Below are 288,358 nucleotides of genomic sequence, written 5' to 3'. Positions count from 1 at the left end.
GACTTGGGAGCAATGTGATCTATTGGGAGTGTGTGTGCCTTCTCTGCAGTCACATATTACAAGAGTGACAAACTGATACCTGCTTTCACTTTAATACATTTTCCACTAGTGGTAAAGATGACAAATCTTAAAACCAGTGTAGCATTTTTCTAAACCTTGGTCATTCAGTTACTGTTCATACACATCCACAGTCTGCGGTGTGCAGCCTAATGATGTGCATGTGCGGTGTGTGTTTTACTGTTATTGTGCTGTGGATCAGTTTCACAGTCAGCTGGATTTGCTATTAGACAGCATTTAAAATCTGACCCTTCTGTCTCCAACCTGTTTTCACATCTTAAGAGCCTCAGAGCTCCGTTTCCATCTGAGAGAGGGGACTGTGTTTGTTCTGTCTGTGCGGGTGTGCGTTGCTGCTGGGTAAAAAGAGTGTGTGTTGGAAATTTAGACTGTGGCATACATGTTTCACAGGTTTGACCAGCATCTCAATTTGGTTTTATTTACAAAAACCAAGGGCTGACAATAACAAACATTTTATCAGAAGCTCTGGTTTCTTAAATAGCTACTCTGGAGAACAAAGTTGACCACCGTTGGCTCCTGAATTGACTTTAACTGTGTTTTGAAAATCTCAACTGTTATCACAGCAGACAGAATGTGCAGTGGGAATATCATCTAGTCCTGATCTATTGCTATGTCTCAACCAGGGCAAATCATGCTGGATCCCATGACCGAAACATACAGATATTAACATATGTGTATTTGTGTGTGTATGGAGACAGAGGGGCGGCTGACCTCGGCACATACCTGGCTTTGATCCTCACTCGTGGACGAGACGCAGAGGTGCAGCAGTGGGATGCAAGTGCATAAATCATCCGTTATTTACTGCCTGATCGGGGCTTTCCCGGCCATAAAGCACGGAGCAAAAAGTTCATAAAGCCATCAAATGAGTTTAGTTTTGGAGGAATCTCAGAATAAAATGCTAATTCTTCCAGGCTCTTTCCCCCAGATGAAAAATGACAAGGAGGATTCATTGTTCCTGTCTTGTTCTATTAAAAGAATGACAGATTCTAAGCTACAGAATCCATTTGCCACATCACAGGGCGGAACACACTGTGTATGCTTGCACAGCTAATATCTCTTTTACACCAAAAGTAGCGGGTGAACAGGTTTTTAAAGTGTGAATGCAGTAAACCTGCCAATGAAATAAAAGGCAATTGACTCATTGCCAGAAGAGGAGTTTGCCTTTCTGTTTGTCATCAAGCTGGATACTGAGAAACTCTCTCAGCTCGCTGTGTTGCCAGTGTTGCATCTTGCACAAAACGAAAAAGAAATCGCTGTTGCAAGTCGTTCTCAAGACGTAACAAACTATTACCACACAATTGTTCATGGCTGTTTACGCACCAACGTCTGAAAGTTCGATATGTGTCACATGGTCTTGCTAGAGGAGGTGTCAAGAAGTAAAGAAGATGAAGAAATTGAAAACCTGTGTCTACTGCAGAATGATTTGAACTGGGAACAAATACCATTTACTCCCATTGCAGACGAAAGCCAGATGTTAGTGAATTTCTTGATCAGTGTAAAAGGGACTTAATTTAGGCTTTTTATATAAAGCTAGCACTGGTGGTACCATCTTGGAATAAACCCTGAATGCTCCATTGACCATCATAAAGTGTGTCTGCTGGCAATGCAGATCCTCAAATGACAGTCAGCTGTTGCCACGGGAGAAACAAACCCAGAGGTATAAAGCTCCAACAGTACTTCTGCTAATAAATCCAAAAAGTGATTTATTTATTATTAGCATGTATTTCCTGACACGAAAAGAGAGGAGAAATCAAAATTATGTTATTTAGTGGGATCTTCGCGCCCCCTCTCCTCTCTGCAGCTTCCCTAGTAAAAATTATTTCACAAAGACGTCAAAACCTAATTATTAACTTTTGTGAACACTGTGACAAGTAGAATTCCCTCATTTACCTATCACACACACACACACACACACACACACACACTTAATCTAGGGGGGGTGGGTGGGTCTGAGTCTGACCAAAGAAAAACACGAGCGTTGACGTGTCAGATCGAAGCTAACTGATGTTGTCACTTGCCTCTACTGCTTGGACAAAGTGGTGTGTGTTACTGTGATTGTATTTATACTATGTGTGTGTGTGTGAGAGAGAGGGAGGGAGGGAGAGAGAGAGAGAGCTGTAACGCCCATTAGTGTGCAGTAATGGGAGGGGATATTGGTAGTGTATAGGTGTAATTACCTCAAGCTAACATGGAGCTCAGGCCGCGTGGCGCCTCCAACACAAATATGAACTGCGGAGCATAGATACCACTTTGTCCTCCCTCACCACTTGACCTTCAGGAGAAAGTTCAACAGGGCCTATAGTTCTTAGACTGCATGTGTGTGAGAGTGTGTGTGTGCGTGTGGTGTAAAGAGCCCTGGGAAATAAAGATCCCAAAGAAAAGTCTAGAAACGAAGGGCAGAAGAAAAAAGTGTAGGTGTGTTGGATGATGTCTGTACCGACTGTTATCTGCTGCTCCTGTTATGTCTGACTTTCCTCCTGTTGTTTTCCTCGTCCGTGATAATCTGCAGAGCTTTTTCAGACCTATCTGTCCATCGATCCACTTATCTGGCACTCTTTGAACGCACCCCACCCCTCCTCCTCTCTCTGTTTCTTTCCCTCAACTATCCATCAATCTATCTCCACCTCCTCCCTGACACTGAGGTTGGACATCTCACTATTGTATTTGCTTTATGAGAACATCTGTTTAACTTACTGGCTCAACCCTTGGCCTGGAAAAGCCGCCAATAAGACCTTAAGTCAGCCTCCATGTGGAGCACCACCACTCTGCTTGCTGAGGAGGGGGGGGCGGGGTCGTAGGCAGTACTGTATGTGGCCACAGCTTGGCCAATTCTGCAGTATAAGGCTGTTATCACTGAGCCAACTAACAAAGCCTCTGTGATTTACATGTGTTATAGTGAAAATTGTGAAATTAAATTTTAGTTTTGTTACACTAGTAACGTGCAGCAGTTTAGGGTATGACAGTTATGTTGTCCTATACAATAATGCGGATGTTTGTACATCAGATTCAGAATGTAAACTATCTTATCCACAACCATAGAATTGGATTCATTTCTGGCAGTAGCAGCCTTGGGGGAAGGATAGACAGTTCTCAGCAGGTTGGTCTGCCTGCGGAGACTGGTACAATGACTGGTACACCTGCCGCTGGTACACTTGGGGTAGTGTCTAGGAATGGACAATTTACCTCTTTGGGCCTTTGTGGCAAAATTCAATATAAGATGTAAACTTTCATTTCTTGGTACTGAATAATTTGTGCTGTAACTTTAACTGTGCTTAGAGCAGCTAGAAAATCTATTTGCAGTGTTGCAACTCAATTTCCCCTTCCAGGACAATAAACTAAGTAATGAACAAACGATTCTTGTGAGAGAAGAAGCAGAGGTGTGCCCTGAAGTCTGCTTGTGTCTTTAAACATTTCCAATGTGGGGACGTGTGAGATGTTTTCAAATTCTACACATGGTGGACAAGTGTCAGATTAACTAGACCATACATTAAGTGCTTTTGGAAGGTTCTATGTTACACATATACTTCAGTTTCTAAGGGTATCATTTGCTGTTGCTGTTATATGTATACCTGATCATATATATATATAACCCTATGCACAACCCATCTGCAGTGGGTATCAATGATACCATCAAGAGACATGATGCAAAGTGTGTAGTAATCATAGAGTGGCTCACTGAAAGACTTGTTACAAGTTAACCACATTTGGCTCTGAGATAGTGTTGGGTTGTATCAAAGCCAACTTATTGCTGTAAGGTTTCTGTTTCCTGGAACAGCTGACTAAGTTTGGACTAAGAAAGTTGATGAGCAATGCTGTCAGCTGGAGGCAATTTTGTTCTTTGTGTTTGCATTGACGCATGTAGCTGTGCTGGCCTGCTACCAGGTGTAAAATTGTGTTACTGTAAAACAGGACAGTGCTGAGAACGGACATGCCTGTGTTCAAACAAAATTTAAGATTAGGTAAAAGAAAAACAGCAACAGCAGCAGCGTGGATGAAGAAGAGGGAGATGGGGTAGGGTGAGGGGCTGACCAGAGATTTATCGAGTGTGGTGATGTCATGTTTGTGGTTTGGGGCATTATGTCACACATGGTTTCGATATCAGTGGGCCGCTGCTTGGCCTCCTGCCTGGGAGTGGACTGGACAGACCTCCACATCGAGCAGGAAGCACATCCACAGCCACATACTGACACTGACCTGTGGCCGAACTGCAGATTTGGACTTAGCCTTTGTTGGTCAGAATAACGGTGGCCGAAGTTGAGTATGTGTGTTTTCACATTTAAGTGTGATCAAAGCCAATTTAGATTCCTCCAAAATTCAAAACAACTTTATTTGTCCCCAGAGGGCAGTTGGTATTTGCTGTCCATGCAACCACAGTAATAGCAAAATTGTTGGTGATTTGTTTTGAATTATTTCTATTTTCTATCCTTTTCAAGATGTTTTGGTGCAGTGATGTAAAATTGCTCTCAGTACTTCTCTCCTCCGTCATGAAGCTGCAACAACTGATTTTCATTTTTGACAACTTGGGGGAAATCACGCGAATTGTAAACACATGGTGTATTACCATCTATGCTGAACATATTAGCAAACTGTTCTCTATTAACGCACTCAGCGCAGACAGAAATTTGCATTTACTATATTTAGGCAAATGTTTCTGTCCACCAGGTCACAGGTCCATGAGAGGACGCTAATACTTCAGAGAGTCAGAAAACGATCAGGGATATTTATTAAAAAAAGAGGAAGGCTGCAACACAGTGGGAAATATATGAGATGAGTCCGATGGATGGAATGACTCATGCTGATGCATGATATGACTAAGACAAAGCAGAAGATAATAAAAATACAATATGAATGTACAGAATCTGAGTTTAAAAAGGTTTGCGGTTTTAGGTGAATTCTTTCCCATCCACTGATTTGCCACATGCAGGTCACACAAGGACAGGGTTGGTGGTTGGGTCACTTGTTCCACCAAGTAGTACATTTCAAGGCCATGTCCCAAACTCCACAAACACATGGTTGTGCACATCTATAACATATTCCCTTGTTCCTGCTTCGAAACCAGGCTTTTCTCACCTGAAGAGGGAAAGGTTAGCACAACCAGCTGACCCTCAATTTCCTTGGCTCCCACTGTTTTCATAACCAACATACTCAAATGCAATCACAGGGGCCACAAACCTCCCCTGCAGGGTTTATCTGCAATGTGTGTGTGTATGTGAAAATGTGCACATGGGTGTGCCTTTGTGAGTGTTTGAATATGCAACTGTAGCAGTCATTTCCCTCAAGCTTTTGAATTATGGATTATTGTATTAGCTGAAGTATCATGAAGTCAGACGGAGCACGCTCTGTGGAATAAATGGGCTCGACCTCTGTAAAACAGTGCCGCTCTTCAGCGTTCGAGTTACACGGTCGGCCGCTTGAGGTAAAGTATTTAAAACAAATGAGGGCAAATTAAAACAGTTGCACATTTCACTACATATGCTGCAAGTAAAATGGCATCATTAAAATTCTGTTCTCATTCCGCGGTGGAGGCTGATGAACTAACAAATCATTTTCTGTCTTCCTCCCTCCTCAGTTCTTTCATTTATCAAACATGTTTAAATGTTGCTCAATGTTACTCGGCCTCTTGTGGCTTTGGCAGTTGAACTTTGTATTATTGGCTGCTTCTGCATTTGGTTACAAGTGAAAACAAAAGGAAAAAAGATACTGCAGCGAGGTTGCTGTTTCTTCTACGTGCTTCTGGTTAAAAAGAGGATTCTAGGTTGCGTCAGCAGGGAGTGTCAGTGAAGGTCATCGCAATTTCTTCTTGGTATGAAGCCCGTGGAGCTGTATACAATCGTTAACCATGAATATAAAATCTAATTCATCACAGTAGTCATCATTATTGCCATTTGTCAACTGATCTAAAACCCCTGAAACTCCTATTATTTAAAATTTCCAGATTCATTGGTATTTGCTGTCCAGTTGCCACAACAACAACCACAAAAATAACTGAATTGTTGTTGATTTGTTTTTGCATTATTTCTATTTTCTATAGTTTACAAGATGTAAACTTTTGCATCGATCATGGTAGTTCTCTCCTCAGTCACAAAGCAGCAAGAATTGATTTTCTATTTTTTCTTGACAACTTGGGGGCAATAAAACATACTGCACACACACAGCATATAATTGCCAGCCACCACAGATGGAGCAAAATGTGAATTAATTTAGGCTCATGTTTCTGTCGACCTAATAAATGTAAGTCCAATGTTCACTCTCTTTTAACCCAGGGTTTGGTAATATATCTGGGTCTTTAGCTGCTAATGTACAACAGCTAACTGTGTCTGTTTCCTTTAAACCCTTAATCTTCAGTATTTCCCTATAAAAAATATTCATGACAACATTAGCTAATCTGACTTAGATTGGCTCATTTAGTCTAATATTAAAATGAATTACAATTTGTTAGAGTTAGAACCCTGCATCGTCATACGTCCATGTTTTTTTCTTAGCAGTCTTCTGTGCAATGCATCTTTCGACCACACAGGTTAGCGGTTACTGTGCAGTTACTGTATGTTTCTAAAATGTCTTATTATCCCAAGACAATACCTTACGAAATCTATGATGAATTATCTCCTGACTCAGAATATGCCAGCATATAAAAGCAAGAGCATGAAAAGTCACAACATTTCATCATCATTTGTAGAATTCAATCCAACATTCGGAGCCAAACGTTCAGCTCTGTTGCTGTGTGACGGACAAACAGCTCCTACACTGGACTGACAGTATCAGAATCGCACCTGGTCCATTACAACCGAGTCGTTGGCTAATCACGGTCGATTCAGTGGCATGTTTTCTTTTCCCTAATGTTGCTGTGTTCCTCTCTGTTGTCATAGAGAGCTGGAGGTAGGTGGAGAAATGGCTCCCACATGTCTGAATATTGTGTCTGTGCGTGTGTACGTGCGTGCGACTGTGCCACAGAGAGCTTTGATTAATTTGACCTATAACTAAGCTCTGGAAACACCAGGGTTCGGACCAGGCCATTAATTGTCATAATCTACCTTTTGTTTGTTTCAACTCAACCAGACCTCACCAGCTGTGTGTGTGTGTGTGTGTGTGTGTGCGTGTGCGTGTGTGTCACCTACACTCTCAACAGCACATGACTTGGCTTCAGTATCAGCTTCCTCCTCTGTTCCTCTCTCTGTCTAGACTGCAGCAATAAGAGTGAGGTAAAGCAAGTTGCAGAGTGAAATAAAGGTAAACAGGGAGAGAAGAAATAATATGCTTTCTGCTCAGCCTCCTCGTGGCCAGACGTGTTTGCCAAATGGATCCCAGTGGACCCTCTGTTCTCGGTAGATGGTTTAAACTGGTGTGCTGCTCGCTGAGGCCCTTCAAAGCCTTGCAGCATATAACGCTTTGCTGATTTTTCACGGCACAGAACCTTTCATGATGACTTCCTCTCTCAAAATATGGTTGCCCAGTTGTGTCCTCTAAAAGTAATGTAGCTGACTAAAGTGTCCTCTTACAAACTATATAAATTGTGTTGGAGAGTGAAAGTGCCATCCATAGACTGTATTAATGGTAGATGATATGTCTCCACTTCCTCACACTATCCAGATGAAGACATTATTCTTCACTCTAAAGCAACTCTGGCCTCAAGTAATGTTTCTGTGGCTGAAATATTAAACCACATACAAATACGGAATGGACAATAGTGATGCAACTGGGATTAGTCAGGCACACACAATAGGTGGTGATGGATTATTTAACTCTGTATTCTCTATTATCCACAGGATCTCTGTATTTCATCAGCTGACTGGTTTGTTGCAAGGCAGCCAGGTGGGGGTCTCTTACTGGCGTACAAACAGAGCTAGGGTTTGGCTCCTCTTCGGACCCCGATAGATAGGACCTCCTCTGAGAGAAAAGGATAAACTACAACAACAGCCATTCCCCTCTCTTGTGCTACTCTCATCTTGTTCTGTGTTGTTGTTGTCGAATCAGGGCAGATCCTGCTGTCCCCTCTCACCTCCATACCCCCAAGCAGGAGATACAAACATCTGTCCTCATGATGAATGTGAGCTACTTTTGCCATGCTGTGAAGGAAAACATATGTCGACAGAAAATCCTAAATTTAAGATTGCATAGAGTTCTGAGGCAGGTATTGCCGTCTGTGTGGGGCAGAGAACAGGTGGGTGAGACAAGGGTAAAAGAGAATAAAACTGAGGTAGACCTCAAATCCAGAACAATGTTTGTCCCTTTTAATATTGCAAGCAATGATATTATGTGGCAAAAAAAAAGTGCCTTTCCTCAGCTTCTGTCCAGAATTGGTTCTGCAACTGTTAAGAAAGCATGTGCTCTCAGTACAGTGCAGGTTTGCATTACTATGGGGGAGACAGTTGCTGATTGGTTGATAGTGGCTTTTTGGAGAAGCTGACAGATTTGAAAGACCAAGGGATCGACAAAGTTATTTCAGTTCAAGTGAGGGCTCATGAATCTGCAGTCAACAGTGATCGGCTCAGCAGTTGTTTAAAACCACAAGTGTCAACCTCAAGCTGGTGCTAGAGGAAAATGTCAGGGTATTATCACAGTCATTACGATGATGATTGTCTGGATAGAGTGTGGATACCAGACCCGAGCATGTCAGCTTCTGATAGCTGTGCCAGATTCGGTCAAAGATATTGAAAGGATATTCTGCTTTGGATCAGATCCCTCATGTTGGCTGGGCTACTATTTTACACTGCACGTCTGTAAGCAGGGCACACAACCGAAAACCATGCATGTCAGAGACAGGGTAACACAAAGGGCAGCTTATATTAACTGCATCAGGCTATGGTCAAGTTCAGAAACCAAGAAATGAAACAGAATGCCTGTCGAGTTCGGGCCAGCCTCAGTAAATGTTCCCTCTGATGGGTTCAGATTGAAAAATGTCCCCCCGAGCCACACTAGTCCCAGTCTTAACACCATGAGTGTCTGTTTATACCAGTCCTTTCGGGAGAAGTCGAGATACAAAGCTGGAGAAGTTAAAACATTGACCTGTTGTTGGTGTCACATCATTTCAGATACATGATATGTGCAAAAATGTTTAGAGACGGCTACAATGTGGAACCATCCACTCGAAAACCATTTAGTTCTCTCCTGGCCTCTGGTTTAACCTTTTCTCTCACACTTTGCTGTCAAATCAGACTGAAAACATGAGGTAAACAGGAAAACAGACGCAGCAATTCCAGTGGTCAGCATCATTTCCTCTAGTTTATTGGACTGTGCTCTGTTCACCCCTCATAGCTGCCTGCTCTCCCTCTGCCTGACCTTTGACTTTGACCCAGTGGTAACAACCAGCCTGCCTCCCGTCCCTCTGACACCTCGTAAACATTGACAACAGCCTTTAAATAATAACTAATCGCTGGCCTGCGCTGGTGTGGACGGCTGACCGGGAACCTGTAATTAAAACTTTCCCATGAACAGTCAACCGGATGAGGCACCTGTTAATGACGACATGATGTCACACTGTTACCACGGCTACTGGTCCAATTAGTAAACAGAAGTGTTTTACGTGCCTGTTTTTTTTTTTTTTGAGGACCACCGACAAGACATTTTGACTTTGTCCCTCCTATAACCTATTATTTTAAGTGGTTGTTTTTGATGGCTAACAGGAACATGGAGCTTGCATTTCTTTCTTCGAACTAATGCGGTTTTAAAACACATTTGCATGGAAACATATCTTGGGAATTAAAACAAAAGAGGAGAAAATCAGTCAGTTCTACCATCTTCACAAAGGTGTCCTCACTGACCCTGATTCAGAGTCTGGAAGTGTCCCCGTCGAATTTGGACATCCGTCAGTGTCATTTGATACCTTGGCTAACTTCACATTAAAAGACCCCTCCTTTAACTGCCCTGGAGGTTACACTAAGAAAACACAGCACTGAAACTACAAAAGGCAAATAAATGGCCAGCTACCCCTCACACATATTGTTCTAATGCTGGCCCTTAAGGTTCACTAGCAGTTCACTGCATGCTATCCACAGATCGAGTGTTAAATAAGGCATTATAATCTCAGCCTGGGCCTCGGGTGAGCCTCTTTAACTACTCCAAGAACCCTCTTAGCCGCCCTCCCCCCAAACACCACCCCTCTCTTTTAGGGGAGGCCAATAAAATACACCTCCATTTTGCACAATAATCAGCCCTTTTAATCATACGTATTAGTCCACCAATAACTTTAAACGTCATCTAATCCCCCAGAAGGGGTAGTGAGAAAAAGCCGGCCCCCATGTCTAATTTTACCCCAGTGGTTTTAGTCGGGCGCCTGGTCTGATTCAAACTTTACGTGGCCCCAACATGCTTGAGAACAATGTGGGGGCCTTTAGGGAGCAACTACGGTGACGAATGAGCCCAAATAGCCTTGCTGCTCTGTGACTGTCGCTGGGGCGAAAGTGGCTAATCTCTCAAAGTTTTAATGTGTTTCAGTGTTTGCGTGTGGTTCTGGACTTATCGACCAGTGTAAACCCCTAAGGTAAATTCAAAATGTCCTGTTTTTCGCTTGCTTGACCTTTTATGGGGAATTTAGGTTAAATTGTGGATAAGAACAATTATTTTGGCTGTGCATGCTTTTGTGTTTATGGGTATACAGTGGTAGCGCTTATAGAAAGTACAGAGATTTATCCTGCCAACAGTGTAATGTACAGTAGTAGATCTAAATAAGTGCAGCATGACATAATGAAATACTTTCTGGCAAAGAAAAAGAGCAAACTCTGACTTCTTTACATTATAAGAGAGATGGAACATGAACCATAGGAAAAAAAAAACTTTAGCATAGATGCTGCAGAAACTTGGATTAACACAGGTGTTACATCTGTTCGAGTCCAACTGCCAGAGCGCATAAACATGTAAGTGTGTGGTGTGTGCTTGTAAGTGTTCTCATTTACAACTGTTCACACATGTGCATCTGAATACATACATAATTTATGCATCCCAAGTGGTATTTTTATTCTTTCCATTCGTGTTCTCTTTCATGCAAATGATCGCAGCAGACGTCAGCGCCTCAGTCTGACTTCACCCTCTCCTGCAGACTCCCCCCACCCCTCCTCGGTGTCTCCAGAGGTTGATGTAACCAGCACTATCTCCCAACTCCCATACAAGGGCACTGCAGCCCAAACACTGGGCATTGTTTCATTTATTTATTCAGTAACTTGTGTTCATGCAAAGTCTTTCATGAGTTGAGCACTTTTTTCTTCTATTAACCTAGAGCAATGTCAGTAAAATGATTAGCCTCCTCCTTATAAGGGGCATCATAAAGCTATACTGGAGAATATTTTAAGAATATTGTTTCTGTAATTTGATTGATCAAAAACCTGCAATGTAACCACTAAACACAAAATATTCAATCATAGTTTGAAATACAATCTTTTGGGAACTATTGCTAATTATTTAAAATACAGATGATTTTCTAAAAAAAATGTTTTTGCGAAAAGCAAATTTAGGCAACATACTCTTTTGATTCATCCGTCCCTCTCTGTCGTTCACACCTTTTGACTTTGCCCTCCCGTCGTGGCTGAGTGCTCCAACTGTGCTCATGTTGATGAATTTCACAGAGCTCCCATTCACATACAGATGTCATAACAGAAAAGGGCACATACATTGCTCACTAAATAACTAGATTTTCTCCCTCATCCTCTTCCCATTTCATCTCCTCTCATTTCCCAAGGAAATAATTAAAAAGGCCCCGTGCTCCCTCTGAGATTCCACTGCTGACCTACTGCGCCCAACACTGCAGCTTTGGTTTTATGTGCTTGTAGGGTCTTGGCATCCACAGGAAGTACTGGGCTTGCCAGGGATATAAATATACATGTGTCTTTCTTAAACCGCTGCACACACTCACATACTTGTAACAGCTGTAGTTGATGTGTTGATCATGAATCCATCCTGGACCATTGCTACATACAGAACTTTAGAAGAAACATATGATTGCATAAATAAGTTGTGTTCTCAAGTAGTACCTTCCTGAAAAATATTTTGTATTACATTTAAGGGAACTTCTTTAGGCTATTGTCTGTTTGATAGTCAAAGGGGTTTGAATTCAAAATTTGGGATCCAGGACGTGTGCCACTCCAGCATGCAAAGGTTCAACTGGCTGCTTATTCCTAAACAGATTTTAAGTTTTGTAATATTATTGCTTTTTTCTCCATTGAATTACAACGTTATTCTTGTTATATTACGACTTTGCTCTCATTAAATTATGACTTTATTCAAGTTATTTTACAGCTTTATTATTTTAATATTTAGACATTCTGGAAATCTCCAGATTTTTTTCTCATCAATATGGCCCTAATACTATTTCACACTTTCGCAAAACATTGATCCCATGACATTTTTCAACCAATTACCTTTTGTTTATTTGAACTGATCAGAGTTGCAATTGGACGGAAAGTCCAATCTTTCCCTTTTTTTATTTTCATAAATCTTCAGTGTTTAGTTTGATTTGTAGATCTAAATGTTGCCATATTCAAAAACTAACCTGAAAATCTCATGAATTATCAACTTTTTAATATATTTTAATACAGATTTATCTGTAATATTTCCTTTACTTTTTTCTTCTAACTGTTTTATCTTTCATTTTGCTTGAAAATTGAATCAAACTGTGCTTTCAGAATTTGTCATAGTTTTTTATAATTAAAATTGCCTTGGCTCATAAACTCCAGTTGAACCATTCATTTGCAAAATGATGATCATTGGAAACTCAAAGGCCGTAGAAGTGGTCTGAAAACATTTATAGTCCAGTTAACTTGTTTGGCCACTTTCCCTGGACATTCAGATTATGTCGTATGTTGATGCGTCTCATGGAGTTTATGAAAGAAGGGCCACACACGTACATCAGTGCTGTCACGGCTTCTCATTTATCCTCTCTGAGCACATTCGCTGGACGTCTCTTCCCAGGTATCTGCAGGATGAGCTCATGCTCAGCCAGACCAAAGCACTTACACATTTACTAATAAAACATATAACTATTCTCTGGAGTTCTCGGAGCCAGACTGACTGAGTATATATGCTCTGCTTATAGAGACTACAGCCCCTCTTCATGAAAGGATTTAGCTAAGAATCACCGAGACGTCAGACACAGCTCGTTTTTATTTCAGCAGTCGTTTCTGATAAATCCAAGGTTTTCTCCTCGCCTTTCTAGCATGCATCAGCAAAGTGGAAAATGCTACGCTATTATATAATTATTTTCATTTATTTATAATTTATTGTTTTTGTAGAAATTCCCCCTATAAATGTCATATCCCAACTCCAAAATCTGCATCTGCTTCCTGCTACTTTCAAATGAACTTTCTCTCTGTAGAAAACTGTACATGTGATCATGGGCTCAAAAGAGCTTCTGCTTCAGGCGGCGCTGGGGATTGAGGCAGTGGCTGTAACGGATACAGCTCGGGACCAACGTGATCCTCTAACGTTTAGGAGTCCTCCTTCATAGTTGATGGGAGATTCCTTGTTGCTCTCCATTTTCTCTATATTTATGATGTGACTGCTGGAAATCCTGCGTCGGCGAGGGCAGGTTTGTGTCACATGTAAATATAGACATAGATTTGCCACTAAGATTGGCTGTCAGTGTAAACAAGAAATAACTAAAGCTTCAGACCTGAACATTTCTACTATACAAAAATAAATATGGCAAGAGACACTTACAATTACTTACAATTACAAGACTGAGATTTTAAGAATAAGTTCATATTTAACATAAACCTCTCCTTGTACACAAGAGACAGAAATTGTATTTTTATCACACATGCCTCATGTTTGCCCATTATGATGATTTTGAGGATAAAGTCGTAATTTAAAAAAATAAAAAAATTTTTCATGAGGCTTTGTATCATTTTACAAGGAAAAAATCTCAAGATAAACTTTACGCTTGTGTGGACTGTGGAGAATCCGGTTAAGTTATACTTCAGAATATATTTCACAAATAACAAAATACTGTTCATCATCACATTATCATTATCAAAAGATTCAGAAAGAACCACAAAGACTGTCATGACTGTTATTCTTAAATTACAACTTTTTCTTGTAAAATATTATGACTTTCTACTAAATCACGACTTTAATCTCATATGTATATATTATATATATGAATCTCCTAATATTACAACCTTATTCTTGTTGTCATTAGACAATATTATATCATATTAACTAGATACATTGTATTTACATATGTATATATTCAACCTGTGCAAAGGGAGCTACAAGATGCTATAACATGCCTATAGAGCTGAGGAGAACTACAGAGTTAGCTAATAATCCTGCATTCACATTAGCTGCCCTCACTTGATCTATGTTTTAAATAAAACATAGAAATTACTATTATTTAAATTTCTGTTAGACAAATTAAACAGAAAAATGACCCCTCTTCACCTTTGATTTTCACAGTATTGCCAAAACAGTTGGTGTACTGTGTGGCAGAATTTATTTCAGGTTGAGAGCCACTGCTACACACCATAACACAGACTCTGTTTCTGCTCACTCAGCCATCAGGCCTCTGTGGTGAGTTGAACACCAGCCAAGTCCGTTCTGCTGGGACTTGCACGATTCCGAGGGTCCCGTTGCGGTTCCTCTCCAACACTGGGTCTTCATTAACCAGGTCACCCAGCAGGACACACGTGCACACACCTCCCTTAAGGACAACTAGACCCTCTGGCGTTACTGTTTGCCCTTTCGTTAGCGCCGAATGTGTAAAAAAACAAACTCAGATTCAGCTTTAGGGAAATGTAAATACTGTGTGTGCATTTGTTTTGTGTGTGTGTGTGTGTGTGTGTGTGTGTGTGTGTGTGTGGATTTAATGAGAGCCACAGACTCACAGCGCTTCAGGGGAAGAGTGGCTTGTTTCATTTTTTTTTCACTTTGAACTTTAATTTACACCACCGTGAAAGCTCAAGGGGGATTTACAGATTCAGTGTGTGTGAGATCTTGAATTTCAGAGTCAGAGGGCACATAAACACAGGGAGCCAATCCTTTTGTAAAAAGTTTCCTTTTCCACAGCGTCTTTGCTCCACTTTTGTTTCTTTAACAAATTTATAAAATGAGCTGGATTGTTGTTCGTGGTATGTCATTCCAGCCTTTGTGGTGCTGAAGATCTTTCAAAAATATGTAGTCAATCTGAGACGATCTAACCTCCCACGCCTGGGCCACACTCGGTGCATGTGCAGCCCCTGACGGCTGCGTGCTTTGTGTCTGCGGAGGCTATGTGAGGTTTCGGGTATAACTATGTGTGTCCTTCAATAAAAGAAGGGTCATGTCCTCAACTAAATACCAGGATGCTTTTACTTTGAAACTAGTTCAGGAAGTGTCGCAATTAAATATGTTTGTAGCATATTCAACAGAACATGGATACGGTGAAAAGATCATTTTCTTAGTCAATTTTGTTGTGAACTGCACGCGGCACATGGAGGAAATGGGCGAGACCCTGACTCTCTAGTAGAGCAGCACAGATCACATGTGTAGGGAGTGTGGCTGCTCGAACCTGATCACATGGGTGTTGAAATGAAAAGGAGGACACGATGCACACTCGCTGTTCATGTATTGATTGTGGCCCGGGGGCAACTGTCCAGCTATCAACCATAGACTGTGAATTGATTGATAGAAGGAAGGAAGGAGTGGATTACAGGAAATATTTTCCGAGGTAGACCAACTACCCTGCCATGTACATGTGACCAGGTTTTTAATCAGCGTTAAATAAGACAGCAGATACAGAAAATTGGACACTTTATTATGGGCTTCATCTGAAAGGAACTAAATTTGCTTTCATCAACTGAACTAATGCTGTGATGTCATTTTATTGTGCCTGTGTCTACTTTAGTTAATGCTCTGTTATCGTTAAAATCATTCAAATCCATGAAAGCAAATACCAAAGCAGTAATTATTAATAATCATGAAAAAAAAAAATACCGCTACAATCGAGATTCTTGCTCTGTGCAGCAGTTACGTCCAAAACTAATTTTTGCTTCTACTTCTGTGCTCATGCAGACGTTTAATTGTTCCTTCGCTGAGACCCAAACATACAATTGGCTACATGATTTAGAGATAATGAGATACCAGGGCTAAGCCAGCAGCCAATCAGGACCCAGTGACATGTGAGTCAGTCCCACCTGGATCTGACGGTTCAGTCCACGATGACAGCAAAACACGTTCCTGAGCCCAAATTGTTTTCTAAATCTCTGATTAAATGGTGACAGTTTAACTCAGAACTACAAAATAAATCCATATTTTTCAGGCAAATGGATTTTACACAAGTGTGTTTTGGGACTTTCCTGGTCCCTTCGTCACTAAATCATCCGCTGCATTTTATTGCCATCTTAGATGAGGACACTGTTGGATAACAGAATAATGTGTGGCCCAATACTGAAGTTACTCTCATGCTACTTTTCCATTGATCAAGCATTGTATATATTTTAAATATATAATATAATATATAAGTTATTGTGTGTGTTTGTGGCATTTAACCACTAACGATTCAGTTTTTCAGGAAAACTCATGCTATTACCAACATGTCAGAAGTAAAACATAGAGCAGACATCCTGTTTTCTTGGAGCTGGCTGTGCTGTCCCGTTGGCTCGACTTGTGTGGGAAAGATCGGTGCATGGATGTATTACTCGCTGTAATTACACAAGCAGGAGTGTAAAAATATAACAGAAGTGACATTTATAAAAGGAGTAAGTTGACTTGCAACCACTGAAAGTAAACAGATGTGAAGTAACAGAGTGGTAAAAGCAGCTGTCAGAAAGAACCATACAAAGGTGAAGGTGAAAATGATACTGACAAGTTTTGTTTGCAATGTTTTTGTTGGTAGTTGAGTCATTACTGATAAGAACCAATCAGGGAGGGGGTGAGCGTGACTGCGTCATTTTACCCATCTGGTCATCCTTCAAACTAAAACAGGGCCAGTTGCATTTTCCCAAACCCTCCCCCTTTTTGGTGTTTGAAAACCCAGGAGTAGAGTGGATGGCAGGTGTAAACGTAGAAACAGTGATATGTTTTAAAAGGAAGACGTGTGGATGTAGCCTTGATAAATAAAAACATGTAAAAAGTGTTTTTCTCAGATTTCTGCTCATTAAGACATGAGTGAAAAGTCAATAAAGATATGTAGGGGAGAGGACAAAAGTGATTTCTTGAATCTTTCATGTCCTGGGATGTCTTACTGCCTTGCAACTCGGGATCTGTTCTGGGGTTATAGTGCTCAGCTGCTCACACTCACACTGCATCCCCTCCCGACACCAACTCAGAACTGGAACATAAGACAAGCCCTGTCTCCTGTTGTCCTGTTCCTTGGCTGTTTGGTTCACCGGTGTGTTTGCAAAGCAGGTGCGTAGCAGAATTAGCGATTGCTAAAGCCAGAGGGATGTTGACTCTGTTATTTTACTGATATATGCAGCTGGAAGACAAATATTGTTGTCTTGCAGGCCGGTTTCCTCAGACTTGGTCAGGGAATGTCTAAATCTCTTGTGGTGCTTTTAGATGTTAACGAAGTGTGGTCAAGGCCGACTGTCTGACTTCAAGGTTTAAAAACAAAGATGTGGTTGCATCATCAACCTCAGCTTTCCATCCAGCCCTGGTCCTCATATGATAGTTTGCTTAAGTCCAGTTCTCAGAGGAAAACTCCCCCTCAGATTCTCTTACATTACCAGACAGGGCAGTTTTTCTTGTAACTGTTATAAATGACTTTCTTTTGGCACAACCATTTCATCTCCCGTACCTACAATTACCAAAGAGTTTTCACAACCATTTCAATATAGGTAATACATCACTTTTCTCTGATATTGCTAACTGGCTTTTGAGTAAATCCCAGATTTCAAACCAAACCTGGAACCTGATTTCATGATGAATTCTCTAATAGTTGCTGAGATATTTCCCTTTGCTCCAGAGTCCACAAATATAGCATCCAATACTCTGTAATAGCTGTGTGTGTCAATAAGCAACTGTTGTCTACCACCTTTGTTATAGCAATTTAAAATGATTGTGGCATGTGTTTAAGGTACTTTGTTTTTCTGGTTTACTAGTTTAAGGTTATTGACGTATGCTATGAAGCACCATTGTACAGTGGACTCTGAAAATACCAATCGTAGTGTAACCTTGTGTGGTCCCTGCAGAGGTCACCTTGTCTACTGGTAATGCTGGTCAAGACATACAAAACATCATGATTACACTTTTTTAAAGGACCCCCCCCCTCTTCCCAAAATATACTTCTTAAATCTTCAAATCTTAAATCTCTCGATGATTATGTGCACTTCCAGAGCCTGTGTGATTACAGGTGCAACAGGCAACACGTCTGACACCATGCAGCCACAAGAAAGAGACATATTGATTTCTAAATTGGTAAATGGACTCCACTTACAATGTGTGGCTTTTCAAGCTAAGGTATGTTTGGGTTTCATTGTTTTGTTCAAGGACCTTTGGACCTGTGGTCAGAAGTGTTGTGTGAATGTATTTCAAGTGTCCTCTCAGCTAATTCTCTAATATTTTACTGGATAAACTTCAACCACTTGCCTTGTCCACTCTTCTCGCCCACTCACATTTCTCAGGCTCTGAACTGTGTGTCTGCTGTGTCTCTCCCAACAGAGACTACAAAAACAGCATAAGCATTCGTAGGAGGGGATTTTTTACCAGTACTCAGAATTGGATACCACACAGTTGACCATGACATCATTTTGTTATGCCTCCGTGACAGCAAGTGGACAGAAGCTTATTTTCGGGTTGTCCACCATCTGTCCCATTGTTGTGAAAATTATATCTCAAGAAAAATGAATTTAATTAATTTTAATTTGGTTAAAACATGAAGTTGCATTAAAAGATGAACTGATTAGATTTTCGTGGTCAAAAGTCAAAGTTGGAACTGCTGGTGAACTATTGTTTTGTGAACACAATATCTTAAAGATGCCTTGACAGAATGTTTTCAAATTTGGTCTAAATGGAATCAGGAATGAACTGATTCGATTTTGGTGGTCAAAGATTAGAGACCATTGACCTGAAGGTTAGAGACCTTTGACCTCACTTTCTTGTGATCATTACATATCAGGAATATGGGAATTTCATTACTTCTTGCACATTCACTTTGACTCAAATACCTCATTGGACTTTGGAGGTATAAGGTCAAGGTCGCTGTGACTGCGGAAAACATGTTTTTCCCTTCTGAATGTTATTTTAAGAACAGCTCCGGAGAATCCTTTCAGATTGGGCACAGATGTTAAGTAAGACTCACAAATTAACTGAATAGGTTTTGGTGGTCACTAAACATTTTTGGCCTCTTGAATGTAATATCAAGTCTGCTTTCCTGCAATTTCTTCTAATTTTGACCAGTTGACACTCGGACTAAAGATTAGAATTCAGTGGTTAATGGTCAAAGTGACCTCATATGAGTCTGGGACTAAATGTATTCAGACTAACTGCTCTGGTTGGTGGAGGCACACAACCGCAAGGCAGTAATTCTTGTTTATAATGGCTTCAGACTCAGGACTGTATAAATGTCATATGCTTCTATCCTGGCTATCTACATGTCTGCATGCAGAGCATGAAGAGAGAGAAGGTGTGGAGGTGGAATATGCAGCCCTAACTTGGCAAGGTCTGACCCGCAAAGGTCTAAATGTAAATATAATTATACAGTTAATAGTTTAAACCAAGCAATCTGATTGGACAATGGTACAGCAAAACTGGTGGTAGTTCCCATGAAGCACTGCAACGCTTGATCAATAAATGCCGTCAAGTGCCAACTTAAGTTAGCTCCAATTATCTTCTGTCCCATTTGTATCATCCTCTTACCTTCCTTATTTATTTTTCATTCCTCTTCCTCTGTCCAAGCTCACATGCAGCCACAGTCAAACCTGGCCAGCACATGTTTGATAACATCGCTCGAGTAACAGTTCATGCTGTGGTCTGTGCTGCTTACGTAAAGGCCATAACAAGGCCCATTTAGACCAACCAAATGAGGTAAATTCACCAGAGTCATTTTCTATTTATGCCTAATTAGACTAATTTCATCATAAACGGTCAAGCAAAAGATAAAAAAGACAGAGACAGCATTTCAGATCTCTTCTGTGGGTTTAGATGTGATTGCACAATTGCAAGTGTTTGATATTCCATGATGGCACACATGCAGAATACCGTTTTAAAACTCAGTAACTGTAGGAGTGACAGAGTGCAGCTCAGTTGGAAGTCCACTTTGCAAAAGTACATGGTGAGATGTGAGAAGTTACAGTTCCCTGTTTTCAGGGCACTGATTCAGTTTGAAAACAAATGCAGCACAACTCATTTTGATAATGTAGTTTCAGCAGAACAGAGCTGTGCAAGAGTGAAGGCAGTGGCTCATACACCATGAAGGGTTAGTGAATGAGAATTCACTCATTATCTACTCACCACTATGCCGTTGTGGGGTGAGTGAAGTGTTTGAGTCCACGTAACACTGCTGGAGTAAACTGTGTAAACCATGAGAGATTGCACCTGAGTATTCAAGCAGCATGTTACGACCGTGTGGGTCGGCCCTCTGTCTCCAGCCGAGGCTACTACAGGTTCACGCAGGTCACAGGTGGCTGCATGTCGGGGCAAGCAGCTCCAGATGCGTGTCAAAGGACACCTCTCCATTTCACGACTCAACTCTCTCGGAGAAGTCAACACGGCCGCGAGAGGAAGGGCCACAGCATCTTAGGAAACTCCCTCTTTTCTCATTGTTTACCTCTGTCTCACCGGGGCTGCATTTTTACGTGGCATTTCCTTCCCCTCATGTGGGGTTGGGGGTTAGGGTTCAACAACATAAAGCTGTATGGAATCTTTTTTTTTTGTTCGGCTCAATTCCAATCTGGATCTTGTTAAAATATTTAACTAATACATTTAACGGTAAAACTGGAGAAAGTGCAGGTAGAAAAAACATGGACTTTCATTCATGTTAGATCCTAGGATGCATAAGAAAAGTCATCCAAAGGGCCTTTTTTTCTTCCTTCTCTGTCTTACACTTAAGTTTAAACCTTTTCAACGGAATTCAACCTGGGAAAATCCCTCTTTTGACACTCTGACAGCTCTGGTTTGTGTTGCTGAGGATAATCAGTGAATTCTAGAGCACAGCCGAACCTGTAATTACAAGGGAAATTAGCAATAGGCAGTAATTTGTGTCTATATCCAGCCTGGGTTTTGACAGGGTGGGCGGTTTCACTCAAACCTTTCTTGCTAAGAGTGTGCAACTTACGAGGGAGGAATGGAAAGGATGTTGAGTGTACTTAATAATAATCCTAAAACATTTAGATCCCCATCTATTACTGTGGAACTAGGTATTCGTCGTTACAGTTTATATTATAGAATTTATCCGAGATCTAAACCAGGTAAGCAGTGAGCGATTGCAAAGACATAATTAATTTGCAGTTCCATTTCTGCATCCCTGCATTTTCTCACATCCGACCAAATTAATTCAAGTGACTGTGTAAAACATTGTTCGGTAACAACAGCTTTTGTTGGGAGTTCGAACAAACCTGCCAATTGCTCTTCTCAGAAGGACCGAGAATTGTGCTGTGATGCTTGTAATCTTGGGGCCATTTGGCTCAAGGAGAGCCCATTGCCCAGAACTCAGTGAAAATACATTCAGTCTGTGTGGTTTTGAAGGTTCAAAACGTTTTTTTAAATTCTCTGTGTTGCTGAATCACTACCAGCTGCCACAGTCAACATCTTGCCAGGTTAGTCACCCACTGATGTGCAGCTGGCTGTGACCCAGGCTACTGCTAGATGCCGTTTAGGTTGTTTTAGATGCAAAAATGGTTGGAAAATGAAAGAATGATAAGAGCGTCACATGGGGCCCAGTGCTCTATTGTTTGCTGCTGCAGTGTACAGCAGGTTTATCTGAGAGTTGAGTGATTACCCTCAGAAGCAAAAACCGGATCCAACCCATGTAGTCATTTCACTCAATGGTCATAAAATGTTTTAATGTATCTTCATTTAGCAGGTTAGGTAGGACAAACTTTGAGATACTGTTAAGCCTTTGTCAGACATGAACTCCGGAAAATGTCCAAACAATTGGGTCTGGACTTTTTTTTCTTTTCTAGAAGTTTGACCATCACATAGCAGGAGGAGATTGTGCGGTCGGAATTATCACAACTATCAGAAAATGTCCAGAGCGTTCAGGTGACAGTTTGGTACAGCAAGCATGACATGACATCTATAATGAAATTCCCCAAATGTTTATTTTTTCAACATGGTAGATGTGGTTTTTTTCTTTCTCATGCACCTGTGTACTTCTCACCTGCTTCACTGTGGTCAAATGACTTGGTGCTACGTTTGTTGTCTTGTGTTTCATTCTGCTTCCCAAAAGGTTGCTATGATATTTGTGTCAGCCCTGGACACCTGTGAGTGTATGTATGTGTGTGTGTGTGTGTGTGTGTGTGTGTGTGTGTGTGTGTGTGTGTGTGTGTGTGTGTTGAGAGTGAGTGAGTGAGTGATCCAGCTGTCTCTGGGATAACAGCAGCATGTGATGACAGGGCACCCATGTCTAATTACAAAGGTCTCCCACTTCCAAAAGCTGATGTGCTGATGTCAGTGACACTGCAGCTGTGAAGGTCATCTATGTCCACACACACACACACACACACACACACACACACACACACACACAGTCTTCATAGGTGCGGGGGTTGGAGGGCTGGTACTGAAGTGTCAGTCATTTGCAGAGGCTGTGGGAGATTACGTGCTGACTCAGGCAAACAGCTGATCCACAGCAATTATTAGCTCAGAGTGGGGCTTCCCCACCATTATCTACCGACAGCGATACACCTGTACTCTATATTAAACAACAGACTTATAAGCTGCACAGTGGTTTTACAGCGAAAGCACATTTAGCCTTCAAAATTTGTTTTCAAACTAATTTAATGAGGTCATCTAATGAGGTAATTCTCCAAAACATTGGGTGTGAATCAATTTACATGTAATAATTATTTCGGGATATGTAAATAGCCAATAATCAGATGAGAAGACTGATCCCACTTTCATGTGATTATGGCGATAATATGATAGATGGAAAGAGAGAGTGGTTAGCTTAGCCTTCAGCATAACTAGAAGTACATAAACTTTGCGTACAAAAATAAAAATACGCCTATACGGTCTTTGTATAACTTCTTTAAAATGTTCTGTATTAGAAACTGGAAATTGATTCTATTTCAATCATAGACTCTCAGAAATATTTGTCTTGGGCTGCCTGCGGGATCCAAGCTCCCGCCTCAACTGCTAAAGGTGAAACCTGTGGTTTCCAACAAGACAATTGCTGTAATCAATCAAGTATTTTAAATGAGAGCTGTTTAAGTATGTTTGAACTCAAAAAAAAGAGGACAACCTTGACAATACTAATACAGAGTATCCGGGCCATATTGAAAGTTAAGATTTCAAGAATAATGTTGTAATATTAGGAGAATACATTTCTAATTTAAAGAAAAAAAGTCACACCATTATGAGAAATAAAATGTAATTTCATGGGGATAAAACCCATAATATTGGCACATGCTCACTGGATTCATTTGTTCTGAATTTACAATCTTGAACTAATCTCATTGTTTCTAAAGTGGAGCCATATACAGAGGATGCCAACAAAGATGAGGTGATCAGAGCTGAAGCTGTTGTTGATGTGCTGTAAACAAAAATGTGCTCTCTGCAGCATGCTTTACCCAGATGCTGCCCCTTGCCTGAATGGCAATTTGCTGTTGCTGCGAACGTGTCTGACTCCTGCTGTGTTCTTCTGTATCTGACAGACGTCCATGCCACAGACTCAACCTTGTGAATACTCATGTCGAGTACATTTTAAGTGTGTGGCATCTACTCTAACCATGACTAGTTGCACTGCAGTACAGTGACAGGCAACATGATGGACCAGACACAGAGGAACCTCAAACTATTTAAGACCTCAACTACACAATTTGATTGACAGAATGCTGTGTCCGTAACACAATATGTAATCTCCTGGTCTCATTTCTTCTCAGACAGTGTTTTGTTTAAGCCTCCCACATTGTGCCCGTCTCCACATTCCCACCCACAGAAACCCAGACTCTTGGAACAGTGCTCGGTACCACAGCCAAGTCTCCGAAGACTGACTTCCTCCAAAAACACAGTAATCTTGTTTGTACTGCCAATTTGGGGGCTAGCAACACGATTCTGGTGTTTAACTAAAGGCCCTTTATCATTCCTCGGCTGACCTCAACGTCCCCACAAGGGACCTAATGATGACATCATTAACAAGCGCCGAGCATTGCCAGCTGATAATCCTTGACATCATGTACTGTAACTGACGAGGGCAGATTGTGACAGTGGGTGTGAGTGTGAGAGAGGAGGAAAGAGATGGAGTGAATTAGACAAACAGAGGTAATGGTACTAAAAAAGTGTCATTGGTAACATCAGGGTTCAAAAGGGCTCCAAAGTGTCACAATGAGATTGATCAAGGTCTTCTTGCTGTTTATCTCCCCCCAAAAATTATTATTCTCTTATTTCTCATAATTTGAGTTTCTTCTCAAAGACAAGTTTCTTCTCATAGAATTACAACTATAATCTTGTAATATGAGTTTCTTCTCAAGAGTGATTTTCTTCTAGTAATATTATCACTACTTCATTCTTTTGTAAGTTCAAAAAAATATTTTTTTAATAGTGGGTTTGACAGGACTAGAAAATAACTTCCCTTTCCAGGGATCATATTCTTGTTAGTTTGGAAAATTACATCAATATTTGACTTTGAACTGTTGATTTCCAAAGAAAGATTCAATAGGAAAGCTGTTGAAAATCAACAGTATCTTCATGCTACCTTCCGTCATACCACTGTCCAGCATTGATATGCATTGAAATAGCAGATTCCAAACACCATCAAACAGGAATGAGAGTAACTCCTGTAATGACACAAGCTTTTCTAAGACAGGTTAAAAGTAACTTTCTTAAGACTCTACTATCATATAGCCAACATTCCTTCATGCCAAGTGATCAGATGTTCTCCAGCAAAACTTGTTATAACTTCCAGGAGCTCTTCAGCTACGTCTCTAGCATTTGGGTATCACCAAGGTTTTTATTAAGTTACCCACATCTGTTTTCTACATGAGAACAGTTCACAACTTTTTGTGAAGTTCTAACTTTTATAAAGTTATGGTGCCCGTCGAACATATGGGAGCTCCATCTGACTTCTCTCCTCAGCACAGTACAAAACAGTATCGCTAAACATGCTTCCTACTCAGACGGAGCATGTGTGCTTATGTGGTGAGTGGGATTCTAGTGGTTGGCACTTACACACACACTGTCTTCATCGCCTTTATAAATTTCTCAGGACTAAATCATTTAAATGATGAGATGAAAAAAGTTAAAAAAACGACAGAGTGATAATACATTTCAAGGCCTCGTATGACAGTTGTAGGATTCAGTTTTTTCAGAGGCCGTGTTTTCTCGCACGAACTGAACCCAAAGGTGTAGCAGAGAAACTGGGAGCATATGGTGTCGATACTTCTTTATTTATTGCCTGTAATTATGTCTTTCTTGTGCTGGAGACACACATCTATTGACGCTGAGTAGCAAATGGCTTTTTGTACGTGGTGCTTTACTGCCTCCATTAGGTCAAGTAAGAAAATGCAGCACTTAAAAAAATATGATATTTAACATCGTAGAGGGGGCAAAAGTACATACATTCTTTACTCATGTAGAAGTATAGATACTGATTCAACCTTTTGGCTCAAGTAAAAGTATGAAAGTACAAGCTTTGAAATGTACTCAAATTACAGAATTCTAAAAGAACAGACTCTTTATGTACTCAAAATATAAATGTATGAATGTACAAACTCTGAAATGTACTCAAAGTATAAAAGTATGAAAGTACAGACTCTGAAATGCAGTATATATCTATAGATATATATATATCTAAAGATAGATATAGCCAACGAACAACCCAAAAACCCACATATTACTGTACAGCTCAATGATGTATAATAAAAAGTATCCTTTAAAAACTATGTCCTATAAAACCCATAAAAGCTTGATCACTGGACACAGTTTCACTCCAAATCAGATTTATGGAGGAAAACAGAACAGTAAAAAGAAAAGGAACCCAAATCTGATTTGTTTTCAATATGTGTGTTGTACAGTATTTCATGCACCACTGCCAACATACTCACAAAAATACAAGCTGTCATTCGCGTGCATTTTTCCAGCCTTTTATCATCACTTTCACTGCACCAGTAAGGATCAGTGTCTTTTCAGCAATGGATTTCTACCTGTATCAAAGACGCATCGATGACAGTCACACAGGATGAGCCAAGACTTCTGGAGAGAAAGCTTTCGACCACAATCAGGAGGACTTCTGTGATGGAAAAAACATTACACCCCCCCAGTCCCCTCCCCCTGTGACTGTAAGAGCCAGCTGTAACTTTAACAGATCACAGACTGCAGGTCCTGAAGGCCCAGAAGACGTATTATGTTTATCAGCAGTCACTATCACGCGCCAGAGTCATCCACCTGACGGGGGACAGACAGAAAATAAAAGTTTAAGAGAATGAGCGTGTGTGTGTGTGTGTGTGTGTGTGTGTGTGTGTGTGTGTGTCTGTGTGTGTGTGTGTACTTGTATATCTTTGTGAGGACCATCAGGTTATAGGGTCAGGTTAGATTTATGTTTATGTTAGATTAAGTTTAGGTTTAGGTTAAAGGGATAGTTCACTGAAAATGTTTGATTCCCTCATTATCTACCACTATGCTGATGGGGGTGTGGGTGAAGTGTTTGAGTCCATAAAACACTTTTGGAGTTTCAAGGGTAAACAGTGTTGCAGCCAAATCCAATACAATTGAAGTAAATGGTGACCAATTCTTCAAACTTAAAAATCAACAGAAAAATAACAATTCCTCCACGCTGCCAGTGTGGTGTCATCCAAATGTCCGTAAACCCCGAAATTCAAATTTGACGAAACCAAGTCACTTATACCATGTTTTTAGCTTAAATGTCTTCTGTCACAGCCGTCGTTTAGACCAAAACCATTTCCATTTCAGGGTAAACTATCCCTTTAAGGTTCGGTTTTTGTTAAAGTTACGTTTAGGTTAGGGTAAGGTTGAGGTTTAGGTTATGATTAGATTAAGGTTAGGTTTAGGTTAGCTAAGTAGGTTTGGTTAGAGTCTCAAAGAAACTGATGGAGGTCATTATAATGTCCTATGAAGTCATCAAGACATGACTGTTTGTGTGTGTTTTTTTTTTTTAGATGACTTCTCCTTTTGTTATTCTTGCTAGTATTTCATTCAAAGGTTGGAGTGTGTTGTTAGAAAGTTAAACACAGACTTTGTAAAAAGGATCATATGAATTTGATCGATTGTTGAATTACGTAAAAAAGCCATGGCTGCTCGAAAGCCGTCATGACCTGTGTTGTCAGTGGTTTTCATCAACGCTTGAACACACACCACCACCACACAGTGCCTGGCCACATTTTTTAAATCAGCTCCCCCTTAAACGGTATTATGATCTTCACTGTGATGGATTACCTATTATAGTGAGATTCAAGAGATGGCAAATGAAAAAACCAAGCAGCATTCGCTAAAGGTCACAGCAGTGATTCAGCCTCGGATGCAACAAAAGTAAAAGTTCAAGAATTGCTCTTATCTGACTGGCTATAAGAGTGGATGAAGTTACATAGCACGAACAGCAGACACCAGACACATCTCTCCGGACTCAATACGATTACTGCTGTCTATCTGTTTTATGCTTCCGCGCCGGCGACAGCCTGTGGTATGAAGTTTTAGGGTTCGTCCATCCAGCCGTCCTGAGGGTTGAGATGCCTCTTGAATGTGATATCTCAACAGCACCTTGAGAGAATTTATTCAACTTTTGATCACTTGTCTCTTGGAGAGGAACTAATTATAGTTTCAGTGGTCAAAGGTCATGGTAACCTCATATTAATCTGGAGAAAAAATAATTATATACACGGAAACGGGTTGACTGGTATACGCAGTATTGTATCTATTTGTTCAAACTGTTATGTGTGTATGGAATGTGTGTATATATGAGTGTGTGAGGATAGGGTGCTATCAGGTGGTGATGCTTGCTTAAAAAAAATAAGCCTGTTGTGAATTTTCCAGTAAGGGATGTTCTTATGTTAATGAGGAACATGTTCCTTAAGACAAGGATGCTCAAAATCTCTTCAGGGTTGATGACATCAACAACCTCCTGTGGATGTTTTCTCTCTCTCCTCAAACAGGGAACTAAGGCCATAGTGAAGAAAATTCAGAGATTTTAAGCCATAATATTAGTACAATAAAGTTGTAATGTTATGAGAAAAAGTCATATGTTTTGAGAAAAAAATTTACTTGGGAAATAAGGTGAATAAGTATAACCCTTGCTTGCTGGAGTCCCATTAGTAACCCCTCTGAATAACACGCATATGTAACCAATATGTAACCAATGATGCATGCCATGCAGTCGACCACTATCAGCATTTCCTCCTCCACTAAGAAGCCAATTTCCTCAAAGTCTGTGTGGTTCTTCCTTCAGAATAAACACAGATTCATGCAGAATCTTTTCAAAGTCCTGATACTTATACGTACTATTAAGTATAAGAATTTGAAGTATTTTGTTATTTATTATACATAGTCATAATATTGTGACTTTTTCCACTTGGTATTACAGTTTTATTCTTATAATGTCTGATTTGGCATGGAATTCTGTATGCCTGCATGACATGATTGGTGTTATGTTATGAGCCTTACAGCTGTTTAGAGACTGATTCCTATCAACTAATACAAACCGGACCTCAATGCTCCGGCTGAAACCAGTGTATGCTTTATAATTTAATATTGGCCTATGTCAGCATCATTGACCATGAGTTACTCATCAGGGCACCACTGCCCACTGACTCAGGCAAACCAGTGCCCAAAGTCCAGTTCATGTTGTGGTGATTCACTGCCTGCTGATCACACATCCTGAATATCCTCTGAGTTGTGAAGGGGCTTCTGTTCCCCTGTTGAAAGGCTTCAACACTGAGTTCTACTTCTGTTTATTCTACACACTAATCATGAGCAAGTGAAATGGAAAGCACTGACCTGGTGTTGATTTTGTTTGGTTTTGGAAGAATAACATATAACTACTAACCACTCAAATCAAAATGAAAACTAACATTGGATATCTTGTTCCTTATTTGTGATTCACTAGTGCAGTGCCTGTTCTGGGTCTGTTTGGAATCTTCTGTTGTCTTGTCCTGTGTTGATGCTCTGGAGCTACTTCAGAATTATTCCTTGCCTCAATTACAATATACTGTCACACTGTGTGTGCAGAGCTTTTATAACAGTCTATTGGGCAGAGTGAAGTTAGAATACTGTGTTCATCCTACCTTGTTTATCTGCAATGAAGATTTTATAGTTAATGTTTTTCAGAATTTGCTTTATTTCTATTCATGTGTGTGGCTTATATATAAGTTTGATAGATCCATGAGATATGCTTCCACATACAAATACACAGTGTCTTATGTGGCCAACATTAAGCCGCGTATTGATATATTCATGACTTCTCCCCTCTCCTTTCCCTCTTTTTAAAACATACCAAACAGCTGCCTGTCTAAGTGACTGTATTTGTAAAATCAGAGGATAAGAAAGGCGCATGCTGCCACTCAATCCAAACATCAGCTTTGTATTTCAGTTTCACAGTGAAAAAACACTGTAGCATTTTGTGCTGTCACACTCACTGTAGATCGTTGATGATAAGAGACAATCAGAAAACTACCTGAACTGCCTGAGCTTTATTCCCCCAGTAGTTGGAACAAAGCTGCAACAAAGCAGCAGCTACGCTCAAATCTCCTGCCAGATGAAAATGCAGCGAAACGCCGGAGCAGATGTCTGATTGGAGACATTTTATGAATTCTGCCAAACCTTTAGGGAATTTCACACTGAGGGGAGACGCCAGAAATGAGAAACAGAGAGCGAGACAGAGGGAGAAAATGATGCAGTAGAGCCAACAGAGTGGGGTTGAGTGTGACATTGTCTTGAATAAATAGAGCTGTTATCATTCAGTAGAGACGGCAGTAACCAGCAGCCATTGAGGAGATGGTAAATGATGTCAAAAAATGATATTACTTTAAACCTCAAGTGTAAAATCTGAAACCTTGCTGGTAACAGGTATAAAATGTTTAATAAGCATTAGTACAAATTAGCCACTATAGCAGTTTTACAAAAATTGGGTCTGGATATTTTGCAGTTTGCCTTTCACCTGTGAAGGACACAGCAGGAAATTGTCAGAGCGAGACTCGTGCGAAACAACAGGAAAAGGGTTGCACCTGAGTAGAGCATGCAGGAGACAGGACATGATCTTTAATTTCCCCTGCGTTTTTGTTTGCAGCACATCAACACTGGCGTAGGCCCTTATGGCCAAAAGTTCTTGAATCCTGTCTTTCCAAGTTGACATCTTAGTTGGCATCTTCTACAAGTAGAATGGACATGTGTCTGTCAACATGTCCACTCTCTAGCTGTGAATTTGCTGGACATTTTCCTGCTGTATTCTGATATGGGATCACTCGGACAGTTTGGGGACATTTTCGGTGGGACTGACAGGACAAATTACAGAAAACAACTGACTTGGACACATGTGTTGTCATGTACAGCCCCTCTAGAAAAAGCAGCTTATATCTCTCTCAGATGAACTCACTCAAGGATGTGCATTATTAAACCAAGATTCACAGTTCTCTAAAACCAGTTGCTGTTGATAAACCAATCATTCGGCGGCCTCTCTGATGTGCTTGTGGTTATGTAGTTATGTACCCAATGTGCTTGCGTCCTTGTATTAATGTCATGACACTGCTGCTTGGCAATGGCAACATGGATGCTAATGCAGGACGTAGCCTTCCCTTTATGTGAAATGAGAGAACGTAGGATTTTTTTTTACATTCATTTATAAGAGAAAACATTTATGTTGCTGGTGACCTGATTACTTACAGCCCAAAATTCACTCTCTTGTTTTTCCGTTTTGGTCTCAACCAGCTTCTGAGGAAGTGTTTGCATCCCTACATTGCTTCTTCAATGAAAACAGCTTCCTGCTGCTGCTGGGAGTCCATAAGCCATGATATCCAAACAATGAGCTAAAAGAGGCTAAGAAGCCTAGTAGAGCAGAAGGGGGCTTGCAGGGTGGCTAATAATTGTCTGTGGATTCATCCCTTCTAGTCATTCGATACATTGTCAGTATAAAAATAATGATGTGGTCCTGAGTAAATGTTTTTGCACTTTACTGCCCGTGTTTCAAAGTAAGGCAGAACACCATAATTGACCTGTATATTATTCTGAATGGTACAGGGGGCAGAAACTTTGGGATTCAGGATCCCAAAAATCCACTGATTTGGCGAGTGCAGGGTATTTGGAAGAACACACAGAACGAGTGATGAAAACAGGCTTCAGGCTGCATTTTAGGAACAAAGCACAGGAGCAGAAACTTTGGTGTATCACATGGATCGACCAGCACTCTGAGGAACCCACATAAGCACAGCACCATACCATAAATAAGCAAGTACAGCCATAAACACAAGTGAGGTAGACATTAAAATAACAAGAACGCTGTCCTGCTACATGGCGTCCACACTGTAGGGCCCCGGGGCTCCTCTGTTTGTCTTGGACCAGCTACAGCAACACATTGATGACCCCAGTAAACTCTCTTTAGGTGGATACTAAAAAAGTTATGACCTTTCATAATCCATCCTGCAGACATAGTGTACGTAACATATCTGGATTCACGCCTCTGTTGAAATGATGGCTCTTTGTTATTTGGACATACTGTAGGTGTCCATTATATAAATGATAAGCTTATCCATCCATGCCCATTATGGAAGAGCTACAATGTGTGATGAGGTGTTTGGTGTTATCTTTAACACTGAATATTTTGCCTGAGCGAAGATGTTGTAATCAATCAGATCAGTAAGATTCAGCAGGGTCCCTCCCTCACTAAAGACTTAAGGTAAGATAAGATAAGAATTTTAAAAATGCGAGAAATACAATAAATTAAATAAAAATACAAAACTTCTACAGAATATACACCCTTCAATACAGAAAGAAATTATAAAATACTATGTACATTCATATAAATGTATATTTACTAAATAGACGTACACCAATTATAAGGTGTGTGTTTATGTGCTTTATAGTTTATCAGGCTGTCTGTGAAGATTCTCAGTCATCTAGGTCACAGTATACAAAGTGCTAAAACGAAAAAAATGGTTAACTGGACTTGAGTTTCTGGCACTTGGAGTTTATCACGATAATTTTTTTGATATTTCCCGTCAGTGTTAAAAAAGATTCTGTCCACACCATTTTCATTTTACAAAACATCTCTGTGTAGACAAGGACACAAAAATGACAAACGCTCAAACAAGCATGCCGAGTCAGTAGGTGGCGAAAAAGTCTACATCAACGATCTGTCAAATACCAGAGAACACTGTGGTCCAAGAAATATTGGTCAATATTGGCTGGGAACGTAGTGCAGTGATGCTAAATTTAGCTGGAAACTTTTATTAGACCTAGCCATTCTAACCAAATATTGAAAAACCAATATATAGCCGCTGTTGTTGTGGCACATGCTAATTACACAAAGCAAAAGAGTGCAAAGTAAGCATCATTATTTCCACACAGATACACAGAAATCAGAATTTCTGAAAATCTACACTTTGGAAGGCGTAAAAAATTTTGTTTTAGCCATTCTCATGTGGATGCCCAAACACAAAGCAAAACATTACAGCAAAAAAATATATACGTATATCTGCATTAGTGTGAACAGGGTGATATTTTATATACTATATATGTATGATAAAGCAAATGTGGAGTGCTCAATAAGACTGGAAAAAATCTAGTGTATATAAACCATGTTAAAAATGTAAGTATCACCAGATCTGACCAGTAGGACTGACATTCTGACTTGAATCGACATTTACAAGTCCAATGTGTCCACATATTTTCCAGACAATTCGACAGGACATTGAGCATAAGTGAGATCTGTTAAATCAATAAAATGATGATATAACTCAGACTTCTCCCTCTCTGCTTGACTCTGCGTCTCTCAGCCTGTATTTTAAGCCGTGCTTCAGTCTAGTTCAGGATTCATTTTTTGGCATAAATCACACATAGGCAGAACTGTCAGGGAGAGTAATTCCGCAGATATTCATCAGAAACACAAGACTCTCACCTTCTACACATCTGTCTTTCTCACCATGTCTCTCTTTATGTCTCTGTGTCTTTATCCTGTCTTGATTCTCAGATTCTCTATTAGGAATTAAAATGAGGAAGTCTAAACTCTTGAATGAAGCATCTCGAGGAGAACAGGACATGTTTGCCTATATTTTTCTGTGTACCATCCTCATCTTTCTGTGAAGGTCGGGTACATTTTCACAAATACTTTTTGTATTTTGTCAGCAAGATTTCTAATCAAATTGTGAACATGATTTGGCTGAACATAGACAGACAGCTCCCCTTCTGGCTTGAGCAATTGTAGTGCTGATGATTTTTTCGTATACTGCTATGTGCTGGTGGGAGGCCAACATCTGGGACTACCAAGATGTTTTCTCAACATTTGCAGGCTCACATGGTAATTAGTTGAAATATCAAGCACAGACAGAACAACAAATATCAACCTTTGAATCTTGCTGGTCAACCTTCAATTGACTGCTTTATCTCATCTGATAAGTAGCATCAACAACAGACTTGACCTTAGTGTTACCCCAGCTGACAGTGTTGACTGCGGGCTCCTGACTTAAATACCCTGATTACCACTGATAAAGCAGGGAGAAGCCACGGCACATGAGAAAATGGAAGCAGTAATGTAAATTGTGCACTGACGCAACTCTATTAATCTCTAGACTAGAGTTCTTACTGCGAAGTCCCACTCACTGAACTGAAACGCAATTGGGCTGCGGATATTACCCATGATCCTCAGCTTCCTGAACCAGAAGAGCTTCTGCAGTAACACATAGACCAAACTCTGCTGAGAATTCTTGATATTTTAAAAGTTTCCTCAATGAACATTGGAGAAAACGCTAATTTTTAATGACATCTGACTCTTTTAACTACTCTAGAGTTCAGCATTATTCTTAAACTTAATGGGTCTGATTCTGACATTTGAAGCTGCAACTATCAATTACACACTTCACACAGGAGATTGTACCCACTCACCAAAGTGACATAGAGCAAGAATGGACATGTCACACTTCCTGTGGCCCAAACAAAATGGATGTGAGCCTTAAGTGGCCCATTTTTTAAATGGCAAATATCCCAAAACAAACATGCGGTACTCTAAGCAAGATGTTATCTGGATGTGAACATAAAGTGGCCCCTGTGGTAAATGGTGAATATAATACAAAACAAATTCCGGCCACCTTTGGTTGACTTTGCGGTGGCTATGGCTTACTTGTGGCCCATATCAGGCAACAAGGATAGAGTACCATCATTCCACGCAGTATGTGGGCTGGATACCATGTGACAGTGTGGCCTCTGGGTCTGGGTCGAAACTATTTTGTGATGTTGGTCCCTATTTTAAGTCAGGGATCAATCTCATTTTGATGCTGCTATTACAAGGTAAAAAAGAATTGCTTGGTGTTGCCTTAAATCAACTGAGCCTCTCCCTCTATTTATCAGTGCTTGTCATAATGAGGTGATTATGGTCAAAGTGGCAAATGAGAAGTTTAACAAAAAATAAATTATTTAGTTTGACATAAAGAGGCCTGGGTTAATAGTGCTTTCTCAACCATCCATGCCAATGCCAAGTCCATACTGTCATATAACTGATCACTGAGTATTCGCTCGAGAAATGACTAGTTACCAAAGATCCTGCGTATTCCTACCACACCTGGTGCCTTATGCCTCAAAAAATAATTATGGAAAAAAGTGAGATTATCAATTTAATTGATTTTTAGCTTTGACTTTTCTGCTAACACCATTGTCGCCTCAGATTTGATGCAAACTGAAAGTCTGAAATAATCAATCTGAGCACCCAGGGCCTTTTTATGTGACGTTGGTTGTCAGCAAAGTAGTTGTGGAGATCAAAACCCTATTGTAACATTCAAGACTTTCTCTAAAGGTAAATAAGCTAAGCAACTGACAGGCATTTGAAATTCAACAGAGAAAGAACTGGTGTCGCTCAGCAAACAGATTGGTGATAAACATTCCTACAATGTAATTATCTATTAACGAAGCAGTAGCTGTTATAAAACCAGGCCTCACACTTCAGCCCGACTCATGTACATCTATCCATGTGCATGAGTTCATTACTATAAAAAATTGGGGTTGGCAGTGGCAATAGATTTTTTGGTCACATATTAATTATAATTGCAGTCAAACCAAACTGTTATCAGCTTCTCCTCAAACAAGCATTTTGGCTGAAACTCGAGATCTTTTTCTACATTTGGCATCATCTGCCCTACTCACACTTTATATAAACACTTTATAAATCCTTCCAACAAGTGTCTACAAACACACACACACACACACACACACATACACACAGTATCCTCGAGCTCCAAGCAATTGAGGCACTTATTTGTAAATGAGGCCTGTCTCAGATTATTCATGGAGGCTGTGCAACAAAACCGCAATCTGACTAAAGTAAAAAGCCAGAGAGGTAAAGAGTTCTGGCCATGCTTTCTTTTTTTTAAGCCTTTGTCTGAAGAGATTTTTAGTTTTATAGGTTCTTTCATTAAAACCTTCTAACCAACCAACTCCTCACAAGTACATATATTTAAAAAATAAATTTCCCCATGTTGAGTATGTCAAATATTAATGATATGCAAGAAATCATTGTTTAAAATAACCACACATCTTTGTATGTTGCATTTCCGTTGCCATAGTTGACCCTGTACCAGAAAATCTCTTTGAACAGACGTCATGGTGCAGTGTCTGAGTTTTGATTACATGAGATGTCAGATTTGGAGTATTATCAGTAGTAAATATTGCACAAAATGAAGCCATATCTGGAATATGGTTGCAGCCATGTTATGCTTTTGACATTGTCATTTGGAGTCAGTCTGCGCTCTTGTGATTATGATGTGGAGACATATCGCATGTATCGCCACATGTATCGGCGGGACTGTAAATAAATACAGTATTTATTTAACGTGTACTTTGACTTTTTAGATTGATCCATGTCCCATCTGCTGACTAGGAGGAGGCAGGGTTTATGACATACACTGCAGCCAGTCACCAGGGGGCAATATAGATGATTTGACTTTACTTTGAGAATTGTCATCCATCTTTATATAAAGTCCTGTCTGACCTCTGTTATGTGTCATCAAATCATTAAAATAAGACCAGTCAATTAGCTAATTAGCTAAGAACAAGCTATGCTACTTTATATTTATAATAAGACACAGAGGCACACCACAAAAATGTTCTAGCTTCTAAGTAGCTTAGTGAAATCATTTTGTGATATTGTGTTTGTAATTCTAATTATAGACATAATTAGAATAATAATAGTATGTATAAACTAATGTTTTTTAGATAAAAATGATAACACATAATTAAATGTGAAAGTATCCAGTGTAAAATAACACGGCTAAGTGGTGATGTTTAAGTGCATACACCTGACAGTAGATTCCAAACATTTTAATATGATGTGTAAAAAATATAATGGTATTGATTGTAACTACGAATTTGTTATGACTACTTAAATACTAAAATACCATGTACTTTGACTATATCTTCAATATCAGGATTTTAAAGTTTCTGATACCACCTAGCAAACTTGTTTTGGCCACAACTAAGCTATAGCAATATTGCATGCCAAACAAAGGTGCCAAGGGTGGCCTGAAATTAGTTTTGTGCTATTTGGGCCACATTCACCATTTACCTCACGGGCCACTTCAGGTTCACATCCAGATTACACCTCTTTACTGGAAAAAGGCCCACATTTGTTTTGAGATATTTGGGCCACATTTGCTATTTTACAAGTCTGCGACTTTAGGCCCACATTCATTTTGTGCGGGTCACAAGAAGGCCAGAAGTGCTGCATCATTGCTTGAAAGGGACCAACATTTGTTTGCTTTCTGGGAAACTAGATTTCTTATCCCATTGCCTCTTTAAGCTATGACACGATTTAGACCTCGCTAAATGGAAGTGAACGAGGATGAAAGAGCATTTGGCGAGTATGAATTGTGCACTGGTCAACCAGAGTCCCTTTAGAAACTCGTATGTATGAGGTGGATGAATTCCATATGCTGCTTTCCTCTCAGACGGGGAGCAACAGACCTGGATCAGGTTCCCCATCCCAAATCCCAGTCCGAGAACCATCAGTGAGAAAGCAGAAAAACTGACCACAAATCGGCATCTAGGATTTCTTTATCCTCTCCATCAGGCCTTTATATGTTACAGTTTTGCATAGTTTTTATATTTTTACTCAAGATGACATGCAAAGAATGCACTAGGGTTGTGTTCAAGGACAAGTTGACGTCATTAACAATAGACTCATAGCAGCACATCGAGATATTCAAATACAAATAAAGTTCACATGTGTTTAATCGCCTGAACCTGACATTCAATAACTTCATGTCTTATTTCAAAGACAGATGAAAACCATAAGTACAGTATATAATACAGCAGCTCAACCATGCTACTTTAATACACTCTGGTTGACATTCCTCGAAGCACTTCTTCAGTATTTACTTTGCATTTGTCCTTTGGGTTCTTCACCTCATTAAAGGTGCACTGTAATCATTTTGCTGGCACTAATGCAGAACAAAAATCTGCTGTGGTGTGCAAGTGTTGCTGATCACTGCCAGTCTTTGTTGCTTCACGGCTGCTGAAATGTCAAGTTGTCAGACGGTCAGAGTCGCTGCAGCTCTGTGTATTTGATGCTCCAGACTCCCAGGCTCCCCAAACTGCTCCCCGTCTGCACTTAGTTTAGCTCCTCCAAAGCCTGAGTAAACTGTGGCATAACATCTCAAAGGTAGCAGGGTTTAGTTTAAAAGCTTAAATACTGATGTGGAGTTTTAGTCAAACAGCTTAGGGAGTCTGGGAAAAACATGTCCAGCCAAATGTAAAGTTGTCGACTGCCAACAAGGTGCTGATATACAAAATAGATAGATCATCAACGATATATCTGTTTAAATGGTATTAGCAAGTGCAAAAGTAATATGTTACTGGTTTCTGAAAAATGGATCAAAGAATTTACTCTAACAAATTTTGGAAAGTTGGGCAGAAGACAAATGAAGAAGAAGCTACCAGTTTCCTTTTTTGGAGCCTTTGTATCACCAGTTAAATCTCTTACCCTTAGTCCAAGTTCAGACTGTCAGCAGCTCTTAAAGAGGCACCAGTCAAACAACGCAGTGGGGTCTGAAGATGGAGGACTCATCCAGCAATTTCACCAGGTTCAAGTTGTGCTTCATCATCCAGCAAGGCTCTGTGTTGGCCAGCACACATTCCTGATAGATTACTTTGAGGTATAATTGCTGCTTTTCTGCTGTTTACCACCTGATCGTTATGACGATTGATAAAATAATTAAATGTAAGGTGGGTGATGCAGTAAGAAGGTTCCTGGTTGGACTCCCAGTTCGGCTGGGGTCTTTCTGTGTGGAGTTTGCATGTTCTCCCACATTTCTGCATAGGTTTTCTTCCTCTCGCATTCCAAAGACATGCAAATTGGGGTTAATTGGAGACTCTAAATTGACTCTGTATGTTGGCCCTGTGATATGCTTGTGACCTGTCCAGGGTGTTCGCCTGCCTCTGGCCCAATGTCAGCTTGGATTGGCTCCAGCTCCCCCTGCAACCCTCAAAGGTGAGAGGTATAGATTACGGATTGATGGCTGTTTTGGCATCTGATACGACTTTCAGCACCTTTCAATCTACAGCTAGAAAGAGCAGGCTATACTTTGGAAAAATTATAAATACATCCCTTCCATCTGCCCCATTGTCAAAGTTCCCCTCACAAAGCGCATGACTGTGCACTGACTGACAACTGCTAGAAGCCAACTTTTCTTTGACTTGCTTGCTTACTTGTGACCATCATCTCTGCTTCAGCGGTGGATGTCTCTCCCGCTTGTGAGGACCGCAGACGGATCAGTTAGTGACAGACAGCTACGCCAGTCAATCATTTCATTCAGTTCAAATGATTTATTACAATACTGCAAGGGCCACAGACACCATGCACAAGCTTTCTTTTCAGAAAGATGTAAGAGGATTTCAACAAATAGGATAAGAAGTGTTTCAGAAACAAAATACCAACTCTACCTTCAAGCCATTGCACTTGTTAGTACTTCACAAAGTTGCCTCTCCAGTGGATGAAAGCCATGTTGGCTCAGGAATTGTAAAATTAATGAAAACTTGCTGTGACCTAAATCCATACGATAGGATTTATATTCCACCCTATAGTTTTGATCCAATCAGGGTCTGGTCAGATCTTGGGCTGTAGCAATAAGACAGAAATGGAGTAACCCCATTCCTGTGTTTTTCCTCCAACTATAAGCTCTCCGATTCTGCGGTAAAGGAAATGGAGAGAGCAAATTGGAGCAGATAGGCACAGCGCTGCTTTTTCCACGCATCATTTGTGATCAACATTTATCAAACCCATGACCAGTTCATGCAAATAAAGAAGACAAAAAGAGAGCAGGAGATGTGTGGTTCAGATAGTAGACCTCAGTCATAATGGGCTGCTGGAATGATGTATGAGCCGATTTAAATAACATAAACCTTCACTTCATCTGGAAACTCGCATGCTAAATCACACATGCGTATACATGTATAATATCCAAGCGCACATACACAGAGTTTTACAGACCATGTGGCGTTAACAAACAAACATTACCCTTTGCTTCTCCACGTGCCTGACTCCCTGGAGCCGCTGGAGCCATAGCTACAACAACTGGGCTTCTCCAGTCTATTTGGCTAGTCCACCTTAATCTACATCAGTCGAGCTACAGGAGCCGCAGGATGCTGGCACACAATGAAAAACATTGAGAGAGAGAGAAGTGCCGAGATTTCCTGCTCACCAGCCATTCAGTGCATCAATTTCTCGGTTTTAACGTGAAATTTAACAAATCTGTCTCACTGTGAAAAAAAAAGATGACGGTTCACATTTGGCTCTCTAGCTGCTAAATGTTCACAGGCTCGTCGATAACTTTGTCTGTCTGCCATCTGGTGCTGGGCAGGTAACGAACAGTGAGTAGTCGAAGCTTAATGCCACCAATTTCCTCACCGCTGGCCTCCGTCCCAACACTGGCACCAGACTGGCTGAACACATTGGCACTGAAAATGTTGTCAACACTCCGGGAGCTGATTTTTTTCCCCTTTTGCAGGGGTATGGGTTCTGACAAACAGGAAGTATTGCATTTCTACTCCGTAAACAGAAGACGAGGAACTGAGCTGTGAACTTGGTTGCACCTGAATGCAGTTTGATTAAATGTGAAAAATAGGAAAAACAAATGAATAAATAAAAAACATGGATGAGAGGCCGGCAACAAAACTGTAAAGCTGCTGTCATGCAACGAACTCCAGGTAATTTGACATTTTCTGGAGGGGCTGTATGTGAGAATACCCCCCCCCCCCCCCGGAAAACAAATTTAAAAAGAAAAACAATACAAATATCTCAGGATGAAAGGTGCTGTAGTATATGTAGGAGATAGGGACCAAAACTTGGATAGCTTCTGGTGATCAGGGCCGACGCCAGAGTTGATGTGCACATGATCTTCACAGTGGAATTTAGATGTTCCATCCTGCCTCTGCCTGCTGCACCTGCCCTCATCTGAACATTCCGGATATTTCCGTACCATATTGCGGTCATCCTCTGGAGTTCATGTCTGAAAACGACGTAAAAAACAAAGAACTCTAAATAAAAAACAAAGAACTGCACTACCACTTCATCAAGCATGCACACACACACACACACACACATTCATAATCAATCAAATAGGAATGGAATCATAAACAAGAACACACATACACAGCCATTGCAGGTGGCCGACCATGATAACAAACAGCTTAATTAGCTACAGGTAAATGTTACAAGGCACTTTCTATAATCTAAACTACAATAATTTGCCAGATGAAGTAGCGTCTGGCTGACTTAATGACAGAGATGTGGGGTCGCCATTCGGCGCAGGGGGGAAGCGGATTGTAGGAGTTTGAAAAAATAAAAAAACTGGTTTAGAGCCACATAAAACATCCCTGCCTCTGGAGTGTGAGCCAAGACTAAATGTCCTCTATGTTTCTATACCAATTACAATCCGAATGAGATGAAAGATTGAATTCAGATACTGGATGAGAAAACTCAGCACTGCAGAACTGAAGAACAGAAAAAAAGGAATTCCTGAGTGAGGGAGAACTTCAGCCTTCTCTACATCTGTCATCTTATAGTATGACATTTTTTATGACACGCAGATATGTTGCAAGAGTTATACTGTATGTGTGTATGCTGAACATGGACCATGATTTTCCTTGTGTTGCATCAGAATCAAGTGGCAATTTTTCTATCTGCGTACTTATTTATAATATTAATATATATATATAACCCTGTTAGTTAGTGAGTTTTAGATACTGGTAGATGTAAGATTAAGACCTTCTACCACAGTAATGATAAATTGAACTTTTTAGGGTTTTTTGTTTGTTAGAAACACTATATTTTTTATACAGGTCATATCCACATACTGCACATGTACTTAATATCCTCCATTGTGAAAAAGACATTTAAATTCAAGCCAATTCTTCATTCACAGTGAGATGAAGCAGGAAGTCATCAAATCTCTGTACTTACCTGACCAGCACATACACTTCTGCTCTCATCAGCTCCGCTGGGACTGAGGAGGATATCCTCTCATCGTCCTAATGTCTCTGCTGAGTATGAATCTAATACTCCTGTCTGAAGTGTGGTGATGGAGGCTTACAGAAACCCCGGCTGCTTTAGTGCATTTTTTTCAGTTTCCTATGTCTCGCTCTTTAACTGTCATCCCTAATCGACGTCTGTCATTTCTCTCATTGGTCCCTTTTAGCATTGCTTTCTTTGAATTGCCTCAATTTCAGCTCGCTGTACTGCAAAATGTACACTGAGTTGTTTTTCATGGAACAGAGATGAAGGAGATTTTTTATGTCTAGAATGACCTTAAAGGAATAAATGGAGAAAAGGAAAATGTGAAGGATGAAAGAGCAGACAAATAAATTATACTTATCGTTCAGTATATTGCTCCTTAGGGGACAGCCACCATGAGAAAAAAATCATAGTTGTGTTTTGTCTGTCTCACAGGAATGTACCTCTAGTTGAATGTTGCAACTACCTGTGTTTTCTTTTGATGCATTTGAGACTATAGAGCTTATGGGCGACAACATGCTGAAATGTGCAGTGTTCAGATTCAGCACCTGCCTGAGTGGAGGAGCCTCGTCTTACCACAGACTACAATTTTGGTTCATACTGTTGTTACTGAGATCACACTGGTCCTAAATGTGGGTCAAGAAATTCAGAGAATTTAAAACAACTGTTGACTTAGAACCTATGTCTTGATCATGATATCATACAGTACAGAATGTGTTTAGCTTGCTGTCCCCATGTCATTAATACAACGAGTGTAAGGGCCACAAAAATGTTACAATTTAAAGAAAGTCGTAATATTATAAGAAAAAAGATGCCAATGAGAAAAAATCCATAATATCACAAGAATAAAGACAAGAAAAACATTTCAGGAAAATGGCAGGAAAAGAAACCTGTGCTATGAAACTACAAAACCCCTTTTAGCATCACATTTAATCGTCCACAAAATAAGCAGAGTTAATGTGGTTGTTTCCTCAGAATCGACACAGTTTCTTGCACAATCTTTTCAAAGTCCTGATACTTATGATAATGTGATGCTGATGAGCCAAAGGATGAAATATTTCATTATTTCGGACACATGTTCTTAAGTTTAACTTAACAAGATGATCCACAGTCCTCATCATGAAAGAGAACATGCTGATCTTCTGATATCCCCCTCTAACATGACATGTAGCCTGAAATTACGACTTTAGTCTTATGATATTATAATTTAAATCTTGTGTAATATTATGACATTCTTGTTTTATTATGATTATTATTAATCAACTGAGTTCCTCATTGTTTTTATTTTTATGTGTGTTCCTCATAACCACATGAACATTTGTGAAATGACAAACTCTGGTCTAGATAGAAACGTTTTTCAGCTTTCTATCCACCACTCCATTTAGAAACCACTCTGGAAGACAGATCCGCTCCAGCAGCTTCTCTGCAGGCAAGCACAAAAGGAGAGAAAGGAATTTACATGCGACTCCAGCCATGCTGAGAGAACTGTAAGACCGACTTATCAGTATCACAGAGTCACTCCAGCCCCTGAGGAGGTTGATAAGTTGGCATGGCAGTGTGATGAAACTGAGTTTGCAAATATGAGGAATATGCTCTGTGACTTTTTCGAAGGTTTGAATCCTGGAGGGAGCCTTGCTGCATGCATGTTCTCCATGACTGCAGGCATGTCCGCCCTGCTTGTCACTGGTTTGCAGCATAGCTTCTTTCCACTGAGATACCTCAAAGATCTAAGTCTGGACGTCTATTCTTCTCTACTATACTACATGTACATCCCTCGGTCAGTGTATTCACTCTTGCAGTGTTACTCATCACTGCTATGCTGATGGTGCACTGCACTTATCTGCCCTTCCCACCAGATGATCGGACTATATCAGCTCGGATCTCAGCCTGCCTCAAATATACTGTTTCACAGAGAAACACAGGGGATGTCTGGAGAATTACGGCTGAACTTTCTGCTGAGTTTTCCTTTCACTCATGAACAACGCAGTAGGATGTAACATAGTAATTTCACTGCGGAGATCACGTGTATTTTTTTAAGCAAGTCAACACTGGCATCAGCTCTCATCACCAAAAGCTCTCTTAATATATCTGTCGGTGTCTTCAACGTGTAAAGCACCATTTTCGTTTTCTGCGTCTGTCACATGTTAGAAAGGTAATCAACACTCATTGTGAATACTGCAGAGGATCTCCTTCTGTTTTCTCAGATCAGCTCCTCTGGACCTTCTGTGGACTTTATACTAGAGGACTGGCCAGAGAAAGACAGCAGAAAGTCAGAAGGCTCTCACTCTGACGTTTGCGTTCACACACACAGCCCCTCTGGAGATTGTCTGGAGGATCTGTGGAGTTCATTGCATGTCTGAAAGCAGCTATAAAGTCTCAAAATGGACAATGACAATGGAACTCTAAACTCTGTCTCTGAAAGAGATAGAAACTGACTTCCACCAAGCATCAACCTCTTGGTTACAATGGACATTTCAGACATCTAATGGGCAGCTGACCCTGTTTGTATTCAGAGGCAATAGAGATACAGTTTTTTAAATCACATTACTCTCTGGCTCACTCCGACACCCTTGTCATGTGTTTCCACTTTTGCCGTGATTGTATTCCTCTTCATTATTCATTCAAACGGGGTTGCAGCAGTGGCCAGCACTTGTAGCAAATGCCTTCCATGTGTCTCTAATTGCCTCAGTCGAGGTATTTAACACGAGGTGAAGTCATTAACACATGGACTCACTTGTCAGATGTGGAGCCAGGCGGCCGTGGGTGAAAGAGTCGACCACAGCTCGCTGAAGCTTGAGCAACAACCATCGTGCCCAAAGACAAAATCCGAGGGGCTCGTCACCAACATGCTGGGCATCAAACTGATTCTCAAAATATAAATATATATATAATAAACTCAATGTTTATTAGAATGTAACATAGAAAAAATAAAGAGGTGAGACTTTTTCACGTCTCAGCGGTTCGATCACGGGAGACTTTCTAAATATTTCATTTGCAATAGATATAAATACATTAACATACCGGTTAATTGCCATTCATTATGGTAGATTAAATATTACTTTTGGTCTGTGTCAGGTATAAGACCCATACAAATTTTAGATGTTAGGTTGCCACGTATTTATGAGTTTATGCAATGCAACTTTATTTAAGACTGTGAACACAACAGCCACTGCATGTTTGAGGTTTGCATGTGAGAACCAGGAGCCTGAAATATGATGTAGCACATGAAATACACTGAAATCATACTTTATACATCATTGATAAAACTTGGTATTCATGCCTAAGTCAATAGCGCCATCTGCTGTCCAACTGAGAGCACTGCAGCCATTGAGTTGCCTGTAGAAGCAGAGTCAGTGATGAGCAGATAATCAGAAGCAGACAGGACGAGCAGAAGTTATGCAGACTTCAGTCTCCAGTCTGCTGGAGACCTGGCAATGCAACGCTGAGGTTTTGGCACCAAACAATGTGTAAGTGAATTGTCAGAGTGGGTGTGGATGTGATGAGTGTCGAACACAGAGGGAAATAAGCCTTTTTCATAGAAGACGGTTTGATGTGTCACAAACTGGAGAAATTCCTGACCCAACCGACCAGATATTTTCTGGAGATTATGTCTGAAAATTGCTTTTGTCTACACTTGTATTAATAAATCCACATGCTATTTGATAGATAACACACCAGTCATATGTAACGGGCTGTGGTCCGCCCCTGAGCTGTTATGTGAGGCTCTGCACACATCCACGTCAGAGGGCTTCCCTTTAAGTCTATCTGTGATCGGCACATGGTCAGTGTAAACATTTGAGGACATCCCACAACGCCCAGCTGTGTCATACATGTCCACGTGCCAAGATGTCACACATACCACACAATACACAATATACCGCACACAAACAGTACACACGTGTGCAAGGGAACACAAACATTACTTGTGTCAAGAGCAGGGCCTCAGGTACTGGTGGTCAGTTGGACTAAGTAACAGCTTCCACAGCATCTCCTTCCTGAGGTTTAGCACTGGATGAAAGTTTCAATACCCAAAGGAAAACACTGAACATATAATAGGCAGGTAGGATGATCACAAAGTTTTCCAAGTTCACTCTGCACCATCGATTGTTTATAAAAAGCTCTGCACACAAACTATAATATTATAATATATTTTAGTAGACTCACTAGTGACAAGGAATAATTCTGACGTAGGTGCAGAGCATTAACAAATGCAAAGCAAAAAGTCCATTCCAATCAGGCAGGTTTAGAACGGGCACTGCACTAACAATAATAATAGAAGAAGAATTATAAACCTGGCACCAGGTTAATTCGGGAATATGCCTTTTGCTTTTGGCCCTGATGGCCAATGCTCTGTCCCTCTAGTTTTCAGCCGAGATTCAGGAAGTGACAGCAGACACTTGCCTGAAGAGCATAAGCTGCACAGAGGATGGTAAGGAATTAAAATATCAGAGATAAAGTCTGGGCCTGATCATGAAGAGCCTTAAAAGTAGGCTACTGTATATCCATACTTCTATGTATTAGTTTGAAAACTGAATTTTCAAACTAAAGTGATCTCTATCTGGCACTGATATAGGTTTAATCCCCATCCATAACACACTCGAAAACATATATCACGCAATTGCTCACATACACTGGCCATGGATGTGCCTGTAATTCAGTTGTTGGTTGCAGAATCATTGCAGATTGCTTGAATAACAGCTTGTCTGCTTTGCATGAAAGTGATTGTATCGTTGTAAAGTTAACAGCACACCAGCTGTTCCCAAAGACAACAAGGTCAGCAACACCAGATCTTTTATGTTCTGCTCTGCACTGGTGGCTGATGTTGTTTTCTTATGGAAGGGGGGTCATGTGATAGGAGCACGACCAATGCCAAGGCTATGCTGTGGCAAAAAAGGACCCAATCAGCAAGCAGCGTTTCCAAACTTCTCAGTGTTTCTAAAACGCCCCCTTGGAGTTTTCAAAATAAAGCGGCTTTAGAGTTATGTGGATGCCAGGTGGATCCGTAGCAGAGTTTTGAAATGAAAATGTAGGAGGATGGATGCAGCTTTAATCAATAACTCTTTAAATAAATCCAAAAACAAACAAGCAGCCAATGTAAACACTTTCTTGCTGCACAGAACGCCCTTTGACCTTCGAAAGCAACTTAGATATCACTCCTGTTTCATTAAATCCAATCATCATGTGATCTCCTGCTCCAGTTGTTTACAGTGTTTATGGCTATAATCTATCCTTTGGCTTATCTCACAGTGTAAGTGATACAAGAGATGGGGGGTGGAGGGGGGCCCATTCATTGTGGAGGGCCCTAAAACCTGAGTAATGGTCCCTAAATGAGGGGATCATCATTCCTGTGTGATGGCACATGAATTTGATTAACAGTAGGGGGGGGACTAGGTCATTGATCAACTTGATGATCTTGGGAATTTGATCCCTTTTGTTTTGAGCTGGATGATTGGAGATGATCCCGAAGGAGGATTAATAATAATAATAACGGAGGAATAAACACGTCACGGGGGTCTCGGTGTTTACTCTGAGTCACTGGCCCAACAGTTATGGAGGCAGCGAGGAGGGGGGTACATTGTGGCGGGGCACGGTGACCGGGGGCTTGCGTTTCAGAGGGAATGTGCGCATTAACAGCAGCTTTAGAGAAACGCGTCTCGTGTGCGTCACGGCTTTGGGCTGTTCGTTTGCTCTCCCACGACTGGGCCCGTGCTGATAACAGACAGCTGGGCCCAGAGACGCATGACATCATTATGGGATAACTTTGTTTGGTTGGTTATAAAAACGACTGTTTCCACCCTTCCATCCATACTCAAAGACATAGGCCAATCCTTAAAATGTAAGATGAATAAAATACAACCGATGCCATATTTCCATGCACAGCATTTATTTCACTTTCTTTTATTTACGCAGCAATGCAAACACCATCCATATTCACAATGTGGCCATGAGGGCTATTTGAAGGCATCAGTTTTATAGTAGTCTCCATGGTTACTCCTGTCAGGGGGGTTTATCACTTTTATAAATGATCTTCTAGCTTCCATATCTCTGCAAACATGCTTTCTGATAAAAGTCTGTTTGGTTATAAACAACACGGCCCTTAACCTCCTCGAACCTGGACATACAAATTAAGGGAAATTGCTCGTGTATTTATTGTTACCTTTATGGCTCACTCTCGGCTCATTTTCACCTATCTTTTGTGTGTGCCCCCCCACCCCCCATCATCAATCGCGGCCCAATCATCTCCCAGTGTTAGCTGAATACAGGGGGCAGCCTGTCTCCAGGGGGTCGCACCCTTTATCACCCACCGTGTGCACACAGGTGTGGAGCTCAGTCCACTCTCTCGCTGAAAAAAATGCCAGCAGGAACTCTGCGCCTCTGGCTCCTCGTCGTCGCCCTCCAGCCAAGATGCGTCACCCAGCTCGCCATCCCACCTCGGGGCAGAGGATGGGCGGCGGCGCGACGCGGCGGTTCGGACGAGACAACAAAGACCGTTAGCGAGCACCTGGACGCGCTGAAGGAGTCACTCCGGGGTCCGGCGGCGGCGGCTCCTCACAAGAAGGCGCCTCAGTTCATGTTGGATCTTTTTAACGCAGTGTCGGTTTCGGACGGGACGCCAAAAAGTCAGAAGGAAATTCTGGAAGGAAACATCGTGCGGAGCTTTGTGGACAAAGGTGAGCAGTAACATACCTGGCAACTGGATTTTACGCACGAGGCACGGTTGTTTATTGAGAAATGTATTTTGGAACATAAGTTAAATTTACTTGACTCAAGTAAAAACTATGGAAAAACGCGTGCGTAAATGTCATCCAAGCGCGCAATTACGCATGGCTTCGTATATTTAACAGTTAATTGTGGAGAATTGTCTCTGAAATCGGATTATTTCATCGCTTCATATATGTGTGCTGGATGTTTCCCCGCCCGCAGGTCATGCTGGAGAGAGGTTTCACTTCTTCAACCTGTCCTCTTTCGGCAGAGAAGAGAGAATGATCAAGGCGGAGTTTCGTTGGTTCAGGAAGAAACAAAAGTTTTACCTCGGAAAGTCATTCGGGGCTCATTTCTATAAGGTAAAAGCTTTATTTTGTATTTAGTCGAAATGTTTGTGACTCATGTACCGTAAACAGTTAACCTGCTCTAATGTCTGCACAGACCATTTGCGAATTTAACCGAAGAGGTTTGAAAGTTTGACGGTGAAGTGACAGTGTTGTGTTCTGACTGTCCAGGTGGATCTGTACGAGGTGTTGGACAGCCGGGTGAAGCCTTGGAGAGGAAACCTCATCACCTCCAGACTGGTGCCTCTCTACACTCAGGGATGGGAGGTCTTCAACGTGACTCAAACAGTAATGCCCTCTTTATTTTGTTTTATTTATTATGTTTAAAATAATGAATCTTTAATAAAACCTCTTCTATTTGGCATTTTGTTGTTTTTCTGTCACCACTAAAGTGTCTTCATTTGATTGGACTAAAACAACATTGGTTCACATGAAGTAATTGTTTACTTGAAGTATTTCCCAACTAACAATAGTTGAATCTTGACAGGTATCTAAGTGGATCCGTAACAGCCAGGAGAATAACGGCATCCTGATGGTGACCACCCTCCCTTCTGGTAACTGGATGGAGTCAGCGGTGGCCTCATCCAAGCAGAACGCAGAGCTGACAGAGGCAAACTCCTACCTGGTCATTTTCTCAGATGACGTCAGGACAGGAGCGTTAAACCAGTCATACCTAGGTAAGGTGCAAGGGGCAGCGGTGTGTGAGTGTGTTGATATGAGGGTAAACAGACACGAGAGGGGCATTTATCTGTGTTTGCATTTGAATTGCAGTAGCTCAGTTGTCACAGAATCAGTGTGCAGGCTCTGACTCCAGCTAAACATTGCAGCAGCCGAGGTGACTGCACTGTGTCCATGATTCTATAATACATCGTTATTATAAGTGGCAGTTGTACAAGAAGTTTTAATATATCACTATTTGAATTTACCTTGCAATACATCACGTGCATCACTAAATAATTACACTACATATTAGTCCTGGTTGTTTCTTGTATTTTTAATTACATATATAACTTACCATTGAAAAAATAAAATGTCTGGATTCAGTAAACAAAAAAACAACTTTTGTCTATTTATTCAATGTGTGTCATTTCAGTTGCCTGTAATATCCTAATGTCTGTTTGTACCCTGTTTATAATTTTTTTTTTTTTTACTTGATGATTCTAATACCTACATAAGAAACCACAGCCTCCTAAATGACATGTATGAGTTGGATGCAGAGGAAATGTGTCCCATCTGCTATGCACTTGTGTTGTGTTTGATCTGAATGACAACAAAGTCAATCTTGGATATTCAATCTAACGTGATCATCTCTCTCTTTCCACAGGACAAGCTCAACCACCAGCAGCAGCAGCAGCAGCAGCACCTGAGCGCCACGACCACCGCAGCAGAAGGCGACGAGCATCTCCCAGTTCCTCACCCCACGGCCACTCCCAGCCCTGCCAGCGGGTCCCCCTCTTTGTTGACTTCGAGGAGATCGGCTGGTCGGGCTGGATCATCTCTCCACGGGGTTACAACGCCTACCACTGCAAAGGCTCCTGTCCGTTCCCGCTGGGGGGCAGCCTCAGAGCCACCAACCACGCCACGGTTCGCTCCATCATGCACGCACTCAAGCTCTCGGGCAACGAAGTGGGAGCGCCCTGCTGTGTGCCCGACAGACTCCAGTCCATCAGTTTGTTATATTTCGACGATGAGGAGAACGTGGTTTTGAAGCAGTACGACGACATGGTGGCTTTAAGCTGCGGCTGTCACTGACTGTGCACTCTTAGACATCAGGACAATGCTGGACAGGGAGGACAGTTTACTTGAGTTGATTAAAACACTGTATTTTTGTGCATATGTTTAAATATTGTATTATTTTTTAGAAATAAAATTCCCCAACTATTAAGCAGCCCTTGTCTAGTTTAGTTTATGGATTCCATAACATTTACATTACCTGATTTACTATAGTTGACAACAAAACCGTTTCAATGATCCTTAGTTGAGATGGGAGGGGAGCTACTTCAGTTTAAACCTGAGTCCCCATATACTCACCTGAGTGTCTGGAGCTGGAGTCGGAAGCCTCTCAGGTCATCCCATGGTGCTGAGCCGAACCGTGACACTGTGATCTAAGCTAATGAGGATGTAAACTAATAGGCAGTGTTAACAGAGCTTATTAATTGTGTTAACGGTTTACAACCAATTTTCCCTACCTATATCAAGATGGAAACAGCCCAGCAGTCAGTAAGAGATGCTCCTGTGAAATGTAACATACTGTACAAGCTGATTTGACCAGCAGATGGCAGAGTAGAGCTGTAGCTGAAGACTACAAACCATCAGTTGTCATTCTGAACAGAATAATTACACTCTCATAAATAAATAAAGAGTTTTCAGTTAATTGAAGAGTTACCTGCCTAACATTAGTGCATATTAGCCTACTCTACAGGCCCTAAGTTCATCAAATTTGATCATAAATAGTTTGTAATTACAAAGTTATTGTTAAAATAAATTACAACTCAATTAAATGATTCACAAAAATGTTAGATAACAGCAATTGTCATAACCATAACGCTACTATTTGGTGAGTGACAACTAAAGTAACTAATCAAAATTGTATTTGTTGTACCAATAGAGGTGAAAATGTCACATCGAGAGAATTACAAAATCTGTGCTATCTGTGATTGGAAGAAACTTTAATTGCCAGCAAAGAATGAAAACAGGTTTTGTAGTTTTATGTATTCTTCATTTTGACTGTTGCGCTTTAAATGAGCAATGAGTGGAGTGAAATGAATAACACTGGTACAATGGAAGTCTGCAAAAACAGTTGTTTTTTATTGGAATGGATCACAGACACAATACAGCCCTGCTTTATTCTAGTTTAGAAAAATGCCAATGCAACAAACCTGCAAAATCAATTCTCCTTTATATCCTCTGCTTGTTAAAAAAAAAGATCGATTTCAATCATGCCAGTTCAAGCATTTACATGATATAAATGAACTCTGTGTCGTATCAGACATATTCAACAGGTGTAACGGCAATTTCAACTTCAGCATGCAAAGACTCTGAATTTAGTTGCGTGAAAACAATCAGCTGAAATCAGTAACAAATTAAAGGTTTGATTTTTTTCAACAAACTTTGCAGGTAATAAAACAAAAAAGGCCACAATACCTGAAAAGTAGTAGAGATCAAAACACCACTGTAGTTCAATATAACAAACAATAAATATTCCACATTTACATTCAAGCTTACCCTATCTGTGTACACTTAAATACATTATGTACATGGATCATCCATGTCCATTTTCTGTCATGAAAATTGCACATTGTCTTACACAAATCCCTAAAATCACATTCAAACGAGAAGATTCAACAGCAACTCTTCATTCACTCACAAATTCATGAATTCTTCGCAGTTTACAATCAAGTCAAAAAACTCCCTCTTTATAAATATGAAAGAGATCTTCACAAAGCCCACACAGCTTCTGTGTTTCATGAAAGTTTAAGGCAAGTAAAGCAAAACAAGAGTCAACCAGCTGCATCCAGAAAATATTGAACCTTGATTCAGTTCCAACCTGATTCTCATAATATTACAACTTTATTCTGGAAATAGTTTTTCCTCAATATGGCCATTATACTCGATCATAGACAAACAGCATTTGAATTTCAGAAAGCTCAGGGGCTTCATCATATTCAACATTCAACAGTCAAATGTCAAAAACAAGTCATTGTGGTTAATGTGGGAAACTGCTAAAGTAAAAGTATAAATGGTAGGTTGAATGAAAATGAAAAATTTGACACTTCTTTATAAAATAATTCCTGGGATGCAATGAACACAACAATTTGATGAGAGACAACAGCATACGAGGAAGGGGGATTTTTTTTCCTTTGGAACTTCATGACCTATCAGCTTGGACAGTCCAGCTCCTCAGTGCCCAAGAACTCCCCTAGTATGTGGTCATGTTGACCATAGACAGGCTCTAAATATGGATGTCCCTCCTTACAGTGCATTTGCCTTGACCTTTCTAGGCATCTCTGCTCAAACTCCTCTGGCTCTAAAACAGCAGTTTGAACGGTAGCTTTCTGAGCCATGGGGGACAGAGGCACTGGCACAAAGCTGTGGTAAACAACCAGAGGTGGGGTCAAGACCTCCATGGGGGAAGCCTGAGGAATAGCACCCTCTGGGGGCTGTACTGGCAGCTGCACGTAGCTTCCTGTTTCGGGATCAAAGAACGTTTTTGTCTTGATTTGTATGGGCATGTCGACGAAGAAATACTGCCCCGAGTCTGGATCCTGGAGGAGCTTACGTTGGGTCATAGGGAACGACTGTGCAACAATGGCATGCTCGATGCTGGACTGGCGTGAATGCTGGCTGGTTTGGCTCGACTGGCGGGACAGAGTTGGAGGGTGAGATGCTTCGGTACTGTACGCATCAATGCTCTGACTCCTTCTCAATGGGTTCTCTCTGCTCGCCTTGTCTCTGGCTCGGCCTCTCTGCTGAATCCCATCCATGATGGATTTCTCAATGCGCTGCGTTCGTGGATCAAACCTCTCGTTCACTGACATATCGGCACTAAACCTGCGTTCCACTTTATCTCCCAAGTATCTATCAATGCTTTGCGACCGCTGGACTGGTCTGTCTGACATGGGGCTGATGTGAGATTTGTACACAGGTACGTTACTGATGACCCTATCAGTGCTGTAATGTCTTTTATCGGTGTTATCTCGAATGTGTCTGTCGCTGCTGCGGCCTTGCCTTTCTGTTGCAACACTGGGTAGTGCTTCTTTGCTCTGCTTGTTGCTTTCCGCCGACTTGTGGCTCCGTCTCGTAGTATTGCGGTTCATCTCTGTTCTGTCTTGATGCTGGTTTTCACTGTTGTGAGCTCTTTTTTCAGGGAGTAGTTGCTCACTTCCTTCACGGTTTTTTCTACCATGGTGATCTTCACTCTGATGCTGGTGCTTTCTCTCGATGCTCTTGCTATTCTTACTGCCGCTGCTACTTTTTTGCTCAGATTTGTCAGCCTTGTGTCTTTCTGCTCTGTGTTTGCTGCTGCTTTGAGATGGCTTGTGGGGGGACTTCTGGGCTTCCTCCTTCTTCATTCTTCTATTTGTCAGCTTAATGGCTTTCAGAACAGCCTTTTCAGATTTGGGTAAGACAACGGGTGGTTTGGTTAACCCAGTTTGGCTTTCATTTCCACTGTAGGTGGATCCTGAGCATTCGCTAGGAACCTTGGATACACCACGCTCTCCTGGGACTCCTGCACCCGTTCCCATCTCAGCTGTGCTGATTGTTAGGCTCTCCACACCTTCAGATGATGGACTCACTCCAGACAACCTGTCTTCCTCCTGTTGGACAGTAAGGAACTGTCCAAGTTGGGGTTTCTTTGGGATTTCATTTAGTAGATTTGAAGGTGAAGGCAGCAGAGGAGGCGAATCGTTGGTTACCATCATTTTAGGTATCAAGGATTCTGCTGGAGGTAAGGTCTCACTGGTAGTGGTCTCATTAACCAGTGTGAGCTCTGGGGCTTCCTTTGCTTGATCTCCCCTCTCTGAACCACCCAGACTACCTCTCAGTACCCAAGGTTGTAGTGTCTTCTTTGACTTAACATTAAAAGTGTTGTCTTTGACCTTAAATAAAGACGGGATTGCCAAAGTTGGTGAGAACGTGTTAGAGGGGGACAATGGGGTCGGAGTTTTTTCGTCATGAGATAAACTTTCATCTGCAGTTATATTGTCTCTGATCAAGCTGTCAACTTCTGCCTCTTTTTGAAGCACTTTTATCGCTCGCTTCATGACCTCTGACTCATTTTCATGATCACTCAAAGAATAATATTCCACTTCAGTCCTGTCCAAATCGTGTTTCGTGTTTTGTGAAACATTTTGCATTTCCTCCTCCACCTCTCCGATCAAGTTCTCCAGCGAGTGGTAAATGTTGGACTCAGTCTCAGTGTTTCGGTGCAGTGCACTATCTGCAGAGAAGTAAGAGGATTTTGAGGACAAGCTAGCTTGATCAGGTGGGCTCTGATTGACACTAACACCATTCACCAGTAGTAAAGGTGATATTATGTTTCTGGGCGTTTCACTGATAGCCTGTGTATCTACATTTACTTCCTCTATGTGTCTATATGTTTTGTCAGATTCATCTTCTGCAACGATATTCTTGGTTACTTTGTCATCTGGTGTGATTAGCAGATGGTCTGGTCTTAAAGGGGCCTTTCTCTTTACCTTAGGTGCTTCCTGTGACTTTGTGTTTTCAAATGCGGTTTCCACTTTGGTGCTCACTGTCTGTAAATTAGTTGGCTCGTTTTCATCTCCCTTGAACTTTGGTGATAAGTGCAAGCTATTTTCAGATTGTAGGTAGTTTGAAGATGAGATGGGCTCACTTTTAACTGCATGACTAGCTTTGATAGATTTTGAATTTGCTTTATTTACCGCATCCCACATGTCTTTATCAGAAAGTTGTTCATTTTGAATGGGTAGAGTTTCTTTTGTGAACTGTTCACTTTCTTCTTCTTGTTTTCCTGAGCCTGTCCTCATCTCACTCAAGCACAACTCACCATTTTCATATTTCACAACTTCGTCTAAGGCATCCTCGTCTACTGCATCATTTGAAATATTTATTTCCTTAATAATGCTGTCATCTCTTCTATTGTCTCCTTTTTTACTCCTAGGGGGAACAGGCGGAGCATCTAACTTTGTGCTTCCAATTTCATTACTCAGACTTTCACCACTGTCTTCAGACACTTGTCTCGCTACATCTCTGAAATTCACCACTTCTGACTCATAGCTAGGATTATCAATAACATGTTTAGTTTTAAGGAGTGAGTCTAGCTCATTGCTAGCTCGAGCTTTCCTACCACCCAGTTTTTGAGTCTCACCATATCTAGGTTCAGTTTGTGACAGAATCTGCCTCACAAGATTGCGGTCTCTCAGATCGCTTAACCTCTCCTTTAGTTCTTTCTCCTTTACTGCAGAAATGCTGCCATTTTGTCTTTCCTTGCCCTCTATCATTGAATCATTCATTGTGTTTTTACATTGCTGTCCCCTTGTTACATAACATTCATCACTAGCGTTGTCATCAAATGTTGAATTATCGTCTTCTGGGAATTTATTCCTTCTCTTCTCCCTCTCTGTAATAATCTCTTCAAGTGCCATTTTGGCTTTGTCATAATTGTCATTTATAAGTGCTTTGTTTACCACAACGTTATTGTCTATCTTTGTGAAAGCCTCCTGCTTTCTCAGTTCTTTCTCTGTCTTGGCAAACACATCTCTCTTAGCTAATGTGTTCCCTCTCACAGATAGCATGCCCTTCTTTATATTACGAAGCTCCCTTGAGATCAAATCATTCTTAGCCCTGGCCTCCTCATCAATGTTTATAATCCCAAATTTGTTCCTGGCGTTCTCAAGAATGCGATCGCCAAGCTTTGCTCTCTGCAGCTCTTTCAGAGAATGCAAATCATTCATAATATGCTCGCTATCTCTCACTTGTTTCACCGACATCATATTCTCATCCACCTCTGACCTTGTACTCACATTAAGATCACGTTCCTCATATTCCTGTACTTGATCATCATCTGTCACTGCAAATCTCTGATTTTTTATGTAATTGTTCTGTCTGGCTGAGAATATATGTTTGCTCTTCATTTGTTTTGAGACAGATTCATTTTCTTTCTCTGGTAAATTTAGTTTTGCATCCACTGAATTACACCTGTCAACATTATGTGTCTGATGTTTGTCAAAAGTAAATTCAACATCAGTTTTTGCAAAATTTCTCTTTGGAACTGGCGGTGGCTCTTTCTTGACAAGATTTTGACCAACCAGCACTGTGCCAGTTGATTCATTTCTACTTTGAGAGAAAACTTTGTTTTCTAATAATGAACCATCCCTCTTGTTGCTAACATTTTCCTTTGCATAAGCAACCTTCTCATCTACTTCTCTCTCTTTCATTTCTTCTATGTCTGAAATTGGCTTATCGATGCTCTCTGGCTGAGTCGCAGACAGAGCTTTGTTTTTTGCTGCATTAATTGCTTCCCTCGCTGCTCTGATCAAATCCATAGTATTCATGGTTTGGCCACTAGCCTCTTTTTCCTTAAAAACAGGCTGAGCTCCAGAGTCTATTTCTTTTGTGTCTTTCACCAGCTGTTTTGCTTTGTCTGGTACATCTGTAAGTCTTTTCCCTACCGATAAATTTGATGACAACCTCTGGTTCTCAATGGCATGGGGTGAAATTATGGGTGATAGATCTTTGCTGACATTTGAAGTGTTTGGCAAAGGCCTTGTGTTTGTTGGCAGTGCAGTTGGGGAGAGCTCTTTGTTGAGCATTAGTGGTGAAAGTTCATCTGTCACAGTTGGTTGGTCTGTGCATACAGGAGCACCACTGCTCACAGGAACTTGAACATATTTCATATCACTATCAACAGGTTTGGTTTTCTTGTACAAATTCAGAGAGGGGTAGTTTTGCTTCTTACCCATGGGGCTCTTGTTCTTTTTAGAGCGTGTAAAGGGTGATATCAGATTCTCCTCACCATAACAAGCCTCCCTATTCGTTTGAAGTAGATTTGATAACAAATAGTCATCTGATAGAGGCCTGTTGGTATTGTTGTTTGTAACACAAACAGTTGGGCTGTTTTTCGATTCCAAGATAGGACTGCAAACTGTCTGTCCATCTCTAAAGATGGCAGGGGTGCTTAGGCCAGATGCGTTGCCCTCAGAGCCAGCTTGTGGATGCTTATAATGATCTGATTGTGGAGATTGGATGCCACTATCAGGCAACTCTATAGTTTTGAATTTAGGTGGGCTATAACGACTTTTAACCCTTTTCCTATTGTCTTTGAGGTTGAAGAGGATGCTAGAGGCAAGTGATTTGTAGCTGTCCCTCTTGACTGGAGGTTCAGGGGTAACTTTGGCCTCAGAGTGCGGTCTAAGTGGAAGGTCAAGGACAGAGGGTGAGAGGACCGAGAGGATCTCTGACGTTTCCGTTGGTTGTCTGGAGGGAATGAGAGGAGTCATCAGTTGGCAGATGCTGAATGGAGTAGAGGCCAAAGAGCTGACCTCCTCAATTGCTTTCACCTCCACAGATGTAGGCTCCTTGACCAACAAAAGAGTTTCATCTACTGTCTTTAAATAATTGACCTGACTTGGTATTCCTGGCTGATTAACTGGAATTGCACTTTTTGCCCTTGACCTGTTGCGCCTCCAGGGGGCAATCCCATCTCCTCCCTCCGAAGAGCACCTCTTCTCAGCTGGAGCAGCTGAGGGCTTTGGCAGGACTTTTGGTGGAGGAGGGGGAGGGATGGGTTTAGGAGCAGTGGGAGGAGGGGGCTCTGCTGCTGCTTTCTGGCATGACTGCCCCTCCACTGTATGCAGAGTCTCTTTTCTATGTGCATCTGTGAGCTCCTTGTAAAATGGCAAGTCGTACCATTTAGGGATATTATCTGTGGGAAGAATAGATGATGCTGTCTCCTCTTGGCCAAAGGAGAACTTGTTAAAATCTCTCCATGTTTGGAAAGGGCTAAACTCACTGTGGAGGAAAAAGTTTTTGATGTTAAGTTTCCTTAGTTTGACAGTGGTTTTCCCGTTTTTGATCTTTGAGGATTTCCCTGAGGGCAGGGCAGCATCTTTGCCTGTTTTGTTAGATGAACTACCACTGGGGTGATGTCGATGATGGTTCTTGTAATGTCCCTCTGTCAGATTGGTATGATAATCCGTGGAGAATTCCGATAACTCCCTTTGGATGCTGCGTAGTGCTGACTTATCCCATGATTCCCCATTAGAATCCGTAATACCTCCATTTTTGATTAACATCCCCTCACAGCTTTCCTCTGTGGCACTCAGTGCCTTAAGGAAAGATGTCATGTTAGATATTTTCTTTTGCTGCTGCTGTTTCCAGGGCTGGGCGTCTTTTTTGTCACAGTTTTTTTGCCCTTGCTTTTTAGATTCCTTATGATGAGTCTTTTTAAGAGGCTCCCCTGCCAAGGGTTTATGGCAGCTGAAAGGTGAATATCCATACAACAACTCATCATTATAAACTGCGTCATCTCCAACGCAGAGACTTCGGAAGGCTCGATCAGTGAGAGTGCTGACCTCGCGATCCGTCTCATCCATGAACAAGTCAGTGAAGCCATTGGGGAAGCGATGGTGAAGCATGCCCCCCACCCGATGACTCACGTGTCGCTTTTCCACACAGCTCATGATGTCAACAAGTGTCTTTCTGTCTTGTGCATCACCAGTCTTGTCTCCTCTAGAGCTGCTGCAGCTCCGTAGGTCTTTATTGGTTTTGCAGCTCAGGTTTATATCAGGGAAGTGGTGGGATATGTAAACCTCCTAAAGAGAAAAATAGAGTGAAATCAGTAACAGCATTAAATGGCTTTGACTTTAAACATACTCACTTAGCTGCATATTAAAAGCTATGATAATATAAACACTTCAATGGTTTAATGGCATGCAAGCGGTTTGTTAGATTGATTACTATAAATGGTTTTAAACTCTGTGGTTGCCCTGATGACCTTTATGTACATGACATGTGCCGGCTTCAGCCCTGGTGTCACTATGCAGGCGACAGACAAACACTTCATACCATGCACTTGTCTATTTTTAACACTGTGGTACCTTGAGCTGTAAGCACTGCTTGCAACTATGAGAACAACCCTGACTCCATTCACAGTAATAACATTAGGAAAATAAAATGGCCATTTCAATTGTTTATGTCCTTTGCAGGGCCCAAGATTCATGCTAGCCCCCTTCAAATTGCCTTCATACCCTTTTCACATTCAATAGAATTGTGTGATTATTATAGAGACGACTCATCTGCAAAACTCTCAAGCAACGTTCATGAAGGTTTACACTACAGAGTTCAGGAAATGTAAGTAAATCATCACATTACTCAAAGTGTACCTCAACAGCAGCTGCTCTACTGTAGCTTTCTTTAGCTATCTGGGTGAGGGCCTAGAATAGCTCATTAACCCATTTATATGTTCTGACCTGGGAGCATAGCCACTGGCATATAACTCATCTCTTCAACTATCCACACAACCACGACTCTCCTTATAAGCAGAGGACATTGACTGAGACAAATATAAATATAGACATTACATGATTTGGTGGCATATTTGATTGTATGTGTGCATTAAAATCATTGTTTTTTAATAGTTTGTTGAGTACAGTAATAATAGTCAAGCAGTCCACTTGCTCTCATGCTCACGGTCAAGAATGATGCACAATTGAAGCAGCAAAAACATGTTATATGTTACAATAATAGTTATTGATAATTATTATAAAATTAATGAGACTTTTTGACTTTACTGTATCTTGCTCTTAGCTTTCAGAATGTGTAGGCTTTCCAACAGACTCTGGTCTTCCACTACAGATCAAAACTAACAACCCAGGTTCAATTACTTGAACCTTGTGTCTTTACTGTATCTTACGACTAACTAACAGAATGCGTTTACACTCTATTAGTCTGGGCAGCAACCATTTTCCAGCTTTTAACAGCTAAGTTAGCAATGACTCATCCACATAAACATATTATTATTATTATTATTGTCATTGTTATTATTATTGAAACCTAACAAGGCTGGTTAAATCTCATAACCACATATAAGTTAACAATCACACACCATCATCATTATAATTATTATTATCAATAAAACTCAACAAGCCAGTTTAAATGGCTAGAACCTAGTGACTTTACTGTATCTTGCGACTAACTAAGTATTTTGGCTTTTCATTCGGCTATGGTCGCCAACAATCTCCCAGCTCTCATAACCACAGATCAGTTAGCAACCACGGTACTTTCCCAGCATCTGCTTGTGTATTTATACCCAAGGAATGAAGCACCCCAGTTAACTTTACTGTTTGAATAATATAAGTATATATTTTTCCCAAATATGTCTAGATTATTGCTGTACAGTAAATGATATGGCAGTATTTGTGTCTAATGATTGAAAAACGTCTGTAGATGCAAAACATAAAACTTGAACTATATTATATTCTGTCCAATGGCCTTCAGTACTTTCTATGTTTTTGTAAACATCTATATAAACACACTGCTCCCTCACCTTGGTGATGGGTCGCTCTCATTCTGAGGGCGAGGGTCCAATCTAGACTCGGGTATCAAACAAATCCTCAGTATAGAGTCGAAGAAACCAGTAAAGTACGACCTGCCGAGCATAAAGAAATTCCAATTGTCTTTCACGGTAAACAAAGTTATTCTGTTGAAGTTAAATAAACAAAGAAAACTCACCAAAGTGAGTCAAGCCCTCAGATCCATGTTTAAAATGCACTGATGTGGCCAGGCTCCTGATAGCAAACTCAGAAGATACCAAAATAGACGCAAAAGTCGCTGTGGCCAAACTGAGCAGCAACACAGGGTGCTGGTGGCTCGCTCTCATTGGAATAAGCAGTGGGTGTCGAGTGGCAGGGCAGCAGGATGAAATGGACACTGTCATTGGTTATTTTTGTATCTAAGCACTGAGGGCTGATAGGTTCCCACATGGACCCTCTCTTTACTGTTTGGCACCTTTGACGACAGTGGATTTTCATGTCAGTGACGATGAGACGTCTATCAGTTGAATGTTGGTGGAGACAGTGCAGACGGGGTGGGTACTCACCTGGTTCCCAACACTACTGGCTAACATTTAGCTGAGGACACATTTTGCCTTTGTCACCCAGGGAAACAAGGTCTCTGATAATAGCCCATTGCATCACACATGTCTAATGTAGTGCGACAGTCCCTGAAGCTCCACTTGGTAGCTGGAAGCGGAAGTCTGTGGACTTATATGACTATGGTGGGGCTGGGATGATTATTGTTGTTCCAGCTCTGTTTACAAGGTCATGCTGCGGACATGAAAGTGTGAGTGGGGTTGTCTAGTTTTAGGACCAATGCAGCTGTTGTTGCCGTGAGATTGAGTTGAAATGGAGAGGGAATATTGTTGACTTGTTGCCCTGTGCGAATCATAGGAAGTCAGTGGATGATATCACATGTGAAGGATGACCCTGTGCATTCCCTCAATGGAGAAAGTTGAGTGATTAAGAAATGCTGTGGGCTCAGCTTGTTTTTGTATGTCATAAGAGAGAAAATGCTTATTTACCACCGCTTATCCTGCAAACTCTTTCATTGCAAGAGCTGTTAGTTTGTTTTGTTAAATTGTACTTTAGTTGTACCTAGTATGATTACCAGACTTCATCAGGTAGTTTATTTCCAGAAAAATTTGTGTCACAATGCATACAATTTTTCTGTTGAGAAATCCTTTCCCCAACAGCAACTCTATGGCCATGCTCAAACTGGATACACTACACCTGTTGTACGCTATAAAATTTGCAGAGCGTGGTCATGTCAGATGAACAATCACACATTTTTAGGATGGGCTTGTTTAACATCAACTTCTCTCACAATAGATGCCAAGTTAGTAGCGCAACTATTTACAGCTTGTGATTTATGGTTTGTTAGGTGAGCAATATTCTAATGCGACGCAAATTTGATTACATACAAAGTCAATGCAAGACGTGCATCACATTTGACACAAAATATTTGAACTTGGGCGTCAAATACATGTGACACGATGTCGCATCATTCAATCAGCACTGAGAATGAAACTCGGCGGACTCAATCCTGGCACCGAGCTAGAGGGTGATCAAACTGGTCACACATTCATACAGTGCATCTATGTGTAGCATATTCTCTGCCATACATCACTCACAAACTGCAGGCAGTGTAGGGTTCAGTATCTTTCCCAAGTCATGTGGAATGGGGAAGACATGGATCAAACCTCCAGCCTTGTGGTTAGTGGACAACCTGCTCTAGATCCTGAGCTAAAGTCCATTGTTTTAGCCTCAACTCTGTTTGAGCGCACCTTCCACTGAAAGTTGCCATAAATGCACTTTTGAGACCTGTGACCAAGGACATGTGACATGTTTAAGAAGAGGGAGAAGGTGTGTGTGTGTGTTAGAAGGACATGAAATGCATGAACATGTAGAGAGTGAGCAACGGGAGTTAATGTTGCATTTTTGACTGTTGATAGCTCAGGGTTCAGCATACAAAGCCGTATTATTGTGTCAGGGGCTGTTTGCCCACAAACAGGCCAATGGCTTTACTGCTTGAAAGTATTCTGAACTTGGCATAAAGAAATCTGCGAAGCTGGAGAGTTAACAGTTCAGAAGTACGCAAATTGAGGCACAGCACGTTTGACTCTATGTTCCCCCTAACATCCATATGCTGTGCTCCATTATGGTGCCATTTTTAAGTCAGTCTATTCCTGTCATGTTGTATTTCATAAGGTTACAGCTTGCCTCTTTGCTGACTGCACCCTCCACACTTCAGCTAATCAATCACACCTTGCACGTGAGCTGACTGACTTTAGGTAGCAACATGAGCTCTTTTCTCTGCACTGTCCTTACATTTCCACTAAATAGACAGATACACTTGTATTATGTCTCAGTCAAAGTGCATAATCTGGTTTTAAAGATCAAACTTCAATCTGGTTTTTATTATTGCACTTTAGATGTGTCACATGGTGTTTTTATTTTAAACAGGGAAAAGTCCCAGTATTGTATTGTGGAGTTAGACTAACTTGCTGAGCAGTGTTGGAATATCATGTTATGAGCAGAGACACTGTGTGTGAGCATTTTTCTTTGACTGTCAGAATTAGGGCCTCACATGGACCGGCCTCCTGCAGCCTGTTCCTCACCTTCCTCAGTGCTTGTTCTAGCTAACACACAGTTATTCCACATATCCAAATCAAAAGGGTTTTGCACGCTATAATGAGAGTTGAAGTGAAATACACACCAAACATTAGCTTTAGGACGAGACTCTGTAAACTGTAAAACTATAGTTTTGAACAGTGACTGTTCTATAAGTTTGTTGCCTCATTATTTATGGAGAGAAATGGCAGTAATAATTACTTTTGTTTGTAGAGAGTAATTAAGGTAGCGTTCAATTACTTACATCCTGATGTATTTGCTTGTTTACAGTCTTTTCCTTAGTTGGACCAAAGGATATTTTGACTGTTGGAGGCTGAGTATGAGGTTACGAAAAAGTCAACTTATTATCATGATTCTGCATTGTGAAGAACCTTTGAAAGAGTTTGGTTAATCTTCGTCGACTTTTTTGATATGAGTTATGGACTTTTGATTTACTTTGGGATACCTTGTGTTTGAACTTGTTTTGTATTTCTAGACTTTGGCCTTGTTATTTCCTTGTGTTTTCAGGCTATATCTCAGCTGTGCACTTTGAGCTGATTTCTTCCTGTTTTAGTTTGTAGCTTCTTTCCTTGTGTCTCTATCTCTCGTTTAATGTCCTGTTTTGGGAAACAATGGCGTCACAGGTTACTCTGTGCCCACTGAGTGTTCACCAGAAACAGCAATGGCTAAATACTGGTTAATTTACGTTTGGTTAGCACTGCTAGGTGTAATTACAAGTTTGCAGTCACAGACATCTGCCTCACCAGATATAAAAGCAAATACATAAATGTAATATGATGATCAACTATTTTTTTGTGTTCTCGTCTGGACGGAAATATTTTGTAAAGCTAAAATTGGGTGGATTGAGATTGCTTTTTAAAAAAAGAGGAAAGAAATATGTGATGAAGCCCAGTGCAGTGGGCACAATACCCAACGTTTGTCTGTGCCACTATGACTGACACCCACATGTGTTTTGTTTGGCTGCAGAGCAACAGGGTGCGAGCAGGCTGGCTCATGCCCTCTCATAACTACTGAGCACTGAGACAAGCAGGCAGAAGCAGATAACTGGCCTCAAGCACTGACAGGCCATTAAACCCAGGTATGGGAACTCTGGGACAGCTGGGACATACAGAGTAGAAGATATGAAGAAGTCCATGACTATGTTTACATGGACTGCAATATTCTGACTACTGACCTTATTCTAATTATAGATTATGTTGATTATGATATATATACATGTGTGATTTCATATGAAAACCCATTGACTTTATGTTTTTTCCTGTTTCTCTCTCTCTTCTGTTTCCTATCTTCCTATCCAATGCCTCCCCCTTACTACTCCTCTTCCCCATAGACGCAAACAAGTGGTAACATAGACAACCCCCCCCCCCCCCCCCCCCCCCCCCCCCCCCCCCCACTCTCCTTATGTCTTTTGTCTTGTGTCTCTCGTGTGAGAGACGCGATGACAGGACTGAAATAACAAATACATAGACCAGTTAAAATGGTCACAACTAGTCAAGCTGTTGGCCATGGAGGAAAATCTGTTGCCAAATTAACACACTGTCAGCTTCACGGTATTTCATTGCATTGGATCCAGCTTAGTATGAGCGGAGTCATTGACCCAGGATATTCTATGGCAGTTATGGAGTGTCGTGTTTGCTGTTGTAATGTGTGGCCACTCGAACATCAACACTGGCAACATGTATCTAAGAGCCTGTTTCAGCAAGTATCAGTGCCAAGGGCTCGCTGCAGCAAACAGTAAACAGTCTGTGCATATAAAATGTAGGAGAAGCTTCTCAATCTTGATACAACAACAAGAGACGCAAAAACCTATTGCAACAGTCCAGGACGTTCCTGGAACATGTGTTAACTTTCAAAGAAGCTGAAGGAAGTTTAACAACCGTGAAACACACCATGTCTTTTGCAACAGAGCACTCTCCCACTAAAGACCAACCAGTAAGTAAAAGCTGTCAGGCAATGCTTCAGATTACAGCCCGCAACTCACAGCACAGTTAAACCAAATGTGTCTTTATCGATAATAGAGTACCATTATCCTACAGTACAAATACACTGAAAACCTAAACTGTAAATATCTTTTCTTTCTTTCTTTAGTACTTTTTAAACTCCTGGGTTTCAACCTTGTGAAAAGATTGTCTCCTTCCCTTTTCTCAAGGCCCTGGTCCCCACATGATCACTACTCTGTTATATTTCATTTACATATTTCTGTTGATTTCTCAGGGTTTTTAAGTTCTTTCTGATCAGATTTTTCTTTGTGTTGGAATCAGTGGCAGAGCCCAGCACTCTATGTGTCTGACTTCTTGGAAGTGGATCAGCTGCTCCAACATGGTGAGTGAGTGGAGACATGTTGGAATGATTGGGTTCTCTTGGCTGTGAGTGTCATGATTCTGCTCCAGTTTAAGGTCTTTGGGAACTTTTGAAGGACTTTCGGTTTAATTGTTTGGATCTGGATCAACTTTTGACTTCTATTCTGTTCTCTTCCATTTGGTTTTTGGATTCTGTAGCTGGCTAGGTTCTGTTATCATCCTTGTGTATCTCTGACTCTTTGGTTAGCCCTAATTTCCTGTCTTATTGATGAGCTGCGTCTCAATTCAGGGCCGGATAAACCGTGAAAACCACAAGAAAGTTTTAATGCTCTTTTGATTTTTAATATTTGTACCATTAGTTGTTTGTTTGAGTTGAAGCGGGACAGTCAAGCATTCTCACCCCTTGTTTCTTTGAAAAACAGTTCATCATTAAAGCAAATTTATCCTGGGATAGGTTTGGGTGGGAAGGATCCAGCAGTTGGAGCCTTTGTTTCTCTGGGATGGAAGGTAGCATTTATCTGCTGCATTTGAAGGAGACTTTGAAATAGGGCAGCCTCTTTGTGCCACTGTGACTCAAGTCTTCAAATGCAGCCACTGAGGGATGCAGCACTTGAATTGAGACACAGCTCTGGTGTGCATCTGCGTTTGGGCCCTCCCCTGTCTCAAGTGTGACAGAGAGAGACAAGGGGCATTCAATCTGAATGCCCTTCTCTTCTGCAATTATTGCTGTTTATTTCTGTCCTGTTTTGTACAAATTAGTTTATTTTATTTTATTTTCTCACGGACAAATGTGAAGCCTCCTTGGGTCTCTTGAAAGGCGCTATATAAATTCAAGCTATTATTACTGAATTCGAAAATCAGGGGTATAACAGAGCAGAGCAGCAGCAAGAAGCAGAAAAATTATGTAAAAGAGAAGAGTTTTATAATTCAGCAGTTTCAAATATTGTATATGTGGATACCTGGGTGAGAATTAAAGAGATAAAGCAATGCACATTAGCACTCTGCACATAACACAATGGTGACAGCTAATGGTCGGAGGCATTATGTTTTTGGGTTGTCCATACGTCCGTCCCATTCTTGTGAACGTGATATATCAAGAACTCCTTGAGGGGTTTTCTTCAAATTAAATAAAAACATTCACTTAGACTCAAGGATGAACTGAATATACAATGTATCAGGAACACCTAAAAGGAATTCTTTCACATTTGGCACAAACTTTCACTTAGAATCACTCAGTGGCCTCACAAAACTTTTCATCAACTTTTGATCAGTTGTTACTTGACTACAAAGACTGGGAAAAAATGAGGGTAGTTGGAAAATGCACTGGTTGGTGGAGGCACAAACCCACAGCGCAGAATTTCTAGTTTGTCTATCAATTTAAAACAGTTCCTAAAACTTTATGGATGTAAATAATTATTCTGACAGCTTCCAACCCAGTGGGACAACCTCCAGTGTGTTTCTGGTTGTAGCGTGAAATGACATGATAGCATTGGCTCGTTGACCAGCAGTAGTTCTGCACTCACCACCCCCACCACCCCAGACGCTTCCTAGATGTCCGGGATTCAGATTGCAAACACAAGTGATGCAATTCAACATGTGGAAAGTAGCACAAGACCATGACTGACAATTTTATCTTTAGAGTAAACAAGTTTTGAAATCAAACATGTCTTCCTCTTTTTTCCAACCCCCCCCTACATACTTACCACACATAGACACACACGTGCTGCTCAGGAGGAACATGAACATGAGCATGCATTGCCCAAATTGATCATCTGCTCTACTGCAGATGTTGTTTTCCATCTAGTTTGTTGTTGACTATTTCATGTCCCCAGTTTTTCTGTATTTTTCTTTTTCCCTACAGACGTTCAGTATGTTTTGATCGGTGCTGGGATCGGCCTGTTCTTAGTTGCTGGATTCATTATCATCAAGGTCTGCATCATCAGGAAACACGTGCAGGACAACAGCAAAGGCCAGTCATTATACAATATTTCAAAATTCTTCCTCTTAGATTGTTTTTGTTAGATTCTTGTAAATATCTCTTGTGTCTGAATCCCAGAAAAATTACATAGTTGGAAAAAATATAAGACAGTCCTTTTCTTTATGTTGATTTCCTCATTTGTTCTTCATACAGATGCTAGTATGAGAAGACCCAAAGAGGTAAGATGATAACCTTCCAAATGTTTTGATAGTTATTCTGACATAATAACTACAATACATTCAAAGCAAAAAAAAGAAAAAAGATGAATCTCTCTTGTGATCTTTTGCCCATTTTGTCCTCGGCAATTGTGGAAAACGTGGAGATGAATCCTCAATATTATCTAATGACAACAACGAAAATCAAATATCTAATTTTCTTTTATCTGAACACAAATATTCCCTTGACTTTTATTTACTCTCAACCGCAGCCTTGTGCTGTCGCTTCGAGTCGTCTCTGCCAATCAGAGAATCCGGTGCCGACGAAGTCCACAGTCACATAATGTTAAAGGTCAAGGCAGAGAGATCTGCAGGACGATGTGAACCCTGCTGAAGTGGCTTCTGTACTCTGCTTGCACTTTCCTCAAAGACATGTATCGTTATGGGTTTCATAATAAATGGCTAAAGAGAATTTGTCACAATGGATCATCATACACTCAACAAACGAGCTCTAGTCTGTGAAGAGCCTGGATGTGTCGATCTCTATCTTTCATCTTTTATTTTTCTGCTCCACTGACACAGCACAGAGATGATTTACCAGGACGCTCCAGGACCAACTATCATTCCGTACAGTGGCCACAAGGGGGAAACATTACCTCAAAGAAAGATAAAGCTTTCGATTGGCTTAGATTCTTTGTGCTTTGTTTACGTGTATTTACGTCAGAACTTGAATGAGGGTTCATTACATATGAATAACGACAGTGTCAGTGTTCCTGGTATCGGATACTGAACATCAAACATTCTGTCTGCTATTTCTGCACCTGATGCTCAATGTTGAACTTGCACCAAAGCACTTATTATGACATGGAAAGAAAATTACAGTACAGTAAGATATTTTATTTATCACAGATTTAAAAATCTGGCAGGAAAAAGTTCTTGAAAATGTTCAGAGCTACATTTGCATTTTCACGTAGAGCCCCTCCAGACTTCAGTGCACGCTTGAACGCAACTTAAATAAACGCTTTGATTTTTCTGTGTTTGCTGGATGTGTAAAATTGTTGCCATAGAAACTGCAGCGATTTGTACAATGAGTTTTCATCTTTGTATTTCTCTTCAACTAAATGGCCAGAATTGTGATGCAGCTTTAAGACACAAGATACTTATTGAATCAAAGTTTTATCGTCTATTTGACCGATAATAAGAAGGAAAAATCAATGAGCAAGCACGTCTGCACTGTCTAGAGAAGTCATTTGCTAAATCCCACAGCGTTTTGCACTGAAAGCTGGAGGTTACACAGCTTTGGGAAAGTGGAGACTTCTTTCTGAATGGATCAGTTTCATTTGTCGGACTGTCGCCAGTCTGGGGGCACTTACGAGGCCCTGTGAGCCGTCTCCACTATTATCTGCAAATCAAAAGTGTCCCAGATCTCCACAGCGCTGCTTTCTGAGGTTTGATAAAAGCCAGAAGAAGTGTCCCAAAAACCCAGAGCTGTCAGACTGTAGCACAGAGATTCACTGTGGGATCCAGTTTCATGAGAGCAAAGATGATGAGGGATAGATGTACTGTAGATACATACACACACACACACACACAACATTAGTCTTGAGTTGCAAGGGCCAGTTTTGAAAACAACGAGCAACCACATTGGTATAGCACTTTCGCAAACTCTGTTATCCTGAAAATGATTTGTGATTTTGATTGATTTTATTATTGTGTCCTGTTAATTCATACAGTTCTAATGACCTGCCATCAGAGAGGTTTCTAAATCTACCAGCAGAAGGATTCTTGTTCTCCGATGTTCTAGCTTTACTATAACATGAGATTCTGGATTTGAATATAGGTTCATAATGCTGCTTTTAACACCATTTCTCGTCAAACGTAGCAAGTAGCCTTCCTCCAAATGTGTCCAAGCTGCAGAATAAATTATGTCCATATACATGTATTTGCAATTTAGCAAAAAACAGCTTGAAGCTCTGTAGCCTATCGAGAGTTGTACTCCAGAGACAAACTTTCTTATTGAGCCTGTTTTCAGACACAGGAAGCAAACTATTCCATTTCCATCACTTTCATTGACAACAGATATACTAACACACACTGCCAACCCCAACCCCCCACTGTGTCAGCATGTGTGTGTTCCCCAGATGAGGTCTGCGCCCACTCACCTCCACAGCTGGAAGTGTGATTAGCTCGGCGTCTATCTCAATGACACACTCCTCCCCTCCGTCCTGCACAGGAAATTACATTTCACACTCACTCGCCAGAAGTAGAGGTGTGTGTGTGTGTGCGTGTGTGTGTGTGGTCCAGGTATTACTCATGTTGTGGGGACCTGAATCTGTGAACATAGTCTCATTAGTTTAGGTTAGGTTCACCTTCATGTTTACGTTTAGTTTAGGTTAAGGTTAGGTTTAGGCTAACATTAGGCTAGGTTTGGGTTTGATAGATTAAGTTTAGGTTAAGGTTAGGGTAAGCGATAGACAAGTAATAACTATGGTTAATGTTAGAGTAGGTCTCAAGGAAATCAGTGTTAGTAAAATGTAATGTCCTCTGCAGTCATGGAGAGACAACTGTGTGTGTGTGTTGTGTGTGCACGCCCTCCCCCATGCCCACTTTTTTTTTTTGTTTCTGTCTGCTCTGCGTGCATGAGCATATGTTTGCGTGTGTGCACGTGAGTCTGCCAAATGTGTTTTCACTGACAGGAGGGGGGAGGGACGGGGAGTGTCAAATGTTTCATATTACACTCCTCAGCTCGGAGTGGGGAAAAAAGAGAAGAGGAGGAGGAGGAGGAGGAGGAGGAGACCTGAGGCTGCTTTTCTTCAGTGGCATTTAAGTAGGAGTTTATAGAGGCAGCAGCCGTGGAAAATGAAGATCTACTCTGTGGTGTTTGCTCTCCTGACTCAAGCACTTTTTGGAGGTAGGAGAAAAAGTTTATTTTTGCATCATACCTGAGTGGAAGTGGTGTAGACAAATTGTTGTCAGAAAAACTTTGCTGAAAGGATTTGAGAATCAGGGAGGATGTTGGGGTCATGGGGAGATGGAGAAATACATTTTTGCTTGATAGGATGCTCTTTTAACTTCTGTAAAACTTCTGTGTTCTACTAGAATGTATCTGCTTTACATTTTGGAGATTGCAGGGCGGGATGGCAAGAAAATGGCACGTTTTCCAGAGTTGCATATGTGTGCAGAGATGACAGGGAATTCCAAAGTGAAAATTGGTGGTTTTCCTCTGAGTGTTTAAAAAGGAAAACAGTTTTGAATGTCACGTCTGTATTCATTTACAGTGACTGAAATGATGTGCTGTCAAAACAGAACTTTAGAAACCACATTTCACCAGCAGAATAAAACTTTATTTCACCCAAATGAAAGACAAAAGCTTAAAAAAAGAGGCAGTGATCTTATGTGCCATGCTCAATGCATCTTACTTGTGTGACAGTGAGATGTCTTTGTGTTTCCTGGAAAATGAGTATGAAATTGCTCAGTGCTTGAGAAACAGATGTTTGATATATTGTCACAACACTTTCAGCAATAAAGCTTGTTCCCTCAGTATTCGTCCCACGTATGTCGTCACAAGCCAAAAACAACAAGGCTGTCAGCGTGAGGGGAAAGAGGGCTGTTGAGAAACAACACTCCCTGCCAGCCCCGGACTCACAGAGGACGTATAGCTTCCACTCGAAGAACAAACCTTCAATACATTAGTTGCACTGGTTATTGTTCTTTCATGCTGTTTGGTTGAGGAAGAAAGTTCAGGTTGCTCAGTGAGGCATTAGTTGCCTGTTCTGGTAACACTCACCATCTTTAAACCATTAGGCTGCATTTAACTTCACTGTGATCTTCAGGGGCCAATTGGAAGTAGGCTGAGAAGTGTTATTAACTGTGTCAATACAAACCATTTTAGGAAAACATTTGCATGGAACTTTTCCTTAAATGTGAGTTTTTCTCCTCACATTTCACACAGAAAGAAATACACAAAGAAAACGGATCTGAACTTTATGTGCTGAACTTTAAACTGAAGCCCATAACAAGGCAACTGTTCCTCTTTTTCCATGTGAATTTTTATATTAGACAACAATTAACAGTTTATATGTTGTATTTAAAGGTCCAATGTGTAGGCTGTAATGACATCTAGTGGCTAAGTTGCATCCTGTAACCAACTCTCCTCATCTTTACCTTCCAAGCATGTAGGAGAACTTATGGTGGGTTAGGGTTAGGGTTATGGTGGTGTAAATACGTGAGAGACCCTCTCGAGAGACAGTATTTTGTTTGCCCATTCTTGGCTACAACAGAAACAACATGGCAGACTCCATGAAAGGATCTAGATATAGAGGGCTCATTCTATGGTAACAATTATTACTTCCATTTTGTTTCACACTTATGAAAACGTTATGATGTTTTTGCCGTTAGATGTCACTTAACTTGGAAAAAGTAGTTTGCAAGACTGAGAATGAAATAAAATATTAATGCTGTTTTGCACAGTCAAAAGTTCTGAAGCGATTGAATAAATTGAGTAGTGATTATTTAATTTGGTACACAACTGCTTGGGGTTAGGTTTAACCAAGGGTTAGGGTAAGGGGTTAACATAACCCTAAAGTCCAAAAGTAAAGGGTACTCCACTCATCTAAAGACAATACTGTTGTTGAAGTGCCTGAAACACCTTGTCGATAGTCCAGCCGATACTGCCACACCATTGTGATGTCGCGTGACATGCAAGCAATGGACAGTTTGAGGAAAGTAATGCTTTTTTGAACATTAGAATTTGTAAAACTTTTCAACTTTCAAACATCGACACGTGAATTGTATTCCGGTTAAAACTTCCCTGTATCCCTTCTTTCTTCTGATTTAGAGTTAGTCAGAAAAAACTTCATAGCCACAACCTGGCAATGAGTGGGAGTGGACTATAGACACAGCCCATTCACTCTGCATATTCCAGACAGATTTCAGACTTTCTATAATGATTTCTAAATCTTGCTCTTGCAGATCTGTGTTTGGCCATCAACGTCACCATCATCCCATCCCCCTTCATAGTGGCCCAGGAGGGTCAAAACATCACGCTCTCCTGTGTTGTGTCCCAGCGGCGTAGAAATGCCGCTTTACCTGTAGTGAAATGGACCTTCCTACCAGCGGGCACAGAGCGGTCGGAAGACGAACTCCTTATTGCTCGCGTCAACATGAGGAAAGCCCGATTCTACGGCAACTACACCAAAAGCTTCCCATGGCCCAAACTGAAGCTGACGGTGGTGAAGCAGGGGAAGATCTTTGACCTGCTGATCTTGAACGTTTCTGAGGGGGACCAGGGGCTCTACATGTGCCGGGTGCAGGAGTTTAAAAAGCACCAGGACCGCTGGAAGGCCTCATCCAACTGCACGGCTGCTACAGAGCTAAGAGGTGAGGGCTAAATTTATTATTCTGTTTAGTCCTGTCCTTTTCCTTAAAAAATAGCCAGATTGTATTGTTGAGCACACAAGGCAATCAGATGAAGACCACCTTAATGTTGTCAGATCCAAGATTCTGGCCACACAGAAGCTCGGCAGTGTCTCACATGTACACTGCACCCAGTGTCTCTGGAGTATCAAACACTTGTCTGGTAACTATAAGCTATTTTAAGGCAGATGGTAGAGTCAGCTTTAATTCCATGGATTACTCACCCATGGATGGTGATGAGCTTTGATATCAGACAAAAATACCAAAACCTCTAAAGAACCTCCTCAAAGCATTGACCACTGACCATACACAAGCTATGTCCAGTATGTTCCAAACACTATTTGGCCAAATGACTAAGCCAGAATAAGGTGGTTCAGACCAATGGAATATCAGGACATGGAGTGCTCCAGTGATCTGAAACCAACCACTCCTACTCATCTGCTCAGTGGTGTATCTACTGCAGTCACGGGTTTACAAAAGATATGACTCAACTCTGAGTCAGTCAAGCAAAAACGTCAGTTCATAACTTCATATAATGCACTACTTTACCTAAAGAAACACAAAAACCACACAGTATACTGTACATCTCAACAGTAGCTAGTTATTGTTTGTGTCAATTAGCAGCTGGTTCAGAGAAAGCCAGAAATTATAAATCAGTCTGTGTACAGATTTACTGATATCGAAGAACTAGACACAAGATGCTATTTAAATTACAGAACCTCTGGCTGCCTGTTATCAGGTAACATGATTTATTATTTGCTAATCATCAGTAGGATCTTGTTTCTTTATTAATAATTGTACCTAGGGTTGCCTGACAAAAGAGGATGCAATAAACTTGCTGAAAAATAATGTTTACAATGATGTAATTCTATCTCTCAGTCGTGTTTCTTTTCTCATCTGGACTGTTGAATCTGAGTCCTTTGTATTTTTAGACACGCTGCCATAACTATTTATTTTACTCGTTATTAATTCCTGTCTGTACTTTGAAAAGAATCCAATAGCAAAGAAATATCTTTGTTTTGAAAAACTGGGGTTAAGAATTCTCACAACCCCTGCATTAGGGTGCTACCATTTTTTATAGAAGACAACAGTAGCTGTAGCTTAGTTTCTAACATAAGTACATCACTGCTGTTAACAGTGCAGGGCGGAGAGTCAACAAACTATTTCTGCCACCACAACAGAAGCAACAAGAAATTCTGTTTTAATAATTGTGAGACCGCAGATAGTTTGCAGCAGATGAGAGGTTGGCTGACAGAGATGTTCCATGGCTCGCAGCGGAAAGTGGGACTGTTTCTGAGCAGCGAACAAAAAACTGTTTGAGGTTTTAGTTGGATGTTTTAAAAGTAGCATAGATGCCCCTGTTAAATCTCTGTCAGCCAGGATCAATGATTTAGGATTATCCTTTGTGCCACAACTCATTTGTAAGAAATTCTATGAATTCCAAAGAAGTATATCACCGTTTAAATCAAAGTAATTGTAGTGCTAACAGTACATGTCAGATAGAAGAAAAGGCAGAGCAGTGCTGCATCTCCTGAAGTAGCAGTTTCTCTGACCACAGATAAATGATGTCATTCATCTGTCCGAGGAGTTTTTGAAGTGGTTTACTGAGCAAAAGCATCCTCCTGCTTTTGATTTCAGAGGAGAACTGTCATTGGTTAGGAACAAGCCTGGAGATAAATCGATCCTCCATCGCAGTAAGTTGCGGCTTTAACTGAGAAGATGATCTTGGAGTAGGCGCAGAGAGAGTGTGAGCTTCACTCTGTGAAATGGATGAGACATCCACTGGTGCCACACACAGCACAGAAATCCCTCAACTTCCATGAAATCGCACTCAAACTTTTTGGATGTGAAGAGCAGAATTTGAGGCCATAACCTTATGTAGTATTCTTATGTAGATGTGCTGCGTCAACACTTGACAGGATATTTGCGTTTTTGTGCCCAAAATGGAAGAGCTGTGGCCACTTGTGATTGGATCTCACTTCACCACATTGTGTGCAAATAAACACGACTGTCATTTGTTTTAGTGAGAACCAAATTATGTTGTTTTTACGCGGTCTGAGTTTACACGTGTGTCAGATGACACTGTGTGTGTGTGTGTGTGTGTGTGCGTGTGTGCATGCATGCGTGTGTGTGTGTCTGCGTGTCAGTGCTAGAGTGAGAGAGAGTATGAGTGAGCGGAGTCAGGAGGGGCTGAATAAAAGAATGAATGTGCGCTGCTATGAAGAAAGATTTTACTAATTTAAGAAGAGTATCTATCATTAAGTGGTGATCAGTGTTTATAATGTGGCGGTGGTTACACACAAATCAAGGTTTAAACTGTGGTGGGGCGGTGAAGTCGGCTGAGTCAGTGTGTGTTTGCGTGACATCACAAGAGAGTGAGAGAGAAAAGTGAGTCAAGATAGACTGACTGAATAAATTAATATATGTAATTAAATATATGAGTGCCAGTTCATAGGTACATTATTCAGTTGAATGAAAAACAAGAAGAGAGATAATTTATTAGGAAAATCAACAAATCGAGTGCCCAAAAAACAATAGTGGACTCAACCTTTTGCCAATAAACAATATGCTTCACCAGCAGAAGTTAGGCTACACTCTGACGGCATCCAGGACCAGTTTCATCTTTATCCCCAATAAATTATTTATGGAGGATTTGGAAATAAGACTTGGTTACCATTGGGTTAGTAAGATCATGAAACAGACATCTTGACATTTGCAGTTTATAGCCCAGATTAATGCACTGTGTAATCCATTTCTCACACTAGACTGAAATGGATGAAACAGGTGTGTGTTCAGACTAGAAAAGTAATACGCTTTAAAATGCCAAGTCGGTCTATAGTTCAGAGATGATGTGACAGCACTGTTTAGACGAGGCGTTTGGTGAGTGATTCTATCTCGAGTGCGAATCCAACACAAGACATTTCATCTTTAAATTTATTACCATGTTACTGTTAGTGTTCCTCCTGTCTTTGAACAACTGTAGACACTGCTCACCACATTTTCCATGGAAGCGTTCCTAAAGGCTGTGACTTTGGTGTGTCCACAGCCAAGTCTGGGCTCAGGCAGACACACAGTCCCAACCAACAGCTGTTGACATTGGCCCTGGCGAGGAGTTTCCCTCCCAGGCAGAATGTCCCGAGAAACTCAGAAGAGCTGCGACAAGAGATAATTGTGCTGAGGAAGGTGAAGTTCTTATGTTTGTCTGCAGTGACAGGCGAGTGGGCAGCTGGCTCGTTTCTGGCTCTTACCCTGTGGTCTAGGATGTGGTGAGCTACTGTATTTCCAGAGGTGGTGGCCTATTATAGTTTCAACGATGATCACAGAGTCCACTGCAACATTTTTGGAGGAATACTGCAATTGTTACATGAATGGCAGTAGATGTAGAAAATATAACTAGACAATTCATTTTTAATTAAAGTCAAGGTGACAAGAAGCTAAACCCAATATTATCTTCTCCACCTGCACCTCTGTGTTTACAAGTGCTGAAGTACTGAATACCCTTGAATCTGGATGGGCAAAGTACATTTTCATACCCATTCATAGTTCTAATTAACCCCCTTAGACTCAATATAAGTTTGCTATAGCCCTGAAATATCGTACTTCCATACATTTGGAGGAGAAATGTCAATGCATGAGCGGCCAAGAAATTCTGACTTTTAGTTGCTATAATGAGTGAAACATCAAAAGGACTGCATCCTACATTTCCCACAATGCATCTCAATTTTTTTTTTTTTCCTCTATGGATACGTGAAGCCAACAGCCTGTATGTCCTATTGTAAACTTGTTGTCCCACGTCTGAGCTAAATTGCATTCATGTTAATTTCACATGCTGACTTGAACTCTTTAATGAGTAAATGATTCTGGGACATTTGAGTTATGGGTCAGGAATCTGTAATATTAGACTCTCCAGGATGTAGGTTGAGTGATTGTAAAGATTGTAAAACTTGAACAGCAAAAGGAAAGCTGTTCTATTTCTGATCATGAGTAGCAGGTAGTGGTGTTTTTTTCCTAATCCCCACACCAACAGTTGACAGCTATGATAAGCATCAGCTAACCATATGACGAGTTAAAACCGATTTAGGACCATTGCCACTGATTTCCACTTCAGATGGAACACAGCAAATGAAAACGATTTCATGGGCACACGATGCGTGCGTGAAGTTAAACTGATGGAATTCCTGTGGTCGGATAACATTAGGTGACCAGGTTTTTCCACAATAGGTCAGAGGGTTTGTTAAAAAGACTGAAGGCAGAGCACAACCTCCTCTTGGCATAAACAAACCAAAATGTTTAGGGATTTCTATAACACATGTGGGTGAGTAAAAGAGTGTTTCTAAAAGGTGCGCAGGATGTGGTGTGGGTTTAAGAATAGTAAAAACACAAGGTACTCTACTGCTAAAGGAAACATGAAAATAAGAAATATCACAATTCTGAGGCCACAAGCATTTCTCAAAAGCTTCTTCTGTAAGAAAATAAAAACATGAAACCAACAAAACCAGCCCATTTACACAGAGATGCTAATTCTTAGAGAAAAAGATGCAGGGACACAACAGGAAGTTAAAGGGTGGATTATTTTAAACTGAAGCGGGACACAGAAGACTGTACGTACATTCATCTCCAGCCTTTTATAATACAGCACATTAGAGCATTGACTGAGTCAGTGGATAATCACAGAGGATCACTATTCACTCCGGTCCATGTCTGTGTATTGATGTTTACAGTGTTGGGTTTGTTGGAGCACAAAACGAGCCACGAATCTTACACACAGTCAGCAACTGAGTGCAACTCTGTGGGTCTGACAAACAAAAAGTCCTTGTTGAATGTTTCCACTTAGTCTGATGAAGTCTTCAGCCATTCAGAAGTGGCTTTAAAAAGAAGACGTTTTGTAGATGGGGATAAAAAGCAGATTTATGTGACAGTGTTCAATTTCTGATTATTCCAACATGTACAGCTGCCTCACTGACAGAGCTACACAGAACCTGAGGCAAAGACACCACATAAACGTTATCAAGATTTACACTGTGAGTAATTTACTGTGGAGGCAGGGCTTTGAATTAAATCATCTGCATTTGAAACAACTGAGAAAGTCTGTTTTAAATTGTGTTTTGATTCAAGCATCATCATAACATTGTACTTGTACTTCCAAGTCATTGTTTTGCTATTTCTGATTGGTGTTTTTTTGAAATCTAAAAAATATATTTCACTAGCATGACATTAGACAGGTTAAGTGGCTCAGACAGATTTGCCATTATGATAAAATGTACAGTGTATGTTCAAAAACAAAGTGCTGCCTATGAAATAGTCTGAAACGATTCTAACCTGCAAGCCCACTCATATTAACAAAGTTAGCATTTGGTAAAAATTGTAATTAATCGCCAACTACTCTCCAACTTCCCTTTAAAGATGACTAACTGCAAACAGCAGAATGTAGGTCACATATGGTCAGTGTAGGGTTAGTGGTTTCACAGATTAGGACCAAGTCCAAAGGCTGGTTCCCAAAAGTCCCAGTTTGAAGGCTGTTGCTTCTCATAAACATAGTTTAAGCTTAAGTATTAAAAGAGATCCAGGAAAATATTGAAATATGTCAGTCAACCTGTTTTCACTGTTGAATAGGCTTTGGGCGTGGCCATGTTTTCTACAGTCGTCCAACCTGGACCATCCTGGATTTTTATAACAACTGAAGCTACCACAGGTTCTCTTTCATGTTTGGACGAGGAGGCGGAGGTGAGGGGTGTTCAGCTGCAACATGCAACTTCACCTCTAGATATCAGTAAACTCTAAACACTGAACCTTTAATGGAATAAGCTTTACATTTATTGTATTTTTCTCCACAGAAAAAATAGCTTTTCTCCCTTTCCTTAACCTACAGTTGTTGTAAAGGTCTCTTTTTTATGTGTGTCAATGTTTGTTTGGATTATTTGAGGCATGCTTGCGTGTTTGTCAGTCAACATGCTGTGCAGCCAGTCTGCCTGTGGGAAAGTCTCCAGCCGACGTGGTGGCGAGCCTGTTTGTCGTCAGCTCCTAGAGGTTTGGGGTGTTTCAAGACGCCCCTGATGGGTGTCGCCTCACGGGTTTCCTACCACACCAGCTTAGCAATATATGTCGACTGTGGTCACATGAGCTGGACAAATGATTGAGTGAGGTGACACGTTGAGTATGGGAAACATACTCTCTGTCATTTTGGACAGAGGCAGCACATAGCTGGGATTCTCATTCCTGATTTAGGCTTTTGATCCAACGCTGGTGCTCATATTAGATTAATTTTTGGAGGCTTATTAATCATCTACTGTGTACAGGGATGTAAAGTCACATGCACTATATCGGAATCCTGGAAAACTGTTTAAGTTGCATTCAGTAATGCAGTAATAAACTCCTCATTTCGCATAACTTTATGTATTTTAAGTTTTGCCTACATCTACGGTTCACGAATCACTCCCCACATAGGAAATGTCCGGTCTAGCTGTGGCAACCAAAACAAGTTGGGGCAGGTGCACCATGCAGTCATGTAACAGTTTGGTTCAATTGCCCCCCAGTTCCCTTTTGCCAAGGGCCCCCAAAGCCTGGAAGCAAAAACAATCCTTACTTTCAAAGTTAGTTTGTTTTCTAGCTGTGCTACAAAATAAAATACAGGGATGGTGATGACAAAAGCAGACATGACGCATTGTTGTGGTCCACTAAAGGTGCTTAAAACATGCAGTTACAGCAAATTTCACAGTTTAAGTCCCAGCTGGGGCTCATGGAACATATCATACTACTTCCTGCCTCCTCCCCCTTCACACTGTGACCATGAAATAAAAGTAAATAAGAATGTGAAAAATGACTAATGTAAAAGAACCAATTTTTCTTAAAAAATAGTGGATCTCATTGTAAACTGCATGAGTGCAGCCTTAGTTCTCTGAATTGCTGTTGAGCTAAGCAGCTGTGATTTAGCCAGGCCGGTATGTCAAGGCAAACAGGGAAACTCGAATGACTGTAAATCAACTGGACAAGTATCTAAATGTTCTTGGAAACATTTTAATGATCATGTTGTTGATGTCACAGAAAGAAAAACTAGGTAAAACATTCTCAGCCAGTCTGTGAACCAAAATAGGCAAAAGCTTGTTTTATCACATCTTCGTTATGAAGGTGAAAGAGATGGTTGGGCCCAGCACATGAGTAGACGTGAGGTGAGAGTTTAAGATGATGCAAATACATCCAAACCCAGTTTGCACTATTGTCTGAGTTAATGAACTATTTATCCTTTTTCATCCGGTGAAGTTTAAGGTTGAGCTCTCTGGACAGTGAGTCAGAGACGATCAGGCTGGGAGGAGGCCCACCTCGGCTCGTTGTCTTCCTGCAGTTAGGTTTATTTAAACTCTGCCCAGTGTGTAATCAGGAGGCAGTGAAGCCACAGTGACGACTACGACCTTCACATGTTTCTCTTCTGTCTTTCTTTCTCCATGTAGTGCATGTTCTACCGATCACCAAGGCCAAAGAAAGCCTGTGGAGCTTGTTTGAAGGTAAGTCGTAATATTTTTAGTGTGTCTATGTGTGTGTGGTGGACTAGCTGGCACTGAATCGTCCTTGGCAAGCAAAAATAATCCAGACCAAAGGATGAACTGCAGTGCTTTAAATAGCTCAGCAAAACACTTACTTCTTTTTTTTTTCCCTCAAGATTTTTGTGCGCAGTGAAGCCATGGCATGTGGCCGCTGTGCCGGTGGACTAATGTGTGTCGACATGTTTGTATGTTTTAGATGTGTACCTGTGTGCGGTGCTGATCTGCTCAGTGGGCCTGCTGTGCATGTGCATGTTCACAGTGACGGTGACCTGCCAGTTCATACAGAGGAAGCAGAGGTTAAAAGGTGAGCAGCAGCATCAAGATCGCTGTGTTCAGAAAAAGAATTAACATCTCTCTTCAAAGATCCAAACACCAGTGAACAGCTCTGTGTGTCTGTTCACACCTGGGATTAACCCATTTAGACTGGATGCAACACGTGTATATACCCTCAAGACTGGGTGCAAAGTTTACGTGCTTCTTACTTTTGAGCAACTGCAACATAAACACATCTTGTATAATGTTGTTGTTTTTTAAGAAATATGAGTAATGAACTGTGATTTGCTGAAATACAGAAAGGAGAAGTAAAATACATCGTGGTAAAAGGTTATTTTAAATGTTTTTTTTCCAGTGGTTATGGTTAATCAGACAATGGTTGACGACCTGAGCGAGGGTAGCAACATTGAATCAGAGGTCAGCAGTGACTTGGACCAGTAAAAAGCCACCCAACCTTTATTTCTCTGCTTCTGGGGCCGATAGAATCATGGAATAAAAACATGTCAAAGATTAAACCTTTGACTTTTATTGTAAATTCTTGCATTAACACAAATGATCATCATCATAAATATACATGGTCTGAGCGAGACACATTGAGGACACATTTTGGTACGTGTACTTAGCACGTGTACTTAGCACTGACTGTTTGTGTTCGTATCACTGTGGACCATTGTTAATACCAGGTCTGAAGGGGTCCTTGTCTCTGCACCAGTTTCTAAATGTGTTATATCTATGCAGATAACTATCATCTGGTCAAAAGCCAACAAAACAGGTATGATATTACAGCAACACAGCCTCACACTAAAGTCAAATTATTTTTGTTCTTAAAAAAAAAAAGAAGAAATGAATGCGCTGAACCTAATCTGTAATTACTGTAGCTCTGGAGAGACAGTGACCAGTGTCGTCAGCATGTCTCCAGCTCTGCCTGAAAAGTCGAGGAGGTACAGGAAGAAAAGGAGAAGAGACCATCAGGAGGATTTACCACCTGAGATACCAGCCAAAGGTAAAGTTACAGTGTCTGGTGTTGGAAATGTTGACTCAAACAAAATCAGGCTGTCCTGTGGATTTTATTTATGTGTTTACATGTTATTTTACTCAAAGAGCACCAGCAGATGTAGCAAAATATTATCACCAGTCCAAACTGAGTTTTACACCCGCTTCGAATTCTTCTGTGTGGCTTTCCAAACATGAAAACATCCTGGCATTCAACTACCACATAACTCTTGAGTTACAGGGTTGTTTCCTGAAGTCGACAGGGAAAACTTTCTCACCCTTAGCGAACCACAGCTCAGTCACGCCAAGTCTACTTCTTAATTAGCATGTGTCGTGCATCTTTTTAATGGAAGCAATGATTCTACAGTGAGTTAATTACCATCAGCGTGTTGTGGTCGACGTCCCAAATCATTAAATATCTTCCCAAATCACTGCTGGTTCAAATTTAAGTGGGAACTGTGCTGACAAGGAAATCCTGCTGCTTTGTGGTTTTGAAGCAATTATGGACTCATGCTTTGTACAAGTAATCTTTATATTTGTATTGTTTTACTTGTATAAAAATTAACGAAGCAATTTCTTCATTGCTATTTTCACTGAATGTGCTAAATCTTGTGGGGGGGAATGTGAATTTGCCGATGCAGCATATATCCCAGAATATATGCTTGAACAAGTGTTTCCTGCTGTTTTCAGCTTTCATGCTCGGCAAAGATGACAAGCTTATATTACATGAAAGATGCTTTAAAAGCTCAGAGTAACTACAGGGTCAGTTGATCATTTTTTGTCTGTCAATCTCCAGAGGCGACCCTTCTCATATCACACATTGTTTTCAGTTCCATGGTTGATGTGAAAACCAAGACGAGTGCCGCTTTAAGCTAAAGATCTGAATTGTTTATGTGTAGTCACAGAAGAGGGTGACAGTAAGGCTTTGACATATGTCCTATTTTCATCTCACCACTATGTGAAGGGGCACGTCTGTAACATGTGTGTTTGTGATAGATTAGTCTTATCCTGCATGTGCATCGTATTTACTAAACATATCTCTACCAAACCACTAACTCTTGTTTTGTCTGTGCAGTTCCCATTGGAGACAAAAGGAGACCCAAACTTCTAAAACCACAGCCACGGAAAGTAGTGTTGGTAAGCACCATCCATGTTTTTTTTTAGAAGATATTAGTCGTTTATTGTCGTCTGGGGCACCATTTAATCTGGACAGGCAGACATAGACACTCAAAACCACTTTCTGATTGGGTCTTTTCAGTCACAACGTAGTCTTCAGTGACTTGTAAGGGTCCAATCACATGACCCCCTTCCGGAAGAAAACAACCAGCTGAGTCCTCGGCTACCAGTGTACAACACAACATGGATAATCAGTTGCAAACATGGCTGTTTTAAAATAACACAGCTGTTTACATGTGTAGGAGATGAGCTATAATCAAACATGTGTTAGTATGGATGGGGATTAAAACTGATACAGAGCCAAAATGCTTGTGTGAAATGGTTTTAGTTTGAAAACGCCAAACAAAAACTTAGTAGTGTGGATGTAACTTTATGCACTCTTATGTAACCAATTCATTCTCTAATTGTCACTGGACAGAAGTGACTGCCTCAAACCCAGAAATCCTGTTTGATTGCTCACATTTACCAAATCGAAGCCAGTTTATCAAATTTCTTGTCAGTATTCATGTCCAACACTGTAATGTCATTTGAGCAAACAGGGGAAACCTACAGCATATCCAACCCTGTAATTATCTTAATGGAGTTTTTACATAAAAACCTTCCCTGTTGTCGTCTCATCTCACCACTGATACCACTTTATTCTCTCGCCACTTCCATCTCCCATTCACCTCCACCATCATTTTTCTCTCCCCTCCCTCTCCATCTGTTTCCACATCTTTAGCCAAAGATAGTGGAGGAGAATCTGACCTACGCAGAGTTGGATCTGGTGAGGCCGATTCCAGAAACCAAGGCGTCACGTAGCGGCACAGTGTACGCTCAGATACAATTTGGGGAGCTACAGCTATGAGACAAACAAACACACACACACACACACACACACGTCTATTTATAGTCTATTTTGTACTGAAATGGTTTGTGAAGGTTCAAGAACTTCTCAAAAGTATGACAAAATTGTAAATATGATTTTATACGAACTCTGATATAGTTTTCTTTTATGAGACCACGATGCAAAAGAGAAGTATTTTGTATGCTGATATTTCTCATTTGCATGCATGTTTGAATCCTGTGAGAACACATTAGAAGACTACCATGCTGAATGAGTCCATCATCACAATTTGATTGGAGACTGGAGGCTAGTCAGAGCCTCAATCCCGATCATGTAAAACGCTTCAGTCAATAATTGCAACGTGATATCTGCAGTTTAAGATTCCTGTGGTGTTTTGAATGTCGAGTTTACTCTGGGGTCAGGTGATAAGGGTGTTGATACCACGCTAATGTCTGTGCATTTAGTCTGGCACTAGGACCAGAAGGTAATTAGCTTGAAAGGGAAGCAGGGGAACACAACCAGCCAGCCTGTAGCTAAAACTCAACAAGGCTAGTGTATTATAGATTTTTGACAAAAGGCCCCTGTCAACAAAAAAGTAAATGAATAAGTACCTGTGCAACCACAACCCATTTTTTTAAGGTTTTAGTTTGGTCTTTTATCTGTACGTGTACAGATAAAACAGACAAAGTGTTACTTACATAGTTACATTGGTCGTTGTTTTTTTAAACTAAAGGGATACCAGGCTGTTTTTCCCTGCTTCTCGCACTTTCCTAAGCTAAGCTAATTTAGCTTCATACTTGCATGAGAGAGGCATCGATCTTCTCAACCAAACTATTACCCAGACCGTAAAACTATTCCTTTAAAATAATAAATGATGTTATTTTAACTAAAATACACTAAGGCTCTATGATAGCAACAAACTGTCATTTTGTTTGACTCATTGACTGTATGTAAAGATGGATGACACGTCTACGCATCCTACCAATATTCAGAAATATTGAAATATCCCAGATCTGAATGCTGCCATCTCCGTATTTGGAGCTAGCATCTGCAAAATGGCGAAAACGTGGACCCGTGGATACAAGAAATCGACCAATGATGAGTCAGTCTTGTGGCGTTTTACCCATTTTTATGATTAATTAAATCCGACCTACTGGAAAAGTGAGAACCTGAGTATATGGTGTGATGAAAACTTCCTACAATAAGAGAAACATTCTTTTTGACATGTTAGTTTGGTCCATGTCCCATCCAAGAACATGGAGGAGGCTGAATTCATGACCTATATTGCAGGGCGCCACAAGGTTCAGATCAAGATGTTTGGCTTCACTTTTGTGGAGCAGTCATGTCATTCATCTTTATATACAGTCTATGGTTGCACTTCATGTAGTGACATAGTTATATCCTGGTCACTTTGAGATCTTTTGTCTCATTTATTTTACAAAATAAATTAGAGACATCCATTGTTATGAATGTAGACCACTGCATTTTCAAATGTGATTTGCTTCTACTGTGTTTCCAGCATTATCTGTCGCACAACATCTGTGTTCATTCTGTTTTTGTGTGTCAGGCGGCAGTTTATAATGACCACAACTCCACAGAGTTGATATTAAAGTAGCGATTAGCCTTCGACCTCTGCCTCACAGGCAAGTATGTGAGACCCTTTCATCTGGTGCCAAAATCAACTTAACAGGCTGTTAGCGACAAACGTATGTTTACACACATGCAAGGGTGGAGTTGCATGTAGGAAAACTTGTAGACTTACACAAAAAGGCACATACTGTAAATCCAAAAAAACTGTTGTGACTGGTAACAGGGACAAACTGAGACCTGTGTTTGGACTATTTTGCATAAATGCAAGTCACATTTAAGGTGATTTTGTTGTTTGACTTTAGATAAGAGGCCAAATTGGCTGTAATCTCACATACCTTTGCTACAGTCTGGTTGCTTTCTCACTTTCCATGTTGAAGTGCATAGGAGTCTTTTTCCATTTAATGATCCTCTGGATTCATGCACGGAGGAAGCAAAGGAAAGTGAACTTGAAACCCAGACTCAAAGGCACCAGATTCCAGCCTCCCCAAAGACTTCCACTATCTTATATGAAGTTATTCGTGCAGATGGAGAAGAAGTTGCACTTTCTTTGTAATGCTTGAATAAGTCTCCAGACTCCAACTCTTTTGACCTGTTTTCAAACTAGCTATTAATCTGGTAACTGCTAGTATGCAGTCATTCCTCTATCAAACTTAAAAGAACATTTGATTGCCATATTAGCTGAAATGAAATTTTAGATAAAAATAATAAGTGTGAAGCACAAAAGTTGATGGAGCATCCTGACACAGATAGGTTAGGTTACAGTTTTCGTTTTTTGACATGGTGTCGATTGGGTTGGTACCAACGGAGAGTTCCATTAACGTTAAATAATTAAGGCCAAGCAAGCTCATTGGTTGGACAACTTGTCCATTGTCCAATTTGGTTGAACTGAAGCATCCCTACCAACCAATCAACTGTTAAACTGGGATAACAGCCCCAATGTGCTTGGACTTTTCTTTTTTCTCCTAACTTTATATTATGTTACTTTGCAAACCACTGCTGACCCCTGAATTTTTTGATTTTCCATTGTTCTCTTCTGTTCAGTTGCACAGTGTTTATTATCCCTGTATAAAATGACTGAAACTGACCTTTCAGTGGTGGGTAGAAGTGTCTTAAAAATGCCCTTAAACTGTGAAATGTAAAGTTTCTTCCAGACCACATTGTCCTTAATGGGAGTTCACTAACTAGAACCATGTGTATATGAATGGTGCCTCTCTGCTCTCCCTCTCTCTGTTCCCCTCTTTCTCTCTGCCCACCACTGACCTCTGAATTCATCTACATTCCAGTGTTTTGGCTCTTGTCCATTTTGTACATTTCAGATGTGTTTGTATCAGCAAATGAAATAAATATGAAAGTTGATGGAAGCATTATGCTACCAGAGAGTGTTTTTAGCCATGCTAGGGCCGCAGCCCTATGGATGATAACATTTCACTCCTATGTTCTGCATAGATGGCAGAAACCTTTGTTCTGACTTTGAATTAAATGCTAACCAAAGTGAGAATGGTCAACATTATGCTAACATCAGAGTGGTAGCACTGTCTCTGTGAGCATTTTCGCATGCTGACATTAGATTGTGCTCAAATCACAGGAACCATAGACTGTAAATAATGTCCTATCGATACAGATGCACTACCAATTGTAAGTCTTTCAGCTGTCAATCTTCACATTTCACCCCTTTTTTTAATAGCATCAAAAATTTTAACCAATTTTACCAAAAAAAGAAATTGCACTTGAACATACACTGTTTGTGAAGAACTGCCTAAAATGACAGAAATAGAGAAAAGTTAATTTGATGTGTACTTTAAGGTTTTAGTTTGGTCTATGTCCCATAACATGGAGGAGGCGGCATGTATGTCCTATACTGCAGCCAGCCACCACATGGTGATAGAGACGAATTGGCTTCACTTTTGTCACTTTCGGTCATGGCAGCCATCTTTATATAGAGTCTATGGCCACAGCTCGGAATTATGAAGCCCCTCAAGTTGAATTTTTCAGACGGTCCAGTAACCTTACCACTCCGACTTCGAAATCCAAGATGATCTGTGTATCAACAGTAAGTGGACGCCTAGTTTTTCCTGTTTACTAGCACTTCTGTCATTAAATTTTTCGTACACAGAGTACTGTCAGTCTAACTGGCATCAGGCATATCTCCTCATCTGCAGCAAGTTTAAAAGCTGAACAACTTAGCTCTTCTCTTGACCAAAAAAGCTTTTATGTTAGGGCTGTTTTCAAAATTCTAGGATGTCTATGGAAGATGTATTGTCCCAGCTCAACCCAGTTCAACTACTGAAAATATTTTGACTGATGATTTGATTGATTGGATTAACAATTCAACAAATGTGTGATCCCTGAGCTGAAGCATTATATGCATTCATTATTAATCATCAGGGGAAAACACACTACACTCTGAATAAACTCATAACACTTGATTTTGACCTCTATGTTGACATAAAGATCAGATATGAGAGGGGTACATCCAGGACACTGGATCGGTGTCAGCTGCTCTTGTGGTGGTGAAGGCGCGGTAATAAGAGAGGGGGGACTTTAAAATTTTAGGTTTCGTTTACTTGCAACCTCCAAATTATTTTTTAAAAGGAAAACAAAGAGGAAGCTCGCTCTCTGCGTGAGACAAAATTAACCCCAGAGGTTTTATTGAACTGTCTCACCCACAAAGAAAACATGTATTTGATATAAAGACACGGGTCAGTCACTTGAATTAAAGGGAAGTTGTCCAATATCGATAAAAATGTAAGTAAAGTAAATGAAGATCAAATTGTTTAAGTGAGTGGGTTTGTTTAAAAGGAAAGCGAAGGAGGTGAAATGATGGTGAGAATAAAAACAAGAAATTCCGTCTTTACAGTGGAAAGGAAGGTAGACGTGTGGGATGAGACAGTTCTATAGTCGTCTGTCTGTGAGCACAACAGCAGCTGTTCCTTTAAAAAAAGCAACAGGTGATGTCACCGGCAAAACAGCCGAAACAAAACCTGTTGTTAAAGCTAAAACCCTTGTGTGTGTCTGTGCTTGTTCTGTCCCATGCATGCTATCATGTCAGTCCATAGAAATACAATGAACACAGTCTACAACCAACATATCCTGTGTGGTTACAGTAATGCATAGCTACACTGGCCTGAAAAAAGAACATAATGAAAGACCTCAGCAAGTGGAAATCACAGGAAGTAGGGATGAGAGTCAGGCACCGAACTCAATGTCTTGTAAGCAACTCGTGTCCAGTGTTCAGCACGGAAAGGTCAGTCCTTGTTGGAAAGTTGACTCGTCCTCTGTGATCCCTTCTGTAAGTATACAGCACTGCTGGTCATGTCCTGAACCGGGCCCATTGGGACAGTGCCTGCTGGTCTCCAAACCCAGCAGGCCTCTAGCTGTTTGATCCTCACATGCACAGAAGGACAAAGTACTGCCTCAAAAGACGAAATCAATTCCCCCTTGCAATTATTTACTTAAGTTAAACCAGATTTTGGGACTTCTACTGCTACTTGAGTAAATAATATGTGTATGTTTGCCACCTCTGGTTCTCCTTGCTGATTATATTCTGAAATACTTTTTTTTTGTTTTTTTATTTTGTATATTTGTGACTTTATTCTCATAATATTAGGATCATTCCAGTGACATGTTGTTCATCTGATCATAAATTTGGAGGTGCTCTGTTTGTTTTCCATTTTTCAATAGGATGAAGCAAATAAGAAAACATTGGGAAAAGCAGCTTTTATCCTTTTTATTTATTGTAAAGTAGATCTGAAATCGGCAAGAGAAGCAGGTTTACTTACTTAAAAGTCTGTCAAATGTTAAACTTTCAAAGAATTTGTTTCTCAAAAATAGTTGATTATATCATTTGGTATTTCTAATGTTTAAAAAACCAACTGGCAGCAGTTGTAACGCACGTTAAACACAAAAAGAGTTCTAGAAAAAAGCGAAGCAATTAATAGCTCTTCACAGCTTATTGCAAACTCAGAGAGCCTGCCTCTTGTTTTGAATCCAACAGCTTTATCATCCTGTAGTCTCGCCCACATGCAGGCACTGATGATGCATTTCATTACTGGATTTATCAGTCTGCAGCAATCCTGACTGTCATCTCTCGGTGCTGCTTTTCCCTCCACTGATGTATGGAACAGGAAGCCAAGCAGAACTAATGGGAAACAGCCTGTCTGAGGCTCACCGGATGGATGCCTGTCACCCCTCTGGGCTGCTCAGAATGGTGACATCATTGTACTATGATTTTCAAGATGCTTAACAGTCAGTGAGGAAAGTAGTGATGAAGTCAGGATGAGGTTTCCCTTGGCTATGGAGTAGTGCTTTGTTTACATTGTGACAGGTGATATTCTTTTGAGGAACTATAACTTGTAAAACTGCTCCAGGGAAGCAAAGACAACTCAACAGTCCTGTAGTTTAAAAAAATGAAAGCCACATCCACTTGAAGCTTAGGTTAAACACATAAATGCCTCTGCCCCCGTGGTGCCAACTTTCCTAAACATCTCCAACAAGAGATCACTCCTCTCTGCACAAAAGCAGCTTCACTATGTTTTGAATTAGAAAGGCTAAATGATGCATGAAGACACAGTGTGTGCAGGAGCATGCTGGGGAGGGATAATCACAAAGTTGGGGCCTGCACCCAGCGCCGTGGTCAATTCTGTGACCCTGACAGGGATGAAGTCCTTTTTCTGTCCTATATTTATGAAATATATGACTTTCCAGTTTGATTTATGTCCCTTTTATTTACATGGAGGAGGCAGGATTTATGATCTTCACTCAAGCCAGCCTCCAGTTGGCGATCGAGACACTTTGGCTTCAGTTCTGGGGAGCAGACATGTCAACCATCTTCATAAACGGTCTATGGTTTCAATCCTTTGCAGGCAAGATGAACACAAAGATGTTATTTATGATGCTGAGCTTAAACATCAGAAACATGATCATCTTCCACATAAATGTACCATATTTACTTTAAAGCCATATTTAATAGAATTACATAAAAGCTGTTGAATGATTTTTATTCTATTTAAATCATGAGCTGTGTAAATTAAACAGTCTCAAGTCATAAATCTGAGCAGGAACATTGATTCATTCATTATTAGTATAAACAACACATAGTAAACAAGATACATGGGTGATGTTTGTGTCCAATAACACAAACATCACTGTTTCCTCCAGTGTGACCTGGTTATCTGCCGACCTGTAAGTCGCACTGCTGAGGGAAATGACTCAGGCCAACAGGCCTCATTATTGTAGCCTCCCGTTTCAGGAGAAACAAACAAGAAAGGGAAGAAATAAACAAGCGGGGCTGAGTGACGAAAGGACCTTGGGCTTGTCTGTAGTTTAACATTGAGAAGAAATATGTGGCCACTTTTTCCACACGCTTCAATACCATGGCTGCCTTTGCCCTGATGGTGGAGTCTAACTGTTAACCCAAGCAGATTTTCTTCTGCCTGTATTTACTGCCATGTTTGAAGTCAGTCTTTACATGCAACATAATATAAAACCATTAAAAAGATTAGAATAGTTACTAAGTTTGTGCTAGTAAAGCTCTTACAACTGAAATACTTACATTTATAATGCAGCTTCTAGGAAACCATCTACTCTCCAGTCATGCCCTGATCGTATGACCTAGTGTGGGTTGAAACTGGTTTGTTGGGATATGTATCTTTTTACTTTGTTGGGCACTAACTAAAAATGTATTTTACCAGCAGTCTTGGTGAGAAGTAAGACCTTGAAGTAAGCACAGAAGGAAATACTCTGTCAATCTGTGTTAATAGTGAGAGTCAAACCACATGGTTAAATAACTTCCAGCCAGTGTTAGGACTTAACAAGTACATTTACTGAGTACATTTTTCAAGTATCTGTACTAAGCAAATGTCAGTACTTTCGACTCTACTGCCTTTTTACAATGCTTTATAATACAGGTTCACATTTATATTTTTTAAGTAAGCAATAACAAGATCCAATCAGAGTGGGCAAGTAACATTAGACCCCGCCTCCTGTAGCAGCACTGGTGAGGAAACAACTAAAATGGATTCAGAAGAGGCCGAGACTTGATATTATAACAAAGTGTTCAGTATTATCACCTTATTTATTAATATGACAGAGTCTGCATTATTCTTGTATCTAACAAAATATACTTTGGCACATTAATGAGATAATAGACAATTGAATAGGAGAGAATAGACTACACTCTGCAAGTACTTTCACTTGTAATACTTCAAGTATAGATAAGAAAGTACTTACTATGTGTTACTTTTACTTGAATCTATCTTTGTCTATTTATTTGTAGTTTTATTTAAGTTAAATGTTTGAGAACTTTCTCCACCACTGCTTCAGGTACCGTTTGACGTTTAAAAATGCATCTGCTTATTTATAATTTTTTTCCAACTGTTCTAAATAAGAGTAAAAAGAAAAATTCTGTCTAAAAAAATCCCTCCAGACTTATCAAGCATGTCTTTCTGTGAGCTTTGCTGATTTCAAGTTAGGCGCTCTGATTTGTACAGAGGCAGCATCACCTGCTGGCCAGTTGGAGTTACTGTGTCGCTGCTTTCATATTTGAGGGAAAGTGCATCATATGAAAGGCATCAGACCAATTCAGGTCACCGCTGATTAATGTCTGAGGTGGTGTGATACATTATTCACACATTGCACGCGCATACATAGACTGTATCAAAGATTTATAAATGGGTCAGACTGGAAACTATTTACTAACACAGAAGCCGGAATCAAAGGGCAAAGGTTGAATCTCTGTCTTAAAATTTTATTTTTTAATCAACTCTACAATTCTTTAAAGTTAAAAATTATTTTAGTTTGTGTTTTTTTAACTTTGCACTGTTCAAGATCAAAACAATAATTTTCTGTTTAAAAATGTAGTTTTTATGCCTCCACGCTGGCAACCAGACACAGTTGCTGCTTTGCAGTTTAGAGGCCCAGCAATACCAGTTGAAGGAAATATCACTTCTTCCTCTCTTCCACACAGAGGAGCAGACTACCTTACTCTAGCTGCTCCCAGGATTTAAATACATGCAAACCAAACATCAGTCGCCTGGCAACACATTAACTCAAATGTCCATTGGCTGGTGAAGTGAGTCCAGGCCACAACAGCAAAGCCGCCAAAAAGAGAGCTACCACACAACAGAGAAGGTTTAGGTTACTACAAACTCTTACAGGTAAGAAAGAAACCCTTTCAACTTATATTCAGTTTTTTTTTTTTATGTTTATTCTGCTTATCTGCTTTTCCTGTTGAAACACCACAATATTGTTCTTGAGCGGTGGTGTTCACTGATTGTAAAGTGTTGGTGAATGGAACCATGAGTTATAACGTTACTCGACCTTACTGTTACAGCTGGCTGAACAATGTTATTTTAGAACATAGCACAAGGTCTTCCGCACTCATTAAGTTGCAAATCAGTAGATGTAAGCAAATGATAGTCAGTCACACGCAGCTGGTTACCAACTCATTAAGTCGACCCAGGTTTTCTTCATCAACATCTGAGCGCGTCCACATGAAAGGGACGGTGTTTCCTGCGTATAACCAATCACAGACATGGACAAGTGAACTGGCTCTGATTGTGTGAACGTGTTAGAGAGCCCGCCAGTCACATTTGGGAATTAATACATTACGTGACCACAATATAATAATGCATGGGAAAGAGATAAATAACTCGGGGCCACAAGAGATTAATCTGTTTTTTACCAACATGATCTATTGATCTGAAGAAGCCTCCTGGATAAAAGGCTTCACTTACTCACATGATGTCGCCTCTATAATGAGTCTGCACTGACTCTGAGGACACACTGTAATGGAAACGTTTGCAATTACTAATCGATAAAAACATATGGACCTATTTCTTAATGTGCACATTTGGCGCTCTGATGACAGGATGCGTCTGGAGCATCTGGAAACAGATTGAGTTGTATTGTGTGTGTTAGCAGCGGGATTGACTTAACCAAGCAGACATTGTTTTAAACTTCCCTTATGGTGTCAGTTGGTGACTGTTTGAGACTCAGAGAGACTCTTGGGGGGAGGAATAGCGGATGTCACAATGTAAATCTGTAAACTATCGATCCCCCCCTGCAAATAAATATTTAATTCCATAGGATAAACCTACTCAAAGGGAAATATTACAGCATACAACTATATCTTGTTATCCTGCAGCACATCAACACACCCAGTGCAGCAATGTCAGTAACTCCCACAAGTAAAGAAACAGAGAGCTATGCAGAGAGTCAGTGGTTAATCTGTTCCTGGTCTCTCTCTCTCTTCTATCTCCCCCTACCCCTATTTCTCTCTATCTTCTCTCACCTCTTTTACACCCATCTCCCCTCTCCTTCCCATTTTTCTTTGCTCACCGTTTCTGTTTCTGCTAGAGGTTTCTTCCAGTTATTAAGGAAGCTCTTATACTGTTGGATCTCTTATCTCTAACTTAACCTGACCCGGAGCAGGTTAGCCGTTCAGCATAACTGAATGAGCTTTGTAAGACCAGAAACCTCAAATTTATCCTCATGAAAAAGAAAGACATGAGGAAGAGAGACAGAGAAAGATGCATGGCTAGAGCTGAGCTGATTTGCTTTGACGCCATCAGAAAATGCTGGCCAATTTAAATTCCATTTGAATGTATGTTTAAGCCTGTTAATTTATAAAATGTTAAAACGTGAATATTTTTTTCTCTGGCTGTTGTTGACCCCTGTGTCAACGTCCTAATAGCTGCTGAATCATACGCGATACAACCGTAGCTTAGCACAGATCTAATGAGCGCTACATAAATATTTTTTTATTGACAGCCTGCTTGCTCCCCATTCTTACTCTGTTAGACATTTCATCACAATAATATTTTTTTTACATTACATTTTTACACAACATACCTTGTGTATGTTCATTCCATGTGAGCTGAGCGTCTAACCACACACCCAAAAACCTCAAGACTTTCACTAGTTGTATTCTTTGTCCATGCATACTTAGCAACACCTCTTTTTCTAGTGAACAGTAACGCTTTGGTTTTTTTCACTGAGAACTTGAAGCCCCATGAATATGACCATTTTTCTACCACATTAATTGCCTCTTGTTTTTTTTACCATAATATGCTTAATATTACTTCCCAAGGCTCCGTTCATCAGCAAAAAGCGAACGCCCAATATCACCCTGAACTTGAAAGAAAATCATTAATGGAAAACAATATTGGACTAATGACGCTGCCCTGAGGAGTACCATCTTCCACCATATACCTCCCTGATAAAGCTGTCTCAACTCTTACTTTGATAAAATAAAAAGTCTTTGATCATATTATACGTCATACATGCTATTCATATGAAGTTTAATTAAATCATTAGCTCTTCCAAACCATATCATTTGCAATAAAAACAGACTCTTTATTAACCTCTGTTCTTCATATTCTTCTGAGCCAAAAAATGACCTTCTCCTTTGTTCGGTGTATTTGGTGGGCTGCAATCGACATCAATATGCATTACCACAATCTACTTTGTCTTTCTTTGTTGGAGTGGGTTCTTGTTTGATGTAGAACCTATGATCTCACCTTTTACCTATGAAGATGGAGATGCTACTCGCTTTGATGAATATAATGATAACTTTATTTTTTATAGTGCCCATCGAAAAAAGGTAACAAAGTGCTTCAGAAAAAAATGAATACACTAAAATAAAATGTATTCAACTGTTTTGTTAACATAATCTGCTGTCACCTCGTCTGTCACATATATCACTGAACACTATTAACTAGAGACCATTATGTCTTCCTGCAGCAGCATGGCAGCAGGAAAGAAAAAAACTAAGGCAGTTACCTTGAAAATGGCTCAGCAGTGCCAAGAGATGTTGTTGGACAACAAATGGCGCCTGGACCTTAGTTTCAGGGGCATCACCACAGTGCCAAAGGAAGTCCTGATGCTGTACGGTAGGGATGAGGTGAACCTGAGCAGGAACCTGATCAAAAAGCTTCCAGATTTCTGTGAAACTATGGAAAACATCAACGTCTTGGACCTGCACAGCAACAAAGTGAGTACTACAGTTAGCTGAGGACACTCAGTTATGTGATTCTACCACTTTGCTATTGATACAGAATGACCTTCTGTTAAAGCAGTGGCTTGTATGGTTAAACACCTGACCAGGGTTTTATCCAAATGGGCTTTGCACCAGTTATATTTATATTGTGATTTTGGTAGTGTACTCAGGATGACCAAACTGATTTGCAAGCGAATTTATCAAGCTAATGCAGTGCCAGTTCTAAACCTGTCTAATATTGAATGAGCTGTTTGCTTGGCCTATGTTAATGTTCTGGAGCTACTTCAGAACTATTACTTATCCTCTTCAAACAGTTCTACAAGATACTGTCACTTTTTTATTGTTTGGTTGCTGGACATTGTGTGCAGACTCTATAGTGCACAGTGAAGTTAGAAAATGTTGCGTTCATCGTACCTGGTTTGTGTGCAATGAATATATTATTGTCAATATTTTTCATAAATATAACATATATTATATATGAATTTAAAGGATTTACTGAGCTGCTGTTATTTTGATTAAACATTGCATGTTGGCTATTTCAGAGGTCTGTTTACCAAGTGACACAATCTTCAAGGTCAGGATTACAACTTATCAAAATAAAAGCTTGATAATTCCCCTTGATACAAAGCATTACAGCAACAAAACAAACAGTGCTTTTCTTTGCAGACAAATTGCCAAACATTAGGTGATTCTTTGAATGTTGCTGCCATGATGGAGTTCGATATGGTGAAAAACAATTATCAAAATGATGTGGTTGTGATTTTGTGGTTTGACCCACTTACTGACCACAGCTGTAGTTTATTCTAGAGCGTAGAAGAAGATGGGACTGTCAGCAGACTTACTGCTGGCCACTCAAACCACATTGTACCTGTTTGTGTTGCAGCTGGAGCAGCTCCCTGCGACAATCTACCACCTCAAAAATCTGCAGGCTTTGAACCTGTGTAATAACTGTCTGAAGGGGGTTCCCAAAGAACTTGGCCTGCTAAACAACCTCCAGACTCTGCACTTGGGTATGAACCAGCTAAAGGTTCTTCCCGGTTCCATCGGAGATTTGACGGAGCTTCGCTACATCGGCCTCTCTGACAATCAGTTCACCCGCAAACCCCACTGTCTCTCAAGGCTGAAGAAACTGGAGAGGGTCAACCTGGACAGGAACCCCATCCTCACTGAGGATTAACAGCCATGAGTCATACACGACAGAAACTTTGTCTGGTCAAAAAGAGCTTCCTGTGTGAGGACTGTCTGAATAATTGCGAGGAAGAAGATGGATGATGGAGCAGATACGTAGCCATTAGTGTAATGCCAATTAATTGTTATCATTCATAATTAATAGTCTTTGCACTGTTGTTTACATTTTAACTAGTCAGATCTGATACCTGATGGCGCTCAAGTGTCCCCGGTCTTTCTCGCCGCAGAGGTATATATAATCTTACAGAGTTGGATACATATTAAACATGGTCATAGTTCCAACATTTCTTTGCAGTGGAAATCACAATGATTTTACAATACTATAATGTGGATGTGGAGCTCTAATAGCTCTTGTGCTTTTTTGTTTTATGGAAGCTTCTCTCAACCATGCACTGACTCTGGATAATCTCTGGACATTCTGTCTTCTCTATACTTTCACCCACATTGAGTCACTCTTCAAGTCATATAGGATCAAGTGTCTCGCTGAAGAGCGCAATGACGGACAACTCACCAGCTCTATACCATCATTCTTTTACATTAACATTCTTTTATACACCATTTTGTGTTAGAAGACACTGTTTGCTAAGAAGATGAAGGTCACAGCTTCTGCTCGCTGTTTACTCCTGTTTACCTACAGATTGAGATCAATGCCTTTTCGCTCAGCTGTCATCTGCCTTCCTGTGTCCACACAAACACTCTACAATGTTAACACGGAATAACCTCGGAGGGCCATGTCATTTGGTTTTCACCACTTGGCTGAGCTGAAGAGAGCTGAGTAGACTGGATTAAGATCGCAGAAGATAGACCTATTAAAGGGACAAGTGCCTGGTATTGACAGCTGTATTGTGAGGCAGCAGTGTTACAGGGAAAACGTGAAGGACAGAGAGCAGAGGGCTATAAATTGCTCCTACTTACTGATGAACCTCTGGGAGTTGAGATTATGATGGATGTGACACTTCAACCATGTACAACATGCAACACATGCTGCTGCAATTAAGATGTTTTAGTTAGTCCTTTCTGTAACCTCTGTTGTATTTATATCTGCACAGCATCAATTTCATGGAATTTCCTGGTTTGTCACAGTTAAAGAAATATTTACACCATATAGATTTATTTGTATGCATCATGACTGCATCACGTATCCTGCGCACGTGTCCACAAGATGCAATATGCACACGAACAGTTGGGGAATTGTAGCGGCAGATTTTTCTGCCATAATCTCAGAAGTAATGTTAGCTAACCTAACCTCGTCTTTTTTTAATTTACAGAATGCAAACCTAGAAGCTCTGTATACAGTAGTCTGAGTTCTGTAGTTTGCCCTCTAGTGGAATACTCCAGTAATACCAATTGTATACAAGTAGCACATAGCTCAGTGGTAGATCTTGGATTTTTCTAAATCAGGGGCCAGAAGAACTGGATTTAGTAGAGCAGATATTCCACAAGGGCCCAACAGTCCCCTTACATTGAATCAAGCTGCACCAAATTTCACACAGGAGTGAAAACATAACCTCCTTGGCAAAGCACAACAATCGTCTAAGCTTGTATATTCATCCTTCTGCACCAAAAATACAAGCCATAATTAAACACTGCATATATATCTGTTCATTTATTATTCACAGTGGTTAATCATCCCTCTGTTGATTTTTATTTGAGCAGCTCTTGCAGCTTGCTGGAGATTCGTCACATCTCAACCGATGCTCTTTGTCAAACGTTCCGTGCACATGGACATTGACAGAGCTATTGAAAATCAATAGCACACACACACACACACACACACACCTGCTGCTTTTTTCCTCTGCCATTCCATCACCCCCCCGCTCTTGCTGGTCATCAATCACCCTGACACACATAGGAGGCAGCAGAATGAATGAAACAGAAGTGCTGCAGAGGCAAAGCCATGTGGCCACAAATAAAATCTAATTCATTTTGATTGCATTGCGACGGCTCAGTTATTTGCTGAGATAGAGCAAAGGCCGCAAAGGACTTTGAGAAATTATGAGAAATTAAACTAGGAGGTAAAAAAATCCTTATGGGGCTTTCCCCAAGTAATGTAAAAAGACCCTAAAGATAATAAATGATTATGTGTTATGAGCTTCAGCACATTGCATTTGTCTCCACCTGTGATTTAGATGAAGATCATATCACATGTCATGACCGTGTAATGTGAGTGATCATGTGTTGTCATAGATTGTAAATAAAGATGACTACTCCCCAAAAATGAAACCAAAGCATCTGGATCACCACCTGGTGGCTGGCTGCAGTACAGGTCATAAATCCTGCCTCCTCCATGTTATTGGTGGATGGTAGTACCTATCACACTAATGTTTGTTCAATTAAATTTTTCTCAGATAGGTTTCATTTTTATTATGTTATATTTTCATCTGTGTGTGTTTTTTAGTTAGCAGGATTTAAAAAAATGTAAGGGTTAGGGCATCACCCAAGTAAAACCCCATACAATATCAAAGCAGATCCGATCTTTAACATAGTGACATAGGGCTCAAGGCTTTTGGGCGGAGATAAAAAAGCAAACTGGGTGAAACAACATGGCTCAGCTCACACTGACTCATGATTGGTCTTGTGTCTGTATCAAAATGACCTCGGTACTGTAACTCCATCCCCCGATCTCCAGTGCTGGCTTCAAACAAACCAATGGCAGTGTTCTTATCCAGGATAATTCAGCTTCATTTGTGGATAGTGGAGAAGTGGAGACACGTCACAAATCTGATTGTATTGTTCCAACCTTGAGAGAAACTCATTTTCTGAAAACCGCTTCAACAACTGACAAAAACACTGACTGAGAGAATTCAGACAAAGAGACAGACACACAGTCTGGGTCACCATCCATATTGCAAACGCCAAAGTCTGCCTTCCTTTCAGCTTCTCACATAACCATTAGTGGATGACATCATGGCCCTCTGGTAATTGTCAGTGACAGAGTGGTAAGGGAGGGTGAAGGGGGCAGGGAGACAGAGACAGACAGAGGCAGACACATGGGAAACACCTGTCTGCTCTATGTCTCCTCAGTCAGTCTCAATACTCTCTTCATGAAGACAAAAGTAATTGTCTCTCTTTTGATGAAAGGATGAGGGCTGCAGCCACTGGACTGTTACTGAAAGAAAATCTATTTACGTGCAGCATTTTCCCGCTTACACATGGTTATTCTGTGGCTGCAAGATGAATTTGATGTTGGACAGAATTTTAGGGAAGCAGGAGTTAATTATATACGAGCTGCGGAACAGGGCTGAGATATTTAACTTTCAACACTATATTAATACAATATTAAATGCTCCACATTCCACATTTGAACACAGGCAACAGGCTGATCTATGATATTCTCCCTTTAATATGACACATGGCCAAGAATTACAACTTTCACTTTATTCTTGTACATTACAACTTCATTTTTTGCAATATAACAACTTTATTCTTGCAAAGTTATGGCTGTTGTAAAATTCTTACTTTTTTGAAAATATTGTGATATTATTCTCTAAGGCTCTGATTTTTTCCCTCATACTTCTAATACTTGTTTAAGATATGAAATAGTCATACCGCCCCACCCTTGTGTTATATATATATATATGATTTAAATTCAGTTATTTAGAGCAACAGAGTTTATGTCAATACAGCTGCTCTATCACTGCTGATGACTGATTGATGTGGCCCATCACAGTCAGTGGCTGGTGATCAATAAATAATGCTAAGTCAACAGTCACACTCTCAGCAGCCACCCATGGGTCTGTTTTAGTGCAAGCCATCCCTGCCAATATGAAAATTTGATCATCGTCTCTATCAATATTTTAAACACCTTCAGTGACCCTGATTTCATATTCAACATAACATGTCTCTGCAGCCTTAGACCCTGGTCATACCTTTGGAGGCAAAGCCCAAGTGACCTTGAGAATCAGGTGGCGCTTCATTACATAGTGATATTCAGGGGATCAGCTGCACAGCTGTAGCCAGGAGCATGCTCCGAGCTAGCCGCCCCAGCAACTGTTTGTGGGTATGGTTAGTTCAGTTGCTATCTGGATTTGAAGCACAATTACACCATTGACTCCTGACTAGGGCTCCAACTTAACAGGGACTTGTTCTGATTCTCCTCCACATCAAGCTGGAGGGAGCAGCATGACAATCGACCAAGCTCTAAAATATGTGAAAGCTTGTGTATACAAGAGTCACGGAGCCAGCCAAGTGTGCACAGAGAGCAACAGAGAGCAGTGTTTATGGCTAAACAAAAAAAGGGAAGCTACGTTGCTGCTCCGGTGGTTTGCAACTGTGCCACTCGTCTTGCTGTGTGGCTTTAAACATTCACCCTCTGAGTCTGCCCTGCTTTTTCTTTTTCGATAGTTCGACATCCGGCAGTATGATAACATAACAAAAAGATGATGATAAAGTCAGAGTGAAGCAACACCCAGGGCCACACCCAGCACGGCGTGGCCTCACCGCTGTCTTCCAACCCCAGGCTTTAACAAAACACTGGCACCGTTGGCTTTTTTATTGCTGTCTCATTTTGGCTTCTTGGGATGCTTGTGCATGTGTGTGTGTGCATGTGTGTGTGTCACTCCCTCGCTCTGCTTCATCTTGTTTTCTTGTGTCCCTCATCGTCCACTGTTTCATTTCAGCTCATGCGACCCCTATCTCTGTTTCTGTCAGCCTCATTTGGAATGGCTTGGTGGTGTGTCTCAGATCTATCTGAGCATTTGCTCTTTCATTTTAGCTGCATGTTGGGTTGTGTGAATGTGCTTTTGTGTCACACACACACATACAAGCACACACACACATATACACACACACACACACCTCCACCCCCTTCGCATCTCCCTCCCTCTTTGCTCTGTAATAAGAGCAGCTGTGGTTGATGTGAGGCCGGCTCTGATTCAATTGCAGTGCAGGGCTTAAGGCTATTATCCTCTGCACACTGGAGGAGGAGGGAAGCCCGGCTGCTGTAGCACAGCTGCTACAGCAGTGACTAGGTGTGGCCTTCAGGGGGAGACTGAGAGTTGGAAATTCAGATTTCAAATGAGGAGATGATGCAAAGAAACTCCTTGAAAGCAGAGCACGCTCTTTAGAGCTGTCAACCATTTGAACAATCAATCCATATGAGTTCTGCCCCCTCTAATGGTATTTACCTCAGACTTTTCTGAAAGGTCAGAGTTCAAAGGTTATGACATGTTTTCAGACATTTTAGAAATGGCAGAGGCTATGGGTGGTTTTTTTTCTGCTGGAATAAAAGCCTCATCTAATCAATTTGTCACTTTACCCATGCCTGTCCTGCAGTTACCTTACCTTCTTGTTAAATAATGTCTGGTAACTTCTGTAGCTTCTAGAGGCTACGAATCGTGCCACCCTAGGTAATGATGCTGCACTCCTGGCCCGTACAAAATGGATGTGAGCCTAAACTTGCCCATTTGTAAAATAGCAAACCTTTACAAAAATATGTGGGAAGTTTTTGTCACTCATGCTGTGCTCTCTGTGCAACATGTAATTCTAGATGTGAACCTCAAGGGCCCATGTGGTAAAAGGCCAGAATAGCACAAAACAAATTCAAATTCAAATTCATCCCATATAGTATTGAGCCATGTTCGAAGGAGACATGATTCAAAATCTTCAGAATCAGAATCAGAATCAGAATTCTTTTATTTGCCAGGTATGTTTGCACATACAGGAAATTGCCTTGGTGTCATTGGTGCACTACTTATGTACATAAAACAACTATATAAAAAACAACAATATATAAGAAATTGAATAAAATAAAATAAAATAAAATAAAATAAAATAAAATAAAATAAAATAAAATAAAGTATATATACATATATACAGTAACATCACCTGATGCTTTCACAGAAATCTCACTATATTATATTATATGGGCACTTAAAAGAGCATTTTTGTGATAGGGTTAAAACACCCCTCTGGACTGGTTTCATGTGGTACACTCCAGATCCCCCCTCTACAAATGGAGTTGGAATCCCCCTCTTCCTGTTTGCCAGTGGGACCAGGAACCTGCATTAAGGTGAGAGATGGTGGATTTAACACCCCACACACATGTGCCCAAAGAGCACTGAATAAATGCTTGTGAAAGCTTGTGTGTCTTAGAGGTCACTTCCAGTATGTTGTGACTCTGTGTATAAGCACACTTTTGCAAGATTAAATGCTTTATATGAATTTATGTGAGTGCTAGCTTAACATGCTATCATGCTGGCTAATGGTACAGCCATGCTAATGCTTGTGATACTGAGGTGCTGCAACCAATGTTGTTAACATAACACATGAGAAGTATATCTGTATGTCCAAACAAAGGTTTGTACACTTGATCTCAGGACCATCCTCACTGTTCACTCACTCAGTATCAAGCATATTTACTGTATCATGATGGAGAAATTCAGCCTCAAAGTTCATTATTTAGAATTGAAAAAGGCATTATGCTCTTTATTTACTCTACTGTAAAATCCCTTTTATTCTGACAAATGTTTGGAGGCTGAATTGCTCCAAAATGATACAGTAAATATGCTTGATACTGAGTGAGCTAACAGTCAGGATTGTCTTGAGTTTAATTGTATCAACCTTTGTCTGAAATTATGGATCTGGCAAACAGGAGCTGACCGTCCAAGTGCCACCATTCCAGGTGGTATGTGGGCTGGATGAGTGTAGCAGTGAACAAATGTGGGCCAAAATTATTTTGCTATGTGGGCAACAATGTAAACCTCCATAGCTTCTAGATGCTGACAGTAATTTTAATATTAGAGTCTATGTTGCTGTTTGGCAGCACTGCTCTCACGTTTTTAACCCCTGAACACCATGCATGACTTGTCGTAACCATGGAATGTAAACTCAAATATCATTACTGTGAATTTGTGTCAAAACACAAAGGTAAATACCAAATAAAGTGCCGAAATAGTCTGGTGACATTTTTCCTGTCAGATATAGCTCTCTATGTACCAGTGCCACACTCCTAAACCCTCTCTTGTCAGTTACAGTCTGCTGCAGCTCCAGGCGACAGGACATTGTTTGTTAGCGGCGGAATTTTATTTATTTTTTTCTCCCATGTTTCTGTGAGTGGTGCCACTGGAATGCCTGGAGGATGTAATTACGACCTACTGTACGAGTTGGGAATTTCCCACGTCTGAGTCTGAATCGAAGGCAGCATTCTTAGAAAGCTAAAAGTGATGAAGATAAAAATAGTTGAGGAGAGAGATTAAGATTAAATGAGGCAGTTATAGTTGGGAAGAAAAGGAGATCATACATGGGCAATAAGAGAAAGTGTCAAAGATAGAGAGTGAGACAGAGTTAAGATAGAGACAGAAGATACAGATAGAGGTAGAGATAGAGATAAAGACAGAGATAAAGACACAGATAGAGGTAAAGATAGAGATAAAGACACAGATAGATTGAAAAACACATAGGTGTGTATTTACTATGTATATATACATATGTATATATATAGAGAGAGAGAGAGAGAGACAGAGAGAGAGAGAGAGATAAAGACAGAGAGGTAGAGATTGAGGCAACAATAAATAGAGATATAAGGAAGTAGAGAGTAGACACAGAGATAGAGTAAAGATAGATATAGAGGTAAAGATAGAGGTTAAGCTAGTTATAGATAGACAGCGGTAGAAAGAGGTAGAAAGAAAATGAGAGAGAGAAGAGGGGGGGGTGATTAAGGGAAGGAGGCTGAGTCAAGCTGAGGACCTCTGCAGCTTAATTAGGTACTGAAGGAGGAGACACGCCAGATGAATACCCCCTCCTCTTCTCTTTCTCTCCCCATCACTCATGCAAATCTTTAGAGTTGAAAAAAAAAGCAGCTGTTGCAAAAAGGTAAGACCACTTCAAATCAAGCATCTGTTCCCTGGTCAGACCTGCACTCTGCTGGTGGGAGACCTTCCCCCAGAAACCTCCTGCTCCATCAACCCCAGGCGGATGTACCACTATGAATAATGTAACAGGGAGGGGTGGAGGCCACTGGGCGTGTGTGCATACAGGGAAAAAGGTGGGGGTAGTTCCTCCTCCTGCTTCTCCTTCACCACCCCCCTTCTCTTTCCATTCTCCTCCCCTACTCACCCAACCCCCGAGCTGCTGGCTGCACTGCAGAAGGTCAGAGAGAGAGAGAGGAGGAAGAGGAGAGAGGCACAGACAGCAGAGAGGCAGAGAGAGGGGTGGGGTGCGTGGATGTACATGAACATGCCGACAGGAGAGTGTGCGGACGAGCGATGACAGCAATGCTGAGCCCAAAGATCAGACAGACCAGGAGAGGTAGGACATGCTTGTTTGCTTACACCTACTGTACCTGCCAACTGCATGAGCTGCCTCCTCATCCCTGATGACAGGAGCTGTGATGGGATTGTATCAGATCACAGGATGTGTAAGTGATGCTATGACTCTAGCATCTCTTACAGGTCATTTATTTTAAGTGCCTTCTCTGCTGTAATTCAGATTTTTACAGAAGACTGTCTACAGAAACACATATTTCCCTCTTCACTCCTATCTGCAATCCATTTTCCTACTGCAGTAAAGTCTATGTAAGTGTATTTCTGAATGAAGCGGCTGTTCTGCCCACGCAAGGAAACCTCTCTTGTGTACGTTAGCGTTCTACTACAGCTGGTCGATGCTGCCAGTGTGAATTCTATTAAGAGGAGCGAGCAGCATCTCTAGTTTCATCACTGCAACACTCTGCACTAACAGACTGCCGTCAGCTGCTGTGTGTGTGTGTATGTGTACGTATTAATACGTGCATGTGAGCAAGTGTGTGTTCCTTCCTTAGCACTAATCTCCATGCTGACAATTATATAGCTGGAGCTGATTAAAATGAAATGAATAGTTCCCAACAATGGGAGAGTGATGTGCAAATCCTCTGCTGGAGCGGCATGAAATTGGAAGCAAAGTGGATTAAATCTGCATTTGCATATATTAAGATGGCAGAACAGATTCGACTGGCTTTATGAGTAGGACTGATTCGCTGTGTACATTTGTAAATTAGAGCTCAATTGATTACAATGTCACGATTAGGCTGCGTGAAGTAATGTTTAAAAAAACGGATGTTTTCAGTATTAGCAGAATTAAGGTCCCATTTTGAGCTCATTGGGTGAAAAAGAAGGTTAAAATCAAGATGGGAAAAAACACTACGAGAAAGGAAAGAGACTGATGCATCTGCGTGAGAAACATTCTGTGCATACCTTCTGCAAATTGTCGCCTCCCTGCTGAAGGCAACACAATTGTTGCATGAAGCCCAGAAATAAATAGTGATGTGGCAGATGTGCAATATGTAGTATGTTCTCATTTAGGGTCAGTGCAGCTTATAAAAGGGATGCAACACTAACTAGCGTCAATCTGACACTTTAGGGGACTGGCAAAGTGGAATGTTAGAGAATACCCTCAAAGTATGAATTGATATTATAAGCAGCATTAATGATGCTACAGGGCTGATTGAAAAGATAACTAGTTCAGCTATACTGTATAGAGACAACTGTATTTTTATGTTTCCACCATCCCATATTCTCAAAGTACCATGTTCCTATGTCCTATGTTGCCAAGAGCCTGTATTTCCAAGGTTTCCATATCCCTAATGCCTCACACTTCACAATGTCTTATTTTCCCTATACTATTCGTTACCAAGGTCCTATGTCCCTAATGCCCTAGGTACTCAAAATCGTATGTTCCCCAGTTCAGTATTTTATAAATATTGGAACACCCCTTACAGCTAGGCATAGGCATTGACATATTTGATGATACAAAGCTGGGGAACATCTCATCCATGTTCCTATCATGTGCTATAGATTTGGGGATAATAAGGCCAAGAACATTAAGGACCCTGGGAGAGTTGATGTGTTGAAGTGGGAAACACTACGAATGTTTGATTTTTGAAGGTTAGCTCCTCTTTTATCTGTCTATCAGTCAGGTAGCACTAGAAATCAATTCATTATATCTGCTTCATGAAAGAACAATCTGACCGCTGCACTACAGAACCTACCTATATACAACCATCGACAATATAATCTGCAATAGAGCTGCATTTTTCTCTCTCGCTGGCATCAGAGATCTAGTAGCAGCTTTAATTGCCCACATATCAGCTGCTTCATTCTCATGCTGTGTCTTTTTGATCTGCGTTACCATGGTTTTATGATCAAAGTCCTGCAATGAAGCGACACCCTGACACTCTGCCTGTTTGAAGCATGTATGAACGACCTCCCTCACTACTAGAAGCTGTGAGCAAGAGCAGGCAGCATGGATAAGAAATAAATTGGCACAGTGACACACTCAGATAACGTGCACATGGAGATAACATGCACAGAAATGCACAGCTATGCACACACCCACCCGCTGCTGCAGATCAGTTCCACGCCACTGCAGCTTTCACGCACCGCCTGTACATTATTGGCCACACCTCCAGCCACACACACACACACACACATATCATGGTTACGCATTAATCAACAGTGATAGGCTAACTGGAAGTTACGCCCTGATGCACCTGTAACTTTGCCATTTTCCACCAGCCATAAATCACTATACAACAACCAAATTAATGAAATTGAATTCCTCTGGCATGCTTGTGCGTGCGTGTGCACATGTTTGTGTGTGTGTAAGTGATTTAACCATATGTGTAGCGTTGTCTACCTATCGTGGAACACCCGCCTCGCCATGCTAATGGATGGGCTCCTCTGAAGAGCCATACATCCATTTCCTGCTGGTGATAAATATAATACTCCAAACTGCATTAAGTGACATCACAGAGGCTGAGGAGGCAGAGTGTGTGTGTGTGTGTGTGTGTGTGTGTGTGTGTGTGTGTGTGTGTGTGTGTGTGTGTGTGTGTGTGTGTGTGTGTGTGTGTGTGTGTGTGTGTGTGTGTGTGTGTGTGTGTGTGGCATCAAATGTCCCTTCATGTGTTCTACCACTTGTGTTTTGATATGAGTCTGCAGACAACCATTTGTTCACATTGTCACATAACTTGCATGCTTAGACTTGACTCCAGCTTTATATGGACAGAGCACTCATTCTTTACAGGATTGTCTCTTTCAGTTCTTGCATTTCTCATTTGATCTGTCAGACCAGGTTAGAACATAACACATCATTACCTACCAAATTGTATTTGTGTAAACTGACAGTCAGTTAGTGTCTTACATCTTGCTGTGCAGAGGGTCAGCTCGGGTTTTGAAATATTTCATTCTGGGATTTTATCCCCCTGATTTAATGGGGATGCATTAAATCAAAAAACTATCAATAGCATCTATCTACACCTTATGTTGCCAACAGTGAAATTCATGTTGAATCACTCTGCACGTTCATTGCAAATGTAAGAAATATTGTGAGCCCTTTATGTAGCGAGGATGAAGGTAAGGGTTTGGAGGTCTGAGTGGTGGAGGAGAGTGTTTCAATTTGTTTGCCCGGAGGCAGAATACATTGACCAAATGCACTGGCTATTGGCTTTGTCATTTATCTGCCTTCATATGCAGATAGCTGTGAATAGAGATTAGTCAAAATAGACCTAAAACACCTACAACACATTTCACTGTTTGTGTTTTGTGTGAAGAAACGTTCAACTCTGTCATCTACTCTGTTGACGTTTGCCACCATACGCTTTTAATGCTTTTAAAGTGAAATAGTTGGCACTAGAGGCTTGATGACGTAGACAGATGCAGGTCAAGCAGCTATCTGCTCATCAAAATTAGTCTCTGATGCATTTTATTCAAAATACATCTTCGAACAGACTCCAGTCTCATAACTAGTTCAGTTACTTAAGTCTGTTTTGCTTTTGTTTTACAAAAAATCATAAGTGAAGTTTAGGTTGTATGAAGTGTTTACAGGCTGCTTAGTACCCCCTCCCTATCAACAAGCTCGTTCTTGATATTATTTCATATAGCCTATGAGCTCATGCTATTCCTGAATATTGAGCTCAGTTATTCATCCACCCTGAAACAACATGACACATGGTTCATTTTACATTGATTACCATTGGGGTTCATCATGATAAATACATGTGGGCAGACTTTACATCTGCACACACCATCAGGCATTATGTTGACCCCTATAATTATACTCAGCCTTTGCTCAACTGGTAGCTACTGTAAATGAATGAGCCACAGTTACGCGCTCTGTCTCAGTGAATTGCAGTGATTATACATAAAGAGCAAATTTACAGTAAAACAGCTTATTTTCAGCACTGTGGCAGATAGAAGAAGAAGTGATCCCAGAGCAGCTCCACCCAACCAAAGGAAGGTCTGAATCACTCTGAGCAAAAGGTCCAATTTGGCGCAGAATATAGTTGGTAGTTGTGCTTGGAACACACACGCACTCAAATATCAGTTGTGACTCAGGCATGAATCATCAGCCACTGTATGTTCCACTGCCTGTGATCCAGGCAGCTGATGTGTTGAACAACGTGCTCTTTTATACAAACACTGGCTCAGACAAGGACAGAGACTCATGGAGGGAAATGATGGGGTGAGGAAAAAGGACAGGGAAAGTGACTGAAAGACCAACCTGAGTCTTAACCCCTGTGTCAGTCAGGGTTTAATGGTTCAATTTGCACTGCTGTTTTCATGGGGTTTGCATTTCCAAATCATCACTGCCACTGGACCAGTTTCCCCATGATGGTGAGAAATAGAAAGGACAGCAGAGGGACAGATTGTCCAAGATGTGTTGGTGACCCTCAAGGGGTCCTGGAGATATTGAGCCATTTTAAATTTAAAATGACTTTTCAGAAGTCCACAGAAAAAAAGACATTAGTGTTTGAGGACAATACAACATGTTTAAATATCACATATTTTAATGTGTTCTGCTTTAGAGATGTTTGCAGTCTTCTACAAAAAACTAACTTCTGTTTTTGGATTCAGTTATTGAAGTATTATAATATATAGAGATCAAACTGACTCCAATAATTAGTAAAGTCACTATCCATGACAGATGACCTGAGATAGCCCCTGAGTTTGAGCAGTAACCTGAGAATAGCCTCTTTAGCAAAAACATGTCAACAACCCCATAATGCTCTCCTCAAAGACTGTTTTCAATAGCTGTCTTGAAGGAATACTTCAAATGAACCTAGTTCTCAAAAACAATAGAAAATAATTAGCCTGTGCCTCTTATCCAAAAACAAATTTACTAGACAAATACTGATTTAATTAGGTGCCAGTAATGACAGCGTTTATCTTTGTGTGTGTGCGTGTGCGTGCACATGTTTGCTCTCAGTAATACCAGGGCTTTGATTCAATAGGACCGACAGTGCTTAACGTAAAGAGAGAGGGAAGAATTAGAGCGAGTCAAAGTAAGAGAAATGGAGGGAGACAGGGGAGTGAAAATACAAAGCTGGAAAAGACTGGAACTAGCACAAGATGGATGAGAAAATTAGAAAAGCCAAGGTCAATAGGAGCCTGAAAAAAATGGATGTGAGCTTAAAGTTGCCCACTTGTAAAATAGCAAATGTGGCTCAAACATCCCTCAGTAGCACAAATGTGGGATTTTTATGGCAAACAGGCAGTGCTCTAGATGTAAACTGTGTGTGAACCTAAACTGGCCCATGTGTTAAATGATGAATATGGCCGAAATAGCACCAAACAACCTCAAGCCACATTTGGTTGACATGCGATATTGCAATGGCCGTATCTGGCAAACAGGAGCGGACCGCCCACGTGCCATCATTCCACATGGTATGTGGGTCGGATGTGGGATAAATCTGGGTCAAAACTATATTGTTATGTAAGAAACAACCAGATTTTTCCCAGAATCCAAACTAAACAGTAAACATTGGAGCTAAAATGGCAAAATATATTTTGCCAACAAATTGGTAAAGTAGCTAACATCGGTGTTTAATTGTAGCTGCTGCTGTGGCCTTCTCATGTTTATGTCTTCAAATCAGCTGGAGTGAGTACAGAGCTCACATTAGGTGACAAATCACAAATGTCACATATTGACAAAATATGTCAATATATATAAATTGGCATTTAAAAAAGTACTGTACATCTTTTTTTTCTTATTTCCATTTTTCATTTCATTTTTTACATGTTTTTCCTAATATCACTGTCAAACATGAACATTTATATTCATATATTAAAACCCAATTCACAGCAAAGAAAATGTTTCACTCATGAAGACCATGCACCAAAAGTATCACACTCATTGAAACTGGCCAAAAACACAGAACTCACTTATTCTTCATTCGGTGCATCTCTGAGGATCAACAGGCTTTGCTGACTGACAAGACAGATTGTGAGATGAAATAAAAATGACATGAGCCATGTGCTTAAAACTATATGTATGTATGAGACATAGAGATGAGACAATAAAACAGAATAGAGATTGATTTTCTACCCCCCTTCCCATTTAGCCGTCCCCTTACTCCCTCTGCGCCATCTGAGAATTGATCGTGTGTCTGTGTGTGTCTGTGTGTGTCTGTGTGCGTGCGTGCACCAGCAGGGAGGATGTCTGCACAATTGATTTTCATAAATTATACATGATGATCAAATAGAATTGCCATATTTGCCTGACCAGAATTTAGCCCTCTGGCTTTTTTTCATTTGCTTCATCCAGCGTGTAACAAAATTCACCCTCAAGAATGATGGTCTTTAGTGTTTGTAGAAGTCAGCTGTTATAAAAGAGTCAAAAACGATGCCCGTATCACTGTAATCAATTTTCCTACAAAGCGGATGTGATAGCAGGATGATGTGAGGGGCTCTGTGGGGACGTACCTGATCACGTCCCCATCCCTTCCCTTTCAACTGTGTCCTTGACTGAGTTCAGGCTACACAGCTTTGTTGAGAATGATTCAGGCAGCCAGTCAGACAATCCCATGTGGTCCTATTATTTCAGCTCAAAAGCCTCTGCTGTTCTACTGGCAACACACTATAAGTCTCTGTCAAAGACCTCTGAAATTGAGGGGGGATCCCTGTCACCTGAGGCTATATGTGCATGTGGATGTGTGTGTGCTCATTTCTCCCCTTCACAGTCTCTATTTTATCTGCTCTCTGCTATTATTGCAGCCTCTCTACAGTCCCTCTCCCCCTTCATCTAAAGGCGTAGCCTCTCGGGGCAGAAGGCTGCGTGTGTATGTGTGTTCATGGCTGAGGCGCCTGGCAGAGCGTGTGTGTGTGTGTGTGTGTGTGCAGCATACAGAATGAGGGAGAGCGCAAGCTCCAATTACAGAGAAAATGAAAAGACACGAGCCAGCAACAACCAATTCAACCTCCTCTGACCTACCCAACCCTTTGCTGTCTGACTGCTTGTATATACACAGAACTAAAATGTCTTATGTGTGTGTGTTTGTAGCCAGGTCCAAGAGCATGGTGATGGGCGAGGTGTCCCGGGGCTCATGCCGGCCGGCCTCACCCAGCCTCCAGGAGGGGGCCCTGAAGGCTGGCTGGCTGAAGAAACAGCGCAGCATCATGAAGAACTGGCAGCTGCGATGGTTTGTGCTGCGCTCGGATCAGCTGTACTTCTACAAAGATGAGGAAGAAACCAAACCACAGGTGATGCCCCTGACGTTTCTACACACAGTGGGATATGCTGACAGTGAAACTCTGAGTCACCCTTTGGCCTGAGTGATCATCTTCTGATGAGCTCATAAAAAGCAGATAGCTGAATGTGTGGCTTAGGGTGCTTTCACACTTGGTTTGGACCAGACCTCTCAGTTGAGTCCACACCAACAGACCACAATGTATTCCGCCCAAACCAGGTGGCCTTGGTGTGGATCAAACTGATCATGGTTTGGTTCATGTGCAGTGTGAAAACAATTTTGGGATATTTTGGACTTGCAGTTTGACCGAAAGTCTCCCTTAAAAGTCTCCATTTAAAGTCTCCCTTTAAAGTCTCCATTTAAAGTCTCCCTTTAGAAGGAAAGGCTTCTTCCTGCTGAACTGTCAACACTCCAGTGTCACACTGGTTTACAAACCAATTAATAAATCAATCAAATGTCATTAGTATAGCTCATGTTCACAAATCACAATTTGCCTCATTGGGTTTAACAAGTTGCGGCATCCTCTGCCCTAAGAAAGAGTAACAGACTAAATATTAACTGAATACTGAAACAAATACTGTCAAGTTATAAGAATCACTCTTAGATGCACAAGATGATGTTAACAGCTGGACCAGCATCGCTACATAGACATGTCAGTCAGAGGTGGAGTCCACAGTTGATATCCTCCAGCTGCAGACTGTAACAGGGCCTTCATTCATTCTTGTCTCTGCTAATGGTGACTCACCACAATCACAGGACATTTGAGTGCAGCATGAGACGTCTGGTTTCCTCCTCCAGTAGAACAATATCACAAAAATATGAAATAAGTCTAAATTAGAATAATTGCTCCCACTCATCCTTTGCTGAGATCTTTTTTTCCCGGGAGCTGACTCATATTTCTAAAACACACATTTGCTCACACAGCATTATAATCATCTCTTAATCACGGTGGTTGAAATGTTGACACTTTCATTGATTTCTGCAGTTTTGGCTTGGCTGTTCGTTTAAAGCAGAAAGCAGCCGTGTGCTATCGCTGTCTTTTACTCTTTGTCATTGTGGACGCACACACACACACACAATGAGGTTTTCTCCTCCTCACAGTCTCCATTCTGTGGGGAACGAATGACTGAAGGCTTAGACAGACTGTCTTTAATCAGACCTTGCCAATACTCATCCAGCCCACATTGATTTGCAACTCCCAGTAGATTCAAGTAAAACACATGGCTGAATGCACACACACACTCAGAGAAATACACACTTCTTTTTACACACACAAACACACAAACACACACACACCCTCCCCCTCTGAGAGCCGGATGTGTGAGAAAGTGTCATTCTGGCCTTTTTTCTCCCTCTCATCTTCTAATCGATTGGAAATTGGAGACTGGGAGTGGTGGTGGGGGTTTGAGAGCAGGGGGGGGGGGGGGGGGGGGGTAGGCAAATCATTGCAACAAAATGAAACACCCCCCTCCCCCTGCACTCCCAAGACAAAAAATGGTGTGATAATTAGTGGAGGGAAAGCTGAAACCGACGCAGGACCCATACAGGTTTTATTTTCCCTTTCAATGCGAGAAGATAAAAAGTGGACTTCAGATATCGGGACGGCAGATTTCTTTTGCACCAAAACAAACACATGGGTGGTGGTGGAGATATGGGACACCCCCCAGAGATCCTCCAGAGAGGCTGTTTGTGTGGACACAAATGCCCGAGTGAGAGCCTCTGGAGTCTCTGCGGACTTTCTCCGGCCAATCCACTAGTATAAAGTCCTCAGGATGTGAGCGCACAGCAAGAGAGCTCCCTCAGGATTCACCACGAGCGAGTGGGCAAGTTGATGACGATTCTATTGGAAAACACAAAAAATAAATAAAACAAGTATTTCAGGATGAAAAATCCAGAAATGTAAAAGAGAGCGATGTCAAAAGAGCTTTTGATGATAAGGGAAAGGGAAAAGAATTTGTAATATTTAGGGAAAAAGTCAAATTTCAGTCTTTGATTTCCCTTTAAAACCCTAGGGACAGCCTTGGGGTTAAATAGTATTAGCATTGCAGTTTAGTTGCTTTTATGATGAGCAGTGAGTCAGTGATTCACTGCTGCTGCTTCGATAGGGTCCAGCATTGGCTGTTGAAGGAGGTGGTCACAGCTCTGAGGTATGTATTCAACATTGCGCAGCTGAGTTTAGGTTCTATGCACATGGTACCGTTCAACAACAAGTGTGTAACGTGTGTTTGTAACAAACACCGCCTGCTTAGGCACTGGTGGGTTTTCAGAGACCTGGGCTGGTGTTGTGGTGCAGGACGAGGATCTGGTCCTGTTACTGCCTGGTTGACAGCTCATGTATGCAACCTCAGTTTTATAATGACTGCTGTACTTCAGAGTCACCGTGCCACCGTGCTACGAGTTAACGACACTGAAGAGGACAGACTAACCCACATTTCCGTCCTCCTGCAGCTGGCCTGTGTGATTTGTGTTCTCAGGTTACGTGTTGCCTTTTCTTATTCATTCATCGCCTGACAGCTACTCGTGTGATTCCGAGCACATAGCACCCTTGGGAGCTCTCCTCCCCCCGGTTGCTGCCCTGCCCCTGTGGCTTTATCCATCTACAGCTCCCACCCCTTCCATTTGTTGCCATGACGACTAATACTGGCGACAGCCCGGCCCTCCAGTTGAGGCAGTTTTTGGCAGAACTCCTCTCCCAGTTTGATGGAGGATGCCAGTGCGCAGATTAACGGCGCCGAACTACAGACGCTGGCATCTCCTCGCAGCTCACTTGGCCTCAGTTCTCAGGGCTAAATAGGTATTGATCTGGATAATGTATTCTGATAATCTGTGTATGTGCCTGTTCAGTTTTAGAGGGGTTAATGAGTGTAAGGAAGGAAGGAAGGATGAAAGGAAGGAAATAAGTATTATGCAAGGAAGGGAAGAAGGAAAAGAAAAAGTAAGGAGAAAGAGATGGAGCATGTAAGTGAGGAAGGAAGGAATGACAGTTTGTGAAACAGAAGAGATGGAGCGTGTAAGCTAGTGAAGAACAAGAAAGTGAAGGAAGGATTAAGGAAGGGAAGAAGGGGAAAAAAAGTAAGGAATAAGGCCGGACCTGTAAATAGGAAGCGACGGAGCATGTGAATGAATAACAAGGGGGTGAGGGAAAGAAGGAACAAGTAAAGGAAAGAAGGAACGAATGAAGGATGGCCAAAGTTGTAGGAAGAAGAAGAAAATAACATTGATCCCATTTCAGTGTTTGTATAATTTAAAATGTGAATTGAACCTAAAGTGTGTGTGTGTGTGTGTATGTATGTGTGTGTGTGTGTGTGTGTGTGTGTGTGTGTGTGTGTGTGTGTGTGTGTGTGTGTGTGTGTGTGTGTGTGTGTGCATGCTTCAGGGCTGTATTCCTCTTCAGGGCTGCCAGGTGAATGAACTCACAGCGAACCCGGACGAACCAGGAAGACACCTCTTTGAGATTGTACCAGGTGAGAGATCCAAGAGCGCCTCCTCTTCCTCCTCCTCTTCCTCCCCCTCTTCCGTCTCCTCTTCCTGCCACATTCACCATAGTTCTGTTTCAATACACGTCTCACACAGACAAACATATTACTTGCTATCCCCCTGCTCACTGCTCGAGTCGCGCTGGAGGTAATATTTGCTGCAAATGAGCTCTGTAAGTTACTTTTACGCTCTTGGTTCATTTATTGTTTTATTACTCTGCACTGAGGAACATTTCTCATGTGTCCATTGAGTGCATTTATTGAGGCCTTGGCAGTGATTTGTAAAATGTCACAGATTCATTTTTACAGATCAGTTGTATCATTCTGTTACCTCCACCAATGAGGTTTTATTTTAAGGTAACATTTGTTTTTTTCTGGATAGGTAGACCTAGCCATAATTGCAGTCTGTAAAATTGCTCCTCCCTTTACTTGTGAAGCACCCTCTGATTGCTATTCAGCATTCAGCCAGCAGGAAGCACTGTTTGCCTAGGATTAGCTGCTGCGCTGGTCAATCTCACATCTCATGACCTCAGAGCTGCTGACACGTCTGGCAGCTGGTATTTCCTTTTCAGCCCCTGAAGTGTGAAAGTCAAACTCTGGCAGCAAGCAGAAATAAATTGAAAAAGAAAATGGCTTCTCGATCATGTCCGTCCCTGCAGGACTTGTTGGCGAGCCGCCGTGGCTCCACTTGTCGCAGCCTCACAGAAACTGGAGCATGTTGCTTAGATTGACTTTAGGTGGGCTGTCATGGTTTTACTCAATCAATACTACGTTGCTTTGTGTTTTGAAGGGTGGATTTGTCGCTGTGTGGAATATAGTGAAAAAGATATATTGTAAGAACCATACTGTGTCCTGCTGTAGAACCCTCTGGTTGTCACTCTGTCATTCTGTCAGTGTTTGCTTGAAGGTCTCGCTTTGTGTTTAGAGTGGCTGCCAGGCTTGTGTGTTTTCTTTATGGCCTGTCAACATTGCAGAGGGGTGCGAACCCTCCAATGAGCATTTGACTTATAGCTCCTTGTGCCCTGCAGGAGCCAATCTGGGCAGGGAGGGAAAGGCTGAGAAAATGCAGTGGTCAGGTGGATAAAGAAATACACACAGTTAATCACAGTGTTGCTAATGAGATGTGACCTGATGACTCTGGTTTAAATGTTGCACAGCATAAATTAGTAAATTGTTTCTTTTGACAGTGTGGATAATCCAGCAGGAGTGTGAGGCTGCCCCCATGCGACAACAAAACGATCTCTGTTCACGCAAGCGTTTTGGCTGCATATCAATTTGAAACCACGTCCATACTAACACGCCTGAAATGTTTGTTATTGATAAGCAGTGTTGCGTTTTATACTGGTAGCTGAGGCTCATGCCGGTTGTTTTCTTCTGGAAGGAGGTCATGTGATAGGAGTCTGACAAATCAACGAAGGCTAAGCTGTGAACCAAACAGGAAGCAGTTGCGAGTGTCTACGGCATCGTTTCCAAACTTCTCCATTTTAGCGGCTCTAAAACTTTGGAGTTGAGTGGACGTCAATTGTATCCGTAGCATAGTTGATGCATTTTCAAATGAAAATGTGGTGGTATGGATGAAGTGTATTTCAGTGTGATCCCAATATTTTTTCAGCCCCTGTGTTTACAGCACATCAGATGTGTTGGTTCCTGGGGGAGAAACACGAGTTGCTCTCTCTGCACCTTATAATCGGCTTACAGAGGCTTTATTCTCCGCTGTTGTATGAAATGAAGAGGCTCTGAGATTTTCCTGAGACTCCATAGGGTGTTAGAAGTAGTGCTTCATAGAGGACAGGGCTACTTCCCCATTTGTAAACATTATTGCGTCCAGTTGTTCCAGCTGCAGATTTCACTGAGCAATAAAGCTTCAAGCAGAGACCTCATGGTTTCCCCATGTGGCAACTGAGATCTGGCAAAACTCTGATCAGATATTAGCTCAATGAACACATAATGCCTTTCACTGTTTCATACAACTTTTAGCTCATCAGTGTCACTGTGGGACACCTCAGGCTTCACTGATGATAGCACACAAGTATCTGAGGCTTTAACTCCAAGATTCTTCCCTGTAAACAAATTCAAGAATCAAGCAATCTCTCTCTTATCTTTGTCAGGATTGCTCTTAGCTGCAGCAATTAGTCGATCAACAGAAATGTTTTCATAAGAGTGGATTAAGAGGTCGATGGTTCGATCCCAGGCTCCTGTAATTCATGTGCTGAAGTTTCCTTTGCCCCTGATGGCTGTGCCAGCAGTGTGTGAATAGTTGTACTCTGTGACCTGTGTCACCTTGGACACTGGGACATTTTACACTGTTCCCTGATGTTTTACAGACCGAACTCACATAGCAACATTTTTTGCCTTAGATTTTGCCCATTACTGTCACACACACACAATAATGATGGTATTTGGGCACTCCACTCCTGTTTGACAGATCTGGGCCATAAGTAAACTATAGCAAAACTGTATCTCACCCAAAGGTGACCTGAATTTGTTTTGTGCTACTTGGGCCATACTCACCATTTACCACATGGGCCACTTTAGGTTCACATCCAGATTACACCTTGTCTAGAGCACCACATGTTTGCAAAAAAAGGTCCAGATTTGTTTTGGGATATTTGGGCCATTTTAAGTTCACATCCATGAGAAAATAATCTCGACAATAAAAAGAATCATTTGCAGCCCAAATTCCATCTCATGTTCATTACTGACACCTAGTCAAAGAACTAGCTCTTGTGTTCTTTTGGCAGTTGTGTATTTTGACCATAATATTAGTTTAAGCTCAGAAGCTCTGAGAAACTGATTGCTCTGCTGGAGTGATTTTAATAATGTGCCATTCCATGTGTCGTGTACTGTAAAGGCCTAAAGTTTCAGCAAAAAACCTGAGGACATTTGCACCTTTAATTTGAGGTCAAGGCAGCTCAGAAGTGAAGGTGGGGGTTTCCCTCTCTGTGCTGATAAATCAGCTGCTGGCTTTCACTCGCTTTCAGCAAACCTTTGTCCACTGTAACAGTAGCCTCGTCCTTCAGAGGAGCCCAGGGACCCTGGCTGCTCTTATAGGTCATGTCATTGACTGATGGACTTTGCTTTTTGAGACTGTGTGTGTGCGTGTCTGTGTGTGTGTCTGTGTGTGCCTGCCTGTCTGTGTGAGAGAGAGAGATTGTGTCTACATGCCTGAATTGAGGGTAAGTCCACTGGTCATGTTTATTGTGGAGATATAGAGTACAAAAGGTAGATACAAGACAGATAGGAGCCACAAAATGCCAAACCCCTGAAACACACACACAAACACACACACACACACACACACACACACAGCGTATTGTGTGTGTTAAATGTCCATGACAGACTATTATGACAAACTATTATGGACTATTGTAGATAAACTTTTAAAGCAGACTGGGAACACTCATAAGCTGAATTTGAAATATATTATTGCCATCATTATCACCATTATTATCACCATCATTATCATCATCATCATTATTCAGCACGTCTCACAGGCAGACAATGTCAAGGTCATAGCCGCTATTAAAATCTCCTGGCACACAGTTATCCTGCAGAATCTGTCTTGAGTCTTGCTCTGTGGATCACAGAACTCAACCAGCAACCACGTGTAATTTCCTCTTATCCTCAGAGCGAAATAACAGCGGCAGCTCAGCGTGTAAGCAATTAAAAGTTGGACTCCCACCATGTTTTCCTTATCGGTGTGTGCTGCAGTCGGTGCGAGCGGGGCACCCAAACAAAGCTGATTCCACAGTCATGTGCCTGTGAATCGAGCTTGTCTCAAGGCCTGTAGGCACGAAGAAAATGGGCAAATAATTGGATATTTTTAAATATTCTTTGTATTTAATGGCTGACTTAAGGCTATAAGCCCTCTGTTGTGGTAGTGTGAAGCAGTTAAGCCATCTGGAAAACAGTACACACACAAAACACACTTGTGTCTGTGCAAACGTGACAGCTTCTGCTAATTCATTATTAAGGGCTGGCCCACACAGTTGTATCCCATCTGTGCATGTTGCAGAAATGCTGTTTTTCCCCACTATATACCAACAAATCTATATGAGAGTTCTGGGCCATGTTTTGAAACACAAAAATACCATATCACCTTTGACCTCTAACTTTATCACATCTGTGCATCAGGCCATTGTGTTCATCTTAACTGATTTTTGTTTTGCCAAACAAACAAAATTACAAGGTACGCAAAATAGACTTCCAGCCATTTTCCTAAAACTTTTCCTTGACAGCCCATATGTCCGAAAAATGTCTGCATGAGTCCATTTGAGAATACAGCAGGAAATGTCTGTCATGTCCTGATCATATTCCAAAACACAAGCTTTTCTACTTTCTGGTCAGTGTTTTTTGTTGTGCAAAGGGGAAACCTGTTCCTATTGAAGGATGTTAGACTTAAGATCATTTTCAATGAAAAAAATAATAATTCTAAAAGCTCCCATAGGTAACCAAGCGCACCTGGGGTTGTTTCTGCTTTTATCGTCCATTGATCAGCCAAATAACATACGACTGTCACTGCTTTTCTTGAACCTTCTATTGATTCACTTTTTATGGGAGGCACATATTTCTTTATTGCTGCTTTTGCCAACAGTGTTTCTTAAATGAACATCACTGCTTGTTGGAGCCATTCATAGAAAATATAAAGAGAGAAGAGAGTCTGCTTCCGATTGGTTGATATGTAAAAAAGTTATGTCTTTCATTTAAATCATTTAGGTGAGGCCGTGGAGATCGGGGAGTTCCGTCTATGACGTCTTGTTACCAATTTTCATTTTGTTATTTGATTACTTTTTTTTCATGAACTGGTTATGTGTTAAATAACTGTTTGGGTTACACTGTAGGGATTGGATAGAGATCAGATATTGTTGATATAAAAGTCACAGATTATTGCACAATGAGGCTAAATCCTGTCTGAGTGAAGGAAGAAGAATCCAAAGTCTGTACGGCCCCGTATCTCACAGAGATTGATGGTCATTGTCTGCTTTCCCTGCGTGTGTGTGTGTACAAGTTTGTTTGGCAAAGACTGGAGGACAGCCCATCTCCCAGTTACTGCACACACACATACTCAAAGAGAGAGAGACAGACAAAGAGAGAGAGAGCCTTGTTACACTCCTCCTCAGGGATTTGCTTCCCTCCAGGGGGGCTAAGGGAACGAACCTGCTGCCCACACTGCTGAATGAGAGAGACAGGAAGAGAATGGTGAATGAATGGGCAGAATGAGCGAGTGAGCAGCAAGAAGTGGGACTCGTTTGACGGGTTTTGTTTCTGCTGGCACCGAGCATGCCTCACTGGCAGGTTCTGGCTGTCAGTGGTACCTGCGTACTGATCTGCTTCCAAACGGACTGCCTGCTGGTGAAGAGGCCACCTCTTTATGCTGCAGCTTTAGGCCAGAGCCAGTCCCAGCCTCAGCCTGCGCTGCTCACTCAGACATGGGGCCGGTCTGCTGCAAGCCGGACAGACTGAAGAAACAACATCTCCAAGGTAACGGGAAACAGATGCTGGAGATTTTTTACAAGTTTGGTGGAGACTGGAGTGGAGCGCCCGAGTAGCTGTGAGACTGATGGGATTTACAGTATGCATAGAATTATCTCTTCTTTATGGCTTTTCTTTTTGCACAGTGTGGAGGTACCGACCTGTTCTCACCCTGTCTGCTGGAGCTTATACACAAGATGCATCATTTGTTGAGATTGTTACACATTTAAATTGAATCTATTCCTGAAAGATCATGTATTTCAAAATGTTTCATGGATCAGGAAAACAGCAGTGGGACTTAATGTGGAAAGTTTTTAAGTGTCACCATGTAAAAACTATATTCTGCTTTATTCATCCTTTTCTATCTCTCCTTCTCCCTTTTCTTCTGATCTTATCATGATGTGCAGATTAAGGTCATCCAGCCAAATCTTTTCAAAGTGCCATTATTTACATTGCTCAGCAGTTACTTCCACAACTTACAGGTCAAACACACTCGTATAATATATTGTAACTGCCGTTCGGTGTACTGTACTGTGTCATACTCACAGTAGAAATATTGTGGTGGGAACCTTTTAAGACCAGCATTACTCAATGAAAGGTTTGAGGTTAGATGTTAAATTTGTGTGTGTGGTTGTAGTTGATTATCCCTGTTCTCACTGGCAGATTGTTCATGAGTACCTGATAAATATTCATGTATTTATCAATGTTTATCTCAGCTCTTATGATTTCAGTCTCTCTGCCTCTTCCTCTCGTTTATACAATAACCACACCACCATCACTTTCCTGCTAAACTAAACAATGCTCTACTACACCGGTCATCAGATGACATGATGTGTATTTGACATTTAGCGGGATATTGAGCATGCAGAGCGGAATTTTTGAAACACAGTCGTGTAATTGATTTTTTTAATACGACAGGAAAGCTGGCTAAGCTATGAGATTGAACATGTATCATCATGTACTCATGCATTTTCAGGTTCAGGCAGAACCACTGCTCTTAGATGCAGTTCTACCTGCGCTGGTCCTCAGTAGTGTTTGTGTAAAACACTCTCCATCTGTCATTCTCTCATACATGCAAACAATAAGCTGATACAGAGGAGGCTGTATAAATCCCCAAAACTTAATAAATTACAGGCTAACTGTTTCCCCAAGCTTTATGCTTGCTTAAGCTAACTGTCTCCTTGATCCAACTTCATCAGGGACTGGAGGCATATTCTGTTTTTGTAAAGATGGACGACTTGTCTCTCCTACTATATAGAAATTAAACCAGAATATCCCAGATATTAATCGTGCCATCTTGCACATTTAGAGCCTGAGTCTGCACAGCACAGTATCCACCAGGGGAGGGAGTCACGGAATCAAGGTCCTGCCAACACACGTTTGAGTCCTGAGTCAATCTCAGCCATCAATCATGACTTTTCACCTCTTTTGTTGTGCATTTTGACTTTTTAGTTTGGTCCATGTTCCATCCACTAACATGGAGGAGGCGCGACCAACAATGCAAGCACTTAGGCAGCTACTAGCCAACTTTGTAAGCTGAAGAACAAAAGTCTCCTAGCGTCTTGATCATCACCTGGTGGCTGGCAGGTCATAAATCCTGCCTCCTCCATGTTAGTGGATGGGATGAGGATGAAAATAAAAAGTCAAAATACACGACAAATATTATATATCAAAGATGGTTTCTGTCAGTTTAGGGCAATCTTATCACACTGATGTTTGTTCTGAGGCTATTTGTCCTGGTAAGATTGATTGTTATTAGTTATTTGATGCTATACTCACGATTGGCCGAGTGAATGTGTCGGTGGGACCTCGTTACTGCAGCTCTCTCCCCTGATTGCTACTGCACTGCAACATGGCAGTGTCTCTATCTGGGATATTTTGGCTTCATTTCTGGATAGGGGGAGAAAAAGGAGACTTGACGTCCATCTTTATGTACAGTCCATGATTATCTATCTATAATTTAACAAATTTGCTCTTCAATGGCTTAAAAAGTAAGATAATGTGATTACTGTTTCAATGCTTAATAGATGCAATTATGTTTTTCTTTAACACTCACACAATAGCAAGACCTCATGATTGTTGGAAAGCTAACTAACAATGTGCATCTTTGTTAAAGTAACAAGGTTAACAGCAATGACTGACACACAATCACCACCTCACAGAGAAAAACATTACCCAGACGGGCCTGTGAGACTATTGATGCTTCAAAGGTACTTCCGCTCTCCTGCTGAGTATCCAACCCCATATTGACAATTTTATAAGATCAAACAGTGGCATCAGCCAGATAATGGCTTTTCCTTTGCACTGTCAAAGCTGCCCGTCTCCCTCCTGTCCACTTATCTACCATTTAACAGTTTCTATGAGCCGTCTGACATTTGAGAACCGCAGCCATGATTGTTAAGAATATATCTTTCGTGGTCAGACGGTGAAAACACAGCAGCAGCTTTTTGTACCCTCACTGTGAACAGTCAGACTCAAATGTCATCCTCGGTCTGATTGGCGTGTGGAAGAGCGGAAATCTAATTCATAACCAGGACTTTGAGAGAACTACTCAGTTTAGTGACTGTCTAAAGCCTGTAGCGAGTGTTATCTTCATTGGCTTTGAAAAAGGGACCTTTTGGGATGCTCCTCCTTGGATGTTCCAATGGTTTTCGTGGCTTTCAGCTACATTGGGATTGATTTTAAGTGGCTCTGCGTGTGTGTGTCTTATCAGGTCATGATTCAATGACGACTTAAGTATTGGACGTGCCTGCAGGCTCCGTAACGTCTGATTCTGTTTCTCTGTATCTTTATTCACCCGATTAGCGACTCTTTTCCCGAGGACAAATGAAAGGACTCATTTAAATTCTATTGTACATATTCACACAGACACAATCACACACACACACACACACACACACACACACACACACACACTGAGCACATGTGAAGACAGGCTGGGGTGTGTTGTTCATCAGGACAGTGTGAGTTTGCAGAGCTGGGTGACAATGGCACTTAGCTTTATGGCACCACTGTTTGTATTTGGATTCCCTCCTCATGGCTAAATGACTGCGACCACAACTACTGTGACTGTGGCAACAGCATCTTTCTAAACTAACGGCTCGGCCAAACAGAAAAATACACAACTTTCTCTCCCAATTAATTTATATGTATAGCAGAGAGAAAGCAGCATATACACACAATGGTGGTGGAATTACTGTGTATTGTGTCACTGTGGTTTCTATATGTAGCAGCTGATCACCTCTCTGCTGTAGTTCAAAACATGTTTACGTATTTAGACATTTAGCGTCTCTGAAATGTTATAAAAATTAAAATGTTGGAATTGTGTCAAAACAATCCTCTGCTCTATTCGTAATGCCAACTATATACATTGCATAAACATGTGACCAGAAGTGACTGGTGCCATAATTACAGGACGGGAGGGTTAGAGCAAAAACCCTACAACACTCAAAGTGCAGCAAATGTGCCACCTAGTGGTGATAAACCCAGATAGCACATTAGTTGTGACAGTCAATCCCAGACAAAATACTTTTCTGGAATCGAAATGATCAAATTATGTTGCATTATTATTATTCGGCCTAAGATAATTCTTGTGCCAGCCTGCTCTTAGATTGCAATATAAACAATATATAATAGAATAGAATACACTGAATTAAACAATTAACAAGCATTAAGTCTAAAAATATGAGTCAAAATAAAAGTATGAAGAGTATACGGAGTAATACAGAACCAGTGCTTAATAGAAATGATAGAAATAAGAATAAAAAAGTTGGCAGTAAATAAAAATCATAAAATGAGTATTGCACTGATTGCAATGATATTTAAATAGTAAAGGGGTTCAAATGAAGGCCATGATCTGCAAACAAAATATTTTGTCAGCAAAGACCAGATTGCAAGCAAATAAGTACGATTTAGTGAATCTAAATATTTTCTGTTACACATAATATCAACATTAACACACACACGCAGCTGTCCTTTCTTAGACCATGTCCTTTTTTCTTGCACAAAATCACCCATGCAAGCCTCTTACTTCTCTGAGGTTTTTTTCATGCAGCCCAAATTGGAAAGCAAAGTCCCTCTTTCATGAACTGAAGGGATAGTTAGTAATATTCTTTTACAATTTGAATCCAATCTAAACTAATGTGGTCCCTCAAACAAATATAATCAGTTTACTGTGGGTACCAAACACAGATCTATGCTTTTAAACTGGTAGGTAAAAATTAGGAACTGGGAAATATTTCAAGGAAAAAGTACATTTTATAGCACCTCATCAACAGCCAATTATAAGATAATGTTAGTAAATGCTATTTTCACCCTGCTCTCTACTAACCTCTACTTTGGTCTGCTTCTCCCCTCTCTTTGACTCTGTAGGTGGAATAGGAGAGAAGGACCGGGCACCAATCAGTCATGAATCCTTCTTGCTCATGGCAAACTCCCAGACAGACATGGATGACTGGGTCAAGGCCATACGACGAGTCATCTGGGCGCCGTTTGGAGGAGGTAAAGTCAAATCTGTTTGATAATCAACCAAAAAATGTTGACACCTCTCATAACATAAGATCTGCTGTGTTGTATATGCGATCAAAACAAACAAGGATGACGACACTTGAGGCAATCATCTTATGGCCAATGTTAAGATCAAAACAGAAAGTGTGACTACTGTGCATTGTGCAGGGGCAATGACACTTTATACAAATGTTGGTAATTCCAGACCTGGTCACACAGTATTTCTGTCACTGATGACATCACCCTGACGATGTGCCCACTGACCCTGTCAAAGACGTACTACAGCCCCAACCTGTTATCTTGCATTCATTTTTTGAGGATGCGCACAACCTACGCACTGAACTAACACACACGTGTGCGTAGTTAACAGCAAGTATATCATGGTCCTAATGTGGAGGAGGAGGAGTTTATGACCTACTCTGCAGCCAGCGACTAGAGGGACGTTTTGGCTTCACTTCTGGGGAGATGCCATGTCGTCCTTTATATACAGTCTATGATCCCACATAAGAATGTGCACCAATTGAAATTAAAGGGAAGTCAACATTGGTTGAAAACAACCACCAGCAGTTCTGATGAAAAATTACTCTCTTGCACTCATCTTTAGTTAAAACAACTCTGTCACTTGGACTGATGCTGTTTCAAAGGCTTAGCTGTGACATATTTACATTCGTACGTGGAACAAGATATTGCTGCTGAAACAGAAAAAGACCCTGGTGTGTCCATGTAATGCTGTATGAGTCACAGATCACCTACCCCTCCACTGTGTCTCATTTCGTATGCCAGCAGTTAATTCTCACCCTGATGTCACTATTGCACTGCTGTACCTGACTGGAGAAATGTGATTAGATTTCGCTGTCAGTCTCCTCCAGTGTAGTGTGAGTTTGAATTCAAAAATAGAGGACTGTCTCTTAAGTTTCTGCTTGGGGTGGCACCTGTTGAGGCTTCATTAAAGTATATGTATATGCGCTGAATGCAGTTCAGCCTGTGGAGTGTGTTGCCATGTCTCTTCTCTGTGCAGCGGTGAGCCTGTGGTTAATTCTCAGCCTGTCTGCTGCAGCCTGGACGTCTAACCAGTGTTACTAAACAGGAGGCCAGAAATATAAGCAGGCCTGTCTGGATGTCAGCTCGGCCATAAGGAGCAGCTGTAGAGCACGGTGTTGGGTTACAAAGGAGCTGTGTATTAATAGGGTGATATATGTAGAATAACACACCAATGATATAGTGTATGATGTCACTGGTCTCATTTTAAAATTACATTTTAAGCTTCTAGGTTTTACCCCCGCTGACAGCTACATACAAATGACGGTTGGCTTACAGGAATTTAGAATTTTACTGCATTTATTGATCAAAATGATGACACACTAAAGTGATGCTGTCAAATTGCTAACTATGTCTAAAAATTACAGAAAAGGGCATCAAATTCTCATATTTGAGACTTATCTTCAACTTTTGGCGTTTGTTTGTTACCAGGATTAAGCAAAAATTACTTAAAAGGGATAGAAAATTCATTCATTATCTACCCACAACTATGCTGATGGAGGAGTGGGTGAAGTGTATGAGTCCACAAAACACTTTGGGAATTTCAGGGGTAAACAGCATTGCTACCAAATCGATTCTTACAACATGAAACAACAGAAAAATAAAAAAATGCCTCCATACTGCTCCTGTGGTGTCATCCAAGTTCAACATTCAAATTTGACTCGAAACTTTACAATTTACACCATGTTTTCAAGCCTAAACGTCCTCTGATATCCACCTCTGGACTCGAGTTCACATTCGCATGCACTCAACAGAAACACAGCACAAACTGCACAAAAGCTCTCTCCCAAGGTTGAAGAATTGATCCCCAATTACTTCAATTGTATTGGATTTGACTGCAATGCTGTTTACCCCTGAAACTCCAGAGTTTTGTGTACACAAACACTTCACCCATCCTCCATCAGCATAGTGGTGAGGAGATAATGAGTGAATTTTCATTTTTTGGTGAACTATCCCTTTAAAGGATTACCACAAGACCTGGTAGAAAGATGTGGCTTAGCTTCTTCCGTAGCACTACTGGCCCCTAGTGGCCATGTGTATTAATGTAGCTTTACATCTGTAAATAATGCTTAGTATGATTTCACAATGTTGAAGCAACAATAACCAACACTTTAAGTTATTATAGACGGAGTTGAAGCTGTTCATCTAACTGCAGCTCTGTGGCACAGGAAACAGACTAGCAGGGGAACATACTGGAGCATTTAGTAGCAAAACTGATGGATGTTTCCCTCGGGAATTGGTGGAGACAAAAACACTAACATGGAGGAGGCAGGTTAAGCCATCAACCAGGGGGCAGTCAAGACACATTGGCTTCACTTTTGGGGAGCTGTCATGTCATCCATCTTTATATACAGTCTATGGTTGGGACAAGGCTTAGGACCCCTAATCCTACCCACTCCCCTGATATATGATTGTATACATTTTCTAAATTCTGTCACATGGGAATATAAACATCACATTCATCTATAAAGTGTAGTGGTAATCTATGAAACCTTGTTGGCTCAGTCACATTTCTCTCCGCCCTCTCATATTCTCATAGTGGGGGGCGTCTTGTCTCTCAGTTCTCGGTCCAGAATAGATCTGTCGCCAACTCATAGACCTGTCGTTAACGGCAGGACTGTGGTCACAGCACACTGACCCCCGTCTGCTGGTCACATTTCTCTGCTCCATCAGCTGCTGCTGCTGCTGCTGCTCCTCCGTACTACTCCTCGACTGTAGCTTGCTTCTGAGACACAGGACTTTATAAATGCGAGGTTAATCTACCGGCGCAGTCAAATGCCTGAACTGGAATGGATGAACTTGGTGAAATGTGGGTTTGGGGTGTATGAGAAGCGCTCTTTGCTGCTGTGCAGCCCCTGCTCAGTGAACTACTACGATTACTGCGAGCTGTCGACCAGCTGCGACTGTTGCAGTCAGTCAACAGGTAACAAACCGTAAGGAATTAGTCAATTTAGTAGGTTTTAGTAGGTTTAACCATGTGAAAAATCCTTATTTCTTGCATATTGTTTATTTCTGCTAACGATTTCCATTTTCCATCCTTAATAGATTTTACTCATAGAAGATCAACAATTTTACACTTTTCATTCGTTGAATCTCTCCTCAACCAATTCAAAGCAACTTTATGCAACTTTGTTCCCTTAAAACAGCAGCTTCAAATTTAGTTTCAAGGTTAACTAACTTGGAATATAGAGAATGTTTTCACCCTCATCCCCACTCCTCACCCTGAATGTCTGTTCTTGCTCCTTTTAACTTTGTGATAAATGTGGAACTGACTGAAGCCGTTTTCAGATCTGACCTACGGGTAAAATTCAGTTAACCTTCCACATTAATCAGGCGAGAGGTGGAGCTGCCGGGTGCAGCAGACAGAGGTGGGAAGCAACGTATTAGCACTGCTGTTAAGATCACGTGATCATGTTTACTGTACCCAGACACCGTGGTCAGCTCTTACCACCACAAACTCTCTTGACATCTTCGACGGTGTCTTCTTCGTGTATAACATCACTTTTTCACTCTGAGATATTTGTTTTCTTAGTTTTTTTGTGTCTGTCGCGTTTTAGAAGTGCCATCAACTGAAATGTTGAAATCAACTGTAGATCAGTTAAAAAGACTTAGACATCCTTAAAAAACAACTTTTATCACCAATGCTCGATGAGCAAACTTTAAAAAATATTTTTTTATTATTATTGGGGAATTTGTTACAGCTTCAGCTCTTCAGGTTTCAGGAATCCAGGGTTTGCAAGGAATATCCATGGTTGTGTTGTTTCTGTTGACTGACACAATTAATGTGGCTGCAGAGGGCGCTGTTGCTCAGTAAAAGTAAAATTCTGCTCAAGGTATGTTCCTGCAAAGGACAGGACAATTTCTCAGGGTGATGTTGATTAAAAAGAAATTATAACCTGGGATAGTTGAGGAGAGTAAATGTAAATTTTTAAATACAGACCACTGCAAAAACAGCTTGACGTTTAATCCATAATATGCATGTTCCCTCCATCTGTCCCCAGGGATATTTGGCCAGCGTCTAGAGGACACGGTGCAGTATGAGAAGAAGTTTGGCCCCCGACTGGCCCCTCTGCTGGTGGAGCAGTGTGTGGACTTCATCAGGGAGCGGGGTCTAGATGAGGAGGGTCTCTTCAGGATGCCAGGTCAGGCCAACCTGGTCAAAGATCTGCAAGAGGCCTTTGACTGCGGTGACAAGCCTCTGTTCGACAGGTAGACAGAAGGGAGTGTTGTGAGGGTGCTGCAATCATTGAACTCAACATCCAGGAGAGCATAATTTTCCTTTGCTCCCTTGCAGTAACACAGACATCCACACGGTGGCATCCTTGCTGAAGCTGTACCTGCGGGAGCTGCCTGAACCAGTCATTCCCTTCTCCAAATATGAAGACTTTCTAACCTGTGCACAGCTTTTGGCCAAAGATGAGGAGGAGGTATGTGCAAGTGTGTGTTTGTGTTTGTGTACTTGTACTTTCTGAGGAGTATTATGAGCATAGACCTTATGGAGTGAGGACATTTTTGGAAAGTAAGGACATTTAGGCCGGTCCCCAATTTTTCTTAAGGTCTGTTTGAGGGTCAAAAAGACAAAACTTTGACACTTAAAACCTTTTAGGGTCAAGGTTAGAATTCTGTTTGGGTTTGGGAACTGAACCCGTCTCCTCTGGAAGGACACAGGAGGTGCACTGTCCTTCTCCCAGCGTGCTCCCTCTCCTTAGTCAAGGTGCGCCAACCAGGTCTGTGGTCCACCCCTCATCTTCAAAAAAACTGAGCTTATAATATTTATTATGTGTGTTTTTTTATGTATCTGCTTTTTCTATTATTTATTCATAAAGCTTAAACATTTATTCATATTTTAAATGAATAAAATGAACTTAAATACAAATGAAATGAAATTAAGTAAAAAAAAATACATATTGTGTGCCTGGGGCCATCGTTTCAACCCGTAAATGGTCTGTATTTATATACAGCTTTTCTATTTATACAACAGTTTTTCCATTCACACACACAGTCATACATTGCATCTATGTGCAGCACTTTCTCAATCACACATCAATCACAAACTGTCGTCACGGCCGTCAGGGGAAACGTGGTGTTCAGTTCAGTGGCTCAAGGACACCTCTGTATGTGGAAAGGGTTGAGACAGGGATAAAAACTGCCAACTGTCTTTTCAGTGGACAACACGCTCTACTCCCTGAGCTGCCAAAGCATGGGTCTTCTTTGGAGCCTATAGCCACACACAGAGAAGAAAATGATTTGCCATGAGTCTTAACAGTGCAATGAGTGACATAGCTAATACAGAAGAAGTAAAAGATTACGTTTGTGTGCGTAATGTTGTGTGTGTGTGTGTAATGTTGTGTCTAAAACGGATATAACCTCTCTTTTATCAGGGGGTCCAGGAGCTTGGAAATCAAGTTAGCACTCTACCTCTACCTAACTTCAATCTCCTCAAGTACATATGCAAGTGAGTGCACTGATTCCGAGGGAGAACAACAGTAACTGACACATTGACACATGTTTATTTGATCCATTTTGGTTGTTTCCGGGATGATAATTAATACATAAGAATTCAGGAGCCAATGTTTACGGTTTTTAACTTCAGAATTTAACTCTTTATCCGTTTAGATTCCTTGATGAGGTCCAGTCCCACTGTACTGAGAACAAGATGAGTGTCCAAAACCTCGCCACAGTATTTGGACCAAATATCCTTCGACCCAAGATGGAGGACCCAGTCACCATCATGGAAGGTATGGACAATATAGTCACTGCAACCTACTGAAAAATCCCTGATTGCAATGCAGCTAGAAGTAATGACAATTATACATATTGAATACATAAATCTTTGATCGTTCTGCCTGTTCCATATCATCCAGGCACCTCTCTGGTCCAGCACCTGATGACAATCCTCATTAGGGAACACAACCGTTTGTACTCAGGGAGGGACCAGGAGGGACTCACCATACCTCAAATAGAACTCCCCATCCAGGGGCATCAGCTGCAACATCGTAGCCTGGGAGCCTGGATCTCTGAGGAGGACCTTCAGAGTTGCCCAGTCTCCAACCCCGACCAAGAGCTACACAGCAGTGCCTCGTCCCTGGACGCCAAACTGTGTGCGGCAGTCACACCCACCCAAAGCCCGAACCCAAACCCTGGACCAAAACTGGGGTCTTCGTCAGGGAAGGGCGAGACGGTGGTCAGCCCGAGCAAACAAGCCAAGACCATTCCTTCCTGGAAGTACTCATTCAAAAGCTCCTCAGCGCCGCGTTCTCAGCCACAAGCCAAGCAAAGCAGCGGCAGCGGCTCCGTGGCAGATACAACTAGTGTATCTTCTGGTGGGGGAGGAGGTGGTGGTGGTGGTGGAGGTAACTGGCTCATGAATGGTTTGTCATCCTTGAGGGGACACCGGCGCACATCCTCAGGCGAGCGGTCCGCCCGTGACCGCGACTCCACTGGCTCTTCGCAAAGATTGTCCACCTACGACAATGTCACCTCCTCCTCCAGCATGGGGAGCGTACCGAGCGTATCCAGCGCCCCATGGTCCACCTCCTCCTGCGAAATCTCTGTTCCAGACTCGGCGAGCGAGCCTTCAGCGAACCAAAACTGTGGAGAGAGTGAGGATAAGGGGGATTGGATGGAGAGCCAGCGGGAGATCGACAGAGGGAGGGATGGAGGGATGATAACGGACCCGAGCTCTGAGCAGGACAGTTGCGAGGCCATGGAGCTGTGCAGCAGCAGTGCGGCCTGCAGCGAGAATGGAAACACGGTTGCGGCAACTGGCGTGCCCTCCATTATCATGTCTGAGGATGGGGACGAGGTAAATTTAACCCTGAGCAGTCTGGTGGAAGGACTGAAGGACGAGCTGAGGAAACAGAAGACTTCCTACGAGGCAAGGATACAAAAGTAAGTCTCTGCGTTAGCATTTCCGAAACTTCTTCTTCTGAGGTTGTTGTGGTGCTCATTGTGTTTTCAATGGGAGTCAAATCATTTGTTCACTATCAAGTGTCCTTTGCAATTGTTAATACAGACAAAATGGAGTCTGCTGTCAAGTTCGTATTTAGTGGAATTGATACAGACAAATTCTTGTTACATTATGTACAATCATACAACAATACATGTTTTCTAACAGTAATGTAATAACATTACTGGGAAGTAAAGGTGAATTTCAATGACCTTTTTCTTCTCTCTGTCTTCTCCTCAGGCTAGAAGAGTCCAGCGCTGCTCTGTGTGCACAGATGGAGCGTTTGGAACAAGAGATGGAGCAGGAAAGGAAGAAGCAACGCATGCTGGAGATCAAACTGCGAAACTCAGAACGGGCAAGAGAGGATGCGGAGAACCGCAACCGGCTCCTGGAGAAGGAGATGGAGGATTTCTTTTCCACGCTGGGAGATCTGGCCCTGGGTGCGAGGACTAGCGACATTTGATACGTCAGGGCCACTCATCGGTCTCTCGGCCAAAACTGTGGCCGTCATCAGGGTTTATATTTTGGACGCTGAGTGTTTTTTTTTTTAACGCCTTCCTCAGAGCATCAGGGCGTTCCTTTAAAAGAAGAACACAGCAAGAGAATAATGGAACTGGCCATATTTGATTACAAACTCAGATGGAAGAGGACATTCTGAAGGAAGTAATATCAAACTGGGACTGACTGTGCAGTCCTTGTCAGCTGGTGCTCCTGTGATCACACTCCAGGGTAATGTATGTAAAGGTAAAGGCAGTATTTTAACAGCTTGGAATCATATGTGACTGGTGGAACTTCATGACATTCTCTGACCTGGAGAGCACTGACCTCTGAAACCACAACATGAAAAACCACTACAAGGCAACACTTCAAGCCGAAACTTTAAGATTGATTAAAATGCGTCTTAATCTGATACTTATCTTGAAATTAGATGTTTTTTATTTGGGCCATACTGAAGAAAAAAAATGATATTTTGAGGATTAAGAATGAATTAGTAATTTAGAGGCCTTTTTTCTAAATAAGTCACAACTTATTTAGAAAAAAGGCCTAATATTATGAGAATAATTTATTGAGGAAATAAGCATCAGGTTTAATTCATGAGCGCTACAACTTAATTCTTTAATTAGTGCAACCTTTTTCATGTAAAATTGCAATTTTGTTCTCGTAAAATGTCCTCCTTATTTACAACTTTATTCTTCTAATATAATGCCTTCATTCTAAAGATCTCAAGATGTTTAATTTCCCTTTAAGTGGCCCAAATACTCCATCACAGTTTTGGGATATGGTTTTATTCACATGTTCATTACCCTGAAGTGGTAGCTAACCACTGGCTGGGTTTGAAGATACAGAAGTAGGTTTATTTTAAAAGGTGCTGTGCGTTATACAGAGTAACAAACGGTTAACTGTTTCTGGACTTATAATTGGAATAAGCACCAGAAATGAAAGTTGAAAGGTTTACATTTATTGGGCTGATATCTCTAAAGCTATTAGCATGGCTAGAGGGTTTGTGTGATTTGAGTGAACTTTAACAACAGCTTTAGCAGAGGTTGTTTATCCTGCTGTCCTGTATTTGTGCTGCAAACACATGAGGCTGTTTTACTGTGGAGCAGGTTCAGAAATCCAGGTTTTCTAGGTTATTCTGTTTGGTCACTCAACCAATCTGAAGCAGTAGTAGGTGGAACCTCTAAAGTTGCCTCTTCAGTGCCTCTCGTCACCATCTACATGGTTTCCATGTCCCTTTGATGGCAAAGCCTCAGTCTTCGGTTGACTCCGAACCTCACAGATGTCAATATACCTTTAATGTGCAGAAAAACACAACAGGGATGATGAACACATTTTCCTTAAGAATGTTCAACTTAGCGCATGCTGCCTCAGTGTGGCCCAGTTGGTGAAGACCATTAACGGTGCACAGTCAATACCAAAGCTGGACCGCCTCAGCTGTTCGCTCACTAAAGATCAGAATGGCCTGCATGGAAGACATGTTGATTTTGGCACATGAAGCTGAACACTGCCCTCAAAAAAACAATGGAATTTCCTGGTTGTGCCTTCAGGAAAGTGTTTTGAAATAGGAAAACGGTAGTGTTGCTTGCTTGTCCAGAGATGTAGTGCATTTATTGGCCCATAGTACACACAGTGGCGGCATTGTTGTTTCTTTTTATATATATATATATGGCGACAAACTGCTGAAGATGAATACCTTGATCTCCCCAGAAGGTGCCAATTCTTGTGGAAGTGAATTGTGAATTGAATGGAAGTTTTGAATCGAGAATGTATACTTGTAGTGAATGTAACGTGTTGTCGATGAAACCAGCCCAATGAAAAAAGAAAAAGGAAACGATGGGGCAAACGGGGGGGGGGGGGGGGGGGGGGGGGGTGCATCCCATATTACATGTGATGTAATATGGGATGCATCAAACTGATCCACATGAGGTGGCTGTGATGTGCTTTCTAGATCTAGTTCATGGGATTAATTTGTATTTCCAAAATGAAGAGTTGCAGATATTGGTTTTTGGAGAATTGCATGTTGTTACTTTGCTGAAAATGTCTTTTAGCAACTTATCACCAATCAGAAGAATGTCCACAAGTGGTTAGTGACAATTGTTCCTTTAAAGGCGCCACAAACAGTATATATGATTATAAGTGAAAGTGTGCTTTCAGTTGGATAATGTGACTTATTCTTTTTTTTTTTTTTTTACATAAAGGAACACAAAGCTTGTTAATTGCTTAGGCTTACAAGGTATTTTTTCCGTTGAGGCCTATGTACGACCAACACTAGAGTCAACAGTATAAAGTCTAAAGCAGGTTCTTTGATTCCAACAGAGACAATAATTTTCCTCTTATGTATGTCTCACGATTGAAAGCGTTTTTTATTTCTCTGCTGGTCATCTATGGTGCTTATTTATTATGGCTTTCCACTATTGTAATGAATGGACATGTATGGGAATAAAGGTGAAAAAGATCATTTGTGAACTTGGCATATTTGATCTCTTCTAACAAACCAGTGTCTTTTCATGTCTGTCGTTATAGACAGACATGAAAAGACAAAAAGGGTGTATCTCGTGTTTACTCATGAAACTTTGTTTTGGTAATATTTAAAAGGCTGCAGGTTGATTTGATATTTTCGTAATTATGTATTAAGACAAATCAGTGAAAAGGGCTTTCCACAAAATCGTGAGATTATTTTTAAATCAAGCTTTTCCACCTAGTTACTTTGAAACTGGACAGATACATGTAATTAGATTGATAAACATTTCAAATTAAAGACTGGGATATTATTTTCCAAATCAATTTGCAGCCCGAAGAATAATCAATAATATAATTACTGTATACCGCATAAAAGTACTTGGTTTGTCCAAAACAGAATTTAACCGTAGTGCCTGAATATTTAGCAAAGATGATAACTTACGACCACAGATCAAAGTGTATTTCTTTTATTTGCAGTACATGTTTTTTTATTTTGTAATATTTTTTAAAGAGGTGGCATCATCAGATCCCAGTGCGTGTATTCTATTAGTGCACGTCTTCGTTGGCTGCGGTTTTTGGGACGCGCAGATCCAGGAATTCTACTTGCATGGCTGGATTCACTAGCAAACATTACAAACCAGCACCATACATTTAATGATTTCTTGTAGGTATTTACTCATCTTTTTTTTTTTGTGTTTACTAACATTATTGTCTTTACCACATCCCGAAAGTCTATCTGTCTGCCATGTTCTGACTCAAAGAACCCTCTGTCCCTAAATCAAACCCTGGTTTACAGATTTGTTTGGTGGGTAAGACTGATTACATAATATGACTATAAACAAGTCACAGAAATAAAAATTGATCTTATTCATAAAAAAGGAAAACATGGATTGACAGTACCAAACATTTTCTTTACCTTCAGGAGACAGCTAACAAAGGCTAGGCCCATCACATACTACTAGCACAGTTTGCTGAAGGTATTGCACATTTAGTTTAAAAACAAAAACAAAACAAAAAAAATACATAGAACAATTCTCTTACTTCTAGGTGAAGTATACATAATGTACAAAACTAGAAGTCTGTTGAAACCGACAAATAGTACACTTTCAAATAAATAAATAATGGAATCTGTTATTCACACGTCTTCGATAGCTAATTCTGCAGGCGACTAAATATATGCAAGAACTGGCAGAAATTCAGTGTGAGGTAGTTCATCAAAGCCGACTTAAATCAGAATGACATTGTTTGGAGAGATGCAGTAATCATATCAAAAAGCAACAACAACCTAAGAAGAGGAAGAAAATAAAACAAGCAAAACAACAGGCAAAAAAACGCTCAAATTAAAGCCCCTAGTGTTGGGCTACAAAATTAAGAGCACTTTAGACAACAAAGTGTTTTTATCTGATTGATTCTTTTTCACTAATTTGACAAATGTGCTAATATGACAAATGGATACGTCAATCCCTGCTATTGCTGCCTTTCTTACGGTTCTCTGTCCTAGGTTTTACTGCTCGTCTGTCAAAATTCCTGCGGCACATTTACAGTTGGACATTTTTTGCTGTTGAAATCTTGAATAAATGAGTGCAGACGGAATGAAGCATTGTGCTGTGCTAATGCTAACGAACGCTTGATGATTTGTTTCCATTCTGGTCACTGGAAAGAAAGAAGAACCGTTGCACCAGCTGTTTTTTTTAGTTGAGATTTATCCGAGTTATTACGTTTAATTTTAGGGAAGTAGAGAAGCATTGCAGAATTTAAAAGGGTTGCACCAGATATTCTAGCTCTCATGTAGTTTTTATTAAGTATTTACACACAGTATCTATAACGGTCGTGTAACCAACTTTTAAAGCTAACAATAGTTGGCTAATAATCAGATATTTACTGTTATGTAGCTGCAGTCACTGTTAAAATTAGCTTGTTAATATAGTAAGTATTAATTGGTGTAGCTACTATAACTGACAAAAATAAATGTTAAATGCTAGCATATTTATAATTATTAGCAAATAACATTATTATTACATTAATTGTTAGAATGAGTTAACCAATAAAAGTAATGAGAGTAAGTTAGAGATATTTTCCACTTTCTACAACATACAAATTCATTTTCAAATCTAAATACTTAATTGTCTGCCTTTAAGAAGAAGCCTCAAATCTTACAGCTTTGTAATATTAACACTGATTTCACTACAATGCAACAAAGTACTTTTGGCAGCTGTTTTATAGGTTCAACCCGATTTAGTAAATTACAAGGAATAACACAGACTTCTATTTGGTAATGGATTCCCAAATAGCTGGTGCAAGTCCAGTTGTACGTGAACGGTTACATCAGCTCTACAGCCGTCATTAAATACAAGTCAGTGAAGCTGAGCACAAAGCTACAGACAACCTACAGAGTTAGTTTAGTGGGTACATGTCCATGTCAGGGACCAAGACAGGTTCTAGACAGAGGTACTCTCTGTGTTACACGTTTAGATAATCATAGCGTACTGACGTTTAAGCCTCTTCTTTCAAAATCCATCACACATGCTTACAACCTGTGACAGATGCATCCATAATCTGCCTCTCGCAGAAAGGAAGTTTAGTTACGCAAACATTTTTAGCAGGCGAAACGGCTACGTAACGTCTCAATGGTGCACAGAGCAAAAATATTAAATATCGTCAAATCCTTTGATTTACTAATTTATGACCACAATGATCATGATCTTCAAAGGTCGACAACATAAATCTGTGTTTTAACTATTAACATCCAAAACCATCCACAAAATACTGACAATATAATAGAATTCTCTCATTTCATTTGCTGCAGTAGTTTAACTTCAAATCTGAACATTTCGGTTCATTTTTCTTTTTTTATTTTTACAATCATCACATTTAATTATTCATCAAAAAGGAGCCGAAAAAGTGTAATTAAAATTAATTTCAGTTGCTGTCACTGCAAAGAAATCGCTTTTTGTATTACTTTGATGAAAGACCTTGATAAAACTGCCCTTTCTTCTGAAATGACTCAAACACATGCTTAAGCATCTCGCCGCATACATCGCCACTTTCTTTACCCTGCAAGACACCAGTCTTCCTGCCCCAAGGGTCAAAAGCAAAACAAGTAGAAAAATATACAATACATTTGTGAGAACTACAACCCCATCATACATTATCGGTTTGATATGGACACTACTACTGTTATCCAATAAAAACCTACACGTAATGAATACACTTCCTCCCACGTACTCAGGAATGAATGACAAACAGGCACTTTTCCTTTCAAAACAAATCAAAAACACTTAAAAAGGGCACTATTATTGCATACAGTAAGAATAACGTTTCCTTTTACTCGGCTCGTTTGTGCTGCTGTTTCAACATGCAAAGATTTAGGTTCTTTAATTCACAATTGCAGGCAAGTCTGGTAAGCTAAGTGTTTGGCCAACTTTTAGACAAAAAAGATCACTTTTGATTTTTCAAACTCACAAAAGTACATTACTAATAACAGGATCTGGTGGTAGGAAGCAGACATCTTGTCACACCATCAGGCTGCATAATCGCAAATCTCTCCCAGACACTTAATACCAACATGTTCACACGCGTTCTCAATATCACAATTCCCTACTTGACTGAAGCACACTCTACTTAACACCGTCACCGATTTTAAAACCAACGCACAACGCTACGTCTCTCAAACAAACCTCCCGAAGCACGACAAAAAAAACATTCTAGTCCCTCGTGTCAAAGCAAACCAGAGGAGAACTTGAGGCAGCTCCGTGCATCCAGTTCTCCAAAGCAACACCACTACTTCACTTCCACTATGTCCCACTGCCTGTTGCAGACAAGAGAGGAGGTACTTTAAAGCACTTAAAAACGCAACACAGTCGTCAAAATGTTCCAAAGTATCTTGCTGGGCCTCACTGTTCCATTATCCATCCCATATCTCAAGTGTAGATTGTAAAATGAATCATATGCTGAAAGAATATCTCAAGATTTTCAAATTCTGACTAAACAGGAAGTGAGGAAGGAAAAAAATTTAAAAGATTTCATTAAGATGAAATTTACAATGTAGGCTGTAGTAGTGACTCACAAGAAAAAAATGTTTTACAAATAAATCCAAGTGACCTCGGTCATCTAAATAAATGCATATGCCATATGCATTTAAAACAATATCCATATAACGTGACATAAGGTAAGGGGAGTACTTAGACCATACTTTTGTCAATAAAATTATGTCTCAATGGCTCACTGCAAACTCATAGATAAAACTACATCTACCATAAAATCTGTACAAACTCTGTCTACATTTATATGGCAAGTTGTAAAAGCAAGTGAAAACAAATGACTTTCAACAGAAAAATAAATCACATTAAACAGATATTTCTTAAAACTCTCACTGTCGGTTAATACAAACCGGAACGTAGTGAAATCATAAAAATTCTCTTATCATCATCTTAGGTTTCTGAAAAATTAAGAAATGCCACAATAAATTACAGCTAGGACAAAAAAACCCTCCTAATTTAAAAATAAAGGACTATAACTCATTAAAAAAAAAAGAAAAATGATCTGTCCTTTCAGAAATATTTCTTTAACAGCTAGCTGGCTAATCACTACACTACTGAAGACGAGCACAGGGAGGAGGTGGGAGGACTCAGATGCAGGGGGCGGGGCCTAAAGCCTGCGTCAGGCTGAACGGTCAGAGGTGACCAGGGGGCGTGGCCCAGCCTGGGACCAGGAGGAGGTGTAGACGATAGTCATCTGCAGCAGCCCAGGGGGCCGGTGGCCATAGCAGCAGCAGTGGCGGTGCGGGCCGTCTCCAGGCTGCCGTCAGCATCGGTCAGGGTCAGGTGGGTGGACATGGAGGGGGGAAGGATGCCTACGAGGAGGAAGGGTGGTGCTGGGGGGGGCTGCTGCTCACTGTTGCACCTGTGCTGTGAGAAACAAGAGAGGGCCTTGGTAGTCAGCCATCGACTGTTGGCTAACAAAGTCATGCTAGAGGGAGGGAGCTCTTTCAGAATGTCAAAGAAATGTTTCCAACATGGTGGCATCCATAACTCAAAGAACTGAAGCTCAGGAGGGGAACAAAGGGAGGACCTACCCAGAATTAGCACTGTGCTCTATGAGTCTACGCTGTCATCCATTGTCCTTCTGTGAGATGGTTAAAGCTCATTTGAACATGCAGTCTCACACAACAATCAAATCCACTAACCTATGGACGCTGGCTGTCCCCTGATGATGCCATTCTTTGTCCTTTCCTCCCAGTCCAGCACCTCTTTGTATATCAACTCTGCAGCAAACAAAGAGCAATGATTCAGTGACGAGGTGAGAAAAACACAGGGATAAGTGCTGTAAAATCGAGGTGTCAAAATCTTGAGCTGTAAGAGAAGGAGTATAATAGTAGAAATGATGATGTGGAATAATATATTTCACATGACGTTCTCTAAAAAAGTGATGTAGTGAGAGAAAACTGTTTCTAATTTTAAAAAAAACATTTTCCTAAATTTAAGCACATTTATTTTTAAGTAGCTGACAATAAATATCGTTAGAATATGATTGCACCATTTCGTTTTTTGGGGGATTTTTCAATTCAAACTGAATTGTGCAATTTTGACTTTCATAAGGAAAATATTTTACAGTTTAATCTGGAGCGAAACATGGGGCGATGTGTTCTCCAGGAGTGTGTGGTAACACCAACACGTCACACTTCAGGTGTGAAGCCCCTGCAGTCATTATCGCTCCGTCACCACAGGAAGGAGCAGCTACGTGAAGGAAGCATCACACCCTCTTTCTCTTTTCTTTACTCATGTTTTACCATCATTTTGCCAATTTTCTTCCAGGTTAAATTCATCACAGATGGATTATTTCTTGATATAAGAATACTACAGATTAATATTTTACAGCATTATCTTACTACAGTGTCAATTCTATTGTATTTGGATGCAGACATAATAAAATGTACATGTTTTACAAGTGAGAAGAGAAAACCAAGAGGAGAGTTACAGTGGATCAGGATTTATGAATTCAGACTGACTGCAGAGGAACATTCACCTCAGTTTGAGAAAGATTAAAAGTCCTACAGGCTACAAAAGCATAAAGATAGAAAGACCTTATGCAACACACTGCAAAAAGCTAAGCACTTATGACAGCTGATCAGAGAGGACAGGAGAAGAGAGGAAAAGAGAGGAGAAGAGAGGATGGAGGGGATCTTTAATACCTTTCCACTCCTCCACTGTGTGCTCTCGTTCATCCAGCTGCTTGTCTGTGATCGCTGGTGGTGGCTGTAAACAAACAAACACGCAGACATGTTTTCTTTATTTCTGTCCTCTTACCAGGTTTTCTCTCCAAAACAAACATTTAGTGTTTTCCATGTATAACCTTGACTGTTTTACTCTTTCTTTACATCTTCTACACAAAACCCCTTGCACCCTGCAACAATAAAATAATCAAGACAAACACTATGTGCCCCTTCCTTTTTTATTACCTTTGCTTTTTTTGTTTCCCTTCCCTTTTTTCTTTGGTGTTGTTAAGTTTAGTTTCCCCTCTTGTTTTGTTCTGTGTCTTTTTGTGTTCATCACCAAACTGTATTGCACTACAAGTAATTCAAAATAGTAAGGGAGTGAATTTTCTAATATATTCAAGACATTTATAGAGATGTTTCAATTTTAGACTTTATAAGACCCCACACTAAGTCTGTTTTACTAGGGCTGCAACTAACTCATCGGCTCTTTATCTTCCCAATAAATTAATTATTTGTTTTGCCTGTAAAAGATAAAAAAAACTTGATATAATATTGCTTGATATAATATCACACATTCTAATACAGTGTTGGAGCTGAAGACTGTGAAACTAGAGCTTTAAAACTCATCTGCTGCAGCTCCCAGCTCAAACTGAAAACCTACACACTCATCTAATGATGATAGATAGAAAACTGCTGTATCAAACCCCCCTCGCATTAAATCCATCTAATGCTCCAAAAATCATTTCCAGCACCAAACTTCTAACTTTAAATTTATATACTTGGAAGAGGAAGTTGGAACAAACTTCCTCAAAGCCAGCTGAGAGATGAAGTAAACCATGGTCCCCCACAGTCAAACTTATATTTGATGTATTTGTGCAGTGCCAGAGCTCAAATCTGTGCGCAGCTCTTCAAGGATGAACTCTCAGTTCTGACGAATCCTTTCGTACTGACGGCAACAATTCACTTCATCTCCCTGTCATCGTGATCACAGGCAGAATCAATTTGCACTGGCTGAGTCATTGTGTTTCCAAGCAGAGCAGAAGGGATTGTCACCAAACATGAAGTCTGTACATTTCCAGACTTTCTGAGGACATCCCAGCACAAAGCAGAGAGCTTTTTCAGAAGCAGAAGAGTTTTACAATTTATAGCATTCGGAGCTAAAATGGAGCTTTTAGCTTTGACAAATGGGCTTTCATCATATCTTATCAACAACGCTTTACTTCCTTCTTCATCTACTGACAATGAGGGGTCATTGGATCGGAAAAGAAATTGTTGATCAATTATTAATATGTGCAATTTAATGACTAATTAATAAGATGTTATTACTTGCTAGAAAAATATCTTCATCAGTTTATATATATATATATATATATATATATACACACACACACACACATGTATGTATGTATGTGTCGGGACAAATAAACGAATCCCACAGCCTGTTGTATTAGTTGATACGTTTGACATGTCTCATATGTCTGAGTTTGTTTAACTGGCGTGAGCCGATGTTAAGGAGAAAAAAAAGAAAAGCAAAGAACATTTAGTTCATTCGTCTGTGAAATTCCTGTGTGTTAATATTATCATCTGCAGGGAGTCGAGAGGAAGATAGAGAATTTAAGGACAATCTGGGGTCTGGAGACCGAGCACAGCTTGATAGAAATATGGCAGGAACACCAGTGTCTGTTCGACATGTCCAGTTCTCAGTCTCAGGGGTTCGAAAATGTTCCTGTTTGTTTACAAAACCCAATTCTTTTTGTGGTTGTTGATTGTCATCGACATCATGAGCAAGTCATTTTGGCTACGATGGAGGGATTCAAAGTAATATTTTGATTAAATGTGAAGAATCTTTATCTAAATCTTAATGAAACCCACATAAATGGTTTTATTTTTTTTGAAAAGATGGTTGTTTACTCTGATAGGACTGATCTGGAAAAAGTAGTACTCACTGCCTCCACTTCAGTCGGATCGTACCACACGTTGATGTACGGGTGCTGGAGAGCCTCGTCCACTGAGATCCGTTTTGATGCATCGATTACCAGCATCTTGGATAATAGATCTCTGGCTTGGCTCGCTGAAAAGACAAATGAGGCAAAAAATAATAAAAATAAAGGTAACAAATCAACAAATCCAATATTCACTCTGCAATTTGTTCCAGCTGGGAGAATGTGGCTTCATAAATGTGACACATTTCCTGTTGAAACAGGATGTCGGAGCAGGGAACTGTTCAGAGCAACTGACTCAGACATTTGCGTTCTCACACGCAGCCCCTCTGAAAATGTCCAGATTTAAGTATAAGAGGTTCATAACTCCAGACTGCCTCTACAAGTCTCATCTTTTCAGCATGAAAAATCCAGTCGAAAGTATAAAGGGAGGTTTTGGTTTGTCAAGAACATCCACCTGAGTTCTCTTCTTGTAAAAGAGTTTTTTTGGATAGTTTCCTAAATCTAGTCGAGTGTTAAAAAAGAGGATGTTCCACCTTGTACAGATTGTTAAGCCCCATTAGGCAAATCATGATCTCCCTGATTGTCACATTCTGTATGAAAGCCCTGCCAGCTCCAACACATAGTTTAGCCAGTGTACTTCATCCTCCTGCCTGTGCAAATTAGGGAGGACAGAAAAAGGATGAGCTACTTTGTTCCTGCGACATCTTGCCACAGCTCGGTAGGAGCTCGCTGTGAGTGTTCCTGTCATCTTCCCTCCACTTATATATTAAGACACGCTCGAGGTAAATTCTCTCTTCACAGTAAACAACTTGGTCCTGAACTGTCAGATTTCCTAATGAGTGCTTAATCGAACGCAGCCACTGAAAATGCATCTGTCACTTCGTCGTGAGCATATGTTTGTCACACATGGTACAACACAAGTGGATAATATATGGAGAAAAAGTTTCTATTTCTGCTTTGTAAGTGTTTGGATGCACACACACTTAAGCCACCCTGGACTCATTATATTAATCCTTGAGCTACAAAAGCAGTCATTTGAAAAGTCAGCCATGATAAAGAGCCAGCTTTAAAACAGTCTTTGGGACAAAAGCAGTTAAATAGAAGTGTAGTGTGGGATTAAACTTGTGGCTGTAAAACATTGATTGCCTCATTATTTCTGCCACTTTCTCATATGCGATAAAAGCTATTTGAATTTTCTAAATGGTCGCCTGCAGGTCGGACAATCAGCCAAACAACCTAAATAGTTTTGACTCTTAAGAGGAAATGCATTTACAAACCTCAAAACAAATGTATTGTGCTTCAGCAAGCCTTTACAAGACTATTTATATTCCACAATGTTTAGAGAAATGACCCCGTCTTTACCTTTGAGTTTGTTGTGTTCAGAGTCTGCAGGAAACAGGACGTCAGGGAAGAGCTTCTCGAAGCTGTAGCCGGCGTACCGTGGCCGGTTCTCCACGTAAGTCCTCACAGACTGGTTGAGTTTCATCAAGAACTCCTGAGATGGCGTCCCGAGCTGCTCGATGACCTTGTTCCACTGGTCGATATCTTGCAGTAAAAGTGTTAAGAAAAGCCCTCGACTGGGTTTGGAGTTGTTCTGGGTTGTTTTGAGGAATATTTGAAACGGATGAAGATTTAAAGACACCTGTCTGGGATTGCTATGTGTTGTACTGCATTGTTCTGACTGCTCCTAAGAGACTTCTGTACGTCTGCTGAAAAAGAAAATCTGTCAAATCTGTTACTTGGCACAAGGTGTAGAAAAGGCACAGAAGACAGTAACCTCTGATGGATTAAGATTATAGACCATCTTTTATAGATAGTCTGGGGACACAGATTCAAATCGAATTTAAACCTGTGGAAAATGGACTGTGTGGGACACATACACTGTGAACTGTGTTGCAAAAATCTTTTCAAACATCTGTACTACACAATACTGCATGTTAGAGGAGGCAGTTGATCTTTACCTTAAATAGCCCAGATGCTGGAAAAATGCATGTGCAACTTTTTTTCTCTGGAGGACAATAACATACATAACACAGATGTAACATGTATAGATCTACTGTACATGGAGGACACGCAGAGACTCTTGTTCACATCTTTGTTCATTGTTGACAATTAATGAGCAAGAAGGAGATACATAGCCTAACACTCAACATTATGTTAGCTACTCCAAGCATTGCTGACAGCAGACGGTTCATTTTTCAGATAAGTTTGGTTATATTTACTTACTATCGCCACCAATGAGGTTATATTTTCACTTTGTTGATTCCTAAACTACAAGACAGTTCACCATGAAACTTGGTAGAAGGATGCAGTATGGGTCAGGGAAAAACCTATTGAATATTGGTGCTGGTCCAAATAAGTGGGTGCTTCCACGCAGCTATACAATGCAGCAACAGTGCAAACACCAAGTTGGTGATCTTGTTGGTGTTATTATGAGAAATGTAAAATTGTGAAACTGTGGCAGGACAAATTAGAACATAGTGGGCTGCCACATTCTAGATATAAAAATGGCGAGACATAGCGAGATAGGGCATTAGCAGAGGTGTGCGCTTTCAGAGTGCCCCTCTATTTCAATGCAATAAAAATGGGGTGAATAGTCGTGATTGACAGCTGAGACTGACTCTCCATTGGTCGAGCACATGGTAATAATATAACATGTGCGTCTTTCCAACCTCAGTGTCTGCGCTCAGTCACTAACCACTGCACCCGAAAAATATTTCACTGTCCCATCCACTTCTTCTCACTAGCTAATCATCACTGGAGAGTAAAAACAGTGTGAAGTGTATGAAGACTACTACAATAAATATTCTTAGTTCTATCTTTTTGTTGAAAACATAAAATAGATGCTGATTGGGCTAAATTTTGTTACGTATGTTATTGGTGTTATTGGTACACATGCTCCTAAATATATTTCACAAGCCACATTAGGGGCAAAGGTTGGACGGTGAATCCCTGAAAGAGTCACAATTTCTGCCATGAATAAGAAGACATTTCCTCACTCTGCTCACTTAAAGAACGGAAACTAATGCTGACAATAAAGAAGATTACGACATTGTTGATTAAACGGCAACAGTAGCTTGAAAAAATGTCTCTCAAAGATATGAACAAGGTGTCAGACAAAGGACGGGACATGACTTTTGGGGGTTTGATGAAGGTTCAACTCAAGGATACGATCAGTGCCAGGAAACAACACACTACCCCGGACCATTTCAGCCATGATGCAGCCAACAGACCAGACATCAACTGAAAAATGAAATGACAACCACCGAATTAGCATGCAGGACTGAAAAACACACAAAAACACAAATCAAATGAACAAAAGGGGAAAAAAATAAAATATGATGTACATGCCAGGTGATGTGTGATACGGTGCAAAAATGAATGGCATGCAGTTGAGTGCACTCTCAAACCTGAGTCAGCGTCCCACAAAGCTAAGGAAAATTATTACTACTGTTAATAATTTGGCCAGAAATAACTGCATTTACTGCATATTTCTGTAGAATCAGCAATAATATTATCCAAATATCAAATGTGAAGAATTAGTTTAGAAAAGAGAGACTTGCAATGTCTTCTGAAAATGTTTTTACACACACACACACACAAGTCTCATAAATATTTGACAGCAAGTCATTCTGGATAAAAACTTCTTAATCTTTTTGTGCGACTGATGAAAACAGTTTGAGGATTTTTGCAGATCAATTCTCTGCTAAAGAAGTATTCACTAATAACCTTGGGTTTATTTTGGGTGTTTTTTTAATTAAGGGAGCTTGACGCTAAGGTGAGAAAGGAGGGAGGCAGGTGGGTGGATGCAAAGACGAGGTTGTCATGCAAATGCGAGAAATTGAATTTCTACAGTTGCTCACAGGTTATGATTTCCGTGCAATCTCCATTTGATGAAAAATTATAATTTGAAGAGACTTTTTTGTGCCGTTTGTTTCACAAGGAATGCCAGACACTGCTGCAAGCAGCTCAAGGATACAATCCCTCCCTGGAAAAAGGATTTTGTGGCGAACCATTTCTGCCATTATGCAGCCCACAGCCCAAATATCCACTACATATGCGCAGCATAAAAGGAGGGAGAAGAGAATAAGCAAAAAAAAGGCAACAAGTCAGCAGGAAAAGTTAGTTTTTTGGCCAAAAGGACAAAAGATGAGAAAGCATAATTAAATAAAAAAGTTTTGTTTGAACAGAGCATCATCGTTTTTTCGACCTCATGAAGGGAAGATTAGCGTATGGACTGTTATGAATCTGAATTTATGAGATATAGTCAAATATTTGCTAAGCTAATGGCACTACAGTTTCCATCAATAAGAACTGTTAGCTTCATAATCAAGATTGAAATGGGTGTCTTGATACCACTCTCATGTCTGAACATTAAATAAAAATCTACAGCCAGGAACTGGTTAGCTTAGCTTAAAGACTACAAACTGTGAGGAACAGCAAGCAAAGCTACCCATTGTTATGCTAAACTAAGCTAACGATATCCTGTTCTAACACTCAGATATGAGAATGGTATCAATCTCCTCATACAACAGTGAATAAGCATTTTTCCCCAAATGCTGAAATATTCCTTAAAGACAATCTTTCATTAACTATAATCCGTTCAAAGCAGGAACGCCTCGTGAAACTGCTGAAGCATGTGCATGAATCCACACTGGTGTTTTGTTTTGCTTTTTGTTTTTTTATAGCCAGGCTGTATCGAACTCAGGACAGGCAACCTCTTAATAAAACATCAGACGCATGCTAATGCACTGCTGGAGCCTCCTGAGAAGACATTTCCCACAAAGCACTGATGCCCGTCATGCCAGCCTCCCCCAAGTGTGACCTTTACAGGAACAGGGAGTGTGAGAGTGAGAGTGTGTGTGTGAGAGTGAGAGTGTGTGTGTGAGAGAGTGTGTGTGTGTGTGTGTGTGTGTGTGTGTGTGTGTGTGTGTGTGTGTGTGTGTGTGTGTGTGTGTGTGTGTGTGTGTGTGTGTGTGTGTGTGTGTGTGTGTGTGTGTGTGAGGTGCCACTGAAACATCTCAAAAGGGGAGGGACATGCAGCAGGCCAGGCAGCAGCTCATCATTGGCCAGTCGCTGTCATGAAGCCACTTCCTCCACTCACCATTGGCCTGGTAGCCCATGCCCAGGATGACTTCAGGAGCACGGTAGTAGCGGGTGACCACGTAGGGCGTCATGAGGAGGCCCGTGGCGGCTGTTCTGGCCAGGCCAAAGTCCAGGATCTTGAGAGTACAGTCAGACTTCACCACAATGTTACTGGGCTTCAAGTCCTGGACAAAAAAAACAAGAGTTACAAACCTGGTTTAGATGAAATGTATTTTTATTTCTTTTTTGTAACAAATGCATACATTGCCTTTTATTAAACATGGTTTGACAGAGTTTCACACTTTTATTGGTCCTTTTTATGCTAGATCCAACTTTTTATTTAATTTTACATAGCTCTACCCTGACTTCTGTGTTTTGACATAAATTCATGTTCTGCACTGAGGAGACTGACGATGACTATCAAACAATCGACCGTGGGATTGATCACATAAAGAAACATATTATGGTGAGAGTGATTTGCACTTGTGAGCATCTTAAAGAGACTAAGGAGGTTTCATCACAGAGACAAAGTCCACAAAAACCAGAGAGCTAAATCTTTGGTGACAATGACTCATGTTGCATCTGTTCACCTTATGAAAGCTTTGCGTGCCAAGCAGTGCCAAATAGAGGGAGGCTGGTTAGCTCCGCCTGTAGCTCAATTAGTTCTGGTTGGCAGAGCAGGAAGAGCTCCACTGATCTACTGCTGCTTCTTCCACAGAGGGTGATTGACAGAGTGCCGCCAGTGCGTGCATTAGAGTGTGAGAGTGTGTGTGTGTGTGTGTGTGTGTGTGTGTATGTGTGTGTGTGTGTGTGAGTGCAATATATGTTGTTCCTAGCTTCTGAGGATTTTATGCTTTTCTTTGACACACATGATAGTTGTTTAAGTTGTTGGTTGAAAAAAAGAAGACGTGAGGATAAGACCTTGGGATATCATAATCTTTAATCAAAAACCTTTAGTCACCACCCTAATTAAAAGTCCCCTTAGTTAAATCATTAAAGAAAAGTAAAAATGAGAGGTGGTGGTTTTATGGTGTGATGGGTCTGACTTCAAATCAGATCTTGTCATCTAATCAAATAAGTTTATTTCCCAGAAATGTTGAACTATACCTTTAACATCAAACTTTTACCTTTTGAATACTGTATATGTTCATTTACATATACATTATAAGCTGCTGAGTCAACTTTTACTGACATCTAGAACATTTTTTGGATAACAGTTGCCAGAGGCTACAGCCTCCAGTGCAGCAAAGTTTAAAACTATTTTCACCTCCTACTGGTTTGATCTTGCAAATGTGTGGCCTAATATCTTTAGTTGATCCAGACCAACTGTCTTGTGGGTGGACTATATGCAGAAATATATGCACACAAGAATGCATGCAGTACGCTCTTAAGTGCAACACAGACCAAGTGCGCCGAAGAGGAGGAACCATGTCAAGGTGTGAGAGTGAGACAACGAGTGCTGCACTGCATTTTCAGGCTAACGCCCAGTACTATCAGTTCTGCAACGAGTCAATGGTAAACCACTGCAGTTCTGTACATCAGTGAGCCTCACCCTGTGTATGATGCCCGCGGCATGTAGGTGTTTGATTCCACACAACATCTGGTAAAGCAGGTAGGACAGCCTCTCGTGGTCCAGCTCCATCTGAATCACCTGGCAGAGGTTGGCGTCCATCAGCTCCATCACCAGATACCTGCAGGGAAACCACAGAAGGTGAAACATGTAGGCTGATATGCATTACACACACGGAGGTTCATATAGACAGAAGACTTACAGGTTGGCTTAGCAACAATTATTTTGCATTGGCTAGTAATTAGACACATGGAATGTGACATATTGTTATGACTTGTGTCAGTGTAATACTACTGACAATTCCAGATCAAAGTGGGTTGTGGTTATATATAGAACCACACTTGAAAATGTACTATGTTAACTCCATGCAGGAAAAAAAGTACAACTCCATGTTGGACTGTCAGTTCAGTTTAACCCACACAGCACTTGCTTTGCATGGCATTTAGAAAGTGACATTGAGGGTTCTTCTTCTCTAAACAGTGCTGATGTTATCTGGCAGCTGTTACATCATCACTCCTACATCGAGAAAGGAGATTGTGACTGAATCATTTCATCAAGTTATTTATATATATAATAAAAAGCCAACACAGCTTGGTGTCACAGTGTGCAGGTTACAATGTAAGACATAGGGAAAAAATTTGTGAAGGGACTGAAGAAGGACTGAAGAAGGGTAAAACACAATATCAAACATCGTTATGGTTAAAATTTGAGGGTAAAGTACAAATGTATACACTATAAGACGAATTTGTTTTTTTTATTTTTTATTAGTGCACCGTCACACACCATGTAATTCAAGTATGCATCCAAGTATACAAACACAAATGGAGTGTTTTCCTTCATCCTCCAAATGTGTGTTTGCCCTGCAGCCCGCAGGCAATGATTTGTCCAGTTTCCTTTTTAGCTCCAATCAAGCAGACACAGCACTGACGGCACGCACAGTACGCACTGCACGCGCACACGCACACGCACACACACACACACACACACACACACCCTCTTCGAGAGGATGGCATTAATCATATTTGTTCCCGTCATACTATGTGAAACCATCACTTCCCCCACATTTGGGCCTCCTATTCCCCTCTCTGCGATTCAAAAGCCAGTTTACGTTCCCATGGACGTCTTGTTGACTTTGCAATACATCCAGGACACTGCTAAATATACCTTGATGATGCTCTTAATAAAGGTGTGGATTACAGAATTTTTGAATGTGTGCTGTATTCAGAGAGATTACGGGAATCAACACAGCAACAGGACCAAAGAGTTAGTTGTTCGTTTGTTTCATGAGACCCAACCTTGATATTAAGTATGATAATTTACTGTCTTTTTTTAAAACAATCTACCTCACAATGAAGTTAGTGAATTTTGTTTTAAAGTCACTTTCTGTGATGCAGTGTTAAAACAATATACTGTATGTATTTCTTAAAATACATCTCTGACATACAGCATTATGTATTTGGAGTAAGGCAAGATAACACAGAATCTCAGCAGAGATTCGGCTAAGAAGGTGGTCTAAGCCCCCAGCATGCCACATCCTGTATTGATTTTACCAACATGCAGTGAGCAGATGTTTTTGGGCTCAGGTATACTCACACATCTTGGAATTCTTCCAGTGTCTTCTGTGGTGTGAATACGTTTAATAAGCCGATAATCTGCAGAAACAAATGCACAAAGTCATTACTGTTCCGGTCAAGTGGAGAGACAAAGAGGTTGTAATGAACGACAATATCGCTGCCTCTGCATCCCTGAACTCGAAGGGCCAAGTGGATTTTAGACAGGGTTCAGGCTGCAGCAGCACAAGCATCAATAATGAATAATAACAGGACATTCTCTGCTTCATAGCACCACTTAAAAAGAACATGACACAGCAGAGAAGCATTGTGGTAATCCTCAGGATTGCTGGTTTAAAGAACTGCCAATCAAACACAGTGGGCAGATTTTTGGATCACTAATGATTGAATAAAGCCTGTGAGATATGTTATTTTTCGAATCTTTATTCAAGAGCACGGTCTTTCAGATGAGAGCTGAAATTAATTGATTTCATGTTCAGATTTTGTAATGCTCCCACTCAAGACCCTGCTTGTGGGAAAATGTAATTTGTCAACATTCCACCTGGCATTCTGTTGGTTGGGGAATTTTGACAGACTTGTTGAACAAAAAAAAAACAAGCACAGACGAGAAATAAGTGCTGAAGCCAGAGCGCAGGAAATCTGAGTGCAAACATAGAGTACATCCTCTCTTAAAGGTTCCGTGTGTAGAATTTAGTGACATCTAGAGGTGAAGCTGCATGTTGCAGCTGAATACCCCTCATTTCACCGTCCCCTTCCAAACATGAAAGGGAACCTGTGGCGAACCTTAGTTGTCATTAAAACACAAAAGGTAAAAAAAAAACATGGCAGCCTCCACAGAGAGGACCCCCCTCCATGTAGATATAAAGATTTAAATATAAAGGGTCCATTCTATGGTAAAGAACAACAATTAATATAATTTAGATGAAACACACCAGTGAAAATATCACTAGGATTATTTTTATTAAATTTCTGCCAAAATCCCTTTCATCTAAATCTTACACACTGAACCTTTTAAAACCCATAGTGAGACATTCAAGGTGTCACAGCTGCAAATATACAACCCCGATACAATATTAACGTATGAGAAAAATGCAAAGAGGACAGAAAAGTTGAGCTCTTACATTCTTGTGGTTGACACATTTCATGAGCACCAGTTCTCTGTAGGCCCGCTTGGCATGGGTTTGATTCTGAAAGGGCCGACTCAGCTTCTTAATTGCGACGTTCCTCTCCAAGTTGTGATCGTACGCTGAACTGTTGGGCGGGAGGGGGCAACAACTCAGTCAACAATTTCAACAACACTTCTCTTAAGACCCCAGATAGCTTTTTCACACTCACGATTTGAACACTGATCATTTAACCATTTTTACTCTCAGATCCTCAGATGCTGTTATTTGTCCTTTATGAGTTGCAGAGTAAAACAATTTGAAGTCCTTCACATGTTGAAAAAAACACATGCAGACTTTGTTTTGTGCTGGGCTGGTGGCCTAAAGTCAGTTTTCAGAAGTTTTTTTCTGAAAACAGTTGTGGTCAAATGATCAAGTGTTCATGTGTGTATATTTTGTCCACCTCGTCAACATACAAGGGGGAGTCAGTTAGAATATCAGTCTATCTGTCTTTCTAGAGTATCTAGGTAGGTGTCTGTCTGTGTCTATATGTCAACGGTATCTGTCAACCTGTTTGTATTTGTCTCTCAGTAGTGTCTATCTATTCTTCTATCAATCCATCTATAGCAGTGGTCACCAATCTTTTTAATTCTAAATGTAAGCTGAGAACTACCACCCTGACATCTTCCAAAAAAACTACTTAGGGAGGGTCATATTTATTATTTATGCAATTTCTGTTAAAGGCTAAATGTACGAGCATAAATATACACAAAGAAAGGCAGTTATGCAATTTCATCTATTCAATGCATAATATTCACATTAATATCAATTCATATTTATAACATCTGTTCAATGCAAAATATTTAGCGTCTCAGTTCAACAATATGTTCTGCAGAGGAGCTGCTACTACTGACCAATGTTTTTACATATAGGCTTTGCCTTGAATATGGCCATAAAGATGACTATTGTCTTGTATAAAAGTAGTCCTGTGTACTCAAATAAATAGCAGAAGTATACGAAGCTGTGCATCTTCCGCTCCTGCAAATATTTCTCAATAAAAATAACTTTTTTTTAACAAAAGATTGGATTCGGTCAACAGAAACGTTTGAGTGCTTTTATTTTGAAACACATACAGAAAGTGTTGCAACCATTTATGTTTGTGACATACATTAAAGAGATAGACATTAAAACTCAGCTGAAAGATCATTTTCTCTGTTTATTCTGTTGTGAGCCACAATGTTTATCTGTCTATGTCACAAACGTATTTCCACTTCCTGTTTCAAAGTAGAAGCACTTCAGCTTTTCACTTTCGGAATCCATTCATTTGTTCTCTGTGCTTTGATTGTTATTGCAAGACCCGAACGAGCAGGACTTCATACCGCAGCGTCCTGACATTCAGTCTAGTACATAACCCGACTCGTATTTAAGGGAATGCAGTAGATCCACTAGCAGCTCTGCCTCCAGTATCTGACACATTGTCAGTGTGAACAACAGATAACTGACGCACAGCTGATCTGTGTGCAACCACAGCAGGTGAGTTCAGAGAGTTACAGGGATCGACAGTGAAGACTGATGAGATCGACCAGTCGACCGCGAATGATGGGTTGGCGACCACTGATCTATAGTATCTAGCTGTCTGTCTGTACAGTACTCTTTTTTTTCCTCTACAAAGTCTGACCTGAAATTAATATATAAACATCTTACAATATGATGCAGTTCAAACCTGTGAATATAATGGAAGCTGCTGCTTTAGATGTAACGAAGCACTTATCACGATAAGGCTGAAATAACACTGTACAGGGTTTTCTATTCTTGTAGTCTTCTTGTTTCTGCTATAAGACAGCTGGACATTCAGCTATCGTATACGACTGAACTGGGAATAATTTGTAGTAAAATAATTCGACAAAAATCTTTGTGAGAATTCTGCACAAAGCCATGTAATGTAAGAGAAGCTCTCTAGATGTTGACATTTAAACACCAGCAATTCCTCACATAACAAATTGTCTAACCTAATGCTCGTATGCATCTGTATCGTGTTCCTCCTACCTGGTACGATGACCAGAGAAGGTTAACGACAGTAGAGAATTTGGATGAGTTCATCCTTCTTTAGTTTAAGTTTGCAATACTACAGCTGCCTTATTCTGGATTTGCTCCTTGAGACGTTCATTAAAATTCTTTCTTTCTACAAGGAACATTTGATTCTTACGTTTGAGGAAAAACTGTCGCTTAAAATTTGAAAAAAGTGACGTTTTTTTCTCCAAGTTTTCTAACTTAAAGCTCCGTCTCAAAATTCAGAGTAAACATATAGGAAGGAAACTACAAAAAATTACCTGACCACATGATCTCAACTCAACGTCTACTCACTAGCTTTAGTCAGGGCTTTCTCCCACATCTAGTGGTGATCAGGAGCAGGTGACCTTACATCTCCATTGCAACTGAGCAAACTCAACTAAAAATACAAACTAAAAGGCCGCAAGTGGAACTTGATTTGGTGCTTTGACTCACCACACGATTCCCTGTGCTCCAGATCCAATGGGTCTGAGGTTCTGGTAGCGCTTTAAAACCATGAATGTTGAATCGCCCACATCTATACTGTAGTACTCCTTTTCACGCTTGTTCCGGTTCATTGTGAAGCCTTGGACAAACACTGTGACTGGGCATCCAAGTGGAGCTCTCCTCTCGCGACCTGCAGAGTAAGAGACGGAGAAGTTAGTCTTTTATGCGTCACCCGTTTAACCTTTTTTTTTTTTTTCTTTCATGCAGCAACCGAAACAACAACCAGAATGAACTAAAAGTGTTTTCAAACATGAACACGTTTGCGGCAGATATTCACAACAACAGGAACATTTCTGGAATGTTTAGGCGAGATGTGGCGCCTGGGTAGAATATGGGGCAGGACATGATGACGCATAAATTCCACATAGAAACAAAGTTTATTTCTGTTTACAGCACATTGAAACAAGCTTTGGTTTTTATTGTCAAATGGTTTTTAATCTATGATTCTTGTGTTCTTCCAGTTTCATGTGTCGCCTGTTAGGAAGGTCATCTTTACACTAAATTGCTCGCTATGGATTTCCCTGAAATGTTCCTGCTCCTCTCTCATGCATCAGGAAACGTTTTTGGAGATGTCCAGAGCGACTGACTTGGACATTTGCGTTCTCGCAGGCAGCCTGTCTGCATGTCTGAAAACAGCTTTAGATGCAGGAGTTTCAAAATATACTTGTTTATACTTGAGAAATCATTGAGAGGTGATTCATTTACTGTGATATTGAGCTAATTTCCAGAGAACAGAACAAAAAAGTAACAACAACAAAAAAAGGGCATATTCATTAAATATTAACCGAAATAAAAGCAGGTGTGATAAATTATTATTTTGATTTTTAAAATAATATAGAAAAGTTGACTTGGTTCTATCAGACAATAACCGATTTTAAGAATAAAACAAATATATTCTGGCTATCTCAAACCTCACGTCTGTCTGTCAAACCTATTCCACACTACAGGATGTCTGCCACAGCTTTTTACTGCAAACATCACTGCAATCAGTTACTGGGAATAAACCCCATAAGGTTACTATTATCTGGCTAACTCATGTAATTAATGTTTAATAATGTTATCCGTTTTGCCTAAAACGGAAACATGCTTAATTCTATTCTTTGTCAAAGCTAATTTGTGTTATATTATATCTCATCTCACTGCTTCTTTCATCATCAATCACAGCCGTGACTCATCTCTAAAGCATTTCATGAATCAGCAACTTTAACCAGCCATGATTCTTAGAGTTCTACTGAGTAATGAGGCTCTGGAATGCATCATATAGCCCAGAGGAGATGTGCACACTGTATATATAAAGCCCAAAGGTCAGAGCCATGGAGCGTGGATTCAGGCTGAGAGAGGAACTGAGAGGAAGAAGGATGCTGGGTTTCATGCTGGATATAAAGAGGACGAAATCATTACTGGAATTTGGATCATTGTGGTGATGATGGCTGCAAGTTCCACAGACCATGACCTATCCTATGGACGTCTCTGAACACTGCCAGCCCACCCCAACCTTTCAGAAGTAGTCACTCTCAACCTCCTCTCCTCCTAACAGGGCTGTGGTCAAACCAACATGAGCTAATTTTGATTCAGTTCAGAGACCAGGTCCAGCTGGTTTCAGACCAGAAGAGAGTACAATTTAAAAATCTAAGTTAAAGATCACTAAACTCTGTTTGCTCTGCTATGAGCTCGGTTTGTTTTCAGATGCACAGGAAAAATAAAAATCTTTATGTTGGGCTCAATTACAGCAGTGGTGCCACCTCATCTGTCTTCCTTTCTCCTGCCTCCTCCGCTCCATCCTTCCTACTTCTCATTATTGTCTCCTCTACTTTCTCCTGCCCTCTTCTCTTGGAGGGGCTGTATGTGTGAATGCAAATGTCTTAGTGAGAGCCTCTGGACTTTCTGTGGACCACAGAAAGTCCAGAGGGTCTCGCTGGGACATTTGCGTGACGAGCTGATGTGAGAACACAGTAGGGGATCCTCTACAGGATTCACCACAAGCGAGAGGGCGTGTTGAAGATGTTTCTAACTCACAAAATTTACAAAAAAAACAAAGAAAGCAAATATCTCAGGATAAAAAACTGGTGCACATAGACACCATAAAGATGTCAAGAAAGTTTTTGGTGATATGGGCCAACGCCAGCGTCGATGGGCTGTAAACAAAACGTGATCTACAGCAGAATTAATATGCTACATTCTGGCTCTGCCTGCTGCATCCTCCCTGGCCTGATTGCTCCAGAGATTTATGTTCTGTTGTTAATGAGCAAAAAAACCTCCTGCTCCGTTGTTCAAGTGTTAAAGGCACCCTCCAGAGAAAGTCCCAATTCTCCCGACGTCCTCCAGGGTTGTGTCTGAAAACAGTTTTGGACCATAGGGCCATGGCGGATGTATGCACTTTACTGAGTGCCAATTATGGTTAAGTAATGTTATTACAAGCATCACGTTTTTGTCGTTTGCGATTCATCTTCAAATCATAGTTAACTTTTTTCATCTAAACGCAGACTATTAAAAACCACCACCTGCTGTGGTTTGATTATCATGTCACAGAGATCAAACCTCATACCTGCCACTTCATATGTCACCTACGCAGCACTGCCTTGAGTGCAAGTACAAAATAAACAACAACAACAATAAAATCAGCCACAGACTCCTCCTTAACTAAGCTGTGACGCTATAGTTGCCTGGTTTAATCAGCTAAAGGCAGAGAGCAACAATAGATCTTATTGGTCATTTAGACCACACAAAGCAAAGTCTTGTCATGCTGTTACAAAACTGTAGCAGAATTTATTTGCAAGATTATGTTTGCTAAAAGAACCTTGATACATAATATTCTCATGTTCCTGAATCTCCACAATTAGTCTGATGTTGCATCCCCATGCAGATTTATAAACACCCATCAGCAAAGAAATGAGAAATAACTTTTGAGCACCACTAACATGCTTTTCAGAAAATGGCACTTGGTAAATCAAATATAGGCCACATGGGAGGAGAGTGTGTGTAATCACGGCATACCAATACATTCATGTCTATCTCCAATATGTCTAAACTAATGTTAAGCTTCAACTCCATGTTCTCTCCCATTTGAGTACAAAGCTGTAAATCAGGGTTGCTGTGAGGCAGGAGGAAGAAGAAACAGGGCTGAGCAGCATGACAGAATATGTCAACCCAATTGAGCTGTTGGGAGGCAGAGAACTCTCCATCACGCCATGTTATACAGGCAGAGCTGCACACAAACAAATGACTGGATGTGTGAAAGCTGTGTTATATTTGGCTTCACTATTGGGTAACAGTCATGTCATCCATCTTTATTTAGAGTCTATGGTTTGTACATATAACTACAGCGACACTGCCAGGGGTCAGAGGTCATTCAGCTCTTGGACAGGACAAGACACCAGGATTGACATGACCAGAATGATCTGGATTCATGATCCAACATCATTGAATAATAGCTAAATGAATGTGATTGTCTGTGTGAAGTGCGACAGAGATGAGCAGACACGCAGACACACGAGAGAAGTTCTTCCCACAGATTATGATGCAACGCAGTGTTATAACTTAACTGTTGCCGAAGAAGCAATAATCTGCTGATCCAGCAACAGGATTTTATAAAGATCAGTTCTACGTGTGAGTGTTAGAAAACAGCAGAGGCACAGAATCACTTGTTGACCGATGCACCTCATGCATTTTAAATACAGGTTTAATGTTATGTCACTATTACTAGTAACCTCCTGCTTGCAGCCTTGCACTCAAGTATATAGGTGTGTGTGTATGTGAGTGAGTGAGTGAGTGAGTGAGTGAGTGAGTGAGTGAGTAAGGGAGTGAGAGAGTCAGTGAGTGAGTGTAGCCTCTGCGGTTTTCTTGCAGTCACTGAGCTACACCTGATAACTGAAAATCATTATTAACAATGTGCAGAATGTCCAAACTACATAACGTCGATACATGACTGTGAAAGGCTGAAATCATCCTTATATTTGCATATCGAGGTGTCACAGCTGCATCACAGATCGGTACCGTCCTAGTGAATATCGGCTCTGACAATCAGGCAGGAGAAGAAAGATAACTATGTCAGAAGGTGTCAAATGTGTGTTTGGTTTTTTTAACGACTAACGACACATTGGCAGTCCTGTCCAGATTTCCTCTACCCTCTCCCCCACAGCTGTCCATCACACAGTCACTGTTGGGAGCCGATCTGTCTCTCACTGGCTTTTACAGGTCTGCTCTTCTTTCACTCAGAGCACAGCCACTCTGCCATGCAGATTCCTGCTAATATCAAACTGATTTGTATTATCTGGGCAACCACTACGAGTCCACTCGCTTTTTAGGACAGTTAGATTTTATCAGCAAACCACTCGTATTCAGACAAAGTAATAGCTGCTGATAAAGAGCCCACAAGGGCACATTCTGTGCTTAACATTTGATACCAGTAAAGGCCATAAACCAAGAATCTAGTGATTCTCTGGTGGGATGCTCAAGGGCTAGAATCTCAGCTAATCACAGTAGAAGAAAGTTTAAAATGAGAATGTAAATTTTGCTACCTAACATTCATAATACAATTACACCATTGTCGACAGGAGTGTGGTTTTGGCATCAAATTTCAGTGTTCAATCCACCTTGAGAAGCCTTTTCATGTCAAAACGCAAAGTGTCAGGTCAACAATCACATCATCCTTCAATTCAATAGGCTTTTGTGGATAAAAGAGCGATTAAGACATGAAGAGATGAGCCATATTTTTTGCTAACCCCCATTTGGTCGCACAGTGAATGAAACGATCTCAAAAAGGGCCTGGCTATGTTAATGCAGATGTATTTTACAGCTTTGTGAGGTGTAAGCATAACACATATTTGCACAACGATAGAAAATCAACAAATGAAACGTTGCATCTCTCAGGATAGATTTTGATCATGATCCAAGGGGGGAAAGATGAGAGAGAGTGATAACTCTTTCTCAGCCACTCTCACCCATGACCATTTGACCTGTGATGTGCTGATTCCTTTGTTTCTAGCCAATCTTGGCTACCACGTTAAACCAGGTCATCCAGTGCGACCTGTAGTGTAACCTGTTTTTAAATGAATACAATACTTGGATTGGATTCTGGGCACAAAGAGTCATGTAGCCCATTTAAGGTCAGCATGCATGGAGTGAGAAATCAACTGAAACCGAGATAGTGTCAATAAATGAACTTTATTTCATATTCACAACCAGTTGGCGACAAAAATCGATCAATACCAATAAGACTGATATGAACGTGGGTTCATCGTGCTTCAGCCAGGACTCATAATCCCTTCTCCCTGCAGGCCACCTTTCATGTTTGGTGCAGGAATCAGATTTCTTGGTGCTTTTGGCTGACCATTACTGCTCTCTTGGCAGGTTGCTCCGTAAAACATTGCAAGCAAAGCGCAGTGAATTCTGGGAGCTTTATTACCCAAATATGACCAAAGGAACAAGTTAGTTAGTTGGAAATTATGACCGAGACGCACGCATCAGACACACTCACATGAGCCACAACACGTGGTAATCTCTAGCCTAGCCCACCTTTGACCAGACAACTCAGACAGTGGTTAAAATCACTGATGACTTGATGAAATGCAAAACTGATAAAAATAACTTAAATTATAAGAGAGGGACAAATTGTGAGACAGTCTATTAGAGCTTTGCAATAAAACAATATCAGTGATCATTGCAGTTTAATTGTCATCAATAGCAATATAATAAAGTCCAATATATATTGATATAATTCTTATGTATAATGCAGGCACCGTGAGGAGGTGTGACATATAATTGATCCACCTCATATTTGTAAAATATTTTCATGTTCATCAAGTGTTTGTCATGTTCTGCTCATAAACATTAACTCACAAATAAATCAGTCTTTAAACTTAAAGAAATAGAGCTCTACAGTGTGGTTCCAGAGGTAAAAACCCCATCCATGGTCTGTATAGAGATTCTGATTAGCCTTAATATTGTAACCATCCGAGGTAGACTTACCACAACGAGATTTTGAAATAATTGTATATGCTCCTGTAGAAGCCACAAGTCTGTATGATATCAGCTGCGTACACTATCCACAATACTTGTGTAATAGCAACAGCTGCGATTGGTGGAGCTCGCTGTTACCATGGAAATGTTTTACCCCAATCGCAAAAATCATATCGGCTACAGTCGGTTCAGCATTGCGTTCAACACAGACAACCACGAATTCCCTCACTGCAGGTTTTTAGAGATGAGGGAAAGAGTCCAAAGGAGTGAAAATCATTTCAATCATTGAAGGAATTATATGCAATGATTTCTGGGATGCGTAGTTGCTTTAAAGAATTACAGACAGTCTTCTCGACTCATCTCGTAGCTGATATGAAGAATTCCTGAAACATCAATGAAGAAAGGAAATGAGAAACTTCCTTTTGGAACCAGAAGTGTTGGAAATGTGGGGGGGGTCAATGTGTCACTGGGTAATAATGTCACATTTACTGTGATAACTGTCGATACCCACTGATGTGAACAATTCTACTGTAGTATAGTTTTGGGCATATGGTTCAAACCTATGTCCACCAATGTCCATTTGATTTAACTAGCAAAGACAATCTTGCGTGCACTATTGTGCAACAGCTAAAAGGGATATTCAGCAGGTTGGTGAGACATGAGCATCCATATTCATTTACATGAGAAGCACATAAATATGAGTCTGCAGCCTCGTGTGCAGCCAAACGCTGAAATCCAACCTGATCCGTGTCTCTGCTGAATTCACAGAGATGCTGCTTCAGTAACAACAACCAGCCGTGGTGCGTTTACGGTGCAGAAATTATGTGAACTCACCTCCCAGGCTAGCTACAGTACAGTAAACAGACGCTAGCTTAAAAACAACATGGTGCATTCAGGGTGGTTTCTGTTTACATGCACTTCGGGTGAACACAGATTGAGGTTCAGGTAGGTTGAACCGTAGCCCGGTGGGGGTGACCGGTAACCCCCGGTCCACGGTTGACAGTGTAACGCGGTGCTAATGCGGGTGGCACACGGGGTAACAGCGGTGAGCTTCCCCCCGGTGTAGCCGCTCGCGTTAGGCCGGGGACCTGTGCAGCCCCGTGTGCGGCAACAGCAACACCTCTCCCCGGTGACGTGTGTGGTCGCGAATGTGTGTGCTCCCACCCAGCGAAGGTTAACGACACTAAAACACGTCCCGTGGCGAAAGACTGGAGGGAAAAAAAACCCAAGTGGAGCTCACCCCTCTCCGGTTGATTCCACCAGCGTCGAGCCGCCGTCAGTCCACTGCTGGAGACACAACCCGGCCGCGTCTGTTTCCCACCCGTCTGTTTGTGCGGAGAAGCAGCGGAGTAATCCCTCTTTTCCTCCGGATGTGGTCCCTTTACCCTCGCACTCACAGGCCGGGATCACCCGCAGATCTGCATGTGTGGCTCATACGCAACCTAATCTCTGCGCTTCCGTGACACCAGCACTTTCTGCCATTTCACAGCGACGTCGTCGGAAGCTGCCGATGTTTCCTCCGCTGCACAATGAGGCACCAGGGGCACGTTCAAGACCTCCTGCGCGTTCCCGGCAGCCGCGCCGGGGAAGCGGAAGCGACGGTTTCGCAACGTTTCTGAAAGGACAACTGCCGATTAGCGACAAAATACATGTTTATATCATCTGTATTCTACATTATCTGTTTACTTTGCTACTCTCACTTTGTATTCGTTCAGGTGAAGCTTTATTGATAAGCCATGGCGTCGTTTATGTGTTTATTTCTTCGTTTAAGTTTGTGTAAATGGGATTTATGTTTTTTTCTAATCTGTAAATCAATAAAGTTTGAATTGAATACCATTTGCAACATGGCAGAGCCCTGTGCACAACAACATTTGGTCAAATATGAAAACATTGTGTCTTCCTCTAAAGCCAAACCACATTTAATCCTTTAATATCCAACACATAATTACATGGATACCTTGAATTCTACTATTTCAGACGAGATAAATATAATCATATCTATCTCTCACATATCAAATTATTAATAAGACCTGTTTTATCCATTATATTCTTTATGTTTAATAATATATATATAGTCTAGAGAGGTGCTGTGAAATCAAATGTATGATGATTATTGTTGTTGTTGTTATTAATGAGTTAACACAAACATATTGAAATAAGAGATTTTTCATTCTGGTAGAAAGTGAACATAATTATATGAGTGCTATTGTTCAATACTTTATTGGTATTTCCTTTATATCATTACCCCTGTGTTTAAATTATAGGTGACAAATTCCCCCTTGCTGGTGGCATGGACTGCACATATACTGTATACACGTATGCGTAGCGCTTTATTTCAAAGTGATTTAAAGTAAGTCACAGGCACCCATTCACACAAACAGAATGCAGCCATACATATAACAAGCCCATTTACACACTGACCGTAGTTTCGGGTTCAGTATCTTGCACAAGGAGGATTGAACTACCTACCGTCTGGCTAGTGGCTGGCTCTACCTCATTAGCCACCACAGCTTAAACAGGCTATTCCATTACATGTCACTTTGCATGTTAGTATGTTAGAGTTCATGTATTGCTCGTTTATAACACTCATAAGGACGAGTTACAGTATTCCAGCCTGTATGACCTGATACATACCTCATACACTACTTACATAAGTGTTACATCAAGACATTTTTTTTCCAAACTGGTACATTAAACATTGATATTTGAGATTTAATATAATTACTTCTTATGTCTATCAAATTTGCATGGTGGTTATCCTAAGTAAGGTTTTACATGCTTTTTCATGACTAAAAATGGCAGAATGGTTTAAAAGTATGTTGCATGTTTTGTTAAATTTAGAAAATCATATGTATTAGTCACTCGGTGTGTAAATCTGCATAAGGCACTGAAAGAAAGTGGGACACTGTGTCACTTGCGGTTGAAACATCAGATTAACACAGTGTGTACAATGGCTTGGTCCTTTGCTGCCCCATCTGCCATTAGCTTGCCCTGCAAATCCAATTATGTTCTTATGCGCCCTATTCTAAAAATAGTCTAAAATGACGGAATACGCAGAAACAGCACGTCATTAGTTGATAGTACAGAGGAAATTATGCTATGGAGCTGATGTGTCCTGTCTGCCGAGTAGATTGATCTGTCATGTTTTACAAGCTGCCATGACTGACAGAAGCCCTCGGAGCAAGGAGAGGTGGTTAGAATGGCAGCAAGCGATGCATAAGAGGAAGGATTAAAGTGGCGGATGTCTGAAGGAATTTAAGAAGAATCTCTCTTCAGATGCCAGATGAAATAAGGTAGGTCGCATAATGTGTCAAAACCAAGTTATAATGTTCTTTAGCCTTGAACATGACTCACCAGACCACCTGTGGGCCTAGAAATGTCTGTTTGCAGACTGCGGGCTGACTCCTTTGATTTAACCAACACATATCACAAACGGTCACCGTGCTTTTCCCTCGCTGGTCTTCATTTGCGCTGCTGTAACAATAACATTTTGCTCAGGAATCAACACTGAAGTGATTCGATTGCAGGAGAGGGCGACACAGATAAAAAGCTTCAAACTCACACAGCCGGGTGTTGATGAAACAGAGCCTCGGCTAGATTTCCCTGGATACATTTAGAAGGATGGTCAATTTTAAGAGTTGATTTGTTTCAATGCAACTGAGTCGACGTGTGTTTCACAACAAAAATCATTGTCAGAATCTTCAAGGAAGGTGGCAGTGGAAGTATCCATGTAAAGACAAAATCTTGTGTAGTTATTCTAGTCATTGTTTCATTTGGTTGTTATTTTTTATTTGACAATATTGCCAATTGTTACATTCCCATGCCCATTCCTGTGATCATATGTGATCATAAACACACTGAGGTAATACAAACTATTCCAGCTACCGTGCAGACGCCTCACCCGAGGTTATCATGGTTCAATTGAATCAGGGTGCACATAACGTGATTAACAGAGCATGGTCGTTTGGCAAACTTTCAAATTGCTGTGGTCTGGTTTCTGTCAGCGACGAAATTCTGCTCGCATGTCAGAATCAATGCAATGTCTGAATGTCTAAATAGCAGAAAAAACAACAGCAGTCCCATCCAGTGATATTACAATAGATTCAACTGAATTAGAACAATAACCACATCCATCTGCTACCCATTGTTTTCCATTCCTTTTCTTATTAGAAGGAATAAAATGATTTTAGTAAGATACTTCCTGGATGCTGACAAACCATAAAGTAATCCTACAAAGTTTGTATTTTATCCGCACGCATGTACATGTAGTCAAACATACTACATTGTCTTGCATAGTGATTAGAATTCTTTACAACCATTGATGCTGACGTTGGAAGGTTTTATTAGATTTGGAGGTCAACATTGGCTATGTAGCAATAGCATAAACTCATATGAGACTCCTACTTACTTAAAATCTAACATTGACAAGGCTGTCCTCCATAAAGTCAAATCTACGTCCCGTCTGCATTCCTTTCTCTTCTTGCCGACCGGAAGCCTATTACACTGTGTAGTTACACATGATGTAATGACGTGTTGCCATCGGTGTACTGGATATTTTCAATTACTGTAATCTTCTCAAGGTATGAGACCTTTAACGTAAGCACAAGTACTTTAAAACTGCTCAAAGTCTGACTCAACTGAGCAAAGGTGGAGAGCAGGTTGATACAGTTTACACAATCGAAAAGACAATTTTACAAACAAGACACATGCTGTGCAAATATTATGTGTTTGAAAGCTAAAACTGCAGCTTCTTCAAGTCTTTAAGTCTGTAATCAGGCAAAACAAAAAGAAGCTCCACTGAAGCAGTCATGTTTTTGCATTCTGAATGTTTCTTAGTGAAGTTAGACGTTGGCAATAGATGCAAATTTATTGCGATACCAGAAAATATGAAGGCAGTTGGCAGAAGTGTGGGATTTGTTTCTAATTAGATCTAATGCCACTAAACCCCTGAGCTTGTCTGTCTGAAACGCCAACCTCTGACCTCTAAAGGTTCCACAGGACACCCTTGCTATCAACTCTCACCTCTACATAAATACACCATATAGTTATACACACACAACTTGTGTTGCAACTTTATAGCAAATATTCTTCTTTGTACAATATCTTTGGATACTGCAACAAAATTAGTGCACAATATTTAGCAAATTCTTATAGGTACGACCAAACTTTAGCTCTCTGTAAAAATGTATGGTAAAGACATCTCTTGAGGTTAGGTTAGGTTTAGGTGAGTAATAAAATAGTTAAGGTTAGAGTACATGTCCAGGAAATCAGTGTATGTGTGTGTCCTTGTCAGGATGGGTACATTTGTGACCCTGGCAGAAGTGTTGGAGGCCCGGGGGTCACCACTGGACGAGGACGAGGTCTGGTGTCTGCTGCTCGCCACCACTGAGGCCCTTCTGGACATCTCCAAAAAAAGTAACCAGAGCTACGAGTTACATTTCCTTCCAGATTCACACATTACCTAGCTACAGGGCTCGGTTCAAAGGTAGCATGCATTCAAATAAAATGAAGTGCAGCATACCATCAAGCTTTTTCTGAACTCGAAGTCTCATACTTGCTTGCACTGAGCTCATTTTTCTATCCAAGACTTTTTATAAAACAAACACAGAATGTGGATCCAGTGATGGCTATCACATTCTGTTCAATGTCACCAGTTTCCCCACATACCAGAACAGTTTTTGCCCAGATATGGCCCACATCCCACATCCAGCCCACATACTGCATGTACTGATGGCACATGGGCAGTCTTCTCCTGTTTGTCAGATCTCGGGGCGACAAGTAAGCTATAGCAATACCATATATCACCTAAAGGTGCCAAAGGTGGCCCAAACTCATAGATTGATATCCAGATTACATCTAATGCCAAAAAAGGCTTGTTTTGGGATACTGGGTACACATAAAGGCTCGCATCCATCTTGCTCAGGCAACTAGAAGGCCTGAAGTACTGCATCATTTCTTGAAGTGGCCCACATCTGCTAAGTCTGTTCTGCTCGGTGCTCAGGTTCTGGCAACATGTGCAGCGTGCTAAGCCCAGGCTCGGTGCTACTGTCAGCCACTGGGAATCTGGCCTTCAAGAGCTGTGCAAGATATGAAGATATTGCCTCCTTCACGGCTCCTGAGGTCCAGCAGACTCATGTTGCCTCCACCAGGACTCCAGCTGAAAAGGTTGGGAAAATACTAGCAATGTTGTTTTGAGGACATCTGATACAAAATGTATGAAGAACTATAAATGACCCCAGTAAACTAAACATGAGGGTTAGGGCTGACAAGAGCTGTCATTGCCTATGTGCTCTGAAAATTCCAGACATTGTTTGTGACCATAACCCTGTTATCAAAAATATTTAAAAATTGTTAGTAATCAGTTGATAGCATAAGTGTTGCACACACCAAGACTCCAAAGTCCCAAAAAAGGACTTGAGACTGTTTTATACGAGCAGGAATAAGTTTCTGCCTGTTCTGCTTTCCATCAGATGGTTGTTTACTCACTGGGGATGACTCTTTACTGGTGCGTTGATTATCATCTACCTCATAACCAGGTACGTTCCTCCCTCATACTTTCTCTTGCTTAAACATATTCTTGCATGTTTTTGTGCATCATCTCTTTTCCTGTCATCTGTTTCCTCTCAGCCAGTCCAGCTGAGTGCAGGGCTGGAGGGTTTACTGCTTAGTATGTGTGAAGAAATGGTGGTGAGGCGGACTGACCTGCTGACAGTGCTGGAGACGTGTGAGCTTCACCACAAGGCCGCCATGCTGCCTCCCGCAGAGCGCCTCATAAGACATCTGGTTGAAGATGTCTACAGGAACTCAGTGAGTGTGCAGCTAGTGGGGGGGGGGGTGGATGATTTGTGTGGTTTAAGCTCTTGTTAAGTTATGAAAAGTTTTCATTTAGTTTACTTCATTTTTCTTTTGAATTTACTGAAACCACCCACTTTCTGCTTGCTCCTTGAGCTGGACAATGATATCTTTGCAGGTTGATCATGTGTCCATGGCTGAAAATGGATCCCAGCTAACAGACCGCAGTCAAATGGTCAGGGACAGATTACACAGTAAGTACGGTATCCCTTTTGTCAATTTAAGGCAATGCTTTCACATTTTGGTTATACTCACTTTGTTGCTGTGAGTTAGGATGAGTAGATAAATTCTACCTTCTTGTCTGTGCACTAAATATCAGCTAAGAGCAAAACATACACTTAAGTTTTAGGTTTGTGTTCATACAAACTGTTAAATTGTGAGATTTAGAGGCACGTCCTCTGAACCAAAATGAGACAAAATGAGACATCCTGACAAAATAGCAACAGAGCTAAGGACGTTAATATTTGTAGGAATCTTTAAAATGGGACTAAACAAATGTATTAGTTAGCCAACCAACTTCTGTTTGTAGCTTCATGTTCAGCACACAGACAAATGTCAAAAATCTTCTCATCTAACTCTCAGCAAAAAAAGGGAGTAAGTGTAAAATTGGCAAGTGAGCATTAGTATTATGTACCATTTTGTGTTCCAGGGGGCTCCTTCAATTACTCAACTTGGGCGATGAAGAAGAAGATTTCTAGAACATTCTCGGGAGCATCTTATCCATCCGAGCATGCAGGGTATGAAGTGTGCATGATCCGTGCATTCACATGCTCCTCAGAAAGCCATATTTCCACAGTTGTGAAGTGTTGTGATGTGTTGTGTTTGTGCTTTGGGCATTTAAACAACACATTGACAACTCTTTTATAACATTTGCATAATAATGAAGTGCTAAGAAAAAGAAACAGGTGGGACAGGAATGTAAATAATTATATGTGCACATTAATCATAAATACACCTGCAATGGATTCATTGTGGTGTTAGGCACTTGATATAGATGGGCATGCAAGTTGCAAGTGACAAAATGTAAGAAGTTCACATTAAAAGCTATGATTTAGAGCTGATTGTAAAATGATGTTAAGTGCTTTATAAGTGATGATATCAGCAATGTCTGTAAACATTTTGCAGACAGATGTATTTTAGTATTATTCTAAAAACAAGTGAAAGCACTATGCAGACAAATAAAACAATGTAAAATAATGATAATGATGTTTATTTCAGTGTAAGATTTACTTGTGGTGATATAAAGTTTATACGTTCTGGTTTTAAGCCGTCATTTCATGATCCTGACGGATCTTGACTATTATCAGACTGAGAATGGAAATCTCAATGTTTACCAGGATCACCTCTGGAGGTCGACACAGAGAGAGTTATGGCAGCTGGCAGCAGCTGAACCGCAGCCCCTGTAGTCCGTACATGGACGGTCATCGGAACACCAACTTAAGATCCCTCACACAGTTTGACTCCACAATGAGCCTGAATGACAAGAAAGCCAAGGTGAGCCGAATAACTGCAGTATATTATTACGTGGTAATGTGGTGTGTACATTCGTATTCTGTATTGATGACATTTCAAATCAGGCCCATGTTATTCTACTGGCCAATTCTTCTTTGACATTCATGGAAAATGAATGCATCCCATTGTGTTCCAGCTTTTAGAACAACAAAGACACACCAAGTATCATCTGTGTTACTGACACTTGTTTCTTTCCATTTCCTTTTCTGTTGCAGGACCTTGGTCCTGAGTTTGTGAAAATTTTAGATGAGCCACTTGTCACCTTGGAGCTGCCTGGATCCATTTTGGTGAGTTGTAGAAAAAATTGACTAAATTCTGTCTTCTTTTAAAAGTGTGTGGACTAAATCCAATGAGACCATCAGCTGGAAGCTGGTCTGTCCAGTAAAATCTAGAGATAATGTGACTCACTCCCTTTCTTTGTGAACTGCAATTTCAATTAATTCATTTTAGATTATAGAGCATGATCCATCATATTTGTCCCATTAAACTCAACCAAATGGCATTTTCATTCATTCATGTACGGTAAACTGACTGTTTAAGTCGGGGACGGTCAGTGTTTGGGATTAATCGGTTGCACAACATGCTTGTAATGATGCCAGTCCTGAACGTCTAGAATGCATAACCTGATTGACTACAGACTAAAATTGTAACAAATCAAAATGTGGTACTTACTCATCTATAAAGCATCCAATTTTTCCATTTTATGCATCACTTCATAAAACCATATGACTAACTTTTCCAGTGGTCCCTCCCATTGCATTCTTCCCATTAGAATAATGCACCACAAATTCCCTCAAATGTGTGTTCCCTTTTTCTCAGTCAAAGAAAGGGAAATCTTCAACCACCCAGAGAGAGCTGAGTGTGGTGATGCCCAATGGTCAGAGCATCCTGGTCAAATGTGAGGTGAAATCCCGAGGAGGAGACGTCTTTGACATGATTGTGGCTCACTCCAACCTGATGGAACATTTCTACTTTGGCCTCGCCTACATTGATGGTGAAGCAGCACAAGAATATATAACACACAAATGAATAACTGCCCCAGTAGTGGAGGGAATACTGTGTTTTTCTATATGTTTCACTTCTTTTTTCAGATAGTGAGTTTTTCTTTGTGGACAACGATACCAAGATTTCCAAAGTTGCTCCAGATAGCTGGAAGAAAGTGCCTACAACCACCTTTGTTCTTTACTTCAGGGTCAAATTCTTTGTCAGTGACATTTCTCTTCTTTTGTAAGTATCTTTCTTTCTTCAAGCAAAAATACCTGGTCATGTTGAATTGTTCAGATATGTTTGGTCTACTCCATCAGACACAAACAGACCCGCCACCAGTATTACCTCCAGCTCAGGAGAGACCTTTTGGACGACAGGCTGTCCTGCCACGAGGAGACTGCTCTGTACCTGGGAGCTCTGGCCCTGCAGACAGAATATGGAGACTGCATGCCTGAGGTTAGTCTGGGCAGTGGTCTCCTCAGACGCTGTTAAATGGGCCTCCCAGCATTGGTGTACTGCACTTCCATTATAGTTGAGTGATTCACAATATGGATGATAAAGCAGCAGTTAAGTTTCGGCCTGTTGCTCTCTGAGAAGAAAAACTATAGACTGTATATAACGACAGCTAAAGTGAAGCTATTTGGTCATGAACCCTTCCTCTATGTTAGCAGTGGGACATGGACCAAACTAAAAAGTCAAAGAATACATTAAATACATTTTTCTTGGAGATGATTTCTACCATTTTTGGTTGTCGGTTGAAAACCAGACCATAATGCTTCCATCCCTCCCAATGTGAATTTTCCTTCTCTTTAACTATGATTTGATGATTATTTTATAAGATTTATCATTAAAATGGAACTTTATAATTGTAACAATGCATTCTGCATGAACTAATGGAATGCAATGGATTGTGAAAATACCAGGTTTTGATTTGCTGTTTTAGGTGTATGGTAGGAATTACTACCGCCCGGACCAATACATCCCCAAGAGTGTGATGGAGAAACGTGCCTTGCCTTACATTAAGGACGAGCTGCTACGACTTCACACCAACAACGCTCAGATGCTCACTGACGAATCAGAGCTTGACTTCCTCAAAGTAGGGGAATTAAAATTAAAGATCCATATCTATTGATCGTGAAAGTCCAGCACCATTTCTTTAATCTGAAATACGATTGCCACTTTCTATTTGTCCCATTAGGTGTGTCAGCAGTTGCCTGAATACGGTGTGTTGTTCCACCGTGTGACGCGTGAAAAAAAGCCTTTAGAAGGAGAGATTATCCTCGGGGTTTGTGCCAAAGGAGTCATCGTCTATGAGGTCAAAGATGGCTGCAGGTCCACTAGTCAGAATTTCTTCTGGAGGGAGACCGCAACCATCTCCTCTAATGTGAGTGGACTGATATTTTATCATTTAAAGGTATAACGTGTAAAACTTCATCAAAATGTCTTAAACTGGTCTTAAAACGATAAGAAATTTCCAATTTTTTTAAAAGGGAGTGGGATGTTTCATTAGGGTCTCCTTTTAAATGCCTCATCAGCCATACCCGTTGCTTGGATTGTCTCTGCTGTAACTTTCGTGGCAAAGGACATTATGACGAAAGCAAAACACACTGTTAGCCAGTTAGTCGGCTGTTTTTCCTTTCCTGTTTGTATTGGTCACTCGTAAAGGATCACAGTTATTCAGCCATTTGCTGTGTAACATGAATAAAACTTTAATACATGACCTCATCTGTGAACATGATTTGTGCCCGAGATGCATCCCATCGGCACTGGTGGTGAAGACAGCAACTCCCATGATCCCATGCTACTTCATGAAGTCATCAAACTAGGTTTTTTGTTATTGTTGATTGAGAGACCCCTAGTGTCGGAAATTACACATTGTGCATTTCATCAAATTTCCTGTATGAAATTCAAAAACCTTCTAACCATTTTCTGAAAAGCTTTTCTTGCCTGTCCCTGCAGAGGCATAAATTTGTAATAGAGAGCCGTGGCAGCAAGAAGAAGTACATCTTCATCACGGAAAGGTCAAAGATAGCCAAGTATCTGTGTAACCTGTGCTCCGCCCAGCATAAGTTCAACAATGAAATGAACTCTCGCCAGCTCACCCACAGCCTGAACTCAGGTCAGCTGCTCAACACAACATTGAGAGAAAATGCATGAAAAATAAACCAACAAAACAACAATTTCCAGTAACTCAAGACTCAAGATATTTCTCTGCTTTTGCCTCCAGAGGCGAACATTGTGCAGTATGCAGCAGTTTGTCGTGCTCAGAGCAGCCGGCTCAAGTCCTACTCATGTTCAGAGACGCCACAGGATGAAAGTGGACTGACCACGCCTCAGGAGGAGTCTCTAACCAAGCTGTGTGATGACGTCACTGCAAGGATCGAGGCCCGGGTTAAACAGCAGCAACAGAGCCTCAACGAGCAAAGGTTCATTGTTATTGTGCTGTTTTTTTCCCACATTAATTAGGTTTGCTCCAGACTTTCTGAAAGGGTTTAAAAATCACTGACAAGGTTTTTCTTAGTTTTCCTCTTTCTGTGTTTCTCCTGCAGCACCTGCTCCAGCAGTCAGCGCAGCAGCACTGGCATGCGTTCCCCAGCATTCTCTCTGAGGAGTGGATCTGAGGCCCCCTCTGGTTCTCCAGCATTAAGAGGTACAGCATCACCAAGCACACCGCTCATATTCTTTAACTGACAACCCACACATGACACATGGTGCATCACAAGTACTCCAGCTAACAAGCTTTGCATTACATTACATTTGCATTTATAGTTTTAAAAAACATAACATTTTGAGAATACTAAGAATTCAAGTGTCACCAGAGTCCAGAGGATATAACAATATATATTCCATATTTAAGTTAGCAAAGACAGAAGTCTGCTTCTAATAGTTGTCATTTAATGCACATTTATGTTTTTGGGGGGTAGGGCTTTGACAAGTGGGTTGATGGGAGGCGGTGCGATGTATCAGGTGCCTGCTCTTACTTGTTTTCTCAGGCTTACCAACCCTAAGTTAAATAAAAATGTAGCTGTTCAGGGCTGGACTGGATTTTATTTCGGGTAATGTATTGTGTCTTATTATGTAAGGTCAGATTAGATTCATTTCTATTAATGCCTGCATTATTGGACAATACAGATTTTAATATTAATTTCGGACTTGAAAGGATTAAATATCAGAAGGTTATGAATTATGCTTCGCCCCATCCAAAAGTCTCTAAAACAAATTGGCTTCACTGTTTTGGGGATTGTCATTGTAACATATATACTGTGTAAGTTAATGTTTGTGTTTTTTCACAACATGTCTCACAGAAACGTCGCCTAAGCTGGGATCATCATCAGATAGAGAAGTCATTTGTGTTTCCTTAAAGAAAGACCCAAAGCTTGGCCTCGGTAAGCCAACCGCACTTCACGATGGTCACTGAAGAAATGCTCTTTCTTGTCTTTTTCACACACCTGTGGTTTGTGTCTGTCCAGGTATAGTGATAGTGGGGGAGGACACTGTGGGGTGTTACGACTTGGGCATCTTTGTTGCCTCCATTGTTCCTGGTGGACCAGTTGACAAGGATGGACGCATCAGACCAGGTAAATAATCACGTGGATCATTTTCGCTTTCTGCTTTCTCTGAAGTTCTGCTTTCGACTTTTGACTTAATTTCCCCCTATATTAAAATAAAGCCAGCGGATTGTTTTATGGGGATGTTTGTCTCGAATTTAATCCAGCATCTCCTTCTGCTTTAAGAAAATGGGCTCAGAAAATGTGCAGCAGGGAAGTGCAAATAGGGCAGAGAGGCTGGGAGGTGTTTGTGGGACCTTTGGGGGGGTCACACAGAGTTTCAGAAGTGGTGGTGGTGGGGGGGGGGTCTTTCACTTCTTTACTGTTACAGGACACCGTTTCACTGTGACCTTTGCCCTCAGGTGGTCGTCTGATCTCTCTGAACCACATCAGCCTGGAGGGTGTCACCTTCAGTGAGGCAGCAGATGTCATGCAGAGCAGCCCAGAGGAGGTGCAGCTCATTATCTCACAGCCCAAAGGTGCTCGCTCTATGAGTGTGTGTGTGTGTGTGTGTGTGTGTGTGTAATGGTAGTATGGCTGTGACCCTTTACCCTTCTTTGTTTATGGGCATAATAAACTGACAGACTAATTAGCCTATTGAGGTACCTGCTCCGTGTGAACAGAATGTAAATATTAGATCTTTGTTAACTCTATTTTTTAGTGATGAACATTATCTTTGTTGTTCAATGTCTGTTACATATTTTTCAAAATGTCTTATTGTTCCTTCAACAAAACCAAAAGAAAAGTTGTCTTCTTCTCAGAGTGCATGGACATTTTTTTAATTTGTGAAGGTATGACAGTAAGCGATTTAAGCTACTTTGTTATTTTTTGTCTCCAGCTTCCCTCAGTAACAACAGCGTGCGCTCTCCTGTGCTGAGGAATTACGAATCCCAGCCCACACTGATGACAGGCGGCCGATCAGAGGACAGCGGCCTGGATATCGTTTCGGTCATGATGACACCAAAGACTGGCAACAGGCTGCACGTCCCCTGTGAAGGACGAGTCCTTGGTGCACAGGTAGAATCATTGTGATGGTTCAGATGGTTTTATACAGCTAAAAATCAAAAGCCTTTCATAATGCAATAATAAAAACAGTACACACATCTTACTCTACCTCAGATAAATCCGATCATCATTCAATCAAGGTGGCTTGTCAAATACTTATTGAGATAAATTGAAAACCAGCAATAACCTAAAACAACCCATACAAATGCATTGCACCGTGATGATTTTGAACCGCAGGGCATTGAAGTCACTGTGGTTTCTGTGTGTGTTGTTTTCAGGACTGCTGCTCTCTGTCTCCCTCTCTGAACTCTGTGAGGCCAGAGGAGATTACTGTGGAGCTCAGGAAGATAGCAGGAAGTCTGGGCATCAGCATCTCGGTGAGATAATAAAACATTTTTAACTCCAGTGACACTGCAGTAGATGAAATGGTGGCAGATAAAACCGGGGCAGATCTAGGGGTGGGGCCAAGGGGGCACTGGCCCCAGCTGAAATCTGATTGCCCCCTGAAGCTTATTTTCTAAGGTTTTTTGAAGAACACTATGTGCACGAAGAAGGAAGAATTTTCAAAAAATGTTGCTTTTCTCAAAGCTATAGAGCTAACAAGAAACAGAGAAGCCAATCTGAAACAAACCACAGTTCAGTCATTGTGTAACACAACAAGGGGGAATTGTTAAGGTTGTCAAAGGTAGAGAGACAGTTTGCCTATAATAAAATTCAAATTTTAATCAAATCTTCTCAACCGTCCTCTGATATCACTATTTAAAGGTATAAGGGCAGGAAATCTGACGGTTGTAAGGTGACAGTTCTAACCACTGGTCCACCGTGCCACCTAGTTTTGCTGTTAGCCTGTAAGAGCTTGTATTCATATGATCAATATGTTTACACTGGAGGGATTTGATTAAAATCATTAGGAATGAACAGTCAGGAAGGTAAAAGTATTAGTACAGCAACTCATCTTCAGCAGTAGGTCAGAGAGTCTGCTCCTCTTAATCTGATTAACATCTGTGGTCTGACAAGATTAGACAGAGAGAGGGAGAGGGAGAGAGAGAGATCACCACACTGATCACCACTACACTATAGCTGCACAACCATTGGTGGTATGAGTATTCTGATACTCACTAAGCAAAAATTTCAACACCACAGTGTAAAAATTCTCCACAAGTAAAATTATTCCTTTAGGTAGAAGAACAAACCAGTAAAATTGAACATGCATTATCAAACCATGTGCCTGTTTATTGCCCTTGATTATTCTGTTTTACAGTGGAGAACTGGTTTAAGATTCATTAAACTATGAGGTACAACATATAATGAGCAGTGACCCTTATTTGAAAATGGCTTCAAAAGTTTTAAAGTTGCAGCAGACTGACGAGGAAATTATTTTAACAACTTTATCTTTGGGTAGTTTAGTCATCAACAATCTCTCCTCTAGTGTGGGTGCCCTATCCATATGTCTGTGAAGACGCCCGCAACCCAAGAGTTATTTTTGATTCTACTGCATCTTTTGGTCCTTGGCCTAACTGAGACAGCCAACCGAAATTAGAAACCTTTTTTTTTTTATGGACTTAAAAATGGTTATCCATGATTTCATTATGTCCAGAGTCAGATTACTGTAATGCAATTAACTGTGTATAGTTTTTATTAGGTGCCCTGTCTTTTGCTATTCAGGCCTCTCAGCTGTGAAACTCTGGAGATAGAAATCTATCACGTCACCTCTTAAGACTCACTTTATTGTAAAATCTTTTACTCGAGTAATGCCACCAATGAGTGACTATCCCAGGCTTGCTACATTTATCACACTCTGTAATTCCTCTTCACCATTAACACTGATGGTTTGTTGTGAATAAGAGTTGAACTAAAAGCCTCCTTCACTGACTGTTCAGGGTGGAGTCAACACTAACCTTCCTAATGGAGGAGTCTACATCAAGAGTCTCGTAGCAGGAGGGGCTGTAGAGAGAGATGGACGAGTCCATACAGGTACGACAGCAACAAATCCAACAATGGACTGACTAATGGTAAATGTGGTAAATGCTCAGGTAGTGGACAATAACATCCTGATTAAAACTGTGACACAGAAATACAACACTTCCATACAACAGTACAACACAAGGTTCTAGGCTGAGACAAACTTGGTATAAAACAAGTAAAGAGAAATACACATTGATAGTTAAACTGTGAGTAATCCTTTTCTCTGTATATTTGTCGGTTACAGGTGACAGACTGTTGGAGGTGGATGGAATTAGCTTCCAGGGCTTCACATATCAGCAGGCTGTGGAGCATCTGAGTAAAACTGGAGAGGTAAGACCACTTCTTTTAAGAGATGGTAATATCTAGGTAGGGTATATTTAAATTTTCTAATAATGAATATATAAATAATAAAGACTACTTAAAAGTGAATAACCATACAGCTCCCAACCCGACCCCAGGCATATGAATGAATAAATATACTTCTATTTATTGGATGGAGGAGTTTTTGTTATGAATTGTGGCTGTGTGGGCACTGTCCGCTGCTGTGGTCACTAATGTTCTTTGGCCAAATTCAACAAAAGAATTTTCTGTCTGTAATATGCCTTTTTTAGTCTCTCCTTGTCTTGGTCCAGCCTCATCATAGCACAGGTAGAGAAAAGAATCTTGGTGCCGGCCATGAGTAACGTTGATATTTGTTTCTTCTCGATAACACCCGTGTCTCCTCTCGAGGTGGTGACCATGGTTGTGGAGAGGGAGCTTGTGAACCTGCCCAGGGTTTCGCTCAGTGCAGACACCAGCAGCAGCGCCTCCAATCAGAGCCTCAGTCCAGTCACCAGTCGGCCAAGACTCAAAAGCTGCTCGTCCAACAGCACCCCTACGAGCACGATCAGTGACCAGCCCAGAGACTACAGCTTCGTCACTGATGGTAGGATGCCTCAGCCCCACCAATGGAGTTCTAAAGATATGATATGTAACAATTAACAATACAAATGTCCAAAGTTGTGCAAATAAATGGTATGGAAACCGCAACACAGCTACAATGGAATTTTATGGGGCAACTGTGACAGTCCAGGAAATCACTAATATTCACTAATCAATGATCAAATTGTTATTGTCATAGTTATAATCATTACACGTCGTGCTCAACAAGAGGTCTCACTTTAAAGTTTCATGAGACTTGGGTTGTTGAGTGAGTGAGTTTGAGAGTTGTGTGAGCGGAGTTTAGATTTTACAGAGAGAAACTATTATGGCTAAATCTTTCTCTGATGTGGACAATGTCGATGAAGCATTTGACTACTTGTTTGTGCTGGAGCAACTAGAAAAAGAGCTCCTACAAACTGAAGAGCAAAGGAGGAGAGAGAGAGAAAGAGAGAGGCAACAAGCAGAGGTGGAACGATGAGCTGCTGCATGGTGAGTGAGACTTACCAAACAGTTAGCAAACACCTAGAATGACATTTGATTGGTGACAAAAAGCTCTTTAAGTGGACATTTCATGGAGTGTTGCAGTAGCACCATAAGATTACATTGAAGCCACTGCCATTGTGTCACGGCTGCTGGCGGAGGAGATCTTCTGACTAACTTTTTGTATGTACCATTAATTTACACACAATCATAAACATAGGGCCCAGGTTGCAAAATACCAGAATTCCCCTTTAACAAACTTTTTATATCAATGAAATATTAGTTTAACTGACTGGTATTTCTGGTGGTGACTAGCGAGGATAGAAACGTCAAAGTGTTAAGTCCGCTGACACCGCTCTACTCTCAAAGTGAGGCAGAACATTCGTGAGAGAGCCTGGCGACTTTAAGCCGTTTTGTGCGTGAATAGCTGAGCAGGCAGCGAGGCGGGTCGGACTGCTTGAAGGTGAACTTTCACACACTTCCTCCTCTTCATCCTGATCTTCCTTACTGACCCTGACCTTCCTCTTCTTATCCCTCTGGCTTCCCTTATCCTTCACCCTGTCCTTCTATATCTGTCATCCCACACATCACCTCTATCCTGTGGATCAAGCAACAATGTGTCATTAACATCTAATTGTTCAGAATGACCCCACATGAATGTATGTACTTTCATGTAGGCGTGAGTATTTTCTATTAAATAGTTTGACTGGGTACATTTTTTAATTTAAATTTAGTTTTAATAATTGTATGTTTTTTTTAAATGTTAAATGTGTCATCACATCCACAGAAGAGCACATGCAAGGGATGACAATGAAATTATTATTTTAAATCGTGACATAACAAGCCTTGAATTGCTATGATGATGAAATTATAATTTTGTTGGGGGAAAAGACACAATTTGATCGTATTCAAAGGAGAGTCGACAAACAGACCCCCTACAAGAATGAAACAAGGTCATGTCACCAGGATTTTGGAGATAAGATAATAACTTCCCACCCAACCTCAACTCATACAAGTCGATGCAAGGGTGGAGATCAAGCATCACCTCCACTCTTGCATCCAGTAGTGTGAGTGCAAACAGCATCACAGCCAAATACAATGGAAATGAAGTCAATTTGGTTGCAATACTGTTTACCCTTCAAACTCCAAAAGTTTTTTGTGGACTCAAACACTTCACGCACCCCTCCATCAGAATAGTGGTGAGTAGATGATGAGTGAGTTTAGATTCGTGGGTGAACTATCCCTTTAAGATGGGGAGCGCACACCTTCCATGGAAAGTCTGGCAAGGAGAGCAACAGTGAAAACATCCTGACACAGAACAGATCAGGCATTAATGAGCCATCAGCTGATGTGGGCTGGCGCAGAGATCTGCTGCTGTCAACTGACGTATTGGATTGTGTGAGCTTGACTTTGTGACCTGCCTAAACTAACGCTATACTCAATTATATCAAACACACTAAGGCTGTTTTCAGACATGACCTCTGGAGGACGTCCGTAGAATTGGATCAGGACTTTCTTTCTCCTGCTGTGTTTTAACAAAACGCTCCTCCACTTTCTGCTGACTGGGGGACTGGACAGGGAAACTCTGAGGAAAGACCGCAGGCTCTCACTTGGACATTTGTGTTGATACACACAGCCCCAAAGGAAAGTGTGTGGAGGATCTCCAGAGTTCAGTGCATGTCTGAAAGCAGCTTATTGTTGTTATTCCTTCATACTAATTATAAACTATAACTATTCTTCTTCTTATCTGTTGATGGAGGGAATGTTACGTTAACAGGTGAAAGATGAAAATGAAGCATTCAATAAGACATACAGAGAAACATGATGGACTGATGATGGAGGACACATATACTGGTTAACTCCAATGTTTCCAGTCTTTATGCTCAGCTAAACTCACTGAATGAGGCAATCCCAGTTGTTTTGATACATCAAATATTAACTCTGCATTCATTTGATAGAATATTTTTACATATTTGGAGTTTAAAGCTGAACAAGACAACACAAAATTAAAACAATCTCAAACAACTTTTTCTTCCCTTTCTTCCACTTCCCCCCCTCCACTCCCTGTCTCAAATTTACTTTTATCTCCCGACCTCCCCACATCTCCACCTCCTCATTCTTCCATCACCTCCTACCTCTGAACCCTTTAGACAACACCCAGGAGGTGACGCTGACCAAGAGTGCAAAAGGCCTGGGATTCAGCTTCCTCATGTGCGAGCTGGATCCACCCACACAGGACTTTGGCAGCCTGGTGCGGATAAAGCAACTTTTCCCTGGTCAGCCGGCACAGCAGAGCGGCAGGATCCAGGAGGGAGACGTCCTTTTGGCCATCAATGGCCAATCACTCAAGGAGCTGTCCTATCCAGTATGACCAAAGTCAAATGGAGTCAACTTTTATTTATTTTATTTTATTTTATTTAGTACTTTAATTCTCTATAAACCATTATTTATTTTCCTGTTCATTGGTGTCTCTAATATGATGGATATGATGCTGTTCTTTCACTATAGCCTGTGATAGATAATTTTCTATAATAATAGTAATATTATATCAGTCATACTTAGCCATATAAACACAGGTTCATGTTTCATATTGGTTTAGTTTCAATGAGGTTAAATATTTTAGATTTTTCTTACCTCCACGAAGGAAGTTATGTTTTCACCAGTTTGTTTGACGGCTGGTTTTGTCTGGTTGTAAGCAAAATTATGCAAAAACTACCAGAGAGTTTTGATGGTGCGTGTTTGAATTCAAGGAGGCTGGTGGGCATTGCTGAGGTTAATGCATCATTCTAGTGCCATTCGTGTCTTTAGGGCTCTGAAGACTGTATTGAGAAAGGTGGAGCTTTGTGAGGGTCTTGGTTAAAATACATACAGAATCCCTTGGGCCAACACCAGAGGGATCTGCTGTGGGGAAGCATTACATTGGCCATAAAACTGTCTCTATGTGGTGCTGTGGGATGGCAGGGAGTCATGTGGGGTGAGGAACAAAGGTGACGTCCTGCAATTGAAGAATAGGTTTAGAATTAACAGGCTTAACAATAGGTTTACGAAACAAACCCTTTATTGGGATTAAATAATTATCCATTGGCAAGGGAACATGCAGAGTCTGATTTACAGAACATGTGTTGGCAAACGAACCGTTGAGTAACCTTGTTTAACTGAGCAGAGTTCAAACGTGCGCTTGTGCTCAGTTCAAATGTGACTGGAAATTTAGTCCCAAAGGACGGAAAGTGTCCCCTGTGTGATTTGGATGAGGATGAGAATGATGTGCATTTTACTTACTCCTTTTAAATCACAGTCTGTGGGTTAAACTTTCCATAACACCTTTCTGCTAGTCGTTAGTGTGTAGCTCAGGCTGCAGTGTTCTGTCTGAGCAAACCTTACTCAGGCCCGACCCGATCAGTCGGTCATGTTTTCCCCAAGATGGTTCCACAGACTGAACATAAAGATGGACGACATGACAACTCTAGATCGCCCCTAGTGGCCAGCTGCAGTAAAAGTCATAAACCCCACCTCCTCCGTAGATGGATGGATAAAAGACATGTTAGCTGAAAACAAAAGTCAAAGCAGACGTCAGATGAATTTTTCTCAAAGATGGTTAATGTCATTTTAGGTGGTTCTCGTACTATATCAATTCATTAATTCAAGAATGAATGCATCAATCTTTTATGCAGATTATTTTCCCTACACTGGCTCAGTATCATATTGTTCCCAAATATGAATGAAGATATACGATCGTACTGTACTGTATTTGTACTTTATATACGATATATGTACAATTTTAGCTAACAGGGGTTGTGTTTAGTCATGTTTGTAATTTTATTAGTGTGAAAATTCCTCCTTTAATACTGTCACTGCAGCTTCACCAATATAACCGTTTTTCTTTTTTTGTAGAAAGTGCTGAGGCTGTTCAAGATGTCACCACCTGAGGTTCGACTGACTCTCTATCGGCCAGCCCACGGTACACACGCAGACACACGCAGACACACACACACACACACACACACACAAACACACACACTAATGTAAAGTACTTAATTGACCTGTTGTTTTGTTTTCTGCAGGGATGCTTCCTTCCATCGATCAGTTCACCGGCACATGAGTGACACTACAGTGATGGACTGATGGAAACATGGCTGGTGAGGCTGTTCTGATCAGTGGACAGTGGAGCATTAAGCCGATCTCAGCAATCAGCACCAACATTACAGAAAGGTCAGTGCTGTTTGCTAATGTGACATGATGTGATTTGTAGTGACACTTCTTTTCTTTTTTTTACTGTGTCAGATCCTATTTTCACCTTTTCGTCTCAAAGACAGTGAGACATCTGTTTAGTCATGTTCAGTGCACCACAGAGATGTCTTCAGTCAACTCAAACCAAACACTACAGCCAAGCACACATGAGATTCTCCGTTCAGATGCGTTCACAACACAGACATTTCTGGAGCGTTCAGATGAGGGGTGGCGCAGCAGACAGGAGGCAGGATGCAACATAAAAAATAAATACGATAAATTCTGCTGCTGCGATCACATGTTTTTGTTAACAGCACAATGAGCACATCGACACCGGCACCAAACTTATCACCAAAACCTCTCTTGACACATTTATCTTTGTCTTTTCATCTGGAGATATTTGATTTGATTTGATTTTTTTATTATTTTCACATGTTACAAATGTCATCATCCTCCCCATTCGCTCACAATTAATCCAGGGGAGAATCTCCTGCTGTGTTCTCCTTTGAGCTCCTTAAGACATCAGAGTTTCTGCAGACTTTCTCCCCTAGTAAAGTCTGCAGAAACTCCGGATCCTTTCACGCTGACATTTGCGTTCAGTGCCATTCTAAAACAGCTACATACACACGCACCTGAGACAAGTTTGCAGGTTTAAATAACGGGAGATTTGTCTTGTTTGTTTTTCAGGTGCACTGAAGAACCCGACATGGAGCAGGAAAGCACAGCGATCGGGGGCTAAAAGTGAAACCCTGTAGATTTGTAAAGAGGATATCTGGACAAAAAGGTGAGTGACTTGATTAATAGACAATTTAATGACATTGCTTTGTTTCAGTTTTAGCTCGGATGTGTTACTTATTTCTTTCTTGGATTTGTGTTTTGATTTAATTTAGAGATTAGTGTTAAAATGTCCTGCATAAAATGTTCGCCCAATGTTATCTGCTATATTGACAGATATCTTATATATTAATTTGAATCACAAATTGAACTGAGCCAACGATTTATGTGAACCTAAACCTGACCAGACATCAACAACCCTCAACCACTTCTATCAAGTGTTCATTATCTTCACCACAAGATGGCAGCATTGCACTATTAGCTTGCAACGCTTGCCCTCCCTGTTTTGCAATCAGTAGTCATCAGTTTTTTTTTGCCATCTAACAACATTTCATTCTTTTTCCTCTACAGAAAAACAAATGAAGGATGACAACAAAAGAGAAGACAGAAAACAATTGCAAAAGAAAGGACACAAATAAAGATGCGCAGAACGCCACCAAGAGATTCATGAATTCACTTTGAAAAAGAACTCAGTTGTATCTACAAATGACATAAGATCTTACAACAGTCTGACCTGAAAATGGATGATCCACACATCCAAACACTCATTTAGTATCTAGACACACACCCACACACACCCACACACCTCCCTGGGTGAGGAGCCTGTAATGGCCCCTTGTAAATAAGGGTTCCTGTATTTCGGTGAAACCCAGTAGTGCATCTGGATCCCATCAAAGCTTGTGTTCCCTTTGCAAATGATCCCAAATGTTTCTAATTATGCCAGAGGAGTCGGCACGAGGCTGTGTGTGTATGTGCGTGTGTGTGTCTTTGTGTGCATGTGATCGCCCTGACGGACACGCACACCCATTCACTGGCCTCTGTTTATTCATGAACGGGAGTAACAGAGATGGACAGCGTGGTCTTGACCTCTGCAGCCTCAGCTTGGGTCAGTGCATGTGGTGATGACTGATGAGCGAGACACAGAGCGGGGATAGATTTTCTCCACCAGTCGTCTCTGCAGGCATCTCTGTCTCCCAATAGAAGCATACAACCTAACACAGCAAGCAATGAATTGACGTAGTTATCGATGTCTGACCATGATATCAAATCATATTGAATTGTTTGGCTAACTTGCTAAACCTCTATCAAAATGGATTCCATGCTTCTAATGACAAACTTGCAACTACTTCACTTAAACAGCTCAATGTCAAGCAAGAGAAGAAGAATGAAGAATGAAGAATCCAAAAAACAACCACCCCCTGAGTTTGATTCTTCATTCTTCTAAGGCCTGCATCATGTTTAATATATGTTAATATTTAAAGTTGAAGGGAGTGGATAACTGTTTTCAGCGTGGGTTCAGCATACAAAGCATGCAAATGTTTTTTGCACTTGCATTGTGTTGTTACAACCTTGTAGATGCGTGACTAAACTTGCTGGGGAACATTTCATTAAGTGCTAACAGAGCATTATGGGGGACTTTTTCAGAGACGAATATATGCTGGAATCGAGCCATTGTTCATTGTGCCAAGTGTTGTGTGAGACTGTAACGGCGTGCAACAAAAAGCACGACTTTAAAAAAGGAAAGAAGGTCATTAGCCATTTCCTGCTTGACTTACGTAGTTTTTTTTGTGTGAAAACGTTGTTGTTCTCCGAGGCACACGTTAATCAGCCAATCAAGGGGAGCCTCAAGTAATTTTTATCACAGTTTTCCTTTTCTGGGACAATTTCTCTTAATTTCCATGAACGTAATAAAAAGTGCAGAGCTCTGGCTACCTGCTCCAGACGCCATGACATTATTCATCTTTATTTACCTGCTGAGCTCATTTCTTAGCATTACAAATTGCCACTTACTAAAGCAGCATTAATCAATTAAATCAAATATTTTTTATGTCTTGCATGACTTGTAATTTGCAAGGTTCACTTGTTTTCCTCATCTCTACAGATGGTTTTAACACCTCTTAGCTCATTGCTTCAGTTTTGCAGCCTGAAACTTTCACCCTCACCAATTTTGTTTAGTTCAAATAACCCAACTGTATTTTATATATTGCACATACTTCCCTGGGTGTAAACAAGCAGAATCTGGCTCCTAAAACCATAAAAGTTGAGTATAATTTCATACTGCATCTCTAGCATGTGGATAAACATCTCTGCTCCTGATGTTCCATGACCCCCAAAGTAGCATGAAAAACAGCAGCAGAACAAATGGGCACAGTGATGCAGTTTGGCAGGCCTCAGAGACCTCTCTCTGCATTACAAGGTATTGTGCACGATTCACATTTTCCACTGCAGCCACTGTGACGCACAGCCCTGTCAAGAGGCAGCTATGGATGCTGGGTGATTGCATGCGTTGGGCTATTTGCCTGCGTCTTTGATGTCACCTCTTGCTCAGCTATTTCCCCAATTAAATTGATTGTGCTAATGTGCAAAGTGGACTGCTGCGATTAAAGGTAAGCCGTGTTGTTTTTGAGAAGGGCCTCAAATCCATCACCATGGCTGCGACACCAAGCATCCACCGACACAAAACTGCAGGCTTTGGAAAAAGCCTTCCAGCTCTGTGTGAAACGTGAAGGGGAACTCATCAAATCTGACTTATTACTGGCAAGTGAAAAAGGATATCCTAATTATAATTATATCCTGACCAAAATGACTCGATATTTAAAAATGAAAACAATGGTAATTGCACATTTTAAGGGGGCAGTACAGCCAGATAATTCCGGGTTTCTGAGGGAGCAGAGGCAAAGGCAGAGGAGATTGAAAAGGTAATTGTGGGGCGTCAATGAAAAGTGAGCAGTCAACTGAGAATAAAAGTTCAGTATGTCGAATAGATGAATAGAGGTCGAAAGAGTGTGTGCAGTCACATGTGCGCACACACACACACACACAAACACACACCTACACACAATGTAAGGTGAAGTGTGAGAATCAAAAAGAAATAGGAGGGTTGTACAGCTAGCTCGGAATATGTCAACATTGTTCGGCGTGGGAGGTCGCCCCCAGGGGGACGCCGCCTAACTCACGGGGGAGAAATTCAACAACTCTTTCAGCGGAAATCCTCATCATACTTCTCTGCAGCTTTACGAAAGCAAAACAAGGACCATGGAGTCCTGAGTCGGGGCCAGAGCTGTGGTCGTCTCAGTAGATGAGGTGGAAAGAATGGTGAGAGATTTACTCATTTTGACGACAGGAATCTGATACTTAACGTGTCAGAAAGGAGAAACAGATACAATTATGAAACGGTTAGATTGGCATATGTTTGCTCCCCCATAGTGCAAAGTCATCATAATACTGACTGACTGCCAGAGGCTGAACAGTTTTCTGATTGATGCCAAAGGTTTAGTGATTACTTCATTAGATGAGATTTACAGCTTTCCTACTCTCAGTGAAATAAACACCCAGTTCCGCCCAGAGGAACTTATTAGTTTCAACTTATTTTGCCTTATAAGACATATTGACAGGTTCCAACTATCTGGGTTAAGGTGGGTGGCTGCAATGTGTCTCATGCATATGCTGTTTCTCAGCAACACCCCTCTTCACCCGTGGTTACACCCATTTACATCTGGGAGTCACACACTGCATCAATAGTCTTCTCCTGCTTGCAGCTCAAAGCTGAAACCTTAATCGAGGGCATGTTGTGGTTGCAAGATGTTCAATGTGGAGAATTTCCAGACAAATCTTTGGCAACAGACTCTATCAATAATAATAAAAAATCATGTCATTGTGTCATTGGCACATTTATCGCTAAATCGCAAAATATTGTAATACTGTAGCAACCACTTTTGCTTAATTTCTTTGGCCCTGTTGTTCTTGGCTACTGAGCTATCTGACTTAAAAGCAAGTTTTTCAACTGTTTAAATTTTACCATCGAGATAAAGGAGAGTCAGTCCTAAAAAGCAAATTAGAAAAGGTTTAAAATGTTTAAAATGGATGGGGAGATTAGTACAGAATTGTTACTTTACATTAAAGTACAATAAGTTTTTGCCAGGTGCAGCTTTTGTTGTGTTTCAGGAGTTTTCTGTGGAAGAGAGAAACTCCCTTTACCAGCAACTTTGGTATTTTTCTAACTTTACGGAACTTTTACATACAAATAAAAAACTCTATACCAGACTACAGGACAGAATAACAGAAAAAGCTAATATCTCCTTTAAACCATCACAAAGCAGCTACTAAGAAATTAGGAGGGACTTAACTAAAAAAGCATTTATGTATATATGAATGGCTAAAGCTCAACCCAACCCTGATCTGTACTGGAAACTGGAAGAGTGGATCAGAGAGATTAAGTTACAGCACATGGTTTTACCATTGCCTTGTGCAGACAGGTGTCTCTTCGTTCTTGTCATGATATGGTAGCATCATCATCTTATGAAATCTCCAGAGAGCCAGTTGGGGGAGGCTGACTGTGTGCATGGTCAAGGCCAGTCAGCACTTTGATGTGAAGATGGCCGCTGCCTGCAGCAGCATCTGGAAGTGTTGGGACGACGTAATGTCTGATTTGAGAATAGCGAGGCGATCTTTCATAATCACACCAACAATCGTGGTAGTTCTGAGATGAAGAGCTCAGTCTTGTTGGTATGAAAAGCATTCTTTGGATCTAGCTTTAAGTGCTGAGCCGTCATTAATATCATCACTTCCAGCCATGAAGTCCAGATGTCAGTTATAGAGGAAGGAAATGAATAGATGAGTGTTGTCAGGGTATGAGTAAAAGACCATGTGAAGAAGTTATATTGCTAATAAAGTTTATTTGAAGAAGAGAATTCCAGGTTTGAACAAAGGCCCATCCTGTAATAATAAGATGGGCCATGAGTTTGGCCTTTAGTTATCAGCACAAGCCTGTTGGCCAGTTGACCATCCAATATCATGAATCACACATCACGTCATAAAAGACAGAACTGATGACATTTGTGGTGACACATCGACAAATTTCCCTCCATCATTGTCATGCATGCAGTGTCACTTGGAAAATGTCAAGCTATAAAAAATCATTTTATATGCGTCTGTGGCTCAGGCCCCTCAATAAAAGATAAATATTATCCCTACCTTCAGTTAGAATATTTTGGTTTCCTCACTTCCCTGTGAGCTGGAGCCGTGCTTGGGTTGTACAGCACGAACGGACTGTATTCTTGGGTTCCTGTGATAGCATTAATCTGGTTTTTCATCTCTCACTCAGCACCTTTGCCTGAAGAAAACCATCTGTGCAAAGGATCAAACGGCCAAAATGAAAGAGGCACGGTCTCTCTGCAGCAGAGGTAAGGCCAGGGCCTGATGTTCTGGATGGTTCAAGGCCAAAAAACTCTGGTTATGGACTTAAATGAGAGGGGACATTTACTTGTAACTTACATGAACAAAGGAGTGATTGGACTTTAATTTCCCTGAATCCCTTTACAGTGATGATGAGACCAGAAGGACTCCTCTTTCAAAAGTCTTAATGAAGATTACATAAGGGGATGGAGCTCAGAGTTGAAAAACTATAGAATCACATGAGAAGGTGCCACAGTTTTAGATAAAGGATAACGTGAGAAAAAAAATGTATGGATTGTTTCTTGGCCCATGTTCTAATATTTCACCAAGTTTTGTGAAAATCCCTTCAGATGTTTTTGCATAATCCTGCTGATAACCAACCAAAGAAATGGATAGGGGCGAAGAGATAACCTCCTTGGGCGAGGTTGTAATCTATCAACTACAGTTGCTTGAGTGATGCTAGTCGCTACATTTGTCAATCACACAACTTGATACGAAAGCCTTGTCTAAACTACTGTGGATATTTTTTTAACAGATTTTTTTTTTAAATGTATTTTTCATCCTCATGACCTTTGTCGAGAACACAAAAATGACTATAACCTCTAAAACAAGCATGACGGGCCAGTAGGTGGCTTAAGGATCCATCTAATATCAAAAAAAGGACGCTGAGGTCCCAGCGATATTGGGAGAGGCAGACAGTTGTGAATGTCGGTAATGTGGTGCAGTGATCTGACATTTTGCTGCAAACTAGCACTGCTAATCAAATGTAGAGAAACTGGTTCATAGATGCCACAGTTGTTGTTGTTTCTGGTTCATGCTCATTACTCAAAGCAACAGAAGGCATGCATGTTGTGATGTCATCATTTCCCAATACATTTTACGCAAACACAGATAATCGGCACTTTGCAAAATATCTGTTTTTGTGAGGGAAACAGAAGATCTGAGGAAAAAGTTAGTTTTACAATATTAGTGTGGACAGGGTATTAATGCCGGTCTAATATAAGAAGGAGTGACCTGGATATAAGGGCAGCAGTCAACTCTCCCTGGACAGTTAACACAAAGACAAACCACTCAGCCTCTGATGCCTGGCGCAGCTCTTGGTAAAACATTTCAGTCGAGTGTGCATTCAAAACATTTATTCTCCACAGGAAATCAGGAATCCCCACACAGGCCCGTCCTGCACAGGGACCTTGAACCAGGTGTGTTAAACAGGGCCACATGTGCTGTGCTGTTGAATGAAACACGCTCCATTTCAACTTTATGGTTCGAATCCTGATGTAACGCACCACCCAGATATGTATGAGAAAATGAGTGAGGGAAATAAATCAAGGTGAGGATTGTTGCTATAGGGAAAGGGTAAAGAGAAAAAAAAGAAAGCGATAGAGAAAATAAACAAACACAAATATCACAGCATGTTTCACTTGTTAATGAGAGCTATAAGAGGCCAAAGTCTGCAGGACAGATACCAACCTGGTGTTCTTGTCATAAGTCAGTCATAACCTTTCATTGTTTGCTATGTCTGGTGCTGTTCTGCTTGCTTGATGTTGGTCCGGCTTAATTTATCATGAGAGGGAGGTAACACATCTCATTTAGCAAGTTAGCCAAATCATTTTCGATTTTTGCTCATGGTTTGCACGCACATTATATTCGATAACATTTTTACAGGAGACGTGGAAGCTGTTTGTTTTTCTCTGACGTGCACATACACACACTCTAATTCTTCATCAGAGGACAGGTAAACCAATTTCAAGGCAAGTTAGTGAAACATTTCGATTTGATTTACACATGAGGGTTAGGGTAGTCAAGCTCACACCGTGACTTGTATTTATGACAGTGAATTACACATATCCCACCTGTAGGGGGAGTATAGCCGAGATTGAATCTTGTTTTGTGTCCCTTTAATACAAAGATGCCAGAAAGCACTCTGTTAGCAGTTCTACACGCTGTAATTGGAACACAGAGATGAGCTTCAGGTTTGCATCCAGCTGAGGTGCATGAAGAATGATGTGCAGTGCATTAGACTTTACAAATGATGGATTTTATAGTGCAGGAGTGGATTTACTTCCTATGTAAAAGTCCCTCATGGATGTACAAGCAATAACCGTTCTGTGAGTTGGGTAGCATGAGCATCCGCCACACGAACACATGCGGTCAGACCTGTGCAGCATAACTCTCACACACACTGTAAAGCCCACCCATCTGCGCTGAGCATCCATACTCATCTCTCTCCTAATGCACCCAGCTACCCTCCTCGTCCAGGATAAACACACCGAACTTGGACCCTCCACCTCGTTGCTGCAGTTAACATCAGCCTCTGTGAAACGCTGTGAGACCGCATCGGCCCAAGGCAACTTTTACGAGCCCTCTGTTCTCTTGTGCTGCCCCTCAATCAGCCCGCCATTTTCCCCCCAAAGGCCCTGTTTCTTTATCCCCGAACCACTCCCCCAGGCCCCATTAACACTCACAGCTTGAGGTTTTACTTTAGGAAATTGTTCCTGTGGGCAGAGAGGCAGCAATCATCGCAGTGGGCAGGAGCCAAAGATCAGCAATATTTTGGAAGTTAGCGAGCTTGCAATCGTAACCAACAAAGAAGGAACTATGGTCTAATGGTGACCACATCATAAATATGAGGTGTCTGCCAATGATTTATAATTGAAGCTGCTAAAAGCTTTACGTTTCTGGCTCTGTCGTAGAGAATTGGTATATTATTTTTGCTTTCTTTTTCAGAAAGCCCCTATCTGTCTTTTGGGAGGAAGCAGGAGTACCAGGAGAAAACACATGCAGACCCTGGCTGAACCAGGATTCAAACCGAGAACCTTCGTGCTGTGAGGTGAAAGTGCTAATTACAGCACCAACGTGCCGCCCTATTCACAAATGTCTTCATACATATTTTTTAATATTTAAATATATAAATACGTGGGCTAAAAACGTTTGATCACCCACTGAGCTCTAACCGAGCCAATAAGAGCATTTTTTGCTTTTAACAGCAGCTCTGCTACAGACACATTTACTCACAACTATAAAAATCATGTGCTTCTCACTTTCTCTTAAAACGGATGGATATCCACATTCCTTGTGATCACGGTGCGATTCGACCCTGCAGAGATGTGTAACAGAGACTAAGAGCGAGGGTCCAATAACTCCGCAGTGTGGAAATGTACAATGTTGGATGTGTTTCAGTGCAAGTTAGCAACATCAGTGTCAAGTGATGGAGGGCAAATTAAAGATGTTGGTAATGTTTCTATTCTGCAGAGGAATGTACCGTGAGCACTCCTCACTATGTCTTTGATTTAAGTTAAGATACTGGCAATGAATGAGAGGAAATGCCCACTGCACTCTTATTTTTTGTTTCAATTCTCTTTGCACCCAATTTGTTTCCAATCTTCCACCACATTCACCCTTTACTCCTCATCTATCTCTTCTTCCCTTTACTCCTCATCTATCTCTTCTTCCCTTTACTCCTCATCTATCTCTTCTTCCCATCTTTTGCTTAATGCGTCCCTGTGGACGAGCAGGCCATGCCAGAGCCATAAATCTCCATTCTGTATCGGTCCATCACATCTCATAAAAGTCCTCTTCATCCCAGTAAAAACTCCAGCTTCTCTCCCTGTAAATGTGTTTTTGGGTGGCAAGAATCCCTGTAAATAATTTGTTGCCATGTATTTTACAAATCGTCCTCCCAGCACGATGTCCATCTTGTTTCAATCACCGCTCGGAATGGATGATTTGATGCACAGCGTGCACAGATTGTTACAAGGTGAACTGGAGCTTGAATCAAGGATGGATGCGCACATACAAGTATGGAGGAATTGAGTCTGCATAATGCATCTTGACCTTTGGGGTCAAATTGTCTCCACCTGTTATTCTGTCTCTGCAGAATTTCCTGTTGCTTTTCCTTTTTGGCAAATTGAAGGCTACAAAGAAACTTCTCAACATGTTGTGAATCATTTAAGAATCTTGACTCAGTCCAAGTACAACCATGGACAAAGGAACTTGGATGAAAGAGTATGAAAGCCTGTGGGAAGATCAGTGGTGAAAAGCACTGTGTCTGTGTTGTGGAACTAGCTGCAGAAATCACAATATATAGATACAGCAGGGTCTAATCGCAAAGTGACCTCAGACGTTTTGACACAACTTTATTAAAAAGGAAATTGGGAGACGGCTAAACATCAAGTACACAAGTACTGTGCACAATTATGTTTTGGCAGCAAAGGCACTTTGGCTAAAGTCAGAGAAAAATTGTAATTTAAAATATAGTAGCTGTAATATATGGGAGCATTAAATGTAATATATGCAATGTTAAACTATAATATAGAGTTTTATAAATGACTGTGACAGAGTGAAAGGGGTCACTCCAAGTGATTAATCTACAATAAAATCAGCGGCTTCCTCTCCCTCAGCTTGTGCAGTGTTTTCGCATCTTTCAGCTCATTGTTTTGGTTTTCAGGTGTCCAACTTTATTACTTTCAATTCTTTGTTTTCACAACTTTTTTCTGCTGCTCCCGAGTGCCCAAAATAATTAAATCACACTCTGCTTTCAGCAATTAGCTCGACCACATCTGTAAAAGATTTTCATCAAGAACATTACATTTTAGTTACCATTGTAGTGCAAGAGCACTGGCTGTCTGTACTGCTTATCATGGGCAGATTGCTAGAGCCAATCCCAGCGGACACTGGGAGAAAGGCAGGGAACACAGTGTACAGTTCGCCAGCATATGACAGGGCCAATATACAAAGACAAACAACCATTCACACCTATATGGTCAATTTAGAGTCACAAATTAGTCCAACCCGATTCTGCATGTCTTTGGACTGTGGGAGGATGTTAAAATACCCAGAGAGAACCCACACAGTCTTTGCTTGACTTCTGTCTTTCTCAACGTCCCTTTAACTCATGAGATTTTGTACATTTTGTTATACTTTTGAATGTCTTTCCATGATCAGGAATGCTCCTTATTGAATACAGTAGTAGCAGCCCGAAAAGTAAACTCTACTGCAGAGAGACTGAAATTCACTCTTTGATGGTGCATGATCATTCTATGCTGTTCTGATCTTTCTCTATTTACTTACAGTTTTTACTCTTTGTTGCATGAGGTGCTTCCTGTATGTGATGAAAATGCAATATCTTATGATGGAATGTGTAAAACCAGAAGATGGCAGCGCAGAGCTTCACTTGGTGTCAATGTCATGTCCTGTTGTTCTCGGCAACATGTTTCACTGCTTAAAGTGGAGATGAGTGGTTTTCAGCCTGGAGTCAGAACCAACAGGAAAACATAAGATACACAGTCAGCTTTCGTACTAACTGCACATGATCTGATCATAAATGCATTCACATTTTTTAAGGCTTCGGAATTACTTTCAATCCTCACTTTTGTTTTCTCCAGTTGTACAAAAAGTAAAACTTCACATGTGTGTGTGTGTGTGTGTGTGCCATAAATGATAAATGCTGAAAGCTATCCATCTAACTTCATCTGTGTCTACTTGGCCATTACCAAAGCAGACAGACCATCAAAATGTGCATGTGTGTGTGTGTGTGTGTGTGCGCAGACAGATGTGGCGGACACACAGACAGTCTGCCATCATTAAGTGCATGGCTGTGATTGTGTGTATCCACAGAGTTCAATCTGTTTCTCTGGTCCACTGAGTACGACATCTGCTCACAAGAATAAAGACACACTGACAAAGTTCTACATCTTATTTGGCACAAAAAATGTGGTCCAGACATTGGTGATTCCTAGAAGATTGATTTTCTAGCACCCCCTCCTTCCAAAATGTTATAAGAATAAGAAAAGGTTAGTATCTGAACATGCATACATGCTTACGTGCAGAAACTCTTGGAATATTGTCTTTATTCTAAGAAAATAAAAGGTGATGAACAGATTCTCCATGTTTGTCAAAATGACCTTTCTAGTCAAAAAGGTTAAACCCAATCAGACAAACTGGGTTTTGTGAATATGTGCTATACAAATAAAATTTGACTGACTGACTGACTGACTGACTGACTGATTGATTGATTGATTGATTAACACACCCAGTAGGTCAAAGAAACAGATTTATTTCCTGCATTTTAACCTTGAAAAGTTTTTCTACTCTTTTATCTGAGTTATCATTAAATTATAATTTGACCGTCTCTCCGAACACTCAAGTAAACATCTTACAGAGGAGCCGACATGCACGCTTCCCAAATGTCAACATCTCGTCTTGTGGACGTGCAGTTCAAACAAGCTGATCCATCATCATCCATCCATCGGCTGATCCAAACTCCTGTCAGGGCTTCGGCTCCAAAGGGAAATGAAAACCTGCGTGTAAACCTGCAGCCAGCAGGAGTCTCATTTCAGTCTAAATTGACAAGTTGACTTGAATGCACAGCTTGTATGAATTAGTTTGGGCGTCAGATAGTACCGATCCAAAATGGCACCTGTGGCTCACTCCCTGATCTCACCACCATGCAGGGAACACGAGGAACATCAGGAGGGAGAGAGCAGCCTGTGGTTCAGTGATTCTACCCACAACGAGAAGATCTGTGGCTCTGCTCAAGTGTTTAGGCCTTGAATTCTTCCAATATCAACACAGTTGAGTCTTGAGTAATGACAGAGTGGTGAGTAGAACTTTGTCAGATTTACACTCTGCCCCTGTGTTCTCTACACGTAGCGTTCCTGCAGAGCCTCACTGAGTATCCCTCAGATGCTGCTGCTGCTCTTTTCTCTGGACGTTTGGAAGTTCCACAAAAACATGAGTGGCAGGAAAAAGTTGAATTTCCATGTGTGTCCATGTCCGTGTCGCTGTGAACAGGTGAACAGTGGCATAGAGTGTGTTGCGCTGCTCCATCTGCTATTACCTCACTGTAATAACACCATTATTCTCACTAATGGAGGTTCCATCCTCAACTTCTGATGACAGTTGAAGCTCCTCCGGTGTGTGTGTGTGTGTGTGTGTGTGTTTTCCTGCCAGAGACAAATGCCTCGGGACACACAGCTGAGCCGGCTGGTGAGAGCTAACGTTTCACAGCCGTAAAACGTGTCATCTCTTCTCGTCGTGATGGATATTATATTCATGCCTCCTCCAGGTGCCTGGGCTTTGTTTGACTGTGTGCTAGACTGTGTGCGTGTGAGCGTGATCCCCGGCTTATTGCACACTCGCCATAATTTCATCAATCACAGCCCCTCAGACCTTCTTTTCACTGTCAAACGAGAAAAGACAGATGATCATTGTTTCCACAAAGACGTTTCTTTGATTTCCACCAGCATCTTTCCTCCTCCAAACCACTAAATAGGATACAAAACATGATCTCTTTTGACCGCCATTTAAAAGACCTGTTGGTGCTGGAGTCAGAGGGCTGGCCTGTATTGTCTTAAGACATGAGCTACATCGGACATAGTGTGCATGTGGTTTTCCTTGCTCTGTGAAAATGCAGCAGGGAGAGGAAGAGAAATGTTGAATAGACATTATACCAGAGCCATTTATTTTTTTACGTTGCTGGAGGATATCATTGAGTCAGTGAGGGTTACAGCTCATTTACTGCCCTTCTGCTTTTCTATGTTAGATGCACTTTCTTTACACACGTAGTTTTGTTCATTCACTTTATTTCCATTATTTTGAAAATGAAATTAAACAGACCATGATCATTCTGCTGCCCTTATTATAGAGAAGTTTAAAAATGTACATAAAGCATAATGGTGGATAAAACTATAGAAAATACTCAAATGAAAGGGTTGATTTATTTTCTTTGGTCAAAATATGTTTTATCACGTTTAATTCTTCTGTTATAAGACATTCACAAAATAAAACTAAATGGAAATGAAACAGGTCAGTGATAATATAATAATATTCCCACCAGCATGTTAGTTGTTTTCTGGTGTCTCTGATATTTTGGCTTCATTACTGTGTGTAATGGGTTGTGTGCAGATCATACACACATAGCATATATGACTGCTCAACATACGACACAAGCATAAAAGATTTTTCTCTATAGCAGCTATGGAAAAAGTAGCTAAAACCTAAGTCACTAGAAAATGGGATATGGAGTATTCTGTAGTATAAAATAATAACTGAAACGCAGCGACCACATGTTGACAGTCTGTTGCAAGCTGCTCCTCACTGCAAATCCTGAATTTATAACTGTGACGTCATCTCACGAAACCATTAACCTTTCACATTAGTCAAACACAGCAGCTGTGCTGTGATTTATTTATAAAGTCATCAGTAAGAGAGAAAAGCAGAAGATGATTCTCGTCAATGCTTTACAGTGATTTGATACAGAGATGTGCCTGAAGGTAAAGTGTGGCCTCTGATTCTGTGTCACGTTACCTGCACGTGTTTGGCTGCAGGATCATATCTGTTTACTTGCATTACTTGTGATGCGCGTAAACACAAATGACAACCCTCCCATTCGCTTCTGGAGAAGAGGAGTTTTGCTGAAGGGACTTACATTGCTGCATTGTACCTCTAGTGGAAATGCCGGAGAAGCCAGCTCCATCCCTGATTGGCTTTCACAACATCAGGACACACTAATCTTTTCCTTCAGTTCTAATATTTCAACTTGAGCAGGTGAAGTGAATGACATGACTTTCACATCATCACGTTACATTGTCCGTGTTGCTCAATGCTCAGTGTTGTAAAATTCATATTCGCATCAACTTTGTGTGCGATTTCATTTTGCCAAAAAAAATCACTTTGCATTCTATGAAACATGGCAGAGGTTTGTCTAGAGCGTTGCAACATTTGGTCTTTAGGTGCTTTTGGGGGAACAGAGTTGCTAAAGAATTCTGAAAATTCTCTAAAAAAGATGTTGGCAACACCGCCTGCCCGCTCTTTGATGATGTAGTAAAAACTTTTTGCATCAATTTATTTGGAATGAGCAACAGCCAATGGGGAAACACTAAAACTCAGCTGGCCAACCTTCATCACTCACTCAATTAGTCACAGACAGAAATTTCAGATTAAAAGTCTGTCTCTGCAGATTTGGTCCAGCAGAACATTGTAGCCCCACTTCAAGTCTCTCTCACAGAGATGCTGGTTGTGTTAGCATCGGCAAACCTGATAGATGCTGTTGGAAACATCGCGCCTTACAAGATGTATTCCTTTACAGTGGCAGTAAACCCAACACATGCATCTGCTGATAACTGCATTCAGAGCCCCACCAGCAAGTACAGAACCAACTACAACCAACTATTCGGTCTCCACAGCATCTGGGCTAAGACCAATTTTTATGGCCTGACAAAGTTTGCAAGGTTATTCTTAAGAAGAAAAATCAGGCTTCTAGATCTCTAACGTGCCAAAATCCATAAAGTTACAAATCTGAGGGATTCTTTCATGTAGAGATTCTGTATTTTTCCCGTGGGCATCAGGTTAGTGGCAGGAAACAGAATGTAATGTCAACGCAGCACATTGAAGTAATGCTTATATGTTGTTACTGTGAACATCCTTCTCTTACACAATTTTTCAAAGTGGGTAAAAATCAAAAGGAGCAAAATGGCTTCTTCTGATGGAAGAATAAAAAAATCCATGAACAATACCAGGATCATCTATTGTTCAAAACACCACGAGGCTACACTCATAAACACAGGGTATTCAATGTGTTTTTGGGTCTTGTCCTCGTCTCGATATTTACGGTCAGCATAACTGTGTATGTGACTGAACTCCTGTGGTTTGTGATTCATGCTTTTCATGGCTTGGAGCAACACTGACCTTGGGACGTGGGTTTGGACGCATCAAATGTAACTCACACACACACATCGAAAATACACACAATCAGAGTGAACTCATGTCAAGTGGGAATTGAAAAAGACCATTCCTGTAAAAGCTTTGGACTTTTTGACCAAGACGACACAACTTTCCGATAGATGGGTATTTATTTCCCTGCTTTAGAGACAGAGTGGTGGTTAGTGAGAGCGTTGGGCCGTGTTCCCAGACAAAGACGGACTAACCCGGATAATTTCCAGTGAAGATATTCGAGTAAAAGTCCCCTCTCAGAGTGGATCAGCCCTTATCAGGGTGTAGAAAAACATCAACTGTGCACTTCATGGTTTGGACAATGCAGAACAAATTCTCTGTGGTTGAAGCCAAGCGTTATCCACATCCATTCCTGGGTTAGTGTATCTAATCATGCAAAATAGTGTTTATATGTTCAGCATGGAACTGATTTAAATGCATATTTTCTCCAGGTCCCTGGCTGCAATGGTAGTATCTGTTGTTGAAATTCTACTTGGAATTCAAGTTTATTTATTTATGCAGGACTTGATTCCAAGCCTGCCTCAAATCAAACTAATCAACAATCAATTACAGAACAAAATGTAGCTACACAGACCGAAAATAAGAGTATGGAAGACATAACAACCCCCCCTTTTGATCTACAGAAGCCAGCAGGATACCTGGCACCACCACCACCAGACTCTGAAATGTGTTATAGGAAAAACTGCCATGAAAAACCCTCGTACATTTATTTATCCTGCATCACACATAAGCACTGGAACAAAAACTACACTCTCCTGTAAATCTCCCTGCCAGAAGCCCCTGCTATTATTTTGTAATTGCTGTGGTCGTGTATGATTTTAATCCAGTGCAAATCTGCCTTATTTATTATTTGTACAGTAAAAGACTTGAGTGTAAATGGCCCTGTATGTTTTGCTGAAGACAGATGTCCCTTGTTAAGGGTAATCCCGCACAAATCGAAAACATAATTTCCGAGTTATCATTTTTCCTGGTGCAGATGCAGAGAAAATAGATTTTAAAGCCACAAAACACAACTGGAACATGTTTCACAAAATACCAATGTTTACTTTAAGAGATGAAATAGAGTGATATAAAGTAATGTAATATAAAACTTTTTTATATCACTGCTCGGTCATCTTAACTGTAGTTAAAAAGTTACTATTGCAGCTTCGAGTCTCTGATGGTGCATGTTTGCTTGTTTTTTATTGGGTCGGGTTTACTGGTATGTTTTTTACAGCTCCCTATCTCGAGGGATTACATCCATATTAAACAATTCTGCATTTCTCTATTTGTGCTAATGCACTGGAGTAATACAGAAAGTATTGTACAGTTAGATGGATTCCATACAATACTCAGCAGGTAGGAAACTTGTGGTCAATAACACAGGTTTAATGTAGACTTTTTTCAGTTTTAAATGAGGTAGCGTGCTGCAAACTAATCAAAGATGGGGATTTTACCCTCATTTGAAAGAAAGTTAAAATTTTAAACTCTTTATTCGTTATTAATGTACCATAGAAAACCAAAGGGCATCAAGGTGAACATAAATGAACCTGATGGGAGGGAGGTAAATTAAAAGTTTGGTCCGGTTTGTGGGAAGTGCAACAAAAGCTCATCTTACTCCAGAACCAAGTCAGTTTCCCACAGATTCCTCTAAGGCGCTGCTATTATTAATAACGTTCTTCTGAGGGGAAGACACAAGTGTCAAAGCAGGATAGATGCATGAAGGCAGCCTGACACAATGGCTGCTACTGTGAGTGTTGAACCAAGCTTGTGTTGCTGTTAGTTCTTCCAGGACAGGACCATTAACCGGCTCCTTACAGGGAATCTCAGTGGGGTTCAAATGTGTTTTGTCTTGCTGTTGATTCAAGCTGTGTCAGTTTGAGGCCCCACAATCATCATGGGTGGGCCCCACCGGGCCCTTGGCACAGGGTATATGGACATAAAGTGCATATAAACATAAATGCTAATGTGCCCAATGCACATATAATCTCTCTCTGTCTCTCTTACTCACACACACACACACACTTATAATCGCCTTGCATGAGCTCACATTCCCTGTGGTCTGACATATACAATTAACTTTCTCTCACGAAAAACACACACAAAACGTCTCCCACACCACTCTGGCTTTGCGACAACACACACCCCTGTACGTTCACGTAATGTATATGCACAAAAACAGGAGAAATAGCGACAGCATGAGTGTTTATATGAACTCGGTACAAATTCAACGGAGCACACATACTCATTCATGTGACTTCACACACTCACACACTCCTGCTGCGCCGTGAAAACAAACTGCTCAAAATATGGCATTTGTCTTCTGATTAAACACCCGCATTCCAGCAAACTGTGTTTGGCCGGGCCCGGCAACAGCCGTCATATTGACAGTCGGACGTGTGGTTTGTCCGGGTGATGTCTCATGAAGGGAAGCTTTATAGCACAGCCAGCTCCATATAATCAGCTCTAAATGGCCCCAGTGCTAACGAGAACGACGGCACCCTGCCTCCCTTCACAGCCGGCCTCAGGAGTAAGAAAAGACAACAGCTACAGAGCACATTAAGGATGGAGGAATGTTAAGGGCTTCAAAGATCCCAAGAAAAGTCTAATTTATGGACATATAACTTGGATAAAGTTTTAGTATCCATAACCATCTGTCTGGAAATGGTTAATCTGGAATGATGATAATGGGGCAGTAAAGTTAGCAGCCAAAGTATTTGAGGTTACTGCAAGTTACATTTACGAAAAATGAAATATCAGCTATCTTCATTTATAGGCTGTCGATGGATTTATTTTTGAAATAATGTTGATAACACTGTAATAAATCTCTTCCTTGTTTTACATCCACAAGTACATCAAGAATCCAAATATTTCAAGGGCTGAATATCTGATTAAAGACAGAGCTGACCATGACCTTGCTAAAAATCTAAATTCTCCTCGATATTTGAAAATGCTCCGAAATGAAGTGGGAAGAATCAAAGTGAAGAAGTGGAAAGCTAATGTAATGAGTAAATGTTGACCTGTTGAAAGATGTGATCAATTACTCACATTAATTACTCATTTATACATTTTAAAAGTAATTACAACACTTCACCGATTACTCAACAGCGAAAGTACTTAAAGCCAGAGGTGTTTATTTTTAATGGCTCCACAGCATCATCACGCACTTTACATTAAACGTGAACAAATAGAAAATGACACATTGTGGTCTAACAATCAGTCAATGTTTTGGAGTCAGCGAACTAGACGGAGATTATAGCTCCAATTTTTTATTGAACTGAGCAAGTTACTGTTGTTTTTGTCCGATAAAGTTTGACTGAGATTGACGGGTCGCAGAGTTCAGTTGCCTCCACTTAACAAGCAAGAGCTGATAACTGATGAACATAAAGCTGCACGTCATTTCTGTTTATTGCAGTGAGGCAGAGTTTTTCCCCTCCAATAAAATTGAAGTCAAATCTTGGCTTTTGGAAGAAGCTAACTTTCTCCCTCCAAGTTTTAACTGCGGACCAGCCATGGAAATCGAACTGATAATAACACTCATCATTCTCCTGTTAAGATAGTAGAGGAGCTGACCACCATATTGTAAAAATTATGGACTGTTATGATTAACAAAAACAAGTAAATACAAAATTTCCCATGAAGGATTTCCAGTCAAAAGTAATCACTGTATAAACTGTAATTCCAACAACACAACACTAAAGCTGCTTTCAGACTCTGAACTCTGGACATTTTCCTGAAATCTTTCCGGAGGGGCTGTAGATACGAACGCAAACGTCTGAGTCATTTGTTCTTGACCTTTTCCGGAGCTTTTCCTGCCAGCCCCTCGTAAAATGTCTGTAAAATGACAGGGGCCAACGCTGTTGTTGATGTGATGTAAACAAAGACATTTTGCTTTCCTTAGAAGAATTTACACCTCACATCCTGTCTCCTGCACGATCTACCCCGACACAACCCCTGGCCTAATTTACGTTTTCCAGAAAATGTCCAGAGCCAATTTTCCGGACGGTTACATTGGAGTTCATGTCTGATAACAGAGTAATACGTTTTTGCCTGATGTTATAATAAAGTACAGCACGACAGACTGTCAGCCAATATCTGCAACAATAAATGAGCGTTCACGAGTCTGACTGATCTTCAAAGACGTATGAAGAGAAGGAAAAATAAAGGGAAAAGTCATTTCAGTTCTAAACTGAGATTACAATTATATTTGATTTGATCATTCACATATGTTCAGTACCTCGAAACCATATTTTTCGTCTCAACTTTATATCTTTGGCACATAAAGCATCAAGTCAGATCACCAATAAGTGGACAGTTACAGCTTGTGCTCTCAGAGAAGGTCACACACTGTTATTACTGTGTCAAGGCTCCAACTAAAATTCCTTTCATATCCTCAAGCGACGCACTTTTATCAGACATTTCAGACCGATTGATTTTACAGTTTTACATGTAGCGGCCCCATCTCTATACTGTCTGAGGTGGAGTGAGGAAATAACCCTGTGAATGTCAGAGATCTGTCCTGCACCTCAAATACAGAAGAGAAGAGAAGGGATTATTTCAGATTTCAGCATCATGCCTATCTACAAGTCCACAAACTCTGCCAAATAGACACAAATAATATGTATCATGTGGAATATTTTAAAAACCACCTTAAATAATGTTAAAGTCTGCCCAGCTTGCTAACACTAGGACAGATTACCATGAGATCTTATTTTCATTGTGCATTGTTTCAACTCCTGCCGAGTCATTGCTGATCCCCTGGCTTTCCGGGTTATAGCTCAATAGTTTTGGCCCATATTTGGCCCACATCACACAACCGGCTCACAAACCACATGGAATGATGGCACTTTGGCGTGCGCTCCTGTTTGCCGGATCAGGGTCACAAGAAAGCCACAGCAATAACGCACTATTTCACGCCCAAATTAGTTTTTGGGTATTTGGGCCACATTCACCACATGAGCAATTTTAGGCTCAAAACCATTTTGTTCAGGCCACAGGAAGGCCAGAAGTGTCACATCATTGCCTGATGTTTAAAATATCAGTTTACATTTTTGGATATCATTCAAGGGTTCTGGTCGTGTTTTATAATGTCACAAATAAAAGCTTGACCAGCTCGTACAGTGCACAAGTAGCCTAGTGTCTCACTTTGAGTCGCCCAGGCTTAATATCAAAATGTGGAAATGTCCACACAGAAAAAGCAGCTTTGCAGGAGCTGTGGTAAGAAGTCCCGAGTGAGTTGAACTTTCCACATGCATCTGTGGACACCTTCTTGAATTGTAGACTTCATGTTCAGCCATGCAAATCGTATTAAACCAGTTGAGCTACAATGGGACAAATGGGCTGAAGTTAACAAGGCAGAGAGCATCTGGTAAAAGTAAATCTTTACAAGCCTCAGACTCACAGACAAGGTGACAGCGTGAAAAGGGCACATAGTACAGAGATAGCAAGAGGAGGGCTTTATGGGACAGCTGTGTAACCCAAGAGAGCAGGAGGAAGTGTTCAAGGATGCTACTGAGGCATGGTGACATCCACTGTCCCCCCTGCCTTTCTGCTGCGTCTTGTAGAGAAACAGGTGATATTTTAGTCTCAGGGTATAACATGCAGGAGGGAGGACATAATGTTAGTGTTTTTGTTTGCAGCGCATTGACACTGACACTAATCTCATAGTCTGGCATCCTCTACGTGTATAGCACCTCTTCCCCATTCTGAGATATTCATACTTTTTTTTGTATTTTCTTAATTTTGCGTCCCTCACATGTTTGAAATGTCATCTTATGGCTCACTGGAACATTTTCCTGCTGTATTCTCACACGTGTGACAGAGCTTCTCCCTCTGTGTGTGTTGTAAATGAAGAGTTAAATGGCTGTAAAAGCTGCGTGCGTCTGTCTCAGTGTGTGAATGCACTTTAGTTATAAGTCCAGTGTGGGTTGCTGCCTGCCTGTTAAAGTGCATAACCTCAAAATACCACAAATTTGCAGGATGCCTATTTGCAACAGAGACATAATTGAAACCATGAAAAATGTTTGTCATCCTCAAGGAGGGAAAGTCACGAATCTAAAATACGAATGATTACCGTAATCATGAAGAAGCTTTTTAAGTGCAGGGAACATGACACAGAGTGAGTCTGTTGTACCCAGCGCCTTTTAAAAAATATGTTTCTCACCAAAACCTCACTTTTTTTTAAGATTCATATTTTTGGTTCTTCTCCAAAGAAAGAAAACTAAATTTTTAAGTTTTTTATTGTAAAAATATATCAAGATAATATTTGTTTTAAAAAAAATGCATTAACTTAACTTAAGCAAGCTAAAAGTCTCCATACATTGATTTTCATAGCTCTGTTTTTTATTTCCAGCATCTCCTGAGAAAAGGCATCAGCAGCTAAAGGCTCCACTGTACTAACTCATGAACATATGTGTGAATGCAGATTTTCTTTTATGAAAACAGCTGCCCACTACAGCTAGAACCTGGATGAGAGTGTGACACAGAACAGTTGGGTGATGAAAAAACAATGATCTGAAAGATGCTAAAATTCTCTGTAGAGCTGAGGAACTGCAGAGTCACATGGTCTGCAGTTTGAACTTCAGTGGTTGAAAATGTTGTATAATAATGTCAAAAATGGTTCAGCATCCAAAAACACACATGTCAAATAAAAGTATTTCTCCTTGAGTTGGGTATTCTTTCCATTTCTCCTCTCGAATTCAATGGTACAGTTATTTTTTGGCTGTGCTGAAGTGTCTGAACCAGCACATGGTGCAGTATGTTGACACTCAATGACCATCTGGTGACCTCCGGTGACTCTCTTAGCAGCCAATGGTCTTTTGGGCCGATTCTAACTTATATTCTATTTCCTCCAGTTCCCTTGTGGTCAGATGAGTCCTGTGGAAATGTTTGCAGGTTTTCAGCAGCTGTGTGTGGTGGACGAATACCTCCAGGACTGAGCAGCACTGGAACGCTGGGTGCGACTCACCTCTGAGTGTGAGTGTTTTCTCAACTGGACGCCAGAGGAGGAGAGTGAGCACTAAAGCACTATCCCAGATGTATGCTATGCATCAAGCTTTTTGATTGCTGTCCATAGGCCATGGCGCCCAAATGGCCGCGGATCCCATGGCTTTCCAGTGGCTTTATGACTTGAGATCTTAATAAAGTGCCTGAATGACTTTCCAGTGCTCTCATTCAGTGTTATTCTCCTTACTGGAGGAGAGTAAGCTCAGTCTGTGAGTGCTGTGAAGATCCGTCTTGAAGAGCTTTGCAGTGTTTTGTTTTTTTTGTTTTGCCTTCAAGGGATCTGTACAGCAGGGATTTTCCCACTACAATTCATCACTGTCTGTCCTGGGTCTGCCACAGGCCTTTACCGCTATTAGTGGGAATTTGCTCCGTCTTTGAGGTGGTGATCTGTTTCGTTTTAATAGGTGAGAACTTGGATTAGTTCTGAATCTCCTCCGTTCACTGTAGGCACTGCAGATCATCATACAGTGGACCACCACTGCCCTGGGTGTGTGGTGGGTCTGGATGTGTAGCTTTTGAAGGACCCCTGAGATGAGATCATGCTGGGCAGCGTGGTGACCAAGAAGTCACACAGCAGGGCCAGAGTTTAATTTGCTGTTTCCCACAGGAGTCGGTGGAGACCACAACAGAGCTCAGATTTAGAAAACAGAGAATACTGGACTTACATTTGTTGGGCAGCGAGATCATATGAACACATTGGAATTTATAAGGAGATAATATGTTCAAGTTGTGTTCAGTTTGTTACAATGCCAATGTCTTGTATAGAAGTGTATATGTATTTCTGAGTCAACTGACTTTCTTGACCTTTCTCTTGATATTGTTACATGTTTAGCATTAAGCAATACAATAATCACCGAACTTCCGAGAAGGTTATGTTTTTGTCCCTTTCTATTGGTTAGTTTGATCTTTAGTGGTATTATGCAAAATGTTCGGAACAGATTTCCACTAAACTTGGTGGGAGGATGGGATGTGAGCCAAGTCAAAAAACCATTACATTCTGGCACTGATTCGGACAAAAGGGCTGATCCAGGAATATTTTATTCTTTTCTTTTACATTTTTACCAATTTCCCAGAGAATAATTCATGGATCTTGATGGAAAATAACCAGGCATATTTAGGGGAGTGATATCTGGGTTCATGCAATTTGGTGCAGCTTGTTTTAATTTAAAGGGACTGTTGGGCCTTGGCGGAGGTGTTCTATTGAGTGCCATTCTAGCTACATAACTGTTCACCTTAATGCCCCATAACAAAGGTCCCTGAAAGTGTTGCAGCTGAAAGAGAAAGTATTTTTTCGGATCATTAAGCTGAACTATGATGTGCCGTTTTCAACAGCAGGAAATATACAGTTTATCCATTTGGCTTGATTGCACAGGTTCTAAACTTTATAGCTCCTGATTAAGTTGTGGCAAGAAACATGAAAAGTGAAGAGATGAAATGAGTAAAGGTCTCTGTGTATATAGCGAGCAGAGTTTGACAGAGCAATGCACGAATACTGACTTTATTTCAAAGGTAGACGTTCGTCCAGACATCGTTGACAATTTACAACCTCAAGGTTCGCTTCAGGCCTTGTATGTTCCATCTCGCACACACGCACATGCACACACACATACATACACGCTTACTTGGAGTACCTCTCAGTTAAAGCATTTTGCCAGGAAACCTCAGACGCTTTCATGTGCTTATGTCACGTCTATCACATTAACCTTAATTGGCTGTGCAAGCGCAAGAAACAACAAACACATCCTGCTGCAGAGACAGCTCAGGCCCGAGGGGGAGGCAAATACCCATCAAACCAGTGCAACAGGAGAAGGCGTGAGCAGAAACTGGTCTCTACTGTGCAGAACAATGTGGTACGAGGAGCTGACCACAAAGCTCTGCAGAGCTGCTACTGTGTGGAGGGCGATATAGTAATGCAGGCAGTGGCAATGGACGCAGTGAGATTAAACACACACACAGAAGAATGTCAAATCATGAGCTCAGTGTATATTTGCATTTGCCAAATTGCATTTCCACAGAAGGTACCGGGCGATCCATATCAGATGGATTCAGCCTATATGACTGTGACTAATGAGGGAACGTAACATTTTCCATTATGACTAAACTTCTCTGTAGTTTACACACGCATGTCACTGAAAAATGAGTCAATAACCATTTTGGAAGGAATTTTTTGACACTGAAAACTTGGTTTGGTCAAAACGTTTTTTAACGATTTTGTTCCATTTTTTTGGTGGAAATATGCATTTGCTCAAAACGGTGTTTGAGGTACATTTTCTCTCATTTGGTGGGTTTGTCAGAGGTGTTGCCCAATCAGCAGCAACATGTAAATAAACCCTAATGTATTAAAAGCAGTGCACATAATGGATGCTAAATAATGCAAATGCTGCTGCTTGAATCAATTCAAGATGGTAGAAGCCATGGTTGTGAAAAGTATTTTATAATTAAGTTATTTAATACATTAGGCTTATTTGTATTCTACTTATTTTAAGAGGTTTTGTATTTGCTGATGTGTTTTTAAAGCATTTCAACAATTTGCTTTCCCAGCTGCAATAGTTGCGACACTTGCACGTCAAAAACAATTTATATTTAAAGAAATGTTTTGTTCAGGCGTAACGCAGCCCAGGACCTGCTTCCTATTTCTGACTTCGTGCTGATGTTTGACCTTTGATATAATAACACCACTAGTCACTGCAGTGTTTACCCAACAGGCAAATACCAATCAGGACCAGCGACAATGTAAAAAGAAAAAATGAAAAATGAACTAACCCTAGCCTTAAGTGGCCCATGTAATTGATGAATATGACCCAAATAGCACATAAAAAATTCGGGCCAACTTTGTCACCTTTGGTTGACATGCGGTATTGCGATGGCTTACTTGTGGCCCAGATCTGGCAAAGGAGGGGACGGACCTCCCAAGTGCAATCATTCCACATGGTTTTTGGGCAGGTTGACAGTGTGGGCCAAATCTGAGCCAAAGCAATTTTGCTACGGCGGTTGGACCTTGCAAAGTGAAGCAATAATAACTAAAGTTACAATATCTGTCAAATAAAGTTTTATCTGTGTAGATGGCTCTCTGGCATGTTCTCACTACAGAGGTCTCGCTTTTTACTCGATGATAAACTGCAACAACATTTAAACATGAACTCAAAGGCCAATTTCGGTCCTTTAACTGACCCCAGACAACACTACGCAGCCTGGAGTCACAGTTGAGTGTGTGTTCAGGATATTTCCACAGAGTTATTGTGTATAAAGCTACTGCAACATAAAATACACAAAGAAATATGATAGAGGGATGTAATGTGTTTGTCCAAGTGCTGGAAACGATGAGTGGAACGGTTTAGTTAAGTGTTTAATTCACACCTTTGTTCACACCCCCCACCACCGCTCACGGCATGTTTTACACATACATATGATACACACACACTCACACACATGCAAACGCCCACACAACCATACCTGGCGTCAGTTGAAGCACGATGTGTGAGACACCCCTCATTAAGTCTGCCAGTGTGTGTGTGTGTGTGTGTGTGTGTGTGTGTATGAATTTCGACTGGCCCTCGTCCTCGCTTATTAAACATTCATAGCCCGGCCGACTACTGGGACGTTTAAGTTCCCTTAGCTTATGTGTGTGTGTCTGTGTGTGTGTGTTTATGTGTGTGTGTTTTCTATGAGGCCTGCATCCTGTGGTGATCGCACAGGGAGAGTGTTTCTGTCTGCTAACAAAGAACCACTGTTCAACTCGTTAACGTACCAAAGTGTGTGGCATAGCAGTTGTCTCTACGTCCTGCGTGAGCTTTGCATTTGCTCACAATTATCCTTTAATATATGAGTTATGGGGCATATTTTTACATTTACAACAAAACAGGTTGGCATTACATGTGCTAGTGCCATAACAAAGGTTTCATTACTCCTAATAGGCAATCGTGAATGAGTATTTTGGCCGCTTAAAGGAAATACAATTAGGAGATTTTGAGAATAAAGTTGTAATTTTGGGCTACGTGTCATGTTAGAGGAGGAGCATTTGAAGATCTGACATTTTGCCTGCGTTAAAATCAAAATCTCTGAATGTATTCTATTTATTACATTTTTAATGATTTCATCAGGGCTGCAGAAATGAGTCATTCTTATAGATGTGTTTTTGTACCTGGTATTGTTTTATCCATTTTAACAAGCATATTACAATCACAATACCTTTTGATGAGTGCTATTTGAAGGCTCAATTAAAAGAAAAAAGATGCACTTAGTGATTTATATCCTGGGAAACTATTTCAACAATCTATCTCAACTGAAATTGAAACTTAGTCAAGTGCTGTCACATTACATCTATTGTTGAATGAAACTCAGCCCAGAAAAAGAGGTATTTTTCCAATGTGGGTAATATAACTACTGAAGAGACAAACAGTCTAGTGATGCTGCAGTTTGTAGTGTGGTAATTACTTTAACATTTCAAAATCATGTACTTCCCCCTGCATTTCCAGAACAGGTCAAATGCAGCAGTTGTGGACTCTCCCAATTGACTTCCTATCAGCATGAGTGAGGGGGCAAATAAAATATTTGCTTTCTTTGGCGAAGTTCAACATCGGTGAACTTAGTTGACCAGCAATATTTGTTTCATGTTTGCGTATGTGTGGCTGGGCCCTTCGACTGAAACCAAAAGCATGTGAGAGAAAACTCTGGCAGCAGGATGACGCAGCACCAATTAAGAAGTCACAGTTGAAAATAATATACAACGCATTTATTTTTTATTCTTTTATAGAAATGGATAGAATGCTCACTCTGTTCATACAGTCACAACCGGTCAAAGCTGAACTTTGCCTTCTTCTCCCCTTAACTCGTTTTTGTTGGCCTGTGAGAACCCCAAAAGACCTGTGAAGCAACTTAAAGAGGTGGGAAACTCTTAAAACTGTTGGCGTACACATACCTGCAGCTTGTTTATCCAAATCATCTGAATGAAAAAAAAATAAAATTGAAATCTGGAGTCTTTTCTACATCTTGTTTGCCTCAGCAGTCGTCCTCAAGCCAGCAGGGTTAAAGAGATTGGAGGTTCTTTTAAATTCTCTCTCCAGGGAGCTAATCTTCCAGTCCATGCTTTCAGCCAAAGGATCATTTAGGTGATGTAATTATTCACCTTTCATAATGCCTGCAGCCTTACTGTATACAGTATCTGGCTGGAACCCTGTACAGGGTTATTTGCTCGGCTACCAATTGTAAAAGAAAAAAGAAAACAGTCTCTGAAACACAGCAACTCTCTACTTCTCATAATCAAGGTCAGATTTGGTTTATGAAAACCAGGGCACTTCATTTCATTCTGATGCTGCTGACAATGACTCATAACACAGTGTGAGTCACAGACTATAGAATAAGACTTCACACTATTACTGTAACAATAGTGTTATGATGTTATTTATTATGTAATAACCAATATGTACTAAGATCTTTATCTGTGCCCCCCAACACACACACACACACACACACATGCTTTTCTGTGAAGAATTCTGACTGACATAACCTATTAGTCATTACAGTATCCATAACGTTGTGTCTTTGAACTTTTGAAACAGATCTGAACCTGCAAACTTTCATGTTGACCAGAGAGGACAGCTTCAATTTAATTACAAAACACTGTTAAAAATAATCTTCCTGTAAAAACTGACTTAACTAACTTTGACTTAATTGAGACATTTCAGACTGAAGTTTTCCTCATGTGGAAAATTGTACTGCTGAATAATAAAGTTTGTCCATTATCGCCTTCAAATGAAAGTTGTATTAATTTCTTTTTTTTTGGACACAAGGGGAAGATGTGGTTGGCTCAAGACTTCGCAAACAATTGCATATTTACCCATTAAGCAGACATAGAGCAATATTGATGTTTTATTTGAAGCAATGTTTCCATCCTCCGAGCGAACGTCAGTCCAATATTCTCTCTTCTCTGAGCTCTGTGTTTGGACTCCACCAACATCTCAGTGGTTTTTATGCCTTCACAGCTTTTTGAAGTATTTCCTGTTGGACTATAGCTTAACAAGTCTGGACAAGTATGGCAGTATTGAATTCATTTGATATTCTGTACTCTGTGATTTTCATTTTGATGCCCATCAGTCAACGCATCAACTGAAATCTTCCTGATATCTTCCTGATATCAAATCCTTTAAAATGAAACAATATGTGAAACCCTGTGCTTCTCTTTAATGTCCCCTGTTCTCTCATCAGTGTCATTTGTCTCCCCTGACTCAAACACAGTCGCACACATACAGTTTTGTTATCAGTTCAAAGCACAAAGAGAGGTCACTGAGGGAGCATGTCAGTCAGACAAGTTCTCACCCAAATGATGACAAATTGGCTGCCTCTCCCCTCGCCTCCCAATCAAGACCAGACCTAACTTTCTTGCACGCACAGTTCCCGTAAATGGAGATCGATGGCGCTCAGGTGAAGCTGAGCTTAGCCTCACAAAGTCAGTGCTCTGTCACTGCCATGTGGACTTGCAAGCTGCTTCGAGAAAATTGAATTTATCTGGGTTTTAGTGTCCCATGATGACCTAAATACAATGGTTAGTGCCTTTTCATCCAGAACACACACTGAGCGCCTTCTCCTGCATTCCTTTTTACAAGAAAATTGTAATATTTGACCACAGTGAGCAATTGCTGTTGGCGTCAGGCTTCCTTCCACGTCGTGCGGTGCAGTAAAAAGACAGAATGACCGAGAGAGAGCCTTCACCTGTTTCTGATCTCGCCTCAGCTACTAACCCTGCCGCCTCTCCAATGGGCTTGTTTCCAGGGAGACAAACATCATGTAACCCAAGACTGTGAGTCTTGCAATAACATTGTCTTTATCGTCGGTGATGGATGGAATTTTTCTCATTTCACGTCTTGAACCTCAGAGAATAACCAGGAATGCTTTTCCTCCTGGTGAATGTAGAGTGTAACATGAGGCAACATCGTTGCTTTCTTTCATGTTATTTTCTCTCACTTTTCCTGGTCGTCATTGTCTCACTTTCTTCTTTTCTATCTTTGGACGTTTGATTAATACAGGATGTGTTTGGTTTGCAACTTCATGTGGCAATATGACTGTTTGTGTTTCATATTCACATCGTGTTCGGCAGTATTCAAACACAACTTTGAGTAAATTCATATTTTGGAGGAAATGAAAACTGAGCGTTTATCTTTATGCAAGCTGGAAATTGGTTCAGGGCATTTCTCACCTGAAAATATTTGAACTATGGTCCAAACCAAGTTTCTTTGTTACATTGTGAACATTTGATGCTGTTAGGTGTTTGTTTACATTTAGGAAGCTGACTAAAGACCACTCCCTTATTTTTGTGATTTAAATACTGGATATCCTGCTTTATCAATCCTGCAACTACTACTGACATCACTTCTAGAGAGAAGACCTATCACTCTGTTGGATTTGTTAGAACTACAAAAGCTCATTGTCCACTTTATATTTATAAAAGTGTTACAGAGTTATGTATTGGGTCATATTATTGTTGTAGCCATAGTATTTGTGTGTGTTTGGAGGGTTGTGTAACTGTTTCTTAATTTATGTGTGCATAATCAGAAATGTTTTAATCTTTAAATGCACATTACACATTTACAGATATATGCACGCATTTGCCAATTTGTCTACACATCTCCAATTGTCAATACACTTGCAAATCTCTTCTTTACAGATTTGTTCATAAATTTAATTCATCTGACTACACACACACACACACACACACACACACACACAGACACACACAGACACACACACAGATACACACAGACACACACAGACACACACAGACACACACAGACACACATTCACAGAAACTGGCTCATATTCAACCCTTTCAAACAAACAAAAGTTTCCAGAGAGTACTTTAACTTGACAACAAATGATATTGGCCAGTCATAAAATTGGTAAAACTAGTGCAGTGCCCGTTCTGACTCAGCCTGTTTGGAATCTTCTGTTCCCTTGTCCTGTGTTAATGCTCTGATGAGGCTTCTTAATAATTATTCCTTTTCATTAGTAAGTCCTCCTCAAACAGTTCTACATAATATGCTGCCACTTTTTATTGTTTTTGTGCTGGAGGTTGTGTGCAGAGCTTTGTATACAGTATATGGTGCATAGTGAAGATAGAAAACTTTGTGTTAATCCTACCTGGTTGAAGATTAATTGTCATTAATTTTGAATTATTTACTTAATTGTCAAACCCAAGGTCATAGCCTTTCAAAATAAAAACTCTGTAATTCTGGTCAGTACAAAGCATTGCAGCAACAAGACTCGACACTGCTGCAACAGTTTTTAAGATTCACACTCTTACTGACACTTACTGACACATGCAACCATCAACTGTATATAAAGATGGAAACAAACGTTTTCCCCTGGTGGCTGGCTGCAGTTTACATCATAAACCTTCTTTATGTTAGCTGAGGAGACATAGACCAAACTAAAAAGTCAAAGTACACATCCAAATATTTTTTTCTCAAAGATGGTTCATGTCATTTTAGGTAGTTCTTGTCACACAGATGTGTTCTTTGTCATCGTCTCATCAGCTCCTTCTTTGATCTCATGAAAAACAAAGGAATACAAAAAGTGTAATGCTCCGTCACTGTAAATCCACCTCGGTGTGACCTCTGATCAGTAAATAAGCTTTGAAACACTGAGAGACTCGGGATTTAGAATACACTGACTTCTATTTGCTGGCATTAAATATCAAATTATACCGAGGACAAATGCAGGCTAAAGGTTTCTACAAGTGTTGCCGCTGTGATGTGGACAGATCCCAGGATGAAGCTTCTCCTCTGATTTGTTGCCATCGCTACACTGATTCCCACTTGGTCAAAAGATCATTTGGGTGGGGAGGGGTGTGGGTGTTCATGGGGGCAGAGGTGAAATCCAAACTTTCGGGCTAAACCACAAGGTCTTCATAAAAAACAACCCACAGATGGCGAATGTGAACGAGAAAAAGAGACTAATTTTCTTTTTTTTTAACCACAAGCTTCCTCCAGGCAGGGGTCCGCCAAGTCACAAATTAACATTGATTTAGAAACAACAGAAGCCTTTTGTCTCAGAGGGCTCTGTTTTTTTTCCTTTTCTTTTCTTTCAGCCATCGAGCCCCTTGGCTCAATGTCTTGTTATTTTTCCATGCATAAAACTTTCATGATGAAATAAAGCAGAGGGCGGACGGCAGCGGGAACAGGCCACTCGCTAGTTCTTTGGCTGCTATCACTCATGAACCTGTATGAGATGAGATGAGGCTCTTTTCCTGTCTTTTTTGCTGTGCATCTGTTTCTTTGACTCTTTCTCTTGCGTTTGCTTTTTATTGCTCTTTACCTTTCTATTCATCCCTGCTTTTTTTCTAGTATAACTTTCTTTGTGTCTGTGTCTTCCCCTTTCCTCATGTGTCTTTCGCTTAAACTGAATTACCAAACCTTTTTATTGGCATGCAAGCATGAAAATCAATCTTGCTGACGAATCAGAAACACTTCTGTTATCTGTATAATTCTCTGTCTCATCTTCCTCCCACACACACACTAGCTCAGGTTCCCTCAGATGTCGGGTTTGGGGATTCATTCTGGACGTCTGATGAAGAAGTGCGTCTGGGTCATTTCCACTCGGATGTTGGTTTTGCCCGCAGAGCAGCGCTTCAATATTGATATCTGATATTTATATTCTGTCATCTCTGATGTTTTCCTAAGCCCATTCTACCTCTATCTTCATAAATAAGGATAAGCTGCGGACTTAACGGGACAAAAGTAGACACTGATGGCTGCTGAGGTTCTTGACATCACATTTTGTGCTGGAGTAACTGAACCCATGTCTGGATAGAAAATTTAACTTTTTTTAACAGAGAAAGGCATAGTTTAACCATAGTATTATATATTGTAAGAGTATGTCAAATAGATCTAAAGCTAAATACAATTGCTAGATTACAATCTGGATCTCCGAAGAAAATGTATTATAACAACAGACTACAGGACAACATGTAACGTCAAAGGTTTCTGTTTCACGTCACCTAGCTGTTTGCTAATAAGCAGCGTTTAACTTTAAACCATATAAGTTCTATGTTTTATTCTTTAGGATTTCTGTGACACAGTTTCCTGGGAGCATTGAACATGTCTCAGGACAGACGTTAAGGGTAATTGTGAAATGACACATTAAGCCGAGTCCCTCCTATGAAGTAGCAGTATCAAATGTCCTAACTGAGGGGGGTTTGGCAGAAAGCAGCAAGCTGACTTCACTTCGAAGCACACATCTGTCGCACAGAAAAACTGACTGACTGACAGGAAGCGTGAAAGAAAAGAAAGTGGGCTGGGAGCTGGGAGTTCCACTGTGTCATTTGATGAAGGAGGGAAGAAGAGGGGAAACAGACACAGGGAAAGTTCATTGCGGTTTGATGAATGCAGCAGTCAACCTTTTACGATCACATCACACTACATTTGGGGTATACAATGTCAAAGGTTCAAGACGGGGTCATGTGGTCATGAATGGGAATCTGAGAGAGCGTATAGCAGCGTGGTGTGTGGTGGAAGATTGTGATTACAGACGTAATCCAGTTGGAAACCTAATGTCGATGTGTGTGTTCGTGCTCGGTGGGCCTTCACACGTCATTTAGTCTGTAACAATATAAATATGGATTATTCAGTGTCAGTGAGAGTGGAGCCTCGTAACTTTACAAGTTAAAGATACTGCGGAGGCTAACGCGACAGTCTGGGTTTTTTTTAGATGATTTGGTTGTGATAAGAGATGCACGCATACGCTTTAATGATCATCATCATTATCATCATTATTTTATCATTAGAAATTATAACTGAAGCATATGTGCAGAAAGTCAGTTTAACCCAACATACTGAATTTCATGGATCACATTTAGTTTGGAGTGTTGCAACACAATGTTGTGTCCCCTGCCAACAACACAGAAACCAAATCCAGACTGAGGCCAGAAATCTGTTAGTCTTTTTCTCACAACCTCTGGGCATCAGAAACATCTATTTTCTTTTTATCACTAAGTCAATTAGATGTTTACTTGCTTGTTATTATTAGCACATCCAAAAGAGACAGCAACATTATCATTCATTTGGCGTCATGGTTGTCTCCACCTGACAAAGGTTTCACTCCCTTTAGCTCTCTTTTGGTCTCCACCAGCTTATCTGCTATTTGGTCTGTAAAATATTTAAACTTTACCAACATGTTTTAATTTAAAATGTAAGTGCAAAACTGTCTGAAATGCAGAACCACTGACAACAGAACTTTCAACAATAATGAAGCAAACACTAGAAATAAAAGCCAAACCAAAACCGGACATGATTAGTTTCTTTGTTTGTTTGTTTTTATGCATCTATTTACCAAAGCTGCAAAGAATTTATCTACAAGAAAACTCAGTAGCTCACAATTTGGAAAACACACTCACATATCTTTGTTACTAAACCATGGGCATAATTGGGGAAGAAGATCACAATTGTACATAAAATTCCAAAAATAATGACAACCAAAAATGAACATAATACTCCAATAATAATAGCATGAAGAAATTATGATTATCCGAGCGTTTCTGGAGGCAGGGGTTATGTGACTACTTGAGTTAAACTCCTGTCGGTCGAGCTGAAGGCAGACAGGCTGGGTAACACAATATCACTGCAGACTTTTTTGCTCTTGGAGAGAAAGAAAATCCTTAAAACCTCAGAAACCACCAGCACTCAAAAAGCTGGTCAACTCACCATTAAACAATTTTAATATAATGTCAATGTAGCTGATGTTTGTGTGGAGGGCTTCGGTTCCATGGGAGCGGACGTGTTCAGTTTGAGCCGTCCCAGAGGGGATCGAACCATTAGACATGTTAAGTTAGTTCTCCCCAGAACCCAAACATGACAGTTCTTGACATTATCAGTGGTTAAGTCATTGCATGTTGGAATTCTCAAAGGAATAGTTTGAGATTTTGGCAACTATGCTTATTTGCTTTGCTTTCTAATAATAACATGAGAAGACCTACGGTGAAGGTTAAATGTGAAGCTTCCACCAGCAGCCTGTTAGCACAAAGATAAGACACTTTTTTAAAACCACACAAAAACCAAGGAGCACACTCCCCCAAGGCCGAACAGGCCCCTTATGGATCCACATTTAAATTTACTAGCTCTGGATTTTGATTTGGATCTGCAACAAATTGCACACACTCATAAATATCAGCCCTTCTAAACATGCCGGATTCTTTCTCTTGAAATCCATAAGTTACTCTCTGATAAATCAATGAAAATGTGGAAATACGCACAATCTCGTTTTATCTCTAAGTAAAGAAAGTGGGAAAAGAAAATCGTGGATCTGCCCCATGATACCGATCCACACCAAAATGTAATGGGTTCTTTCCTGACATATACCACATACTTCCACTTCCAAGTTTTGTGGCGATCTGTCTGGTAGGTTTTTGAGTAATCCAAACAAACACAGTTGGAAATATAACTATACGTCCTTGTGCAAGGTATAAATGCAACATTGTGTCTTCACAACATCTCTACTTTTTTAGTTTGAGCTTTTTAGCGTAAAGACGGAGGCGGAAGGACACGCCGAGCCTCTCTCTGAGAAAGTAGAGCTGGGTTCACAATCCATGATCCCCTGTAAAACCCCAAATTGACATTCATGCTCTTTTTGTTTTGGACAGACTAAACTAACAGTCATATAATATGTGACAACATGTTCTCCCATCGCTTCAGTGGTTTCCCTCATTTCCCTGCTATCTGTGCTCTGAGCGCCTGCTGCCTCCTTTTCTCTCTCACTCGTCACCTCTCCGAGACAGGAAGCAATTCACTAACTCCTCTCATCACCACTCCAGTTGTTCCCGTCTCCAGCGCTCTGGCAAGCCTTATGATAAATACCATGACAATTCATATGCAGCAAGCGCAGCCATACCATATTAGCCTCAATATGATGGAGTGTGCGAATATGCAGCGCAAATCGAGGGCCGCTGACTGAGTATGGTGCAGTATCCTCTTAAATCCCTTCAAAAAGCAAGCATTCCCTCATGGATTCATGAAAAGAGCCCATTTATAGACATGAAAAAAAGGCCAGTTTCAACAGACTATAAGCGTGGCGGCCAAGTAAAACAATGTGCCTGGCCAGAAAAACTCAAGTCAGTAATGCACCGACTTAATTCCATTCTCTCGCATGAAAAGAGAAAAGAAAGTTCAGGGCTGGCTGGAAAACTCGCCGTGTCCGAATTGTGTGCGACTGACGGAGGCACTGACATACAAAGTATCACTCTGCACGAAAATCAACTTGCAGCTAAATCGCACCACAGGCCGCCGCAGCAGGGCCAGCAGTATGCAACAGTGATATGACAAGTGATTTATGGACGGCGCGGCCAAAATGCCGAAAACAGGACGGACAGAAAATGTGTTGAGAGGGAAGTGGAGAGACAGAGGGAGGAATAAGCAGACTGGGAAAGAAAGAAAAAAAAAAGGAACAGTATACAAAGGCAGAAATAAAGCGAGGGGGAGAGGGAAGGATGGAGAGCGCTCGGTGCCAGTCGTCGGCCCATTTGGTCCATTAATGTGGAGAGAAACTGCCTCGCTGACTGAGAGATGATGGGAAAATGGTCCTTCCTGTAGGGCAGCCCTTGAAGTGATGTATAGCAGCGAGGACAGAGCTCAGTGCTCGCCCCCGGTTCATCACGGGCGTGAACAACAGGGGGCCTGTACTGAGAGGAGGGCTCACTCTCACACTACAGAGCCAAACCAAACTTCAGTGTATGAAGTTGCTGCTGCTTTTGTCTTTTCGCTAAGTGATGAGGAACAAAATAAAATGATCAGAAATAGCATATTGTGAGAGCTTGTGTGGAAGAAATTTATGTGAGACGAGGATTTTGATGTTGGATCACAACCTGAACCCAGAACACTGCAAAACATCAGCACGGATGATTTGTTTAGTTTAAACATTGCCACTTACCACATGAACAGTCAAACACACCCAACTGTCATGGTGGCTACATTACCACTAAACATAAAACTTAACTTAAAAACCACATCAACCAAAATGGCTATATTTCACTAGAACACTTACGAGTCCAGTAGTTTTTTCATAATCCTGCTAACTAACATCAAATCCTGACGAAGAAATAATCTCCTCGGCAGAGATTTAAAAAAAAATGAAAAAAGAGTAAACAGTTGAAAGTGCTTGGATTAAATGCTGTGTTAAAATTGACTGAGGATGAAAAGATGCAGCTCATTACTCTATGAGCTCCTGAGGTGTTTGTCGATGCATTCAAATTTGAACGGAGCCAGAGTAGCTGTTTCTCTGAGTTTACACAATAAGGCAGCTTCAGCCTTCCTCTGTGCTCCGCTCCGACAAAACAACAGCACAGTCTGGAGGTAGTTAACAAGGTGAAGCTGACTGGTGCCGCCAAGCGTTCCTGTTGGCAAGCAAAGATATGCAATCACGGCTGGCTTTTTAAATGCAGCTGTTCCAGAAGCCTGAGATGTGAATAATAGGTGCAATTTGAGATTGTTGTCAATTTTTCAAATAACTGACAAACATGTCGTGGATGATTGTTCTCAGGCGGGGGCCTCCGAGGAGGAATTGCCAAAACAACTCGCTTAGAGAAAATTGCAGTCTTGTAAACGCTTGAGGAGAGTGATCACCATTTACTAATGAAAGCTCTTCTCATGGGAGACGTATAGACTCATCCGTCACACAGTCACACACTGACACTCACTTTTGAGAGTTTGTAAAGTTTGGCCCTCGGCTCATGTGCGGGCTCCTAAAGACCTGTTTTCTTACGAATTAGTGGGCTGCAGTGAGTCCCTCACACCCCTCTGTGGAACTCTGCTGTTGGATGGCGCTCATTCAAACTCATTTTTCAAAAGTGCGTGTTGCTGTTTTTGGTTTCTGACTCCAGCACCTACTGCCTCAATCTTCTCAAATCTGGTTTCTCGCTTTCCCTTTGTGCAAAGGGATTTCCACAACCCCTCATTCTGAACCATAATGAAACTAAATTTCCTCCTTTTAGTCAATCCATCTTCTGGTCTACAGAACACTGGACACTAAGACACATTGAGAACCATAGCTTTGTTATAAAAAAAGAAAGAAAAAAACCACTAAAAGTATTTTCCTAATTGGGCCACTTGGGGAAAAGCGTGTCAGGGCTGAAATCCATCATGCTGATTGCCGGCCTTGTCTGTGCGGAGCCACATGGGGGTGGAGCTGTGTGGGGTTCCTTGGGGTTCTTGTGGTTTTGGATCTCAGGAGGGAAGCCCTCACGTATCAGAGAGCTGCTCATTACCTCGGTTTGTCATCAGCCCCACTCTCTGCAGAGGGATGATAAATGAGCAGGTCTTCATGTGCGGCTCTTACGGCCCCTGTGGCACGAGGTCAAGCTGACACCTATCGAGGCCATATGCAGGAAGCAAGAGCAAGAGCAAGAGGCAACCACACCGGGAGTATCTGCGAGCTTTGTGAGGATTCAAACACAGCCTCTCTGGCTGCGGCGGGAACATTTCAGTTTTATTCCCAATTCCTGTACGTTCGGAAAAACTGATCAGCCTGTGACTCATAAGCTGTGTCTCAATTAACAGGTCGCATCCTTCAAAGGACCTCATCTACGCATCCTTCATCGGCTACGAAGACAGCATCGGCCAAACCGAAATGAGACAGCCTGGTCTTCTTATTGCATCACCAGTTTGCAACCGTGCTACTTTATGGACGAGAAAGTTCTTAGGTTGATTAAAAAACCTGAAAGATGTTATTTTTTACATATTTACTGTATTGTACTGTATATTTACTGTATTTATAACTGTTTGGTTGAATTGAAGCCAATATCTAAATTCAAGAATGACAATTCCTCCTCGTGTGCTGCCGCCATTACCTCTTTTTAAAAAAAACATCACAATGAATCCTAGGATATGTTGGGCTGGAAAAGGATCCACCCATTGGATCCTCAGTTTCTCTGGGGTGAAGCGACACATTCGTTGACCGCTTTCAAAGAAGCTGTGACGCAATAACAGTTTATATCTGAGGTGAGAGGAGTAAACGAGATGTGAAGGAGTCAAAATGCAGACAACAGAATTATCACACAAATTCCCCCCCTGGTTTAACTTCACCGACTTATTTTAGTGTTCCTGCACACTAAGAGATCCCAGGTGGTTTTACCTCCAGATAAAGTGCTCGCTAACCTCATCTAACCTCATGCCTGTTTATAACTATGTTGCCATGTTCCCTTCTCAGCATCCCCCTTCAATCACGATGAAATCATGATGGGGTCTATGCACCAGAAGACTAATTTATTTTTTTCCTCCATTTTGCCTGACAGTACAATTTTGCAGCCAAAACTGCAACTTTCAGTGACCATGTGAACTCGTCTCGATGTGAAAACGGAACCTGGACAGTTGGCAACATGTGAGGAATGTGAAATGATCTTCAGATTACTGGTGTTTTATGTGTAAAGGAAAAAGATAACAAAAAGTGATTATGTTTATACCCTAGTTTCTCTCCTTTTCACTCTCAACTCGCAATTTTCTCCACCCTAAGTGAATCTGTGTTTGGTGCTGGCATTCTCATTGTTTTCTGTCTGAACACACAGTAGCTGGGGGGTGAGGTTGAGATGTTGCTTGGGCTGCACGTGCTTGTGTGTGTGACTCAGACACACACAGAAAAGCACAAACTTACAAAACTTGAATCTATATTTTGTGGGTCCACGGTCATCATCAGACACGTGCATGCTCCCAGTTTGTCCGTCACACCGGTGACTCATGAACAAATGTGGTCTCGTTCTCCTGCTATGCCAGCTGTTGCTTTTTTACCATAAAGTCTGACAAATTCCAGCAGTTTGCAGTCATAAATTTGTCATGCACAAGTTTCCCCTCTGACTCCAGCAGACCTTCGTCTCTCAGCTGGCACTGCAGCGACCACTCACGGCACTAACGCATGAGACAAGCGGATATCTCCCATGGAGAGCTAGAGGTGTGTGTGTGTCTGCATGTGTCCGTGTGTGTGTGTGTGGACCTGTCACTCACTGTTTGGTTGATGCCGATGTGAGCTGAAGTGGCATGACTGTGGCTCTCTATGAGGGAGGTATGGCACAGAATCCAGACTGGTGTGTGTGTGTGTGTGTGTGTGTGTGTGTGTGTGTAGTTTGGCACACATCAGACGAGGGGATGTCATGGCCTTCAGACCTTCTCACACGCACACAAACATCCTTATCCAACAGCAGTGAGCATGAATGGTCATTCAGCTGCAGCCAGCAGTATGAAAACAAGTCAAAAGGAGGAAGAGGAGGAGGAAAATTGGGTGGGGGGGTTCTGAGATGGGGGGGGGGTATGGGATCTGGAGCCAAAAGAAACATGGTGGGCTCGTCTGTCCTCCTCCATGTCCTGACGAGCACCTCAGGCAAATATTCTGTGAATGAGAACATATTTCGGGGGGCTATGCTTCCATTTCACTTCACAAAAAGGAGGAGGAGGAGGAGGAGGAGGAGGAGGGGAGGTGAGTCATCCATGATGTCATACAAGATGAAAAAAGTTAAATGAGAATCTCAATGTGCAGAGAGAGGACTTGAATTCGGGGCTGCCCCACGTTCTGCTACTTCAATTACTTACCTCCCATTCCCTTTTAGGTGCTCACTTGTTGATTTGTATGTTCAAAGAAAAAAACCCTCCAGAAGGTTTTTAACGACGTTCAAAACAGCTAGAGTGAGTGAGAGGAGGATTGTACAAAGGGTTCCATGAAAATTAAGTATTTTCTCCATTAAAAGCAATTCAGTGTATTTAAATTCTGCAATTACCCCTCACTATAGGTTTTATTGTGAGTGTAGTTTTACCATCTCAGAGGAGGTGGAGTTGTCGTCTATTTGTTTTCACGATTATGCAACAACCATTTGCCTGATTTCCATGAAAATGTGTGGTCATATTTGGTGCAGGTCTTGGCTGAATCCAGGATTTTCTTTTTCTTTAACATTGCAAGGGTGCTTTTAGGCGTTTCTGTAGATTTACCTGAGAATAGATAGATATAGATGAAAAAATCCAGGCATGCGTGATAAATTTGGTGCAGATTCAAATAAAATCCACTTCTAGTGAATCTGAATGTGGCCTGTTGGAGAGTGTAGACTGTAGTTTTCCTTGTTAGTTCATGCACATGATTCAAATTTCTATCTACACACAATTCATTGACATCAGCCTCACTGTTTACTTGAGGTAAATGCGTTGATTTGTGAGTTTTAAACATGATACAGCTTTTTGTATTTGAATGGAGCCAGATGGTTATGCTTAGTTAAAGCACATCACCTGCAACAGGAGTAAACAGCACGCAGTTGTGAATAATTCCATTCAAAAGCAAATGCCGAGGCGAGTTTACATTCAGTGATTTGTAAGGATTAAAAAAAAAAAATCAGGCGATGATGATCTGGTCCTTTTACTTCTTAAAAAGAAAAAAAGACTAATGTGAGAGATTAGAGAACATGATGAGCTGGGAAATTTTCATTCATGCAAAAGGAAGAACAAAAACATTTTAATTCCACTGGTATAGAGCAATTTAAAAACTGCTTATGGAACATGAAGGCTTTAGTTTTAATTAATGTGCTTCAACATAATGATATTAATAATAATGATGACTCTTTGGATACGTTCATTCTCTTTCTCTGCACGATGAACTTTGTTTCTGAACTACTCTGGTAACCTGATGTGAGTGGGACAACAAAGTCAAAATTATTTAGTGGCTTTACAATGAATAACTGCTCATTGGATAGAACTGATTTCAATCTAACAAATAATGAGCTGTGTTCTACTGAGGCTCTGACATTTCCACATCTTCTCATATGGCAGGCAAGCTGTTAAGTGAGGTGGGGTCTTGATGATGTTTGCTGTGGGCGTGACACATACTCACTAAAGGTTTAAATTACCTTTGAAGTGGTGGTTAATCACCATGCTGAAGTGGTTTTGGCTCAGTGGCTGCAGCCGGTCACCCGGAGGAGTCACAGCTGGGGCGGTTTTTGGTGACAGATTTCCATGTGTTGAGACGTTGACGCTAAATGTTCCTCTGAGGAGACTAGCAGGGGGCTTCTCTCTCGAACCAGAACCGAGTGACAACATAAATATTTTATGCTCAGATATTTGGTGGTAAAATGCAATGAAAAACACAGTTAGTGAATAAATCATGATCTACTACAAAGCATGTGACGTAAACCAAAAACTGGAGCGTCTGAAGATGGAAGCAGACAAAAATATGGATCCGTTTGAAGCAAACGAGGAGATGATCCCTCCAGGTTATGACTGAAGCTCCTGGTACCAACTGTTTACATTGATGCGATCATTTAGCATTTAGGTTTAAAACCTGTTACAAACCTACCTTGTGATAACAGGTGAGGACTGAACTTGTTTCATTAAAGCTGCTCTCAGACATGCACTGAAGTCTGGACATTTTCCAGGACTTTTCCTGCCAGCCCTCTGGTAAAATGTTCAACTGAGAGAATACAGCAGGAAAATGTCCAGAAGCAACTGAAGCAGGCGACATCATCATGCGAAAGCCATGAAACTGGAGGAATATAAATATCTCTCAGGATGAAAAAGAGGTGTCATACATGTAGAGGACACAGACAAAAGCCAGGTCTTAATTCAGGGGCTGCATACTTCAGAGGACAAGGTCTAAACAGCCCACGAAGACCTTTCCTTCCTAGACTGTGAATGCCGAACCAAACTAAGGCCATCTGGTCTACAGAGGATTTCCATCATCAGCAGCTCATCCAAACCCTTATTGCTGTGACCTAGCAACAGAGCTAAAGATGGACATAACTAGAATGTTTTAATGCCGCTCTGTTTTTAAATTTGTGTACCACTAGCTGTTCGGTTGAGATGAAGCCTGATACTCAAGCAATGTGTCGTCGCTTGCCGGCACCATTACCTCTTGGAAAAAGGGTTTGGCAATGAAGCTCAATGAATCCTGGAATGGGTTGTGCTGGGAAGGATCCACCCATTGGAGCCTTTTTTCTTTGTTATAGAAGGACGCGTTTGTCTGTCAAATTTGAAAGCGCCTTAAAAATGGAACCTAGTCGCACTGCTGTGACTCAATCGAGGGGCTGAGTAATGTTCAGCCTCCTGCATGCTCTTCAGGCATCACAGCCTCCATGAATGTTCCAAACAGGTTCCTGTTGCCTTCTGATATATGAGAGGCAATCTCTGGAAACTCTGCAAAAACAGTTTTCAGAATATATTCCTGAGTTTGTCTGAACAGCTCAGGATGCTTTTACGTAGCTGAAACTTGAGGCTCAGATCATCATTGTGGTCATAGTTAAAATATATTGACCGATATCAAAGTAATGCCCTTTGCACACATAAACCCTCTTCCCTTCTGAAAGAGAAGAGTCATTATTCGCATGACAACAAGAAACGTGGGCTAAAAACACAGAACAGCATCAAAGGAAAGTGCACAGGAGCCGCATTCGTTTTTCTAACTCCATGAAAACCAAACAGACAGCCTCATAATGACTGATAGCAGCGTTTGATTGCTCCCCGCGAAGAGACAGATCCTATCTGCCTCTTTTCGTTAAAGCAGCATGACCGAAAAACACACCATCGTTTCATGATGGGGATCCCTGGTGTAGGACATGGCGGTGTCAAAGAGCCCCTTGTGATCACCCTGAGGACCAGTAGGAGATATTTTAATAGCTGTCTGACCCAGGATGGCTTTAGTCTGCTGCCATCACACAGAGACACTATTATGCTGCATCAGAAACTCAGAGAGCAGAGGAGCCCTTAAAAAGAGGTAGGGCGTTTCTTTTTCTGCTGTTGGTTGTTTACTTCTCTAAATGACACGATAATGACACAATTTCACCTAGAGACATGACTCCCTGACGACCCCCTGACCGCATCAGTTGGGAGATACACGTGTCTTAAAGAAATACAGATGGCATTGTTATTATGTTGTGGGCTTTGTGCAGGCACCTTTCCCTCAGAGCAAAAACATTTTCTGGCCCAGATTTGACCATATCCCACATCCTGCCCACATACCTCATGGAATGATGTGCGGTGTGTTGCTGTTCCTGTCAACCAAAGGTGGCCCGAATGTTTTTGTGCTACTTGGGCAAATATTCACAATTTACCACATGGGCCACATTAGGTTCACATGCAGATTACATGTTGCCCAGAGAACCGTGCGTTTGCCAAATTTGTTTGGGGATATTTGGGGCATATTTGCTTTTTACAAGTGGACAACTTTAGGCTCACATTCATTTTGTTCGGGCCAATGGAAAATCAGAAGATTTGCATCATTGCCAAAGTGGCCCACATCTGTCTGCTATCTGGGTTTGAGCTATCTTGTTGATTCAGAAAAACAGAGCAGGATTTTTGTTTTATTCAAACTCTCTCTTAATTCTAAAATAATGATCTGGTAGAAAAGTAGGAGGGTTTTTTTTTCTTTAGACAACTGATCGGGTGCCATTTTAGTTTTACTTGTAAATATTTTGTAATCTGGATGGAATAGCATCATAGAAATGTTTCTGTTAAGTATAAATAATCCTTTACACATTATTTCTCTACATCCGCACATTGACTTGAATTATCCCCAACAACAGTTGATCTTTTTCTAATTCTTTGTGATTGAGGGGACAGTTTCCCGGATGATTAATGTATAAACACAACATGTCACAGCGGGATATCCATAATGATGATAATATCCCGTGTTTACTGTGTTTTTTTCAGGCATTTGCTGTTTTCCAGCTGTAGAAGTGGAAGATCTCCGCACCCTGAACCCCCTCACATCTCTCCCTCTCAATGATGCAGTTGATTGATGTCGCACAGGCCTGTATAACTTTTACTGCAAATATATTCACAGTGCACATTATCAGTCTCGTGGGAAGATAATCTGTTTCCAAATCTCGCGTTTAATCAATGAAACAGTTGACCTGAGAAGCTGCGTGGCTCTCGTTGGCTGCGAGCTCCGAGGCGTCATCCAGCAGCAGCGCTTGATGCGTCCGTCCCTCCACCATCTCCTCCCACTGTGGGAACAGCTGTTGACCGTGAACCGTGGAGTGCAGCTCTGACACGAATTACCTGGACACACGCTGGTGAGTCTGGGTGGGCATCAACCCACGAGAAATAGAAAGGGAGCGCTTTTTTAATTCTTACTGTCTAACTTTATTTTCAAACAAAACGTACATTAAAGTTTCACAACGTTTCTTTTGAATGGGACAGTTTCCTTGAACATCAGCCATGGCGAGCCTACTTTTCCACTTGCTGCATTTGTTCCTGGTTCTGGAGTCCAGCTGGGGGAAACTCGTGTCCGAGGATCTTGGAGTAGCCGCGCGTCAAGGTGCCGTCGTGGATGCACCGGCTGCGGATCGGCGCGTCTTTGCGCACGAGAGCGCGAACCGGGACATGGTCTCCATCAACATGTTCAAAGTGTACGAGAGGTACAGTGAAGAGCAGCAGAGCCAGAGGGACGGAAACACCGTGAGAAGTTTGAAAGCTGTCCCGAGTGAGTGACCCGCACCACGTGTTATCACACTGAGCAAATGATATGGGATGCATGGTTGCATGAACAAAGTAATGATGCAAAACTTGGTATTGTTTCATAAACAATACATTCGTACTATTTTAAAAATCCTCGAGACCAACTTTATTTTGTATTAACTAACGGAAAGTGGTATTTTGTAAAAAGACTAAATACGTTTAAAAGACCATCATTTTCTTTTTCAAACAAATTTGTTATTTAAGCAAAAAGAATTTTTTTTCCCCAAAAAGAATACAAAACGAATCTGCATAATACACTTCTTTTAACTACCATACTTTTTCACCTTTTTAAAACAACATATATATTTATATATATTTGTCTGTATAATTTTTGAAGCACACATTTTTGTGTATATTGTATATTGTTGCTTTTCATTTTAAAACTTCACAATAAATAGATAATTGATCAAAGTCAATTTCTTATGTCCGGAAGTAAATTGAATCTGCATGATAGTAGTCTGTCTTTAAAAGATAACTATAACTGTTTAAGGCTGATTCATGACACTGGCCATAAATTTCTAGATTCATGTCATCTGTTTGTGTTTTGTCTGCAATGCATCATTTTATTTATTTTTGTTGCATAGTTCATGATCTTTTACAAACTGAAAATACAGAAATAAAGGCAGATAAACATTTGAACTTCACGAGTCGCTTGTGTGCACAAAATAATTCCTTGTAAAAATACCTGAAGTATAATGTCTGTGGGACATCCTGAATGCAGGTGTTTTGTCAGTCCCACAGCAACACTCTCTATCACCTTCGGGCAAAAACATCTCCCCCCACCTTGCTCTGTCGGTGTTGTGATTTACTGATTCTCAGGGACTTTAAGTGTCGAGCACTGTTAGTTCCCCGGTAGCAGTAGCCTAGGTGTTAGACAAGAGCCTATTATCACACCCAGACACCGGCTGCACAGCGAAAACCCTCAGAGGAGCTCCCTCTCCTATAAGCATTTCCATATGCCGGCTACAGACCTACTGGACCGATCCAATGTTTGTCTTTCAGGCTGCGGTGGAAGTGTGGGAGACGAGGTTCAACTTCAAGAGTATAGCCATCCAGGATGAGGTTTTTGGTCATGCGTGAGGCCGGCACTTTGCCGTGCTGCACTTTTAATATTTCCCATGCTGCTGCTCGTGTCAGTCAGAAGTGTTGAGAAACATTTTGTGGACGACGTATTTGAGGTTGGTTTTGTCAGCCAAACTCACCAGAGCGAATGACAAATGGGGAAAAAAAGAATAGATGAGAGAAGGTTCAAGGCAGCAACTGGATCGCTTCAGTTGTCTTTATTCTTAATTTCAGATGTTCCTCCATAGCTTCAACATCTGTTGAGCAAAACATCTGTGTGTCACATCACAGATGAATCCTTTTTTTCAAAGCTATTAGACATGAAGGACATTATAGAAGACGGGATGAAAATAAGCTTATCATCCTTTTCATTCTTCTCATTTTGTTTTAAATCCTCAGGTGTTTCACACGGCAAAGAAGTGTTCCAGTTCGACCTGTCCTCCATCCAAGACTCCGAGCTCATCCTCTTTGCATCCTTCCACTTCCTCTACAAGCGACAGCGCCACCACCAGCGACCGTGGCGTTTCCGACGGCCTCGCCACCCGTCCGGCAGCCTCCAGCATTCCCATCCTTCCTCCCCACAGCTCCTCTTCCGTGGATCATCCCCAAACTCGGCTTTTGCAGCGCCACTGGGAAACATAACTCTGGCTCCTTTCAAGAAAGGCTCTTGGCAATCGAGGGACGTGACGGCGGTGGTGAAACATGCCAGGGACGTCAAAGAGCTTGTGGTGACAGTGGAGTTTGATATGGAGTTTGGGGCGGCTCGCATGCAGCAGAGGAGCCCTCATGGCCAAGAGCGCCTCTCTCCAGCCAATCTGCCGTATATTCTTGTATATGCTGATGATCGAGCTATAGATGAGCCAAACAGTGTGGCCATGTCACTCCAGCGGTACGGGCCTTTCCCTGTAGGTGATGACACGTCCTCCACAGCCTCAACCTCAAGAATTCGGAGGGAGCTCCATCTCCAGATGCAAACAAACGACATCCCAGAGGTTCAGTTCAACTCCTTGAAGAATCATGAACTTTGGCAGAACACGTACTTTCCAGCTAAAGCCAAAGTGGCGGTCAAACCAGGAAGGAAGCAGGGTCAGGAAAATAACGAGGGCCTGAGTAAGCCACAGGTGCTAAGCTTCGATGAGAGGACGATGAAAAAGGCAAGGAGGCGGCAGTGGAGCGAGCCCAGGGTTTGCTCCAGGAGGTACCTCAGGGTCGACTTCGCTGACATCGGCTGGAGCGAGTGGGTTTTGGCGCCGAAGTCTTTTGACGCATACTTCTGCGCCGGGACCTGTGGGTTCCCCATCCCTAAAGTGAGCCAGATAACGTCTTTAAACCTCTGCTGCTGTAAACTTTAGAGATCAGGGTTGAGTTTAGATGAAACAACATGCAGCCAATTGTTTTCGTCTCACATCAGGATTTTAATTTAGTGGGACTGCTGCAGATACAATGGCGAAATGCAATGTGTATCCACAGTAGTAAATACTTTCTGGCCTGAATTCCAATTTTTTTCTGCAGTGATGTACACAATTTTGTAGTATTTTATTGTGTTTTTGAGAGAAACCTTTACTTTTAGGCTTTTGCATACTGAATCTGTATTTTTGTGATACGTATCAAAAAATTTGTAGGAGCTAAAATGTAGTCGAGCAGGGAGGATGATTTTGTGGTCGTGTCACTTCTCGAAAAAAAGGAAGCATCGAGTCTGTCCAACTCTGAGAAGCCGCCAGGAACAAGGAGAATTTCCTAGTCTATTTCAGGATGTCATTGGTCCAGTTCTATATGCTACTTGCAACACTGGGACAACAGTTACCACACGTTTAATAGTGCTTAATGCTGTGACATGAGATCTATTAGCTTCTCATATGTGATGTTTGCAAGTACAGTGGCTCTAAGTGCTAAACAACTCTCTGGAACGCCTTTGACAGATGTGATAAACGCAGCAAATAGAAACTGATCTGAAAACTTTGTTGACGGGTGAAGCTTCAGTGTCAGTGTATAAATTTGATTGACACAACCAACACAATTGCATTTTAGAGCAAAGAGTGCAAAGACCTTTAGACTGTGAGTAAAAAGGAACTTCAATTCACTCATACACACAGGTAAATGACCAAGGTGCTGGCCTTACAATCAGAAGCTACAGGGGAACACCAGGAGATGCCTGGATCCAAACTGCCAAAATTTGCGAGAAATTGTAGAAAAACAAATAGAGAAAGTCTAGAGGATTATATCTGTCAATACAAAATTCTTAAACCAAAAGGCAGAAGCAGTGAATACAACTGAAAATGCTGCATGATAGATCAAGTTCAATGTTTTTACTCTAACAGCTCACATGGACATTTATTATGTATTTATACATGTTTTAAGATTTCCGCTTGTATTCCAAGTGTCATCCCAGAGAGTGGTCTCTAATAAAAACAAACCTTTGCTGTGTCCTATTTCCCTAGGTGGTGAGGCCTTCCAATCACGCCACCATCCAGAGCATTGTCAGGGCTGTGGGTATCGTCCCCGGCGTGCCTGAGCCGTGCTGCGTTCCGGAGAAGATGAGTCCCCTCAGCGTGCTCTTCCTCGACCCGAGCAGGAATCTGGTTCTCAAGGTTTACCCCGGCATGTCTGTGGAAACCTGTGCCTGTCGGTAGGGCTGGAGCGATGGAAGATATATGTTGGACACAACAGGCAGGGAGACGCTTTTAAAATCGATGGACCGATGTGACGAGACACACAAACTGAGACTGGATCTGAAGTGACAGGACTGTGACAGCCATCGTTCCAGAGTCACTGTCTGTTTCTTTGAGCTCTCTGGACTGATTTGGTGTTCACCCTGGTTTGACTTTTTCTCAGCTTTTTCCTCCTTATGCAACAAATTTCCATGCAGTCCATTTATTTTCTCCCTCCTTCAAAGATGAGCATTTAAAAACCTGTTTATAATTCCTTGTATTGGGTTTCATACAGAGCTCCTGCAGGTTCATTTCTATAGATTCTTAAAAAGCTTTTTCAGCCAGTTTTTTTTTTTGGGAAGATTTATTAAGTCATATTTGATCTTGGAGAGGATTTGATTTGCTCTGATCTCAGTCTGGAAACCTCTGGACACCTCTGGACCTGCTTTTGGAATCTACTCCACTTGACTCCAGCCCTGCCTGAGAAACCTACACCACCCTTTTCGACTCGTATTTGAGCCCAGTGGAAGATGATCTGGGTATCAAACACTGAAGCCTTCAGACATCAGTATGTGTCTTTCCAATTCAGGACAGACGTTTGGACAAATCAACGGACTGCGCAATGACTCAGACTCAGGTGGTTGAAACACATTAACCAGCTGTTGACGTGTAAATACTGCAGATACTAACACAAACTAAATGGTATCTGTCTTAAAGTGATGTGTCACTCCATGTGACACTTGGATGTGGTTGAACGCCCCTAAATATAAGCAAAGATTGTTATTCATGCATGAGTGTTTGAAATATATATGTATCTTGTATATAATGAGTATTTCGTCACTGAGAGTTTTAACAACACAACCATTGTTTCTGATACAGTGAAGATAAGAAAATAATGGTGCATTGCTGCCCCCTGCTGTGCATTTTGGGAAAAGGAAGGGGACACAGTTTCAAGTCAAACATTGAAATTCTTCCTGTGAATATGCAATAGTTCCACTTATCTGTTTTTCTAATATTATAATAAATGTACAGTTTGGATTATGTACAGTACTGATCAAAGATTTCCATAGCAACTAGAAAGGGATAAATGTAAACAACCCTAACTGTATTAAAAGCGTAGTGGGGTAGTTGTGTGTGATGTGTGTTTTCAGAAACCGCAGACAACGTGTGCTTGATAAGGAAAATAAACTGAATTATACATAGAAGTATACATAGAATTTATTTTGTTTTACTGAAAAAAAACAATATAAAGCAGAGGCAGATGTGTACAGATGTTTACATTACAGCATATATCTTACCTGCTGTATATCAATGTAAGTTACATTAATTTCATAATATCAACCATACACATAAACAAATAACAACACATGACTGTTTTTTACTTTAAGGCTGAAGTCATGGTTTATCAATATCTTGTGCTACTATTGATTTTTCTTTCTATTAAATAATAACAGGTTTTGGACAGTTACACGTGTCGAGTGCCATGATTATGAGAGTTTTAATGTCATCTGGTCGATGACATAGACACTCAAACCTGCTTGCTGATTGGGTCCTTTCGGGTAACAACCCAGCCTTTCATATGACCCCCTTTTGTAAGAGGACAACAGGATGTTGCATGCCCACTGAACAGGAGCGGTCATGTGATATGGGTTTTCAGGCATGTTGGGGCACAGTCACACATATGCATATGTTTCAGTGGCCTCCCATTCACATGCAATCTGTGCAAGATGGAGGCGAATATATCATTTGGTTCCTTTGGCAAAGCAAATTGCAGCGTGGAGTTTAATTTTGGTGAACTTTGACCCAAAATATTTGCTGTGCATGTGTGACCAGGCTGTGGACGGAACTTAAAACTGATATGAAGCCAAATTGCTTGTGTGGACGGAGATTGTTTTAGTCATCAAACATCAAACCAAAATGAGTTGAATTGGTTTTTACTACATTTTCTTTATCCAGTAATGAATTCACCACAGTTTCACAACAGATCTTCCTTCGTCCACCTTTAATCTGGTTGTTCTCACACTGCATGTCTACATTATAAGCTGAATTCATGCCACTAAATACTGACTGACTCCATGAAAGCCTTATTATGAAATGTGGTGTGAACAACAGCAATTCCAAGAAAGACCCGACTCAGGCCAACGTCCCCAGACACGTTGGCTTGTGGTTCAGACTTAAAACCCCTTACAGAACCCAAGGGTTGAGTCCCACTATCCTGTCATCTGTATAGTGGTGAAGGTCACTACCTTCATGTCTTTGTATAGAACTTATTCAGCTCTTAAAGATTTCCTCAGTCAGCAAGAGCACAATCGACACTAAACTAACTAAATCTCTTGAAGTGCAGAAATAAACTTTGCATCTCGGTATCAAAAATATTATTTTCTTGTTTCAGTGGATAACTGACCTAAAGTACATATATGCCTAACAGCACACTGCAGTGGGCACCATGTTCTGTTCTATCACAGCTTCCAAACCTTTTTGAAGCACAAGAACGCTTAGTGATTTTTTCCAACAGTAAATTGCTATCTGTTTCAGGGACACTACCTGGCACCTACATCTACATGCTTATATTTCACCTCAAAATTTTTTTAACTCTGTGTAGTCAGTTTGTTGTTGTATTCTCCTTGTATCGGCATCATTTTCAGTTTAAGCCGTGGCCAACACAGCGCTTGGCTGCACTCACAACAATCAGCATTGCTCGGGTCAAAGTTCATGTTCAATGTGAACTTTCAGCACAAGTCCGCTCTGCTTCGGACTCCATGGAGACAAACTGGTTTGTGTAACTGGTGTCACAAGTGATGATGTTGGGAGAACAATGAAAATTCCACATTGTGACGTCTCTCTGGATCTGTCAAATTAATTATCTGCCTTATCGGTTTTATTAAAAGTGTGTGGTCTAGAATGTGCAGTGGATGAATGCAAAAAAACGGGGTGGATGAATATGGTGGTGAAGAATGCAGTGTTCAGTTTCTTTTTGTTTTCTTTTAAGCAATTTTGTTTCCGGTGGCCTCAAAGCTTAAACCCTCAAGCTGGGAAAAGGCATTTTATGGAAATGTCTGCTTGTCAGTAACCTCACAGTTTCCATTGCCTCCATCGTTATCACTTTTAAGTGTTTACAGTGTCTTCATTAGCAGCCAGCCCTCTAATGATAACAAGGTTTAAAAGAAGGCATCAATGACAGTGATAAGCATGGCCAAGCTACTATTTTGGTTGACACAAGTCCCCCTGTTTACACTGGGAGCATGGGAGTGGACATCAAGACGGTGGTGTCTTGCATGGGGGATCTCCATTTTCAGACCCTGCCACAGCAAAGTCTGTTTTCAAGCTGGGAAGAAGGTGAGGTTTGTGACAGCTCAGTGGCTCGGAAAGGATATAATTTCAAGATGCTGTTGCAGTTGTGTTTGAGTCTGGTGGTCTCTAGTGGCTCCTGTACCTGCAAACCTCTCAATAATGAAATCCAAAGCGACAACCCTGAGGGATTTTACTCTCAGCTGTCGGAGGGGGAAGACACTGACTTGAAGATGGAGAACCTGCTCGGAACCATGAAGGAGGGATTTTTGAGGAAACTCAACCTGTCGGATGTTCCTCAGGAGCACAGCAAAATCGACCCTCCTCAGTTCATGATGGAGCTGTACAATAAGTATGCCTCGGACAGCTCGGCTATCCCTCAGTCTGATGTCATACGAAGTTTCACTGTCCAGGGTATGTGATCAGTGTTTAACTCGTAAAGAAAGTAGTACAATCGTTTTCTGCCTAGTTGATGGGAGAGAGAAATTAATGGTTCCCAACCTTTTAGGCTTGTGACCTCCTGGTATTCAGAAATCTTTCAGATTTATCCCAACCTGTCACTACTGCTCTGAAGTCCTCCTAGATAATTTCTTTCATTGAATAGTTGCTCTACATCATGAGCCTTTTTGCTGCTGGCAAAGACCAAAATCCTTGAATATTTCGTGAAGAAATTGATCACTGAATACTGAAATGATGAAGCCAAGTGATGAATTTATATTAAGTTCATAATATAAATACGTTTTCCAAGCTTTCAGAAGATAAAAAGTTAAAGTTAAAGTTTCATTCTGTGACATTTCTTAGTCTTTGTTCTTTCATTTATCAGCAGGCTGTGTAGTTCCATTGTGCTGCTCTTAGTTTATTTCATGTTACAAATTGTAGTCAGAGGGTGGCAGTGTTGTGTAATAGGATGGCTACTCCGCCAAGACTTTATTGAGTGCATCTTGGTCTATTCTTCTTTTCATATTTGGGCCTGGCTGGAAAAGCAGGCCAGCATTTATGGCGCGAGTCAATGGTCGCCATTTTCTATGTGTAGTGTGCAATCCAGAGTGTCCAATGAGGAGTTATATAATCTGCAGTGAAGTCTATATCCCACTGCTGTTTTTTTATTTTTTATATGTTGTTCTCTGTATTGTTATATTTCTCTGTGGTATTTTATGTAATATATTATGTATGTTTTTATTATCTTAGGTTTTTTTTCTGTGTATGTACTGGCAAAATAAGGAAATAATAGGATTATAGAGATAAAGGAATCTTAACAACAGTTAAAACTTTCTGCCAAAAACAATTTTGATTTAATAAAAAATTAGCTAAACTGAAAAATTAATTTTGTACATTGTGAAAACCGTATCTAAGCACTGTGCCTAAAGTTTCCTTTCAGATTTAAGAGGATCTGACCATCCTTGGCTAATTCACTATAACGCTGAGTAGGAGAACCACTTAGTTTATTTTGAAAGAAAGGAAGATGTATAGCCAAAACAAACACCAAGGATACTGTTTATACTGATTTTTTTTCGAAGTTCAGTTCAATTTCAATGAATGTGACCTAATGATAAATAGTGTAAATGTCCACTGCTGATTGAGATAAGCCCTATAACCTCTTTGTATTTCTCTAACAGATATCACACTCTTGTTGACAAATGGCACAAAGTCAAAATACAGGCTGCAGTTCAATGACACCATACCCAACCACGAAAAGATCACTGCTGCTGAACTACAGCTTTTCTTCTTCCCGGATGCCAGGTCAAGGTTGACCTTCAACAGTTTTACGGCCACTGTCAAAGTCTATGAAGTGGAAGAGAATGATTTTACATCCAGGACTCAACTACTGGTTGGCAAAGAGGTTACAGGCTTGCAGAGTATGTGGACGACGTTTGATGTGACAGCAGCTATTCAGAGCTGGATCAAGTCAGGCAATGGAGCCACTGTTATTGATGTATTGGTGGACAGGAAGAGCTGTTGGGCTTCTGGTATTGGAGAGGAAGAAGCAGGCTGTTTAAATATGAGCGTGTCTGTTGGAGACAACACTTCAGCAGCTTTGATCGTTTTCTCAGATGACCTGGGTAGCAGGAGGAGGGAGAAAAAGAAGGAGCTTAAAGAGATGATCCTCCATGAAGAAGAAACCATCTTACACTCAGGCAATGACTGGCATAGAGGGGAGCAACTTCCAAATGCGATCTTGGATGCTCAGCTTCCACGGAGAAACAAGAGAAAGGCAGAGAGGGAGTACTGCCGGCGGACCTCGCTCAGGGTCAACTTTAAAGACATTGGCTGGGACAGTTGGATTGTGGCGCCTCCAGAATATGACGCCTTCGAATGTAGAGGGCTGTGCTACCACCCACTAACAGACGAATCAACCCCATCCAAACATGCCCTTATCCAGACATTGATCAACATTAGGGACCCCAAGAAGGCCAACATGGCGTGCTGTGTCCCCATCAAACTGGATCCCATCACAGTCATGTATCAGGAGAATGGACGTCTTACTATAAGATACCTGTATGAGGAGATGAAGGTGGCAGAGTGTGGCTGCAGGTAGTTGAAGAGGGTTGGTTGTTTGCTTTGGTGGTAGCACAGGTGATTGTAATAGTTCCAATGTCAGTCTGATGTTCACAGGTGATAAGTTGCGTAACCATTACCATGCCACACAATGGTCCACTTGAGGGAGCAAAGACCAGATCTAAGAATAAAGATTAATACCTCTTACAACCTTCCTATTTATCCCCATGCAACAGCATCACTGATATTCTTAAAAAATCAAATAAAAAAAGACCAATCCAATAATACTGCTCCAAATTGCACAAACTCATAAATATCTGTCCCCAAAATGAACAGTTTTTCATCAAGATACTTGAATTATTGCCTAAGCAATTGGTGTGATTGTCGAAAACACAATGTTAAAGAAAGTGGGGGAAAAAATCTTGCATCTGTGCCTATGTCCTACCCTGCCACCAGGTTTAGTGGAAGTTTGTTCCATAATTTGCGTAAACCTGCTGAAAAAACCTCCTTGGTGGTGGGTAAGACCTAGGTAATTACAATTCATCCATCGAGCAACATAAATGTAGTAACAACAACAATGAGGTGACAGACTACTGTCCCACCTCTCTGCCAATCACTGAACACAATGGATGAAGAGGTGTGCTTCTCCCTGACAGGGCTGAACTGTTGATTCTCTTCTCTGGATTATGGTTTGGTTTAGGTTTGTCGCTAGATTTGTTGCTCTTTTTTTTTTTTTTTTGAAAGACATTTGTTAAACAGATCAATTAATAGAAAATATTTGTGTGAATTTGTATTGAAAGTCCTGACTAATAGTGCAGTTTGATGACAAATTCAACTCCATCACTCAATCAGTCACTCATGGACATTTGGAGATGTGGAGCTGGACCTTGGCTGATCCAACCAAATAGAATTAAGGTCTCTAGCATTTACAGGCAATGCTTTTCCTTTAAATGTATTGTTGGCAAGAAGTTGAAAACTGGTGCAATGTCATAAATGCAGTGTAACATAAGAACTACCAACAGATCAGTTACCCTTATTTTTTTGTTTCATGTGTGTATTCCTGTGCTGAAATGGATCATAATCAGAACCTTCGACCTTTGCCCAAATTACTGTACGTCTTTTATAAATTTCACATGGTAATACTACCCGGCAGCGAACCAAAGGAAGCAGACATTGTTATGGATATTGTATATTTAATACTTATCGTATGTACATAAAAAGATTGTCCAATATCTTGTATTTTTATTTGTATTTTTGTATGTAAGAAATAATAAAACAAAATGCACATCCATTCGTAAAACAATGTTTGTTAAACAAATCATCTGATCAGTTGTTATTAATGGGATGATATTTTATAACAGGTGTGCTGACATGTATGTAAATCTGCATATTACTATTGAAAGTGTAATTTTTCGTTATTATATATTTTTTTCTGCAGTCTTGCAGTATTGCTGCTGTTGCTTCCACCACAAAAAGTTTTTGCCCTTCATTATTGCAAATGAAGGGCAGTTATGGCAAACACACGACTGCACAGTGTATTCATCTATATGATGCAAACGTTCCTTTAGTGAAAAATGTGCTGAATTTGACAAGATAACAGCTAAACAAAGAAGTTTCTGCCAAATCTATGATCAAAACCTGCCTCCCTCTCTGTGTTAGAGCTGCTGACTCTAAATAACTCAATCCATTTGGTTTAAAGGTTCACTGTTTGTCTTTTGATGTCTGAAATTTGTTTTAGGCTTTACAACCATTAAATTAATGATTATTATCCTTGGGGAAAATTCTGTGTCATTCATGTATGTATTAACTGTGTTATTCTATTTATATTATCTACACAGCTCATCCTGTATTTACTAAATTGTATCATTTTTGGCATGACTTGAAGTCTTTCTCTGTCAAATTCCTAACCCTTTAACATCCTGTAATAACTATCCAGGTTCTGTATCAAGTGCAAATACAAAGGAATTTCTAATAAGAGTAATAATAATAATAATAATAGCTTGCATTTATATAGTGCCTTTCACAAGACCCAAGGAGGCTTTACATATGTCTTTGAGTACAAAACAGAAGAGAAAAGAAAAAAGTAATTGTACAAAACACGATAGAAATAAGCAGGAGGGTGGAGCATTAACTGAGGTCAAAGGCCTTAGTGAAGAAGTGGTGCTTGAGAAGTTTTTTGAAGATGTTGAGAGATTCTGCGTCACGTATTTCGGCAGGGGGTGAGTTACAGCTTTCTGAGCGGAGTGTAGGGGTGGAGGAGGTCAGTTAAATATAGTGGGGCTAGGACGTGGAGGGATTTATAGGTTAGAAGGAGGATTTTGTATTTAATATGGGGGTTTATCGGGAGCCAGTGGAGATGAATGAGGGTCAGGATGATGTGCTGCCAGGGCTTAGTGTGGGTGAGAACCCTGGCAGCAGTGTTCTGTACATATTGGAGTTGTTTCAGGATGTTGTCAGGTACACCAGACAGGACTTCATTACAGTAGTCCAGGTGATCAAAGCACGAGTGAGGGTTTCTGCTATTTTCTGGCCCCATTTGACCCAAGAACACATTTGTATCTTCATTGCTTTTTATTGCATATTTTGCTGCATCTAAGTGCCACTAGAGAATCGAGTCAAGATGTTTTTAGTTTAATTATGTGTCTGAACTATCATCAGCCTGGAATTGTCTAACATATCAACTGTGCAAATAAAGACGGATGTGCAAGTTACCGCCAGATGTTTTTTTTTTTTTGGTTATTGTTATGTTTCTCCATGACAACACTTTGTATAAACATCCACATTTCTTACACAGTATAAGTGGTGAGATAGATTCTATCTTTGTCCTTATCTCAAGTGCATGTGGCAAGCCATTAATTCAATGCAGGACTACACAATGAAAATTAATACTATTTTCATCACTCTGTGCATACCTTACATTCTCTTTAACACAAACAATAGTGGCTGGCAATCGTAGGATAACACGATAAGACACATGGTCCATAATTATGAAAATATCACCATACAGCGATTCTGCGATAGATAACATATTGCAAGACAATCAAATAGCAATACATCACAATCCCTTTCACTGTCTAACTGAAGAACACAAAATACCCCTAAAGAAGAATAGTGCAGGATTTGTGTATTTATTCACTGAAATCAGTTACACAGACACAAACAGTGGTGAAACAATGCTTAAAATACACACTTGTCAATGTCATTGTGCCATAAATAAGTAAATAATGATATTTGGCATCAGTATACCTCAGGACAACAATATATTGCCATGTCCCACCCTCAATAAACAATAACAAAGTAAATCTAATTGACCAAAAAAACTGTTTTCATCAACAAAATATTTGTTTCTGGCTGCTAAATGCTCCATTATGGTGGTTGCTAACTGTATCTGTCTGTCGTTTAGTGCTATGCAGGTGGGTTACAGGACAAATGGGCTAAGTATTTTCCTAAGATGGCTACTATAGCTGTTCTTTGAATATGCTTACACAATGGTAAGGCAACTAAATGAGATTTTCTAAGTCTCTACCAGAGTTGTTGGATCCCTAGCTGCTCTTATATTTGACACATGATGACAAAGTGGTTCAGTGTTGCAAATGTCTTGATTCCTGGGAATTGCTGGAGAAGGGATTATATTTTGCAATGTATGAGGCGGTATTAAAAGTTAAGACACTAAGATAAGCTGAGCACCGTCTAGCATTTGGAGTCTGAGCTGCTAAAATGTGTAGATCAGGGTCATGCTCCGAAGGACTAATGTCATGTTCAAGCTCAATGTACTGACGTACTTCTTCAATAAACCGAGTTTGAATTACATAATAGCAAATGTTGTCAGCAGAGCATGTTATTCAAAACACTTTCCTTTTCACTCCAAATGAAAATGTTTCACTTTTGATTCAAAGTGTAAAACAAATGAGTCAGGAAAAACAATAGTGTAATACAGGGCAGTGGAAAGTAAGAAAGTAATTCAGTCCAGATCAAACCTTTCCAATGAACCTTTTGTTCCTATATTCATAATATAGGCAGGTTTACTCCCTATTCTGATCCTGCATGTGATTTAAAAAGGCTTTGCCACGTGTCCACAGAGTGTAATCATGTCGCTCATGGAACGACCCAGACATGACCCGCAAAGCTACCAATGGCACCGAAATCCACTACCAGAAGCTTTTATAACAGCGAAGGGAGAGAGAGTGAGAGGGAGGGGGAAAGAGCGTGAGAGATTCTGTAAATGCTTTTGCACCCATCCACCCACATTCGACATTTTTCTAATCAGTTAAATGCCCATGTTTTTTCCCTTAACAGAAATTTGAGGTGGTATCTTATAACAAATGGGAATTTGGATAATTAGACAGAATGTAATTGAAACACAAAGGAGACTGCACTGTAGTCTGGACAAAGTCAAAGAAACTGCATGATATTTAATTATTGTGTTTGTGTGGGAGAGGTGAGACACTATCTCCTCTTCAACAATTTCTATTGTGTCTGCCATTGTCTGCTGGCTGATGCACCACAGATAATACGATTAAAGGTTTATTCGGGACAAAAGCCTCTTATGATGATGTGGTTGTTGTCCAAAAAAGCCTACCACAATGATAATGTTCCCTCCTCCGAAAACCACCATTCTCCGACACAGACAAATGAGCTAACACACCCCAGTGAAAGCAAAGGCAGAGTAGTTCTCTTTCCATGAGTAATGATGAAGACTCAACACACACCACCACTGGTATTGATGCTTCTCTTAAGTACCCTCTCTGCCAACTCATCATTCCAGCCCGCCCTGGTGTTAGAAATGGCCAAGATTCTGCTGGAAAACTACTGCTTTCCAGAGAACCTGGTTGGGATGCAGGAGGCTATCCAACAAGCAATTAACAGCGGAGAAATCCTGCGGATTTCAGATAGGAAGACCCTTGCAGCTGTGCTCACAGTCGGAGTACAAGGAGCACTGAATGACCCACGGCTGACTGTGTCTTACGAGCCTAATTTCATCCCAGTGATGCCCCCGATACTGCCATCTCTCCCCAGAGAACAACTGATCCGGCTGGTGAGGAACTCTGTAAAGGTGGATATCCTGGAAAACAACATTGGCTATTTGCGGATGGATCGGATCATTGGGGAGGAGACTGCGTCAAAGCTTGGTTCCCTGCTGACGGACAACATCTGGGAAAAAGTTGCTCACACATCCTCTCTGATTTTTGATTTGAGGTATAGCACAGCTGGACAAATGTCTGGAGTTCCCTTTATAATCTCCTATTTCTCTGACCCTGAGCCCATCTTTCATATAGACACTGTGTATGACAGGCCCTCAAATACAACCACGGAGCTGTGGACCATGCCATCAATTAAGGGAGAGAGGTATGGAAAGGAGAAAGATGTGATTATTTTGATTAGCAAACGTACCATTGGGGCTGCTGAGGCAGTGGCATACACATTAAAAAACCTAAAGAGGGCTATCACCGTTGGAGAGCGATCTGCTGGTGGGTCAGTAAAAGTCAGAAAGATAAGGATTGGAGGATCAGAGTTCTACATAACAGTTCCTGTGGCAAGATCTTTCAGTCCAATCACAGGCCAGAGCTGGGAGGTCAGTGGCATTCCCCCAACAGTCAGCGTCATTGCAAAGGAAGCTGTCCCAAAAGCAAAGTCCCTTCTGGCTGTGAGGAGTACCATTCCACAAGTTGTTCAGAGCATCTCCAACATAATCAGGAAGTTGTATGCTTTCACAGATCGAGTCCCAGCTCTTCTTCAACATCTGCAAACTATGGACTTTTTCTTCGTCATATCTGAGGAAGATCTGGCAATCAGACTTAACCAGGACCTCCAGACTGTGTCAGAGGATCCACGACTGATCATCAAATACATGCAAGACAATGCTGCCATTGTAGAGGAGGACCCTGAGCTTTACAAAGTCCCTGAGGATTTAGAATTATTAAAAGCACTGATTGAGACAACGTTTAAAATTGAAATTCTCCAGGGCAATACTGGCTATTTACGCTTTGACAAGTTTGTTGAGTTTTCCCCACTGATTCAATTTGAGGAGTTCTTTGCTAAAAAGGTGTGGGAGCCCTTAAAAGACACCAGTAACCTGATTATTGACCTACGCTATAATACTGGTGGATGCACTACCTCTCTAGCTCTCATTCTGTCATATCTGTATGACACTTCCCAGAGGCATCACTTTTTCACAATATATGACCGAATTCAGAACACAACAACAGCACATAACTCCTACCCTCAAATTACAGGTCCCAGCTATGGATCCAAACGTGGGGTTTATGTGTTGACCAGCTACTACACAGCAAGTGTTGGTGAAGAGTTTGCTTATCTAATACAATCCCTTCATCGTGGCGCAGTCATTGGGGAAATTACATCTGGTACCCTAATGCACTCACAGATGTTTCAAATAGAAGGGACAGGCCTTGCCATCACTGTGCCTGTCATAAACTTTATTGACAACAATGGTGAATGCTGGCTGGGAGGTGGTGTGGTCCCTGATGCCATTGTACTGGCTGAGGAAGGTGTAGATCACTTTCATGAGGTTGCAGATTTTCATCAGGGGCTCAGGTCCCTAATGGAGGTAATTGGGGAACTGCTAGAAAAACACTATGCCATCCATGAAGTTGCCCTACAGGTCAGCAAGGTGCTGATGAGCAAATGGGCTGAGGGACTATACTGGTCAGTGGTAGATTTTGAATCTCTTGCATCTCAATTGACCTCAGACCTTCAAGAGGCTTCAGGTGATCACCGCCTCCATGTCTTCCATTGCGATGTTGAGCCTGAGACTGTTCATGACGTCGGAAAGATCCCCACAGCAGAGGAAGTGGGATACATAATTGACGCTTTGTTTAAAATTGAACTTTTGCCAGGTAACGTTGGCTATCTAAGATTTGACATGATGGCGGACATAGAGGTGTTAAAAGCCATTGGCACACAGCTAATAAAATTAGTGTGGAGTAATGTAGTAAACACAGATGCCCTCATAATTGACATGAGATACAACACTGGTGGTTATTCAGCAACAATTCCCCTTCTGTGCACCTATTTCTTCGACATAGAACCTCTGCAGCATCTTTACACCATCTTTGACCGCACCACGACCACCATGACAGAGGTCATGACATTGTCCCAGGTCAGGGGTCAACGGTATGGGTCCTCCAAGGATGTCTACATCCTCACCAGTCACATGACTGGGTCCGCAGCTGAAGTGTTTACTCGCACTATGAAGGACCTAAACAGGGCCACAATCATTGGAGAGCCAACCATTGGAGGGTCTCTATCAAGTGGAACGTATCAGATAGGGAACAGCACCTTGTACGCTTCCATTCCCAACCAGGTTGTTATGAGCGCCATCACTGGGAAAGTGTGGAGTGTTTCAGGGGTTGAGCCTCATGTTTTTGCCAAGGCAAGTAATGCTCTTCATGTAGCACAGAGACTAATAGAAGCAAAGCTTTTGAAGAAAGAAAATGGTAAATAGCTCATTGTGCTTTATTCTCATTTCCTAACAAATTCCTCAATCACTGACCATAGTCACAGCACACAAAACAGTCTTGTTCTGTATAATCTATCCCTGAGCTGCTTTTCCTGAAAATTAATTGGAGATTCGAGGTTATACCAGAAGAGATATTTGTGCTTTTAGAGATTTACAGTCACAGGGTATGCACTGTTTCAGATGCTTTTTCACAGGAATATCATCATGGAATATTATATATTATATATCAGATTAGTTTAACCATTTGTAGATTCAATATAAAATGTTGGTTCTTCACAAGCTGTATCTGCATTTATATTATTTCCACAAACCTGGCAGCTGTATGTATCCACATTTATTACAATAGTGTATATATCTTATTGGAGGAAGAAACTTACCTAACCTTAATCTACTCATCTACCAATGTATTATCACAACATCAATTTCTTCATAAAGGAAATTCTATTGCACTTTGCTATGTATATGATGTCTATATTATTTATTCAGTAAAGTTGCCTGTCTCTTCTGTTTAGTTATTTTTTCTGTGATTCCCTTTCATTACACATTAAATGCTTTGTTTTAGAAGGTGAATGTTCAGTTCTTTATAAATGAAAAATTATTTAATTATTATGTAAATGCGTGTTAATATGCTTAACATATGAACTTTTTGGGGTTGTTACATTATTTGTCATTCATTTGCCATTATTTTCTCTTTTGCTTTGCATTGTGTTTTTCAGCCTGCTTGAATCGATATCTGAGCTGTTCTGTTCTTTAACCACAAAACCAGCAGAGGGAGCAAGCATCAAACAAACCAAAACTAAATATTGCTGTTCTCATTCACACCACTTTTAAAAGTTGGCAACCAAACAACTACTGCAATGAACTGTATAACATTAAAAAAAATAAAGATTGTGGAAGTGGAATTTAACTATTTAAATATACTTTCAGTGCAGGAATTAAAAGGAGTGTTTCTTGTGTTGAATAACTCATTGAGCAGCTTGTGCTGAGTTATATGGTAATAACAGTTATTATAAATATTTTCTTGTTCTTTCATTCACAAGTATGACACAATACTCACATATTATACTGATATAATATTATGCATAAATGTACTGACACCAAAGGCTTGATAAGCAAACAGTTATTTACCCTAAAAGGATGAATACTTTCACCACCTCCTTTCTTTATAAATGTCTTTTACAGATATGGCCTATTTTCACAAACAAAGCTTTAAAGAGGTATTCAAAATACCTTGTGTAAATTTAAGTCTCACATCTTTGGCAACAAACTTTTGTTTCTTCCTGGCTAAGTTGTTATTGCCTTGCAGAAGCACTCAGGATAATACGATTAGAGGTTTATTGTGGGCTAAATCCTCTTATGAGTTTGTTAACAGAAACCTTGCAGCCAAAATAATGCCATTTGACAAAGAACCTCTTCGAGGAAGGAGGTCTGGCTCTTCGGCAGCCATTCCCATTTACTTTATTCAACTACACTAAACTGACAAAAATGGCAAGGGCCATCTTTCTGGTGGCATCTCTTTTAGTTATAGGAAATGTTTTTTTTACCCATGCTGCATTTACCCCAAGCCTTATTGTTGATATAGCAAAGATCATCATGGACAATTACTGCTCGCCAGAGAAGCTGACAGGGATGAAGGAGGCAATTGAAACAGCCAACAGCAACACGGAGGTTCTCAACATCCCAGATGCCGAAACCTTGGCTAATGTCCTCAGCTCTGGAGTCCAGACCACAGTCAGTGACCCACGTCTGAAGGTCTCCTACGAGCAAAACTATGTCCCTGCTGTTCCCCCGAAGATGCCTCCTTTGCCTCCCGAGCAGCTCATTGCCGTCCTTCAGACCTCTATCAAGCTTGACATCCTGGAGGGCAACACTGGCTACTTGAGGATTGACCACATCCTTGGGGAAGAGGTCGCTGAAAAAATTGGCTCCTTGCTCCTAGATCTGGTCTGGAATAAAATCCTGCCAACTTCATCTCTCATCTTCGACTTACGCTACACTAGCAGCGGGGACGTCTCCGGAATCCCCTACATTGTGTCTTACTTCACCAAAGCCGAGCCTGTGGTCCACATTGACAGTGTATATGACCGTCCGTCAAACACCACCACTAAGCTGTTCACTATGTCTACACTGTTGGGAGAGAGATACGGTGTTACCAAACCCCTCATTATCCTCACTAGCAAAAACACCAAGGGCATTGCGGAGGATGTAGCCTACTGCCTCAAGAACCTGAAGAGGGCCACCATTGTAGGTGAGAAGACCTCAGGGGGCTCTGTGAAAGTCGATAAAATCAAAGTTGGTGAAACTGACTTCTACGTTACCGTGCCATCTGCAAAGTCCATCAATCCCATCACTGGCTCCACTTGGGAGGTTGCTGGTGTGACCCCTGATGTGGAGGTCAATGCTGAAGACGCCCTCGCTACTGCAATCAAAATCGTCAACCTCCGGGCTAAAGTTCCATCCATCATTGAGGGATCAGCATCCCTGATTGCTGCCAACTATGCCTTTGAGGCTATTGGGGCTAGTGTTGCAGAAAAGTTAAAAGGGCTCCAGGCAAACGGAGAGTACGGCATGGTTGTCTCCAAGGACGGTCTGGAGACTAAGCTGTCTGCTGACCTCATGACCCTTTCTGGGGACAAGAGCCTGAAAACCACCAGCAATACCCCAGCTCTTCCACCTATGGTAGGACCCTTGTTCATGAGATAGGAGAGATTTTTGGTTTAGAAAATAATTATTATTGTCAACTTAACAAATACATATTTTAAATTGTAGTTGCTTTGTTAAGGTGTTCTTTTCCACTTATTGAGCTTACTAGAAAGGATAAAAATACTGTAATAGAATTGAATAAATATAAATATTTTTTAGAAAAACATGCTCCAGATTATAGCTCTACTTTCTGCTTGTCTTTCTTGCCAGGATTATTCACCCGAGATGTTCATTGAGCTGATCAAAGTCTCCTTCCACACCGACATATTTGAGAACAACATCGGCTACCTGCGTTTTGATATGTTTGGAGACTTTGAGGAGGTCAAAGCTATCGCCCAAATTATCGTTGAGCATGTGTGGAACAAGGTTGTCAACACTAATGCCATGATCGTCGACCTGAGGTTTGTTGTTCCACTCACAGAGCTTCTGCTCCATGCTAATCAGCCCATGACTAAATTTATGTTTTACTACTTAGTTACTCAACTTTATTAGTGCCTGCATCAATGAAAAGTTTACAGAGGTTCATTTTAATTTTTATCAAGAATCTAGGCTCCCTATGACTGTACTTTACCTGTACTTGCAGGAACAACCTCGGTGGCCCAACAACAGCCATCGCTGGTTTCTGTTCTTACTTCTTTGATGCCGACAAGCAGATTGTGCTGGACAAGCTGTACGACAGAAGTTCCGGCACTACCACAGAGCTTCTCTCCTTGTCTGATCTCACTGGTAATTCATTTTCGAGTCATTGTATTGTACATAATGATTCCTGTTAGCTACAAGCTACTAGCAGGGGAAATCTGTAATCACTAAAGAGTAAGTTAAATCAATCAGGAAATGAAAACATAATTATACCGGGTTAAAGTTAGTTTGGGCTTAAATTCATCAGGTGGCCAGAAGCACAACTCTAAGAAAACCTTTGCCTTTTACCAGCTGGCTGTGTATAATAGCAAATGTTTGTCATAAGCAGTTGGCATAAGTGTTGATAGAATATTTCTGTGGCTCTCAGCTAGGACCATAGAAGCATCGTATTTTTTATTTGTGTTTAGGAATCACTCCACAGTCATATTCAATTAAACCCTTTTCACAACCTACAAATCACTTCTCTACTTCATCAACCTCACATTATAACCTCTCTCTACTTTCACCTCATCCACCACCTTAGGCACAAGGTATGGCTCAAAGAAGAGCCTGATCATCCTGACCAGCAAAGCGACTGCCGGCGCCGCTGAGGAGTTCGTGTACATCATGAAAAGGCTTGGCCGCGCTATGATCATTGGAGAGACCACTGCTGGTGCCTCCCACCCACCAAAGACCTTCCAGGTTGGTGAGAGTGACATCTTCCTCAGTATCCCCACTGTCCACTCTGACACTACTGCCGGGCCAGCATGGGAGGGAGCTGGCATCGCCCCTCACATACCCGTCCCAGCTGACGCTGCCCTCGAGACCGCAAAGGGCATCTTCAACAAGCACTTTGGAGAGCAGAAGTAAACCATGCCCTGAACCGGGGTTTCAACAGTCACTTTTGCTTTGGCAGCCAAATGGTTTCAAGATTTAGACTAAGAAGTAAAGAATGTAGACTAAGTACAATGAATGTGTTATGCTATTCAATTTCTCATAAGCTTTGTTAGCCTGTTTGAAAAAATAGCACAAAGATTGATCAGTATTTACTAAAGTTGCAATATCAAGACAACTTTCAAAAATGTAATTCTTGAGAAGTCATGCAAAACAGAAGAAACAAGTCAAGTAAACACACAAAATTGTTTATCTTTTCTGGTGAGAAAAGCATATTTGCTAAATGCTGTATATCTGTAATGCAATGAATGTCGTGCCATGTGGACTGTGGTGGTTTCAGATTCGATGTTGAGACACAATAAACAAAGACAATTCAAATACAAAAAAGTTATGTTGTTTGTTGTTTGTAAGTTGTTATGATTTACCGACTATAAATGCACCTTAAACTTCACTTACAATTACATGATGGCTGTTCCTTTTCTAATTTCATACAGGATCACATAATCATAACAAAACTGTTACAACACCATGAGCCAACAGCTGGAATGTGAGAATTAAACATTTCTCTTCATTATGCTGCTAAATGATAACATCAGTTCACTTAGGATGTAAAAAAAAATGTAAACAGAGAGACAGACCAGAATGTTTTTGCTGGATACTGTTGTTTCTGTGATGCATTTGGGGTAGTAAAGTCTGGATGACACATTGTTCATCCATCCATTACGACAGCTGACATAGGGACAACTACAGACAGTTTAGTCTACAATACACTACATGTCATTGGACTGTAGTTACATGACGTTGGTAGTCTGGTCGTGATATCTTCTTGTATATTTTGTCTGTTTTGTGTATATGTATTTGTTTGTATTTTGTGTTTACTTGAATAAAAGAAAGAATAGTAGTAAGTACTTAAGGGCACTAGTACAACAGAAACCAAAAGATTTGCAACTACACTGAAATGAAAAACATCAATGATCTATTGAGTCAGTGAGAAGAAACTGTTTTTCGAGGGACCACAAACACTGGCTTATTTATCATTGTATATGATTATATACAGTGGTTGGAGGGTTACTTGTGTTATGAATGAGTATATAAATGCATGTAAATGAATATGAGTGGACATGAGGCGTAGGAGTTTGGCTCTGGCAGGCAATTGACTTTCATTTGAAGGATTACACGGGATCTGTTTAGTGTGGGATAAGTGAGTTCACATCAGAATGAGACTTTAAACAGGGGCCAAAGGGTTAAGGGACATTGTAAGTGTGGACCGCTGCTGTGGCACTTAATCTGTATATCTGCTTGATTTGTTTAGAAGTAGCAGAAAAGCGTTTTACAGTTCGATGAGATTAGTATTTACCAATGGAGTGACTCTGGAGGAGGAATAAAAAAAGGGCAACTTAGTTCTGGCTATGATTAATGAAAAAGGCAGAGTGGTGTTTAAAACACACTAACAACAAAAGCAACTCCAGCTGTCACTTCATTTAAAGCCATAGTCGTGTGAAACGTTTGCTTTGAAATGCACTAAAGCTCTGATATGGATGAAAGTACAGAAAACACAGTGAAGCTTTGAAGCAGGTCATATATACGAGCTGATACTTGATACTTCTCACAACATCACAATGAGTATTCACAAGTTTAAAAGAGGGTTGTTCTGAAGACAGAGCTATTCCCTCAGAGAAAAAGACAAGCAGGGCCTTCATCCAGTCAGAGGCAATTCTTGTTGAAAGCGGGTGCTGCCCATTTCCGTTAGAAGCTAATGTTGTTGTGTTTTATTGATTGTTGCTGTGTTTTGATTTGTTGTCTTTTTGTTATTGTGTTTTTTTCATTTGCTGTCGTGTTTTTTGATTATTTATGGTGTTTTTTTCATTGTTGATGTGTTCTGATTTGCTGTGGTTTTTGAATTGTTGTCGTTTTATGTTTTTTGTTGTGTATTCAAAATTATTCATGTGTTTTCTGACTCGCTTTTGTGTTTCCTTATTTGCTGTTGTGTTTTTTTGTTTTGTGATCTGCTAGTGTGTCATTTGATTTGTTATTGTGTTTGTTGATTTGTAGTTGCTCTGATTTGCAGTTTTAGTGCCTTGATGTTGTGTGTTATGGATTTGTTGTGCATTTTGAATTGTTGATGTTTTTTGATTTGTTGCGCATTTGGTTTCGTTGTAGATTTGAATTTCTGTTGTTATATTACGTGTTCACTGACTCGCTCCTGTGTTTTCTTATTCATATTATTTGTTCTGTTGTTGTGTTTTTTATGTTCCTTTTTTAATTGTTTGATTTATTTTGTTATCTCTCTATCATTTTCTAATATGAAGTTGTTTTCTGATAACTTTTCTTTACATCTTTTTTTATTTGTTCTTGTTTGAGCCTCTGTGCCTCCTTCGTAGGTCACATCTATAAAACTGCAGATAAACACCATGTGTTTAAAGTGAAAAGACAGCTGTATTGGGGCTCAGCAGTGTGAAACAGGGGCAGTGATGTATTCATCCCAAACTTCTCCAGTGTGCCACGTGAGGGCGGCGCATGGGGGGATGTTGACCCATTTTCATTTCCTCTTTCTCACTCTCCTCTCTCTCCTTCCTCCTCAGGATGAAACATGAAACCTGGTCCATTTGAGCCAAGTCTGTCCCCTGGGCTCCCAGCTCCTCCAAATCTGCCCTCAGTCACTTTCTCTTGGCTTTTTCCCTCACACTTAAAAACAGCGTTGACACTTTGTCAGGGAGACACTCCTTTATTTTCTCTTTGGATGTGTTTGTGCGAACAGTGGATTGTGACCCATCTGAAACTGTGTGTCTCTTTTGTTCTGGGCTGTGATGCGGTGTCACTGGTTGTAAACTGAGCAACGAGAAGAAGAAGCACCGCCTGCAGCTTTTGTCTTTGTCGCATCTCCTCACTGTCTCTGGGATGTAAGAACTCACTAAACTCACTTTTTATTTTTCTTTCTTTTGTTTGACACAAAGGAACTTACTTTTTTTTTCCCTCCCGAGGAGAAACTATGGCGAGACTTGCGTCGAATATGCGTCTTGTTGTGTTTTTGATGGGATTATTTTTGCTGTGTTCTCCATCGGGAGGTGAGCCGGAGCCGCAGCAGGAGGAGGAGGAGGAGGAGGAGAGCTCCTGTCAGGGAGCATTTGACCTCTATTTCGTCCTCGATAAGTAAGTGGACACAATTTAATGTTCATGATCATGCACAACTCGGACACCAGCGGGTTACAGAGGCTTCCCCTGTGAAAGAAGTTAACAAAACACTGCGAACTATCAAACCAGCAGCCACGTTTACCTCGCAAGTTAAAGTTAAAGCTCGTTATTCGGTCTTTATTTGAATTGGAAGACAAAATGGCTGGTTCATGTTTTGGGGTAAAACATTTTTCAGCTTCTAACGTGATTGTTTAAATGCAGTGAGGTTGATTAGCATCTGTGCAGATGTGCTGACGTCATAAAGGAAGCTGACTCGCAGAGCACACTTTGCTGAACAAGCAAAAAATGAGGAGCCACTGGTTGGATGCAAGTAGCTCATAAACAATATCGATAATTATCGCAATGTGATTTTCATCGATAACAATAGATTAAAGGTAACATCTGTATCAATATATCATCGTGCATAAGATCTACCTCAGATTTATAAGATGCTTTGCTGTTTATCAAGTCTTTGTCATTCTCTGCACATAAAGAAGAGTTTTAAACCACAGGAGCAAATCTGTTGGATTGTAGGGCTGGTAAATAAAAACAAGCAATATCAATAATCATTGCAACATAATTCTCATCAATCAACAGCTTCATTATTTATAGATATAATGCTTATGCATCTTTCAAGCTCAGTGAGGATGTTGAAAACATCACTGATCGATTTATTAAATTGATTTGCTTCCACAAGAGAAAATGTGAAAGTATAAAATATAATACAACAATATAAAATCGTAAAACTTCATTAAAATACAATCTGAGACCTAAATAATGTTTGCTGACAAATGTTTTCATGTCAAGGTAAGTGTAGGAGGAAGTAAACTGTATTTGTCATTATGTATGTATATCAGTACGAAACTGATCCATCTGGTTCTCAAAAATCAAAACCCCATCTTCCTCTTTTCTCAATCTCGAGTAAAGAAAAAACATTCAGTTTTTCCAAAGAAATGGGACTTCTTCACTGAAGGGACTTTTTTTCTTTCCAGCTCTTTACTTAGTGACCGCTCACCGTGCGCTCGCTCATTTCCACTCCCTGTACGCCCACATTGGAAAAATGTTGTGGTTATGTGACATCTTAGTGCTGGACTTCAGCAGCTGGGCTTAGGCTGCCGGGGAGAAGATAAAATGTAAGAGAAACTTCTGCAGGGCCTGTTATTTCCCCAGTGCATTTACAGTATATCTTATATTCAATATCATATTCAAACTGCCTGTTTTTAAACTTTAGATTATTTGCCTTGAATTTAAAGTATATTGTTGTATCAGCTCCTCTCATTCCTCCTCCTGCATTTATGGAGCAATACCAGGAATTGGGAGGTGGAACAAGAAAGGACGGGAAGCAACAACATTAATGGGAAATGTGGTCTTAATTTGGCGGTGGTAAAAATGTTGTGCACAGCACCTTTAAAAGTTTTGTGGCCTGATTAGAAGTTTTATGCATATTCGAAAAATGAGTGACTCGTACAACAGCTTTAATGTTATTGGTTGTCGGGCCAAAGGGTTGTTTTCACTGATGGGCCCTCAATTAGGATTCTACATGACATGTTCAAGAGCAGAGTGTGATTATGACATCAAGCCAACATGTTGATTTTGCAAAGCTGTCGTGCTGCTGTGAAAACTCCAATAGGATATCATAATGTGAAATGTGAAAATGAGGTTGTATACACATCTACATAGTGCAACTTAAGTTGGGAAATGTTGCACGGTCCTTAGATTTTTGCTTATATGACCTTATTCAGGTTATTGTAATGATAGAATGCTATTTACATGGCAGTGTCTTATTCAGCCTAACAACTAAATCTAATATCAGATATAAAGATAATCACTGTAAAATCGTTGCTTTACCCACTGAACTTAAACAGAACCTGTGTAATGTTTCCTTCTCGCCATTCAATTCCTTTGTCGAAAAGGGACTCAAACATGGTGGGACTGCAGCCCAGATGTGAAAGGCTGCTTTTGACTTGTGCTCAATGTGGTAAACACTGACACATGCTGCAAATAAGGAAACTAATTATATTTTTTTAGTGTCTGATGCTATTGTTAGCTCTCCTGTGAGCTCTGGTGCCCACTCTGAGGGTGACTAACAAGGTTCAGATATTAGTTGTGGACTTCAAACAGAGCGAAGCTCATTAGAGACCAACTCCAGCCGCCCCTCTACCCCATCCCTCAGGCCTGTGCTGGTTTTATGAGACACATTCTGAACTCTATTGATCCATATAGAAGGCGTAAAGATCAATGTGAGGAGGTTGTAGCAGGCGGAGAAGCAGAGAACACAGGATACTAAAATGTTGAAAGGCTTAAACCAGCCTTTCATGTCCATAACTTTGGGGAATTTTTGAACCTTAAGCTGACTTAAGCTAAACTTAAAATTTCTATATTTCTATTTACTTAACACAAAACACACAGCAGAGGTTCTGCCAACTTGCACCAAAGAGTTTGTGCGATAGCGACCAGATACACACGCTTCACCAAGTCAATCCAAGCTGTTAATCATGGCATTTTGCCCCATTTTTATAGCATCAAATAACTAATCAAAACCCAACTTACCAGAAACCTAAGCACTTGAACATACTGTACATCAGTGTGACAAGAACTACCTAAAATGACAGCTAGTCAATCTCACCCATCTTTGGAAAAAATATCTTTGAGAAAATTTTATTTGATGTATATTTGGACTTTTTTGTTTTGTATATGTGCCACCTGCTAACGTGGAGGAGACGATGTTCATGACCTATTATGTAGCCAGCCACAAGGGGGGCAATCAAGACTGTAATATCAATCCAAAGAAAATTAAAACATCCTTTAGCCATTATGCTCCTGTGTCCACCACTGGAATCAGATGCCCTTGCAGATAACATATGGTTTTAATGCATCAGTTTTATGATACTTTTTCTGTCTTAAATTGGTTTTACATTTGTTTTTTTGTTTTTATTCTGTTTTTTATTAAACCTGTATTTTTTTAGTTTTATTTAATTTTAACATGATAAGAGGCCTTATGATTAAACATGCCTTGCCTCAGAATGGGTGACTTGCTTTGGGCACTGTGTAGATGGTCTTAACTTTTACAGTTAGGAGGAGAGTTAACTGCTGAGTTGGCTCATAAACTTGACTCCAGAGACATTTATTGCAAACTCAGGCAGATGATGTCACGTCATGACTCAAGCATGTAGGACAGTGATCTCTGAGACATACAGGCGGCTGCAGTCTGAAGCATATAGAGGGTAGTGACGGAAGGTTGCCAGGTTGAATCTGGGACAGCTGTTACTGAGCTTGGAAAATATGGGATTTAGCAAGACATTATCCCTAACTGCGAAGTGGTGTGTGTAACTTAAATTGTTTATGATATATACATAATGGAAAGCAGGGTTGTTCCATTACAAGCTAGACATTGTAGGCAGAGATATGTCAACAATGATGTGACAGAAGTAAAATGTTGAAACCAGCTCTTGCGAACAGGAGATTGATAAAACATCTGGTGGTCAAAATGAAAAGACACAATATAATAAATGCAACGATACAACTTTGTAGATTTTAGGAGAAGAGCATGAAAATAAAAGTTTAAAAATAATGTGTGAATTATATAAAATGTAGGAACATATGGACCAGAGTCACACCTTGCCACCAGCTGTTTACCTGACATCCTATTTCTGTGTTGTGTTGGGTATATGGCTGTAATTAGATGCACTGAGAAATTAACTGGTTTCACTTCTGTAACAGTGACAAGAAGACAAAACAGTCATTCTGTTAGCAGTGGTGCTGTGGGTAAATCTCACAATTTGGATTTTTGGGCTATGATTTCTATATTATGTGCCCCAGTGGCCTAATGGATAAGGCACTGGCCTCCTAAGCCAGGGATTGTGGGTTCGAGTCCCATCTGGGGTGTTAATCAGCAGAGTGGCGCAGCGGAAGCGTGCTGGGCCCATAACCCAGAGGTCGATAGATCGAAACTATCCTCTGCTATTTTGTATGGAATTTGCCCTATGGGGGATCAATAGAAGTACATCTTACATCACAAGTAATCTACATCAATCAATATAGTTTAGACCGTTATCATGCTATGCTAATTGGTCACCTGTCACAGCATTTAAACTGCTCTACCTGTTTGTATATGTCTAATATATATTTCTCAAACATCATTATTGTTTAACAGTCTTCCTCCAGGATTTAACATTAGCATACGGACCATATAAACACATCCAAAACCACTCCTCTTGTGCCAGGTTCCATATTTAAAAGCAAAATGTTGCCCGCCTGCTGAGAATCAGCGTATGAAAACATCCTGGTATGTACACACATAACAAAATAGGGCAATCTATTTTAGGGTTATGGTTCCAGTATACATCAACTCTGAAATTTATACAAAATTCCTGAATTGTGCAGCTGTCATGTGTCAGTGTGTAGTCCAAGTTGGAAAAGCAGCTGTTAGAGTTTGGCTGTATGTACATGTCTACAGCAGTCCATTGGTCTGTTTGTTGGTCAGTTCACCACTTTGGTCTAGACTGAAATATTATTTGATTATATTATTATTTGATGGATTACAACACCTCTTTGCTGATCCTGACTCTTCCTCTATTACCAGTATTTGGTTAAACAAACTGCTTTAGCACAAGCTATGGCCCATAGTTAACACTAATTATAGTTACCAATTAGCATAGCATGATAACGGTCTAAACTATATTGATTGATGTAGATTACTTGTGATGTAAGATGTACTTCTATTGATCCCCCATAGGGCAAATTCCATACAAAATAGCAGAGGATAGTTTCGATCTATCGACCTCTGGGTTATGGGCCCAGCACGCTTCCGCTGCGCCACTCTGCTGATTAACACCCCAGATGGGACTCGAACCCACAATCCCTGGCTTAGGAGGCCAGTGCCTTATCCATTAGGCCACTGGGGCACATAATATAGAAATCATAGCCCAAAAATCCAAATTGTGAGATTTACCCACAGCACCACTGCTAACAGAATGACTGTTTTGTCTTCTTGTCACTGTTACAGAAGTGAAACCAGTTAATTTCTCAGTGCATCTAATTACAGCCATATACCCAACACAACACAGAAATAGGATGTCAGGTAAACAGCTGGTGGCAAGGTGTGACTCTGGTCCATATGTTCCTACATTTTATATAATTCACACATTATTTTTAAACTTTTATTTTCATGCTCTTCTCCTAAAATCTACAAAGTTGTTACAGAAGTGAAACCAGTTAATTTCTCAGTGTGAAATCAATTACTTTAAGTTTCAGTGTGTAAGATTTAGATGAAAGGGATCTTTTGGCACAAATTGAATATAAAATAATCCTCATGATGTTTTCACTAGTGTGTTTCATCAAAATGTTATGAATTGTAGTTTTCTTTGTATTTAAACACTTTATATTTACACGTGAGGGGTCCTCTCTACAGAGGCCGCCATGTTATTTACAGTAGTGCAGACTGGACAAACTAAACACCTTTTTATGACAACTGAAGACTTCTACAGGTTCTATGTCATGTTTGGAAGGGGAGGGTGAGGCAAGGGGTATTCAGCTGCTACATGCAATTTCACCACTAGATGTCACTAAATTCTACACACTGTACCTTTAAATACAGATGTCAGAATATTTTCACACAGCCATGTAGTCCTGCAAGCTGTTTTCTCCTTTTTCCATTTCTGCCTATGTCTCATCTTTTTGCCATTCTTTCCCCCAAGCCCTTTCCATTCATCTCTCTTTTCAGCAGATTTCCAGCAGACCTACATTACTCTACTTGTAGTTAATGCAGTTTCTAGATGGTGACATACACTGTTCTCACACTAAAGTATTGAGCTGCTATTAATAATAATAATCTGTATGTCAAACGCTATGATTTCTGTCTTGTCTTTACTTTGGAGATCATGTTTTTATTGTTGTTGATGCAATCATAAGTTAGGACTCTGGTTGGGCGTTCGGCCATGAAGCCTGAATCCAGGCAAGTCAGCGAAAAAACCTGAACTGCAGCTGCAGTCCATAAATACTAAGATATGTCTGGCTGTGGAATGACAGGCACTGAGTGTTTTGTAATTTGGCGTTTCACAGGGTGTTTCTTTGGTATTTTCAGTAGTAGTGTCTTGTTACATGATATAAGTCCTTCAGGCAAGTAATTCTAACTGTAATCCAAGCCTTCGCATAATATTTGATATATGACTCTGCCTCAATCAACAGAAAAAGTGCATTATAAATGACATATTTAAATGATCAGAGAAAGACTTTAGTAGAAAAATCAGTATCATTGGATACACATCTTAAATGCCTCTTCACCATTTAGTTATCCAGTAGTTTTTTTCAAACAATTCCTCTCGGGTTTGGAATGGACGCACAGCATTAGCTCAGAAATCATGCAATAAAGACTTTGAATTTTGCAATGGCTGTAAAAGTAGTTAGTGGTTTTAAACAAACAAATCCTTGTGCCCAGTCAGTTAAATTGGAGCACCATCATTGGATACAGGACATGTTGGTGAGGACTGGGGGTAGACCCAGCTGTAATGGTAGACAGCCTTAGCAGAGTTTGGATTTATTTTCTTCCCTTCCTTCGACACTTTGAACCGTGAGAACAAAGCTGAGAGCAGCTAAATCTTTAGGCCAACAGAGCTTTTTCCCACATGCCGTCATCCCAGTGCCCTCGGGGACAGAAGTGTCTGCTGGGTACTTGAGAGTGGACGAAGAAACTAAACAGATTTAAAACATCTCAAATTGGCTGCTTTAGGGTCCTATATTTGAGGCGTCAAATGAAGGAACCTTAATCAATATTAAAGACTGAGCCAAGGTTGTGGGCTCTTAAACAAAAACAATAGCTGAAAGATTATTGTTTGGTCCTTTTCCTGTAGCTTTCCTTTAGATTCAAAGTCTTTCAAACAGCTGTAAACACTGGCAGATTAACAGTTTTGCTGATCAATGCCATGGACCCAGTTGAAATAAGTAAAAAAAGATAAATACCGCAGAGGGATTTCAGCAGTAGTGCACTCCTTGTTTTGCTCGTCAGCTGGTGTTGGTGCGTGAGAAAGGATGTTTTGACCCGTTTGCCACAGACCTGGCCAATTTTTCATCCACTCATGGCCATGTTTCCTCTGGCAGACAAGACAGAAAATAAAGCCAACATATTCTTCACATTATCTCACTCCTACTCAGCTACATTTACTGTAATCTCAACGATAAGGCACTTTGTCTTTCCCATGCTCCTTCCCTTCATCCTTCCTTTTGTTCTCTTTGGATTCTCCTAACGTGGATGGCAGAGAGCCAGACACATGCTTTTCATCTTGCTGGCCTGGCTTTGACAAGTTGCAATGACACAAATTCAAACGGTTGTCGGGTGCAATCACTCCGCCTGCACCTCATAACAACCTTCACCTCTCATAACCTTTATTCTCTGTGTCTCAGACATCAGAGCTCAGCTCAGAGTAATAAAATTAGATCAAACAATTGAGGAGGGAAAAAAGGGCAACGCATAAAATAGTTTCATCAAGAATCATAGAATAAAATGACCCACTTCCTCTCCCAGTAGTGTTTGAACAGGTGAGTGAAACTGCAAGCTAGGTTTCGGTCCCACGACTGGACCCACCTCAAACAACCCTAAGTTTTCCAAGGCAAACAAGAGCTGTGGTGGTTCAGAAACAAAGATAAGCAGCTGAAAACCAAAGGTGGGAGTCCTCAGATTCACCCTGATGTTAAATAAATAGTCAAAAATGATCCCCACACCTCTACATAACTGTTCGCCCCAGTTAAGTTTTACCAGACGTAATGTTCTTTTTCCCCTCCACTGTTGCTGTATTGGAACAATCTGCAAGAGAAACTGGCTCCTGCAGTTCCTTCAGGTCAGAGGCTGTTTCTCTGTGTCTGCCTGTGCAATTCTCGTGTGACCATTTCTGTTGATGCTGCACATTCAAAGCTAAACACCCCTCCAACCCTTCACCTCAAGCTTTTTTTGTTTTGGGAGAGTTTTTTGTTTAGCTTGTAAGGTCTTGTCCTTTTAATCTGCTCCATCAGCCTCACAGGAATGTGAAAGCCTTCATGTGGGGAACAAGTTGTGTCATCAGAACAACAGTAAATCTAAGAAAAATTGGGCATAAGACGTTAAGTTGACCAGTATTTGTATCGGTCCAAGCTAGATGGGGGGGAAAATTGAAGCTTACATAACATGTATATGTTATTGTGGATGCTTTGCTGGATGTTCCAGCATGGGTGGCCCATGGGAACCCAAACCTGATCCTCAAGCTTTGGCAGTTTTGGTGCAATGGTCCAATTAATTTCTACATTATGCCTACTTCCTTTGTACCAGCTTGCCTTCAGCTCGGGCGATCAATGTGTTTGTTTTCTTTGGAATTTCTCATGCTGACGTTTGACAAGGTGCTGATTCTCACCCAGTCAGCAATTGTAGCTTGTTTATGCAGATCTTTCAGAAAATGTTGACATCTCATCATCTGAAAAAGCAATCCTGAACTAATATATTGATTTCTTAAAGATAATACAAGCAGTCTTATTGTCTTTTTAAAACAGGGCTTACAAGGCAACAAAACAAAGTTCATTGAGTCGCCCAAACATAACATTTAATACAGACCCAGAGTTCGGTTTGGCAGGATCAAAAAGCCTTGAATGACTAAGGCATGATGGGAAAGTCCCTCATATTCCTTGGCTGTGTCTAAACCCCATCCCAGTGTGACCATATAATGACCCCCTCCACTGCTGGAGCAATAACACAAATGCACCACACGGTATTCAACACTGAATAGCAGACAAATAACATAAGTTACAATTCACTTTGATTTGATGTTTTGGTCCTGTAGCTGGTGTAGCTGTAGCTGTTTACCAGCTTGTAGAGTAAATCTCAGTTGGTTCCTAAATCAATTGTGCTGAATATAAAAGATTGCCAAGTTAGTTGTAATCTCATCAAATGAACAAAAGTTGTCTTGTCATCTTAGCTCAAGGTATTGGAAGCTCACATGTGAGAAATGGTTCCCTCTGTTTATTTTGTCTAGACAAAATTCTCAGACTGATTTTTTTAGTTTGCTAGGAATGGAGGAACTTACTTCAAGGTAAGCTAAGATAACAGAGTCACAAGGTCGCCATTTATTTTCTAAAACACCCATGACCAAATGTGTGTATTAGTGAAAATACATTATTTGCCTTGTTACATAATTAGTCTAGATAGTTATTTTGAGTAAAATGTTATTTAAAAACAAGAATATCCCTCAGTAGAACACAAACGTCTACCAAGGCCCAACCTGCACCAATTTGCACACAGTCCCCTAAATATGATCATTATTCCATGAATCAGTGAAAATGTTGAAAAGCACATATCTCACAATGTTGAAGAAAGTGAAAAAAGAATCCTGGATCTGCTGTTCGATCTTGACTAAATTTTAATGAGTGCTTTCCTGCATCGTTCCACTAAGTTTCTGTCCAGCAGTTTTGGTGTAAACATACAAACCAACCAACAAATGGAGAGGGATGAAAACATAGCCTCCCTGGAAGAGATTATCATTTACTTTTTGAATATCACTAATTAAAGTGCTTCTTGCAGTCACAATGAAGATGAAGAAACTCCTAACATTGCGTTTGTGCAGAAACTAAGACTCAGTGGACTGAATGATACTAAATTGAAGTTGATCAATAAATCATTTTTTGGAGTCCCCACACAAGGCAACAGCAACACATCCATGTTGGCCAGTTAGAGCGTGTCTAATGCCATTACATCAGTTAGTCAGCGCCTAGAATAACATTTAGTCAGCCTTGCTCTTTATTCTATGTCAGCTTCCACCTCTAAACAGGCCTCTAGTTTTACCACAGTCATTTAGCTCATTTCCCATGTGTCATCTCTCTGGGTCACTCATTAGCTAACGAGTGACCTGCTGACTGGTCATATCATGACAGCCCTCTCCCTTAATGATCAAACTTAATAAAATTGCCACACACACACACACACACACACACAGCCTGCCCAGAGGAAATAAGGCTAGCTCCACAGGGAGTTGTTTTTTATATGACTCTAGTTTTATGGAGGTTCCCCTGGGGAGACATGGGGCCTGTTTCCTCCTTCAGGGGTTCATTCTGGATCCAGGGGGGGTGCTAAATTACACGCCACACCGTGCTACCAGCCTCTTTTATCTCACCAGCACATTACAGGCCCCTTTTGTGCAGTGCAGACAAACTGTCTCAACTTATCCATCAAGTTGTGTTTGTGTTACATAAATATCCCTTCAACAGATAAAGGATAGCATGCTACATCTTGAGGGAATAAAAGTAAATAATATTTTTCCCAGTACACAGAGAGCTTGCTCTTCATGTTTTGGAGCTAATGGTTTTACCCCCTGACACGTTTGGCAAACAAATTTGTGTTTTTCTGATTTGAATGCTCTCCCATAAACTTAGTCTTTTGTTTGAGTTCTTGCCGAACAAATAAATCGTTTGCATCTCACAGAAATGCATAAATCATATTTTACAACCGCTATCTCATGTTATCCAAGTGTGCTGGCTAATAAGGACCATAAATCAGGTTACCTGCTGTTATGCTAACAATATCATTAAAAGCACTGAACAACTCAGGTTGTTTGAAGTTGTTTCAGAGATGATTTACTTCAGACATTCTTTCTTAGACAGCTGTTGCTTTATTTTAATCATTTCCCTGTTTCCTTTTCTTAGGTCTGGCAGTGTGAAGAATCACTGGGACGAAATCTACTACTTTGTGGAGAACTTAGCTGAGAAATTCAAAAGGTAAGATTATTTAAAACATGTATTGTGAGTACATAGGAGGATTGTCTGCAGTGTAACATGGGAAAAGGATTCACAACTGGATTGCTCATTGAAGGAAATGAAACAGCCTCTTATTGCCTCAACTCGACTTCCTGGAGCCCGGAGATGTAGATGTCTGAAGAGAAACCCACAGTTAACAAACCAGTCACTCTGGTAAAGTAAAATAAAATCTGTCCCCTCAGCTACAACCGGCCATATGCAAAGTCATTTAGTATCTATGGAGCCGCTTCACTCTGTCTCTGCAGTAGCATCACTGATGTCTGGGGTTCTCTATGTAGTATATGACCAGTCTTGGTTTTACAGTTTCTTTAGACTGATCCTGATACAGTGATTTGCACTGTTAACTCACAGCAAGAAGGTTCTATGTGTCTGAATGTGAGTGGGGAATAGTTGTTGACATCTATATTTTGGCTGTGCATTATGCTGGCAACCTGTCCAGGACGTCCCCCTCCTCTCATCCAATGTGAGCCGGGGTTTGGCTCCAGCCCACTCCACCCCCTGGTGGCCCATAAACAATAAGCTGCATAGATAATGCATGGATGGATAGACAAGGTGTTGTGAATCTGCTGCAACACTGTAGCTGGAAGTGGCCTTATCTTATTTTCATATTTGAGCAAAACTGCTCCATTGAATCCCTTTAAACATATTCTGCCTTTTGGTATGTGGTTGAATAAAATGCAATATATCAGTCCGTATTGCCATGGCAACACTTAGAACTTTGTGGTTCAACCAACACAAATAATCAGCTCTCTTAAAAGTTTCAGTTTGGAACAAACATGAGGCAGTTTTAAACATTGCAAACCTGCAATAACTTAATTTGTCTCCGAAACATCACTTTACACATCAGATAGTTGTGTGTGTTTACATGCAAATAATCTCTTTAATAAATCTCACCAATAAACTAACATCTGAGGATTCTGACATAGTTTGAGTGTCAACAACAGAGTCATGGTCACGAACAGGGTGCTAAATCCTACTCTCTGGTACCATGCATGGTGTCACTTTGTGTGTAAAACTGTGGGGTTGAGCTTCAAAACATCTGAATAATTCATACGCAGACTGTGAGGTTATTTAATCATCACTAAGATAATAATTGTTGCAATAAATAGACCCTTACTTTGTTCAATTTTAATCCTGGCATGGAAGGAAAACACATGGCAGATTACTGCCAGTTACTTTATGGGGAAAACAATGTGCTGCTTTCGTCTTCATGAAGCTAAGTGTTGAGGTAATTGAAATAATGAACCTCAGATGGTGTAGAAGTGTTTGTTTTATGTATACTCCATGTTGTGCAAGGTGGCTAACCACCAGCCAGCAAGCAAATGCTGTTGAATTCTGTGTTTAGCAGTTACTATCATTCTTTGTTCATCTGATCTGTAACCAGTAAATCTGTTGAGATATTTGTGTTATATTGTGAGCTGCTGAATACTGGATGTGCTGAAATGTTCTCTCTCTCCCCCCCCCTTTTTTTTTTTCCTATTCTAGTCCAATGCTGAGAATGTCCTTCATAACTTTCTCCTCCAGAGCATCCACCATCATGAAACTAACAGAAAACAGGTAAATTATATAAATGATATGAAGGTGTGACTCATATACTCTGTTGACATAATTCATTATCAAACTGATGTATTTTTTCCAAAATATACTTAATTCTCAGTCTTTGTTAAGGCTAATCATTGTGTCAGTTGACTTATTGTTGCAGCAAGTAAAAGTTGAGCTAGTTTTAAATTTGTTGTTTAGGTTTAGTCGGGGGGTTCACCAGCGAGAGGTGGGAGACCCCAATCAGACACTGTTGTGTGGGAGGCCATAAGCCCCTCGTCCACTAGAAACCACCAGTCTAATCTTTTATCACGTTTTATTGATTGAATTGTAACTACATGTAGTTAGTTTGACAAATGGACAAAACTGCAGATTAAATGTGTCTTCATCACAAATCTGCTCTGCTGTGTCTCCTCTGCAGAGTTGACATCAAAAAGGGGCTGAATGCTCTGAAAAGGGAGATTCCAGGTGGAGACACATTCATGCACCTTGGATTGCAGAGGGTCAGCCTTTTTTTGTTTTTATATTTTTTTACCTAAAATCTAAATACACTGAATTCCTTCTTTAAACACGATGTCTCTGTATTTCCTGTCAATCTGAACATGAAAATATCTTCTGGTTTAAAGGCAAATGAGCAGATATACCATGAGAACTTTGGTAAGCATCAAACCACAATTTTCTATGAATTCTCACTTCAGGCAAAATTTGGTTTTGCTGCAATTGTAACACAGCTCTTATTTGCTTTTTGCAGGCACGGCCAGTGTGATTATTGCACTGACAGATGGTGAGCTGCAGGAGCATCAGCTCATCGATGCACAGCTAGAGGTAATGACTTCATACGGCCTTTTTCTTACTTGCTTATATTGACAGCTCTGGATGCAGGGACACTCCCATTCCCATCACAGCTTAAAGTTCAAATATTAAATGTATTCCTTTTTGTAAAAACAGGCAGAGAGAGCCAGGTCTCTTGGATCTATTGTGTACTGCGTTGGTGTCAAAGACTTCAATGAGACACAGGTAATACCCATTCCAACCACAATAAATCTGTACTATATTATAGCTTAATTGTAATTATCTACATACCAGCTACAATTTACCATGCATATACTGAACAGTGTGATTCCAGGGTTGTAGAAATGTCCCAAATGCTCCATGTTGTGGCCCCAGTGCAATTTGGCTAATCCATAATTTAAAATTTCTGAAAAGCAATCTGGGCTTTTTTTTTTTTTTTTACCTCTGCGCTGGTTCTGAGTTCTGCTGCAGACACAAACACACAGGACTAGACTAGAGATGTGTGTGTGTCCTTAACTTCAACATGATGCAGACGAGGGTTCAGGTATTTTCATGATATTTGAGAGCTGCAGGATTGTTCTGGTTGACCTTCAGTAATCAGACACAGTTTGCTTCAACCAGCTCCCTCAAGTGGAGTTCAAGCCCCATTTGATTGATGGTAAATTGAGTCATTACCTGATTGTGAATAACGTGATTATTAATGTAACACTCATTTTTCATTTCAATTTCATTTGGATTTATTTATTTATTCTCTTTTAATTTCTTTATTCTTCTCCCCTTCTTCCCCTCCATCTACACCTCTGTCTACCACCTCTCCGTGAAGCTGGCCACCATTGCAGACACCATCGAGCATGTGTTTCCTGTCCTGGGTGGCTTCCATGCCCTCCGGGGAGTCATTGATTCGGTAAATTAACACTTCTCTGTGCACAACCCTGGCAGCCGTGCAGATGACCACATTCATTTATTTAACCCATTAAGACTTAAGGAGCTTAATAAAAATGCACTCTAAAAGCTAAGCATTGCTTGGAAACAACAACCTGAAACCTGAGCGTTTTCTGAAGAGCTGACAGAATTGTCAAAGGTTATAAAAAATAATTTCTCAGCCTTTTAAAGTGTTTCGAAAACATTTGGCTTTTATTGCAAATCATTAATTTCCCCTAAACTTAGTGAACGGTTTAAAAAAACAAACAATTAAGCCAACAAACTCTCTGATATCCCCTCTTCTTCCTCAAACACGTCTCTTACCGACTGAGCCTTGGGCAGTGCTTAGATCAACAGCCATGGCCTGAAATGCAAAGTTTCACAATGTATTTGAAAACTATGACATCATATAAAACTCGCACATGTCTCATCTGGCTCTATAGTATAGAGCCCTATAGAGGCTTCTCCCTATAGTCTATCAGTAGAAACCTGCATATGTCTCATGCTTTCTTAAAGGTATATACACGCATATGTTACATCCGGTCTAAATGGTTGATGTGCTCTACATCATTAACATCATTTTTACTTTTTATGTGGATATTAAAGATCTAACTTCAGGAAAATACACATGCTCAACAACCAGTCATTCCCATCTTTATCTTTTACTGTGCTGATGATGTATGTTTTCAATCTTAACATTACAACAGCTTTAGTGCATCGAACTGTTTGGCAAAGATGTACTTTTCCAGGAGCAGCTGGCTAGGGTTGTTGGAACCAAGAAAGATCTTGGAGGAGAGAAACAAACTATTTTATCTCAAAGTCATTGCTGCAGTGAAATGAAAAAAACCTGCCTATCCTAATCTCCTCGCTCCTGCAGATCATCAAGAAATCCTGCATTGAAATCCTGGCAGCTGAGCCGTCCAGTGTTTGTGCAGGAGGTGAGAAGATCGAAACACACACTCTCAATCCCACACATACAAAAGCTGAACTGGGTCCCGTCAGATGATAGCCACTGGGTTCTGAGATAGTGTTTACATGGACATGGTTTACATATTCCGACTAATGACCTCATTCTGAATAAGACATTATTTTGATAATGATGTCTCGTTGTGTTGCTAATAGATTTCCTGTCATATTCGTGTTTACATGTTATGATTATGACCAATGTCAAAATTATGTCCCACAACTTGTTTCAATTCATCCCAAGCAATATGTCGCCAATCAGTTGGTAACTGGTATACATGTTGATGTCGCAATCTCCAACATAATTGTCTAAACTGATTAAGACATATACTTGTTTCATATACTTATACATAATGTAACTAAGGGCAGAATACTCATGTTTTAATTCAAAATCATTGATTATTCCAAGTATGACCTCATTCAGGTTAATAAGAAAATGCTGTTTACATGTTAGTGTGTTATTCATCGTTTCTCCAAGAATGTTAATTTTGTTACTTGTTACCTCATCGCTCAGTCTCTCACTTCAGTAAATGATGATTCCAGACTGAAAAGTGACCATGTATGTACAGGCAATCTACTGGGACAGAGTCCCGCAGTGGGAAAAGTGGGAAAATCAGTTTGAGAGAGGCAGTGGTTAGACTGGCTGAGATCGAAATATAAACTAGACAACATCCTTCAGTGTCAGGCCAACAGAAAGATTATGACTTAACAAGCAACATTAATAGGCACAAACGAACAGATAAAAGTCAATAAAACATTTTTGGCATATAAGCAGAAGGACTTTTACTGTTTTTCACATCTGCTTTGGCATTTTATTAAGCAGTGAATAACTTTTACCATTTAAAGGGGAAAGCATTTCACTTCAAATTCAACAGTATTCACTGGCCTGCTGTTACATCAGGCGCTTTACTATTCAGTTCAGTCCTGCAGGTTTATAATCATATAGACATCAGAGTATCTTCCCTGTGGTACACCCAACACCTGTTCATAGATATAACCCTATAATGGATTTTTTTCATGCATATCTCTGAACTATTTCTTGAGAAATTCCCCCAAAATGTAAAAAAAAAGCCCTATCGGCACAACCCCTCCAGCTTGTAGTATATTTTTCATACCATATGTAAGGAACTATATTTTGCCTCCTAGCCAGGCTGGGTGCGAGATGAAAATGAGCTCCATGTATAACACATGCAGTTTCAAATACCCACCAAGTGTTTGAAATTTAATAATGTTAATGTGTGTTGTATAACCAGAGTCGTTCCAAGTGGTGGTGAGAGGAAACGGGTTTCTTCATGCCAGGAACATCGACCAGGTGCTCTGCAGCTTCAAAATCAATGATACCATCACAGTCAGTGAGTAAAACCACTTTCTCATCTTTTATGAACTTGTGTATTCCTCATGTGAACGTATGGGACAACTAAATAACCTCTGGAGAAAACAGAACACATTTGCACTGAGAAGTGTAAAAGACTTCTTATTGTATGGCAGGAAAATGGTCACACTAAATCACACTAAATATCTTTTGGTCCCTGTCTGAAGTCCATATGATCAATCTCTGGCTGTTTTATCCCTGTCTATATAGTGTCTATAGTTTACAGTAATCTTTCAGTACATTTATCAATATGCTGTCTTTGCCCTCCAGATGAAAAGCCGGCCGGAGTAGAAGACACGTTCTTACTGTGTCCAGCTCCTGTCATTGATGAAGTTGGAAAGTAAGCCTTTTTTTTTTATGTCGTCATCCTCTTAGCAGAAAGTGCTTATATATCACACTGCATCCACATGCATCTCAGATCACGTTCTTAGCCTCAAGAGAATCACATGTATGTATACACGTGTCTGTATGTGCAGACCGTAAGGAGTCTGCCATACATTAACTCTTTTTATGATCCCTGTCCGTGGCTGCATTCCACTTTTCTACATCGCAGCACAGCTCAGCAAAACACAGTGGGCTCTGTAGGGGCACCGGCACATGTAGCGGTAAACCCCTCATGCATTTGTCCTGAATTAGAACTGAGCAGCGAAAACAACAGAAGCTTTCCTGCATACAAGCATACAGAAACATACAAGTCTAATATGACTCAGCTGAGAAAATTGAACTTGCTTATTATGAGAAAACCCACAGAGAAGGTCTCCACAGTTTGAGTATTTGAGTCTCACTGTTCACAGCAGCGTTATACGGTGTGCAACCAAAACAGAGCTAAAAATATAAGTAAATATTATATGGTAATGTTGCTGTCTGCTAGATGCGTAAATGAGCAACTGAATAAAAGGAGCATTAAGGCTCAAATTTGATCAGCATTTGATATTAAAACGGGATTTTATTTGCGTCTTCTGAAAGCTTACAGATACAGAAAGAGATGAAACGGAGCTGTACCACCAGAAATCTTGGGGGGGGGCAGTGTAAGACATGAGAAAGACATTTCAACAGTGGTGGAACTTTTTGAAGAGAGACTTAAAGAGTTAATAAGAAACAACAGTTTGGGTTAATAAGCTTTCCTAAGAGGTACGTGTCCATGGTATTTGTATCTGATCTCAATATGCAATATGGTTATAAAGTGGCCAGTCAGCCTCAGTGGAGGTACGTGCACTCCGAGTGCCCTTCTAGTTCTAATTAAAATCTCATGGTTGCGCTTCATTGTTTGTCTGTGAGAACACACCAGTTTGGACCTCAGTGGTATGATGCTCTTGGCTTCAGACTGAGATACAAAAAATTTGATGTTTGTTGGTGTTTGTTGGTTCGACAGCAGTTCTATTGACGATATGCAAACATGTATTTTTTTCATAAGACACAAATGTTTTATGGCTCACTGAAGAAAAGGATGTAGAAGACAGGTTGTGAGAACGACTGAGGTTCGTTTACTCGAACGTTCACCACACGACAGACACACCGTTTTCTGGTTAAGCGGCTAAAATCGCCCCTCATCGGCTGACTGTACTCTCTTTTTAGAGCCCAACCATGTTCCAACATAAACAATCTGCTAAACCTCTCTGACCTAAAGTCTTTACGGGACTAAAAGTACAGCAGGCCACAGAATATATAGTTCAGCTGACGGTGGTTAAAGACTTTAAACACAATGAGGGACAGAGGGGCGGAGAGCACCAGTCTTTCATTGCACACTTTCTTGACCTTTTAAGGGTTCCTGTAATTATAATACAATTCCTTCATTTTATTCTGCAACAGATGTAATAAATCACATTTACAGTTAATACTAGCTGTGGTGTGAGAAGGCAGGATTGGATTTTTACTGCAGGGGTGAAAGATTTAAACAAGCTGGACTCATGACTCGGACACTGAAGCTTTAATCGATACCATGGAAGAGGTAGTGAAACCGAGCATACGGTACATTGTGTGCTTTTGCTTCTCTTAAACCTCCAGTTAAGTCAGTTCAGTCTCTGTATATTTTTTTTCTGCCTTAAATTTTCCATCGCTTCATGCATGAACACTTAACCTCCTGACTCCAATCCCACATTTATCCCTCCCTCCTCCTTTTTCTCTCTGCCTCCATCTACACTTTTGGTGCCACGGTGGCTCAATTCACCGACTTCTTCTCACTCCTTCCCCCCTCCTGCCCGTCTGCACATTTTTCTTTCTGTATCTGTCATTTATTTATCTCCCTCTTTCATGTCCTGTCAGTCCTCCGCTCTCCTTCAGTTTCCTCCATGTCCAGTCTTGGCTGATCAAAGCCTTGCAACAGTCAGGCCCGGGGCTTTCAAGTGTGTGGCCATGTGTGTTTGCATGCAGCCTATCTGCTCAGCAGGGTGGAAAATCCTTTAAGAGAGTGTTTCAATGGCTCCACTGAAACCCAGACAAATTAAGGACTTTGTAAGATTAAGCAATGATTTATATTTGGTAGCAAAGATGAGATTTATGTTGTCAATGTTCACAAAACTTAGCTTATGTTGTTGCTACGTCACACTGGCTACAATTCCTGATCAGGTTCAAGCATAGAATTATTTCATGCTGCTGCAAAATATGAGCTTAACAAAGAAGACTTGATGTTTTAGGCCTCGTCTACACTAATGAAAAAATAATAATAATTTAAATGAATAGTTTCCCTACGTTTAAACACTATTTGTGTGTGGAAGAGAGGCTCAAACAAAGAGGAAAATGTTAATCTTGCAAAATGTCCGCCTTTTTGTGGACAGGGCATTAAACTGCCTAAATATATCCAGCTGGAAACATCTGGATGTGACGTAATGTTGTTATGTTTTGCCAGTTGTACACAAGAAGACAACCTCTGTATAATGCCGGCTATGTCAGGGCCCATATTTAAGTGCTTTAACATAGACTTTTCTTTTAAGGCAGGGTGACCCACTCCACCTAATGAATGGCAGATGAATATGTGTGTGCACCGTCTCTTTCAAGTGTGTGTGTTTGTGTGTCAGTTCATGCTTGAGCCATCTGCCCTGTCTGTTTCATTTCCCTCCTCGAGAGCTGTCAGACACTGCTCTACAACAAACATCTCCTCCCCGCTACTCCAGCAACACACAGTTCCTCTACATTTTTACACAATTGTTACGTGCCAGTAGGAAAACAAGGGGATTAAAAGAGTAGCTATGTCAAGGAACAACTTTACTGCACCAGTTAAGATAAAGACTTTTACTTGAAATTGAACTCAAACCAACCTTGAAAAAAATACAAAACTGAAAGCTATTTCCTTAAGAAGAGAAAACAACTGGGTAATTAACATATAGACACTAAATTACTGTCATGTGCTAGGATCCTATCCTTTCTCGTCTGAGACATACATATACAAAATTTAATTATAAGGTTTGTAATGTTTTATATTTCCATTATCCAAAAGAGAAAAAACAACAATAGATTCATCCTAGTGTTGCCGCTTTAGTTAAACCCAAATTTAGCTTATTGTTGCATTGTTGCCCAACATGGACTCTGTAATTTGTGATTTGCCATAAACGCTAAATACAAACCCAGCTGTGTCAGTTCACCATAGTAACTAGTCTCCAATGAATACTACATTTACTCCTGCTTGTGCAATGTTTGCTAAAAACTACAGTGCCCAGATGTGTGAGGACATTGGTAAAAGCTAAACTGTACACAAGTGGTCCATACATTCGTGTATGTGTGATCGGGCTCTCAGTAGGCAGGCAAGTGAATCAGGCAGGTTAGTGGCAGGCAAATTCAGGGGCTAAAGCCTTCAGAGGACGCTGTCTACCCGGCCTACAAAGACTGACTCTTTCATGGGTCTTCAACGACACCTCCGAAGGATGCAGCCACTGAGACACAGCTAAAAGATTCAAAATAGAACAGGATCTACCAAATCCAAACAAGAAATAAAAATCTGAATATACAAAACCAACGAAATTAACAAAGAGTCCAAACCAAATAGGAAAAAGTCCACCAATTCTAAATAAGTTTCACAGGGAAAAAGTTAGACCAAGATAAATTAAAAGTTCAAAAGTCTTTCAAAAATTCTAAAGTATGAAGAAAAACAAATAACTTAAGTAAAAACTAATAAACAAACCCTTTTCATACCAACTTTTTTATTATGTCCTTCAAAATAAAGAAACACTTTCCGTTTGCTTCATCACTCTCACGCACAGTCGGCCATGTTGGAATGTTGGAAGGGATATATTTTATTTATACCAATCTGTCTGTTTTTTTTAACCTAAACCTGAGTGGGTTTATTTCATTTCAGTGCTTTTTGGTTCATATCCAGTGCTATAGCTCAAAGGTCTCTGTCCTTTGGTAGCCAGCTGTTTATCATCAGCGAGCTGCGTGTGCTATCTGTAATAACCCAACTCTTGCCTCCCTCCTCGCTCCTTTTTTCCTTATTTAACCCAGACAGCTCTTTGAGTCAGAGTAAAGACAGGTTTATCGGTCACATGGTCTGCTTTCCATCTGCCAGACCTCATTCATATCCACCTGGACCTCGACCAAATAAGAGCGGTGGGGGGAGGGAAAACACTCCTTTCAACAGGACGTCACGTGAAATTCTCAGAATTGTTTTTCCACCACTCGCAGGAGGAAAGGATTCAGACCATCAAGAAAAACTCACGCCATTCCAAAAACCTCAGGAGGCTACAATCCAGAGAGTTGTTTGTCAAACATTGTACAACTCAGTGTCACTGAAGGACATTTTGCAGCGGGTGTGAGAGATGGTTCTCATTCCTGAGACGCAATTAATATGGTGTCATGTCTCGGAGAAAAACACACAACCTGGCCACAGCCATAAAACACACTTAGGCAGGTTGTGTATTTTTCTTTTCATTCCAACTTTGTTCAAATGCACCTCTCCTCTGTTGACCTCTGCAGTGTGACTCACTGAGTCACAAGATCACACCTGCAATTTGTTTTTCTATTTTCTCTGTGTTTTTAGCCACGTTGAAAAACTTGTGTATTTGGTTCGTGTGGGTTCAAGTTCATTGATGACAAGTGAAAGTGGACAAGTAAACAAAGATTTCAAGACTAGCTTATTTTATTGGAGTCCTGGTGACACTTTTTGGCAGATGAAAAGAGTCCTAAATAATCAGATTCCAGTTTCTGAAACATGAGAAGAAACTATGGCAGAGCCTGTTGTAAACCTGCCTGTTTAGTTTAGTTTGGTCTGTGGTGATACTGGTTGCAGTTCTTCTACCAGTGACCTGCAGCATTGAGTCACGACCATGAAGCTTTGCCACCATCACCTCTGCACAAAGAACTGTTTACCTGTTTATTCAAAGTTGACTCAATGCACAACACCCTGAACTGGAGAATCATTTTTTCGTTATCGTGAAGGTGCGGTTGTCACCACCGTCTTTGACAAAGTTTATCAATATTGAATGTATCACGTGTCCAAATCGCACCAATTTCATCATGGGAATTATTATATTATTCTAAGAATTATATTCTTATTATATCATGTATATTTATACAGATTAGACAGATATCTGAATATGAGCATCAACCTAAAATAATTTTGTCTTCAGCTTGAAAATCCTGTGTCATTATCCTGTATGTTTTTGTGGGGTTTTTTATTCGGATCATTTCAAATGCTTTTCTAATTTATTTTAACCACCTCACATTTTGCTGCCGGTTCTGTAACATTATTTCACAAGTTCTAACAGAGGAGGCAATGACTAACTGAACTGAGCTAAACAACCTCAGAGTGAACTGACAATGTTACATCTGTTACAGAGATGTTATCCCAACACTGACACAATCATGTGTGTCTGTCTCGTTTTGTTTCAGGGTGATTTATCTCCAAGTGAGCATGAACGACGGTCTGTCCTTCATCAGCAGCAATGTGCACATCACCACCACAGAGTGTGTAAGTGTGAGCTTCGTATACCGTCTTTGATTAATGCATTCGATCTGCAGGCATTTAATCTTCACACCCTGGACAGGCCAACATAAGCCGATCACGTGATTTTCTTTTCAACACAGACACCGGTGTTGGCTTAGTTTGAAATATTATTTTCAAATAATTTTCAAAAAGATAATATTAAGGGTTTACTCTTGAGATTTAGTGATTTTCATTCTTCAATTTCATGTGGTCTCCAGTCTTCTTGTACCCTCTGCACCCGCCATCTCTTACCTACTGTTCTTAGAAGCCTGTTGTTTTGCTCTCTGCAGTGAGTTTCCTCACCTCATTCATCTTTCCTTTCTAAATGTTGTTATTTTCCCCCTTCTTGGGAGCCAAACAACAGGGGGTTGGTAGTAAAGATCCACCCCAAAAAAAGTACAATCTGAACAACCCTCAGGGTGGCAGGACACTCAAGGTTAGAGAAACAAGTTCAGGACTGTGATGCTGCCGAGCTAAAAGCGAAAGAGAGGCATATCCTGTAACAGATCGGCTCAGTGACTCGTAAAGGTCCCAGGTGAGGGACTGTATATAGCTGGGTCAGCGTGAAGCAGGGTGGAGCTTCCCTGCCGAAAAACCAAATTAAAGAATTTAAGACATTTTAAGGCAATTCAACATAATAAAACACGTATGTCGGAACTTAACCGCAGAAAGATTCCCACCCTGCCAAAAAGAAATATGCTCTTTGAAGCTGTCTCCTCCTCAGTTCATCTGACATCATATCCATGAAAACTCTGAAAGCACACTGCTCTGTTGTGGTTAGTGATATACAGAGCTCAATTAGACATACCATTGCAATTAGCCGCCTCTCGCCACTAAAACCATATAGGCTGAAGTCACACAAGGCTTGAGATGGCACAACAAGCTGCTAACTGGAGATGGGTTGGCCTGGTGCAATAAACAACATGCAATGTATAAATTAAGGATTAAGAAAAGCTTCACAACCCCTCCCAACACTGTCAAACTGCCACATCGAGGGGTTTCCGTCTTTGTAGTTTGTCCATAAAATATGTCCATTTCATTTGGGGAAAGAAAAAACACACTTCATACAGAACGTAAATGTGGCCACTGCCCAAAAATCTTTCCCAATACCATTACCTCACAAGATTTGGTGCCAGTGATGTGCAATGGCCCCCACTGGTGAGCTCACATAAAGCCACCCCCTCAAGTCTTTGCCATGAGCTAGATAAAGGAAAGTTTAACCACATGTGATCAACATCTGTGATCTGTAATGGGAACCATGTTTGGACAGATGCCTGCAAATGACATGAACCACTGTCGTCGAGAAAGAGATTCAGTCTTCAAGCTTCATATTAATACTGTTACACTGTTACTATGTGCTACATGTACTGCACATTAACTGCTACTAAATTGATATATTTCTTTCTGAAACTGTGACCTGTGGTAGTTTAGCTGCACCAAGTAAACATCTGAGTCCCCAGGACTCTGAAGCTGCACCACCGCTGCTGCACAAAGAGCGCTGGTCACCTGTTTAATCATAGTTTATCAATATTGAACACATCCTGTTTCCAAAGTCTACTCTGCAGCTCCTTGGGCCCTTGGGAAAACTCTGAGGTCATTTAAAACCACATTTTTTTGTAGTTGAAATGTCTGTGTCAGCCTTGGTGCTGTTATAGTAATGTTCCACCTCCATGTGCTGCTTCTCACCAGTTCGATGGCACTATTCTCCTCATCACCCTGCTGGTACTGTTCCTACTGCTGGCCATGCTCTTCATGTGGTGGTTCTGGCCTCTCTGCTGCACTGTGGTAAGAAACAAAAACTACACGCAGGAAGTCGCCAGTTTTAAACGATCAAGAGCTTCAAAGGGGTTTGGTTAGACTCCGAGGGGCTTATGTGCTCTGCAGGGGGGTCACAACAAAAAGGTCCTTTGAGAGTTGCCAGTGTTAGAGAGAAGTCAACATGTGTCTTATTTTTCCACAGGTAATCAAAGAACCTCCTCCTCCACCTCCTCCTGAGCCTGTGAGTCAAAACACACACACACACACACACACACACACACAAACACAGGGAGAATGCTTCAAACTTAGCTATCCCACCAATATGTTTGTGCACGTGTGGACTGGATTTAAAACTACAAAAGTCCTCTTGTCACCTTGCCCTTCGCAGAGATGGAAATCTTTTGTTCTCACTGTTCACGTGAAAGAGAGTGAGGTGGCTGTAGGGCAGTGAAATTAAGGCACAATTGAAAAAGCAAGGGCTCAAGTAGCCCACGACATGTTTCCCTTAATACCTTCAAAAAAGTATATAAGCCAATAAACAGTCTGTTTTAATGTCCTTGTTTTGGATTTAGGAGTCCGATGATGAAGATGGTCAGCCTAAGAAGAAGTGGCCCACTGTGGATGCTTCATATTATGGGGGAAGAGGAATTGGAGGGATCAAGAGGATGGAGGTGACAGAATGACATGCATGATGCTAATAGGCGATCCTTGAATGCACCACTCATAAAAAGCAGATTTAAATCACACTAGTGTAGGTAACACTCACTACTTGTATGTCCTGTTGTGTGTAGGTGCGTTGGGGAGGAAAGGGTTCGACCGAGGAGGGAGCGAAGCTGGAGAAGCCGAAGAACGCTGTGGTGAAAATGCCGGAGCAGGAGTACGAACCCTTTGAGCCCAAACCCAAGAAAGCTCACAACAAGAAGCCTACTCAGAACCGGAAGTGGTACACACCCATCCGGGTAAACACTGCCTCAGTTTCCCTCAGGACCAGCAGACAATGTTGCACTGTGTTGTTAGATACATAGAATAATAGCATTAATGGACTGACTTAGGCCGATAAGCTACAGAAGAGCATTCAAAGCATTTAAGTGCATCTTTTAGTCTCTGAAACTGAACACCAGCTTTTCAGGAACTCAGGAAAAAAAAATCTAAATCTGCCTTATTTACAGTTTGACCACTGTGCATTCTTGACATCATGCCCGTTTGAGTTTCAAGTAACTGAGGGTGGCAAAACTTCTCAACCCACTGCAGCGCCTGAAAGCCTTCAGCTGAAGTTGAAGCATGAAAAGCACCGCAAGTGGAGCTGCAAAGTTTTCACAAGCCAGCAGGGAGGGATAAAGCCTGCTCACTCATGTTTTTGTATAATTTGTGGCATAAGTACAAAATTCAACAGCTATCGGTGTGCATACGTAGCTAGTAATGTAACATATCGTGCAGACAGTCAGACATTATTAGACTTGGCGTCAGGGCTGTTTGTGCTTCAATCATACACTACAATACAGCTCTGTGCAGTAGCTCCGGCCTTTTATACAGTAGCAGCACTGTTATCTGTACATACTGCAACCTTACAACTTAGAGGGCTGCATTTTAATAAGCCACAGCCCCACAGACAGCACTGCAGTGATTCATATTGACATTGTGCATTATCCATACATCACAGTCACTGTAGGAAATGTATATTCTGACTCCTCTCTGTGTGTTTGGCTGTGCTTGGTTCCTGTTCAGCCATTTATTTCCTATGCTCTGGACTATTGTTTCTGTTAGGATCGACATATCTCTCCTGTGAATTTAAAGTAAGCTTGTGCTTCTTTTTTTTTTTGTGCCTCCACACCAGCAACACCCAGATGCTGGAGGCATTATGATGTCGGGTTGTTCGTCAGTACATACGCCTCAAATATTAAGAGGTTAGATTTCAATGGTCACAGCTAACGGTGTGACCTCATGAGTCTGGAAAAAAAATGATGCCAGCTGAAACTGTACCAGTGGGTAAAGGCACACTATCACAGGGCGGTATTTCTGTTTAAGGTTGTAAGATTCATTTGAGAAAAGGAAACTGTTAACTGCTTCATTTATGGAAAGATTTATTTGTAGGGAGTTAGAGGTTCGTTTGTTCGTGTTCTAAATTCACAAGTGCTGGAAAAAAAAAGTCCTAATTAATCTGTAGTGACTAATCAGTGACTAAATGCTTCGACCGGAGAGGAAGGAACTTACCAGCACAATCAGCTGCTGTAATATTTGTTTGACTAAGAACCACAGAACAGATGTATACTGTCACACTAGAATCAGTGTAAATAGGATTTGATTAAGTTATGGATTGTGTTGTGGAAGAGTTTGGTGTCCAGATGTGGTCAGCTGTTAATCATCTCAATTTCTCCGTCCCTAGGGTAAACTGGATGCTATCTGGGCTCTGTTTCGCCGTGGGTATGACCAGGTCTCTCTGATGAGACCCCAGCCCGGGGATCATGTGAGTTCCTCAGCTGTATACAATACATGCACATACACAGTATGACTCTTACTACAGTCCCATGTCACATCACTTTAACATGAAGTTCAGAAACATACTTCCAGCAGCTTTTACGCTGCCAAATGTCAAGGTTTGGTCATTTATGATGAATCAAGTAACAGAGGGTAAATTTTTCAGTTGTACAGTCAAGTGTGTTACAAATATTTTGTCTGGGGGATGTGAAAAAGCTTCAAAACCCTTTCTCCTGCGGCAGAGGGGCTCAGTTTTAAAACTGCCCCAGTGTTTGAAAATGTTTCAGACATCTGCACAGATTACTCATCCTATCTCCGTGTCATTCACTCCTGGTGTTCCTCACTGGCTAACATCGTCTCCGTCCCGTTCGGCCCGTCTCATTCTCACACCTGCTTCACATTAAGCGCTATAAATCAAATAGAAAGCCGAACTGCAGCTCGCACTCAGAAACATCCATGAGTTGTCTGATTTGTTTGTGTGTGTGTGTGTGTTGCTAAAGATTCATTCCTCTTTTTTCGGGATCAGCCACATGGTTTAGTTTTAAAGCCCAGAGCCTTTGTATCAAACAGGCCTGGATGGGTCAGATGTAGAGAGAGTATGGAAGTTCACTGAGTTCTGAAGCTCTTGAGGGATGTTTTAAATCTCCCCGACACATTTAGCAAATGTTTTATTCTTAAAATATGTTTGGGTAATTCTTTACAACTGTTTCCACCTTCATTAGCCCTGATGGGCATTGAGAAATGTAGTGGTACATGGTACAGATAAACTGTGGGATTCCTTTTTGGCATTTTAAAAGCAATTCACATGCTGCAATATGTTGCATTATATGACACAAAGAGGATTTGGGCCCACATCTTCTCAGTTCCTCCTCCTCTCCACAACCAACTCTCCTGCTGATCAGTTCCCGTCCTAAGCGCTTGTAAAAACCATGCCTTATTAGCACATTATTTTCCAATGATCTTTTTTAACAGGAATTCCACATTTAAGAGTGTTTTTCCTGGCAAGCAGGTATACAGACAGATTTGCCACTAGATACGTTTTCAGCTTTACTGAAGACACATGAGACAAAATCATGCCGTCATTACTGTAAGACTGCGTCTTTAGTAAAGCAGAGAGGCAGTAAGATCATTTAAAAAAAAGGCTTTTTGGATTTGATTTCTTTTGTCGACAAATTTCCCTTACCCAAAGCTTTTAGCAACGACAGCATGACGCAATTCATTTTTCCGCAGAAAAACTTGTGTGTCACTTTCCGCTCTAATGATGTCGACATTACTGCAAGACTGCAAGCAATCATGTCTGTAATTTCTTCAAATGTTTAATTATGTTTAAACTTCCTGCAATTTGTCTGTATGTCCTATCGAAAAAATGTTTTCCCACTGCAAACGAATCAAACCATGGTTCAGTGTGATCCAGACTGTGACCACATCTTTTGATCAGACTAACTTTTAGTGTGTTTATCTGGACCATTGGTCCGAGGCTCCTTTCACACCTTTTATTTTGGTTCAGACTAAACAAAAAAAAAAAAGAATCCAAAAGTTTGGACCAAGTAAGGTTGGTGTGAAAGCACCCTAAGAAACATTTATCTTTTTAATATTATGACATTTATTTAAAAGTAATAGATACATCTGTGTAAGTGCATTCTTTATTTTCTGTGATTGTACATAGACTTACTATGTAATACTGAAGAACATAAAGAAAGGTTTATGATGCCAAACCCAAAGTTTTTTAACTTAATGTGGCACTTGAGATTTGCATTGTGTGCATGCATGCAAAAACAGACTGAAGGTATTTAGCACTTTTCTAGTCATATAAATCACTCAAAGCACTTTCGAGTACAAGCAACATTTACCCAAATATTCAGACAGCATTACTATTTGCTGTGCTTCCTCTATCACACACTGCCGTTACAGGCATCATGGGTAATTTGGGATTCAGTCTCTTGCCCAAGGACACTTTTGGAATGCGGGCTGGAGGAGTCTGGGATTGAACAACCGTTTTTGTGGTTAGTGGACAACCCGCTAGACCCCCCCCCCCCCCCTTGTATAAAACATAACCAGAGAGTTTGCTAGAGAAAGCATAGAGTTAAAGCCACTAGGATGAAGCCATCTAAATTTAAGATAAGAGCCATTATTAGTGTGTCACCAAACCACCGAACCATTACCCTGACATCAGTACCCTGAGTACAGTATGAGGTAGAGCGAGCTAGTCCTCGCTCAACAGTCTCTCTCTCTCTCATTCACATAAACACAAGCCTCCCCAGGGAAGCATTTAGCTGGCTAAAGGACATGAGGTAATACCTAAGGCAGACGACTGCCAAGGCTGTCTCCATCGACCAACTACCCATGTGTCCCACACACACACACACACACACACGCATTGCCTAGACCATTTTATGACCTTGGTGAGACTACAGACAGTCGAGGAGATCAGCGAGAAAAAAATTAGTGAGCGTGGCTTTTTTTTTTTTTTTCTCAATTCAGGAAAATATGCAGAGCTCCAGGCCACAGCTGGGTGTTAACAGAACAATGTACTTGAAGCAAAGCACATAACTATTGGTTCAACTAGTTTAACCCATTGTAGGTTATATCTCTAACAGCTGGAAAAGAAAACAAGCCATCTTTTGTTTGTCTCGCCTTGAATCTAGTTCAGAGAATTCATTCATGTTAAAAAAGAAGGCAGACACACTTCTCCTCTCCACGGGTATTTCCACGATGCCAGAAAAGTTTTGAAGAATCTGACTAGATCCTCGTATGGATGTGTTGGAATACCATACTGGATAAGTGGTGACAGACCAGAAACTGGAGGTCACTGCCACATTCTCATCCCCCCCCATGTTTATTCAACTTTTGTGTCTGCTCTCAGAGGCTAATTTAGCAGAGGGGATAACTGGAATGTGTCCTCTGTGACCGCTTTCGTTGATTTTCTGCCAAACACGGCCTCTCTGTGACTATCTACTGTATATGTGTTAGAGACAGACACTTTGCTCATTGCACTTTCACACATGAAAGTCTGAAACAAGGTTCATGGGGAGAAATATGATTTCTGACAGGACAAAGTAATTTGTTTTACAGGGCGATAAGTTGTTTTTATAAAGTTCTAGATAAACTGCTACATTTGACCCCACCCCCCCCCCCTCCATATGGTCCCATCCTGAAGAGAAGAACTTTGTTAAGCGAGTCACGGTTGTCGGGACAGAACATCAGACTAGCCGGGATCATTTGAAATGGGTCATCAAAGTGGGGATTTAGATGTTATCTGGAACACCAGCTGGTCGCACACACACACACACACACACACACACACACACACACACACACACACACACACACACACACACACACACACACACACACACACACACACACACACACACACACACACACACACACACACACAGAACCCGGCACACAGACACACAAAGAACAAGACCGTACCATGACCCTATGGCTGAACGATGTCACTGTCTGTTTGTGCCCATACATTTTTACTAGATTGTATCTTTTGCATACTCTAACCTGGTTCTATATTAATATAACTTATCTGTTATACTTTGCATTCAGTCATTTTCTGCTGTGCATCTGTTGTCAGGCCACAGTGTGAGCAGGTCAAACCAAGCATGATGCTGTCAGGTGTAATGTTACTGTCACTATCTTCACTGGATGAGCAACAAAATTGATTCTGTGATGGCCCCTCATTTAAAAGTCATGGAATCACCAAGGATTCATCCTCTGGGAACCATGAATCTGCACTAAATTTAAAAACAGTTCATCCAGCTGTTTTAAGAAATTTCTTTCTAAAGTGGTGAAAAAGTATTGAATAACTTGTACATTTTTAAATCCAACATGTGTCCTTTCTTTCCTGTAGGGTCGTTGCATCAACTTCACAAGAGTGAAGGACGAGTCAGCAGCAGCCAAGGCCCCACCTCGCACTCCCATCCACACGCCCTCGCCGCCGCCACCTGACTACCGCCCCGTGACTCGCACCGCCTCCTCGTCTCCCACCTCCACCAGCCCTCCTGCCAGATTGCCCCCATCAGGCCCGGTACTCCCAGGTCTGCCACCGTCCCGCACGCCCCCTGGGCTTCCCTGTCCGCCGCCATCGCGCCCCCCGCCCAGCCTCCAACCCTGAATCTCATAGACAAAGCCCCTCCCCAAACACCCTGGCTTTGATACACAGACTTACCGCTCTGTTGACCAGTTCTTTCAATTTGAAGGCCGTGGACCTTCTACCTGGGCCAAAGATACTCCTGCTATAAGCCAAAGATTTTGAATCCCTGTCACTCTGTTCTTCTCGTATGGGAGAGTGTCAAGTTAAACAGTTGAGTCATTTCACACATGCTATGACAAAGCATGAAAATGTTTTAATACCAAAGACAGTTGCTATAAAGACTGACATTTTACGAACCAGTTTTATGTGCTAAAGTGAAATCATTGAAAACGCATATTCATTCTGTTTGACTTCACATTTCAAACCATACAGAGCGAACAAAAAATACTTTAACTTTGTGTTGGGGGGATTGTTGCTGGACAGCAAAGCATGTTGGGACAGGGAAGTCCACAGAAGAATAATGCAATGGATGAAACTTGTTTTATTTTAATCAACTACTGAGTTATGCCATTGTAATTGAGAACGAAGTTGAAAAGCAGTTTGTACATGGAAAGTTAAGCTCCATTGGAGTGAGGTTTTGTGGAATTTGATTTCCAAGCGAAGTTAATCAATTGTGTTGTTAAAAGTGTTTAGAAACAAAGAAAAAAAACATGTGATTTGTTAAAATATTTAGTTTAGTTTTTTCCACCTTTTTGTTTTGTTTCTTTTATCCGACAACATGCGAAGCCAACAGATTCCAGCGCTCTAATAAAGCGATGACAGTAACAGTGTCAGGGAAGTGTACAGATGTTATATGGAAGGTTTTTTACAAAATGTTTGAGATGTGTTTTTCAATGCTATGTCTTTGAGGCCTTAACCTTGAAGCCTTAACCACCTTTTCATGTAGTTGAATTAAGATTCCAGCATTATATATTTTTTATTTTGTGGTTTTTTTACTTTGGTATCTGCGCACATAGACCGCTGGGCAACTACAGTATGTATTTGTTTGTTGTTAGCATCGGAACATTGAAACGTATATGAAATCAAGCAAGCAGGTTAAACGTCTCTCCTCACATTTTTTTTTTTACTTGATACCATTATGTGTGTTTTATATCTTCAGTTTTATCATCACCAGTCACATTGCAGGTCACATTGCAACTGCAGGGCAGTTCAAAGAGCATCTAATTTATTTTACTCCCCCGAGAGGAATATAGGAGAGTACTTGAATATCGACAAGGTGTCCAACCACCAAGACGGACACTGTGCGCAGACTTTAGAAACACAACACATTGTCAGATAAAAGTCATATAAGGATTACCAGCATTTCTCAACCCTCAGCTACTCTGAAAAACTACAATATGAGAACGCAGGCTTGTGGGAGTTTGAATTTTTGTTTTGGAATTTATTTCTTCAACATGGCCCGAATAATCTGCCTAAAAAAAAAAAAACCTTCACTGAAACTGAACGTAAACCGTTTACAGTGGTGTGTAAATTGGGAAGATAAAAACACAATTGTGTGAATCTTGGCATTATGTGTGAAGCTCTTTTCTAGCAGCTGAAAAGACGCCACTATTGTCCCATATTCTGAAAAAACATAATTCCTCTAAAACTGAATAATAAAAAAGGTTTGAGATGTTGTCTTTAGAAAATCAGTTGGAATATGCTGGTATTTCTATATCCAGTGCCTTATGGAGTTTTTTCACTTGACTTTTCTTTTTTTGTACTTTTCATTTTTACGCATACGTCGTTCAGATATGTCCGGTAGCATTGTGTCACCACATGAATTTGTAATCAGTCGCAGAGTCTCCACTGCTGAGGGAAAAGTCCTGTCATGTAAATTGTTTCACAAACTAGTATAATAAACCTTTTAAAATTTTAATTGGCCTGCTGGAGTTGAATCAACTCATAATAGTGGGTGTGTGGAACTGTTAAATGAATATAATAAGGTAAATGTGAATGTCGCTAAAACGTTTCAAGCATCAAATTTGACTGCATTCCCACAACCCTCATAGCTTATTTCTTCATCGCTAAAATAGACAAACGTTTTGGGAACAATTTCCATTTTATGAGACTTAATAATTTTCCAACAGTTTGTAGTATCAAGAAAAAAGATGGAGATGACATTTTGTTTGTACAGTTTCAACTAAATTGCACTCGGCAGAGTTCATACCTCCTCCAAAGCAGTCTCCTTATGAATCCACATTTAAATTAATGAGGTCCTGATTTTTATTTTGATCTGATCCAAATTCACACTTAGAAATATCAGACCCCGTAAAATGTCTGATTTTTAACATCAAGATCCATGAATTATTCCCTCAGAAATCAAGAGACATGTAGAAAAACATACAGCCCGTCTTGCAATGTTAAAGAAAGTGGAAAAAGTTCCTGGATCCACACACATTTAATGGATTCACACCTGACCCATACCCCATCCTTCCGTCTAGTTTTGTGGAGAACTGTCTTGTAGTTTTTGTGTTACCTTGTTCACAAACTAACCAATCAACCAGCAAAGAAACAGACAGGGGTGAAAACAGAACCTCGTTGGCAGCAAAACAAAAACAGAATTGACCAGACTTTGGCCGGTATGATTTGTTAAGTTACACAATTCTGTTTACATTGTGTTTCGCTGCAACATCAAACTGCACCTAAGTTAGACTTCCTCCTTTAACTCCCGTCAGGTTGCCAAGTGACCCAAGCTCTAAACCAAAGCAGGTCTCATCTCCGTCCCTGACACCATTTCATTTGTGAAATGAACATTCCTTGGTTTCGTTACCTTGGTCCCAGTGATGCATCCTTTCTAATTTGCTCCTAATAATAATAATAATAATAACAACTTTATTCGCAGCCAGGAAGAATTACAGTATAAATGCAGCATCAGTGCTTGAAAGGGAGGTTCTGCAGTTGTTATCACTGTCAGATGAGTAGAGATGCATTATGTTAACCAGTGTATAAACAGCAGTTCTGAAGCAAATATGAAAGACGTATATGATTTTCTTCATTTGTTGACATGACTTTTTTGAACAGTATCAATAAAGGTTGACCTCCAAGCTTCCACCACAGAGTTTGTGTGTGTGATTTTTGTGTGTTTCTCGACTGACAGAACTTTCGGAGATGGGGCTGCAAAATGGAAGTCAGAAAATTGATAATAAGCGTTAATATTATATCTATACTCCACCCACACACGAGGGGGTGTATGACAGCAGCATGAAATTAAAAAATCCCTTCCTGTTGGGGAATTTGTCTTCAAAGTAAAAGCACAAAATCAGTTACCAGGTAGGATGAACGCAAAGTTTTCTAACTTCACTCTGCACAATAGACTGTTTATAAAAAGCTCTGCACACAAACAATAAAAATGGACAGTATATTGTAGAACTGTTTGTGCGGATCACAGCCTGCAGTAAGGAGCTGGTTTTGGACACAAGGATGGACGGACGGGCACATACACACACACACATACACAGAGCTCACAGTTTTTGTGTCTTGTTAATATCTAATTGATGATCCCAGTAATGTGTCTTGACTCAGTGTGACCAGGACTACATAACTTAAACTCCAACACGTAACAGAGACACACATACGAACACAGGTTACAGTTGCCATCGGATTTAGCAATACGTTTCCACTTCCTCCCGCCATCCAGAAATGAAACAAAAATATCCCAGGCTGCCGTCTTGCACAATTGGAGCATGAGTCTGTGCAGTGATCAGGGGATGGCGCCACAGTAGCGGGGTCCTGCCGATACACGCCCTCGACCAATCATCAGCTGTAAATCATAATCTCACCTCATTTTTGTTGCGACTACTTAAAACCAAACATCAGTGTAATAAGAACTACAATGACAGAAATCCTCTTTGAGAACAATTTGATATGCACTTTAAATATTTAGTTTGGTTCATGTCCCATCCACTAACAATTGAGAGGCTCTGGCTTCACTTCAGACAGAAAGTATTTAGCTGATGAAAACATGCATTTACCCAGATGTGTCCTACAGGAGTTGAACAAACCAGAGCTTAAGGAAGAGTTGATGTTGTACTAAGATTTATTAAATTCACAGCAATAATGCATATGAATGCTTGTATTGCTCAGTATAATATATATAAATATATATAGATTTAAACAATCTGTGTTATTGCTCAATATTTGATTGACATTATGTGAAGTAATGAAACAAAGTGAGTGTTGTAACCATGTGAGGAACAGAATTCATTAACATATTAAGTTAAACCATTATCCTAAGCTTGTAATGTGGGTTCTGTTCACTTATTCCCAGTGAGCCTGTTATGGAAGAGCGAAGCAGAAAAGTGGTCTCGCTGTGGAGGATTTTCCTCATCTGTCAAACCTCGAGGCTTCTTCTTGCTGATGGGGGAAAGAGAGCTTTCCATTGAATTTCCCAGAGTACTTTTTTCCATGGCTGCACTGGGTTCACCGCTGGCTACTTTCCGGTCACAAGATTAATGCTGACCTTTCGACCTCTCTCTTAAATCGCCCCTAAGACAAGAAACCAGGTAGGATGTCACTGTTGGACCTGAAGTCAAGTGTATCCAAGCAACCCCCCCAGTTCTGGGGATGTCAGTCTGAGAATCAAAGTGTCACTAACAATCCAATGTAAATGAAAACACATTATGTGCCTAGGGAGTATTCAAAATCTGTTTCTCTGGTTGGTAATGAATTAAATACAGACAGAATGGCCTCCATGAGCAGTTCCAGCTGGATAATAACCGTGGAGTCTGCGTTTTTATTTTTTTTTTCCTCCACATGCAGAGGAGAGAAGGATGTGGTGTGTAAAAAAGGGTGGGCTGAATCAGAAAAACGGGGAAAAGAGTGGAGGAAACGAGGCGGAGGGGCAGTCAGTGCTTCTAACAGAGAGCTGAACAAAGCAAAAAGCAAAAATAACAGCAGCCGGGACTCTGCTGCCTCACAATCCCATCACCTTCACCAGCAATGTGGCTGCTTCTCCACA

At 40.9% G+C, this 288,358-nt stretch overlaps 11 protein-coding genes, 2 long non-coding RNA genes and 2 other non-coding genes across 31 annotated transcripts; 12 read left to right on the top strand and 3 right to left on the bottom strand.

Annotated features, from left to right (window-relative positions):
- Positions 1-47,433: 47,433 nt before the first annotated feature.
- LOC109626981 (bone morphogenetic protein 2-like) lies at positions 47,434-50,722 on the top strand. The gene is made up of 5 exons (XM_069517538.1): positions 47,434-48,459; positions 48,713-48,852; positions 49,009-49,125; positions 49,325-49,514; positions 50,162-50,722. Exons 1-5 carry the CDS (start codon positions 48,141-48,143, stop codon positions 50,587-50,589), a joined length of 1,194 nt encoding a protein of 397 aa, XP_069373639.1. The 5' UTR covers positions 47,434-48,140; the 3' UTR covers positions 50,590-50,722.
- Positions 50,723-51,623: 901 nt separating this feature from the next.
- Positions 51,624-61,208, bottom strand: LOC109626979 (titin homolog). 2 transcript variants are annotated; one of them, XM_020083265.2, is made up of 3 exons: positions 61,051-61,208; positions 60,866-60,967; positions 51,624-59,132 (listed from the first exon to the last, which is right to left on the bottom strand). In XM_020083265.2, the coding sequence occupies exon 3, from the start codon at positions 58,998-59,000 to the stop codon at positions 52,716-52,718; it is 6,285 nt and encodes a 2,094-aa protein (XP_019938824.2). In that variant the 5' UTR covers positions 59,001-59,132; positions 60,866-60,967; positions 61,051-61,208; the 3' UTR covers positions 51,624-52,715. The 2 variants fall into 2 exon arrangements, with proteins under 2 accessions (XP_019938824.2, XP_069373963.1); XM_069517862.1 differs by lacking the exon at positions 60,866-60,967 and having other exon boundaries at positions 61,051-61,205.
- Positions 61,209-65,524: 4,316 nt separating this feature from the next.
- LOC138406079 (uncharacterized) lies at positions 65,525-68,633 on the top strand. Of its 2 annotated transcripts, XR_011239744.1 has the most exons (4): positions 65,525-65,828; positions 67,668-67,775; positions 67,938-67,963; positions 68,522-68,633. It is a non-coding gene; the product is annotated as an uncharacterized lncRNA (long non-coding RNA). The 2 variants fall into 2 exon arrangements; XR_011239743.1 differs by lacking the exon at positions 65,525-65,828 and having other exon boundaries at positions 67,527-67,775.
- Positions 68,634-68,716: 83 nt separating this feature from the next.
- vstm4b (V-set and transmembrane domain containing 4b) lies at positions 68,717-87,409 on the top strand. Of its 2 annotated transcripts, XM_020082788.2 has the most exons (8): positions 68,726-70,850; positions 72,911-73,318; positions 80,800-80,853; positions 81,089-81,196; positions 81,904-81,937; positions 82,044-82,168; positions 83,234-83,295; positions 84,056-87,406. In XM_020082788.2, the coding sequence occupies exons 1-8, from the start codon at positions 70,799-70,801 to the stop codon at positions 84,179-84,181; spliced, it is 969 nt and encodes a 322-aa protein (XP_019938347.2). In that variant the 5' UTR covers positions 68,726-70,798; the 3' UTR covers positions 84,182-87,406. The 2 variants fall into 2 exon arrangements, with proteins under 2 accessions (XP_069373820.1, XP_019938347.2); XM_069517719.1 differs by lacking the exon at positions 81,089-81,196 and having other exon boundaries at positions 68,717-70,850; positions 84,056-87,409.
- Positions 87,410-95,215: 7,806 nt separating this feature from the next.
- Positions 95,216-97,948, top strand: lrrc18b (leucine rich repeat containing 18b). Of its 2 annotated transcripts, XR_011239742.1 has the most exons (4): positions 95,216-95,351; positions 95,492-95,741; positions 96,631-97,164; positions 97,311-97,948. XR_011239742.1 is itself a non-coding variant. In XM_020083027.2 (3 exons), the coding sequence occupies exons 1-3, from the start codon at positions 95,278-95,280 to the stop codon at positions 96,922-96,924; spliced, it is 618 nt and encodes a 205-aa protein (XP_019938586.2). In that variant the 5' UTR covers positions 95,216-95,277; the 3' UTR covers positions 96,925-97,222. The 2 variants fall into 2 exon arrangements, 1 of the variants encoding a protein (XP_019938586.2); XM_020083027.2 differs by lacking the exon at positions 97,311-97,948 and having other exon boundaries at positions 96,631-97,222.
- A 4,973-nt stretch (positions 97,949-102,921) lies between these two features.
- Positions 102,922-135,780, top strand: arhgap22b (Rho GTPase activating protein 22b). Of its 6 annotated transcripts, none has more exons than XM_020083066.2 (10): positions 102,922-102,945; positions 112,185-112,384; positions 115,748-115,835; positions 125,691-125,819; positions 129,866-130,073; positions 130,159-130,291; positions 131,246-131,319; positions 131,481-131,602; positions 131,729-132,755; positions 133,054-135,780. In XM_020083066.2, the coding sequence occupies exons 2-10, from the start codon at positions 112,199-112,201 to the stop codon at positions 133,274-133,276; spliced, it is 2,190 nt and encodes a 729-aa protein (XP_019938625.2). In that variant the 5' UTR covers positions 102,922-102,945; positions 112,185-112,198; the 3' UTR covers positions 133,277-135,780. The 6 variants fall into 6 exon arrangements, with proteins under 6 accessions (XP_019938625.2, XP_019938624.2, XP_069373298.1 ...); XM_020083065.2 differs by lacking the exon at positions 102,922-102,945 and adding an exon at positions 104,605-105,182; XM_069517196.1 differs by lacking the exons at positions 102,922-102,945; positions 112,185-112,384 and adding an exon at positions 115,043-115,165.
- mapk8b (mitogen-activated protein kinase 8b) lies at positions 129,992-163,332 on the bottom strand. Of its 4 annotated transcripts, none has more exons than XM_020083071.2 (12): positions 163,015-163,332; positions 155,766-155,946; positions 153,279-153,408; positions 152,180-152,238; positions 150,569-150,707; positions 149,036-149,201; positions 147,103-147,174; positions 145,294-145,476; positions 143,935-144,059; positions 141,965-142,028; positions 140,960-141,037; positions 129,992-130,062 (listed from the first exon to the last, which is right to left on the bottom strand). In XM_020083071.2, exons 2-12 carry the CDS (start codon positions 155,885-155,887, stop codon positions 130,022-130,024), a joined length of 1,179 nt encoding a protein of 392 aa, XP_019938630.1. In that variant the 5' UTR covers positions 155,888-155,946; positions 163,015-163,332; the 3' UTR covers positions 129,992-130,021. The 4 variants fall into 4 exon arrangements, with proteins under 4 accessions (XP_019938630.1, XP_019938631.1, XP_019938628.1 ...); XM_020083072.2 differs by lacking the exon at positions 129,992-130,062 and adding an exon at positions 136,226-140,681; XM_020083069.2 differs by lacking the exon at positions 129,992-130,062 and adding an exon at positions 137,567-140,676.
- Positions 163,333-164,820: 1,488 nt separating this feature from the next.
- Positions 164,821-184,055, top strand: frmpd2 (FERM and PDZ domain containing 2). 2 transcript variants are annotated; one of them, XM_020082828.2, is made up of 29 exons: positions 164,821-165,067; positions 167,068-167,189; positions 167,776-167,939; positions 168,245-168,310; positions 168,402-168,581; positions 168,745-168,820; positions 169,276-169,363; positions 169,964-170,120; positions 170,354-170,425; positions 170,958-171,132; positions 171,230-171,365; positions 171,443-171,581; positions 172,069-172,221; positions 172,324-172,509; positions 173,085-173,244; positions 173,353-173,551; positions 173,675-173,775; positions 174,431-174,511; positions 174,596-174,703; positions 175,036-175,152; positions 175,512-175,690; positions 175,957-176,055; positions 177,559-177,652; positions 177,888-177,973; positions 178,373-178,568; positions 181,195-181,409; positions 182,936-183,002; positions 183,106-183,253; positions 183,959-184,055. In XM_020082828.2, the coding sequence occupies exons 1-28, from the start codon at positions 165,051-165,053 to the stop codon at positions 183,141-183,143; spliced, it is 3,471 nt and encodes a 1,156-aa protein (XP_019938387.2). In that variant the 5' UTR covers positions 164,821-165,050; the 3' UTR covers positions 183,144-183,253; positions 183,959-184,055. The 2 variants fall into 2 exon arrangements, with proteins under 2 accessions (XP_019938387.2, XP_069374064.1); XM_069517963.1 differs by lacking the exon at positions 181,195-181,409.
- Positions 184,056-221,176: 37,121 nt separating this feature from the next.
- LOC138405986 (uncharacterized) lies at positions 221,177-221,797 on the top strand. Its single transcript, XR_011239658.1, has 2 exons — positions 221,177-221,412; positions 221,533-221,797. It is a non-coding gene; the product is annotated as an uncharacterized lncRNA (long non-coding RNA).
- Positions 221,798-227,856: 6,059 nt separating this feature from the next.
- On the top strand, positions 227,857-233,631 carry gdf10b (growth differentiation factor 10b). Of its 2 annotated transcripts, XM_020082957.2 has the most exons (4): positions 227,857-228,008; positions 228,136-228,418; positions 229,915-230,822; positions 231,954-233,631. In XM_020082957.2, exons 2-4 carry the CDS (start codon positions 228,154-228,156, stop codon positions 232,143-232,145), a joined length of 1,365 nt encoding a protein of 454 aa, XP_019938516.2. In that variant the 5' UTR covers positions 227,857-228,008; positions 228,136-228,153; the 3' UTR covers positions 232,146-233,631. The 2 variants fall into 2 exon arrangements, with proteins under 2 accessions (XP_019938516.2, XP_069374002.1); XM_069517901.1 differs by having other exon boundaries at positions 227,937-228,418.
- Positions 233,632-233,746: 115 nt separating this feature from the next.
- gdf2 (growth differentiation factor 2) lies at positions 233,747-240,649 on the top strand. The gene is made up of 2 exons (XM_020083034.2): positions 233,747-235,865; positions 237,068-240,649. Exons 1-2 carry the CDS (start codon positions 235,406-235,408, stop codon positions 237,985-237,987), a joined length of 1,380 nt encoding a protein of 459 aa, XP_019938593.2. The 5' UTR covers positions 233,747-235,405; the 3' UTR covers positions 237,988-240,649.
- A 1,959-nt stretch (positions 240,650-242,608) lies between these two features.
- rbp3 (retinol binding protein 3) lies at positions 242,609-250,026 on the top strand. 2 transcript variants are annotated; one of them, XM_069517953.1, is made up of 5 exons: positions 242,609-245,304; positions 247,792-248,103; positions 248,338-248,528; positions 248,711-248,853; positions 249,290-250,026. In XM_069517953.1, the coding sequence occupies exons 1-5, from the start codon at positions 242,635-242,637 to the stop codon at positions 249,613-249,615; spliced, it is 3,642 nt and encodes a 1,213-aa protein (XP_069374054.1). In that variant the 5' UTR covers positions 242,609-242,634; the 3' UTR covers positions 249,616-250,026. The 2 variants fall into 2 exon arrangements, with proteins under 2 accessions (XP_069374054.1, XP_019938589.2); XM_020083030.2 differs by lacking the exon at positions 242,609-245,304 and having other exon boundaries at positions 246,816-248,103.
- A 2,169-nt stretch (positions 250,027-252,195) lies between these two features.
- antxr1c (ANTXR cell adhesion molecule 1c) lies at positions 252,196-286,457 on the top strand. Of its 2 annotated transcripts, XM_020083614.2 has the most exons (18): positions 252,196-252,789; positions 263,467-263,538; positions 265,063-265,134; positions 265,538-265,619; positions 265,743-265,773; positions 265,868-265,941; positions 266,065-266,133; positions 266,732-266,812; positions 267,707-267,767; positions 269,046-269,144; positions 269,435-269,504; positions 274,985-275,063; positions 276,768-276,863; positions 277,039-277,077; positions 277,409-277,507; positions 277,628-277,795; positions 279,220-279,300; positions 283,177-286,457. In XM_020083614.2, exons 1-18 carry the CDS (start codon positions 252,629-252,631, stop codon positions 283,438-283,440), a joined length of 1,698 nt encoding a protein of 565 aa, XP_019939173.2. In that variant the 5' UTR covers positions 252,196-252,628; the 3' UTR covers positions 283,441-286,457. The 2 variants fall into 2 exon arrangements, with proteins under 2 accessions (XP_019939173.2, XP_069373638.1); XM_069517537.1 differs by lacking the exons at positions 279,220-279,300; positions 283,177-286,457 and adding an exon at positions 278,088-278,251 and having other exon boundaries at positions 252,209-252,789.
- trnar-ccu (transfer RNA arginine (anticodon CCU)) lies at positions 256,623-256,695 on the top strand. Its single transcript has one exon. It is a non-coding gene; the product is annotated as a tRNA-Arg (tRNA).
- Positions 257,642-257,714, bottom strand: trnar-ccu (transfer RNA arginine (anticodon CCU)). The gene has a single exon. It is a non-coding gene; the product is annotated as a tRNA-Arg (tRNA).
- Positions 286,458-288,358: the final 1,901 nt, after the last annotated feature.

Source organism: Paralichthys olivaceus, chromosome 21, assembly GCF_024713975.1.
Source record: "Paralichthys olivaceus isolate ysfri-2021 chromosome 21, ASM2471397v2, whole genome shotgun sequence".
In the NCBI taxonomy this organism is placed as follows: domain Eukaryota; kingdom Metazoa; phylum Chordata; class Actinopteri; order Pleuronectiformes; family Paralichthyidae; genus Paralichthys; species Paralichthys olivaceus.
This window is presented reverse-complemented; position numbering and strand designations above follow the sequence as displayed.

Coding starts and splice junctions, on each gene's coding strand:
- gdf2 (XM_020083034.2), top strand. CDS start 235,406: ATGGGAGTGGACATCAAGACGGTGGTGTCTTGCATGGGGGATCTCCAT. Junction 235,866..237,067: donor ACGAAGTTTCACTGTCCAGG/GTATGTGATCAG, acceptor TTTCTCTAACAG/ATATCACACTCTTGTTGACA.
- LOC109626979 (XM_020083265.2), bottom strand. CDS start 59,000: ATGAGCTGTGTGGAAAAGCGACACGTGAGTCATCGGGTGGGGGGCATG.
- frmpd2 (XM_020082828.2), top strand. Junction 169,364..169,963: donor TATCCATCCGAGCATGCAGG/GTATGAAGTGTG, acceptor AATGTTTACCAG/GATCACCTCTGGAGGTCGAC. Junction 181,410..182,935: donor TCAAGGAGCTGTCCTATCCA/GTATGACCAAAG, acceptor CTTTTTTTGTAG/AAAGTGCTGAGGCTGTTCAA.
- vstm4b (XM_020082788.2), top strand. CDS start 70,799: ATGAAGATCTACTCTGTGGTGTTTGCTCTCCTGACTCAAGCACTTTTT. Junction 70,851..72,910: donor GACTCAAGCACTTTTTGGAG/GTAGGAGAAAAA, acceptor TTGCTCTTGCAG/ATCTGTGTTTGGCCATCAAC. Junction 80,854..81,088: donor CCTGTGGAGCTTGTTTGAAG/GTAAGTCGTAAT, acceptor TGTATGTTTTAG/ATGTGTACCTGTGTGCGGTG.
- gdf10b (XM_020082957.2), top strand. CDS start 228,154: ATGGCGAGCCTACTTTTCCACTTGCTGCATTTGTTCCTGGTTCTGGAG. Junction 228,419..229,914: donor AAGTTTGAAAGCTGTCCCGA/GTGAGTGACCCG, acceptor TTAAATCCTCAG/GTGTTTCACACGGCAAAGAA. Junction 230,823..231,953: donor GTGGGTTCCCCATCCCTAAA/GTGAGCCAGATA, acceptor CTATTTCCCTAG/GTGGTGAGGCCTTCCAATCA.
- arhgap22b (XM_020083065.2), top strand. CDS start 105,140: ATGACAGCAATGCTGAGCCCAAAGATCAGACAGACCAGGAGAG. Junction 130,292..131,245: donor TGGCCAAAGATGAGGAGGAG/GTATGTGCAAGT, acceptor CTCTTTTATCAG/GGGGTCCAGGAGCTTGGAAA. Junction 132,756..133,053: donor TACGAGGCAAGGATACAAAA/GTAAGTCTCTGC, acceptor TCTTCTCCTCAG/GCTAGAAGAGTCCAGCGCTG.
- rbp3 (XM_069517953.1), top strand. CDS start 242,635: ATGATGAAGACTCAACACACACCACCACTGGTATTGATGCTTCTCTTA. Junction 245,305..247,791: donor TCACTGGGAAAGTGTGGAGT/GTTTCAGGGGTT, acceptor TCCACTTGGGAG/GTTGCTGGTGTGACCCCTGA. Junction 248,104..248,337: donor CCCCAGCTCTTCCACCTATG/GTAGGACCCTTG, acceptor CTTTCTTGCCAG/GATTATTCACCCGAGATGTT.
- mapk8b (XM_020083069.2), bottom strand. CDS start 155,887: ATGAACCGGAACAAGCGTGAAAAGGAGTACTACAGTATAGATGTGGGC. Junction 153,409..155,765: donor GGAGCACAGGGAATCGTGTG/GTGAGTCAAAGC, acceptor CCCGCCCAACAG/TTCAGCGTACGATCACAACT. Junction 152,239..153,278: donor AATGTGTCAACCACAAGAAT/GTAAGAGCTCAA, acceptor TTGTTTCTGCAG/ATTATCGGCTTATTAAACGT.
- lrrc18b (XM_020083027.2), top strand. CDS start 95,278: ATGAAGATGGAGATGCTACTCGCTTTGATGAATATAATGATAACTTTA. Junction 95,352..95,491: donor ATAGTGCCCATCGAAAAAAG/GTAACAAAGTGC, acceptor GTCTTCCTGCAG/CAGCATGGCAGCAGGAAAGA. Junction 95,742..96,630: donor TGGACCTGCACAGCAACAAA/GTGAGTACTACA, acceptor TTTGTGTTGCAG/CTGGAGCAGCTCCCTGCGAC.
- antxr1c (XM_020083614.2), top strand. CDS start 252,629: ATGGCGAGACTTGCGTCGAATATGCGTCTTGTTGTGTTTTTGATGGGA. Junction 265,774..265,867: donor GATATACCATGAGAACTTTG/GTAAGCATCAAA, acceptor TGCTTTTTGCAG/GCACGGCCAGTGTGATTATT. Junction 269,505..274,984: donor GTCATTGATGAAGTTGGAAA/GTAAGCCTTTTT, acceptor GTTTTGTTTCAG/GGTGATTTATCTCCAAGTGA.
- LOC109626981 (XM_069517538.1), top strand. CDS start 48,141: ATGCCAGCAGGAACTCTGCGCCTCTGGCTCCTCGTCGTCGCCCTCCAG. Junction 48,853..49,008: donor TCGGGGCTCATTTCTATAAG/GTAAAAGCTTTA, acceptor CTGACTGTCCAG/GTGGATCTGTACGAGGTGTT. Junction 49,515..50,161: donor GTTAAACCAGTCATACCTAG/GTAAGGTGCAAG, acceptor CTCTTTCCACAG/GACAAGCTCAACCACCAGCA.